This window comes from Schistocerca serialis, chromosome 9 (assembly GCF_023864345.2).
Source record: "Schistocerca serialis cubense isolate TAMUIC-IGC-003099 chromosome 9, iqSchSeri2.2, whole genome shotgun sequence".
In the NCBI taxonomy this organism is placed as follows: Eukaryota; Metazoa; Arthropoda; class Insecta; order Orthoptera; family Acrididae; genus Schistocerca; species Schistocerca serialis.
In genome coordinates this window covers 69851168-70139525 of record NC_064646.1, presented here as the reverse complement: position 1 = coordinate 70139525, position 288358 = coordinate 69851168, and the positions used below count along the sequence as shown (strand labels likewise).

General features: G+C 43.7%; 2 protein-coding genes and 1 non-coding gene across 5 annotated transcripts; 2 read left to right on the top strand and 1 right to left on the bottom strand.

Moving 5' to 3' along the window:
* The first annotated feature begins 30184 nt into the window (after positions 1 to 30184).
* Positions 30185 to 78450, top strand: LOC126418882 (cytochrome P450 6j1-like). Of its 3 annotated transcripts, none has more exons than XM_050085885.1 (8): positions 30185 to 30226; positions 40663 to 41075; positions 45743 to 45867; positions 58753 to 59012; positions 60040 to 60139; positions 61745 to 61963; positions 70029 to 70280; positions 77017 to 78450. In XM_050085885.1, exons 2-8 carry the CDS (start codon positions 40687 to 40689, stop codon positions 77187 to 77189), a joined length of 1518 nt encoding a protein of 505 aa, XP_049941842.1. In that variant the 5' UTR covers positions 30185 to 30226; positions 40663 to 40686; the 3' UTR covers positions 77190 to 78450. The 3 variants fall into 3 exon arrangements, with proteins under 3 accessions (XP_049941842.1, XP_049941840.1, XP_049941841.1); XM_050085883.1 differs by having other exon boundaries at positions 60040 to 60151; XM_050085884.1 differs by having other exon boundaries at positions 30190 to 30226; positions 40666 to 41075; positions 60040 to 60151.
* Positions 78451 to 131593: 53143 nt separating this feature from the next.
* LOC126418881 (cytochrome P450 6j1-like) lies at positions 131594 to 273299 on the top strand. Its single transcript, XM_050085882.1, has 8 exons — positions 131594 to 131615; positions 167046 to 167458; positions 204111 to 204235; positions 222751 to 223010; positions 224962 to 225085; positions 233974 to 234192; positions 263832 to 264083; positions 271868 to 273299. The coding sequence occupies exons 2-8, from the start codon at positions 167070 to 167072 to the stop codon at positions 272038 to 272040; spliced, it is 1542 nt and encodes a 513-aa protein (XP_049941839.1). The 5' UTR covers positions 131594 to 131615; positions 167046 to 167069; the 3' UTR covers positions 272041 to 273299.
* On the bottom strand, positions 196199 to 196273 carry Trnas-cga (transfer RNA serine (anticodon CGA)). The gene has a single exon. It is a non-coding gene; the product is annotated as a tRNA-Ser (tRNA).
* Positions 273300 to 288358: the final 15059 nt, after the last annotated feature.

The following is a 288358-nucleotide window of genomic DNA, read 5'->3' as shown; positions in this document are numbered from 1 at the left end:
GCTGGATCCCAACGACCTTGTATCACTAGCAGTCGAGATGACAGGCATCTTATACGCATGGCTGTATCGGATCGTGCAACCACGTCTCGATCCCTGAGTCAACAGATGGGAACGTTTGCAAGACAACAACCATCTGCACGAACAGTTCGACGAAGTTTGCAGCAGCTTGGACTATCAGCTCGGAGACCGTGGCTGCGGTTACCCTTGCGCTGCATCACAGACAGGAGCGCGTGCGATGGTGTACTCAACGACGAACCTGGGTGCACGAATGGCAAAACGTCATTTTTTCGGATGCATCCAGGTTCTGTTTATAGCATCATGATGGTCGCATCCATGTTTGGCGACATCGCGGTGAACGCACATTGGAATCGTGTATTCGTCATCGACATACTGGCGTATCACCCGGCGCGAAGGTATGGGGTGCCACTGGTTACACGTCTCGGTCACCTCTTGTTCGCATTGATGGCACTTTGAACAGTGGACGTTACATTTCAGATGTGTTACGACCCGTGGCTCTACCCTTCATTCGATCCCTGCGAAACCCTACATTTTAGAAGGATAATGCACCACCGCATGTCGCAGGTCCTGTACGGACCTTTCTGGATACAGAAAGTGTTCGACTGCTGCCCTGGCCACCACATTCTCCAGATCCCTCATCAACTGCAAATGCCTGGTCAATGGTGGCCGAGCAACTGGCTCGTCACAATACGCCAGTCACTACTCTTGATGAACTGTGGTATCATGTTGAAGCTGCATCGGCCGCAGTACCGGTACACGCCATCCAAGCTCTGTTTGATTCAATGCCCAAGCGTATCAAGGCCGTTATTACGGCCAGGGGTGGTTGGTTCTGGGTACTGATTTCTCAGGATCTATGCACCCAAATTGCTTGAAAATGTAATCACATGTCAGTTCTATTATAATATCTTTGTCCAATTAATACCCGTTTATCATCTGCATTTCTTATTGGTGTAGCAGTTTTAATGGCCAGTAGTGTATTATCAGGAGTGGAACGGATAAAGGAAGAGGAGGAGATTGAAATGACAGTGACAGTGGCTGTTGGGAAATAAAAGAATATAGAGAACTGTGCCGATATGAGGTAGTGCGGTAGGAAAAAGTTGTGGGGTAGGGAGGTGGGGGAATGACGAGAAAGAGCTGCATAGAATGTAGGAGAGATTGCCATTGTGATAGAAGGTGGACCATTAGCAGTCTTTTGAAGTGTGGCAGCAATTTAATTTCTGTGATATTTTGAGGAAGATTGTTTCAAAGTCGATTTCCTGACATAGAAAGTGATTAAGAGAACATAGCAGTGCTATGTGATGGCAAGTAGTGGGACAAATTTCGTGTCACCCCACTCTGCATTGTTGCCAAATTTATTGAAGATGGTGGCAGCCATAAATGTGGCAATGTCGCAGTGACATCATGGCAGGAAGTTCAAATTTTGGTGGGAAAATAGGTCAACTGGGCTACTTCCACTAACCTAACACACTCTCCTCCCTTCCCCTCCCCATCTGGAAATTGGCAGATAAAGGACTCAGTCTGTGCTGGGCTACCATATAGGATAAACATAAGTATGCATTGTTTATCTAAACAATTTGTCATAGACAGCAGATCCATCCAGTGTGTTCACCATGAAGTCCAGCTGACCTAGTTCACAACACAATTACCAGAGGGTGGTGTTGGCCCACCCCCTCTCCCCTCCTGTGACGCAATCCAAGATGGCGGTCTGGGTGAAAAACGACGGGAAAAGGATTCAGTCTGTGTCTAACTGCTGGACTGCCATGAAGGACGTAATTGTTTACTGTGTGGATGTGACGTTTCCGTTGGAGAAGGAGGAGTATGTTAGCTGTAGCCATGCATGTGAGGACTAACAATATATATATATATATATATATATATATATATATATATATATATATATATATATATATATATATATATCCAGCGCCTGATGAGATGGCACAGCATTCCAGCACTAAAACAAGTATGTATATTTATATACATATCTTATTATTGTTGTAGGTGAGATGGATCAGCAGCATATCGATTCTGAGGAGGATGAAACACTTGGTTGGGTCAGGGAAATGGCTCCAGACGAAGAGGTACAAAGACAGTGTGACCTGGCCCTTTTTGAGGAGAATGACTTACCTGAAGAGGTGGTAGTAATACCGATCAAACTCCCGGCGGAGGTTCGAGCCCTCCCTCGGGCATGGATGTGAGTGTGTGTGTTTGTCCTTAGGATAATTTATGTTAAGTAGTGTGTAAGCTTAGGGACTGATGACCTCAGCTGTCAAGTCCCATGAGATTTCACACACATTTGAACAATACCGGTCAATGTCGATGAGTTGATCAGGCTGAGGCCCAGAGTGGGAAAGGTAATCACTCACTCCGCTTATAACCATGCAATCGTCTGTAGTCATCTACATCAACATCGATACTCTGCAAATCACATTTAAGTTCCTGGCAGAGGGTTCATCGCACCACCTTCACAATTCTTTGTTATTCCAATCTCGTATAAAGCGTGGAAAGAACGAACACCTATATCTTTACGTACGAGCTCTGATTTCCCTTATTTTATCATGGTGATCGTTTCTCCCTAGGTAGGTCGGGGTCAACAAAATATTTTCGCATTCGGAGGAGAAAGTTGGTGAGATTCCGTCGCAACGAAAAACGCCTTTGTTTTACTGATGCCCAGCCCAAATCCTGTATCATTTCTGTGACACTCTCTTCCATATTTCGCGATAATACAAAATGTGCTGCCCTCCTTTGAAGTTTCTCGCTGTACTCCGTCAATCACATCTGGTAAGGATCCCACACCGTGCAACAGTATTCTAAAAGAGGACGGACAAGTGTAGTGTTGGCAATCTCCTTAGTAGATCTGTTGCATTTTCTAAGTGTCCTGCCAATAAAACGCAGTCTTTGGTTAGCCTTCCCCACAACATTTTCTATGTGTTCCTTTCAATTTCAGTTGTTCGCAAGTGTAATACCTGGGTATTTAGTTGAATTTACGGCCTTTAGATTTGACTGATTTATCGTGTAAGTGAAATTTAATGGATTCCTTTTAGTACTCATGTGGATGACCTCACACTTTTCGTTATTTAGGGTCAACTTCCAATTATCGCACCATTCATATTTCTTTTCTAAATCTTTTGCAATTTGTTTTTATCTTCTGATGGCTTTATTAGTCGATAAACGACAGCTTCATCTGCAAACAAACTAACACGGTTGCTCAGATTGTCTTCCAAATCGTTTATATAGAAAAGGAACAGCAAAGAGCCTATAACACTACCTTGGGGAACGCCAGAAATCACTTCTGTTTTACTCGATGACTTTCCGTCAGTTACTACTAACTCTGACCTCTCTGACAGGAACTCACAAATCCAGTCACATAACTGAGACGATAGTCCATAAGCACGCGGTTTCACTACAAGCCCCTTGTGTGGTACAGCGTCAAAAGCCTTTCGGAAATCCAGAAATACGAAATCAATCTGAAATCCTTTCCCAATAGCACTAAACACTTCATGCGGAAAAAGAGCTAGTTGTGTGTCACAAGAACTATGTTTTCTAAATACATGTTGACTGTGTGTCAATAGACCGTTTTCTTCGAGGTAATTCATAATGTTCGAACACAACAGGTGTTCCAGAATCCTGCTGCAGATCGACGGTAATGATATGGGCCTGTAATTTAGTGGATTACTCCTACTACCTTTCATGAGTATTGGTGTTACCTGTACAACTTTCCAGTCTTTGGGTACGGATCTTTCGTCGAGTGAACGGTTGTATATGATTGTTAAGTATGGAGCTAATGCATCAGCGTACTCCGAAAGGAACCTAATTGGTATACAGTCTGGACCAGAAGACTTGCTTTTGTTAAGTGATTTAAGTTGCTTCACTACTCTGACGATATTTACTTCTACGTTACTCACATTGGCAGCTGTTCTTGATTCGAATTCTGGAATATTTACTTCGTCTTCTTTTATGAAGGCATTTCGGAAGGCTGTGTTTAGCAATCCTGCTTTGGCAGCACTGCCTTCGATAGCATCTCCATTGCTATCGCGCAGAGAAGGCATTGATTGTTTCTTGCCGCTAACATAACTTCACATACGACCAGAAGCTCTTTGGATTATCTGCCAGGTTTCGAGACAAAGTTTCGTTATGGAAACTATTATAAGCATCTCTCATTGAAGTACACCCTGAATTTCGAGCTTCTGTAAAAGATCGTCAATCTTGGGGATTTTGCGTCTGTTTAAATTTGTCATGTTTGTTTCGTTTATTCTGAAACAGTGTTCTGACCCGTTTTGTGTACCAAGGAGGATCATCTCCGTCGTTTGTTAATTTATTTGGTACAAATCTCTCAATTGCTGCCGATACTATTTCTTTGCATTCAAGCCACATCTGGTCTACACTTACATTATTAATTGGGGAGGAGTGGTGATTGTCTCTCAGGAAGACGTTAAGTGAGCTTTTTGAATAGGTATATTTTCGTTTAATTTTGGAGGATTTGGGGTTACAATATGTCTCTCAGGGAGACGTTAAGTGATTTTTTTTAATAGGTATATTTTCGTTTATTTTTGGAGGATTTGGCGTTACAATATTCAGTCTCGCTACGACAACCCTGTGTTCACTAATCCACCGACCGCTGTGGCCGAGCGGTTCTAGGCGCTTCAGTCCAGAATCGCACTGCTGCTACGATCGCAGGTTCGAATCCTGCCTTGGGCATGGATGTGTCTGATGTCCTTAGGTTAGTAAGGTTTAAGTAGTTCGAAGTCTAGGGGACTGATGACCTCAGATGTAAAGTCCCATAGTTCCTAGAGCCATTTGAACCATTTCACTAATCCCTTTATCTGTTCTGATGCTCGTTATTAGCTCAGGATTATTTGCTGCTAAGAGGTCAAGTGTGTTTTCACAAACGTTTACTATTCGTGTGGGCTCATGAGCTAACTACTCGAAATAATTTTCAGAGAATGTGCTTAGCTCAATTTCGGATGATGTTTTATGCGTACCTCCGGAATTACACATGTATTTTCGCCAACATATCGAGGGTAAATTAAAGTCACCAGCAACTATAGTCGTATGAGTCGGGTACGTCTTTGAACCTTTAAGAAACTGTATCATCTGAATTGGGAGGTCGGTAAAAGGATCCAATTATTATTTTATTCCGGTTGCCAACAATGACCTCTGCCCATACTAACTCACAGGAAGTATCCAGTTCAATTTCACGACAAGATAAACCACTTATAACAGCAACAAACATGCCACCGCCAACCGTGTTTAGCCTATCCTTTCGGAACACCGTTAGGTTCTTCGCAAAAATTTCGGCTGAGCTTATCCTCGGCTTTAGCCAGCTTTAAGTGCCTATAATTATTTGAGCATCAGTGCTTTCTATTAGCGCTTTTAGCTCTGGTACTTTTCCAACACAACTACGACGATTTCAACTGCTATACCGATGGTTACTGTATCTACGTTTTTCCTGTGTTCGGCCTGCACCCATCGTGACTGAAGCACTTCTTGTGTTTTCCCGAGACCCTCTAACCCAAAAAACTTCCCAGTCCACGCAACACAGTCCCTGTTGCCTGTGTAGCTGCCTCCTGCGTATAGTGGACACCTGACCTATTCAGTGGAACGCGAAACCCAACCACACTTTGGCGCAAATCGAGGAATCTGCGGCCTAAGCGATCGCAGAACCATCTTAGCCTCTCATTCAGACCCTCCACTAGGCTCTGTATCAGAGGTCCGCAATCGTTCCTGACGACTATGATGCGAATGGGTAGCTCTGCTTTCATCTTCCGAGCAAGCCTGGCAGCCTTTACCATTTCTGTCAGCCGCTCGAAACCAGGGAAAATCTCTTCTGGTCCAAAGTGACACACATCATTGGTACCGACGTGAGCCACCACCTGCAGTTGGCTGCACCCTGTGCTCTTCGTGGCATCTGGAAGGACTTGTTTCACTTCTGGAATGACTCCACCCGGTATGCACACTGAGTTTTGGTTTTCTTTCCCTTCTTGGCAGCCAAGTCCCTAAGGGGCCCCATAACACGCCTAGAGTTGGAGCTCCCAACTATCAATAATCACACCCTCTGTGATTGTCTGGATCTTGCAGGCTGGGAGGTTTCCTCTGAAGCGGGACAGGCGACAGCATCTGGCTCAGCGACAGAGTCAACCACAGACAGCACCTGGAACCTGTTTGTCAGACAAAACGGGGAGGCCTTACTTGCAGCTGCCTTGGAAGACTTTAGCGGCCTGCTACGCTCTGGGGCGACCTCCCACTCGACCTCAATGCGAGCAGTAACTGGGCTGGCGCCTGGTGAGGACTGATCGGAGGACTCGAACGTGCTGGACGTCCGTTGGATCCCCATGACCAGCCCACAATGGTGGTGCCCATCCACTGCAGCCTCAAGAAATGTAACCGAAGCCGTCACAGTCTGGATCTGAGAGCGAAGTGTCCGCAGCTCATGGTCGTGCGGTAGCGTTCTCGCTTCCCACGCCCGGGTTCCCGGGTTCGATTCCCGGCGGGGTCAGGGATTTTCTCTGCCTCGTGATGACTGAGTGTTGTTTGCTGTCCTTAGGTTACTTAGGTTTAAGTAGTTCTAAGTTCTAGGGGACTGATGACCATAGATGTTAAGTCCCATAGTGCTCAGAGCCATTTGAACCATTTGAGAGCGAAGTGCCACCAACTCGGCTCACATCTGCACACAAGAATAGCAGTCCTTGTCCATACTAAAGACCGCGGAAAACTAAACTATGCAGATAAATGGACTATCGGCACGTGCTGTGCAACTCTGCTGTAGACACTGACGAAAACACGTGAGCTGTGTCTAACAAATTAGATTAATACACAGAGATTCAAAAACCTAACTACCAAAGCATTCAGGTGAAACTAAATAATTCGCCCCTGATTTGGAATTTGCAATATGTCACAAAATCGGTTTACTTTCCGACGCAAACGAAAAAGCAAGAACTGTGGCTATTACATATTAAATTACTCAAGAAACTAAACTACACTCCTGGAAATTGAAATAAGAACACCGTGAATTCATTGTCCCAGGAAGGGGAAACTTTATTGACACATTCCTGGGGTCAGATACATCACATGATCACACTGAGAGAACCACAGGCAAATAGACACAGGCAACAGAGCATGCACAATGTCGGCACTAATACAGTGTATATCCACCTTTCGCAGCAATGCAGGCTGCTTTTCTCCCATGGAGACGATCGTAGAGATGCTGGATGTAGTCCTGTGGAACGGCTTGCCATGCCATTTCCACCTGGCACCTCAGTTGGACCAGCGTTCGTGCTGGACGTGCAGACCGCGTGCGACGACGCTTCATCCAGTCCCAAACATGCTCAATGGGGGACAGATCCGGAGATCTTGCTGGCCAGGGTAGTTGACTTACACCTTCTAGAGCACGTTGGGTGGCACGGGATACATGCGGACGTGCATTGTCCTGTTGGAACAGCAAGTTCCCTTGCCGGTCTAGGAATGGTAGAACGATGGGTTCGATGACGGTTTGGATGTACCGTGCACTATTCAGTGTCCCCTCGACGATCACCAGTGGTGTACGGCCAGTGTAGGAGATCGCTCCCCACACCATGATGCCGGGTGTTGGCCCTGTGTGCCTCGGTCGTATGCAGTCCTGATTGTGGCGCTCACCTGCACGGCGCCAAACACGCATACGACCATCATTGGCACCAAGGCAGAAGCGACTCTCATCGCTGAAGACGACACGTCTCCATTCGTCCCTCCATTCACGCCTGTCGCGACACCACTGGAGGCGGGCTGCACGATGTTGGGGCGTGAGCGGAAGACGGCCTAACGGTGTGCGGGACCGTAGCCCAGCTTCATGGAGACGGTTGCGAATGGTCCTCGCCGATACCCCAGGAGCAACAGTGTCCCTAATTTGCTGGGAAGTGGCGGTGTGGTCCCCTACGGCACTGCGTAGGATCCTACGGTCTTGGCGTGCATCCGTGCGTCGCTGCGGTCCGGTCCCAGGTCGACGGGCACGTGCACCTTCCGCCGACCACTGGCGACAACATCGATGTACTGTGGAGACCTCACGCCCCACGTGTTGAGCAATTCGGCGGTACGTCCACCCGGCCTCCCGCATGCCCACTATACGCCCTCGCTCAAAGTCCGTCAACTGCACATACGGTTCACGTCCACGCTGTCGCGGCATGCTACCAGTGTTAAAGACTGCGATGGAGCTCCGTATGCCACGGCAAACTGGCTGACACTGACGGCGGCGGTGCACAAATGCTGCGCAGCTAGCGCCATTCGACGGCCAACACCGCGGTTCCTGGTGTGTCCGCTGTGCCGTGCGTGTGATCATTGCTTGTACAGCCCTCTCGCAGTGTCCGGAGCAAGTATGGTGGGTCTGACACACCGGTGTCAATGTGTTCTTTTTTCCATTTCCAGGAGTGTATTAGGGCACACAGATGGCATTATAGAATTCGCTCCTAGTTAGCAACTCGTAAAAGTCTCAAAATCGGTTACTTCCCTGTTGCTGCGTGTGTCTCGGCCAGCTGCTGCTTTCTTTCTTTCTTTCTTTCTTTCCTTACAGCAACCTTTGTACTTAATTTTTTTCGTTATTCTGCAGTGGACGCGTGTCCATATCCGCAGCACAACGTGGCGCGCATACCGATGGTGGATAAACCTTCTTTCTCGCCAAAGTGGTGTCCGGTGAGGCACACATCACCTACAACAGCTCTGTTACACGTGAGACGCCGCCGCCGCTGCTGCTGCCCCAGCATTGCCACCGTGGCGTCCGAGGGCCGAGCAATGAGCTACCACCCCTCACGTTTCCAGGTGCAGCAGCAACTGCATTGGGAACTATCGCCACAGCCAGGTTGCTCCAACTGGTCTGACCTGCTAGCGCTTCCTCATCCTTTTTCTCATCTTCGTCAGAATCGTAGCTCGAAAAGGGAGTGTTTGCTACGGCAGGTACCACTCACCACCTCACAGACCCCACCGCCGACAGGACCTATGGCTAGTGGCAGTTCCCCCTCCCATACTTTTAGCGAAGGACGTCTGGTCAGTGACACCATACCTCAATTAGAATACTCGGTGATTGCAGATGCCTTTGAGGAGCGAATCTCTTTCATGAGGTTCGAGATCCGGCAGAAGGGTATCGCGATCCTATTGGTTTTCTAAGGACGGACGTTCCTGTCGTGGAAAAAGAACTCCTCAAGTTAGTCCATGATCCTTGGTATCATCATCATCATCAGTTATCTGCTATATTAGCAGGTCCTTTGCCTCTCCATTTTCTGCGATCCATTGCTTCCTTCTTAAGGCTGCTGTATGTTGTACCGTCCATCATGTCATCCAGTATCTGGAATCTCTTCCTTCCTCGCTTCCTTTTCCCTTCTACATAACCTTCTAAAACTGTTTTTATCAGTCCGTCATTCTTTCTTAATATATGCCCAATCCAATTTCTTTTTCTTCTCTTTATTACATCTAGTAGCTGTCTTTTCTCTCCCACTCTTCTCAGTACCTCTTCATTATTTACTCTATCCATCCAACTTATTCCTTCCATCTTCCGCCATGTCCAGATCTCAAAAGCCTCCAGCCTTTCTCTGTCTTTTTTCCTCATAGTCCATGTTTCAGCGCCATATAGAAGAACACTCCATACAAGACATTTTATGAGTCTCTTTCTGAGTTCTCTGTCCATACCGCTGCAGAAGATTCTCCTTTTCTTATAAAACGCCTCTTTTGCCATTGCTATCCTTGTTTTAATTTCTGTGGTGCACTTCCAGTCGGTGTCTATCCTGCTTCCAAGATACTTAAAATTTTGCACCTGTTCTAGTGTTTCTCCATTCAGCACAATTTTTATTTCCTTATTTCCTCCTATTGCCAATACTTTTGTTTTATTTGTGTTAATTTTCATTCCATATTTTTTTCTGTTAGTTGCAATGGTGTCCACCAAATCCTGTAATTCTTTTTCCCCTGTGGCTAGAAGGACCATGTCATCAGCAAATCTCAAGCACCCTACTCTTCTTCCTCCAATTTCTACTCCTTTGTCATCTAATGAGCATTGGTCAATCATATTTTCCAAGTACAGGTTGAAAAGAGTAGGTGATAAACAGCATCCTTGTCTTACTCCTTTCCCTAATCTGATCCAGTTTGTACTTTCTCCTCTCACTTTAACTGAAACTTTTTGATTAAGGTACAATGAGTTTATAAGTCTTGGTATACCCCCATTAAATCCAGTGCGGTGCTCTGCGTCGGCCGGCCGCGGTGGTCTCGCGGTTCTAGGCGCGCAGTCCGGAACCGTGCGACTGTTACGGTCGCAGGTTCGAATCCTGCCTCGGGCATGGATGTGTGTGATGTACTTAGGTTAGTTAGGTTTAAGTAGTTCTAAGTTCTAGGGGACTAATGACCACAGCAGTTGAGTCCCATAGTGCTCAGAGCCATTTGAGCTCTGCGTCAAACTGCCACATTCTCTCTCCCCCGTCCCCCCCCTGCACCTCCCCAAGTTGGTTCTAGGATTATTATCTTTAGCGGGGGGGGGGGGGGGGGGGATGGCGTGATAACGCGGAGCACGTCAATCGCCGAGTGATTTCGTAAATTAACCTTGAGTGCTATATTGGCCCGGTTTTCCGGGATGGAAGTGAGAAGGTCAGCAGTCAGACAAATACTGCACCTGGACATCCATATGCGAGTCCATGAGCCGGTAAATGGAGGGTCTAACAAGATCAAGCTCCCTAAAGATACAGCTAATAATTGGGCATGCATTAATGTTGAAAATAGAAAGGATCAGGCTTGTTTTGCATGGTCAATATCGGCTCGCGAGAGCAATTAGAATTACAGAGATCATCCAGAGCGTCCCAGTACTTACCATGCAGGTGACAATACTGGTGGGTGTTATAACTTCGATGCTAACGAGTTCAAAGTCAAGATTCAGAACATACCCGAATTTCAGGCACAGAATACCGGAATATCGGTAAATGTTATAGCCTGGAGAAGAAAAGCAAGCCAGATGAGCAGGCACCCTCCATTTCTCAAAATCTGACGGTGAGCGTGACTTTGATGTAAACATGCTACTCTTCACTGAAGATGATAATTATGATTGGATCAAAGACATGTCCCGAGCCGGCCGGAGTGGCCGAGCGGTTCTACGCGCTACAGTCTGGAACCGCGCAGTCGCTACGGTCGCAGGTTCGAATCCTGCCTCGGGCATGGATGTGTGTGATGTCCTTAGGTTAGTTAGGTTTAAGTAGTTCTAAGTTCTAGGGTACTGATGACCTCAGACGTTAAGTCCCATAGTGCTCAGAGCCATTTGAACCATTTGAACTCCTTCAGTCCAGCTATCAACCGACCATCGCGTAAAGCACATTTGCTTGAGGTGCTTGCGTTATTTTTTCTCAGACAATTTATTAGCGGCACATCTAGAAGATTGCGGTTCCAAGGATCCGGTACTTGTTGTTATGCCTACTGAGGAAAAGAAATCCTTAAAGCTTAAAAATGCTCACAACTAGGAGCGATGCCTGTTTATAGTGTACGTCGAATCTGAATGCCTTCTCGCTCCTGTGACCCGCTGTGTAGGTGACCCCACGAATTCACATACCGCCATATGTGGCAGCGTACAAAATTGTATAGTCTTGTCATTCGAGTCTTAACCGCTACAAATCTTATGTCGGGGATAATCCTGCAATTTGGCTGCTCAATGAGCTCGAAAAACTTCCATGGGAGGTTGATAAGCTTTACAGCGACAACGTTCCCATGACCAAATCGAAGGAGAATGAATATTTGTACAATAACATGGTTGACTGTCATGTTTTAATTCGAGTTACATAATGTACCGGGATGTAAATAAACTATACGAGCACGCCACGCAGCAGTCACGGCCGACTGTGATGGGTGCCTGAAGACGAAACCATAAGGGTTATGGCAGCTGAATCTGATGTAGTGTGTGTGGTGGAGGCAGAACTCACGTACCCTATTAGTTTCTGTGATGTGCATGTTGATTTGCCCCTGTGTGTAGATCAAATTGTTCCGCGAGGATGCTCCACCCCAAAACTGATGACATCGCTGGGGAATAAGCGGAGATACATTATTCACTATCGTAATCTCCAGTAGTATCTCATCTTGGGGATGGAGCTAGTTAGAATCACCCAGGCTATCTCCTTCAAGCAGTTCCCTTGGTCCGCAGCTCGTGGTCGTGCGGTAGCGTTCTCGCTTCCCGCGCCCGGGTTCCCGGGTTCGATTCCCGGCGGGGTCAGGGATTTTCTCTGCCTCGTGATGACTGGGTATTGTGTGATGTCCTTAGGTTAGTTCGGTTTAAGTAGTTCTAAGTTCTAGGGGACTGATGACCATAGATGTTAAGTCCCATAGTGCTCAGAGCCAGTTCCCTTGGTTGAAGGCGTGTATTGATTTGAATACGAGACAGAGACCTTCCGTGAGGTGTGACTTTGAGAAAGATTTTTATAAATTAACACTTTCGCTGCGGCATCGGTGCAGGCGCGCAACTCTCCAGTGCGGGCCGGTAACGCTAGAGTGCGGGCCGGTAACACTCTGAAACGGCAGGTACCGATCGGAGCTGACGCTACTAACAAGGGAACCTCCCCATCGCACCCCCCTCAGATTTAGTTATAAGTTGGCACAGTGGATAGGCCTTGAAAAACTGAACACAGATCAGTCGAGAAAACAGGAAGAAGTTGTGTGGAACTATGAAAAAAATAAACAAAATATACAAACTCAGTAGTCCATGGGCAAGATAAGCAACATCAACGAGAGTCTGAGCTAGGGAGCGCCGTGGCCCCGTGGTTAGCGTGAGCGGCTGCGGAACGAGAGGTCCTTGGTTCAAGTCTTCCCTCGAGTGAAAATTTTAATTTTTTATTTTCAGACAATTATTATCTGTCCGTCCGTTATCTTTTCATCACTTTTTTGGGAGCGATTATCACATCCACCATAAAACCTAAATCGGGCAAGGTAGAAGAATCTTTTTACCCATTCGCCAAGTGTACAAGTTAGGTGGGTCAACAACATATTCCTGTCATGTGACGCACATGCCATCACCAGTGTCGTATAGGATATAGACGTGTTTTCCTGTGGAGGAATCGGTTTACCTATGAAATTGCGATCAAATGTTTTCAGTTCCCATTGGAGAGGCACGTCCTTTCGTCTACTAATCGCACCGTTTAGCGGTGCGGTCGCAAAACACAGACACTAAACTTATTACAATGAATAGAAACGTCAATGAACGAAGGGACAGATCATAACTATGCAAAAATAAAGAGAGTAAAATTTTCAGTCGAGGGAAGACTTGAACCAAGGACCTCCCGTTCCGCAGCTGCTCACGCTAACCACGGGGCCACGGCGCTCCTTAGCTCACATTGTCCTTGATGTTGCTTATCTTGCGCATGGACTACTCAGTTTGTATATTTTGCTTACTTTTTTAATAGTTCCACACAACTTCTTCCTGTTTTCTCGATTGATCTGTGTTCAGTTTTTCAAGGCCTATCCACTGTGCCAACTTATAACTAAATCTGAGGGGGGTGCGATGGGGAGGTTCCCTTGTAAGCACACCTGAGCTACAGGCTGACGTCAAGACCTTGTAAGATCTGTAGGATCATGTTCTATACTGACTTAATGATGACACCTTAGATGCATTACTTCAAATAAGCTTCGACTGTATTGTGGTCATGTTTTAAAGTCTATTTGCTGTCTGACACCTGTATGGGTCACAGGCGTCATTCAAATGTTCGTAAGTTGTTGATAATGTAACAAAAAATACAATTCAAACAAGCAACAAATCCACTGCATTCAGGAAAAATTTGGATTCCAAAACGCAAATTCTTAAGAAGGAAAAAAAGGAAAAAGGAAACTGGATTCACTCGAAATTATATTTCCTTCAAATGCGCATTTTTAAGATTGGTTCTGATAGAGGTCGTCAATTTAGTAGCATGTTTGCTCCTGGTATGAGAGAATTAGCGGTCTACATTTATCATAAACTCCCAGGGGACACCTGGGTGTGTAGAAATTAGTAAGCGAAACAAACCCTACGTGGAGGCTTCTCTCGTGTCCCCCATCACTTCAGTTACGGTGCTATTAAAGCAAATTTAGCACAACAAGTTCTTTCGCAAAAAACTGAAGTGAACGCTTTACAACGCAATAGGAAATAAGTCGACTTAACACAAAAGAAAACCTCATTTTCTGAGTATTCGTAAAAAAAATTCTAACTTTTCCCGTCATAAAAAGAAAGCATGCAATGTCAAAAGAAATAAAAGAAGTTGTCTTTGATAATCGGAAGTTCCCCGATATTATCGCGTTTCTGCTACTTATGGGAAATTATACAGCAGTTCAAGCAGTATCCAGGTTTGTCTGGGCAGGTTATACACTCGCATGGTGCATCAGTGCGCTTGCCTTGTTCCGCGCACTTCTTGCACCGCTTCCCCATAACTTGCTTCTTCCCTCCAGTAGCTTCCCGCTTTTGCACAATGTGTGTGCGTTTGTGATGTTTCTTGCTCACATTTCGTGGAACGTCCATTGGCGGAAGGAAGCCCTTTATAATGTACATTCTGTAATCGTACAACGTCATTTTATTTCCTGAGTATTTGTTGTACAGATATAGAGAACAACTACCATGTCAATAACATGAAAGAATATTTTTTTCGGCCGGCGCATAGTCTTTCGTACACATAAATAATACGATAACATCTCATCTTGTTTATTAGTCCCAGACATACACGCGTTGTACCTAATAACAGGCAAAGGTTTCGTGACTGTTTGCTGGCGCGCATTCGTCACTTGCTCCATAACATTTAGATGTTCTGTGGAAATGTAGGAAACCTCTCGTCGATCCTTCCATTTTCCAATCATAACTCCATTAGAATAATGCCCAATTGTCTCTCCTCTCCCAAGTTTTGCCGATACAACTTCTTCGGGGTTATATTTCCTATTTAATTTCAAAGTATCTATGGAAAGTGTTTTTAGGTTCAACAGAGTTGTAGCTAAATGAAAACTGTTATAATAATTGTCCAAGTAAAATGATGACCAACATGCAGCTTTTCTGCCATCAAATGCAAAACGACTTTTTCAGCGTGACCTTTTCCCCCCATATCTCCACTACTTCCCGTGTACTCAGCGCACTTATTTATGAAACCGTCTGGATTGTTGAGCTTGTACATCTTAATGCCATATTTATTACGTACGCTTTTTATGTATTGTCTAAATGACAATCTTCCCCTCCAAAGAATCATTGATTCATCTATTGATAAATCTCTTCCCGAGTAATACACTTGAGACATTCTCGTGTTAAAATAATCCAATATATGTCGTATCTTATATAAACGATCGTCTGGTTTCGGGTTTCCTGGAAGTGGATTTTTTGCAAAATGCAGAGAGCGTAGTGTGATCAAATACCGGTCTCTGCTTATACCCATCGCTATTCCTCTATTCTCAAACAGCGGTTCTTTCTTCCAGCCCGCATCTCGTGGTCGTGCGGTAGCGTTCTCGCTTCCCACGCCCGGGTTCCCGGGTTCGATTCCCGGCAGGGTCAGGGATTTTCTCTGCCTCGTGATGGCTGGGTGTTGTGTGCTGTCCTTAGGTTAGTTAGGTTTAAGTAGTTCTAAGTTCTAGGGGACTGATGACCATAGATGTTAAGTCCCATAGTGCTCAGAGCCATTTGAACCATTTCTTTCTTCCAGTAGTCTTGTAATTCCGGGTATTTAACGTTACCCAAATGTAACGAAACTCCCAGGAAAACTAGTAATTCGCCTATACTTAGAGGTTTCCATTTACAGATACTAGATACCTCTTTTGTATTTTCGGTCAGCAATATGTTGACTGCTTTATCGTTCGTTTCGTCAACTACAAGTTGCAACAATTCTACGGTTACCAATAATCTGAAGAAATCCATAGGAGAATTGCCAGCAGGATGAATTTGCAAAACTCCTTCTTTCGTAAATGGGTGATACTGCATATTATGTGGTTCTTTATGCCAGAACTCACCTCGATTATCTCCGTGTGACACGTCGGGCCTTTTTTGTCGTCAATTTCCACACAATCGTTGTGATCCGTATCGTCAGATTCGGAACTGTCACGAAACGGATTCGAAAGCTGTGCTTCCACGCTATCATCACTCTGCAGTTCTTCTGCAGCCTCGTCCTCACTACACAGAAAATCACTGTCGTCTAGTACACTAAGTAACTGTTTCTATGTCAATTTAACACTTTTCCTGTCCTTTTCACATTGGAAGGTCCAGGTGTCGGTTCATTAACCGCCATTACGAACAATATACGTTCGATAACTGACCACACAAAACAAAAGTTTACACGCTTTGATGCTAGCTTAGACGCTGCAACTAGACTGAGTAATCCGACAGTGAGCGCGGACGCTTATAAGCGTCAGCCGCACTGGCTCGTGTCTCGTTTTGACTCTTACAAGCGTCAACCGCAGCGAAAGTGTTAATGAATAATTCAATTTTCGGTAAAACAATGGAGAATTTGAGGGAACGACGTGAAATTTTGATTAGAACCGAAAGGAATGGGCGTTATGGCGTAAGGAAATGCTTGCCAAACCAAATTTTAAGAGGGTCACCATATTCAATTAGAACTTTGTTGCTGTGGAGATAGCAAAGACTGCAGTAGAGCCTACAAAACCTATTTATGTGGGGACGTGCATACTGGACCTATCCAAACTCCACATCTACCGCTTTCATTACGACTTTGCAAAAACTAATTTTGTAGATGCTAAATTACTTTATATGGATACAGATAGCTTCATCTATTGGGTGACGAACTACGATCCATATGAAGTAATGAGGTACCACGGTAACGAATGTGACACAACCGATAACCCTTATGGTATTGTTCCGCAGAACAAGAAGGTTATTGGCCTTATGAAGAACGAGGTGAATGGATTGGCGGTTGTGGAGTTTGTAGGTCTGCGATCGAAAGTGTACGTGTATCGCATATTGGAAGGTGCCACCCAGAGGCGGCCTAAGAGTGTGCGTCATATGGCATCGAGAGCCCTCTCTATCGAAGACTAGTTGCAGTGCCTGTATAGCGGCGCTCGTGGTGCATATGGTAAGGCAGACTAGTATGACGATAAAAGGGTCATTTGTGATGATGCGACTGAAACTTTCCCGTACTCACACCACTCACTTAAAGCGAGGGGAGGGATGGGGAACTCTGATTGAGTGAGAGGGAGAGAATGAGCAGGTGAGTGAATGAGAGAGAGAGAGAGAGAGAGAAAAAGAGTCTGCAAAGTAGTAGTATGACATTTTTATCATAATGTAAGTAATGTGTGTGTGTGTGTGTGTGTGTGTGTGTGTGTGTGTGTGTGTGTGTGTGTGGTGTAAATATTTATGTGTACTATGCACACGTGTATATACACACGTAGACCATGTGTGGAAAAAAGATAAAAAATGTATGTATGTATATGCACACCATATGTGTGAAAGAAAAAAGTTTAAAAACTAAAAAACTGGAAACAAAAAATGTATTTATTAAAAAACCATGAACAGAAAACATTTATATATTTATTTATTCACATGTAACGTATTTCATCAGAATTATTATTATTGTTAAAACTTTTGCAGCTGGGACTGTTGAAATTACATTCATTTATTTATTCACACGTAACATATTTGTGCTCTGTAAATATATATCTACGCACCATGTGCGTCTTGTAAATAGAATAGTTTTTAAGTTTTCCATCTGCCACTAGCCATCGAAGTCAGATTAGTATATATAATAACTCACAGTCCATCAGAATTATTATTACTGCAAAAACTTTTGCTACTGGGGCTGCTGAAATTCTATTCTAAGTGTGCACTGTCCATGACAATTATTATGAAAGCTACGCTACTGGAACTGTGGAATTTAGTTGTAGTAAAAGTATCTCCACATTAGTATGTATATCTGGAAAAATTGTAAACATTCTCATGCAGTGCTACTGGAAATTAAAAAAAAAATTAAAAATTATTCTCAGCCAGTGTTACTGTTGTAGTATGTAAGTTAAACATATCTCTACATGGGAATAGCAGTGTCAAATTGTACCTCAAGAACTGTATTGTAATCTCAAGAACTGAACTCTAATTTCAAGAACTGAATTGTAATCTCAAGAAAAGAACTGAGTAGACGAAAAAGTTCGCCACCATACGTCTTTATTGCTATTTACAAAACAACCTATCCCCAGTTGCTTTATATAGGCTGTACAGGTCACAAATGACATTAGTTTTTCTGAAGATGAGTGGTATTTAAAGAGGTGACGTTTAAGACCGAGAATAACAAAATATATAAAATGGTTGCATAGAATTACGCCTATCGTGCAGCACGAATCGGTTTATGGGGGCAGGAGGCACGTGACCGCATCTGCTTCCAAAGATACATAGCAGACATATCCAAAATAATATCTCCTGTGCTTGAAGAACACCTCGGACATAGTATCCGGACGAAACTGTACACTGTCAAAGTGGGAACGGGGTGAAGAGAAATCATACACATATTATGAGTCAAAAAAACTCATTTATATCTCATCCAACTAAAAAGTAATTTTACATTTTCATAAGCAGACACATCAACACTACTTTCACACACCTTCTTCTTCTTGAGTCGATGGAGAGCAGGACACCCGTAGAATTCTGGGTCTTGAATAGGAGCAAACTTAAAGATTTGAAGCATCCATGAGATCTTCTCCTTTCCATTCACATAGATGATGGTATCTGAGTGGTCGAATAATCGAAGCGACGTCACCATACATCTATAGGATATGCATGGATCATCCCAGTGTATTCCATGGCAGAAATGTGTTAAGCACTTTGCACCATTTCATGTTTTAGCGCACTTCACATCCTTGAAAGACCTTGGTTATGCGCTGTTTGCTGAGAATGTCTGTATCACTCCTTCATCTTCTGTGTACGCTACAAATGCGACATCTTTAAATATGAACTGTATATGCTCATCATCATAGAAACCCAGAGCGTCTGTAATGATGTTCACACCTTGACATGCCATTGCGGAATGCTCTGGGTATGGTGCAGCACCTGTTCATTTATACAGCTCATTGCTGAACACCGGCGAGTGGGCAGTAGTTGATCACAGTCATGTAGAACTAGAGCATAAGCTGCAGTGTAGTCTGGAAAATTTGTCGAAGATCCAAATTCACTTTGTACATCTACATGTCCAGACTTAATTATCTGGCTCTGTTTCAAGCAGTCTGTTATGATGATCGGTATATCTCCTTGCATTGCCATGGACTGAGTAGACACCCTTCTCCTTCTTCTTCAGCACTTTCTTAGTAAGAAACACGAAAGCTCGCATACACGTCATACGCTAGACTGTATACATTTTCATTCTTCTGCAGCTGTGAATTTTCATATGGATAGAGTTCTGAATTCAGGTAGACTCCGGCATTTGTTAACTTGCAGTTGATGGATACGGTGGAATCATTTGTTATATTCCCTCTACTATTATTCTGAAACGCAAGTATGATGAATCTAGGCATCTCTAGCTGCAAAGAAGTTTTACTAGCCCATGTTAGTGTACTTGCAGTCAGTGGCAATGGGTACTCGAAAGCCTCCCAAGAAAAATGTTCAAATGTGTGTGAATTTCTAAGGGACCAAACTGCTTAGTTCATCGGTACCTAGACTTACACACTACTTAAACTAGCTTATACTAAGAACAACACTCACGCCCATGCCCAAGGGAGGACACGAACCTCTGGCGGGAGGGGCTGCACAGTCAGTGACATGGCGCCTCTAACTGTGCGGCCACTCCACATGGCCAAACCTCCCAAGAGCGAAATGTTAGTGACAGATATGCACCGGAGTTCAGGACTTTTAAAAGATTCAAACGCTCCTTGTCTGATTGTGATCAAGCTATTATGCGTCACACTCCATACCAGAATGAGTTCCTTTTCAGCATTCATAGAACTCTGCCTCCCATTATCATTTTTAGAGGTATGCATGCAGTAAAGCACTTGTACTCTTCTCCTGCTCTATCCGCCGGATCGTCTATGAACCATGACCGTGGATGATGCAGAGATGTATGTTTTAATGGTTGATATTATGCCGACATTGTGTGTACAGTCGATCTCAGACCCATTGAATTCAAAGTGTATCTCTTTAAACAGGAAGCGTTACATGTGAGCTTGGATCCCACTGTGACACTGCCGTCGGTTTTGTTGAATCATCCCTCCAAATATATGAAACTCTTGCAGGGAACATCAGCTTATATTGGTACTGGATGTCAATTCTAATTTCATCATTCTTGTTAAATGTGGTTGAAGCATAAGGTTTATGTGAGAAGTATTCCTGGCGTACAGTTCGCTCATCATACTCCACTGGCCTGGTTATACTGAGTGAGGACGTCATTGGGAGGTTTCAAATCAACTGATTTAATAAAGACGTAGTTCACATGTGTTATCATTTTGCGGTTCATCAGCGAAGAGACATGCTGCGGATTATGTGCACTGGTTTTATACCATACGCCCATCTTGCCTTAGATGTAATCGGACAATGACTTCCTCACTACGCACAATACTCAACTCCAAATAGTCCACTGTCTGAACTGTTAGTGGGAGGTATGTTGCACTGGTGGGAGTCTCAACAATCTTATACCCCATTGCAACTGTGGGGAAGAATCCGTGAATAGTTTGAATCAGTCGTTGAGACAGGAGTTCGTTACACTCCAGTCGGATTGTGCTGATGTGCAGTATGTCCACAGTCTGTTCTGACTTGTAAACTTACTAGGATCCCTCTTCAGAACTTGTCCTTTTGTGAAACCCAGTAAGCGTCCTATTGAATCTTTATGGTTACAGTCAATCATTGCAGTCACAGTCCTTATTTCAGATTTGAGCTTATTTACGTTTGCATGTAGTCCAATACCTTTTCCAGACTGTTTTAAGACTTCGTTTAAATCGTCAATATCGTACGCAGCAGATTCTATTTCCACAATGCCTTTTTCACCATTAGTAAACAGATGCAGTTTGTTGTTAGTTTCGGTGATACGAGGGTGTCCAGAAAGTAAGTTCCGATCGGTCGCGAAATGGAAACCACAGTGAAAACCAGAAACGTTTTATTTGCAACAGTTAGGTGCACTTCCATCTACTTCTCTACATAGTCGCCGAGTGTTGTCGTAGTGTTGTATCAACTTTCCAATATCCTCGTCATAGAAAGCAGCCGCCTGTGCTTTCGGCCAGTTATCTGCACTGGTCTGCAGCTCGCTGTCTGTGGAAAAATTTTGTTTTCATATCCAATGGTTCTTGTGAACAGAGATGAGACTCAGGGGGAGCCAATTAAGGACTGTATTGTGGGTGATCAAACACTTCTCACCGGAAACGCTGCAGGAGCGTCTTCATTGCCCCTGCAGTGTGCAGCAGAGAATTGGCTTGAAGAAGGAACTGCCCGACTGTTGTGTTATGTGGGCCGCATGACACAGGCGAAATCTCTAGCCAGGCCCTCATACTTGGCGGGAGACACTATTCCCTACGCATCTTTACGTGCTCACTGTTCACTCAAAACTGAAAAGAGCGACGCGTCACGATCGACGGGCATACTGGAGACACTGCCCAACATGTATGTGAAAAGCTTTACCGGATTTTCCCAGTGGTTTCCATTTCGCGACCGATCGGAACTTACTTTCTGGACAACCCTCGTATTTGGGATGCTGTTGTACGTCTCCAGTCCAGTCAACGTAACACTCCATTCACCAATGCTCAAATCAATTTGCACGTAAAACAGATGGTCGTTCTTTTAAAAGCAAAGATTACGACATTGCTTCTGAACCTAAACTGATGAACGTCAAGAGAAACATGATGCGTAGATGTCCGCAGAGGTGTGTATTAAAGTCCTCATAGCCCCGAAAATTGTAGAACACACGTATTCTGCGAGTTAAGTATTGTTGTAATTCTTCCGCCGGTTGCAGGTCACCAAATGAGTCGAAATAATAGACGGTTTTTGCATTTTCTAACAAACTTAAGAATATCAATATTTGTGAATGATTGATCTGGTAGGATTGCTAATGGGCTTTTTTTTAAATTTATGAATAGGCAAGCCCTTTCCTGTACTGTTTCAAGTATAGTCCTTTTCCGATGGCTGCGGCTTCCATCATGCGGTTATGACTCCTTGCCTCTTCTAACTGCGCTTGGGAGTTTTGCGCGTTCTTGACTGTTCGAACATTAACTGCAGCACCATCAGCAAGGGATCATGTCGCTGAGAGCCCGGAGAGGGCTGTGATAAGAAATGGAAGAAAACCAAGAGACGTCTTCGGTATTCGAAAAACTCGATGTGCTCTAACTGATCCTCCTCTTCTTCTTCCAGCACCTTTCCGTTTCAGAGAGTTTTTGACTGCATACATAGATGTTAGGATTCAGTTCTTCAAACAGCTCTGCTCCTCACCTTCTTCCTCCTTCTTGTTTAGTCCACAACGTGCAGCATTCATAACTCGCTTGAAATTCATCACTCCTAAACCCAATTTAATTTTCCACGCTTGGTTTTATCAACTGCAAATGCTGCAATGCATTGACCTATACCAATATCATTTCTTCTGGGTATCACCTTAGCCTTATCAGCTAAAATCCTATCCGCAATGAGACGACTTGAGAGATCTTTGTTTGTAGCATACGCAGTGTCGTATTCCATACATGCTTCGTCGAGCAGATTACCCCCTTAGCACCTCGTGCCAAGTTTTTCTGAAGCTTTGTTCTGGGTCCACAGTAGTTATATCCCGGAACGTGTAATTCCACTGGCAATTTGTCTAGAGTACCACCACCTACTCCAATGCGTTCCTGGCATGCATGGCTTGCTACTGCGGTGGTTGTGGACTGCGCACCCCATTATGTAGCAAATCGTAGCATCAGTCCAAGTGTTTTGTGCTGCAGGAAAACCAAGAAATTTGATTAGCGCTCTGTTTCCCCGTCGTCTTATGATTCTCTCCTCGATAAACACATCCTGGCCTGATCTCTCCTGCGACTCCTTGGCCTAGAAGCAGCCTGCAATTTCTCCACCTTCATTGTCCTTCAAGATTTAAGTTCTAGGATTTGTTCTTTGCACCTCTGAAACTGTAAATATCTCTGTTGACCAGTTTGGTAGGTATGATTTCTCAAATGTTGCCTTGTGTTTTGAGGTAGGTACCAAATCACCTACATTAAATTTGAGTTTGCGTGGATCCAACATTTTAATGCGATAGTACACCGTATCCATGAGTCCATTATCATGAAATTCGATTGGTTTCATTTTTATTGTGCTTTGTTTGATTCGATTACATTGAGCAATTATTTCTGGAAGGATATGTGTCCATATGTACGGGCCACGAAGATGAAAACGCATCCACATTTGACCTTTTATTGTTCTGTTCAGACGCTCTATGATACCTGCCTTCAGATGGATGAATGTTGAGTAGTGATGTATTCCATAGCGCTGCATCACGGTCTTGAAATACTTATTGTAAAACTCTCCACCGTGATCGATTTGGGGGTTGTCTGAGCATCGATTTGTCCCTGTCTGTAGCAAACCTCAAACACGTCCGAAACATTTCTTCCCGTGTTTGTTTTAACAGGTAATGCCCAGGAAAATTTAGAATATGTGTCAATAATCATTCAAATATATTTGAATCCATTATTCTCATTAGAATATTCAGTCATATCTATAACTCCAGCCTGCCATAAGTTATCCAAAACATTAATCATAATGGTCCTACGAAGGTATGTTTTGCGTGCTGGTTTGTGCAGTTCTGGAACTACTGTCTCCATACGTATTCGATGATACCTCTTTCCCTTAGCTCAGAGATTACTGAAACAACCTCACTCGAATGTGCTGTATTACCTGCAGCAGTTGATGCCATGGGCAGCCATAGTCGATCTGTTAGCTCATTGGGGTAGTCAGAATACACACTCAAGAACAAAAGAAACTGGTACACCTGTCCAATATCGTGTAGGGCCCCGCGAGCACGCAGAGGTGCCACAACACACACAACACGACGCGGCATGGACTCTGCACCAGTACTGGAGGAAACTGACACCATGAACCCTGCAGAGCTGTTCATAAATCCGCAAGAGTACGCGGGGGTGGAGATCTCTTCTGAACAGCACGTTGCAAGGCATCCCAGATATGCTCAATAATTTTCATGTCTGGGGAGTTTACTGGCCAGCGGAAGTGTTTGAACTCAGAAGAGTGTCGCTAGAGCCGCTCTGTAGCAATTCTGGTCATGTGGGGTGTCGCATTGCCCTGCTGGAATTGCCCAATGGACACGATTGGACGCAGGTGATCAGACAGGATGCTTACGTACGTGTTACCTGTCAGAGTCGTATCTGTACCAATCAGGGGTCCCTTATCACTCCAAATGCACACGCACCACACCATTACAAAGTGCACACCGGCTTGAACAGTCCCCTGCTGACATGCAGTGTCCATAGATTCATGAAGTTGTCTCCATACCCGTATACGTCCATCCGCTCGATAAATTTTGAAACGAGACTCGTCCGACCAGGCAACATGTTTGCTGTCTCTACAGTCCAATGTCGGTGTTGATGCGCCCAGGCAAGGCGTAAAGCTCTGTGTCGTGCAGTCATCAAGGGTACACGAGTGGGCCTTCGGCTCCGAAAGCCCATATCGATGATGTTTAGTTGAATGATTCACACGCTGACACTTTTTGATTGCCCAGCATTTAAATCTGCAGCAATTTGCGAAAGGGTTGCACTTTTGTCACGTTGAACGATTCTCATCAGTCGTCGTTGATCCCGTTCTTGCAGGATCTTTTTCCGGCCGCAGCGATGTCAGAGATTTAATCTTTTACCGGATTCCTGATATTCACGGTACACTCTTGAAATGTTTGTACGGGAAAGTCCCCACTTCATCTTTACCTCGGAGATGCTGTGTCCCATCGCTCGCGCGCCGGCTGTAATATCACGTTCAACCTCACTCAAATCTTGATAACCTGCCATTGTAGCGGCAGTAACCGATATAACAACTGCGCCAGGCACTTGGTGTCTCATATAGGCGTTGCCGACCACAGCGCCGTATTCTGCCTGTTTACATATCTCTGTATTTGAATACGCATGCGTATACCAGTTTCTTTGGCGGTTCAATGTATATACACACATTACTATTTAAGTATCACACATTGGATGCAGTATTTAAAAAATTCTTCACTATTCCTTTATCTTCTTCTTTGCACCTCAGCTGTATTTCCTAAACAAAGCTTTTTGATATGCAATAAACTCCGCGCACATCCCCTTCAAACCAACGGGTACCTCGCAATACACGGGTGTGTCACGGGCGAGTTTAACTTGTTTCTCTTTTGGTTCTGTGTCCATGTGCAAACAAAGGTACTGCTCCAAATCCTCAACATGTACACTATGCACACATAGAAAGGTTACATCATTGTGGAGTCTACACTCGGCAACCAACGACTCAGTCTCTCCAATGCAAGGTGTGGCACAGTATCCACATTGTATAAATTCATAACTGAGGCTTACCATAGATAAACGCACTTGTGACCCGATTTCACACATGGAGAGTTATCATACGCCGTTGGAATAGATAGTGTCACACCAGTAGGACGAATGTCCGGGGGCAGGGGGAGTACGACTGGGATAATGCACTGTAGTCATCTACCGATTGCTGTAGCGCTCAGCCCGACATATTTCGACCCAGTCGAACTCAGAAATAGTCACTTTAACCCTCTTCGAATATTTATCAATTTCTATTCTTACTTGCAAACCCCAGTCATAGTGCGCTTCTATAGCCACATTCACACGTTTCAGTCCACTACGAATTAAATTGTATGTAGAATTGAAAAGCACAGTTACACTTGATACCTTCTTATCCACAACATCCGCACTCTGTGCCTGCACTATGCACTAGCACAGGGATGTTCTGCTGGGATGGGTTGTATGTCGGTTGCGATGCCACTATCCGAATGTACTGTAATATTTTTAGACCATGCGGCATCGGACGTCTGGAAAGCGGCTATCGCGTGTAATAAGCCTGAATAGCTTTGCTATGTAGTTCAGACTACTACACGGAATTACTGAATAAATATTGGCGATGGCGTACAAGAAATCGATTGTTAAATGAATTCTGATTTTCATTAACAAAAATAACCTCTTTGAAGTGACTGAACAGAATGCACTAACTGGTGTAGGTTAATCACGCCTAGCAGGCGTTCAACATTTACGTAACACAATATACCCACACATATGATAAACACTTGAACTTGCTGTAAGTTAGATTGATCTACACCAACTATCAGTAATGATTTTAATGTTACTGAATTTGCATTGTACTGAAGGTACAATGAGTACTGTGGTGGCAATAAATTCTTTAACTGAATATCAATGAACACTATAGAACTGATGGTTACTAGAGATGTTAAAAACATTACTTTAGAATCATTTTGTTCTAATGACACTGAATGGGTTTTTACGTTGATAATATACTGAAAAGCCACCACATCGAGTTGAACTATAATTAATGTGGCACAGTACCTGGCGTCTTCTGTCAGTTGTATAATCCGGCGTTTGTTGGAAATTTTCGGCGTTAACTCCGATTATATCCTCTTGTTGCATTAATACGCTGATACTCACGTAATATAGCCCTTTTTCCTGGTATTGCTGCACACACAGTGATGGATTTGGGATAATAATGAACTATTTTCTGTAAATAAGTGATGACACTCGTGGAATGCACTTTGAATCACGAACTTATTAATTCACTCAGACATTACACTGTAGAGAACTTGACTTGATAAATACATAAATTGGTTCGCTACGGATAAATGTACTTGTTATGGCGGCGGTATAAAATCTACTGTTCATAAAAACGCTGTCGTATGATAACTACTAGTTCGTTGCTTGTGCTGGCGTGAGCTCATCAATGGATCTCACATGGTAGTAAGATCACATTGCAACAGTAGCTTCAGACACTGGTCACTTCATACCTTGCTGCTGGTCGCTGCAGTCCGTCGTAAATTACGCAGACTTCCACAAGGCGTGCCATGTGCTTTTTGAGTGGGAACAGCAACTATATCGCTCACAAGCGGTCTCCATCGAAATGTTGCATCCTGCAAGCCTTATTGTCCATTTGACTTGCTAACACACCACAAATCCAGTTCGTGTTTGTTGTAAGCTCACTTTCAACTGTCTATAAGCAACGTTACCGTACCGTACTTAAACCGTCACTTTGGCGCCGCGTAATCTCTGTTCTGCATCTGAACAGTTCCAGAACACATCTCTCTCTACTGCCAAATTCACACGCCAACCTGCATTGTCCGCGTTCTCGGGGACTTCCCTCACTTTTACACATTTTTAAATATTAATTTATACTACGCCAAGTTCTCTATTTAGAAATGGACATACCATAACATTACCATATTCAATTACAGTCATTATATATATATATATATATATATATATATATATATATATATATATATACATATATATAACAACAAAGATGATGTGACTTACCAGACGAAAGTGCTGGCAGGTCGATAGACACACAAACAAACACAAACATACACACAAAATTCAAGCTTTCGCAACCAACCGTTGCTTCGTCAGGAAAGAGGGAAGGAGAGGGAAAGACGAAAGGATGTGGGTTTTAAGGGAGAGGGTAAGGAGTCATTCCAATCCCAGGAGCAGACCGTGTGTCATCATACAAATAGATTAGTGGGACTGACAATAACAGCTCTGTGTCCTGCTCTAGCAAGTGGGCTATGTGCGCTACAGGATCCCAGGTGGCTGGTGCAGGTTCAGACATGCTGGAGGTTGTTTCTGCCGCAGGTAGAGAGGCCAGTGCAGGTCTCGACAAGATTGTGGCTGAGGTTGCTGCAGGTCCAGACACGGAAGAGATCAATATGTTGGCACTCGCCCCTGCAGGCTTGGACGTGTCGAATGTTGCTGCCGAACAAACAAGAGGAAGCTTTACAAATGGACCAAGACATGAAAACAACCAATAATAATAATAATAATAATAATAATAATAATAATAATAACTGTAGACAAGGATGTTATATGGGATACTTACTTTTCCATTACTTCCTGTTCTGCAAGACTGGGCTGGATAACAACTGTTACTGATGCTTCATGGTTCTTCTTCTTCTTCTTCCTCTTCTGCTGCTGCTGGTTAACTGAGCGAGATAGAGGTCACAGAGCTGCTGAATCTGCCCTATATCCCCACAATGACATCACCAGATACTGCCATCCTATTGGCTGAAGCCTATCATGTGACCATATTCAGGGTTCCTATTGGTTCGCACCCTTTTTTCTGGTCCGCCATCTTGGACTGTCACAGGAGGAAGTGATGAAAGATCGACAGTGCACTCTGGTGGCGATGTTGTGAACTAGGTCAGCTGGTCTCCAAACTTCAAGGTGAACAACTATGTTTCATTGTGGAATAGGGCGAAGTTGATGTGGGGTGTTAGACAGTTTCAAAAAAGGTATGCTGTTCCAGCACAAGCATCTATCTGCATGAGTAGTGAAAAGCATGATCATACCATTCCACTGCACTGCCTTTATTTGTCGAAAAGTATTCACCACATGCTCGTCCATTACTTTTTCTTTCCACTCATTGTGTAGGAGGCTATGGATACAGCCCTCAGCCTGTAATACACATATTAAATTCATCCCTGAAACTTCCTGGCAGATAAAAACTGTGTGACAGACCAAGACTCGAACTCAGGACCTATTGCGTTTCACAGGCCGACAGCACCCTCAGTAGTTGTGAACCAGGTCAGTTGGACTCTGCACCTCATGGTGAACACACTGGATGGAGCTACCGTCTATGACAACTCAAATTGTTTAAATAAACACTCCATACTTATGTCTATACATCCAGCAGCCCAGCACAGACTGGGCCCTTTTGGTGCCAATTCATGGATTGGGGAAGGTACAGTGGTGTGAGAGGGGGAGGGGAGGGGGCAGGGGAGGGATCAGGTGAGGGGAATGGGCGGGTTAGGTTAGTGGAGACAGCCGAATAGACCTATTTTCCCGCCAAAATTTCAGCTTACTGCAATGACGTCATTGCGACATAGCCTTATCTACAGCCGCCGTCTTAGGTCAACAATCTTGAATAAATGTGGCAACAATGCAGAGTGGGGTGTCACAGACTCTCTCGCGAAGAGACCATGAGTATAAAATCAGAGAGATTAGAGCCCACACAGAAGCATACCGACAATCCTTCTTTCCACGAACAATACGAGACTGGAATAGAAGGGAGAACCGATAGAGGTACACAAGGTACCCTCCGCCACACATCGTCAGGTGGCTTGCGGAGTATGGATGTAGTTCTACACTATTATGGTACAGAGAGAACTTTACTTTGTTGACAACGAGTATTTCTGCTGTTCAGATAGTAGAATAAGAGGTGAAGACAAAGAAGAGAAGATGTAATGATTGAACAGACGATACAGCAAACGCAGTGTGTGATAGTCTCTATGCTTATCAGCATGTAGCAGCGATATTTTCTCGCAGGCTGGTGTCATATGACCGAAAAAGCAAACGTTGCAAAGGTATCATACACAACCACTCATCGCGAGTTTCAACCGCATACACTTTCGTATGAAAGTCCTTGGAGAATGAAATCACCATCTTGATAATAAGAGGCGTCATTTGCCAGATATTACTGCTTGTTATGAAAAAATGAAATGTCGTGTGGTTAAGGCCTCCCGTTGGGTAGGTTGGTCGCCCGGTGCAAGTTGCCGACTTGCTCGTCGGTGGGCATGAAATGATGATGAGGACAACACAACACCCAGACCCTGAGAGGAGAAAATCTCCGATCCAGCCGGGAATCGAACCATGGCCCCCTTACACAGCATTCCGTCGCGCAGACCACGTAAGTATCGGGGCGGACACTACATATTAAATTTCAACACCAAATAATAATTTAACACGATAAACATGAATTGTTTTATTGACTTTTCAAATCAGTAAATTTCGTTGCAGCACTCTTATAACCAAAGGAAACAGTAGCTACCGCTTGCGAGATTCCTCCAGGCTTTAATAGCTCGCGAAATTAGTTCAAGGACCTTCTGCCGGTATAGCTAGAGCGCTGTGTTACAGTAAAACATGTGGGACTGATTTCCTGTTATCGACACGTGGTGGAACGTACGCAAGCTCTGCCGCCAGCCACTTACGTCGTTGATAGTGGACAGCTGACAACTGATGCGTCATGGTGAACTAGGTTATCTGCACGCGCTCGCTCTTACAGTATATAAGGCGAGAGCTGTGCATCCATGAGACACAGTGGTGCATCGCTTCGGTGCCCAGACTCCACTCGTAGACAACAACGGTGAGTGTTCACGCCGGACTGGCGCAACGCATTGTAACGGCGACGTCAGATTCAACAACAGTAAGGGCTAGAGTGAAACGGAGCTAAATGTCTCGTCCTGGAGGTTACTTGGTAATTATATGTATGTGATGTCTGTTCATTCGAACGTGTCTGAAAGAACAGACATTACATACATAATTAAGGAGATTACAGCCAAACATCCCTCACCGCAGATGAACTCGAGGCTAGAACTCTTATGGTAATTGCGGGATGATGCGTGTAGAGAGACTAATGAGCAGGATTACTATATCAGTAGTGTATGGTATAAGTCGAGAATTTGGGTCTGACTGGAAGTATGCTAGGGTAGTCCGTGTTGTGGTTGTGGTGACCACTGGGTCTGGATGGCGTACTGGTCTGCGCAACTGTCTAGCAAGCAGGAGACCAGGTTCGAAGCCCAGCTCAGCACAGATTTCCCATTTGTCCCAATGATATAAATCAATGTCCTGTGGTAGCTGATGATTTTAGTTCCTTTGTGGCTTTCTTCTGTAATTGTATACTTCTTGCTGTTTTATTTTACCACACAACTTTCGTTTCACATACATCACAAAGTGGTCTCTTTATGCATTCTAATCCCAAAGTTTCTTATGAGTTAATACTTTTCTTACAAAACACTTGAAATCAGAAAACGTGTGATACATAATTGCCAGCTTAGGGTTAAATGATAAAAGACAGTTTTGTCTCTTTCCCTCTATTAAATTAAATGTATTATGCAAATTTGAGATTAGGATAATAAATTCAACTCTTTCTAAAACATTTTGTTAAAATGTACCGATTTTCACAAAACACAAAAATGTTTATTTTCTTGTTAAATATAACAAATTCTTTGTGATATAAGACGTAGCACTTTCCTTAGCAGATGCTCTGTCGCTATGTTTACGTGGAGTTCCCAAAATGCTTCATCATGAAACGATTTTCCTATACCACTTCTGGTTAGACATGTAAAAAATACAGTAACGATAATGGAATTTCGCTCCTAGGTACCGGATTTCCTCCTCCACAGTCGATTTGCGCCCTTATGTGGACGCACAACCGTTTCTGACACGTGACCGATTTATCAGGTTACTCCTTGTTTTTAAAAAAAAATCCGCTAATCTACGTGAAGCAACTTTTGGGCAGTGATGGAGAAGTTGAAACTTTATACTCAGCATTTTTAATCGATCAGAAATGGTCGTCGTGCCGACTAAATTAACAACCAGAGGAGCTGATTTCCGAACAGCTGTAAAACAACTGATCGTGCAAAAAAATTGTGTAAAACAACCGACAACATCGGGAACCCGACATTTGACCAGGCTAGCAAAACCTCTTCAGGCCATAACATGTAAACAGGAAACAGTAAAAAAATGTTTTTTCCTTATCTGTATCAGTGATATCTGCGTAGGTTGCATTTTATCTTATCTGTGGTAGCTTTGTTTAGTTGTCAAATGACTATTATCTAAGAACCTGAGAAACTGTTCGTTATCAAACAAACATCATGAAAGTGTTTAGTATTTAATATTACCGTCAGGTTCTGTCATGAAAAAAGACGGAAAACATTCAGTGAGTGTTCAGCTACTCCTTCTAAAGTTTGTCGTTGCAAGAGCCTTCCTCCCAGGATTAATTAATTAAATTCAATGGTTTTTACAGCAACCAGTACAGCCATTACAACTGCTTATGTTAGTGACAACAACTAAATTTCAAAAACACAACTATTTTGTACAAAAAGATCACAAATTCAGCAGTTAATATGTCCGAGATCTATATCTACTTCTTGTACATAACGTACTATTGAACTCTCAATTTTGAGGTTGTTCTCACTCGTCAGTGTTTCAATATTTGTTGGCATTGTAATGGTTCTTTATTTACGTGACCATTACGGCACTCCAACCAGTAAAATCGTACTACTTTTCTGCGAAGTAACAGACATATTTTTGTGACAATATTCACATTTGGTTTTATTAATGTATAGGTACTCCGATGTATCGATATATTACAGTGATATGGTTCTTGTATGTATTCATTTCTTTGAGACTGTCATAATCTTTGACTTACTTGTAACCGTTTTGGTGGGAATGCGCACAGAGCAGTCTTTGTTTCACTTTGCAGAAGTTAAGTTGTTATTTCGCTTTGTAAAAGAACAGTCAAGTCTTGTGTTTGGTTAAAGTGGAAATTAAATACATGAAGATTGCTACAAAACTGTTTTCTTGATGATGTGACAATTAAGAAGAAGTATATGTGAATTTACAAGAAGTTTAATAAAAATGTGGATCGTGAACACCAAGTCAAAAATTATTTCTACCGTACCATTGTTCTGATCTGGGATTGTTTGATCATTAAGAATTTCCTGAAAAACGAATTTGTTAGGTCTTCAAATATTGCTAAAATACAGATATGGACCTTCTAGCAGTCAAAGTGGAATCACCCTAGAATCAACAAGATGTGCCATAACAACATCGACGAAATCTACATGGGAATCCATTCAAGATAAGTGCCAAAATTAATGACTTTGTTACAGTGACTCCATTATTTCCATTCTGACGATACCATAAACAGTCAATAACTTTGTTGTTGCCCGATAAAGCGAACATACGCTGCGTGAGCAACATTATTAATCTGATTTCTAACCTACTTTGCAAGTTGTGGTGTTGTTAGAGCATCTTCATTTTTAGAAGCTTTTCTCGCAGTTTATTTGATGTGGTATATATTTGTAACATCCCAATATGACATGATGATCTTCTTCGTCTTCTGCATGTTCACTACATGTGGGAGAATCTGTGACTAACAGGGAAACATTCGTGTCCAAACCTTATTCTGATAACTAATGTTACATATCTTCTTGGAAGATTTTTTTTGGCGTTCCACGGTTTCGTTAGTATAGTACGCTGTATTGAAGCGAACGAAAAACCATTTTTCTGCTCCAATGTCTGCCACTGGGCATCCCATTGCTCGTATGCCTCTTTCTTTGACACTTATAGAAAGTCGCAGTGTGGAAGCTTTATAAACAGCGGGTCCCCTTCTTTGATACCTTTTCTTTTTAGCAAGAGTATCTACTATTTCGTTATGCTGGATACCTGAGTGTCCCTTTACCCACATTAGATGAACAGATTTATTTTCTTTGGTGGCCTTTGTTATTAATTGTACCGCATCAAAAACATAGCTGTTACCAGGCTTCCACTTTCGACGTTCCAACTGCTCAAAAGCACTTTTGGAGTCAGTCGGATTTAGTATTCCGTTCACTTTTCTAGTTTCAAACTTAACTGTTTTTTTTTTTAATTCCTGTTACTTCTAGTGAATAAATACTACTAAATGCTGACAATAAAAGCTGTTTAGCTATCTGTGACCTAAAGCAATAATATGCACAACCAACTCCCTCATTTGTTTTACATCCGTCAGTATATGTGTGCAAAAAAATCTGGGCATTTTCTCTTCAGGTAATTTTTCACGTCACTGTGAGCTCTAAAGTCTTCACCAGTAAAGTCTGCTAGACAAGAAATTTCAGATTGAACAACTGTTGCCCGCACGATGTTCTTCACTTCACTTCACGTACTTCCAATGCTGATGTTAAGTCAATACTGACGTTAAGTCTGCGCCACTATCTCAGAAAACGAGCCTCTCCCACTCCCTTTTGTTGTGGTATCTGTTGCCGGTTATGGTACTCTACTTTCACTCATTTCTATGGTGCAATTTTCTCCTTAACATTGTATGCCCCCGATGGACAGGAGTTGGTAGCTACCTACATAAGAAGCTACGTACATGAGAAAGGGCGGAAGATTGAACTTCAACGTGCCGTCGACGTTGGGCTCATTCGAGATGAAGGTCGGATTCGGGAAGGATGGGAAAAAAAATCCAGCATGCACTTTCAATGGGCGCAACCCAGCAAGCATTCGGCTTAAGGAATTTAGGAAAATCACGGACGTGTTCAGCGTCTTACCAGTGCACAAGCTTAATCGGTATGTGAAGACACAGCAGCACGATATAAAGTGAGACTTGGGAGGACGACGGTTCAATCCCGCGTCCGGCCATCCTGATTTAGGTTTTCCGTGATTTCCCTAAATCGTTCCAGGCAAATGCCGGGATGGTTCCTTTGAAAGGACACGGCTACTTCCTTCCCCGTCCTACCCTAATCCAATGAGACCGATGACCTCGCTGTTTGGTCTCTTCCCCCAAAACAATCGAATCCAATCCAATCCATAAAGTGAGACACTGCGCACTTCTAAGGGATTATTGGGTTGGTGCATATCTTCGCAGCGTTTTTCAAAACAAAAAAAAAATGTTCAAATGTGTGTGAAATCTTATGGGACTTAACTGATAAAGTGATCAGTCCCTAAGCTTACACACTACTTAACCTAATTTACCATAAGGACAAGCACACCTACCCATGCCCGAGGGAGGACTCGAAGTCCGCGGCTCGTGGTCGTGCGGTAGCGTTCTCGCTTCCCGCGCTCGGGTTCCCGGGTTCGATTCCCGGCGGGGCCAGGGATTTTCTCTGCCTCGTGATGACTGGGTGTTGTGTGCTGTCCTTAGGTTAGTTAGGTTTAAGTAGTTCAAAGTTCTAGGGGACTGATGACCATAGATGTTAAGTCCCATAGTGCTCTGAGCCATTTTTTTTGAGGACTCGAACCTCCGCCGAAACCAGTCGCACAGTCAGCGTTTTTCCATAAGTTTAATAAACACAACAGATACACGTGTCAGACACTTTAGTCATCAATAATATATTCTCCTTCACTATTTACAACAGTGTGCCAATGCTGGGGTATCTTTCCTATTCCGCTGTTGTAGAAATCACCTGGTCTTGAGGCGAAGAAGTCGTCGAGCCAGGTTCTGAGGGCATTTTCATACAGAAAGGAAGTTTCTTGAGTGCTGTTCGGTAGAGAGAGGAAAAGGTGAAAATCTGAGGGCGCAAGATCAGGTGAATAAGGCTGGTGCGGAATGACTTCCCAAAGCATCTTGTGTGTAGTGTTTATCAGTCTAGCAGAATGCGGGCGGGCGTTGTCGTAGAATAGCATAACTTCACGCAGTCTTCCTGGTCGTTGTTCTTGGATTATGTCTGAAAATCGTCTCGCTTGTTGAGAATAAATGTCAGCGATGGTGGTTACACCTCGGGGAAGTATTTCGTAGTACACCACATCGCCGCAGTTTCACCAGATGCCCTCTGATGTTTGTACAGGGAGTTGCTGCTTTGTTTGGGCTCAGTCATTCCTTTATTTCCATTATGTTAGCATAAAGACACCATTTCTCGTCACCAGTAACGATACAGGATAGGAATGGTCGGTGTTGTTCACAAGCCAATTGAGGATGAACAATCAGGAACACACATATGGCCACCCACCGTTTTTCGTGATTTTCCCCTAGAGCATGCAGTAACCACACTCCAGTTTTTTGAAACCTCCTCATCGCATGCAAATGTCGCACGACGGTGGTACGATCACAGTTCGTCACATCTGCCAGACCTGGAGTACACTGACGTGAATCATTGCGGACTAATGCGTCTAGCGATCTTTATCAAGCCCTGAGGGTCGTGCAGAGTCACTACTGTCAAACGATCCTCCTTAAAACGAGAGATCCATTTTCTTGCCGTGCTCTATGCAGTGGCATTATCACCATATACGGCGCAAATACTGCTTGTTGCTTCTGCTGCTGTTATCCCTCTACCGAATTCAATCATAGGAAGGCCTCGGAAATATTCCGACACTTGGCACTCCATTTCCTACGTCCGCGGCTCCACACACTATCTCCAAATGGCAAAATGACAATATAGGAACTCAAATGGGAACAGTAAACTACAAATAAAGAATGGGATTCAATAAATAAACACACACCAAACGAAATACCAACATGCAAAACAAAAAGGCCACGAACGTATGTACCAAGCTAACATAGACTAATATTTACTGCAGGTTGGTGATTCGCAACTGTGTTCCGACCTTGAACTGTGGCCTTACGCGATTAATCATATCGATAAGCGGACGAGCAGCTCACTAAAACTGCATCTAACTCCGCTAGGAACTTTAAGGCATACGACGAGGGGTACTAAGCCTAACACTATCACCTCCCCACTTCCCATTGTTGGTGAGCATCCGTGAGAGCTCTCGTCTCTCTACTTTTACTTTCATCGTCATTTCGCGGTATTTACATAGGAGGAAGAAATGTAGTGACTGACTCATCTAGAAACGTTCGCTCTCGAAATTTTAACAGTAAACGACGGCGTCACCCGCAACGCTTCTCGTGTATCGTCTTCCACTAGAGTTGGATCAGCATCTCTGTGACGCTTTCGCGCATACTAAACGAACCTGTCACGAAACGTGCTGCTCTTCTTTGGATCTTCTCCATTTCATCTATCAGTCCTTTGAGGCATGGGTGCCAGACTACCGAACACTATTCAAGTACCGGTAGAGCGAGGGTTTTGGTATGCTACGTCATTCGCGAGTGGAGTCCTGAGGATTCTTCTAACGGATATCCTTCTGGCATCTCGCTTTCCTGTGATTTGTTTTTTGTCGTCGTTCCGTTTTCAAATGTTCAAATGTGTGTCAGATCTTATGGGACTAAATTGCTAAGGTCATCAGTGCCTAAGCTTACACACTATTTAACCTAAATTAGCCTAAGGACAAACACACACACACACACACACACCGCCGGCCGGAGTGGCCGTGCGGTTCTAGGCGCTACAGTCTGGAACCGAGCGACCGCTACGGTCGCAGGTTCGAACCCTGCCTCGGGCATGGATGTGTGTGATGTCCTTAATTAGTTCTAAGTTCTAGGCGACTGATGCCCTCAGAAGTTAAGTCGCATAGTGCTAAGAGCCATTTGAACCAAACACACACACCCATGCCCGTGGGAGGACTCGAACCTCCGCCGGGAGCAGCCGCACAGTCTATGACTGCAGCGCCTAGACCCCTCGGCTGATCCCGCGCGGCCGTTCCGTTTCAAATAGTTCTGTACGCACACATTATCTGATCAAAAGTATCCCGGTGCTCCCATGTAACGTCGAATTCACCTCCAGATATCACAAGAAGCGGGTCTGCCAATACGAAAGGAGCTAGGAAGCATTCTGTTGATAGTAAAGAAACAGTGGCAGCAGAGTGGAGCTGTCAAGAGAACTCGGGGACTTGGAATGTGGGCCAGCCATTGGATGACACCTGATTAACAAACCAAACAGGGGCATTTCAGCCCTTCTGATGCCGCCCAAGTCGACTGTTTGTGACGTAATTGTGAAGTGTAAACGCGAGGGAACAGCCACAGCTAAACCACGACACGACAGATCTCATACAGTGATGGACAGGGATGGTCGAGCATTACAGAGGGTGGTCAATCTAAGCGACACTTGAGGTAGTGTAAAGATCGACGCAACTTTGCAGTGTATTGCCAATGATGTATGACTGTGAGACGACCTTGAGGTGCCTATTTCCGAGACGGTCACTTTAGTGCAGTAGTAGTGGTGCAGGGTACCCTCCGAAATGCACCGTACAGCGGCTTGTGGAGTATGTATATAGATGGAGATGTAACGGTGATTATACACTACTGGCCATTAAAATTGCTACACCACGAAGACGACGTGCTACACACGCGAAATTAAACCGTCAGGAAGAAGATGCTGTGATATGCAAATGATTAGCTTTTCAGAGCATTCACACAAGGTTGGCGCCGGTGGCGACACCTACAACGTGCAGACATGAGGACAGTTTCCAACCGATTTCTCATACACAAACAGCAGTTGACCGGCGTTGCCTGGTGAAACGTTGTTGTATTGCCTCGTATAAGGAGGAGAAATGCGTAATGTCACGTTTCCGACTTTGATAAAGGTCGGATTGTAGCCTATCGCGATCGCGGTTTATCGTATCGCGACATTACTGCTCGCGTTGGTCGAGATCCAATGACTGTTAGCAGAATATGGAATCGGTGGGTTCAGGAGGGTACTATGGAACGCCGTGCTGGATCCCAACGGCATCGTATCACTAGCAGTCGAGACAACAACCATCTGCACGAACAGTTCGACGACGTTTGCAGCAGCATGGACTATCAGCTCGGAGACCATGGCTGCGGTTACCCTTGACGCTGCATCACAGACAGGAGCGCCTACGACGGTGTACTCAACGACGAACCTGTGTGCACGAATGGCAAAACGACATCTTTTCGGATGAATCCAGATTCTGATTACAGCATGATGATTGTCGCATCCGTGTTTGGCGACATCGCGGTGAACGCACCTTGGAAGCTTGTATTCGTCATCGCCATACTGGCGTATCACCCGGCGTGATGGTATTGTGTACTATTGGTTACACGTCTCGGTCACCTCTTGTTCGTATTGACGGCACTTTGAACAGTGGACGTTACATTTCAGATGTGTTACGACCCGTGGCCCTATCCTTTATTCGATCCCTGCGAAACCCTACATTTCAGCAGGATAATGCACGACCGCATGTTGCAGGTCCTGAAGGGGCCTTTGTGGATACAGAAAATGTTCGACTGCTGCCCTGGCCAGCACATTCTCCTGATCTCTGACTAACTGAAAACGTGTGGTCAATGGTGGCCGAGCAACTGGCTCGTCACAATACGCCAGTCACTACTATTGATGAACTGTGGTATCGTGTTGAAGCTGCATGGGCAGCTGTACCTGTACACGCCATCCAGGCTCTATTTGACTCAATGCCCAGGCGTATCAAGGCCGTTATTACAGCCATAGGTGGTTGTTCTGGGTACTGATTTCTCAGCATCTATGTATCCAAATTGCGTGAAAATGTTATCACATGTCAGTTCTAGTATAATACACTCCTGGAAAGGGAAAAAGAACACATTGACACCGGTGTGTCAGACCCACCATACTTGCTCCGGACACTGCGAGAGGGCTGTACAAGCAATGATCACACGCACGGCACAGCGGACACACCAGGAACCGCGGTGTTGGCCGTCGAATGGCGCTAGCTGCGCAGCATTTGTGCACCGCCGCCGTCAGTGTCAGCCAGTTTGCCGTGGCATACGGAGCTCCATCGCAGTCTTTAACACTGGTAGCATGCCGCGACAGCGTGGACGTGAACCGTATGTGCAGTTGACGGACTTTGAGCGAGGGATTATAGTGGGCATGCGGGAGGCCGGGTGGACGTACCGCCGAATTGCTCAACACGTGGGGCGTGAGCTCTCCACAGTACATCGATGTTGTCGCCAGTGGTCGGCGGAAGGTGCACGTGCCCGTCGACCTGGGACCGGACCACAGCGACGAACAGATGCACGCCAAGACCGTAGGATCCTACGCAGTGCCGTAGGGGACCGCACCGCCACTTCCCAGCAAATTAGGGACACTGTTGCTCCTGGGGTATCGGCGAGGACCATTCGCAACCGTCTCCATGAAGCTGGGCTACGGTCCCGCACACCGTTAGGCCGTCTTCCGCTCACGCCCCAACATCGTGCAGCCCGCCTCCAGTGGTGTCGCGACAGGCGTGAATGGAGGGACGAATGGAGACGTGTCGTCTTCAGCGATGAGAGTCGCTTTTGCCTTGGTGCCAATGATGGTCGTATGCGTGTTTGGCGCCGTGCAGGTGAGCGCCACAATCAGGACTGCATACGACCGAGGCACACAGGGCCAACACCCGGCATCATGGTGTGGGGAGCGATCTCCTACACTGGCCGTACACCACTGGTGATCGTCGAGGGGACACTGAATAGTGCACGGTACATCCAAACCGTCATCGAACCCATCGTTCTACCATTCCTAGACCGGCAAGGGAACTTGCTGTTCCGACAGGACAATGCACGTCCGCATGTATCCCGTGCCACCCAACGTGCTCTAGAAGGTGTAAGTCAACTACCCTGGCCAGCAAGATCTCCGGATCTGTCCCCCATTGAGCATGTTTGGGACTGGATGAAGCGTCGTCTCACGCGGTCTGAACGTCCAGCACGAACGCTGGTCCAACTGAGGCGCCAGGTGGAAATGGCATGGCAAGCCGTTCCACAGGACTACATCCAGCATCTCTACGATCGTCTCCATGGGAGAATAGCAGCCTGCATTGGTGCGAAAGGTGGATATACACTGTACTAGTGCCGACATTGTGCATGCTCTTTTGCCTGTGTCTGTGTGCCTGTGGTTCTGTCAGTGTGATCATGTGATGTATCTGACCCCAGGAATGTGTCAATAAAGTTTCCCCTTCCTGGGACAATGAATTCACGGTGTTCTTATTTCAATTTCCAGGAGTGTATATTTGTCCAATGAATACCCGTTTATCATCTGTATTTCTTCTTGGTGTAGCAATTTTAATGGCCAGTAGTGTACGTTTTGCTCTTTGTCTATACACGCTATTGTGTCAAAGCATGCCGGCGTATCTACAGAAGCGGAGTGGTCAACAACCTGAAGGGCGGGTGGGGAGGGGAGGGGAGGGTTTGTGCATCGTAACGGCCTACAGCTCTGACTGTGTGCGTTCTCTTGTCTGCAGCAGCAGCCGGACCGCGGGACAACCATGGCGCTGGTGACTGGGAGCTGGGTGCTGGACGGCCTGCTCGTGCTGCTGCCGCTGCTCTACTGGTACACGACGCGCCACTACTCTCTCTGGAGGAAGCTCGGGGTGCCCTACATGAAGCCGACGCTGGTCGTCGGCAACATGGGCGGCGTCGTGACGGGCCGCCAGCACATGGGGGAGCCCATATACGAGTGCTACCTGCGGGCAGGGGACGAGCCCTTCATGGGAATGTTCGCCTTCGATCAGCCGCTCCTGATGGTCAAGGACCCCGAGCTCGTGGGCCGTGTCTTGGCCTCAGATTTTTCCTCCTTCTACCGGCTGAATTTTACCATACCGGAATCAGAGGAATCTGTGGGTGGACGGTCAATCTTCTCCACCAATGGTCCAAGGTAAGAAGTACAATTATTTCAGGTAGTTTGCACAAGTCACAGCATCAAAACGATGCCGAGCAAAAGTTTTGCCCAGAATGCTATTTATTTATAAGCATACTTTAAATGGAAAAATTACAGTCTACTTGAGTACTCTAAATGGAAGACTTACACGTATATATTGGTAATCGAAAATTAGGAAAGATTATTTATTTTCGTCCTAAATGCATACAGGGCGTTTGTTTTAACTTGAGACAACCCAAAATCTCGAAAACGAAGATGGTTTGAAGAAACATTCTAGGTGTAAAGCTAATACGCATTAAAGACATGTGTCTGTGCTACAACCAACCACTTCATAACCGCCCCTCCAGCATGGGTGGGGTCAACTTTGTATTTTCAAACGGTATACAGCCCATATTTTCTTCACATTCAAATTATACGCCAAAATATATGCATTGCTTACTCAATCCTTTATTTCTCACTCGTAGCAGATGCCGCTGTAATCGACACATATCAAGTGTGCCTGTTTTTGCAATTGACAACCGAGGTTCAAATGGCTCTGAACACTATGGCACTTAACTTCTGAGGTCATCAGTCCCCTAGAACTTAGAACTACTTAAACCTAACTAGGACATCACACACATCCATGCCCGACGCAGGATTCGAACCTACGACCGCAGCAGTCGCGTTGTTCCAGACTGTAGCGCCTAGAACCGCTTGGCCACACAGGCCAACCGAGGCATTTGAGTCTACGTTTCATTATGTTGGTGCATAAGTTGGTAGCGCTTCTGTTTTGCATCTTGGTATCCCGGTTGCTATGGGTTCATTTATCGATTGTCCTTTATTATTTGTAGGTCACTGCTCCTATTTCAGTTTACATATTGTCATTTTATCATTTGTAAATAGTGAGTGGGGGCTGCGTACGCTATAAAATAGTATGCCAAGTGGATAAATCGGAACATTTCCGACATCTTCGGCGACAGCAATGGAGGCAGCCAGACACATTTTCGACGTGTGTGGGGATAACGCCATTGGACAGTACGTGGAAAGAAAGTGATTTTCTCGTTTTAAGGAGGTTCGTTTTGACTTTAGTAACTCTACACATTCAGGAAGCCCTTGGGCGTTTGATGAAGGTCGTTTCATCGCCTTAGTCCACAATTACCCACGTCAGTGTACTCGAGAAGTGGCATATGTGATGAACTGTGACAATTTCACCTTCGTGCGGCATATTCAGGCGACGAGGAAGATTAAAAAATCGGCACCGCATGCTCTAAGCCAAAATCAGAAAAAATTGGCGGGTGGCCATATGTGCATCTCTGCTTACTCGTAATCAATTGCTTCGTGAACAACACCTATTATTCCTACCCTGTATCGTTACTGGTGACGAGAAATGGTGTATAGGTTAGTTAGGTTTAAGTAGTTCTAAGTTCTAGGGGACTGATGACCTCAGACGTTAAGTTCCATAGTGCTCAGAGCCATTTGAACCATAGTGAACTTCCCCAAGGTGTAACCCCTGACATCCATTTTAACAATTGAGGCGACTTGCGACGTAATCCAAGAACAACGGCCAGGAAGACTGCTGAAGTGATGCTACTCTGTGGTGACGCCCGCCTACATTGTGTTAAACTGACACAAACATTATGGAAGAGGTAGGTTGGAAAGTCATTCCGCACCCACGTTATCCACGTGATCATGCGATCTCAGATTGTCATCTTTTCCGCTCTCTACCAAGCAGCCTTCAAGAAATTTCCTTTCCGGACGAAAAGGCGCTCCGAACATGGATTGACAGGTTCTTCTCTTGAAAACCAGGTGATTTTTACAGCAGTGGAATCGGAAAGTTACCCAGCACTGGCAGACTGTTGCAAATAGTGAAGGAGAAGATATCATTGACGACTAAAGTCTATGTTATTTGTATGTATTGTGTGTATTTAACTAATGGGAAACCTACGAACTTGTGTACCAACCTAATAAATGTAAACCTTTGTGTTCCAACGGCTGATATTTGTGTTCAAACGTTACTTGAGTGTCAAACGCTATTGTACAGTAGTTAATAATATGGGTTGAGATTGACGTTTATGGCAAATAAGCTACATGTATGGGAACGTAGTTATCTGTTCCCTGCGAAGTTGACAGTGGTGACTACCGAAACCGTCGGAATGCTTGATTTCGGTGGCCGCCCTCGAACCCCACCATCAGATTGACTGATTTCCGTATGTGTTTCCATCCAACGCCGTAACTCTTGTACTTGCCGCTATGCGACTATCGGTGGAATAAAATGTTCAAATGCGTGTGAAATCTTATGGGACTTAACTGCTAAGGTCATCAGTCCCTAAGCTTACACACTACTTAACCTAAATTATCCTAAGGGCAAATATACACACCCATACCCGGGGGAGGTCTCGAACCTCCGCCGCAATTAGCCGCACAGTCCATGACTGCAGCGCCTTAGACCGCTCGGCTAACCGGCGGAATGAAACAACAACCATTGTAATAAGGTAAAATGTCCATAAATTCAGTGACAGACGCAACTGCCATGGATAGTCACCTAAATGGTGATAGGCAAGGGCACTCACCAAATTCAAGCATTCAGTGGTGAGAGGAAAGGGGACTGGCCAGAATTAAGCAGTCCAACGGTGAGAGGCTAGGGGTCTCACGGATATCAAGCACTCTGCTGGCAACAAAACCATTACATTGACATCGGTGTTCCTGGATCATGGGAAATGTAGTTTGTAACCAGACATTGAAACGACTAACCATATTGAACTGTAGAATCACATTTGAGATACTAAAGTAAATTTCGAGTATCAATATCAACCGTTGTAACACAAACGTTTATATTTACACCGCAAATGAAATGTAGAATTAAACGTAACGGTTCTCTTTTTCAAAATCAGCACACTTGATATCTGTCGATTACGGTTCCACCTAGCACAAATGGGAACCAATGGTCTGAGTAAACCGTACGTATACTTTGAGGCAGAATTCGAATATGCGATAAAAATTGGTGGTTCCCATTTGAAAATACAAAGGTGTCCCTGCCCGTCATGCACGAGCTGTGGTTAGGAAGTGGCCAGTTGTAGCAGAGACTGATGTTCCCTTTGCTAATATTGACTTTTCACGTAAAACATTGTTTTCACACCATGCGCCAGTTTCGAGGTATTTAGTTGTCCCAAGTTAGAACAAACACCGTACATGAAGTCATCTACCGCATAATACTTTCTATGGAAGCATCTTTTATCACATTAAACATGTTGATGAAGTGCTTACAACCAGATGAATAGACACAAGTAACCTACAAAGTAAGGACCAATACGTTTCTGCAGTGTTAAACACCGGCATAAACATAAATCTAGTTGTTTTTGTACGGATATCTGTAGCCAGAAACGGTTTACACTGAGATAAATTCAGTAGTGGAACGATTTTAATGTAAATACATCTAAATTTTTAATTCTCTGTTCTTAAGGTGAGTTGAATATGTTACGTCATCCGAAAGTTATATCACTCCAATCGCTAAAATGTTTTGTTGAGATAAGATAAAGAAAGTTTATATCACTCTAATGCTGAAATGTTTTGCTGAGATACGATAATGCCATTTAGGCTCATACGAGCTTCCAAACTGTTCGAAATCCAATTTGCCACAGGAGTACAGAAGAATTGAATTAATACATGCAGATTTTCGCCCCGTAACCTATTAACAGAGCTTTGATATACGTTGTATTCATTTCAGTGTGTACTGGTTAAGTGTCGATCACAGAGCAAGGGGAAATCGAAATTAGAAGTAATTGGACATTGTGTACCACAGGTTAAATATTTTGCCTCCTATTCTGTTTCTGATTTACCATACATAAACGACCTTCCGTTTCAATTATCAGAAACTGTAAATTTTGTCCTTTTTGTAGATATTGGAAGGTCGGCTTAGAGATAGGGAATGTAATTAAATGTTTCAAACATAATAAAATGTGCGAAGGTAGAAAGATAATCGTTAAATTTACACAGTTTAATATTGGTCATAGAACTCCTCAGGTTTTAAAAATAGTCTACTGAAACAATGAAATAAAAGCAGTACGTACTCGTAAATTTAGGTTTTTCCACAACTTATGCATCTTTGCCTATGGTCCACATTACAGACTCTACAATGGTGCAACTTGTGCGTACAGTACTTATTTTTTCTGTGTTCTGATAGAACTGTTAGGATGAACTCCAACACATCATTGACGCTCTGTGTTCCTGATATAGTATCTGTGCTTCTGCAGTCTGAACTATTGCCAGATTTAATCGTCATCGACCCATCCACATAGCCATTTTGATCACGGCCAAAAGACATGTAAGATAATGGAAATAGCCCGTTTATCCTATGTAAAAATAACGACAATATGTGCGTTATGTTCCTCACCTCATTATTCGAGTAGATTGTTTCCTACACTGATCGACGCTTAAAAAAAAATGGGGCACCCACGGTGGGTGCTGCACTTTTTTCGTTAGGCAGTATATACCTTACTATATGAAGTAAGCAAAAAACAGGAGTACACGTAGTGTTTCCGCCCAATTCTTAAGACTGAAATGAATATGCGGCACTTAGGATGGAAAGCTGGCGAATGTCTTCGACATCTATCCCTTGTTATTTGTTTAGAAGTACAATCTGGTGAGGTATGTATGAAGGTGTAGTAAAAATGTGTCTCCTCCGACAGGTGGAAGATGTTACGTAATGTGTTGACGCCAGGTTTCACTTCCGGCAAGATGAAGCGCATGTTCCACCTGGTCGAAGAGTGTGGACAGGAACTGGTTGAGCACCTGACAGCCGCTACGAAAAAAGGTATGGCTGTTTTGTTATAGTAATTGTTGTTTCTGTTATATTACTATATCGGAAAGTTGCTACGATATAAATGAATCAACAGAAAGATATGGAATATAATGTGAACGTGAACTATAGTTTCCCAAAATGGATGATTTACATACAAAGTGCAAACCAACGATAGTATCAGCTGATACGTGACACCACGCCCGGGTTGCCGGGTTCGATTCCCGGCGGGGTCAGGGACTTTCTCTGCCTCGTGATGACTGGGTGTTGTGTGATGTCCTTAGGTTAGTTAGGTTTAAGTAGTTCTAAGTTCTAGGGGACTGATGACCATACATGTTAAGTCCCATAGTGCTCAGAGCCGTTTGAACCGTTTGATACGTAACAATCAATTGTTGGACTGACATGTCTCATGTATATTTCCATAATTTATATAAGTTCACTTGGTTCGAGTTCGAGCGATGTCAGTTGATTTATGCTCATGTTTATAGCAAGCAACCTCTGTGATTTTGGCGATTAGGCTGTAAATTCTTCTTACTTCTCTCTCCGTAAACTTGTGGAAGCTGCATGCAATTCGTTCTGCAATTTTCTTGGAGTTGGAGAATCCCAGGTGAACGGCGAGGCTGAGGTCTCATACGGTCCGTGGGGACGAGAACCATTTTAGCTTAGGAACCAGGAGGCAGGGTAATCCGTGTGGCTGACCATTTAACCATGGAGACACGGCAATATCTGGGCCTTGCGTCCATCCTGCTGCTATCTACATAACAATTCACTAAGTCACCTCACACTATGTGAGGCGTGGCCACCTTCTTGAGAAAATCGGATAACGTGGTGACGAACACCCAAGTTTGGGCCGATTTGCAGATTTAACAAGCCGAGCCAGCCGACCGTAGGTGTTGACAAAAGAACTTTGTTCTCGTGATGGAAAGTCCTTCCCATAAGAGAGTAGATTGGGACTGCAGTTACAATGCTCTACCGTGAGAAACGAGGTAGCACAGCTCTTCATCTACAGTAGTCATTTAACTGAGGGACTGTGAACGCTACTTTCCATAAAATCCAAACGTGGATGGGTTGTTTGGAGAAAGAGACCAAACAGCGAGGTCATCGGTCTCATCGGATTAGGGAAGGACGGGGAAGGAAGTCGGCCGTGCCCTTTCAAAGGAACCATCCCGGCATTTGCCTGGAGCGATTTAGGGAAATCGCGGAAAACCTAAATCAGGATGGCCGGACGCGGGATTGAACCGTCGTCCTCCCGAATGCGAGTCCAGTGTGCTAACCAGTGCGCCACCTCGCTCGATTCCAAACGTGGAGCCCAGTGCATTGGCTGCTGAGCAAACACGACTGCAGAGAAGGGATATCAGACAGAATTATTAAGAATTGCATTCTTCTACAGGATAATATTGCAAAGCTGTTACTAACTCAGAAATTGTCGGTTTATTTACTACTGTACCAATTGTCGGAATATTGAAAAAGCAATTTCACTGGCGCGCAGAAAGTTGTGCAGTCTCAGAGGTAAGACAACAACAAAGAGGGATCATTTCTTCCTTGGCAGAAGGTGAGTCGACACTTCTCCGGTGGACAACGTGGACGGACTTCTTCCCCACCAGGCGCAGTCAGCAGCAGATCATGGGACACACTGCCTTCTACTCGACGACTTGCAGGGTTTAATGAGACTACGCGAGTTTAGGCAAACTGATTTCAAGACGTAGAAATAAAAATAATCTTTCGGTTTGACGCCACTTCGGCGACTTGCGCGTCGATGGGGATAAAATGATGATGATTAGGACAACACAACACCCACTCCCTGAGCGGAAAAAATCTCCGACGCAGCCGGGAATCGAACCTGGGCCGTTAGGATTAGGTTAGAGCGACATTCGGTCGCTCTAACCACTGTTTTCTTTAATCTCATTTTGTTCGACATTGTTCGTTGTATTTGTTCGGGGCGGACGTCCCATGACACCCGTTCAAGTTCGCTGTTGGTCCTTTCACTTAGTTTCTTGATTTACGGAGGGCAGCTAACCCTCTGACCCAACACGCTGAGATACCGTGCCAGCTAACCTCTCAGCTACCGGTGGCGGACGACGCAAACATGATGATGTGAATGAGTAACTGCTGCAAACCTTTACAATCATGGAATATTTGAGGGTTCATTAACGATTTATTCTTCGTTGTAGTATGCATATATTAGGTAATCACTCTTTCGGCGTCATTATTAGGTTGGAGCACAACTTTTTTTCTTTTGCATGTTGGTATTCCGGTTGGTTCAAATGGTTCAAATGCCTCTGAGCACTATGGGACTCAACTTCTCAGGTCATTAGTCCCCTGGAACTTAGAACTAGTTAAACCTAACTAACCTAAGGACATCACACACAAGAATGCCCGAGGCAGGATTCGAACCTGCGACCGTAGCGGTCTCCCGGTTCCAGACTGCAGCGCCTAGAACCGCACGGCTTATTGCGGTTGCCATGGGTTTATTTGTCGACTGTCATCTTTCATTTGTAGTTCACCTTATCTATCTGAGTTCACATATTGTAATTTTGTTATTTGGGAATAGTCAGTGGAACTGTGAGCGCAAGAAAATGGAGTACCAAGTGGAGAAATCGGACAATTTCCTAGACATTCTGGTGTTTGAGTACAGTAGGAGGCAGCCAGAAACATTTGCGTCTCGTATGGTGATCACGCCGTTGGACAGAACACGGCAAAAAAGTTTTCTTGCGTTAAGGAGGACCATTTTGACATTAGTGACCCCCATATTCAGGAAGACCTTAGAGTTTGACAAAGATCGTTTCGATGTAATAGCCCACATTGTTCGATATGAGTGTACTCGAGAACTGGCAAATGTAATGAATTGTGATCATTCCTGTCGTGCGACATTTGCATGCGATGAGGAAGGTTGAAAAACCGGGAGAGCGGGTACCGCGCGCTCTAAACCAAAATCACAAAAATCTGCGGGTGACCATCTCTGCTTGCTCGTTGTCAATTGACTCGTGAACAACACTGACCATTCCTATCGCACATCGTTACTGTTTATCAGAAATGCTGTCTTTAAGCTAATATCAGAGAAAAAAGGGTATGGTTAAGCCCAGACAAAGCAGCAATTCCCTGTACAAAGACACGCGCGTATACACGAAAGATAATTTTATATATCTCATGGAGCAGCGACGGTGTGGTGTACTGCGAAGTTCTTTGCAAACGTCTAAGCGTCACTGCTGATATTTATTGTCAACAACTGAGACGTCTTGCAGCCCACGTCATTATGGAGCCACCACTAGCTGGCTCACTGCCTTGCTGACAACCTGGATTCGTTGCACTGTGAGGTCTGCACCACACTTGAGCTTTAGCATCAGCACTCACCAACTGAAATTGGGACTGTCTGACCGGATGTGAAGGCATTGCTAATTACGCAAAAAAAATTTTTTTCGTGATTTTCTTTAGATTTCTATTTTTTTTCTTTTGTTCATATGGGCATTTCTAATTGTTATAACATTCTACTGCGATTTTTAAATGTAAAGATGTAATTGTGATTATTTCGTTTGCCAATGGATAAATATGTGTCTTGCTTTGTACCTGTGGTAAAGTTTGCAAAGTTCTCTTTTGGAATATTATTAATTGTGAAAAATGCAGTCAATAACATTTATAAAGATCTACGTAATTTACGATAACGATATAACATCTATAGACAGGGGACAGCGATAGTGATATCGATAGTCGAAAGGTTGTTGAGTAGTAGAGGGGATGGTGGATGGTGTGTCTGTGAAGCGTGCGCGGAAAAATACTACTGTGTTTTATGAAAAGCATACGCAATTGTATGGACAGTGATACCGAACTATCAGATTGCTAATTCTCTTTACCACTGCGGTATGTAATGCCATCGCCAGCTAACTTTGAGAGCAAATAAACCAGACTGTGAAAGTGCCACTAACAATACTTTGTTGCGGCCGACACCAACAGTGCTTTTATGCGAATGAACTTTGCTGGTATTGGTTTTGGGTGGTGGAACTGTTGTCTATCACATTCTATCAAGCCGTCAAAGTGAAGACTTTAATTAGCTGTGCAATATAAATGACTTTCAGTGACGTTGTCGAAGTTTGAAATGCGAGAACTGAGTGGACATCGTTTACGGTGTGCTTCACACACAACAATTCTATGAACTGTGTATTTGTGGCTAAGACTATATGAATGTGACGAACTGTGCAATTATGGACGATAGCGTCACGGACAGTGCATAAAGTGTAAAAACGAGCGATGTGTACGTAATGTACTTTGGAAGAGAGGACATGTCAACAACGGTCGTATACTGTCGTCTTGTGGTTTGTTAATCACCACGGGGTTAATGGTACAGCTGTGCCGGAACTTTATTTGCGTTTCGCCAGAGAAGATTAACCAGCGGAACTGCCTGCATCCTGCTCTCATCATCGTAACCCGCCGACATCGTGCTGCCCAACGCAACGCTTCGTATGCAACAAAAAGTTAAGAGATTTCGCCGAACGCTATCCCCTGACCTAGAAAATTTCTTTCTCTATTAAAAGTATAGCAATTACAGACTCTATTCAAATAAATTCTTTGTTTAGTTTATGTTTGGTTTCTTCTAACGAAAATAAAATTACAATCAGTGAATTAAAAGTTGCCTGGTAGTCATTGTTGAAACACCAGCAAATATAAACTTCTTCCTCTCATTAGAATTAATTCTCCTTGCATGTCAAAATTATTATAGTTATTTTATGTAGTTTTATGTATTGTTGTGGGACTAGATATATGACAGTGACTAATAAGAGTATTTTGTCGCGAAATATGGCTTCGCGCGAAAATTATGGAGACCGCCACAATTGCTTGCGTTCTGACCAATAACGTAAAAGCTGCTATTCCCGTATTGGTGCATTTCCTGACGTGAGCGTGAACTATAAATGTCAGCTGTAAAATCACGTAGGAACTGTTTACCTAGTAATAAAAGTTTTTGATATTGCATTGCTAGGAGTCGTAGTATTAAGAGACAAAAGTGGGTAGATGTATGGTGAACCCACCAGTGTTCATGCAATTATTAACAGTATTGTGTGTGATTCACGAAATTTTGTCACTTTTTCTAATTCCTTTCAGATATTGTCTTAGATGTCTTTGAAGTTTCAGAGAATATACACACAATTTAGTTGGGTCAGGTTAATTTCAGAGCAGTTTCTCGTGAATATTAGAGTTTTCAGTTCGTAAACAAAGTGGGATCGTGACCAATTGAGAAGTATAAAAAAGAGTGTGGCTTTCCAGCTAGAATTTTGGATGGCTTCACAGTTCAGATTTTGATAATTATTTTTCCTGAGGGTTGAGATCATCACACGGGCCACCTTTACCAGCCGTCTAGAGTCCAACCAATATAGTCAGCAGCCTGGAAGAGGCGCTGCAGGCGATGTCTTGCTGTGAGCAAAGGCACTTCCGTCGGTCGTCTACTGACATCGCCCATTAAAGCGACATTTCGCCGCACTGTCCTAACGGATACGTCAGTAGTATGTCCCACATTGATTTCTGTGGTTACTAATTCAGGTTTGGTTCAAAAATTGTCTGGTAGCACTGACAACTCCATGCAAAAGCACGGCTCTCGGTCGTTAAGTGAAGGCTGCTGGCTTCTGCGCTGTCCGGGGTAAGAGGCAGTGCCAGAAATTTGGTATTCTCGGCAGATTCTTGACGCTATGGATCTCGGGGTATTGGATTCCATAACGATTTACGAAATGGAATGTCCCGTGCGTCTAGCTGCAACTACCATTCCGCATTAAAAGTCTGCTAATTCTCGTCATGCGGCCATAATCATGTCGGAAACCTTTTTGCGTGAATCACCTGAGTGGAAATGAGAGCTCCGTCCTGTCCTGTGCGACTGTCCCTCGCACCACACTGTTCAGAACTCCCAGTGTCCTGTGCGACTGTCCCTTGCGTCCCACCGTTCAGAACTGCTGTGTTGGCAGAAGAGCCAACACCGTGTAGCTAGAGGAGGCCGAAATGCACGCGTTTAAGCTCACGCAAACTGGCGTGAGGTCTGGAACAGTTAGGGAATTTATAGTAGCAAATAAAGTACGTAGTTGATGTAATACTTAACTTTAATCCATAATTGGAGAACATCGCTCTTGTTGATACATTAATAACAATCTCAATATAAACTGGTAATGGCGCCTTGCTAGGTCGTAGCAAATGACGTAGCTGAAGGCTAACTATCGTCTCGGCAAATGAGAGCGTATTTGTCAGTGTAGCATCGCTAGCAAAGTCTGCTGTACAACTGGGGCGAGTGCTAGGACGTCTCTCTAGACCTGCCGTGTGGCGGCGCTCGGTCTGCAATCACTGACAGTGGCGACACGCGGGTCCGACGTATACTAACGGACCGCGGCCGATTTAAAGTCTACCACCTAGCAAGAGCGGTGTCTGGCGGTGACACCACATTCCTCCCCCGCAAATCGGCGAACGGTTGTGTTATAAGGCTTCCGCCCGCCGTGGGGAGGACCCCATGTTGACGTATGCGATGAGGTGGGGAGCCTAACAACAGGCGAGGCTGTGCCACCCGCACCCTGCCATTCGGTCCGAGGGGAGCTAGGAAACGCCTGAAAACCTAGTCCAGGGTGCACGCCAACATGCGGTGTATGCGCCCTTAGAGAGACAGGAGGGGCCGAAGGGTCAACCTCCATCGAGTCGGGGCACCCGACGGGCGAAGACGACATCTGGTCCAGAGCGGGCAAGAGTTCAATGTCGGAGGACAGCTGGTCACGGGAAGCGATCGGCGGCGCGTGACCCAGGGACGCGCGTGGCGGCTGCAGCGAAGCGTCCACGGCGGGCGTCGCCGGCGAGAGAACAGGCGGCGGCGGCGGCGCGTCGCCATGGGGCAAAATGGAAGGCAGCGTCGATAACACCTGGGGATGAGGCGAGCCAGTAGATGGGTCCCCAGGGTGCTGACCGGACGGCACCATCGCTGAAAGCAGACGGGGAGCAGCAGAACCCAGGCGACGACAGAGGCGCAGCTGATTGAGATGCCGACGCACCTCACCAGAGGCCCCCAAAACCAGATACATAGCGCGGCCGAGGCAGTGAAGAATGCGCCCTGCGAGCCAACGCCGTGAACCTCGATAGTTGCGATAGTATACAACGTCGCCTGGAGCAAAAGCAGGTGGCTGCCGCTGCACAGGAATCTGATGCGGCGGATGTAGCAAAGACATCAAGGTTCGATGATGACGACCATGGAGCAACTCAGCCGGCGAGCGACCATCTCGGGGCTGAGAGCGATACGAGGACAAGAAGAGCAATAACGCGTCCTCCCGAGAATGCGACTCTTTCAGCTTCAACATCTGTGACTTGAAAGTCCGGACCAAACGTTTAGCGGCACCGTTTGACTGAGGCGAAAACGGCGCGGACGTCAGATGTTGAATACCATTGGCCTTGCAGAATGACTGAAATTCTGCAGACATGAATTGTGGGCCATTGTCGGAAACAATAGTCTGTGGAAGACCTTCAATACAAAAGATAGCGGATAACACTTGGATGGTGGCAGATGACGTCGTGGAAGACATCCGGACGACAAAAGGAAAATTACTGAATGAATCTACCACAACCAACCATCGAGCATTCCAGAATGGACCAGCAAAATCGATGTGTAAGCATTGCCAAGGGGAAGTGGCTTTCGGCCATGCAAAGAATGTCCGCGGTGGTGCGGATTGTTGTTCGGCACACGCCATGCAAGAAGAGCACATATTCGTAATCGCAGCATCGATTCCGAACCAAGTACAGTGCTGACGAGCAAGTTGTTTCGTTCTCACTAAACCCCGATGTCCTTGGTGGAGAAGCCGTAAGACAGATGACTGTAACGAACGTGGAACCACGACCCGGGACTGATCATTATCAGAATGCAACAGCAAAACACCACGTCGTACAAAAAGTCTCTCCTTGTGAGCAAAAAATCGGCGAACCAACGGATCCTCGATCCGTGACTGTGACAAGGGCCATTGAGTAGCAACAAAACGCAAAACGGTAGCAAGGACAGGGTCAGCAGCTGTGGCTGTAGCTACACGACGAAAATCAATCGGAAACGATTCGACCACGTCATCGGTTTCCGCATCAATGAACATGCAAGCTAGTTCGGAAGAATCGAATGCTCTATCCTCAGCAACAGGCAAACGGGACAACGCATCGGCGTTTCCGTGCTTAGCAGTGGACCGATACAAGGTATTGTAGCGGTACTGCGAGAGGAAAATAGACCAGCGAATGAATTTCTGCGCTGTACGTGGAGGTACAGGCTTGTTCGGATGAAAAAGTGATGTCAAAGGTTTGTGGTCTGTGATGATGGTAAAGTGACGACCATACAAGAAATCATGAAACTTAGTAACACCAAATACGAGAGCCAAAGCTTCTTTCTCTAACTGAATAATTTCTTTGCACAGACGAGAGCAATTTGGACGCAAAGGCAATAGGGCGATCATGCGACCCATCTTTGTGCGCAAGCACAGCACCGATCCCGAAATCCGATGCATCTACCATCAACAAAAGGGGTTTCTGGGGCTTGAATGGCGTAAGGCAAGTATGAGAAAGCAATGCCGATTTCAACTGGCGAAAGGCGCATTCGCTTTCAGTCGTCCAGACGAACGGAACACCTTTACAGCGTAAGCGATGAAGCGGAGCTGAAACGGAAGAGGCGTGGCGCACATATCTGTTATAGTAATTGATTTTTCCCAGCACACTCTGTAGCTGCTTCAAATTCTGCTGCGAAGGCAAGTCTTGTATGGCACGGAGGTGCTCTGGACTGGGATGTATGCCTTGGGCATTGATTACATGTCCCAGATCAGGTAAGTCACGAGCAAAAAACACACATTTGTCCTTCCGCAATCGAAGACCATTTTGTCGCAAGACCTGAAATAATGTTCTGAGATTGGCTAAATGTTCTTCTTCCGTCTTTCCGGAGATCACTATATCGTCCAGATAGTTTGCTGCAGTAGGGACCGACGTACAAACAGTTTGCAGATACTGCTGAAACAATGCAGGGGCGGATGCACACCTGAATGGCAGTCTTTTGAACCAATACAAACCAAGATGCGTGTTAACCACCAAAACGCGCTGGGATTCTTCGTCCACCGGTATTTGCAAGTACGCATCTGCTAGGTCCAACTTCGAAAAATATTTACCCGGGCACAGTTTGTCAAAAAGATCTTCCGGGCTGGGTAAAGGAAAAGTTGCAATCATTAGTTGTGGATTCACTATAGCTGTGAAGTCCACACAAAGTCTCAATTTTCCGGATGGTTTTGGCAATATTACTAAGGGTGAGGCCCAGAGAGAAGCCTGCACACGTTCAAGTACACCTTGTGATTCCAAATCGTGTAATGTTCTTGCGACCTCATCACGCAATGCGTGGGGAACATTGGGTGCTCTGAAAAATTTCGGTTGCGCGTTTACTTTCAGTTCCAAATGTGCTTTATAGTTCATAGCGCAACCGAGGCCCGGTGCAAAAATGTCTGCAAATTCCTCACATAGACGAGAAACACTGTCTGAAGGCACAGTCTGGTTCACTGATAGGACCTGATTGACTATAGACAAGTTAAACAACTGAAAGAAGTCTAAACCAAACAATTTCACTGCAGAAGAAGAACAAAGGACGTAAAATGACACAAGTTTTGTTTGTCCCTTGTATGTTGCAAGAAGACTGCACTGTCCTAACACAGGGATAGCTTGTCCTGAATAACTATTTAATGTAACATTTGCGGCACGCAATGGATGTGTGCCCAGTTGTTTTTACGTGTCCTTATTAATCAATGAAACTGCAGCTCCCGTATCGAGCTGGAATGGTATCACGGTGCCATGAATGTCCAAATCTACAAAAAGTTTATTGTCCTGCTGACGACAAGAGCGACTGTCTCGTGCAACGTGAACTGACACTGGTACAGAAGCACTGGCGACTTGACGGGATTTCCGTCGATGTCGACGCACACTATTTGTGGGACGAACACAGTCACTGTTAGAGAGAATGGCACTGGGCGGAGTGGAATGAACTGCATGAATGTCCATGGGTGAAGGTTCACGAGCCTGAGTAGCCTTGGTTCGATTCCGATTCCGATTCCGGCGCGAAGCAACGGGCCTGGAATGGTTGTGAGTGTCTGATCTAAGCTTTTTCTGGCAAACACTCTGAACATGTCCTTTTTTATTACAGAAAAAGCAAATAGCTTGGCATGACGGGCAATTCTCATGCGAATGTCTAGTTGCACACCGCGGACATGATTTTAGCACTGCATTTGCTTGCTTGCGCGGCACATGTAGCGGAGAGCTTGGCGGCAACTGCGCGGACGGGCGCGAGGGCTGTTTACCATTCCTTGCAGCGCGCCCGGCGGGCCGGTTAATGTGACACACAGCTGGCGAAGTTGCAAATGATTCCTGAGCAAAGTCAAGTGTGTCCTGCCTATCCTATATGTCCATCACTTGTTGAAGGGAGGGATTGGCTAGTTTCAAAATCTGTTCCCGTATACGAACATCAGAAACGTTCTGTGCAATCGCATCATGTACCATAGTATCGGAATAAGGAAGTCCACATTCACACTCAAAAGCACAATCCCTAGTAAGGCCTTGCAACGTGACAACCCACTCCCTATTAGTCTGACCTGCCGTACGTTTTGTACGAAAGAACGTATACCTTTTGGCAACTACATTGACTGAGTCTTTGAAATATGCATCTAATGCAGACAAAATTTCGTCGTAGGACAGAGTTGCTACGTCGCATCGGGGAAACAATTTCACTATCACACGGTAGGTGGACACTCCTACACAAGAAAGCAAAAAAGGCTGCCGCTCAATACCTTGAATTCTGTAGGCAGCGAGATGGAATCCAAATTGGCGTGACCACTCCGTCCAGCTTTCCAGTGCAGCATCAAAAGGACGAAAAGGTGGTGCAACAGCATGTTGTGGCTTCGGTAGCCGTGGAGAGGCGGCGGCCGCATCGTTTTGCATCGCACGTTGACCCTGGATGAGCTGTCCAAGGGCATCCAATAAGGCCTGCGTCTGCTGATTCTGTAAGCGATAAAATTCGGACAGTACATCTGGAGATTGTGGCGAAGCCATGACACAATCAAATTAGTGCATCAATTGGTACAAACGCGATTTAGCTCGTCGCCATGTGCTGTGTTGGCAGAAGAGCCAACACTGTGTAGCTAGAGGAGGCCGAAATGCACGCGTTTAAGCTCACGCAAACTGGCGTGAGGTCTGGAACAGTTAAGGGAATTTATAGTAGCAAATAAAGTACGTAGTTGATGTAATACTTAACTTTAATCCATAATTGGAGAACATCGCTCTTGTTGATACATTAATAACAATCTCACTATAAACTGGTAATGGCGCCTTGCTAGGTCGTAGCAAATGATGTAGCTGAAGGCTAAGCTAACTATCGTCTCGGCAAATGAGAGCATATTTGTCAGTGTAGCATCGCTAGCAAAGTCTGCTGTACAACTGGGGCGAGTGCTAGGACGTCTCTCTAGACCTGCCGTGTGGCGGCGCTCGGTCTGCAATCACTGACAGTGGCGACACGCGGGTCCGACGTATACTACCGGACCGCGGCCGATTTAAAGTCTACCACCTAGCAAGTGTGGTGTCTGGCGGTGACACCACAAGACCTCCCTCGGTGTCCTCTCCTGTACTGTCTCTCCACGTGTCCTTTTTGGAACGATCGCTGTGATTGGCTAGAGCGCTCCCGCCCTGTCTCCAAGTCAATGCACACGCACAAACATAACGCAACACATTCGAAATACTGAATTTACATTTAAATAATTTGAAATCAAATAAATATTTCTATAGCTGAACCATAAACACGCAGTAACACACATTATTAAACACATAAACAAAGAAAATAAACATATATCAAAGGAATAGAAACAAAAGGTAGCCAGTAGCGTAATGTCTCTGTGCTTTCTAAAACACAGTAAATATTTAACCAATCTCTTCATGAATAGTATATATCAGATATAAACAAAAGACATAGACGAATAAATATATTTATAAGCATGCTGCTACCGTTTTTTCCTGTAACTGTGGAGTACTTATGGCCTGACGCTATCGATAGCAATCGGCCACTTTGACCTCCAATAACTCTTGTACTATTCAAGTTACATGCCTGTAATTTATACTAATTCAGGTTTACACTAATAGCTTTCCAGATACACGTCGATCGACAAAATCGGATGAACCGTTTAGATTTTGGAAATTCGTTGCTGGGTGTTACTTGTATAATTTATCATCAGATACAAAACTTTAAACTAATAAAGATATTGAAAATCTGATTACGTCATCAGATTTGTCATGCAAATAATGGTAATGTACATGTTTCTTTTTGAGGTATCATGATTCATCTGGTTACTATTAATTTCTATACGAACTGTGAAATGTCTGCCATTAAGATTTCACAAAGTCCACCATCTTTGGGACTCCCAGCATGTCTCCTTCATCGACACAGCGTCAACGTGGCAGTTCCAGCCACGTGCTTACCCTGGACCACACGCTGGGGTACCCCACTTGTCCGGCACCATGCGTTCCCCCTGCCGAGCAGCCCGTGTGGCTACGCCAACTCCGAACTTAGAATATTTTCAGGGCACCACAACTCACCCGTTACCTCACAGGGTGCAACTCTAGTAAGTAATGAAAAGATACTGAATCGAATATGAAAAAAATAACAAAACTTAATAGAATGTATCAGTTGATAGGACACATCCTGAGCCCTGAAGGAATAGTGAATTTGGCAATTAAGGAAAGTGTGTGAAGAAAAATTGTGAGGAAGATCAAGGGTCGATTACAGTAAGATGGTTCAAGTCGTTGTCGGTAGGAGTAGTTGTACAGAGGTGCTTGCATAGGATATAATTATGTGGAGAAACGCATCAGACCAGTCTTCAGACTGAAGATTAAAACTTGTTGTTGCAGACAGCAACGTGGATGTGCAGGAGCTGATGGTGTGCTACACGACAGACGTGGTTTGTTCCACGTTTCTGGGCGTGAAGGGCGGCGCCCTGCAGGACCCTACGGCTCCCATACGGCAGAGCCTAACTAGGATGCTTCGAGACGACTTGGTGGGCCGTCTGGCCCAGTCTATGAGCTTCCTGGCGCCCAAGGTGTTCGAGAAACTGAACGTCAACATCTTCAATAAGGAACTCGAGGATTTCCTTTCCAAGACCACTCAAGAGGTATGGCTTCAAAAAATGAGTTATTACAAGTCTTCGACTGCCCAGCATCTAAATTCTATTATAAAATGTTATGCGAGAAATGAAGGTATTACGTAATCAGCATACGAATTTCACAGTTACACTGTTTGACATGCTATCTCAATAGTGATGGTATCTCCGATGACGTATTAACTATGTAGATATTTGTCATTTTGTGTAATTGATAGTAACCGTATTCACATTGATTAAATATAAAATCTGGTACTTGTCTTCGTTGTTATCCTCCGCTTATGATTGTTGGCACAGGTTTTTCCACTTTGAATAGACAATCTACAAAGTTCAGTTTCGTTTATAAAGATAGCGCCTTTCCTAAATAACGGGGGATTTTTTAAGTTCTTTCCTCCTGCATTTTTCATAGTAAACAAGCAAACTCTTCCACAGTAATTAACCATCTTTCACAGAAACACAACTTCCTAGGAATGCAAAAACATTTCTGTTACAACTGACTCGAGCAAGAGTCCTAATAAACTTTTCGTCCCGGCAAGTAAGAGACAGAGAAACAGAGATATTACAGTTGTAAGCAAAGAGCATTTAAATAACTGGCCTCAAAATTATTTAAATTCACTTTACGCAGATGTGCATGACTATTATAAAATTTAGTGAAAACTCTGTTGATAAAAACTTTAAAAAATTAACATTTATGCTTTTCCTTAATTAAGTACAAAATTGTTCAATTCATATCAAATTAAAGGAGTAGAAATTGATTTACACAAAGTTGTTTTTAATAAATGAACTGATTCGAATCGAAGGGTTCTTAATACGCATATTTGAGCTTAACTGCATCATAACTGAAACGCTCCAAAAACTTTGCCGGTTTAAATTTAGCTTCGCATCGAAATTTCATAAATCTTTTCTTGAACAGCTGACTCCCCAGGTGTGAACTGGTAAAAGCAGAGAGATTTCAGACAGGTGCTGTTTCGCTTATAGCCACTGTATGGTGTGACGTTACCATGTCCGCTTTCTGATAGCTCTCTATCTCTGTTTGCAGACAATGGACTACCGCAAGAAAAACGGCGTTGTGCGAGAAGACAGCATCGACCTGCTGATGCGCGTCCTGGACGAGTCGAAGCGCATGGTGGACGAGACTGGTCAGGAATTCAGTACGTACTCTCCTGACACAACACAGTATGCCACTTCTGCTATATACGGAAAACAATGTTGGAAATTCCTGTTTAGCGCCTTGAAATTCTAATGTGTGGGAAAACTAATGTACAGGTATGCGTTGACCTTGCCATTCTTGATCTTTTCGTGATCTTGCAGTTTGCTGGTATATAGCTTTGAACAATTTTTCAGCCCCAAGTTGGCAAGTTATTTGATCTGGTGTCCTTCGTTAATAGCACTATACGTAAATCATTTGGGATCATAGATTTATTATGCTTTCTAAACTGGAGAGCTTATATACAGTAATTAAATACAAGTCTTTTATGCATCAAGTTGCGATTACACGAACTGGAATAATGTACCTCAGTCTGCAGTCAGTTGAAAGACAAATGGGTTACATAATTAATGTACCTCATAGCTGTTTTTACTTCCGCATGAGTAATCTGCTTTGGTCCGTGATGACGGTTACTTTTTAAAAGTTACATAATATCTTACCGTGAAGTTTTTGAACAAAAAATATGTAATGTCCCTCATCCACAAACTAAGCTTTCAGAAGTTCAATAGTTCTACTGGATTTTTTGATACTCTCAGATTCACTTTCCTCAGTATTACCTTTTACAACGAGGCGAATCGAACAGTGGCTGGCTGACATTTACTCATGTATGTTACTGTCACTGCATTTCATTACCTGGCAGTACATATTGACGATGAAGCATCTTGTTGCTTTCACACTGCCTTGGCTTTTCTAGAATTCTCCAAATAAACCGAAGCTGTCCATGTACCTTCCCAACCATTCTAGGCGCTGCAGCCCTGAACCTCACGACTGCTACGTTCGCAGGTTCGAATCCTGCCTCGGGCATGGATGTGTGTGATGTCCTTAGGTTAGTTAGGTTTAAGTAGTTCTAAGTTCTAGGGGACTGATGACCTCAGATGTTGAGTCTCATAGTGCTCATAGCCACTTCATTAGCTTTGCAACTCTATGTGTTACGGAGGGGTTACTTCAAGCCGTTGTTACACGAAACCCCTGTAAGCTCGGAAGAGGAATTTGTTGGTGGGGTCCTAGCTACACGTCCTTCTGTTCAACAGACAACAGGTGTTACAGTGAGACGGTGGAAAATTTTATTCACTCATTAATGAATATAGGATTTGGTCGGTAGTCATTTTGAAGTTTATGTCGATTAAACAACGAAATATTCGTTTTGGTTATTTGTTATATTGGTGCACTATATGTAAAAACTCATAACAGCCAAATGAAAATATACTAACTCCTGTGTGTCACCCTGCATGATGAGAAAAGAAAGCGGCCATCCTTTATGAAGGAACGACCCTGGCATTTACCTCGACTTGTTTAGGAAAATCACGGAAAAATGAACTGTGGCGGCTCTATGGGGATTTTAACTGACATCTTTCCAAATGTGACTCCAGTGTGCTAACCGCTGTGCCACTTTGCTCGGCACATCGGACGTTTTGGTGATGTTAATGAAGGAGTATTATTGGCCATTACGAAAGGTCATTACAAATAAAGCAGGTGAAATAATTTGTTCAGTGAGAGACAGTGGAGACATAGAACCTTTGTTTCTTTTTGTGGCCAGAATTCGACCAGAGGGACGTTGTGGCGCAGGTGCTGACCTTCCTATCGGCTGGCTTCGAGACCTCCTCCTCGACCATGATGTTCACACTGTACGAGCTGGCCCTGAACCAGGAGCTGCAGCAACGCATCCGTCAGCAGGTGAAGGAGGTGGCCGCCAAGCATGGCGGCATCACGTATGAAGCGGTCGCGGAGATGACCGACCTCATAAACACCGTCAACGGTGAGTGTCTCGTCATTTATTCTTTTATCCTCTAGAGCTAGAAGGAAACACACAAATCTGTAGCTACAAATATACACTTACAAATCACCACACAACATCCACTGGGTAATTATAATTAAATTGACATTGTTCCGACTGCTGCAGTGCGGGATGTATACATCGCAGGATGCTGAGGCATCGTAGGTATGCTTGTTAATCGATGCACTGCCAGAGTACGCTGAAGAAATATTAGTTCCACGTCCTGCCACCAGGTGAAAACACCGCGTTGTAAATGTGAAATGTTTCCTGTTTTGGAGTCAATACACTGTTTGTCTCTTGGCGACATGTGTTGATTTCTTTTGTGGAGTGACTGTTGGTGTAAAGTGTTAGGAAGGTTGAGGTTTACTATACAAAACGCAGTGACTGTTGAGAAGAAAGGCACTGCACTTCTGGTAAAGAAAGCTGGCAATAACAGCGCTACATTTCTGGAATATCGCCGACAGAGACAGCTGTGAAGAGGCTCCATGTCATTAAATGGGCCAAAGAATGTGATCAAGAAATCTGAAGAAACAAGTGAATTAGGTAGTGCAGCAGGAAGAGAGAGGCGGCCCATTCCCATGACAGATGTTGATGAAGTTGTTGAAGCCTCAGATTCTGCAGCCAGTGCTCAAGCTGCATCACGGAAATTGTCTCTCCAGTGATCAGCGGTTCGTAAAATTTTTGCAACGCATTTCACACCGATATCGCTACAGGATTCAGAATGTGCGCCAAATGCAGCCCCCAGATAGGCTACAAAGACTTCACCTTTCGTTTTTTGGCACTCATGGAAATGGATGACACGTGGCCTGGGAAAATTCTTTGGACGGACGAGGCACATTTTACTCTGAACTCTAACGTAAATGCACAGAATGGTCGCATATGAGGTTCTTCTCCACCACAAGTTGTGCAGGAGAATCCAGTACACTAAAGTTATGTGACTGTGTGGTGGGGTTTCATAAGCTCCTTCATTTTCGGTCCGTTTTCCTTCGAGGAGAAGGTATCTCATGTCCCTGTTAGGTGTACATTGATATCTGCACATTATAAGGATCTCCTTGTGCAACATGTTTTAATATTTTTGTGGGATCTGAAATTTAAAAACCTCTCTCACACCGGCCTGATTTAGCTTCACTGATCAGGATAGTAAAAAACATGCGTATGTTAAGGGAATTTTCATTCACAAAGCAGGCTTATCACATTCACACAGTTCAATTCTGTTCTATCCTGATTAAATTGAGCTTAACTTAAATTCTATACGGCAGTGAAGCAATTTCGAAGGCTCGGTGCGACGAAAATTGTCTGTCGATCTCCTGAAAACATTTGTAATAATTATTAACTTTCGGTGATCACATGGGGAAGACCGGAGATCTGCTGGTAAGACCGTGTTAGTCCATTTATTGAAAGTAATAAACTGGATATCTTGAGCGTACAAAACGGCAGGTTCGTCCAGTGTAAATCAGACGTTCCCCACTGATCCCGTGCAACACAGCCTAGTAAGCAGACACTGTCAATAATAATCAGTTAAATAATACGCGAACACACTTACTTTAGTTTAGTTCATGTATTAAAGTCCTTCTCATACAGAATCTCATCAAGATGGCGACTAGCTCAACAATACACATATACATCTTCGTTCTTTCACGGCTAATCGGCAAGATCTGAATCATGCTTTTCATAAGAGAAAACATAGATAGCAGAGAAGCTATTCCATGGAGTAAATGCACTCTCCAAGGAATAATAGGGCTTGAAACTACTTTGCATTGATAATCATCGTATATTAAAGTTTAGGAATCGGTAAGATAAGAAGAGATATTTCGAGATAAGTACTGAGTTATATAATTTATAAAATTTCTGAAAATATCGCGGAGAGACCGCTGCAAGAGACATTACAACGTGATTCCAGCTTTGTATGGACTCAACTGTGTCCACACAACTATTCCCATGCAGGATAGGATGACACCACATTTCGCTTGCTAGGTGCAAAATTTGCTTCGAGAAACCTTCGGTAACGACCGCATCATCTCTAGGCAGTTTTAAGAGGTGTGGCTTCCAAGATCTCCCGACCTAAATCCTCGCGCCTCTTGGTTGTTGGAATAGCTGAAATATGGTCTCTATCAGGGATGTATTCGGATTCTTCCTGATCTAAAGGATAGCATACGACGACATATGGTTGTAATTACACTAGATATGCTGTGAGCAACTGTCGACCATGCCTTGTTACGGATGCAGCATGTTGCTGAGTCGGGAAAACATATTGAACACATGTAGTAACTTATAACCACATCCTAATAAACGTGCTAGAACCACTGTCATCATGTGTTTGACCCTTCCTCACCTATTACTGCACCCACACCATATTTTTCTGACTGTTTCCAGCGCTACATTTTCACCAGTTGGTAGAAAGTGGAACTATAATTTTTTTCAGCATACTCTGCGGACGCACGAATATACACTCCTGGAAATGGAAAAAAGAACACATTGACACCGGTGTGTCAGACCCACCATACTTGCTCCGGACACTGCGAGAGGGCTGTACAAGCAATGATCACACGCACGGCACAGCGGACACACCAGGAACCGCGGTGTTGGCCGTCGAATGGCGCTAGCTGCGCAGCATTTGTGCACCGCCGCCGTCAGTGTCAGCCAGTTTGCCGTGGCATACGGAGCTCCATCGCAGTCTTTAACACTGGTAGCATGCCGCGACAGCGTGGACGTGAACCGTATGTGCAGTTGACGGACTTTGAGCGAGGGCGTATAGTGGGCATGCGGGAGGCCGGGTGGACGTACCGCCGAATTGCTCAACACGTGGGGCGTGAGGTCTCCACAGTACATCGATGTTGTCGCCAGTGGTCGGCGGAAGGTGCACGTGCCCGTCGACCAGGGACCGGACCGCAGCGACGCACGGATGCACGCCAAGACCGTAGGATCCTACGCAGTGCCGTAGGGGACCTCACCGCCACTTCCCAGCAAATTAGGAACACTGTTGCTCCTGGGGTATCGGCGAGGACCATTCGCAACCGTCTCCATGAAGCTGGGCTACGGTCCCGCACACCGTTAGGCCGTCTTCCGCTCACGCCCCAACATCGTGCAGCCCGCCTCCAGTGGTGTCGCGACAGGCGTGAATGGAGGGACGAATGGAGACGTGTCGTCTTCAGCGATGAGAGTCGCTTCTGCCTTGGTGCCAATGATGGTCGTATGCGTGTTTGGCGCCGTGCAGGTGAGCGCCACAATCAGGACTGCATACGACCGAGGCACACAGGGCCAACACCCGGCATCATGGTGTGGGGAGCGATCTCCTACACTGGCCGTACACCACTGGTGATCGTCGAGGGGACACTGAATAGTGCACGGTACATCCAAACCGTCATCGAACCCATCGTTCTACCATTCCTAGACCGGCAAGGGAACTTGCTGTTCCAACAGAACAATGCACGTCCGCATGTATCCCGTGCCACCCAACGTGCTCTAGAAGGTGTAAGTCAACTACCCTGGCCAGCAAGATCTCCGGATCTGTCCCCCATTGAGCATGTTTGGGACTGGATGAAGCGTCGTCTCACGCGGTCTGCACGTCCAGCACGAACGCTGGTCCAACTGAGGCGCCAGGTGGAAATGGCATGGCAAGCCATTCCACAGGACTACATCCAGCATCTCTACGATCGTCTCCATGGGAGAATAGCATCCTGCATTGCTGCGAAAGGTGGATATACACTGTACTAGTGCCGACATTGTGCATGCTCTGTTGCCTGTGTCTATGTGCCTGTGGTTCTGTCAGTGTGATCATGTGATGTATCTGACCCCAGGAATGTGTCAATAAAGTTTCCCCTTCCTGGGACAATGAATTCACGGTGTTCTTATTTCAATTTCCAGGAGTGTATCTACGACGTTTCAGCGCCGTGCAATGCACAGCCTCCACTGCAGCCCTCAGTTTAATTACAACTAAGCGGTACATCTACCTTTACGCCTCACATGCCACCATATGATGTTGGTGACGGGTACGTAGTGTCCTTGATGAATTTCATTTTAAGGGCACATTTCCGTGCCTTGCGTTTCGTCTTCTAATGCTGAAGCCATAACCAGAGGCTATAAAGACTCAGACAGCTGCCGCAAATTTAAACAAGGCTCTGAAAGAAAGTTGAACCATTTATATGTTTCCACGCAACGGACAGTTTGTGACTCAAACGCAAGTTTATCAAAATAACTAAAAAATAAAAAAACAAATTCATTTACAAGGCGAAAAGGCATCCTTCGTTGGAATGGGGATTGTGAGCAGGCAGTAAAGTCGTGACATGAGAAATTCAAAACATGGAAAACTAACAAATCAGAACTTGGCATGCTCCTGGATAGATGAAAAGAAGCTTCAGAGTTAAACAGACACAAAAAAAAGACATACGAGAGCAGTCAACTCCGTGAAACTAAAGAACATCTCCAAACAAACAATACGAGGTCTTCTTATAAAAACTTTTAGAACAAAGCTAAATGGATACCACCCCAAGATCGCTGCTTCAAGAAGGAAAACGGACAAGCCAAGAAAACTACAGAAACTTCACAAATACATTTATGAAACTTCTAAATTGCCCTCAACCCACAGAAAGGTGTATACCACAAGTTACCCTAAAACCCAGAAGACAACTGTTGCACGTCTTCTGTAACCAGCTAACCCGCAATCCTTAAAAGAAATTACTATGACCACACAATAAATTTGGCAAACTGAGAAAATTCCATATGAGTGAAGAACCCCTTTAATATACTCGCTATATAAAGAGGAAGACAGAATGAATGTCACGATTTATAGGGGGATTTCCATTCTCCCTGTCACGTACAACATTCTGTATCAACGTCCCCTGGACCGAGTATAGTTGCTACCTGGCTGCAAAATTGGCGAATATCTAGCATGTTTCATACCAGATAGGCTTTGCCTAGAACAACCTTTTGTTCTGAAACTAATTCTCTAGCATCAACATATTTATAGTAAGTAAGTAGATGGAGTCATAAGTTTTGTAAAATCTGGGAAGGAACAATAGCTTGTAACTCTCTCTCCCAAATTCTGAGAAAGGTCTTGACCTGAAAACCGCTGCAGTTGTTAGTGAAACACTAAGTGACACAAACACTAAGGTAGAATTCAGGAGAGAAATTTCGGAAAATTTTGAAACTGAATCAGGAGTGAGAGTAGGTGATGGACTCTACCACTACATTTCAACAGTGTGTTAGAAAAAGTAATCTAACAGTGCCGAAACCTAAAATAAGAGTTTGAAATTGACGAACGAACCAAAATAAAAGACCTGGTATTAGAACGCTTAGCTTTTGCAGACTGTCTGGTGACTCTGTGTCAGTGCAAGTAGTGCAAAAAAAACAGAAATTCTGAAATGAACAGCACGGATAGTAGGACTCCAAATATCAACTGAAAAAAGTACATGCAGCGGCCTGAGAACCATAAATATAAAAATTAAATACGTAAAAATCGAGAGAACTTCTCATTTCAAATATTTAGACGAAACCAGTCAGGGAAGAAACGTGGAAAAGATTGGTTAGGAAATTTGTGATCACTTAGTGTAAACAACTTTCAGGATTACGAAAGACATCTATAACAAAAAATGCATCGCAAAATACGCCAAACTGAGTCATCAAATGAGAGTGTCTTTATGGGACTGAAATACTAGTTTGAAACAGGAAGATGGACATTGAAGAACACGATAAAAGAGAAAGAAAAGTAATCAAGGAAATTTTAGATTCAAACTATAGACTACTGAAGAGATTACATACAGGTCAAGACCAAGTAAAAAAATTGAAAACCATACCAATATTAATTCTGATATTAAAAAAGGCTAAAATTGCATGGGCATATTAATAGAATGGAACCAAGAAAATTGATTAGATAGGTTGTGGAATTCTACGGAAGGCGCAGTAAAGGTAAAACTGTAACAATAAAATGTTGGTGAAGTTAGAGAAAACCTAAAGCAATCAGAAGTCACACAACTGGCTATAGCAGAATAAATTCAACGTTAGGGTAGTTAGCCTGGCAGTAGGACCTAAGACGAGCGAAAAACTTGGTCTGGCGAGGGGAAAAGATTACATTCTGAGATAATGACAGTAATATAGGCGAGAAGAAAAGCTAAAAGAAAACCCCTGTTCTCCAGTAGCACCCAAACGTGAATAATAATAATATTTATACCAATATTAATAATAATCATATAACATAATTTTCAAATTGCAACAAGTTCTTCCTTCGACTGGGCTACCCTAACTGCTTCTGAGTGTTTTTTAAAGAAAGTGTCAAAAATTAAGTTATGCAGTACTTTCATACCGAGTTAGATGGTATGTTCCTTTTAGCTATCCCCCACAAAAATGTGTTACGTCATTGCGAATGAGAGCTGATTGTGACTTCCGACAGATGTTAGTAATGTTGGTGATAATTTCGAAAAAAGGAAACTCGATGCGAAAACTTGAATCTCACTAGAGGACTTAACAAGGTAGCCTAAAAGTGAACTAACTTATACGAAAAGAGACGGATACTTTGAAGCAATTATACACTACCGGCCATTAAAATTTCTACACCACGAAGATGGTGTGCTACTGACGCGAAATTTAACCGACAGGAAGAAGATGCTGTGATAAGCAAATGATTAGCTTTTCAGAGCATTCACACAAGGTTGGCGCCGGTGGCGACACCTACAACGTGCTGCCATCAGGAAAGTTTCCAATACATTTCTCATACACAAACAGCAGTTGACCGGCGTTGCCTCGTGAAACGTTGTTGTGGTGCCTCGTGTAAGGAGGAGAAATGCGTACCATCTCGTTTCCGACTTTGATAAAGGTCGAATAGTAGTCTATCGCGATTGCGGTTTATCGTATCGCGACATTGCTGCCCGCGTTGGTCGAGATCCAATAACTGTTAGCAGAATATGGAATCGGTGGGTTCAGGAGGCTAATACGGAACGCCGTCATGGACCCCAACGGCCTCGTATCACTAGCAGTCGAGATGACAGGCATCTTATCCGCATGGCTGTAACGGATCGCGCAGCCACGTCTCGATCCCTGAGTCAACAGATGGGGACGTTTGCAAGACAACAACCATCTGCACGAACAGTTCGATGACGTTTGCAGCAGCATGGACTATCAGCTCGGAGACCATGACTGCGGTTACCCTTGACGCTGAATCACAGACAGGAGTGCCTGCGATGGTGTAATCAACGACGAACCTGGGTGCACGAATGGCAAAACGTCATTTTTTCGGATGAACCAGGTTCTGTTTACGGCATCGTGATGGTCGCATCCGTGTTTGGCGACATCGCCGTGAACGCACATTGGAAGCGTGTATTCGTCATCGCCATACTGGCGTATCACCTCGCGTGATGGTATGGTGTGCCATTGGTTACACGTCTCGGTCACCTCTTGTTCGCACTGACGGCACTTTGAACAGTGGACATTACATTTCAGATGTGTTAAAATCCGTGGCTCTCCCTTCATTCGATCCCTGCGAAACCCTACATTTCAGCAGGATAATACACGACCGCATGTTGCAGGTCCTGTACGGGCCTTTCTGGATACAGAAAATGTTCGGCTGCTGCCCTGGCCAGGACATTCTCCATATCACTCACCAACTGAAAAGTCTGGCCAATGGTGGCCGAGCAACTGGTTCGTCATAATACACCAATCACTACTCTTGATGAACTGTGGTATCGTGTTGAAGCTGCATGGGCAGCTGTACCTGTACACGCCATCCTAGCTCTGTTTGACTCAATACCCAGGCGTATCAAGGCCGTTATTACGGCCAGAGATGGTTGTTCTGGGTACTGATTTCTCAGGATGTATGCACCAAAATTGCATGAAAATGTTATCACATGTCAGTTTTAGTATAATATGTTTGTCCAATGAATACCCGTTTATCATCTGCATTTCTTCTTGATGTAGCAATTTTAATGGCCAGTAGTGTATGTTGAAGCACGCTGTGTGTGTTAGATTACATATGAACATATCTACGAAAAGAGCGGGGGATTGGCCAGAATTGTACCACTAGTGTGCTGATAGACTCCCTTCCGTGTGCTGCTCGCAGAGGCCCTCCGCATGTACCCCGTGGTCAACTTCCTGGACCGGCGTTCGACGCGCGAGTACCAGATCCCCGGCACGTCCGTGGTGCTGCCCAAGGACACTGGGGTGGTGGTCTCGGTGCTGGGGCTGCACTACGACCCCAAGTACTGGCAGCAGCCGCACCGCTTCATGCCAGACAGGTTCAGCGAGGAGAACTCCAAGGGCCGGCCCAACTACACCTACATGCCCTTTGGCGACGGGCCCAGGCAGTGCATTGGTAAGTACTTGACACACACCGTGGTTATGGTTACCACAAGCCACACCACAAGTTGGGAAACGAGGCCAAATTTCTAGTAGTTTACTGTCGAGTTGAGATTTTCACACACAAATGTTTTATTTATATCTTACAGAAACTAGCAGTACGGCAATAAACAGCCTTTTAAACACGCCGCTAACGGCAATCAAGTAATTTATAGCAATACAATAATTTTAAAATTTCTTTTAAAAGCGGCAATAAGTCATTTATAGCAATACAACAGTTTAAAATTTAAAAAAAACACACAGAAGCTAACAGTATGGCAATAACAGCCTTTCAAAACACGCCGCTAACAGCAATCAAGAAATTTATAGCAATACAACAGTTTAAAATTTTTAAAGAACATTAGTAAACAGGCTACTAAAGTAAATACTGAGCTTTGTTAATAAGGTACGGTGAGGTAGTGAAGCTACCAACACCACCATTAAAAAAAAAAAATTTAAATGTCTCAGCAAACACACGATTAATGGCAATAAAGGAATGGAGGAATTTAAAAAGGTTTTTAAATAAAAGTGTCTCGGAATATAATTAGAACATAACAGATATGACAGACCCGTGTAAGGCGGCCACAAATCACTCACTCGGGGATGCTCAGGCTAGGCAGAATACTGACCAATTTAAATATGCCCGTAAACACAATTGCCACTCTCAGCTGGTCACTGCACCGACTTTTAGACAGCGAAAACTTGTAATAAGATGGCTTAACTTGCTGACAGAATTAGAGCTAACCTCGTGCATGGAAACACTACACCACACGGTCCTGAATGAGCGACCACATGATCAACCAACAAGAAGCATGCATTTACTCATAACACACGACAGAATAGCGAAACAATTAAACTGCCAAAACTACACCTCCCATCGGGCAGTAACGAGAGAAGGTTCAAATGGCCCTGAGCACTATGGGACTTAACATCTTAGGTCATCAGTCCCCTAGAACTTAGAACTACTTAAACCTAACTAACCTAAGCACATCACACACATCCATGCCCGAGACAGCATTCGAACCTGCGACCGTAGCAGTCATCTACATCTGCATCTACATCTACATCCATACTCCGCAAGCCATCTGACGGTGTGTGGCGGAGGTTACCCTGAGTACCTCTGTCGGTTCTCCTTCTATTCCAGTCTCGTATTGTTCGTGGAAAGAAGGATTGTCTGTATGCTTCTGTGTGGGCTCTAATCTCTCTGATTTTTTCCTCATGGTCTCTTCGCGAGATATACGTAGGAGGGAGCAATATACTGCTGGACTCGTCGTTGAAGGTATGTTCTCGAAACTTTAACATAAGCCCGTACCGAGCTACTGAGCGTCTCTCCTGCAGAGTCTTCCACTGGAGTTTATCTATCATCTCCGTAACGCTTTCGTGATTACTAAATGATCCTGTACCGAAGCGCGCTGCTCTCCGTTGGATCTTCTCTATCTCTTCTATCAACCCTATCTGGGACGGATCCCACACCGCTCAGCAGTATTCAAGCAGTGGGCGAACAAGCGTACTGTAACCTACTTCCTTTGTTTTCGGATCGCATTTCCTTAGGATTCCTCCAATGAATCTCAGTCTGGCATCTGCTTTACCGACGATCAACTTTATATGATCATTCCATTTTAAATCTCTCCTAATGCGTACTCCCAGATAATTTATGGAATTAACTGCTTCCAGTTGCTGACCTGCTATTTTGTAGCTAAATGATAAGGGATCTATCTTTCTATGTATTCGCAGCACAGTGCAATTGTCTACATTGAGATTCAATTGCCACTCCCTGCACCATGCGTCAATTCGCTGCAGATCCTCCTGCATTTCAGTACAATTTTCCATTGTTAAAACCTCTCGATACACCACAGCATCTTCTGCAAAAAGCCTCAGTGAACGTCCGATGTTATCCACCAGGTCATTTATGTATATTGTGAACAGCAACGGTCCCATGAGACTCCCCTGTGGCACACCTGAAATCACTCTTACTTCGGAAGACTTCTCTCCATTGAGAATGACATGCTGCGTTCTGTTATCTAGGACTGAAGTGCCTAGAACCGCACGGCCACCACCGCCGGCTGAGGAGGAAAGATCACAGTCTTCAATTACGATGGTGCCGGGGACAGGAAATCCGATCGCCAGAGGCCACAAGGCAGAAGAGACACTGGTTACGCAAACTTATTACTTAATGATTAAGCCTTCCACTAACTTAACCTGCAGTTATGCTCGAACAGGCAGTACACGACCTCCGATGGCAAGGATCCACACATCCGACCGCGCACGCGTCGCCAGTGTACCAGCACGCCACGGTCACGCGACAACACGCTCTGTCACCGGAGTTCGCGTCTGCTCTGCAACGTTGACGGGTAGTGACCGCTCCTTCATGTTGGGTGTCTCATTTTTTAACTCCAGTGTTGAAACGGAGGAGTTAAAGAAGCTTGTTACCGTCCCACCAAGGCGAAATTAACAGCAACTACTCGTGGGGCGATTCTGTATACAACCAACACGCAGGGAGCTCTTCCGTCAACTCCACCCGGTCGTTACACACAACCGACATACATCACGTGGCGACTCGGTACAACCGACCACGCCTGCTCCGCGCTGGAGAGCCACACTGCCCTCCCGTGTCCACCAGACTCTCTGCGCCCCTACTTCCACGACACCACACAAAGTTACCACCGGTCAGAGATCTCACTTCCTCCATAGCAGTTTCCCGGACGCAAAAACGCAGAGAGAAAAGACAACCAAGCAGCCACTTAATGACAGACAACACATCAAACAAACATGTCAGGGGAAGAAAAGGGAAACCAATGCAATTTAAACACATGGTATAGCCGAGTCGATACACGGATCAGTACTGTACTTCCATCAGTCGCATAACAAGTTACGCGCATTATATGAGTTATTTCTGGAAACTTTCTTGGGTCATTAAGTGGAATCATCGCCAGATCACTGAGTTACCGGGAGCAGCATACTTCATTAAGGACGTCACACGATGAAACAGACATAGAAGGTCGTCATAATCTACTTCTTCTGCCGCTTACAGCCTGTTCCTTCTTCACTAGAGCCATTCAGTTCAAATGGCTCTGAACACTATGGGACTTAACATCTGCGGTCGACAGTCCCCTAGGCTTGGAACTACTTAAACCTAACTAACATAAGGACGTCACACACATCCATGCCTGAGGCAGGATTCGAACCTGCGACCGTAGCAGCAGCGCGGTTCCGGGCTGAATGGCCTAGAACCGCTCGGTCACAGCGGCCAGCAGAGCCTTTCATTCCTCAGTCGTCCTACATCTCTCTTTCCTGTTGGTGTTGTACTGACTACTTGTTTCACTAGTTTGTCTTCCCCCACTCTGTTGCTATGCGGTATCAATTTTATGCTTCATTACTCTAGTTTTGTTCATATGTTCGTACCGTTTTTCCCTAAGTTTAATAAACACGACAGATACGTATCAGATGAAGTGACTAAGGGGCGCCGGCCGCTGTGGCCGAGCGGTCCTAGGCACTTCAGTCTGGAACCGCGCGACCGCTACGGTCGCAGGTTCGAATCCTGCCTTGGACATGGCTGTGTGTGATGTCCTTAGAACTACTTAAACCTAACTAACCTAAGGCCATCACACACATCCATGCCCGAGGCAGGATTCGAACCTGCAACCGTAACGGTCGCGCGGTTCCAGACTGAAGCGCCTAGAACCGCTCGGCCACTTCGGCCGGCTTCCCGCTGTTTTGCTGGTCTTTGTTGTTGTCGGACTGCGTCTGCAGGACGTCTCAGTTGTTGACAATAAACGTCAGTAGTGAAGTTACACCTTGGGTGGAACCAGTTCGTAGAACACCACACCGTCGCTGTCCTACCAGATGCATACATTATGTTTTGTGGATGTGCACAGGTCTTTGTACAGAGAGTTGCTGTTTTTCCATTCCTTTCGTTTCCTTCCGTTAGCAGAAAGGCACCATTTCTCGTCACCGGTAACGATACGGGATAGAAATGGTCTGTGTTGTTCACAGAGCCAATTGATGACGAGCAAGCGGAGATTCACATATAGCCTCCCGCTGATTTCTGTGATTTTCGCTTACAGAATGCAGTGCCCATACATCAGACTTCCGAACCTTCCCCATTGCACGCAACTGTCGCACGTTGGTGGAATGGTCCCAGTTCATCACATTCGCCAGATCTCGGGCACGCCGATTGTGGATCATTGTGGATTAATGCGTTTAAACGAACTTCATCAAACTGCGAAGGTCTTCTTGAATATTGAGTCGCTAACGTCAAATGATCCTCCTTAAAACGAGAAAATCATTTTCTTTCCACGCCCTGTGCAATTACATTATCCCCCCCCCTCTGTGGGACCAATTATCCTCTCACAACACCTCACAGACGAGGCATGTCTGCATTTACTACAAATGTGCACAACTATAGACCTATACCTCTAAGGTCGATCAGTTGTAGAATTTTGGGACACGTATTATGTTCAAGTATGACTTTTCTGGAAACTAGAAATCTACTCTGTAGGAATCAGCATGGGTTTCGAAAAAGACGATCGGGTGAAACCCAGCTCGCGCTATTCGTCCACGAGACTCAGAGGGCCGTAGACACGGGTTCACAGATAGATGCCGTATTTCTTGACTTCCGCAAGGCGTTCGATACAGTTCCCCACAGTCGTTTAATGAACAAAGTAAGAGCATATGGACTATCAAACCAATTGTGTGATTGGATTTAAGAGTTATTAGATAACAGAACGCAGCATGTCATTCTCAATGGAGAGAAGTCTTCCGAAGTAAGAGTGATTTCAGGTGTGCGGCAGGGGAGTGTCGTAGGACGTTGTTATTCACAATATACATAAATTACCTTGTGGATGACATCGGAAGTTCACTGAGGCTTTTTGCGGATGATGCTGTGGTATATTAAGAGGTTGTAACAATGGAAAATTGTACTGAAATGCAGGAGGATCTGCAGCGAATTGACGCATGGTGCAGGGAATGGCAATTGAATCTCAATGTAGACAAGTGTAATGTGCTGCGAATACATAGAAAGAAAGATCCCATATCATTTAGCTACAATATAGCAAGTCAGCAACTGGAAGCTGTTAATTCCATAAATTATCTGGGAGTAGGCATTAGGAGTAATTTAAAATGGAATGATCATATAAAGTTGATCGTCGGTAAAGCAGATGCTAGACTGGGATTCATTGGAAGAATCCTAAGTAAATGCAGTCCGAAACCAAAGGAAGTAGGTTACAGTACGCTTGTTCGCCCACTGCTTGAATACTGTTCAGCAGTGAGGGATCCGTACCAGATAGGGTTGATAGAAGAGATAGAGAAGATCCAACGGAGAGCAGCGCGCTTCGTTACAGGATCTTTTAGTAATCGCCAAAGCGTTACGGAGATGATAGATAAATTCCAGTGGAAGACTCTGCAGGAGAGACGATCAGTATCACGGTACGGGCTTTTGTTGAAGTTTCGAGTATACCTTCACCGAGGAGTCAAGCAGCATATTGCTCCCTCCTACGTATATCTCGCGAAGAGACCATGAGGATAAAATCAGAGAGATTAGAGCCCACACAGAGACATACCGGCAATCCTTCTTTCCACTAACAATACGAGACTAGAATAGAAGGGAGAACCGATAGAGGTACTCAAGGTACCCTCTGCCACACACCGTCAGGTGGCTTGCGGAGTATGGATGTAGATGTAGATGTAGATGACACTGCCTCCCCTGCTGGAAGACGTGCCGGTGAAGGTACAAAGGACTATGTGGCTGCTATATTACGGTGCTCCAGCTAACTGCTCTCTTGAGTATGGAGCTAAAACACTGGTAGAGGCAGAACATTCCCCTTACCTAGCATATTCTCATGGGCATTTGAATCACTAAAACCTACGCTGTCAAAGATCTGTTATCTGTACCTTCAAGTAGGTGTGCCGTATGACCTTTCTCGCTCCGTTTCCTCTCAAGGATCGTTTCATACACTTTGTTCCCTTTCGGCAGTCACCATCTATCTTACGTTATTATCTTATATTAGGTTTGTTGGATAAGTTGGTAGGGTTTTTCTTTTGGACGTTGGTACAGATTCATTTACCGATTGTCAGTTTGTAGTTGACTGTTACTATTTCAGCTTACACACTGTCATTTTATCACTTGAAGATAGTGAGTGGAGCTGTGGGTGCTAGAAAATGGAGTGCCAGGTGGAGAGAGTTCATCACATTCGCCATATCTCGAGCACGCCGATGTGGATCATTGTGGATTAATGCGTTTAAACGATCTTCATCAAATCGCGAAGGTCTTCTTGAATATTGAGTCGCTAACGTCAAACGATCCTCCTTAAAAGGAGAAAATCATTTTCATTCCACGCCCTGTCCAATGGCATTATCCCCCATTTAAGACATATTCTTGTGGGGAACACAGCACTGACAGAAAATGGATTTCTCCTTTTAAGTAGAATCGTTTTGACATTGGAGATTCTCCATGATCAGAAAGATCTTCGGGCTTTGATGAAAATCGTTTCAATGCATTAATACACAATGGTTCATGTCAGTGTAGTCGTGATTTCTATAGCCGTGGGAATCGAAAATTACCCCAGCGTTGGCAAACTGTTGTAAACAGTGAATGAGAATATGTTGCTGATGTGCGTCTGTTATGTTTATTAAAATTGTGGAAAATCACTATGCACTTATGCGCCAACCGTAAATTTCTCCACAGTCTTACATGTACGCTTTTTTTTTTTTTTCAGGGATGAGGGCTGGTCAGATGCAGGTGCGTCTCGGCCTAGCGCACATCCTCAGCAACTTCGTCGTCGGCCCCACGGCGTACACGCCAGTCCCGCTGCCTCTGGACCCCAGGAACTTCATCCGAAGACCAGAAGGGTCGCTGGTGCTCAGCTTCCAACCTCTGGCGGCGCAGTGACACGTCGTGTGTAGCCAGTGTTCCACGTGCAGCACCTGCAAAAATGGACCGCCACCGTGACAGCTCACACGCCTACCTTGCTTCAAATGTTTTCAGTTCGTTCTACTTACTACTGTCATGGATCGGTGGCCTGAAAGGAGCACTAAGGAAGTGCGAGGAACGTCCAGAAATCCTTCTCATTGCAGCCAGGAATTTACTTACATACTTGTTATCGAAGTCGCATGTCCTGCTTCGTCAGTAACTAATGAAATTATCCTCGTAGAACGTATGCATATTCAGAACATTAGTTATGCCTGAGTGTTGCACGTATCTACTGCAACAGGTAAATGTGTCTAGGAACTATGTGGCTGTAGCACAGTTTCAGTATATCTGTTCTTTCCTTAGGCAGGCTGAATGTCTTGTGTGTGCATGTGTATAAGTCATGTACTCATGCTGCTAGATTTCTTTCTTTCTTTATTATATAAGATGTCCTACACAGTGCGGGCACTCTTAGTATTTCACAGTATTAGTAATCGTTGCTAGCGCAGTCCAGTTACAATGGCACTGCTGTGTAAATATTACATCATAGGGCAGAGTTTAGGACTATAAATTGAGCGTAACTCCCATTTTTTCTCTGAACCGTTTCATTGCACTGTATCGCCTTTCAAGAGCTCTCGAATGTCGTTAACTAATTCTGTTTTTAGAACAGAATGTAACAGTATTAACGACGCAACAAAATACTCGTTCCTCTGTGTACCATCAAGTTCCAGAAACTTTGTGTTGATAACTTGATTTGTTCATGTAGTATATAGTTCGTATTTCGTGAACACTCTGTGCATATGAGACTGCTGACAATTAAATTTTTGCCTATGTTTATCTCTCTACGAAGCTCTTGTAAATAGCAAGCGTTGTAAAATATATTTGATCAGTCAAGTAGCATAAATAGTTTGTTGTGAAGAACTTACAACCCTTCCCACCGATTCCACTTTCCAGTATGTTAATGATGGTAGAGAGTTTTGGAGGCAGTCTTCTAATACTCTTAATAGGAGAATCTTGTTACAAAATGGGACACTCATACTTCATACCTATATACATCAGCTAAATGCATTTTTGTGGTCGACATGGAATACTGTATACGTAGCTATAATCAATCACAGCATAATAAGTGAAATAACAAAATAATGTTTTTTTAATATGTATATGTTATATTTTTTTGTCAATTCTCTGTGATAAGAGTAATGTAAGATACTTAAAGATTGAAATAAATCAATTTTTCTTAAAATGTCTGTGTATAATATAATGCATTTTAATTCCAAGTCTTTGTTTGATTCACTTCAGTATTAAAGAAAATCAATGAACAGTTTGACAAAACACGTACTTCCTTCCTCACTTCTTCCACTCGATACACGTTCTAAATGAAGCATATTGAATAATAAATAAGAGATATAAAAGGACAAGGACAATATTTCTCGGACTGATAGAAAGGCAATGTGCAAGTAATTTTTTTTACCTTATGTTGGTACATGTTACACAATGCAAGCCAAGCATCAGTTACGCTTTTGAAATGTATTTCAGTATAGAGGCCTTCAGAGTGTGTTTGTTTCCAATATATGATGCTTTCTTTGCTTTGGACGGTTTGTTGATAACGGAACGATATCGAAAACTGATGGTTTAGACGCGTCCGCACCCGCTTCTTTGTTCTGAAATCAAGCGTTGGTGGTAGAATACGAACTGGTCATGTTTCTATTGGTGGAAGCGCACAGTATTTTGTGGATGGATTTCATTCTATTCGAAAAATCAATTCAATTAGAAATGTGTAAGTCCTGTTTGGGATCTAGGAAACATGAAGACAGTATTTGTAATTCTGCAATGATTATGAAATTCAGGTTTATCTAACAATAATAACTTAAAAATACTTGTTTGTTAAAAGCTGTACAAGAAAACACTTTTTCGCAAAATTTTCATAATAGCATGCCAGTTTTTTCGCCGTTTGGTAAAACAAAACTCTGTAATCAAACTTTCTTACAATGACAATTTTTAAGGGTAAGTGTAATCACGTATCAGTTTAAACAATGCGCTGTACAACATTCACCATCGTTTGTAGAAACAGTGCTGAGACACTGACCGCCGTGAGCTATGAACCACGCACGAGTTCAGTTTTTTTCTGTTTATCTAGAAATGGTACTGCATACCTACTATATGCCTGTGTACTTATTAGACAGATGAACTTATAGCTCTTACTCTCTGTAGGCTCTTCAAGGTTTTCTGATAACAGCTGGTATAGTTTCATTTATCCCTCTTGAGGAGACACTGGCATAAAGTACCACTGTCTGTCTGGACGAGAAGGTATGCATCTTTCAGTGAAGCAGGGCCGTACTAAGGAGGATACACTGGTTTCTGTCAGATCACCAGAGTTAAGCACCATCGGACTTGGATGGGGGGTGACGTTCCATGTACACCGAGACTGCTGACAACTCTCCCTTTGCCCTTAAGGCGGAGGAACTAGGAGGAGTGACGGCGTTAAGTCAATGATCACCAGTCTTGGCGCCAATATCCAAATCCCCTGCAGTGGCTCAACACTGTTGATGGTGACCTTAATCTCCACGGCCCCTTTGGTGCTCTTTGGGAGGAGTAGGCTATGTGCTGACGCCGAGTTTCACCCTCTCCCTTCGTGAGCATGTGGGTTTGCTATTCTGTCATTCTGCACAACGGATTAATCTGAGATGTACCCTTTACCGTATGGCTCCTGCAAGATGCAATTTCCACCCCCACACTACTACAGAAGTCAGACAGATGCTCCTAACGTTCTAAAGAGAAATGCCTGGAAAACTTTCAGCAATAAATATCTTCTAGAGTCGTCCCCTCTAAGGAAATGACACAAAAATTCACAAAATTTCTTACGTAACTAGTGTGATACTTGGGTACTGGAGCAATGCTAGTTAGTGTAAGAAAAACATGAAACTAACGAAAATTATTATTTATTTTGCAAAAATTCTGAGAAATCACAATGGCACTTTTAGTTATGAACTGAACACGTTATTTCCTGGTTCTTTTCGGAACGTGAAGTTACCTCTTAAGGATAGGATACGCTAATGAAATTTCTATACAAAATTTAAGATTGTTATTGACTTGGCAGAATGGCTGAAAGCTGCGCCTACTCGAATAATTATCCATTAGAATGTTGCTAGGTACGGTCGAGGCTGTCACGTGAGGAATGCAGTGAAGTGTAGTGTTGTGGAGGAAATATGGGGCTCGCAATAGCTGTAGCACACAATACCATAAGCTGCGATGACTGCTGTCTGCGCCGCTCGCTGCTGACAAATAAGATAACTCTCGTTCTATCTGTATTGACCTTCGCCAATCAAACTCTCCCTACGCCTTGATGAAGTCAAGAACTCCTATTAGCCTCTAATCTAACTATTGGCGTGGTACCCCGGTCAGATAACCAGTCCACTGTGATGCCACTCAAAATTAGCTCGCAGGCGTTTAACTATAACTCTGTCCGTTCACACCGCACAATAAGTGTGGCAGCCAACAGAGTGAACAATGCTTCGTCGCAAGGACTCAGTATAGAGTCGCACTTCGATTCCCCTCTCGACAGAGGTGCTCTCCCAGTGAAGTACTGAGGAGAGACTTGTTCCTCACTCTTTGAGTACAGGTACCAGGTACCAGCGCGCACACTCTCGTTACGTGTTCTGGCTCCAAGAGCGACAACGGAACGGCCCCTCTCCACGCCAGACGTGAAGGTATATATCTTTTGGTGTCTTCCATTATTCCTTCAGGTCATGGCATCAGAAATATCGTCTGCCAATCAGCATTGCTCTTCTAAAACGGGAGAATGGCGTTTCGTTTAAGGCGACCAATCCAGAAATCTGTAGTATCGGCGTCTGGCGTTTGCTGTCTCCCTGTGAAAATCTCTGAAACTGCGTGCTATGTGTAAAGAATGTGTAGGCTGGCCGCTCCCACACGATGTAGCGGAATTTGCTTTTAAGCCGAACACGGGGTCGTCCTTTCACTCAGGCAAATGCTGTCTGCTCTACAGGCAGTCACCGGCCAACGTAGATGGGTTGGGACCGGCCTCCTGCGTGCGGTTGCCTCTCTCGAACTAAAAGTTCCTGTGACCGTCGTGTCTGGAATGTATGTGTGTGCGCCAGCCTCGAGTATTTCAACCACGGTGCGCACTTGCGATTAGTTAGTTATTTGCATATCGTTTACATGAATTCATACAGTATTGACTTTATCTTATCGCGTTTGGGTTCGAATGAAGCGTCTTGATGTGTGGAATATGATTGTGAGGGCGGAATATTTAAGCAATGAAGGTCAGGAGACCACGACGTCTTACACCTTCTCTCATCATCTCCAACACGAAAATCACACTACGCCACATACACACAACCATTACAACCATCTACACTTAACAGATGCAATGAGGTGACAAAAGCCATGGGATACCTCCTAATATCGAGTCGGGCCTGCTTTTGCCTGGTGTAGTGCAGCAATTCGACGTAGCATGGACTCAACAAGTCGTTGGAAGTCCCCTGCAAAACTACTCAGCCATGCTGCCTCTACAGCTGTCCATCATTGCGAAAGTCTTACTGGTGCAGGATTTTGTGCAAGAAATTTTCCGTGGGATTCATGTCGGGCCATCTGCGTGACCAAATCATTCGCTCAAACTGTCTAGAATGTTCTTCAAACAAATCGAGAAAAACTGTGACCCAGTGACGGTCGCCCTGTCATCCATAAAATTCCATCGTTGTTTGAGAATATGACGTCCATGAATGGCTGCGAATAGTCTACAAGTAACCGGACATCCAGGGAACCCAGTCAATTTCGCGGAAACACAGCCCACACCATTATGGAGCCCCTATCAACTTGCACAGTGCCTAGTTGACAATTTGGGTCCATGGCTTTGTAGGGTCTGCGCCACGCTTGAACCCTACTATCAGCTCTTAACGTCTGGCCAGGCCACTGTTTTTCAGTCATATAGAGTCCTACCGATAGGGTCACGAACACAGGAGAGCCGCTGCAGGAGACGTCGCGCAGATGTCGCGCTGTTAGCAAAGGCACTCGCTTCGATCGTCTGCTGCCGTAGCCGATTATTGCCCAATTTCGCCATGCTGTCCTAACGTATACGTTCGTTGTCCGTCGCACATTGATTTCTGCGGTTATTTCACGCAGTGTTGCTTGTCTGTTAGCACTGACAACTCTAAGCAAACTCCGCTGCTATCGGTCGTTAAGTAACGGCTGTCGGCCACTGCGTTGTCCGTTATGGGAGGTAATGTCTCATATTTAGTGCTCTCGGTACGCTCGTGGCACTGTGGAGCTCGGAATATTGAAGTCCCTAACGATTTCCGAAACAGAAGGTCCCATGCGCCTATCTCCACCTACCATTCCGCTTCATAGTCTGGTAATTCCCGTCGTGAGGCCATAATAACGCCGGAAACCTTTCCACATGAATCATCTGAGTAGCACATATGTCGATTCCGCCGATGCACTGCCCTCGTGTACGCGATACTACCGCCATCTGCATTTGTGCTTATCGCTATCCCATGACTTTTGTACACACAGCTCTCATACTTCGCGAAGGAATGGTGGCTACGGGCGCGAAGGATAGGAATAACGTTTTCAAATAGGCCGCTGAATCTCCCAGCCGTTCTTTCCATACGACCTTGCTTTACCAGGGCTATACTGGCGGTAGTCTAGCCTTAGACAGGGTCTCCATGCCACGCAGGTCTCTTTCAGGAGAGCCATACAAAAATTGTCTCACAACGTCCCACCTTTCCTTTATCCGATTCTGAGTTTTCCTTTTTTGAGATGGCAGCATCCTCTTAGAGGCCTCCCGGCTTGGACAAGCACATACACTCTTAGCTATGTCTGATATTACTTCCACTTGTAACAGGCTTCTGCGTATACTTTCCTTTGAACTTCCCTTGAATAACCGTTGGTTTCTTCGACCCAGGTGGCATAAGGTTTCGCAGCCCGAGGGAGTCTCACTTTCTTTTGTTTCTGCTCTAAACGGGCAGAGAAGGTTCAATAGCTCAGTGAAGGTAACCTCACTGGGGGAGGCAACCTCCATTAAAAATCCTGAATGTCTGCAGGCAGTAAGATGGTAGACCCTCCATCAGAATGTGCTTGCATAGGGCTCGTAACTCTATCATGCGAGATTTTCTTACTAAAAACGAAAAAGAACAAGTTACTCAAATATAGCAGATTACACATTGGTTTATAGTTGAGTTAGTAAAAACAAAGAGCAGCAATAATTGTTGATATGAAGCGGACTAGTAAGATAACATCTCACACTCTTGTAAATGACAGAATACTAACTATTCGACTGAAAGAAACCTAGAGGTCAGTTGACTGTAATTGGAGTATATACCCCTGATGAAGGCGAAAAGCATGTTGAAAGATTCTATGACAAACTAAACAGGGAAATGAGTAAATACATAAAAGGAGAGTACGTTATATTAGCAGTAGATTTTAGTGCCCGAGTGGGTAAAGTATCGATTAACGATGTGTAGGTACATTTGGTGAGGATATGAGTACTTTGAACAATGATGGACAGAAGCTGAAACAGTTCGTAACATTTAATAAATTAAGGGTAACAAATACTTTATTTGGAAAAAAAGACATCTGTGAATTCATTTTGTGCGCAATGGGACGTATATGGCTAATTGGCTATGTCATTACGAATAAAAAATTGTCATCACAAGTAAAAGATGTAAGAGTCTATTGGAGAAAGGTTGTAGCAACAAATCACTATTTGCTAATACCAAAAATACATCTAACAAGGTGGAAGAAAGTGATTAGCCTTGAAAGGACAAATGAAAAAGTGTTTAATAATACCTATTACAAGAAAAAGTATAAAAATTTTATATCAAAGAAAGTTATCTGATTACTGGCAAAAACAAGAAATTAATCAAGACAGTAGTCGGGCATGGTATTATATTATACGGGCTGTAAGAATTATATCTAACTAAGTATTGTGTAAAAAAAGAAAGTACTAGAAGAAAAAAGGATTAAGGATGTGTAATGAAAAACATGTGAACGCAATAACAGAAAATAAATTAGCTCATCTAAAAGCATTACAACAGCAAATGACGAAGGAAGAGAAATATATAAGGAAAAACGAAATGAAGCGAAACACGCTGTAAGGAAATTTCACCAAGAGTCTTGGGAGAAATGTATAAGCATCGTTGAGGATGACATACATGGGAGAAAAACGATGGCGTATAAAGTGATTAAGACATGGATAGTGAAGAAAAAGATGTAGCAAAAATAACTGTAATCGAAGAAGAGCTATGGATACAACTTTATAGAAATTTGTGGTCTAATAACTCCCTCGAAAAAGAAGGAGAAAAAGATGAATCTGTTTATGAAAATGTAGATCCCATTACCTTGGAGGAATTGGAAACAGCATTAAAAGAAATGAAGAACCGAAAGGTTACAGGAGAAGATGGAATAAATGCAGAATTATGGAGATTATGGAGCCCAGTACTGATTCAGAGACTTCTGCATCTAATCAACTGATGTTGGAAGGGACATCACATTCCAAAATCCTGGTCGCATGACCAAATTATGTCTCTATTTAAAAAAGGTGCTAGAAACAAGTTTGACACTTGTACGGGAATAAGTGTTTTGAACACAGGATATAAATTACATGCAAGAATATTAAGTAAAAGAGTACGAAACATCACAGACGTTTCGTTACTAGAAGAACAAAATGGCTTTAGAAAGGGATGATCTTTTACAGTTGCCGCTTACACAGATAATAGAAAAAAAGAAGGAAATATAACTTTGAAACTCATAAAGCTTTTATTCATTACGAAAAAACATTCGACCGAGTAAATGGGGAAAAATTACGGAAAACCATGACTGAAAGAGGATTTCCGAATCACTTAATTAAAGTTTTCAAATGTATATACAAACATACAAAATAAGCATACATGTCAGAAATGAACCAAGATGTAAGGCAGGGCCGTAACGTATCTCTTATTTTGTTTACAATTTATACGGATTATCTGAATAGAGGATTGACGTATAACAATTAATGGAGGAATTTGTGTTGCACCAAATTTTACTCTCCAAGTGATGCTATTTTCTGATTATCAGATCATTTTAAACAAAACTGAAGACTAGCTGCTAATAGCAGTATACATTATGTTGCAGAAGTTATGTGAAAATTATAATTTTAAAAATTCCGCAGTTAAAACAGAGCCCTTCAAAGGTAAATTTTCTACGAGAACCAAAATTGTAATCGGTGATATTACACTATAACAAGTAACATTTTTAATTACTTAGGAACATATGTCAGTTACAAAAATGAAAAGGATATTAAAGACGAATTACCCACGTTCCAACAAACATGTGGTACAGTAAATAGGAGCCTAAAACCTCAACCAGAAAAGAACACCAATAAAGTTCTGTGCGTGTTTTTCTCTATGGATCTCAAACATGGGCGTTGACAGAAGCTGATGAAAACAAAATACAGGCGGCCGAAATGAGAGTCTTAAGGACAGTAAAAGGAAGTATCCTTTCAGGTAAAACTGCAAATGAAAGAATAAGGGAAGAAACAGTAATAATCACTTTGGAAGAAAACATTGTAAACTAAAGATATGATAGGAGACATCATGTTGACAGAAAGCTGAACGACGGGATTCTAAGTAAAGTATTGTGCTATAGACATGAAGACTGTTCTACTCCAGTCAATGAGATTCCAGGCTGAAGACGTGTCTCGGGACGCCTCACACAGCGGTGGGATAGCATCCTACGACCTGACAAACACAAGCGATGATCTGGGATTCCATTTCTTTTGGTTGTCATCCGTGGCACCTTAACAGCACACCGGAACTTCGACGTCTTGTAGTCGTTTTGTAGCCATCCTGGACTTACATTCCAGCACGATAAAAACTGCCCACACACGATGGAAGTGTCTACAGCTTGCCTTCGTGTTTACCAAACCCTAACTTGGCTAACAAGGTCGCCGAATCCCTTTCCAATCGAGAACTTTTGGAGCATTATAAGCAAGGCCCTCCAAATCGCGCCGGCCGAGGTGGCTGAGCGGTTCTAGGCGCTACAGTCTGGAACCGCGCGACCGCTACGGTCGCAGGTTCGACTCCTGGATGTATGTGACGTCCTTAGGTTAATATGGTTTAAGTAGTTCTAAGTTCTAGGGGACTGATGACCTCAGAAGTTAAGTCCCATAGTGCTCAGAGCCATTTTTTTGAACCTCCAAACCGCAGAAGATTTTGTCGATCTAACGCACCAAATGAACAGAATTTAGCATGAGATCCCTCAGGGGGACATCCAACAACTCTGTCAATCAACGCTAAGCCGAATAACTGCTTGTATAAGGGTCAGAGGTGGATCGACGCTTTGCTGACTTTCGCTGTTTGCGACGCTCTCTTACTTAAAAAATCATTAAGTTTTTCTGAAACTGAAATCATTTGTTTGTCAGTATATCTACGTCACATCTATCGATCTCCGTTCCATTCGGATAATTCCTACGTGTTGCGTCTTTTTTTGCCATATTTTGTGTGTATGCCTGTATGTAGAAAATGTGACACGTGCGTGAACGGTCGAAACCGTTTGCAAAGAGCTAGTTCCTAGCATTTGTAAACCTTTTCAATCTTAGGTCGTCCTTTGTTGACGTACTGATAGCTTCCATACATTAATATTTTGAGTAAGTTTTTTTTTGTGGGGTTTAAGGGCGCTCAACTACTGAGGTCATTAGCGCCCAGTCACTGTTGTTAGAGCACATGGAATCTAGTAAAACTCAAGGGGAGGGGGGGACACCAGAAAGACCTGACAAAGATGCAGATAAAATAAGTAAAAAGGTTATATGTCTTTGGACAAGCCAGTCAAAGTTATAAAACGCAGAACACGAGCAGCTGCTCGAGCGTCATCAGCTAAAATATCCGGTAAAGTAGATGGCAGGGAAAGGACAACACGGGATTGACTAAAGTGGGGACACGACAATAAAACATGGCACACTGTTAATACCTGACCACAAGGGCATTGCGGGGCTGGGTCACCGGAGAGCAGGTAGTGGTGGCTAAACCGGCAATGCCCAATCCGCAACCTGGTCAGAAGGACCTCCTCTCGCCGAGATGGTTGGGAGGAGGTTGTCCAAGCAGTTGGGAGCGGTTTTACTGCCCGGAGCTTGTTTCCTTGGAGGGATGACCAAGCATCCCACCACAACGACACAAGCCTCTGACAAGCATCCCCACGAACGTCAGATGACGGGACACAATGGGAGGCTGGCCGAGGCAGGAGGACTGCAGCCTTGGCTGCAGCATCCGCAACCTCATTCCCAGGCACTCCTACATGTCCGGGAACCCACAGAAAGCTGACAGGAGAACCATTATCAGCGAAAGAATGGAGGGACTGCTGTATCCGTTGAACCAAGGGATGGACCGGATAGGGAGCTCCAAGGCTCTGAAGAGCACTGAGTGAGTCAGAGCAGAGTACAAACGATGAATGGCGGTGGCGGCGGGCATACTGAACGGCCTGACGGAGAGCAAAACGCTCGGCCGTAAAGCTGGAACATTGGTCGAGGAGCCGGTATTTAAAGATGGCGGCCCCGACAACAAAGGCACAGCCGACACCATCGTCAGTTTTGGAGCCATCGGTGTAAATAAAGGTGTGACCGGCAAGTCGAGCACGAAGTTCGACAAACCGTGAGCAATACACTGCAGCCGGAATACCCTCCTTTGGGAGTGAGCTGAGGTCGAGATAAATATGAACCGGAGCCTGGAGCCAAGGTGGTGTCGGGCTCTCACCCTCTCTGAAGGTGGGAGGGAGGGCAAAATCCAATTGTCAAAGCAGGCGACGGAAGCGGACTCCGGGGGGCAGCAGGGCAGACACGTACAACCCGTACTGACAGTCGAGAGAATCGGCGAAGAAGGACTGGTAAGAGGGGTGGTCGGGCATAGACAACAGCCGGCAGGCATACCGACACAGCAGTACGTCGCGCCGGTAGGTCAATGGTAATTCGGCAGCTTCAGCATAAAGACTCTCGACAGGACTAGTGTAGAAGGCTCCGGTCGCAAGACGTAACCCCCGATGGTGGATGGAGTTGAGACGGCGTAAGAGGGATGGCCGAGCAGACGAGTAGACGAAGCTCCCATAATCCAGCTTCGATCGGACTATGGACCGATACAAGCGAAGCAGGACAGTGCGATCCGCTCCCCAAGATGAACCACTAAGAACTCTGAGGACATTAAGGGAATGTGTACAACGGGCCGCCAAATAAGAGACATGCGGAGACCAACACAGTTTCCTGTCCAACATGAGCCCTAGAAACTTAGTTGTTTCCACGAATGGGAGAACAACGGGACCGAGATGTAAGGATGGCGGAAGGAACGCTTTATATCGCCAAAAGTTCATACAAACCATCTTCTCTTCAGAGAACTGGAAGCCATTTGCCACGCTCCATGAGTATAGGCTGTCTAGACAACGCTGAAGGCAGTGCTCCAGGAGGCATGTTCTCTGGGCACTGCAGTAGATCGTGAAGTCATCGACAAAGAGAGAGCCTGAGACATTAGGTGGAATGCAATCCATAATTGGATTGATCGCGATGGCAAAAAGGGCTACGTTCAAGACAGAACCCTGAGGCACTCCGTTCTCCTGGAGGATGATGTCGGACAATACGGAACCCACACGTACCCTAAACTTTCGATCCGTTAAAAAGGAATCAATAAAAAGGGGCAGGCGACCGCGTAGGCCCCACCTGTGCGTAGTGCGGAGGATACCTCCTCTCCAACAGGTATCATAAGCCTTCTCCAAATCGAAGAACACGGCTACCGTTTGGCGCCTTCGCATAAAGTTGTTCATAATGAATGTCGACGAGGTCACAAGGTGGTCAACAGCGGAGCGGCGGCGACGAAAGCCGCATTGCACATTGGTAAGTAGCAGTCAAGATTGATGAATCCAAACTAACCGAGCATGAACCATGCGCTCCATCACCTTACAGACACAGCTTGTAAGAAAAATGGGGCGGTAACTAGAAGGAAGGTGTCTATCCTTCCCGGGTTTGGGTATAGGAACAACGACGGCGTCACGCCAACGCATGGGGACCTGACCTTCGGTCCAGACGCGATTGTAGGTACGGAGAAGGAAGCTTTTGCCCGCTGGAGAAAGGTGTGCCAGCATCTGAACGTGAATGGCATCTGGCCCCGGAGCAGAGGACCGGGACAGTGCAAGCGCACGTTCGAGTTCCCGCATAGTAAAGGGGGCATTGTAAGTTTCCAGATTCAGCGAGTGGAAGGAAGGTCGCCGATCCTCTTCTGCCTCTTTCCTGGGAAGGAAGGCAGGGTGGTAATGGGCGGAGCTTGAAACCTCCGCGAAAAACCGGCCGAAGGCGTTGGAGACAGCCGCAGGATCAACGAGGACCTCATTACCTGAGGTCAGGCCAGGTACCGAGGAGTGGGCCTTAATGCCCGACAGCCGGCGCAGGCCACCCCATACGACAGAAGAGGGAGTAAAACTGTTAAAGGAGCTGGTGAAAGAGGCCCAACAAGCTTTTTTGCTGTCTTTGATGACTCTACGGCATTGCGCTCGGAGTCGTTTGTACCCAATACAATTCGCCAACGTAGGATGGCGGCGAAAGGTGCGTAAAGCACATCGTCGAGCACGGATAGCGTCTCTACAAGCCTCGTTCCACCAGGGGATGGAAACGCGACGTGAAGAAGAGGTAGTACGAGGAATGGAACGTTCGGCAGCATTGATGATAACAGCCGTGAGGTATTCGACCTGACTGTCACAACTGAGAAAATCGTGGTCCAGAAAGGTCGCCAGGGAGGAGTAAAGTCCCCAGTCAGCTTTTGGTATGTTCCAGCTCGAAGGACGTGGGGATGGGGTGTGGTGCAGGAGACGAACGACACAGGGGAAGTGGGAAGTGGTCACTCGAATAGGTGTCAGAAAGGACATATCACTCGAACCGACAGGCAAGAGTGGTAGAACAGATCGAGAGGTCCAAGTGGGAGTAGGTATGAGTAGAGCCCGAGAGGAAAGTCGGGGCGCCAGTATTGAGGCAGACAAGATTGAGATGGTTGAAGACATCCGCCAAGAGTGAGCCTCTTTGACAGGATCCAGGAGAGCCCCAAAGGGGATGATGGGCATTGAAGTCGCCAAACAATAAACAATCAGGTGCACCATGTCAGCCCGACTAACAGCGGATGACGATGGAGTGTAGATGGTACAAACTGAAAAAGTAAAAGCAGAAAGAGTAATATGGACAGCTATTGCTTGGAGTGGGGTGGTCAATGGGATGGGATGGTAATAGACATCATCCCGAACGAGCAACATGACCCCACCATGAGCTGGGATACCGTCCACAGGGGTGAGGTCATACCGCGCCGAGGTATAGTGGGTAAAGGCAATACGGTCAGTCGGGCGCAACTTGGTTTCCTGGAGACCAAGGACGAGCGGAAAGTGCAGGAGGAGGAGCAGTTGTAATTCCTCCCGATTAGATCGAATACCTATTATGTTCCAATGTAACAAGGTCATCGCTAGTCAAAAAAGAGGGGGAACGAGACAGGGGAAGAGCTGGTCACCTCGACGGCCGCGGAGGGCCAGGTTTCGAGGGAACAACGCTACAACCGGCGGGAGGCGGATCCTGTTCCATCGAGTCGTCGCCAGCTGCAGCCGCTGTCCCTGGTGGTGTAGGAGGGGCAGCATCATTTGCCGATGAGAGGACAGCTGAGCGCCTGGCAGCAGAGCGTCCCGGCGAAACTGAGGACGGCCGGGAGCAGCGACTCACGGATGGAGCATCAGACGAAACGCGCCGGGGTGGAGAGGGGGATAGAGACTTCTTCTTGGAGGCCTTCTTGGAAGTCCGAGGAGGCACAGGGATGGTGGGCTGGACCCGAAGATGGTCCTCATGCGCGGGGTCCGTTTTGGAACGCCGGACCTCGGAAGCTGGGGGTCCAGAACGTTTCCCTGATGGACGCCTGAGAAGAGGATCGCTCTCAGGCGGCGGGAGGGGGGGGGGAGGAGGAGGAGGAAGGGTGGCCCCTGGGGCAGAGGGGGCGGGGGCCATGGGGGAGGAGGATTTGGAAGGGAGGGATTTGGGAGGCGGAGGCAGAGACCCCGGATGGGGGGAGGAGGCGGAGGGGGGACAGGATAGGGGTGAGGATACCGCGGAAGGAGTGGACACAACTGAGGCAAACGAAGTGGTCAACGGCACGGGATGGAGGCAGTCATACTTCTTCCTGTCCTCAGAATAAGAGAGACGATCCAAATTTTTGAGTTCTTGTATCTTCTTCTCCTTCCGATATGCGGGGCAGTCTGAGGATCTAGCCGAGTGGATGCCAGGACAATTTACACACCGAGGTGGTGGGGTGCATGTATGTTCCTCACGAAGAGGACGTCCGCAATCGCCACAAAGGGGCTCAGCCTCACACCGTGACGACATGTGCCCAAAGTGCAAACACCGAAAACAGAGCATAGGAGGCGGGACGTAAGGTCGCACGTCACACCGGTAGCACATCACCTTTACCTTCTCCAGGAGAACGTCCCCCTCGAAGGCAAGGATAAAGGCCCCGGTGTCGATGCGACGGTCTTTGGGGCTGCGCTGGACTTGCCGGACGAAATGCACGCCTCGGCGCTCCAGGTTGGCCCTGAGCTCCTCATCAGATTGCAGCAGGAGGTCCCGATGAAAAATAACCCCCTGCGTCCTATTTAGTGCCAGATGTGGGACAATGGACACTGGGATGTCCCTTAGGCGGTCGCACGCCTGGAGCGCCGCCGACTGTGTGGCGGAGGTGGTCTTTATAAGAACAGACCCCGAACGCATCTTACTGAGAGCCTCGATTTCCCCGAAGATGTCCTCAATGTGCTGAACAAAGAACATGGGCTTGGAGATGGCGAATGTCCCCCCATCGGTTCGAGAACAGACCAAATAGCGGGGGAAGTACTTCGCCCCAAGCCGGCGGGCCTGTCCCTCCTCCCAGGGAGTGGCCAAGGGGGAAAGGGCAGGAGAACCAGAACCAGAGACAGTACCTTTCCTTTTGAAAGACTTGGCCACAGAGCGACCTGATACGTGTTGACATTTCATCTGCGAAACGTCCGCCCCGATACCACCCACTCCGACCAGGGGCTCTCCCCACGGGCGCCACCCACCCTCAGCAAGGGCCACCTGGCAGGATGACCGTTGCCAGGAGTCCTGATGCCCCAAGGAGACGGGCATCTACTCATTGGCCGACGTGGGGAGGGTGCAGCTCAGGTATCGGCAGTACGATCCCTGTGTTGTCAAGGGGCTACGACCCAGAGGGTACATGACGACCCCACCACAATGGGCTGGCTACCGTGCTGGATTTCTGGTACCATGGAAAGTCCATCATGATCGCAGGTGCAGATGGGGACGCACTATGGGCGTAACTTGTACAACCCATCAGGCGTTTAGGCCCAATTTGAGGAATAGTGGGTATGGTTACAACGCCAGTACAATGCTGAGTGCCAAGGTCTTAGTGCACTGAGGACCAGTGGTACACCACGTAAGGCGTCCTTCCCCAAAAGGCTCGTACTTCTGTAGAATTTTGAAAAATGGAGGTCAAACCCCAAGGGGGACCATCACATGGGTCGCCGAAATGGTTGAAACTCCTTTTAGTCGCCTCTTACGACAGGCAGGAATACCTCGGGCCTATTCTAACCCTCGGACCCACAGGGGGGGAGTAAGTTAGGTGACCGCTTTCTAGAGTTTTTAGAGATGATTCTATCCCGTTCATTTTTAGATTTGGTCTTTTACAGAAAAACAAATCCGCGAAGTTGTTAAGAAAACAGGGGAATTCAAACGGTCCATCCAAAATGTCTTCGGAAAAATAACAATATGGGGATTGTGGGTCCGCTTTGATGCAAAACATTTTTGTTATTTATTTTTTCCCCAAATTAGTTTCAGCGACAAATATCGCCATCATCAGTGGATTCTTTATTACATGTGTGCCATTTCTTTTTTAAATATTGTTTTGTGTTAATACTTACATAATACCTTATTTATTATACGTCACAGCATGGTTTTAAGACTGATGTCGCTGTTTGCGGCATATTTTCTGTGTTTTTCTGTTGTCGTTTTGCTCAGCATACATCATATCATCTGCAACTGTGTGCGTGGCTGTTAATAAACAAATACAAAAACGTGAACTTACCCATGTCAGCGTTGTACAATTGGGATTGCGGTAGTGTTATGGCCCCTCTTGCAGGCAACGACGCTTCGGTTGCACAATACTGTTGTTAGCTGAAGGAGATGGCGGGTAAACCAACGGTTGGATGTCTGTACAGCCGTCACTATACTATCGCTGCGTCCCGGTTGCATTGGCACACGGTTACTGAATAGCTCCCCGTGAAGCTGAGCAACCTTATTGTTGAGTACTTGTCAGTCTGTGTGTTTTAGTTGTTAATCTTGCGAAACTGTAATTGAGTCTGTTCTTTTGGGACGCCATTAGTTCCACTATTTCGCGACTGGTCATTTGTTTGTTTAAACTGTTCATGTTACAAGAGTGTCACTGAGTTTGCCCTGGAGGGGCCCATTATTTTTATGCATGTGAGGGACCAGTGGTAACTGTCTTATCACGCCAGTTTAATGACGTGTGTAATGTATTGACCGGAAGAGTGCGCAAGACTGACGTGTGAAGTAAAATAAGACGGCAAGATTACGGCTCTGTAAACCTACTGAGGTAGTAGCTGATGAATTCTAACGCTGCAGATTTGGTCTTGAGTTAAGTGATTACCTTTTGTAATTAACTATTCACGAATCATAATTTGGCGTTCATTTGAAGAAGTTTGCTCCCAAACTTGTGTGAAATTGTTTCGTACTCCAGTACAGAAAGCGAGCAAGTTTTACACTGTGGCAAGAGAAAAGCTGGCGTATACGAAACTTGTGATAAGGTAGCCATGCAGTAATTTGTTGTGAATTTCAAGCGCTTTCTTAAAGTGCATTATCTGAATATTGTAATTACTTTTAAATTGTTGTCACTTTGTTATTATAAATATCTTTAAAAGTTACTACGTGCAATTTTTTTTTTTTTTTTTTTTTTTTTTTTTTTTTTTTTTTTTTTTTGCCCGCATCTCGTGGTCGTGCGGTAGCGTTCTCGCTTCCCACGCCCGGGTTCCCGGGTTCGATTCCCGGCGGGGTCAGGAATTTTCTCTGCCTCGTGATGGCTGGGTGTTGTGTGCTGTCCTTAGGTTAGTTAGGTTTAAGTAGTTCTAAGTTCTAGGGGACTGATGACCATAGATGTTAAGTCCCATAGTGCTCAGAGCCATTTTTTTGAACGTGCATTTTTGAAATAGCCTTGAGCGTTTTAAACTTTTTATCACAAGTAGTTATCGAGCTCGAGTTGAAACATTTAATTGATATACACTACTGGCCCTTAAAATTGCTACACCACGAAGATGACGAGCTATAGACGCGAAATTTAACCGATAGGAAGAAGATGCTGTGATATGCAAATGATTAGCTTTTCAGAGCATTCACACAAGGTTGGCGCCGGTGGCGACACCTACAACGTGATGACATGAGCAAAGTTTCCAACCGATTTCTCATTCACAAACAGCAGTTGACCGGCGTTGCCCTGGTCAAACGTTGTTGTGATGCCTCGTGTAAGGAGCAGAAATGCGTGCCATCGCGTTTCCGACTTTGATAAAGGTCGGATTGTAACCTATCGCGATTGCGATTTATCGTATCGCGACATTGCTGCTCGCTTTGGTCGAGATCCAACGACTGTTAGCAGAATATGGAATCGGTGGGTTCAGGAGGGTAATACGGAACGTCGTGCTAGATCCCAACGGCCTTGTATCACTAGCAGTCGAGATGACAGGCACCTTATCCGCAGGGCTGTAACGGTTCGTGCAGCCACGTCTCGATCCCTGAGTCAACATATGGGGACGTTTGCAAGACAACAACCATCTGCAAGAACAGTTCGACGACGTTTGCAGCAACATGGACTGTCACCTCGGAAACCATGGCTGCGGTTACCCTTGACGCTGCATCACAGACAGGAGCGCCTGCGACGATGTACTCAACGACGAATCTGGGTGCACGAATGGCAAAACGTCACTTTTTCGGATGAATGCAGGTTCTGCTTCCAGCATCATGATGGTCGCATCCGTGTTTTGCGACATCGCGGTGAACGCACATTGGAAGCGTGTATTCATCATCGCCATACTGGCGTATCACCCGGCGTGATGGTATGGCGTGCCATTGGTTACACATCTCGGTCACTTCTTGTTCGCATTGACGGCACTTTGAACAGTGGACGTTACATTTCAGATGTGTTACGATCCGTGGCTCTACCCTTCATTCGATCCCTTCGAAACCCTACATTTCAGCAGGATTATGCACGACCGCATGTTGCAGGTCCTGAAGGGGCCTTTCTGGATACAGAAAATGTTCGACTGTTGCCCTGGCCAGCACATTCTCCAGATCTCTCTCCAATTGGAAACGTCTGGTCAATGGTGGCCGAGCAACTGGCTCGTCCCAATACGCCAGTCACTACCCTTGATGAACTGTGGTATCGCGTTGAAGCTGCATGGGCAGCTGTACCTGTACACGCCATCCAAGCTCTGTTTGACTCAATGCCCAGACGTATCAAGGCCGTTATTACGGCCAGAGGTGGTTGTTCTGGATACTGATTTGTCAGGATCTATGCACCCAAATTGCGTGAAAATGTAATCACATGTCAGTTCTAGTATAATATATTTGTCCAATGAATACCCGTTTATCATCTGCATTTCTTCTTGGTGTAGCAATTTTAATGGCCAGTAGGGTAATTGCTTTGGGCTCAAATTTGACAATACTTTATCACCACTATCTTACCCTTGATGTTGGATCAGTGTAAATATTAAGAGTAAGCCTTGTAATGGGGACCCTTTAACAAAAAGAAAGGCATCGGACAATGTTTTCTAACAACTGTAGAGTAAGAATCGTTTGTTAATAAATTTGTTTCAAAAGTGTCGAATTCAAATTAGTCCAGCACCTTACCACTCCGTAATAGCTACTATCACACCAGTTACGTCAGGTCGTCAGGTTTAATTCCGGGTTACAAAACCCGTCGTCTGCAGCAGTTCAGTTATTAGTCACTTAAAATCAGCTACCGACAGAGCAACTCCATTTCTGCCGTACCTTGCGGGGCGATTCCAGCACCGCCCCCGCGTTACGTGTTAGCAGCAATTGTGAAGTGACCTGTCGTGTGTGTGGCAGCAGTAGCCGGCAGTCGATATAGATGCGCTGTAGCGACAAATGACAGACGTCAACTGTCAGTGAATCATAAAACTGACTGTAGTACTTGTTCTATGGTTCTGAAAGTTCTTGCAGACTAATGGTGTAGAAAAATAGGATAAGCTCTGCAGAAAATAAAACTTCTGGTTGTTCTGTTAATAACGATATTAATAAATGACGCTCTGGGTTTGGAAAGGTTTCCAAAAATATCACATAGCCCCTCAACCCGTATAGTTTCATTTACACTACTTCACTTAATATAATTTCGGCCAAATGTACAGTACGAAATGCTAAAACTTCACGTGATGTAAAACGTTCCAGACCAGTCCTAGATGCGTCATGACAAACAACAACAGCAAAGGTAATCCAACCATTACCGATAGAACTTGATTCAGATGATTTTGCAATAGAAAAATTCAATTTAAGTCCTAAAAAGTAATTAGGACCTGACAATATAGGTAAAGAGGCAATCTTCTTGAGATTTGTTATCTTCTTGCTTGTACCTGGTGCTGGAACAGAGAAGAAATGCAGATGATAAACGAGTATTCATTGCATAAATATATTATACTAGAACTGACATGTGATTGCATTTTCACGCAGTTTCGGTGTATAGAGCCGGAGAAATCAGTGCCCAGAACAACCACCTCTGGCCGTAATAACGGCCTTGATACGTCTGGGCATTGAGTCAAACAGAGCTTGGATGGCGTGTAAAGGTACAGCTGCCCATGCAGCTTCAACACGATACCACAGTTCATCAAGAGTAGTGACTGGCGTATTGTGACGAGCCAGTTGCTCGGCCACCATTGACCAGACGTTTTCAATTGGTGAGAGATCTGGAGAATCTGCTGTCCAGGGCAGCAATCGAACATTTTCTGTATCCAGTAAGGCCCCTTCACGACCTACAACATGCGGTCGTGCATTATCCTGCTGAAATGTAGGGTTTCGCAGGGATCGAATGAAGGGTAGAGCCACGGGTCGTAACACATCTGAAATGTAACGTCCACTGTTCAAAGTGCCGTCAATGCGAACAAGAGGTGACCCAGACGTGTAACCAATGGCACTCCATACCATCACGCCGGGTAATACGCCAGTATGGCGATGACGAATACACGCTTCCAATCTGCGTTCACCGCGATGTCGGCAAACACGGATGCGACCATTATTATGCTGTAAGCAGAACCTGGATTCATCCGAAAAAATGTCGTTTTGCCATTCGTGCAACCAGGTTCGTCGTTGAGTACACCATCGCAGGCACTCCTGTCTGTGATGCAGCGTCAAGAATAATCGCAGCCATCGTCTCCGAGCTGATAGTCCATGCTACTGTAAATGTCGTCGAACTGTTCGTGCAGATGGTTGTTGTCTTGCAAACGTCCCCATCTGGTGACTCAGGGATCGAGACGTGGTTGCACGATCCGTTACAGCCATGCGGATAAGATGCCTGTCATCTCGACTGCTAGTGATACGAGGCCGTTGGGATCCAACACGGCGTTCCGTATTACCCTCCTGAACCCACCGATTCCATATTCTGCTAACAGTCATTGGATATCGACCAGCGTGAGCAGCAATGTCGCGATACGATAAACCGCAATCGCGATGGGCTGCACTCCGGCCTTTATCAAAGTCGGAAACGTGATGGTACGCATTTCTCCTCCTTACACGAGGCATCGCAACAACGTTTCACCAGGCAACGCCGGTCAACTGCTGTTTGTGTATGAGAAATCGGTTGGAAACTTTCCTCATGTCATCACGTTGTAGGTGTCGCCACCGGCGCCAACCTTGTGTGAATGCTCTGAAAAGCTAATCATTTGCATATCACAGCATCTTCTTCCTGTCGGTTAAATTTCGCGTCTGTAGCACGTCATCTTCGTGGTGTAGCAATTTTAATGGCCAGTAGTGTAGTCTCCTCCTGGATACTTTTCCTTTTGCCAGGCAATGTATATCATTCTTAAAAGGGAACTTTTTATAAGAAACTCGTTACTTATATTACGAAAGGGAAACTATAGCGAAGAAAGTAGGATTTTGTGCCAATCGCCACGTTTTCAGACACACAGCTAACCGCTCTACATGTCTTCCATGCTGAGGGCATTGCGATAATGTTAGAGCTTCTTCTGCGTTCATTTTAGAGCCGCTGTAGAAGGCTTGTACATTAAACAAAATGCCTAAAGAGTACTCAGAAAGCATGTTGTGTGAAGTTTCCCCAAAATTAAACCCATGGTTTTGGAGGTACCGGTAATTTTCGATGTGTTTATGGCCGGCAGCGACTGGCGGAAGAAAGCTGTACTTCAAAAATAAAGTGTACTTCCTATGCAGTAAGTTTTCCCTGTGACCATTTAGAAATAAATATCTTTGAATTTTAAGACGTCACTGCAAAGGTACTGGTTTTCATCATATATTGTATAAACTTGTTTTCATTAACAACCTTTCGTTTAAAGCCCGCAGTCTAGATCTTTCAATATATTGGCGGGACAGAAAATCGTAGGGATGTGCGGTTTTGGAGTACCGGCGGTGGGAGTTAATAGTCCAACCGAAATGAAGTTCCGTACGTGTTCTTTCAGAGCCAGAAGCTGACTCTGTCGAGTCTTTAAGAAATTAATTCTTGAAGTAAATAAACACTGAAATAGTGTAACTATCATTAACTAAATGTGTAAAACTGCATAATTATTTCTTAAATGTAAACTACATAACGATGGTAACTGAAATCTTCTGATTAGTAAGAAGTTTATGTATCTATGCGTATATGTTAAACGATGTGTGTAAAATGTAAAAATTACTAGCTACTAAAAGATGTATGTATATGCAAACATCAAAAAAAGTTTGCATCAGCCCGGTTCCCAGAACACCTGAAGTTAGACGTTGTTTGTGGATATTGCAGCACAGACATAGTCCCTTTGACTGTTCAGAGATGTCACTAAACCCTCTCAAAGATGTAAACAAGCACGCATAAGCAGTTCCAGTCATTCCACCAGGAAGGAAGTACACGGCTCGAGTTGTCTGTAGTTCAACCATGCCTAGACGGTCAATACCGCGGTTCGATTGCGTCCGCATTGTTACTCTGTGCCAGGAAGGGCTCTCAACAAGTGAAGAGTCCAGGCGTCTCCGAGTGAACCAAAGCGATGTTGTTCGGATGGTGGTGGTGGTTAGTGTTTAACGTCCCGTCGACAACGAGGTCATTAGAGACGGAGCGCAAGCTCGGGTTAGGGAAGGATTGGGAAGGAAATCGGCCGTGCCCTTTCAAAGGAACCATCCCGGCATTTGCCTGAAACGATTTAGGGAAATCACGGAAAACCTAAATCAGGATGGCTGGAGACGGGATTGAACCGTCGTCCTCCCGAATGCGGGTCCAGTGTGTTAACCACTGCGCCACCTCGCTCGGTTTGTTGTTCGGACATGGAGGAGATACAGAGAGGCTGGAACTGTCGATGGCATGCCACGCTCAGGCCGCCCAAGGGCTACTACTGCAGTGGATGACCGCTACCTACGGATTAGGGCTCGGAGGAACCCTGACAGCAACGCCATCATGTTGAATAATGCTTTTGGTGCAGCCTCAGGACGTCGTCTTACGACTCAAACTGTGCGCAATAGGCTGCATGATACGCAACTTCACTCCCGACGTCCTTGGCGAGATCCATCTTCACAACCACAACACCATGCAGCGCGGTACAGATGGGCCCAACAACATGCCGAATGGACGGCTCAGGATTGGCATCACGCTATCTTCACCGATGAGTGTCGCATATTCCTTCAACGAGACAATTGTCGGAGACGTGTCTGAAGCCAACCCGGTCAGGCTGAACGCCTTAGACACTCTGTCCAGCGAGTGCAGCAAGGTGGGGGTTCCCTGCTGTTTTGGGGTGGCATTATTTGGGGCTGACGTACGCCGCTGGTGGTCATGGAAGACGCCGTAATGGCTGTACGATACGTGAATCCCATCCTCGACCGATAGTGCAGCCATATCGGCCGCATATTGACGAGGCATTCGTCTTCATGGACGACAATTCGCGCCCACATCCTGCACATCTTGTGAATGACTTCCTTCAGGATAATTACATCGCTCGACTAGAGTGGCCAGCATGTTGTCCAGATATAATCCCTATCGAACATGCCTGGGATAGATTGAAGAGGGCTGTTCATGGACAACGTAACCCCACCAACCACTCTGAGGGATCTACGCCGAATCGCCGTTGAGGAGTGGGACAGTGTGGACCAACAGAGCCTTGATGAACTTGTGGATAGTATGCTACGGCGAATACAGGCATACATCAGTGCAAGAGGACGTGCTACTGGTATCAGAGGTACCGATGTGTACAGCAGTATGGAGCACCACCTCTGAAGGTCTCGCTGTATAGTCATACAACATGCAATATGTGGTTTTCATGAGCAATAAAAAGGGCGGAAATGATGTTTATGTTGATCTCTATTCCAATCTACATCTACATCCATACTCCACAGGCCACCTGACGGTGTGTGGCGGAGGGTACCCTGAGTGCCTCTATCATTTCTCCCTTCTATTCCAGTCTCGTATTGTTCGTGGAAAGAAAGATTTTCGGTATGCCTCTGTGTGGGCTCTAATCTCTCTGATTTTATCCTCATTGTCTCTTCGCGAGATATAGGTAGGAGGGAGCAATATACTGCTTGACACCTCGGTGAAGTTATGTTCTCGAAACTTCAATAAAAGCCCGTACCGAGCTACTGAGCGTCTCTCCTGCAGAGTCTTCCAATGGAGTTTATCTATCATCTCCGTAACGCTTTCGCGATTACTAAATATCCTGTAACGAAGCGCGCTGCTCTCCGTTGGATCTTCTCTATCTCTTCTATCAACCCAATCTGGTACGGATCTCACACTGCTGAGCAGTATTCAAGCAGTGGGCGAACAAGAGTACTGTAACCTACTTCCTTTGTTTTCGGATTGCATTTCCTTAGGATTCTTGCAATGAATCTCAGTCTGGCATCTGCTTTACCAACGATCAACTTTATATGATCATTCCATTTTAAATCACTCCTAATGCGTACTCCCAGATAATGTTTGGAATTAACTGCTTCCAGTTGCTGACCTGCTATATTGTAGCTAAATGATAAGGGATTTTTCTTTATACGTATTCGCAGCACATTACACTTGTCTACATCGAGATTCGATTGCCATTCTCTGCACCATGCGTCAATTCGCTGCAGATCCTCCTGCATTTCAGTACAATTTTCCATTGTTACAACCTCTTGATATACCACAGCATCATCCGCAAAAAGCCTCAGTGAACTTAGGATGTCATCCACAAGGTCATTTATGTATATTGTGAATAGCAACGATTCTACGACACTCCCCTGCGGCACACCTGAAATCACTCTTACTTCGTAAGACTTCTCTCCATTGAGAATGACATGCTGTGTTCTGTTATCTAGTAACTCTTCAATCAAATAACACAATTGGTCTGATAATCCATATGCTCTTACTTTGTTCATTAAACGACTGTGGGGAACTGTATCGAACGCCTTGCGGAAGTCAAGAAACACGGCATCTACCTGGGAACCCGTGTCTATGGCCATTTGAGTCTCGTGGACGAATAGCGCGAGCTGGGTTTCACACGATCGTCTTTTTCGAAACCCATGCTGATTGCTACAGAGTAGATTTCTAGTCTCCAGAAAAGTCATTATACTCGAACATAATACGTGTTTCAAAATTCTACAACCGATATACGTTAGAGATATAGGTCTATAGTTCTGCACATCTGTTCGACGTCCATTCTTGAAAACGGGGATGAACTGTGCCCTTTTCCAATCCTTTGGAGCGCTACACTCTTCTAGAGACCTACAGTACACCGCTGTAAGAATGGGGGCAAGTTGCTTCACATACTCTGTGTAAAATCGAACTGGTGTCCCATCAGGTGCAGCGGCCTTTCCTCTTTTGAGCGATTTTAATTGTTTCTCTATCCCTCTGTCGTCTATTTCGATATCTACCATTTTGTCATCCGTGTGACAATCTAGAGAAGGAACTACAGTGCAGTCTTCCTCTGTGAAACAGCTTTGGAGAGACATTTAGTATTTCGGCCTTTAGTCTGTCATCCTCTGTTTCAGTACCATTTTGGTCACAGAGTGTCTGGACATTTTGTTTTGATCCACCTACCGCTTTGACATAAGACCAAAATTTCTTAGTATTTTCTGCCAAGTCAGTACATAGAACTTTACTTTCGAATTCATTGAACGCCTCTCGTATAGCCCTCCTCACACTACATTTTGCTTCGTGTAATTTTCGTTTGTCTGCGAGGCTTTGGCTACGTTTATGTTTGCTGTGAAGTTCTCTTTGCTTCCGCAGCAGTTTTCTAACTCGGTTGTTGTACCACAGTGGCTCTTTTCCATCTCTTACGATCTTGCTTGGCACATACGCATCTAACGCATATTGTACGATGGTTTTGAACTTTGTCCACTGCCCCTCAACACTATCTGTACTTGAGACAAAACTTTTGTGTTGAGCCATCAGGTACTCTGAAATCCTCTTTTTGTCACTTTTGCTAAACAGAAAAATCTTCCTACCTCTTTTAATATTTCTATTTACGGCTGTAATCATCGATGCAGTAACCGCTTTATGATCGCTGATTCCCTGTTCTGCGTTAACTGTTTCAAATAGCTCGGGCCTGTTTGTCGCCAGAAGGTCTAATATGTTATCGCCACGAGTCGGTTCTCTATTTAATTGCTCATGGCAGTTTTCAGATAAAGCACTTTAAAAAAATTCACTGGATTCTTTGTCCCTGCCACCCTTTATGAATCTTTGAGTCTCCCAGACTATATCCGGCAATTTAAAATCTCCACCCAGAACTATAACATGGTGGGGAAATCTACTCGAAATATTTTCCAAGTTATCCTTCAGGTGCTCAGCCACAACAGCTGCTGAGCCAGGGGGCCTATAGAGGCATCCAATTACCATGTCTGAGCCTGCTTTAACCGTGACCTTCACCCAAATTATTTCACATTTCGGATCTCCGTCAATTTCCTTCAATACTATTGCACTTCTTATCGCTATAAACACGCCTCCCCCTTCACTGTCCAGCCTGTCTCTGCGGTATACATTCCAATCTGAGTTTAGAATTTCATTACTGTTTACATCTGGTTTCAGCCAACTTTCTGTCCCTAGTACTATGTGGGCATTGTGACCGTTTATTAAGAAGAGCAGTTCTGGGACCTTTCTATAGACGCTCCTGCAGTTTACTATTAGCACATTAATATTGTTATTCCCTGCCTACTCCTACCTCGCCGCGTCTCAGGAGGCGTCTTGTCGGGCCTAGGGAGGGAATTCTCTAACCTAAAAAACCCACATGTGCACTCCACACGTACTCCGCTACCCTCGTAGCCGCTTCCTGCGTGTAGAGCCTGACCTATTCAGGGGGACCCTACATTTCTGTACATTTTCTGTACAGGTTCCGGAGCTCTCGAAACCGAAGTGACGCAATTTTTTTTTGATGTGTGTATATGCATAATGTATAAGTAAAATTAGTAACTAGTAACTGTACTTTTATGAATATGTAAAATGTATTTTTACGAAGCCATTTGCATGGTAAACTTGCTGAATGGCAAATAAATACACACACACACACACACACACACACACACACACACACACATATATATATATATATATATGTACGGCCAGTGTAGGAGATCGCTCCCCACACCATGATGCCGGGTGTTGGCCCTGTGTGCCTCGGTCGTATGCAGTCCTGATTGTGGCGCTCACCTGCACGGCGCCAAACACGCATACGACCATCATTGGCACCAAGGCAGAAGCGACTCTCATCGCTGAAGACGACACGTCTCCATTCGTCCCTCCATTCACGCCTGTCGCGACACCACTGGAGGCGGGCTGCACGATGTTGGGGCGTGAGCGGAAGACGGCCTAACGGTGTGCGGGACCGTAGCCCAGCTTCATGGAGACGGTTGCGAATGGTCCTCGCCGATACCCCAGGAGCAACAGTGTCCCTAATTTGCTGGGAAGTGGCGGTGCGGTCCCCTACGGCACTGCGTAGGATCCTACGGTCTTGGCGTGCATCCGTGCGTCGCTGCGGTCCGGTCCCAGGTCGACGGGCACGTGCACCTTCCGCCGACCACTGGCGACAACATCGATGTACTGTGGAGACCTCACGCCCCACGTGTTGAGCAATTCGGCGGTACGTCCACCCGGCCTCCCGCATGCCCACTATACGCCCTCGCTCAAAGTCCGTCAACTGCACATACGGTTCACGTCCACGCTGTCGCGGCATGCTACCAGTGTTAAAGACTGCGATGGAGCTCCGTATGCCACGGCAAACTGGCTGACACTGACGGCGGCGGTGCACAAATGCTGCGCAGCTAGCGCCATTCGACGGCCAACACCGCGGTTCCTGGTGTGTCCGCTGTGCCGTGCGTGTGATCATTGCTTGTACAGCCCTCTCGCAGTGTCCGGAGCAAGTATGGTGGGTCTGACACACCGGTGTCAATGTGTTCTTTTTTCCATTTCCAGGAGTATATATATATATATATATATATATATATATATATATATATATATATATATGTGTGTGTGTGTGTGTCTGTGTATGTGTGTGTGTGTTTGTGTGTGTGTGTGTGTGTGCCTTTCTTTTGTAGACTAGTGTGGTACTTTTCTCTAGGCTTCACTCAGGAAAGGATCCCCGAACGATAAAAAATTTCGAAGCCACAGCAGAGATCCAGTGATTTAGCTGGTCGAGAGTACATCATTTGCCTCAAGTGTAAGTATTGCCTGGAGAGTTGAGGGTGCTCACGGCCAGATGAAAGCTGCGCCTCTATCCTATGTTTTCATAGCGCACTTTGAAATTCATACTCCATTACTTTGCAATAACTACTGATCTAGCACCCTTGGGTACGATTCAACAGTCCGAATATCTAATCTTTTCTCTTCGTAGACTATATGGAACTGCCGGCTGCGGTGGCCGAGCGGTTCTAGGCGCTTCAGTCCGGAACCGCGCGACTGCTACGGTCGCAGGTTCGAATCGTGCCTCGGGCATGAATGTGTGTGATGTCCTTACGTTATTTAGGTTTAAGTAGTTCTAAGTTCTAGGGGACTGATGACCTCCGATGTTAAGTCCCATAGTGCTCAGAGCCATTTGCACTATATGGAACTGTTTACGCTGTCTCCTTATCTGCTACAGACAGGCGTCTCGAAACAAGTGACGATGTTGCATCAGAACGTTGATAAGATCTTAAAGCAGATTGCGTTGGTTTAAGGGGCTATGATTGTCGGGGAGTCACTGATGGGCGTTTGCGACGACTCACCCTGAGTAGCGACAGGTGCGCTATAGAAATGTCTCGACTCACGGTGACCCCATTGCTGACAAAATGCCAGTCCCTGCGGAAAAAGCTATCAGCGGGAATAATTTTCCAGCTCTGGCATGTGCACCAAATATCTTTTTATGAATCAGAAGCACAGATGGGCTTTTAATTTAGAAAAGGCGACTGCTGTTTAGATTAGTCATCATGAAGCAGCAAATGAGTTGTTAACACAGTGTTTCTTGTTGTTATATCGTTTTTATAAAACCTCCATATCATTTCAACTTTGGTCTAAAGGACAACGGGACCGTAAGACGTGTTTCCTGTTGACTGTTAACGTATGGAGAAATTTAATAGCCTGCTGGTAGGCTCCAACAAGATTTCGTGTGAAAGACATCTAACGTTGATGGATTTCTTCGCCTTTTTCGAGTTCGGACTAACTTTTGAATCCCCCTTTACACAGGTTCGGCAGTTACAGGTCCGAAATTTTTGTTATTAATGCATATTGTTATACGAAAGATTTCGGTCATATAGAGATTGTTGTATAAATTCGAGACTATAATCTCTTTCGAAATTCTAGAAAATTTCACAAACATTTCTGCAATTTTTTTTGTTCAAAAAGCTTCACTTAGTATGATCGACAGAAGATGTACATACATTGCCGGCCTGTGTGGCCGAGCGGTTCTAGGTGCTACAGTCTGGAACAGCGCGACCACTACGGTCGCAGGTTCGCATCCTGCCTCGGGCATGGATGTGTGTGATGTCCTTAGGTTAGTTAGGTTTAAGTAGTTCTAAGTTCTAGGGGACTGGTGACCTCAGAAGTTAAGTCCCATAGTGCTCAGAGCCATTTGAACCATTTTTGTACATACATTCACTTGGTTTATGTAAGCAAAATTTCGCACATACCTGGCAGCAGAACTAAGGACTATTAAGTGATGTGAGATAATTTTCAAGCTTTCTTATGGTATATGGCAGGGGTCTCCAAACTACGGCCCGCGGGCCGAAACCGCCCCGCGAGAGCCGGCAAACCGGCCCGCATTAGCTGGCCGGTCATCCCTGGTATCCGGCCCGCCAAATATTTGAGGTGGTGCCTCTACTGCCAACAGTTGAGTTTCGAGGCCCATCGTGACCAATACACTGCGACATTGTCGGAGCTGTGTCTTTACAAAGCGGAGGGTCATGGTTAAACTTGTGGCTATCCACAATAAACAGACAGACCATAGACCATTCTCCGTGCGATAGTGAAAAAAAAAAAAAAAAAAAGAAAGATAACAGACTAGTTGGGCGAAAACATTTTAAGTAAAAAAATTCTTTGCGTTTTATTCTACTCACGAGTCTGGTGCAAGTCTTTCAAATGGACGCCACTTCGGCGACTAGCATTAGTAATCAGCCGTTATGAAAGATGCTTCTTAAGCAAAGTTTCACTTTCGTTACGTATTTCGATTTTCAGATTTTCCTTGTCTCTTCGAATTCAAACTTTGAATTGTCCCACAGCGCATAAAACACTAAAAAACTCGTGAGACACTCGATACATAGACACAATTACGTAACAGAACTATCAAATATATGCTCTGGCTCTGCTACTCGCTACAAGACTACATAACTAATCTTATTGTTCAAAAAAATGGTTCAAATGGCTCTGAGCACTATGGGACTTAACATCTATGGTCATCAGTCCCCTAGAACTTAGAACTACTTAAACCTAACTAACCTAAGGACGTCACACAACACCCAATCATCACGAATCTTATTGTTGCGCTGCTTGAAATAACAATACGTTGACATACTCTACCTCTGTTACGTCTTATAGTAATAGTGTTGCTAACAATGATTTTGAGATTTCGTTAACTTAGCAGGACGCTTTCGTGAAGAATGTGCAGCGACATACTTTTTTGTCGCTGAAATTTGCCAGAATAAAATATGCCAGAAATTCGGTCAGGTACGTCCACCAATCAAAATTATGTAATTAAATAAAAATCGTAGTTCGTTTCAGTGCTAGCTATTCCCACAACCTTAGATTTTTGCGATTTCGTCTTTCCTTTACCCTTACATTACGGTGATCATGGAGTGCTAGGGTTCTTTAATCCCACTAGGTAGATCTTGGCCCTTATGGCTTCGTGGAGGAATCAATGTGGCCCGCAGACTAAAACGTTTGGAGACCCCTGGTGTATGGTATCCCGTTTTGAATATGATACTGAAACTTCCTTCTCCCTACACAAATGCGCAAGCGGCATGTCGGTATTCGTCATTAACAATACTATCAAAATAGCTCGAGTTTTGCAATTAATCGCTACTGTTCCTACTATAGACGCGGCTCTCTCTTTCGTAGCGTCTGTTTGTGTGTCCTAAATCATATTCAGCATAGCACCACAGAAATGAATCTTTTGGGGCGCTGTTCAAGTGAATTTATGAAGATAATCAAGAAATACAGAGACCACTGCGTAGCACAAAAAGCACCACCGTGTTCTGTAGGTTTCCAAATGACCTCACCTGCATAACTGAGTCTGTCACGTTGTGTGCTGCTGCGCCTCGCACACTGTGTGTGTGTGTCACAGACGCGTGGCCGACGTGAACGCCAGGCGTCGAGAAGGTGCTGATTGCTGTGTAGATCTTCCAGGCTATCATATCATATCGCCGAATGTTTTCCATAATAGTTAATTGACGTATTTGAGATCTTGCTATTTGAGTGTTTTTTAAACCTAATAGCTTTTATAATTTTTTCATTTTTCATAATCACAAAGCCTGATAACTGACTTAATTTCACAACTAGTGAGCTTAGATCTGCAGTTACGTTAAAATTATATTTGTGTAAATCAATGTTTTTTTTAATTTAAAGTCATATGAAAGGGAAGCAGTGGTTGGGAAGGGAGTGAGACAGGGTTGTAGCCTCTCTCCAATGCTATTCAATCTGTTTATTGAGCAAGCAGTAAAGGAAACAAAAGAAAAGTTCGGAGTAGGTATTAAAATCCACGGAGAAGAAATAAAAACTTTGAGGTTCGCCGATGACATTGTAATTCTGTCAGAGACAGCAAAGGACTTGGAAGAGCAGTTGAACGGAATGGATAGTGTCTTGAAAGGAGGATATAAGATGAACACCAACAAAAGCAAAATGAGGATGATGGAATGCAGTAGAATTAATCGGGTGATGCTGAGGGAATTAGATTAGCAAATGAGACACTTCAAGTAGTAAGTGAGTTTTGGTATTTGGGGAGCAAAATAACTGATGATGGTCGAAGTAGAGAGGATATAAAATGTAGACTGGCAATGGAAAGGAAAGCGTTTCTGAACAAGATAAATTTGTTAACATCGAGTATTGATTTAAGTGTCAGGAAGTCGTTTCTGAAAGTATTTGCATGGAGTGTAGCCATGTATGGAAGTGTAACTTGGACGATAAATAGTTTGGACAAGAAGAGAATAGAAGCTTTGGAAATGTGGTGCTACAGAAGAATGCTGAAGATTACCTGGGTAGATCACATAACTAATGAGGAGGTACTGAACAGAATTGGGGAGAAGAGGAGTTTGTGGCACAAGTTGACTAGAAGAAGGGATCGGTTGGTAGGACATGTTCTGAGGCATCAGGGGATCACCAATTTAGTACTGGAGGGCAGCGTGGAGGGTAAAAATCGTAGAGGGAGACCAAGAGATGAATACAGTAAGCAGATTCAGAAGGATGTAGGCTGCAGTAGGTACTGGGAGATGAAGAAGCTTGCACAGGATAGAGTAGCATGGAGAGCTGCATCAAACCAGTCTCAGGACTGAAGACCACAACAACAACAATTTAAAGTTGGGGCCATAAGGCTGTTTTTCTTTTAAATTTTTTTGAATTATTCTCATTGCTTTTATACAACGTAATAATCAGTGTAGATCACCACACTGTGCAAATGCTAATTAATCAGTGTGTTGTTACCAGTGCTCTGTTTTAATTAACGTGGTGAAAATAAATTTTGGTATCCTCAAATGGGGTCAACATTTCACTCCAGCAGCCCATGTGCCCTGCTTACCAATTCTATACCTTACCACTGCACTTTGTGGAAAATAAATATGTGTGCACACGTTGTTACTGCTGGTTAATAAAGCGCGCTGCAGAGGTCGTTATAACTTTGTGAAACACCCTGTAGTTGCTTCTTATGATATAGAAGTGTAGTCAGCGTGGAGAATCACGTGCTCGCTCTTCAGTTTGGAAGGAAGGGCACTAATTAATACTCCTTGTCATCCACTGTGGAACGGAGGAAAGTAAGTAAGCTGGTGGAGATGTACAATATCTGTATCTTATCTGTGGCTTGCCATTATCTCAGGCCGAGGTTAGTAGCTGAAGCAATGGTTTCCATTTTTAGAACTCTACGAACATAATTGCTACCCGAGATGAAAGGCGGAAAGCGTATGAGTCATTACAATGTCACATGGCTTGGATCAATAACTGTCTAGCTGCACATGTCGCAAAGCCCTGCGATGATGAATTTCCCTGAAACCTGCAAAACTAATTATGGGCAGATCAACTCTTTAAGAACTTCCTTCTATGTGCCCCTCTTAAAGTGGGGATTTGCAAAATAAACATCTCACTCTCACTAAAACTATCTGACTGGAGTAATATGTTGATAATTTTGAACTGATTGCTAATACCTTCCAGGATATAAATTAGAAGCATACAGCTTAACATATGAGACGGGATCGAACAGAAACAATGATTAAACTCGATACTCACATCCATAGAAAAACACATTGGTGAGATCAACATATTAATGAATAATCAAAACCAGTGGTAATTAGCTCTAACCAAATTTACTTAAAGACTAAATGAAAAGTAGTATCATCGAGTTAATAAGGAGAAACATGCAAATTACGCAGCGGACCCTGCTGCCAATCACCGCATTTTATGGTGTCAGTAACAATTTACATACCGAATTTCCTTGTCAGCCACATAATGATAAGCTGTGAGCGTACAGGCTGGGGGGGGGGGGGGGAGATTAGAGTGGCAGTTTCCCGCGGCAGAGCACGTGGCTGGCGGTTGCTGTGGCGAGCGGCTAGCTTTTACGCTGCCTTGGAAAAAAAACCGAGCGTTAGCTAGGCAGAGGCGCGTATTGCCGTGTTTGTGCGCTTGGAGAAATTTATATGCCAGAGGAAAACTGACAAGGACAGAACTAAGAATGGCAGGGAGGTGCGAGTTGGCACTCATGGACAGGAAAATACGTAAAGCTAAATTATCTAGACGCTCCACAAAAATATATAATCCTTTAAATGTCAGAGTTGTCTTAAAAGTTGCAAATTTATTAAAGTTCAAAAGCTAATATCTCGGCAATGCTTTGACCGATTAATATGAACAAAGTGTTTACGGATGCGGCTAGTAGAGCTGTATCGAGCAATAATAGCTGACTTAGATGAATATGTACCATTTTTGAATGAGAGGTCGGAATATAGGATTCGACTGAGAGAAACTATGTTTTTGGTAATAAATAAATTTAAAGAGACGAAACTAGCGGTAGAGGTAGATGAGTAATTAAGTACGTTCTTTTATTTGTTTATTTATGTTTGGTATAAAAAATCCGAGAAAACTGAACTTTAAATTTTTATTGCCCAGATATTTTCCTTATCTTTCAATGTATCATATGTGTTTTTGTTTAGTTTCAGAATAATCGTAATTTTTTTGAAAAACATTGTTCTGAGTTAGGCAGTCGTTTCGAGGGTGCATGGGGCGGCCATCTTTGAAGACAGCCCAGTTTGAGGGACGCTAAGAGCCGGACTTGCCGCCCATCTGGGTGGGGACAAGTACGTTTGCAGCGACGTTCGAAAACGATCAAGTTGAGCGCAATATAGTGGATTAGGACAGCAGACAAAGTGTATTTTGTGAACTGTGAACAGACTGTCGAGTGTTGTGGTCGCGACATATGAACTTTATAGTGAACTGTTATTAACGGCCACTCTTACGTAAAAGCCCCTCGATCGCATTTTAAGTGTTTAGTGAATATATTGAAGACTTTCGTGGAAAAACAGAAAGAAACTACTTGTTCAAATTATAAATCAACGTGAGTGACTCAATATTTTTTAAATTGCGCCGCAAAACCTGACTGCATTGTTTTCTTATATATTTTATTTCAGTTTGAAAACTGCGTTTACGACAGGTGGGTGTGAACTGGCACCCTATGACGAAAAACGAAGACTATTCTGGGAGGACCTTTGTAACCTCCCCACAAAATTTTGAAAAGCCAATAATTAAATGTTAATGGGAATAGAGCCAAGTGTAACCTCCCCGTAAAAATATTAAAGTGAAAAGGATTGAATAGAATTGCAAATAGTGCCAAATGTTAGCTTCCCACAGTAGTAAAACTCAATGATAATAAAAATGTGCAAAAATGTTAAGTCCCCACAAAATTAACGTTAAGGTGAACCTGATAAATTTTATAAGGGCAGCTGCGCTGACCTTAGGCCCTGTGTAATAATTAATCTGTTAAATTGATTCTGGGAGGAAAAGCATAGGAAATATTGTTTAAATTGGAATGATTATTTTCTTAAAACGATTGCTTTGAAAACAAAATTATTATTGGGGCATTTCTTGAACAAATTAATTACAATTAACATACATTACATTATCAGATGTGCGCAATGCTGCTTCATTACCTTATTTAACAATATACGTCGTCCCGAACCTTGACCAGAGACCCATGTCGACGCCCGCCGACTCCTCACACACAACTCCGACTCGCAACTGCTAACTCGCAACTGAACTACATGCTCTCGCGACTCGCTCCGTACAACTACTGCCCTCACGCGCGGTCAATCGCAGACTAGCAACGATAAACAACTCTCTGGTCAGAGATTCTGTCATGCCTCGCCATCGCTGCTACTGAATACGTACGCGTTTCATAACCCTCTACTGGGGGGCAAAAATTTGGCAGCGATGGTGAGTCACTTGGACTTGCCATGAGCAACAAATTTTTTGAGAATTAATTAACTTTACAATTACAGCATATATACAGATATAGAACATGAAGTAAATATGGTGTACATGCACCAAGTACAAAACATATTAGGCAATGACAAAATGTGAGTGCAAAACATATTAACAAATGATGTAAGTGCACATGCACTGAAAAACTCTTTAGCATTTTCACAACAAACAAACATAATGGCAAAAAATCATGTTGACAAGTGACATAAGTGCACATTCACTGCAGTTCAGAACATAGCAGCAAATCAAAATGTACATACAATGAGTAGTAATCACGTTATAAAATGACAAAAGTGCACACGCACTGAAATTCAGAATATATCAGCAAATCACAAAATGTATATACAATAAGTAGAAATCATGTTAGAAAAATGACAAAAGTGCACACGCACTGTAGTTCAGAATATATCAGCAAATCGAAATGTACATACAATGAGAAGTAATCATGTTAGAAAATAACAAAAGTGCACTCGCACTGTAGTTCGAAAAAAAATGTATAGACCATGAATACAAATGATGTTGGCAAAAAATGATTTTCACTATGTTACAAGAATTAGGATAGGAAAGGGAAGGATTGCATCATGGTTGTAGCACTTTAGGTTGCACGCAGCTGCACTGAAAGTCCATATCTTTCCACAGAAGTACAACACCAAGTCAGACAATCTGAAGTTCTTTTCCATGAAGTATTTATCAGCGTAGCCAAGACACTGAAATGTCGTAGTAATATTCCATGTTATCATTTTGGCAGTACATCAGGTACACCAAACAGTGTGACCATAATAACGTCTCCATCGCTCACGGTGGTGGACAGCAAGTCGTGTCAACACCACGCTCTTACAAGGCACACCAACGTAGAATTAGTGCAAAAACCAAATATAGTGCTCCATGATCAAGAGGATATACAGGACAAATGGATATTGCAGTAATTCAGGGTAGTTAGGTCAGAAGGTGAAGGACATTTAAGTCACATATTAGTCTTCATTGGGAATTAAATTACTAGTTTGCGGCATTCATAGCCCAGTTATTGAACATTTCTGTACCATGTATGTAGTATTACAGAAAATTGTTCATTAATTGATTTATAGACAACATTGTCATTGGTAATTTCTATACCGTAATCAGTAGCGTTCATTTCCCAGTTACAAAGCATAATCAGTAGCATTCATTTCCTTGTTACAAAGCATAATTAGTAGCATTCATTTCCTAGTTACAAAGCATTATTAATCATTGGTCATTTAAATACAGTAATCATCTCAATACAGTAATCAAAAAATGGCTCTGAGCACTATGGGACTCAACTGCTGAGGTCATTAGTCCCCTAGAACTTAGAACTAGTTAAACCTAACTAACCTAAGGACATCACAAACATCCATGCCCGAGGCAGGATTCGAACCTGCGACCGTAGCGGTCTTGCGGTTCCAGACTGCAGCGCCTTTAACTGCACGGCCACTTCAGCCGGCTACAGTAATCAGTAGCATTCTTTTCCCAGTTACAAAGCATAATCAGAAGCATTCATTTCCTTGTTACAAAGCATAATTAGTAGCATTCATTTCCTAGTTACAAAGCATAATTAATTATTGGTCATTTCAATATAGTAATCATCTCAATACAGTAATCAGTAGCATTATTTTCCCAGTTACAAAGCATAATCAGTAGCATTCATTTCCTTGTTACAAAGCATAATTAGTAGCATTCATTTCCTAGTTACAAAGCATAATTAATTATTGGTCATTTCAATACCGTAATCAGTAGCATTCATTATTCAAGTGACATATTATTCATAGCTGATCAGCATTACTCAAAACTCTCTTAAACTGGTGTCATTATTTGGGACTGGTAATACTTTTTTTGTTAGCAATGCATTGCTTTGGGTAATTATAGGGGAAAGCAAGAAAAAAAAGAATTTGCTTCTGGGTTGTTGCTGTAAATGAAAATGTGTAACGTCATTCGTCATGAGTCCGCTGTTGCAAGATTATGAAACAAGTAGAGTATATGTAATCACATTCATAAATGACATAAATTGATAACAGTCGCCAAAACAAAGAAACGCTGTGTATTTTCTGCAATTCGGATGAAGTTGAATTTGCCAAAATCCCGATTTCAAATCTAATGTGGAATAAATAGCAGTACCGTGAAATTTCTGTAAAAGTTCCTCTAAAGTCTGTGGTCGATCTGTTTCATTAATAATAATGTCATTAATGTGACGTGAATCAAGTACGAGGCGAAGTGAGCCATTTTTTTTCTTAACAATATGTAGCGGGTTTATGTACGGACTAACTGCTGGTTCAATAATTCCTTGGCCAAGCATATCCTGCAATTCTTTCTTAACCTGTTCTCTATGAATATACGGAATGGGATAATGCTTGGCTTTAAATGTGTCGTGCTGTTTGACTTGAAATTCATACATAAATCCGGACATAGTACTAGGAATGTTGTCAAAAACTGGAGCTTGCTGTAAAAGAATTTTGTGTAGTGGAGTGCGTTCGTCGTCTGTATTTGCACTGATTTGTTTAACTTTGTCAGAAATCATCTGCATTACGTCGTAGTCAGCTTCGTCTGGAGTATTATAGTTATGTACGTACGTATCTGTGAACAATGTGGAATTACAATCTATGTTACGTGTTGCAGTAATGACCTCTGTGCGATTAATTGTTCGTTCTTCCGCAGATAGTGAGTGCTGAAATTCTATAGCCAATTGTACATTTTCATCCTTTAGCATTAAATAGGAATTCTGAAAATCGATAACTGCGTCGTGTTGTACCAGAAAATTCGTACCTAAAATAATGTCTGTCGTCAATAACGGAATAATCCAAAAATTTGAGTGAAATGTGTGACCTGCAATGCAAAATGATAAATGTGTCTGTAATTTAACGTCTACTTCTTTACTCGATACTGCTCCTTTTACTTTCGTTTTGCCTAATGGTAATGTAGGATAGGTATTATCTTTGTTACACTCGTTGAAAGTTTCTTCATTTATTACTGACATAGGTGATCCAGAATCGATTACTGCTGAAAATTTCGATGAACCAATTTTAATTTCGATGACAGGATGTGAAATGGTTTTCTGAACAACTGGTCTTTCCCGTAAAAGAGTGTCTCGGATGTCGTCGAAAGTAATAACATTTTCGTGGACAACATTCTGCGTGTCTAAAGTAGTGCTTGTGTTACTGGAAGATGCGATCTGTACAGTATCTAGTCAAATTCTATCTGACATGTCATTATTGTCAGGACGATTCTGTGGCATTTCGACTATTTGAACTGTTCTATTATTTCTTCCAGACGTATTACGCTCTGGATGATACCTACTGCCTGGTTCATTCACTAGAATATGTTGTTGCTGATCACTTTGTTGCTGGTAAGACCGACTGTTATTAAACGTACGCTGAAAATTGTCCTCATTACTTTTACGTCTGTCGTAATAGTCATTCCTATACGGTGCATTGGGATAGGAATTGAAATACTGTGTTTTCTGTACGTAGTTGTTCCTTTGCTGCCGTGCGTTACTATTTGTTGTACCAGGGACTATACGTCAACGCGGCAAAACATTAAAGTTAGGTTGACCTTGTGCATTACATTGTTGGTTGAGTATGCGAACTGGCTGGTTTTGTTGCTGTTGTTGTGAAAAACCTCTATTGTTACTAAAATATAGTTCCTGCTGCTGATAATTTTGACGATACTGATAATTAAAATTTTGTCTGTTATTAAAGTTCTTGTGGTTGTCATTCCTAAAGCGTCTGTTACTTTTACTATTGAAATTACATGGTTGATCATAATTACTGTAAGTTTGCTGGCCTTGGTTACTATATGAAAAATTTTTGTTTATAAAGTAATAATCCGATTGCTGTACTTCCAGAAGCTGTAACAGATCTCTGAATGCCGAAATGTTTTCCTTTTGCTGACCCGTTAGAAGTGACACTCTTAATGATCGTGGTAATTTAGAGATACATAATTGAATAAGTGCAGATTCACTGTACAGTTCACTTAGGTACTGGTTTTGTTGCACCATATGCTCAAAAAATTGCGTCACACTGGGAAAATTTGAGTTCTCATAATTTGGTAAACTAATTAACTGATCTTTAATTTCTGTTTCGTCTTCGACCAATACGCTGACAGAAAAGCATTCTGAAACCCTTCTACCGAGTAACATTGTCTCGCGATCGCTCTCATACGAGTTGCCGGTTCGCCTTCCAAAAAACTGCAAATAAATTCAAGTTTATGTGTTACTGGCCAAGTCGGTGGAAAAGCAAAGCTAAATTGTTGTATCCAATCCAGTGGGTGAATCTGTGTTCTGCCATTTTTAAATACTTTAAATTTTCTCACTGATAGGAAATGTTTGTAATCGAAATTATCGTATCTGTATGACGGAACAGGTTCAGGATTGTATGGGAATCTGTTTGACTGTGACTGTTCTAAATCTAACTCACGTACTCTCTGTACTTTACCTAAATTATACGCGCTGCGTGAGTCTGACAAATGTTCGCAAAGTGGCGTCTGCTGTGATGTGTTATTAACTGAAATATTTTTTATCTCAGTTACCTCTTGCTGTAAACTTGACAATTTTCTACGCAATGTGTTATTAGATGAATCGATCTCATTGATTGTCTGTTGTAGATTTTGAAATTCAGGTGTTTGATTAAATGAAACCGGTGAGGTATCGTCTGATTTGCTGTCATTATTACTTTCAATAACGTCAATACGACTGGCCAATTCATCATATTTTTCAGTCAGTATTTTTACCTGATCATCGGTTTTAGTGTCAGAGGCATTAATCTGTTTTTGCATTTTACGTGTGGTTTCGTTCAGTTTTTTAACGTCAGCTTTGATGTCATCGGAATCCTGTGATAGTTCTAATTGTTCGAGTCTGTCGGTCACTGTTTGAATATCTACTGTGTGTGTATCTGTTTTTGATTTAAGATCAGAAATTTTATCACGTAATTCGGTGTTCAACTGTTCGATGGTATTCATTTTGTCCGATACTGTAGCAATATTGTTGGCTACGTATGTTTTTGCCTTCGCAAACATTTTACGTTTATCTTCTTGTCTCTGTGCAGTGATTGTTTCCATGACTTGACGTTTTACTTTATTTTGATCCTGAATAAATTTGCGGAAACGCGTATCACTGTTTTGTATGTGGTGATTAAAACGTTCATCAATCTGAGTGTTTTGTTGGTCGAATTTCGCGTCTATCTTTGCATCCATTGTGCGCGAAAGTTCTGCTGTCATTAGTTTAAACTCGTCGCGTAATTGTGTAGCTTTTTCAGAGCATTGTTTACCGACTGCGCTAATTTCCTCTCTAAGTGTTTCTGTTGTAGCTGTTTGCATATCCCTTAATTCTTGAGCAACAGATCTAATTTCTTCGCTACTTTTTCTTGAAAAAGCCTCAATTTCCTCGCGTAACTGTTCCTTAGTGTCATGACACTGCGCGGCAACGGCTGTAATCTGCTCGCTAAGCTGTCTGGAATTGTTGTCTAATTTTTCATTTAACTGTCTGGAATTGTTGTCTAATTTTTCATTAAAGTGTTGTTTGAGATTTTCGTTATCTTGTTTGTTCTGTTCTCTAAGTTGTTTGAAATTTTCATCATTGTTGTCTAGTTTTTCATTAATTTTATTAAGTTGTTTCAAATTTTCACTAAATTGTTGTTGTAGCAATTTTGCCATAATTTGTTCCAAGTCAAAATTAGCATTTCTATTCTCTGTGCTGTTTAGTGCCGTACCTGCGATTGTCGCGTTTTGTGTGACCATTTGGCCATTCTGTAATTTACAAAATTGTTTGCCAGTCGAATGTACACTGTCGGTCACTATTTCGGAATTAAATGAATCCGTCGTACTTTCAGTACACTGTCCATTTTCATTAGAAAAATTTGTCTGTACGTTACTTGAACTTTCCAAACCGTGTGTGTTAAGCTGGGCAGCGCTCATTACAATAGAACGCCCCGCGTCATCAATTGTCGTCAAATTAACAGAGGACACAATTGAATTCGTCTGTTCATCATTAAGACAAAAATCATCATTAGTGGTTGGAACGCACTGACTGTCAGTAAACGCAGGATTGTCATCATTACACTGCGTATCACAAGTACTATCGGTGAAGTTGTTAAAATCGGTTATTTCACTCATTATACCTCGCAACGCACTATTAATAGTCTTTCGCGACATTTTTCTCAAAACAAATGACAATTATTCAATAATGAAACAAAGACAATACAAAATCCAACAAATACAAATACAACAAAGAGCAACGAATTGCCGATGATCTGAGGAAAGAAAGTCACAAATTAGTAAAAGCGTTGCGCCAAATGCTAATTATATTAAATAAATAAGAGCAGATATCTGGCTACTTTTCAGAAGATTCTCAAAGAAATACGATCCTGGTCCGGATGTCGCCAAGTGTAACCTCCCCACAGAAATGAAAGAAAATAATTAATTAAATGTAAATGGACATCGTGCTAAGTGTAACCGCCCCGTAAAAATATTAAAGTGAAAAGGATTGAATAGAATTGCAAATAGTGCCAAATGTTAGCTTCCGACAGTAATAAAATTCAATGATAATAAAAATGTGCAAAAATGTTAAGTCCCCACAAAATTAATGTTAAGGTGAACCTGATAAATTTTATAAGGGCAGCTGCGCTGACCTTAGGCCCTGTGCAATAATTAATCTGTTAAATTGATTCTGGGAGGAAAAGCATAGGAAATATTGTTTAAATTGGAATGATTATTTTCTTAAAACGATTGCTTTGAAAACAAAATTATTATTGGGGCATTTCTTGAACAAATTAATTACAATTAACATACATTACATTATCAGATGTGCGCAATACTGCTTCATTACCTTATTTAACAATATACGTCGTCCCGAACCTTGACCAGAGACCCATGTCGACGCCCGCCGACTCCTCACACACAACTCCGACTCGCAACTGCTAACTCGCAACTGAACTACATGCTCTCGCGACTCGCTACGTACAACAACTGCACTCACGCGCGGTCAAGCGCAGACTAGCAACGATAAACAACTCTCTGGTAGGAGATTCTGTCATGCCTCGCCATCGCTGGTACTGAATACGTACGCGTTTCACCTTTTCCTTTAAATTAGTTTGGGTTGTGTGAGTGCCGTAAGATCAGTGTATCTTATGATCTGTTATCCATGGCTACTGAAATTAACGGTATTGATCTCTCCCATCTCCCTTCGTCAGAGGGTCAGCAAATATCTGAATTGTTGGCTGAGTTTCCGAGCTTGTTCAGTGAAAGGTTAGGAGTAACCAACGTGCTGACCTACAATATCCGTCTTACGGATAATGTCCCTGTTAGACAATCCCCCTATCGCCTCTCCCCGCAAAAAATTAAGATCTTACGGGAAAAGATTTCCAAGAAGTTAGAGCAAGGGGTGATTAGACCTTACACCTCTCCCTATGCCTCCCCTATATTTTTAGTGCCCAAGGATCAGGGTTGGGATTTCAGGACAGTTGTGGATTATCATAGGCTCAATGAGAAGGCTATCCTGGAATCCATCCCCCTTCCCGATTTGGATAACTCATTTACTTGGTTCGCGGGGGCTAGTTGGTTTACGGTCTTGGACCTTAATCAGGCCTACTACCAAATATCCCTGGATGAAGAGTGTAAGCATGTCACCGCGTTCTGCACACATTGGAACTTGTACGAATTTAATTTCGTTCCTTTCGGCCTCGCCACCGGTGCAGCTGTTTTGACGCATCTCTTGGAGAGGATTTTGGGGGATTTAAAGTTGGTTTGCGTCTGTAATTACTTAGACGATTTGGTCATCTATAGCCGCTCATTTCAGGATCACATCAGCCATCTCCGTCAGGTTTTGGGCAGATTGCAGGCTGCTGGATTAACCGTGAAACCTGCCAAGGTTACTATTGCCAGGGCAGATTGCAGGCTGCCGGATTAACCGTGAAACCTGCCGAGGTTACTATTGCCAGGAAGGAAATCTCCTTCTTGGGTCATAATGTATCTGGTGGAGCAGTCCGTATTGATCAGGAACGTACGAAAGCCTTGCGTTCACTCCCTCCACCTAAGGACAAGAGGGGGATAGCTAACTTTATTGGCATGGCCAATTATTTCAGACGTTTCGTGCCAAATTTTTTCCTGCTTGCTGCTCCTTTAAATAGTCTGCGTAAGAAGGGCACCCGATTTGTATGGGGTCCTTGACAGCAGTCGGCATTTGAACAAATTAAGCTTGCGATTGCTAATCCTCCGGTCCTGGGCGTTCCCGATTTTAGTAAACCATTTGTCCCTCGGACCGATGCCTCTAATGCGGGTATTTCGGTCGTGTTATTTCAAGAGTGTGACGGCAACCCCTGGCGTATGCCTCGCATCGTCTTAGTGAGGCAGAATCGAGGTACTCGGTCTACGAGTGTGACGCCCTGGCAGTTCTCTCCGCTTTAGAAAAGTTTTGCTTTTACTTGGAACATAGATCTTTCCTTTTAGGCCTTTACATATGTCTGCTTGTGTCTGCATATGTGCGGATGGATATGTGTGTGTGTGTGTGTGTGTGTGTGTGTGTGTGCGAGTGTATACTTGTCCCTTTTTCCCCCTAAGGTAAATCTTTCCGCTCCCGGGATTGGAATGACTCCTTACCCTCTCCCTTAAAACCCACATCCTTTCGTCTTTCCCTCTCCTTCCCTCTTTCATGATGAAGCAACCGTGGGTTGCGAAAGCTTGAATTTTGTGAGTGTGTTTGTGTTTGTTAGTGTCTCTATCAACATACCAACGCTTTCGTTTGTTAAGTTACATCATCTTTGTTTTTAGATATATTTAGTATACTTGGTCCACCTAAGAGTATTTTTAGCGATAATGATCCCGGGCTCGTTTCCGGCAGATTCAGAGGGTTCTGCTTTAGCAACGGGATCGAACATATAACAACGACTCCCTACTACCCCCAGGGTTCTTTAGTTGAACGCGTCAACCAGCAACTTAAAATCCGCCCTGATTGCTTACCATCAAGCTAATCCCAGTAAGTGGGACCTTAGCCTTCCATAGATGAGCTTCGCCTTTAATACGGCTGTTCATGAGGCCCTTAAGGGTACTCCGACGTCTTTGCTCTTAGCGTATCCTGTGAACTCCCCATTATCCAACTTGTGGGGGATTTGGGACTTGCTCCCGGAGCACGTCAGTCCTCGTCTGATTAAGCAAAACTGGGAACAAGCGAGGCGTAACATTGTTGCGGCTCATAACCGGCAAGCGCGTCATTATAATCGATATCGCCTCCCCTTTAATGGAAAACCTGGTGATCAGGTGTACATTAGGAACCTGATGGGGAAAGTAAAACGTTCGGGTTGGCTAAGTAAGTTTACTCCCCGTTTTATCGGCCCGTGTACTATCTTACGGGTCTTGGGTCCGGTCAATCTTTGGTTCGCCATAATGGTTCCGGAGAACAGTACCGAGTGAATCTTAGTCAAGTGAAGAGTGTCTGATTGTCTGCGGGCCCTTCGTTTGGGTTTGAGGGGTGGAGGTTGAGACGTGCTTCTGTCCGTCTCGTTTAAACACGCGCCCTGGTTACGCCTTGGCTTACCGCCGGCGCTGTTCCGCGTGGCGGCGCCGTCTTTTCTCCTCGTCTCATGCCCCGCCCTCTAGGTCGGTGGAGAGGAGTGACTGAGTCGTGAAGCGTGGCAGTCCGCCATCGACTCCGGAAGTGCTTATTTGTCTTACTTGCTGTGGTTTGTGTTGTGTCGGCCGGCTCATTCCACCGTGAGGTTCTACGGCATAGCGTGTCTGACTTGGAGAAGCCGTTACCTCCGACTACGCTTGTTCTTGTCGGAAGAGAATTGAAATAAGGAGATGTGATGTTGCTGTTTCGGAGAATAGTGGGAGTCGCCGAGGACGGTTGCTCCGGGAATGTTTTGAGCACTGAGGGCGGCAAGTTCTCCTCCGGGACTGAAGATGAGTATATTTCGCTATTGCCGTTGTGCTTTTGACTTGCTATTGCCTTGTATTAGGGTGGTGTTTGCCACTTCCTTTATGTTGCTGCCGCTGACATTGTGTGTTTTCCGTCCACCAGTTTAGCTCGCCGGTTCTGAACCTATGAAGGAAAAGGTTGAATGTTAGTTCTGCTCTGCGCTTGCGGAGTTTGACTTCGAGTGTGTAGGTTGTTGTTGTACTGCTGGGCTGGTTCCTCGACGTGAGCGGGAATTGCTTGGTTAAAATTTGCTGTAGGCACTCCGGGCATGGTCGATGCTGTACAACGAGGATAGTAGAACATGTTGAATCAAAGGCTGTGAATGTGGACTGTTGCTCTGTCATGTCACACTGGGAGACTGTCTAATTAGGTGCTGATGTATTGGTGGCTATCTATTGATTCTTGTGACCAATTTGGTGGTCAGTTCCAAGCCTACGTGTTATATGTATGTGAGAGAAAGAAAAGAAATTTGTGAAGTACGTGGCTGTGCACAACTTAAAAGTTGTTGGTGCATGTGTTTATCTTAAAGATTGTTTTAATACCGTATATTACTATCAGCCACCTTTTAGATTGAAAATTTTACAGGGTTAGAGAATTTTATTTGTATGTTTGCCTATATGAACAGTGTCAATTGAGCTGGTGGCTTTTACGCCAGTTTGTGAAATGTGGCAGCTTTACGCTGCGGTTTAATGATTTGTAATTGAAGGGCGTCGTTTAATTCCTCTTTGGGGTTCGCCTTGTATTTTTCCTGTTTCGTACTACCTGAAGATTGTAAATCATGATATTGGGGCACGAAGACTGATTGACTGCCTTGCAGCTGCTTGTATTTCATACTCAGCAACTGTGGTTAAACTTTTGTAAATTTGCTGGCCATGTTGGTGTGCGATTGTTTGCATTTTAAATTTAGATTTTATGCAAGTTTACCTTTTAGAAGTATATGCATGTATTGTTGTCCCTAGGTTTTAAGCTGGATAGTATCAATTGATTTATTTAAGGTTGCTAAGTTTTAGGGAATTGCTTCGCTGTATGATAGTTCTTAATGCTTAATGTGGATTCTAAATGTACTGTGGCCCTTAAGGCTCGATTACTGATAAATTTGTTGATTTGCCTTCTATTTTTGAGAACTTGCCTAACCTTAACCATCGGCCAGCCCTTCAGGCTGAGCTGTTTATTAAGTACCCTGATGAATTGGCCCTTCAGGCCCCTCTTTTGGAAGGTCTGCAACGTTTAAGGCTTTGAAATCCAGTTTTAACACTTAACCTCCCTTGTTAGTGTACTGGGGCCCTTAAGGCCGGCTTACTGATCAATTCCTGACCATTACTTACTTATTGCAGAATTTGTTTGACTAATTTCATTTATTACCTGGCCCTTAAGCTCGAGTTGTTAATAAGCACTTGTTATTTTCCAGTTGATAATTTTAAGATTTTCTTATCTTGTTAATTTGGTTGGAGCCGGCCGCGGTGGTCTAGCGGTTCTAGGCGCGCAGTCCGGAACCGCGCGACTGCTACGGTCGCAGGTTCGAATCCTGCCTCGGGCATGGATGTGTGTGATGTCCTTAGGTTAGTTAGGTTTAAGTAGTTCTAAGTTCTAGGGGACTGATGACCACAGATGTTAAGTCCCATAGTGCTCAGAGCCATTTGAACCATTTTTTTGTTAATTTGGTCCTTCAGGCCCCTTACTTGGAAGTTGTGCGGCCCTTCAGGCCTTTTTATTGTTGGACACTGCCTTGCCTAAACAGTTGGAAAATCTGCTCTTTAACTAAAGTCTAGTTAACTGTTTTGGTGGCCCTTCAGGCTCAAACCTTCTGTTAATACGTTTATATCTGATTATTTTCTTTGTCTGTGGTATTCGCCTTTTATATCTTAAATTTTGAGGTGAAGTGAAGTGAATTTTGGTTTGCAAATTTACTAGCCCTTCAGGCTGAATACGTTACATGTATTCTTGCTAAATTGGCCCTTCAGGCTTTCTTTGCGACTGCAGCCCTTAAGGCATAAGCAGTACTATGTTGCGTGGTACAATGTTAAATTGTTGATGAACTAGTTTCTTAAGGTTTGATTCTCTCTATATTCATTATCTTGACAGATTGTATATTGTATTTTAGCTAGTTTTAATAAATGCATTAGAAGTAAGGTGTTGTGTTACTTCTACCAGCACTTGGCCCTGTTTCCTCGCCCGATCCTAGTGGCTCCTTACTTCCTTGATTGTTAGAATTTTTGCCCGTTAGCCACTATTATCGGTTTCATAACCCTCTTATATTGTTTGCAGATGATGCTGTCATTTACCGTCTTGTAAAGTCATCAGATCATCCAAACGAGTAACAAAATGCTTTAGATAAGACATCTGTACGGTACAAAAAGTGGCAATCGTCTCAAAATCATGAGTACTAAAAGGAATCTGCTGCATTTTGGTTACACAATAAATCACACAATTCTAAAGGTTGTAATCTCAAATAAAAACTTAGGGATTACAATCATAAATAACTTAAACTTGAACGATCACCTATATAATTTTGTGGGGAATGAAAACCAAAGATAGCGATTTATTGGAAGAGCACTTAGAAGTTGTAATAGCTCTACAAAAGAGACTGCTTAAACTTCGCTTGTCCGCCCTCTTCTAGAGTACTGCTGTGCGGTGTGGGATTCACATCAGACAGGATTGGCCGATCACATCGCAAAAGGTCCAAGATGGACAGCTCGGTTTGTGTTATCGTGAAATACAGAGACAATGCCACTGATATGAGACACGAATTATGGTGTCAGTCATGTAAACAAAGGTGTCTTTCACTGTTGCAGTACGTTATCATGAAGTTTCACTCACCAACTTTCTTCTCAGAGAGTGAAAACTTTTTGTTGGCGCCGACCCACATAGGAAGAAATGATCATCGTAATAAAATCAATCAGACTCGCAAGGAAAGTTTTAAGTATTCGTTTTTCCGGCGCGCTGTTCGAGAGTGGCTCAGAAGAGAAATAGCTTCAATGTGGTCCGATAAACTCACTGCCAGGCACTTAATTGTGAATTGCATAAGAATCAAGTAGATGTAGATGTAGGTGTAGATGATTACCTCAGTTTATACGCATGGAAGTTGGCTATGGTGCAAAAATTCAGTTATCGCGATTTTGTTTCTCGGCAGAATTCATGTGAATTTCTTGAAAACATTACATCATGACACATTGGTGTGGGGAGGCATTTCATCAGCCTGGTCGTGAGAATAAGGAAACGATGCGCAAGTGAAATGATAAACAATCCTGGAGAACTTCATGGGACGCCCCGTCAATGATATCATGTAACTGTTACGTATGCATCATAGAGAGAGAGGATCGTTGGCTCCTTACTTTTTTAAGAAAATAAGCAAGCACCAACTGTGAACTCTCAGCGACTTGTTATCATGAGCGAGGATATTGTTTTTGCTCAGTCTCGAACAAATTGATACTAGAGATTTGGAATTTTAATAAGATGGGATCATGGCACACACAACGCGAACTGGAATGCGTGTTTCGCGAGAGAAGTTCTCCGGGCAACTTTTTTATGGGGATATCTAGAATCCATTGTTTGTACTGGTAGTCTAAACATCAGTGCCCTCTTGGTAGAAGATACAAGCCCAGCAATAGCCTGCATAACTCTTGCTACACTCTAAAGCAGGCAACCTTTGGTAACCAAAGGGCCTGATTCACATACGTAAGTTCGCAGGGTGCCTCTTCATGTGACGCGACAGCAGCGCTCCTATTGCATAAAATGAAAACTACAGCGTTCGTAACTTAAATCTTTATGGTGTAAAGCACTGATGTGCGTGTGTGGAACCCCATTCGGGACACGCAACGCCACCAATCCCTCAAAACATGCGTTTTTGACGGTACATTCATTTTATGTTCACTTGGAATTTCTTCTGTAGGGCAGATTGAGCGTCCCGCCGGTTGTTCAACCGCGCGTTCAAGACTCATCCAAAACTTCAGAATTCGAGTAAATCCGTGTACGAGGGGGCATTTGATAACTAATGCAACACATTTTTTACGAAAGCAATTTGGTTTTATACAGGATTCCTACACATTATATTATTATACAATCTTTTGGCTACAAAACCCTACTTTTCAAGACAATCTCCGTTCAGTTCGACAGCCCTACACCACCTGTATGCCCACATGGTAACACTCATAGGTATCACTCCACCGTTCGTCGGAGCAAACGTCTTGCAGTGTCAACAACATCCACATCATCCACTTACTGCTTCCCTCGGAGTGCAAACCATCATTGAGCCAAACAGATGGAAGTCGGAAGGTGCGAGATCAGGGCTGTAGGGTGGATGAGGAAATCAGTCCAGTGAAGTGTTATGAGCTTTCCTCGGATGCGCAGACTTACACGAGCCGTTACGTTGTCAAGGAAAAATACACTACGGGCCATTAAAAATGCTACACCAAGACGAAATGCAGATGATAAACGGGCATTCATTGGACAAATATATTATACTAGAACTGACATGTGATTACATTTTCACGCAATTTGGGTGCATAGATCCTGACAAATCAGTACCCAGAACAACCATCTCTGGCCGTAATAACGGCCTCGATTCGCCTGGGCATTGAGTCAAACAGAGCTTGGATGACGTGTACAGGTACAGCTGCCCATGCAGCTTCAACACAATACCACAGTTCATCAATAGTAGTGACTGGCGTATTGTGACGAGCCAGTTGCTCGGCGACCATTGACCAGACGTTTTCAGTTGGTGAGAGATCTGGAGAATGTGCTGGGCAGGGCAGCACATTTTCTGTATCCTGAAAGGCCCGTACAGGACCTGCAACATGCGGTCGTGCATTATCCTGCTGAAATGTAGGGTTTCGCCGGGATCGAATAAAGGGTGGAGCTACAGGTCGTAGCACATTTGAAATGTAACGTCCACTGTTCAAAGTGCCGTCAGTGCGAATAAGAGGTGACCGAGACGTGTAACCAATGGCACCCTATACCATCACGCCGGGTGATACGCCACTATGGCGATGACGAATACACGCTTCCAATGTGCGTTCACCGCGATGACGCCAAACACGAATGCGACCATTATTATGCTGTAAACAGAACCTGGATTCATCCGAAAAAATGACGTTTTGCCATTCGTGCACCCAGGTTCTTCGTTGAGTACACCATCGCAGGCGCTCCTGTCTGTGATGCAGCGTCAACGGTAAACGTAGCCATGGTCTCAGAGCTGATAGTCTATACTGCCGCAAACGTCGTCGAACTGTTCGTGCAGATGGTTGTTGTCTTGCAAACGTCCCCATCTGTTGACTCAGGGACCGAGACGTGGCTGCACGATCCGTTAGAGCCATCCGGATAAGATGCCTGTCATCTCGACTGCTAGTGATACGAGGCCGTTGGGATCCAGCACGACGTTCCGTATTACCCTCCTGAACCCACCGATTCAATATTCTGCTAACAGTAATTGGATCTCGACCAAAGCGAGCAGCAATTTCGCGATACGATAAACCGCAATCGCGATAGGCTACAATTCGACCTTTATCAAAGTCGGAACCGTGATGGTAGGCATTTGTCCTCCTTACACGAGGCATCACAGCAATGTTTCACCAGGCAACGCTGGTGAAAAGGCAGTGAGCACTATGGGACAACATCTGTGGTCATCAGTCCCCTAGAACGTAGAACTACTTAAACCTAACTAACCTAAGGACATCACACACATCCATGCCCGAGGCAGGATTCGAACCTGCGACGCTAGCGGTCACGCGGTTCCAGACTGAAGCGCCTAGAACCGCACGACCACACCGGCTGGCCACGCTGATCAACTGCTGTTTGTGTATGAGAAATCGGTTGGAAAGTTTCCTCATGTCAACACGTTGTAGGTGTCGCCACCGGCGCCAACCTTGTGTGAATGCTCTGAAAAGCTAATCATTTGCATATCACAGCATCTTCTTCCTGTCGGCTAAATTTCGCGTATGTAGCACGTCATCTTCGTGGTGTAGTAATTTTAATGGCCAGTAGCTTTTGTGACGACGAACACGTTGAAGTCGTTCTCCAATTTCTGAGTATAGCCCAATACAGTTTAGAATTGATTCTTGTACCATAAGAGAGGCAGGGGTAAAATACAGGGAGCGAAAGGCTATTTACAATTTGTACAGAAACCAGATGGCAGTTATAAGAGTCGAGGGACATGAAAGGGAAGCAGTGGTTGGGAAGGGAGTAAGACAGGGTTGTAGCCTCTCCCCGATGTTGTTCAATCTGTATATTGAGCAAGCAGTAAAGGAAACAAAAGAAAAATTCGGAGTAGGTATTAAAATTCATGGAGTAGAAATAAAAACTTTGAGGTTCGCCGATGACATTGTAATTCTGTCAGAGACAGCAAAGGACTTGGAAGAGCAGTTGAATGGAATGGACAGTGTCTTGAAAGGAGGATATAAGATGAACATCAACAAAAGCAAAACAAGGATAATGGAATGTAGTCTAATTAAGTCGGGTGATGCTGAGGGAATTAGATTAGGAAATGAGGCACTTAAAGTAGTAAAGGAGTTTTGCTATTTGGGGAGCAAAATAACTGATGATGGTCGAAGTAGAGAGGATATAAAATGTAGGCTGGCAATGGCAAGGAAAGCGTTTCTGAAGAAGAGAAATTTGTTAACATCCAGTATTGATCTAAGTGTCAGGAAGTCATTTCTGAAAGTATTCGTATGGAGTGTAGCCATGTATGGAAGTGAAACATGGACGATAAATAGTTTGGACAAGAAGAGAATAGAAGCTTTCGAAATGTGGTGCTACAGAAGAATGCTGAAGATTAGATGGGTAGATCACATAACTAATGAGGAAGTATTGAATAGGATCGGGGAGAAGAGAAGTTTGTGGCACAACTTGACCAGAAGAAGGGATCGGTTGGTAGGACATGTTCTGAGGCATCAAGGGATCACCAATTTAGTATTGGAGGGGAGCGTGGAGGGTAAGAATCGTAGAGGGAGACCAAGAGATGAATACACTAAGCAGATTCAGAAGGATGTAGGCTGCAGTAGGCACTGGGAGATGAAAAAGCTTGCACAGGATAGAGTAGCATGGAGAGCTGCATCAAACCAGTCTCAGGACTGAAGACCACAACAACAACACCAGAAGAGAGAACATCAAACAGAATAACCCACTCAGAGTACCAGATAACTGTCGCCATAGCTCTATCGGCTGAGGGTGCGGCTTTCGTACCTTCTCTTCGGAGGAGAATTGGCGTGGTGCCACTCCACGGACTGACGTTTCGTTTCCGGTTCGAAGTGATGAACCCATGTTTCATCGGCTGTGGCTATGTTCGACAAAAAACTGTTACGATGAGCCTCGTAACGCTCAAGCAGTTCCACATAGGCGGTCCTTCGTTGCTGCTTATGATCTTCTGTTAGACGCCGAGGAACCCAGTGGGGCCGGCTGGAGTGTACGAGCGGTTCTAGGCGCTACAGTCTGGAACCGCGCGACCGCTATGGTCGCAGCTTCGAATCCTGCCTCGGGCATGTATGTATGTGATGTCCTTAGGTTAGTTAGCTTTAAGTATTTCTAAGTTCTAGGGGACTGATGACCTCAGAAGTTAAGTCCCATAAAGCTCAGAGCCATTTGAACCGTTTGAACCCAGCGGGCGCCCACCCCAGTTGGTGAACGAGTGTGTCAGCACCACTAACAGAGCTGTCCAGTTGAGCAGCGAGCTGTTTGTCAGCCGTCTATCACCTCGAATGGGCCGGCCGAAGTGGCCGTGCGGTTAAAGGCGCTGCAGTCTGGAACCGCAAGACCGCTACGGTCGCAGGTTCGAATCCTGCCTCGGGCATGGATGTTTGTGATGTCCTTAGGTTGGTTGGGTTTAACTAGTTCTAAGTTCTAGGGGACTAATGACCTCAGCAGTTGCGTCCCATAGTGCTCAGAGCCGTTTATCACCTCGAGTGAGAGTGTCCGCACGTTCCAACACTGCAGGAGTCACAGCTGAGTGCGGCCGGCTGGCACGTGGGAGGTCGGACAGGTTTGCGTGACCTTGATGCGATGATCACAGACGCCTCGCACAACGACTCAGCGTGCTTTCGCTCACTGCCACGTCTCCGTAGACATTCTGCAAGAGCCTACGAATCTGCCATGCTCTGATTTTCCGCCAAAAGGAAATGGCTCTCGGCCTGGGACGCACCTCCGTTACGGACGCATTTTGAGGTCCACTATAGCGCCGCCACCTATCGGAACTTCATTAAACTGTTGGGGCTGAAGTGAGAATAATCTCCAAAATAAATTCTGCATTTTTTTTTTTCAACCGAAATTGGCTGAAAAAGAAAAGTGGTACATTATCTATTGAAAGCACTCCGTCTTCAGGTCACAAGTGGCCCATCGGGACCATCCGACCGCCGTGTCGTCCTCAGCTGAGGATGCGGATAGGAGGGGAGTGTGGTCAGCACACAACTCTCCCGGTCGTTATGATGGTTTTATTTGACCGGAGCCGCTACTATTCGGTCCAGTAGCTCCTTAATTGGCATCACGAGGCTGAGTGCACCCCGAAAAATGGCAACAGCGCATGGTGGCTGGATGATCACCCATCCAAGTGCCGGCCACGCCCAACAGCGCTTAACTTCGATCTATTGAAAGCACCTCGTATACTGACAGTGCGAGGCGTCACCTGCCGAATATCGTATTTGATGCGTGGAATTTTAAATTTATAACATAAAAAGTAATTAAAACGATAAATATGTAACGTTTGTTTTATTGACCTTTCAAATCAGCAAGTTTTTTTGCCGCACCCTGTATAAAAAAAAAGCAAAATACAGTAAATAATTTGCAGTGTGCTACTGAAAGATAGTAGTTCGTCGGATTCCGCAAATCCCTAACAGCTCGCGAAGTTAATTGTACGGACTGCTGTGAGTACAGACATTTCAGACGGCTACGGCGGTGCGTTCCAGTAAAACACGTGAAACTAATTTCCTGTCATCAACACGTGGCGTACGGTGTACAATCTCTTTCCCAGCCATATATGTCGCTGATAGTGGACAGCTGAGAACCGCTGCGTCACGGTGAGGCGGCTTATCAGCACGCACTTTCTGGTACATAAGGCGAGACCTGCGCCTCCAGCAGATACAGTATCTCATCGCTTCAGTGCCCAAACTACAGTCGCAGTCAACAACGGTGAGTGTTTGTGCTCCGTTGCCGGCAGGCGATGCTACAGGGGCGCTACATGTGACACTAGGAAGCGACACAGTATAACTGACCTAATCGTCGCGTCCTTGTGTAGCTGTCTACTGCTTCCTGTTTCCTATCTGGCGTTCCAAAGAACTTTTTTTTTTCCATACACGTCATCGAGTGCCCTTTATGAATTCTAACGCCGAAGTGTCTTATACGCGAACACATTTCTTAAAACATGCTTGAAATCACTAAAGCATCACACAGAATGCTACCTTAGTTTTAAATCGCCGAACACGATTTCCTCTTTCCATTCCGTTAAATGCCGGCCGCTGTGGCCGAGCGGTTCTAGGCGCTTCAGTCCGGAACCGCGCTGTTGCTACAGTCGCAGGTTCGAATCCTGCCTCGGGCATGGATGTGTGTGATGTCCTTAGGTTAGTTAGGTTTAAGTAGTTCTAAGTTCTAGGGGACTGATGATCACAGATGTTAAGTCCCATAGTGCTTAGAGCCATTTGAACCTTCCGTTAAATGCATTATGAAAATGTCAGATTACGATAACAAAGTCAACTATTTTTAAATATGTTGTTAAGTCTAACGACTTTCACACATCACAGCAATCACAATTTTCTGGTTAAATGTAATAATTTTTTTGTATCATAAAATGTAATACTTCCTTTAGAAACACTGTGTATGTCATAATTTTATGTATTGTTTATCAGTAATGACTGTTAGTCGCACGTTAGATGCATCATTCAGGTGTTACCTGACAGTACCCTAAGAACCTGAAAGCCGATTCCTGATCAAAGAAATAACAATTTGCAGAACTTTATGAAAGTGTTTGGTATTTAATCGCTACATCCACTCCACCGTCGACTTTTTTTAAGACTCTAACTCCGTTTCACGCGTCTCATTGTTCGCGTCGTATCTCCTGAATTATGTGATGTGGTTCAAATGGCTCTGAGCACTATGAGACTCAACTTCTGAGGTCATCAGTCCCTTAGAACTTAGAACTACTTAAACTAACTAACCTAAGGACATCACACACATCCATGCCCGAGGCAGGATTCGAACCTGCGACCGTAACGGTCGCGCGGTTCCAGACTGTAGCACCTAGAACCGCTCGGCCACCCCGGCCGACAATGTGTTGTAAAATGATATAATTTTGCAGGTAAATTCATTGGTATATGTGGATACTGTCTACACAATATGTTGCGGTTTGAATTATTGGTAGAGAAGTAATAAATAAAATCGTCGTGCCTGATACTGAGGTTTTGCTACATGAACAGCGAAAATTTAAGAAGCTAAAAATATTTTTCGTTTCGTTATTTTGTGTGGAACGTCAGTCGCAGTGTTTCGAAATTGTATGTAAAGTTTGTTGGAAGTCGCTAAAGTTCCCATTTCCATATGGTAAATGAGTGACATCTGGGTAATTTGCGCACCGTGAGTTACGCTCCCTGAAGACATACACACAGCTTCTAATTGTAATCCTTGACTTCTTGTATTATAGTTTTAACTTTAATCAGTATATTGTGAAATCATTAAAAATCTTTAAATCCGGTCAATAATAATATGAAATACTGAAAATCAAATCTTTGTTGCCCATGGAAGCTATGAGATAGGTAACCTGTAACTGACAGTACACCATCTTAGTCATTTAGTAATAGAGGTCTTACCAGTAAACCTCCGATTCTTTACGGAGTCGAATTCAATGTATAAAACAGCTTCAAACGTCGGATTAGAAATGAGTTAATGTGTTAAAAACACACTGAGATGACAAGTCACAGGATATCACCTAATATCGTGTCGAACCTTGTAACCTTCCCGTATAAAATAAATTATAATTTTTTTAAATATCTCAACTGATGAAAACTGATAAATCTTGACGTAAGCAGCGCTACGCCATGGTCCTGTGAAATCAATCTGAATCTGTCGGTGAGAAATAAACAGAAAAATTCTTACCTCATGATGGAGTCGCCGGATAACGCTGTCTATATATCTGCTCGTAAATGGCAAGGCTTAGTACACTGCTGGCCTATCTACTAATACTGGACAACATTTGTCTGAGATCTGAATTAATAGAAAACTGACTTTGCTTATTGACATAGCTGCACAGCTGGGCGTCTGATCACTAAGGAACACATGACTATGATCTGAGAAAATTTCTGGAATATTTAAATAAATGACTGGATCGGGACTGGCAATGACTTAAGGCAAAATTATTCCTACCTTCTTTTGTTGACTGGTAAAAATTATGTCCTGAAAATCTTTTACATTATTGATAAAGATCTGCAGTCTATTATATGAAAAATTGAATATTACAAATCTGGGTCAACTGATGCTGACGAATCTCAAAAAGATTGAAACAAATTCATATTAATATCTCAGACAAGTAACTCCGCGCATGCCAATAAAAATAATAAAATTTACCTAAAATACATGGCTATGAACTGCGCTGTACCAGCGGAGGACTACAACTGCTCTGTAGCAGCGAGTGATTGCAACTGCCAAGACTGCTCTGACCATAGAGTAAATATCTCTGGAGTGAGCATTCACATGCGCAGAACAGATTTTGTTGTCAACATACATTGCCGGCCTGGTCACGTGTTCTCGGGACGTCGTGTGTTTGTCCGTATAGCGCGTTGTATAATTAGAATGTCACTACATCCCTAGTACAGACGGATTCTTTTCGTACGTGTCGTGGATTATTTATATATGTTGCGCAGACATTTTAACTGTATCCATTTGATACCGGGAATAAACCAGCTTCGTAGCTTTTAACGGCAAGTGATATTGCATTCTGCTTCTTTGCGATAGGTGTCACAGTTCAGATGGACTCGATTTTTGGTAGTTTTCGGTATGATACGGCACTTTATAGTATTATAGAACCTGACGTACATTTTTGCAGTGATAGTCCTGCGAAACGACTTGACAGCACGCTAGTACTTTTGCAAGTGTCCGAAAAACACCGCATTTACCACACATTAGCTATTATATCCCTGCTAATTCGTCCTTTTTTCTGCTATTTCTGCGTATTTATTTTCTCGTTTTTGCGACCTAAAGCACAATTTTTCTTACTGGTGACACTTTGAAGTATTTATTTAACGCATTTTACGTACTTGCTCCCAGTTTATTAAATATAGTAGACTGAGGATTCTATATACATAATCGACGACTGATAAATGCATTGAGGATAGTATTTGCTGAAACAACTAACCATTCCCTTTCCTGTTCCACTAGCAAATTTACAAGAGGAAGCGATTGTTTGTAAGCTTTTGTACGAGCCGTTATATCTATTATATAGTCATAAAATCGTAGAACAATAGGTTTATAGAATCAAGGCTTAATTATAATGCGTCTCGAAATTTTTAACATATACAGTGTCTCTTACTAATATGATAACTATAATTAGAGGTACATGGTGTGTACCCATGAACAGTTACATATTTTTCTTTGCATCCGTAGCAACAACAGTAATTCACCATCGCCATTAAACTGTCAACAAACGGCGAAACACATCAAAAACTCTTCATATTATAAACTTCAAACGCTGCAGAAAGCACACATGCACAGCGAAGTCCCGAAAACACGTGACAATCCTGGGTTAATGTTGACAACATGCGCAGAACGCAATGCTCACTCCATAGATTTTTACTCTATGGCTCTGACCTGTGAATCTTTTGCAGCAAAGATATTATCTGTCGCAGGCAGCGCGCGAGCAATACGTCGAAATTACATTTGCTCCAGCAGGGTGGTGAACCCCTTACAACCATCTTTTCCCTGGCATAGTGGCACCTACTCAACAAGTCGTTGGAAGTCCCCTGCAGAAGTACTGAACCCTGCTGCCTCTGTAGCCGTCCGTAATTGCGAAAGTTTTACCGATGGAGGACTTTGTGCACCAATGTACCTGTCGATTATATCGCATAAACGATGGGATTCATGTCGGCCGATCTGCGTGGCCAAATCATTCGCTCGAACTGTCCAGAACGATCCTCAAACAAATCGCGAACAATTGTGGCCCAGTGGCAAAGCGCATTGTCATCCATAAAGGTTCCAACTTTGTGTCGGAAAATCTACATCTACATCCATACTCCGCAAGCCACCTGACGGTGTGTGGCAGAGGGTACCTTGAGTACCTCTATCGGTTCTCCCTTCTATTCCAGTCTCGTATTGTTCGTGGAAAGGATTGTCGGTATGCCTCTGTGTGGGCTCTAATCTCTCTGATTTTATCCTCATGGTCTCTTCGCGAGATATACGTAGGAGGGAGCAATATACTGCTTGACTCCTCGGTGAAGGTATGTTCTCGAAACTTTGACAAAAGCCCGTACCGAGCTACTGAGCGTCTCTCCTGCAGAGTCTTCCACTGGAGTTTATCTATCATCTCCGTAACGCTTTCGCGATTACTAAATGATCCTGTAACGAAGCGCGCTGCTGTCCGTTAGATCTTCTCTATATCTTCTATCAACCCTATCTGGTACGGATCTCACACTGCTGAGCAGTATTCAAGCAGTGGGTGAACAAGCGTACTGTAACCTACTTCCTTTGGTTTCGGATTGCATTTCCTTAGGATTCTTCCAATGAATCTCAGTCTGGCATCTGCTTTACCGACGATCAACTTTATATAATCATTCCATTTTAAATCACTCCTAATGCGTACTCCCAGATAATTTATGGTATTAACTGCTTCCAGTTGCTGACCTGCTATTTTGTAGCTAAATGATAAGGGATCTATCTTTCTGTGTATTCGCAGCATATTACACTTGTCTACATTGAGATTCAATTGCCATTCTCTGCACCATGCGTCAATTCGCTGCAGATCCTCCTGCATTTCAGTACAATTTTCCATTGTTACAACCTCTCGATACACCACAGAATCATCCGCAAAAAGCCTCAGTGAACTTCCGATGTCATCCACAAGGTCATTTATGTATATTGTGAATAGTAACGGTCCTAAGACACTCCCCTGCGGCACACCTAAAATCACTCTTACTTCGGAAGACTTCTCTCCATTGAGAATGACATGCTGCGTCCTGTTATCTAGGAACTCCTCAATCCAATCACACAATTGGTCTGATAGTCCATATGCTCTTACTTTGTTCATTAAACGACTGTGGGGAACTGTATCGAACGCCTTGCGGAAGTCAAGAAACACTGCATCTACCTGTGAACCCGTGTCTATGGCCCTCCGAGTCTCGTGGACGAATAGCGCGAGCTGGGTTTCACATGACCGTCTTTTTCGAAACCCATGCTGATTCCTACAGAGTAGATTTCTATTCTTCAGAAAAGTCATTATACTCGAACACAATACGTGTTCCAAAATTCTACAACTGATCGACGTTAGAGGTATAGGTTCATGAGTGGCTGCATATGGTCTCCAAGTAGCCGATCATCCAGAGGACCCACTCTGTTCCATGTACATACAGCTCACATCGTTATGGAAGCACGACCAGCTTGCACAGTGCCTTGTTGACAACTTAGGCCTGTGGTTTCGTGGGGCCTGCACCACAGTCGAACCCTGCCATCAGCTCTTACCAACTGAAATCGGCACTCATCTGCCCACGCCGAAGTTTCTCAGTCGTCCGGGGTCCAACCGATATGGTCACAAGCCTAGGAGAGGCGCTGCAAGTGATGTCGTGCTGTTGGCAAACGCACTCGCGTCGGTCGTCTGCTGTCACAGCCTATTAACGCCAAATTTCGCTACACGGCCCTAACGGAGACGTTCGTCGTACTTCCCCACATTTATTTCTGCGATTATTTCACGCATTGTTGCTTGTCTGTTAGCACTGATATTTCTACACTAACGTTGCTAGTGTCGGTCGTTAAGTGAATGTCGTTGGCCACTGCGTTGTCCCCGGTGAGAAGTAATGCCAGAAATTTGGTGATCTCGGCAGACTCTTGTCTCTGTGGGTCTCGGGATGTTGAATTCCCAGCGATTTCCGAAATGGAATCTCCCATGCGTCTAGTCCCAACTACTGTTGCGCGTTCAAACTTGCTCATACTCGTCGAGCGGCCACAATCACGTCGGGAAGCTTTACACATGACTCACCTGAGTGCAACTGATACCTCCGCCTGTACACTGCTGTTTTGTACCTTGCGGACGCGATGTCCCCATCTGTGTATTAGCATGCCTCTATCCTATGACTTTTGTCACCTCAGCGTATGATGTTAAACGGTATACGCGAGAAAAATTTCGCAAAACGTTTGATATTATTTTTATAGTTTGTTGAAGTCCCTACGTGCTCTCAATATGAAACACTGGATGAATAAGGCGTAAAAAACGAACGTTAAATTTGAAAGGAGTACTATCGAAGAAGGGGGGGAGGTTTTTGAACAAAATCTTAACTAAAATTATATCAGTAGACCGCACTATAAACGGCAGACTATGCAAAATAAGACGTGGGGGTACAAGATTTTTCCTCGCTTCGCGTCTGAGACGCTCGGCATGACTGTCTGCTGGTAAAGCTCTTTCACAACCATGGTGACGGTGCGCCAGTAACTCTACAGACGTTACGGACACTCAAGGGTAAGAAAAACGTCGTTGTTCCGATGTCTGCCAAGGATCTGGAGGAAATGACCGGACGTCAGTATAAAACATGGTCACAGCACCGCAGGAGGGGTCAACTGGCGGTTTGCAAACGATGAACTTCAAATGTTTCAAATGGCTCTGAGCACTATGGGACTTAACTTCTGAGGTCATCAGTCCCCTAGAACTTAGAGCTACTTAAACCTAACTAATGTAAGGATATCACACACATCCATACCCGAGGCAGGATTCGAACCTACAACCGTAGCGGTCGCGCGGTTCCAGACTGTAGCGCCTAGAACCGCTCGGCCACCCCGGCCGGCAAACAGAGCACTGTCTGAACTTCGGGCGTGCGTGTGAGCACGGTGCATGAAATTCTACAAAATATTCAGCATTGCTGTCCAGACAAAATAAACCCCCCTGCGGGTCCGGGGATTAGAATAGGCCCGCGGTATTCCTGCCTGTCGTAAGAGGCGACTAAAAGGAGTCCATCCCCCTCACGGGGGTAGTTAGCGCCTGCGTCCGGAGACGGACGGTTCCACGACCTATCATCGTGGTCCTTTTGGTTTTTTACTTCTCGTTTCTTCCTTCCTTTTGTTGGTTCCTTTCTTTGCTCTTCTCCACCTCACTGTCTTCCTTACTCTTTCCCTTGCCTTCTCCTTGCCTTCTCATTGCCTTTTTCTCCTTGCCTTCTCAGTGCCTTCTTCTCCTTGCCTTCTCATTGCCTTCTTCCCCTTGCTTTCTCATTGCCTTCTTCTCCTTGCCTTCTCTGGTCTCCGCCTCGGCGTTTGAGACAGTCTGTCCTCTTTCTCCCTCTCTCTCTTCTTTTTCCTCTTCTTCCTTCCTCCCTGTGCGTGCCTGAAGGCCGACCCACGCGTTCGCACGCGTAGCCGGTGACGGGGTAACGCGTAAGTCCCCGCCCTGGGTAGACATGTAAGGCACGCGCGTACCCCCTGGTAAAGGCCAGGTCCGGGGAGGGGTGATTGCCTGAGCTGATACCTTCTGACCATGCCGATTGGTCCCTCCGTCTGTTTCTCGGGAGGTGTGACCTGAGGTGTAAACATTCACCTAAGGCGGGAGTGCCCTCTGAGAGGGTCCCCACAAGGAAGGAGCGCGCCATCGGAGACGCTGGCAATCATGGGGGATTCCTCCGCAATGGATTCTACTCCATCTCTTTCGACTTCGACCCAAAAACGGAAACGTGACCAGCCAACAGTGACAAAAGTATTACCGCCTGCCCCACAGTTCCTCGTAGTTTCTCGATCTGAGGACGGAAAGGATTTTTCCTCTGTCAACCCTTTCGTTATTCAGAAGGGCGTAGATGCCATAGCCGGATCTGTCAAATCCTGTACCAGGTTGCGTAACGGCACCTTATTACTAGAAACTGAGAGTGCCTTTCAGGCACAAAAACTGCTTCGGGCCACCCTCCTGTACACGTTCCCTGTCCGGGTGGAGGCCCACCGAACTTTGAATTCGTCTCGAGGTGTAGTCTATACTAGCTCCCTCGACGGATTGACTGACGAGGAGCTTCAATCATTCCTCGCTGAGCAGGGCGTGATGGCTGTCCATAGGGTCATGAAAAAGGTCAAGAATGACCTTGTACCGACCCGGACAATTTTCTTGACCTTCGATAGTGTTAAGCTGCCATCGCGCATCAAGGCGGGCTACGAGGTTATTTCTGTTCGTCCCTATATCCCGACACCTACGCGCTGCTACTAGTGTCAGCGTTTCAATCACACTCGACAGTCTTGTTCCAATGCGGCTAAATGTGTCACCTGTGGCAGGGATGCCCATGAGGGTGACTGTCCACCTCCGTCTCCTCGTTGTGTGAACTGTCAGGGTGACCATGCCGCATCCTCCCGCGACTGTCCTGTCTATAAGGAAGAACGCTGTATTCAGGAAATTCGGGTCAAAGAGAAAGTGTCCACCTCGGCTGCTCGCAAGCTATTGGCTAGTAGGAAGCCCACGCTGCTCCCAGCGGGGAAATACAGTACTGTCCTCGCCTCTCCTCGGACTACCCGGGAGGTAGCAACCCAGACATGCGATCTGACCTTCAGCACCACGGTCGTCCGTTCGGCCAGTGCTAAGATCGCGCGGTCGACGTCTCCTCTTCCTCCCATCACCCCACAGACACGAGCACCTTCCTCAGCTTCTGCTAAGACGAAGACTCCGAAGTCAGATGCACGGGCCTTCAAGAAGGAACCATCCCGTGCAGACTTCCTCCGTACCTCGACCTCCCAGCCTTCGACCGGTACTTCCACTACACGTCCTTCCAAAAAGGCGCATAGGAAGCACAGTTCTCCTTCCCCGCCACGGCGCATTTCTTCTCTTGCGCCACCCAGCGGCTGCCGCCCCAGGCCGTCATCCGTTTCGCCTGGCCGCACCGCTGGTCGCCGTACATCTGGCCGTTCACTGGCGGAGGAAGCTCCCCCTCCCGGCCATCCTCCCGAGATGGCCGATGACCCTATAGACCCAATGGACGATGACTGTCCGCCTACTGATAGCGGCGGCAGTGCTCGCTCGAAGCCAGGCCCTAAGCGGCCTTCGAGGTGACCACTTCTCTCATCTTTCTTTTCTTACGATGGCACTTATTCACTGGAATATTCGCAGCATTCGCTCCAACCGAGAGGACTTGAAGTTGCTGCTCCGCTTGCACCGTCCGCTTGTCGTAGCCCTCCAGGAAACGAAGCTACGCCCATGCGATCAAATTGCCTTGGCACACTACACCTCTGTGCGTTTTGACCTACCCCCTGTGGTAGGTATCCCAGCTCATGGAGGGGTTATGTTGCTGGTCCGGGATGATATTTACTACGATCCCATCACGTTGCACACCGGCCTGCAGGCAGTTGCCATCCGCATTACTCTCCCCACTTTTACGTTTTCCTTTTGTACCGTTTACACTCCATCGTCATCTGCCGTTACCAGGGCAGACGTGATGCAACTTATTGCTCAGCTACCTGCACCATTTTTGTTAACTGGAGACTTCAATGCCCACCATCCCCTTTGGGGCTCTCCAGCATCCTGCCCGAGGGGCTCCTTGTTAGCAGACCTTTTCAACCAGCTCGATCTTGTCTGCCTCAATACTGGCGCCCCTACTTTTCTTTCGGACACATCTCACACCTATTCCCATTTAGACCTCTCTATATGTACTCCCCAACTTGCACGCCGGTTTGAGTGGTATGCACTTTCTGATACATATTCGAGCGACCACTTCCCGTGTGTTATCCATCTCCTGCAGCATACCCCCTCTCCGTGCTTCTCTAATTGGACCATCTCCAAGGCAGACTGGGGGCTCTTCTCTTCCAGGGCGACCTTTCAGGATCAAACCTTTACAAGCTGCGATCGTCAGGTCGCACACCTCACGGAAGTCATTCTCGCTGCTGCTGAATATTCCATCCCTCACCCTCCTTCTTCTCCACGTCGCGTACCGGTCCCCTGGTGGACCGCAGCATGTAGAGACGCTTTACGTGCTCGTCGACGTGCTTTACGCACTTTTAAACGCCACCCTACAGTGGCGAATTGTATCAATTATAAACGATTACGTGCTCAGTGTCGTCGTATTATCAAAGAAAGCAAGAAAGCCAGCTGGGCTGCTTTCACAAGCACCTTCAACAGTTTTACTCCTTCTTCTGTTGTCTGGGGTAGCCTGCGCCGGCTATCTGGCACTAAGGTCCACTCACCAGTTTCTGGCTTGAAGGTCGCGAATGACGTCCTTGTGGCCCCTGAGGCTGTCTCCAATGCCTTCGGCCGCTTTTTCGCAGAGGTTTCGAGCTCCGCTCATTACCACCCTGCCTTCCTCCCCCGCAAACAGGCAGAGGAGGCTAGGCCACCTAACTTCCGCTCCTCGAATTGTGAAAGTTATAATGCCCCATTCACCATGCGGGAACTCGAAAACGCACTTGGCCGATCACGGTCCTCTGCTCCAGGGCCAGATTCTATTCATATTCAGATGCTGAAGAACCTTTCTCCTGCGGGTAAAGGTTTTCTTCTTCGTACATACAATCGCATCTGGATTGAGGGACATGTTCCCGCATGCTGGCGCGAGTCTATTGTTGTCCCGATACCTAAGCCGGGGAAGGACAAGCACTTGCCTTCCAGTTATCGACCTATCTCTCTTACCAGCTGTGTCTGTAAAGTGATGGAGCGAATGGTTAACTCTCGATTGGTTTGGCTGCTCGAGTCTCGACGCCTACTTACCAATGTACAATGTGGATTTCGTAGGCGCCGCTCTGCTGTTGACCATCTGGTTACCTTGTCGACCTTCATTATGAATAACTTCTTGCGGAAGCGCCCGACCGCGGCTGTGTTCTTTGATTTGGAGAAGGCTTACGACACCTGTTGGAAGGCGGGCGTTCTCCGCACCATGCATACATGGGGCCTTCGCGGTCGCCTCCCTCTTTTTATTCGTTCCTTTTTAATGGATCGACAGTTCAGGGTACGTGTGGGTTCTGTCCTGTCCGACACCTTTCGCCAGGAGAATGGGGTGCCACAGGGCTCAGTTTTGAGCGTCGCTCTCTTCGCCATCGCGATCAATCCAATAATGGATTGCCTCCCAGCTGATGTATCAGGCTCCCTTTTCGTGGACGATTTTACCATCTATTGCAGCGCGCAGTGTACACGTGTCCTGGAGCGCTGTCTTCAGCGTTCTCTTGACCGTCTTTACTCCTGGAGTGTCGGCAATGGCTTCCGTTTTTCTGCCGAGAAGACGGTCTGTATTAACTTCTGGCGCTACAAAGAGTTTCTCCCACCGTCCTTACGACTCGGTCCCGTTGCTCTCCCAATCGTGGAGACAACCAAATTTTTAGGCCTTACATTTGACAGGAAACTTAGCTGGTCTCCACATGTGTCATATTTGGCCGCCCGTTGTACCCGTTCTTTAAATGTCCTCCGTGTTCTCAGTGGTCTGTCGTGGGGAGCGGATCGAACCGTCCTACTTCGTCTATATCGGTCGATCGTCCGCTCCAAGCTGGATTATGGGAGCTTCGTATACTCCTCTGCACGGCCATCCATCTTACGCCGCCTCAACTCCATACAACATCGGGGTTTACGACTTGCGATCGGAGCATTTTATACTAGTCCCGTAGAGAGTCTTCATGCTGACGCTGGCGAATTGCCACTCACCTACCGGCGCGATATACTGCTTTGTCGGTATGCCTGTCGGCTACTGTCAATGCCCGACCATCCGTCTTATCGTTCCTTTTTTGACGACTCTCTTGACCGTCAATACGGGTTATATGTCTCTGCCCTGCTACCCCCTGGAGTTCGCTTTCGTCGCCTCCTTCAACACCTTACTTTTTCCCTCCCTGCAACCTTTCGAGTGGGCGAGAGCCGCACGCCACCTTGGTTCCAGGCTCAGGTCCGCGTTAACCTTGACCTCAGCTCGCTCCCAAAAGAGGTCACCCCCGGTTCGGTCTACCACTCCCGTTTTTTGGAACTTCGTTCGAAGTTCATCGACATGACTCTCATTTATACAGATGGCTCTAAGACCAATGACGGGGTCGGGTGTTCCTTTATTGTCGAGGCACAAAGTTTCAAATACCGGCTCCATGGCCATTGTTCGGTCTTCACAGCTGAGCTCTTTGCCCTCTACCAGGCTGTTCTTTACATCTGCCGCCACCGACATTCTGCTTATGTCATCTGCTCAGATTCCCTGAGCGCCATCCAGAGCCTCAGTGATCCGTACCCGGTTCACCCTTTCGTACACCGGATCCAACGCTCTCTTCAGCAGCTGGTGGACGTCGGTTCACCAGTTAGCTTTATGTGGGTTCCGGGCCATGTCGGTATCCCTGGGAACGAAGCTGCAGATGCCGCGGCCAAGGCTGCGGTCCTCCAGCCTCGAACAGCTTCTTGTTGTGTCCCTTCGTCCGATTTTAGCAGGGTGATTTGTCGGCGCATCTTATCTCTGTGGCATGCCGATTGGGCTGCACTTACCGACAACAAGCTTCGGGCCTTAAAACCTCTTCCCGTGGCTTGGACGTCCTCCTCACGCCCTTCTCGGCGGGAGGAGGTCATTTTAGCCCGGTTAAGAATTGGACACTGCCGGTTCAGCCATCGCCATCTGCTGACGGCTGCGCCGGCGCCGTTCTGCCCATGTGGGCACTTGCTGACGGTTAGACACATTTTAATGTCCTGTCCAGATCTTAACACACTGCGCCTCGATCTTAACCTGCCAAATACTTTAGATGCCATTTTAGCAGATGACCCACGAGCAGCTGCTCGTGTTCTTCGTTTTATCAATTTGACACACCTCGCTAAGGACATTTGATGATGCTGTTTTTTAATCCTATGCCTGTCAGTCTGTCTTTTATCGTGTTTTCCCTTTTAGTTGTTGTGGTCAACTTGTGCCTCGCGGTGCATTCTTAGAGTAGTCAGGGCGCTAATGACCATTGAAGTTGTGCGCCCTAAAACCACAAAAAAAAAAAAAAAAAGACAAAATAACCTGTGTTCAGGAGTTGCTTCACGCTGACTTGCCAATAAAACAAAAGTTTGCTTGTTATGGTATTTGAATTACGTAACCATTACGGCACCTCACCTCAACCTCTCGATACCAGCAATATTCTACTGTGTTTCTGTAAAATAGTTAACATATTTCTGTGACAACATTCAGATTTGATTTCATTGATGTAGAGGCACTTTGATACATCGATATGTTTATATTGCAATGATATTATTCTTATGTGTATTCTTTCTTTTGTCACTATGATCTTTGTCGTACTTGTAACTCCGATTTTTGGGCGGTCGTCATGTTGAAAAGACGCAAATTGTTGTCAGTTTATGAAATGTGAACTTTAACAGTGAGGAAGATATTTTCAAGTATGTTTTATATTGTGAAGTGATGGTGCAACAAAAGTAATAAAAAATAAGTGTAACTTAAATTCGGAGTGCTTATTACTTTTTTACATCACCATTGTGCTAACTTGCAAAAGTTTAATCTTCAAGAATGTTTTATGAAACACATCTATAAAACTTTTGAATATCGCATAATAACACCTAGGCCTCTTTGCATCCGAGCTTGGAGTCATCACCACCTAGATTTTCGACGATTGAGCCATGAGTTCACAACGAGACCAGCGTGGGAAACACGAAAAGATGAGTGCCTTGTGTGGTGTCATCGCCGGACACCACACTTGCTAGGTGGTAGCCTTTAAATAGGCCGCGGTCCGTTAGTATACGTCGGACCCGCGTGTTGCCACTATCAGTGATTGCAGACCGAGCGCCGCCACACGGCAGGTCTAGTCTAGAGAGACTCCCTAGCACTCGCCTCAGTTGTACAGCCGACTTTGCTAGCGTAGGTTCACTGTCTACATACGCTCTCATTTGCAGAGACGACAGTTTAGCATAGCCTTCAGCTACGTCATTTGCTACGACCTAGCAAGGCGCCATATTCAGTTACTACAATTACTTTAAGAATGTATTCTGAACAGATAATATTGTGAATCATGTACCGTCAAGAGCGACGTCCATCATTAATGGATTAAAGTTAAGTATCAACCTAATTACGTCCGCTTTCTGAATTCTCATTCTTTGTCATGTTCCAGATCTCACGTCAGTATAGTTTTTCCCTCCTCACGCCAGCCTGCGTGAGCTAAATCGCGTGCATTTCGGCTTGCACTCGTAACACGGTGTTGGCTCTTCTACTAACACAAAACCTAGTTTATCCATTATTTCAAGAAATGACTTTATTAACTGTGCTCTAATGACACCTACCACATAATATAACTTTGTTGTTGCCCGAAAATGCAATATTTAGCAGCGTGAGCAACACTACAATCATAATTAATTTTTGACCTTTGTTGTGGTAGGGTTGTTAGATGCTCCACAATTTCATGTTCGCATGGAGGTGGCCAATGAATGGCGATGGAAAATTCTCTCGACAGTCGAAGGACATGTCAGTACAAAGAATCGCAGACAATCAGCAACAGAAATTTATGTTATGACGCTTACAGTAGCATCTAATGGAAAAAATTTCATTAATTTTTGTTCAAATGGCTCTGAGCACTATGGGATTCAACTTCTGAGGTCATCAGTCCCCTAGAACTTAGAACTGCTTTAACCTAACTAACCTAAGGACATCACACACATCCATGCCCGAGGCAGGATTCGAACCTGCGACCGTAGCAGTCGCGCGGTTCCAGACTGTAGCGCTTAGAACCGCTCGGCCATTCATTAAGTTTTATTTTTTTTTATTTTTGTATTTTTATTTTTATTTTTTGTTTCGATAACGTTCCCCCTTTCTTCGATAACATTACGTTCAAATTTGGCGTCACTCTGGGCAACGGCTCTTTTTTTTTTTACAGCATTTTGAAACCGTAATTTTAATTATGATCACCCTGTACATAGATATTGGCTGCAAGACTGTTCCAAATAAAGTTAGTAACAAAGAAGTAATAAATTAAAACGTTTCGCCTGATGTTAAAGTTTTAGTGCGCCCTGTTTTAAGAAGCTAGTTTTTCACGCAACTAAATATCTATGACGTCATCCCCTAAACTACGTGTCGCACGTTGACATAATTTTGCAGGTGCCTTCAGTGGTATATGTGGATCCATTCTGGAGACTACGAGGTACGTTTCAGTAAGTAATGCAACATTTCTTTTGATTTTATTCAGGATTCCAATACACCAAATTATTCCCCACTCTTTTGGCTACAAAACCTTATCTTCCAACATAATCTTAGTTCAATGCGACGGCCTCTCGTCAACTTACTGGGAGGGTCTGTATGCCCGCACGGTACCACTCTACTGGTCGACATCGGAGCCAACGTCTTGCTGCATCAGTAACCTGCACATCATCTGCGTACTGCTTCCTGTGGAGAGAATCTTTCACCGGACCAACAGTTGGAAGCTCTTTGTGTTCTTGTTAGGTAGCGAGGAACCCAGTTGCCACACATACGTTTGAGAATCCGGACTGGTAGTCAAGTATGTCAGCATTACCAGCAGAGACGTCCAGTTGGGCAGAGAGGTGTTTGATTGTACTCCAACACGTCGAATGAGTGTGACCGCAAGTTCCAACCTTGCAGGAGTCACACCTGTGCGAAGACGGTCGGCACGCGTGAGATCGGAGAAGTCTGCGCAGCCTTATTGCGATGGCGACGTCTCGCCCAGCGACTCACCCTGCTTTTGTTCACTTCCAGGTCTCTGTACACGTTGTGCAAGCGCCTATGAATATCTGCGATGCTCTTGGTTTCCGCCTATACGAACTCAACGACACTTCTGTGTTCGGAATGCACCTCCATTACAGACGCCATTTTGAAGTCTACGTATTGCGCATCCACCTATCGGAGCTTCATGAAACTACGAGGTCTGAAGCTGAAATATTTCACGATGTATCACGACAATTTCCGCATTTTTTTCAACTGACATTGGCCGAGAAAAAAGTGTTGCATTACTTACTGAACGCCCCTCGTATGTTGCAAGAAGGGTCGGTAGTACAGTAAGATTCGCAAAGGTTGAACCTACGTGTAAAGTACTTTGGAAGTCAGTAGGTGCGTTTGGTAGCCATTAGATAGGCAACCTGCCACTAGTACCGGATCCCGAGTATTGTGTCTCACTGTTTAAGGGCACAAAACGCGTGTGTGTTTTCAGCTCGTTACTAAATGCAAATAAGTAGGAGGCCGAGTTGATAGGAGCTGAAGGAGTCCAGGTTGCAATAATATGTAGTACGGCACACTGTTAGAGCGAAGGATTATTATGCAAGAAATACATAGTACAATGGAATTACTTCTCTTCAGTAGTTTGTAGGACTGCAGCTGCGGCTATGAACTGACAATCTCGTAACATGGAACACCATGAACTAATACAACATATTCTCAGAGACCAAGCCTGATGGGCCCTCCTCAGAGAATCAATGCGAACATTACAGAACTGGCTGAGGGCCGATTATGAAAGTGCGTCTGCCTAGGTCGAAATCTAGCTAAGACGTGCACGAGGCACACTCCAGTTCCGTCGAGCTGCACAGCCCGCTAGAGTGCGCTGTGCTCGGCAGACGACGGGCTGCCAGCCTTGTGTTGGCGCGGCTTGTAATAGTATCTGTGGCAATGATACTACACCGAGATAGTCGCTTAACGACACAAACTGTCACATCCTTTGAAGCAAAGACAGAAAATTCAGTTAATGTTCATACAGAAGACTGATGTAAGTCTGCGTCGCGACCTCGAAAGCGAGCCTCCCCCCCCGCCCGTTTGTTGTGAAATCTTTCACTGTCCTGGTGTAATTTTCTCCTTAGCGTTGTATACTGCCGGAGAATCGGAGCTGATAACCACCTCCTCTCTGTCAACGGGACATCAACGTCTAATCTTCCTTCCTTTCTTATGCTTACATTAGATTAGTTTAGATTAGACGTTGACGTCCCATTGACAGAGAGGAGGAGGAGCGGATCACAAGCTCAGATTCGGGAAGCTCGGGGAAGAAATTACGCCGTGCCCTTAAAGGAAGCATACCTGCATTCGCCTTAAGCGATTTAGGGAAATCACGGAAAACCTAAGTCTGGTTTGCTGAACAGAGCCGCGGTTCCCCCAAATACACGTCCAGTATCTTACCAGTGCGCAAACTATCTCAGTTTGTATAGACTAGGATTTCTTTATATTTCACCTTTTCTATGTCCGTTTCTGTTAAGGAACCCCTGGTTTGTTTTGTGTTATATGTTTTAATGTAACATTGTGTAAAAGAATTATCCTCAACAAACATGAAAATTTATTTGCTTCAAAAATTAATTTCAAAAGTAACACCAACGTTGCTAAGGTAACTTAAGCTGGAGCCCGCCCGGTTAGACGTGCGGTCTAACGCACTGCTTTCCAGGTGGGAAGGCGTGCCGGTCCCCGGGACGAATCCGCCCGCCGGATTAGTGTCGAGGTCCGGTGTGCCGGCCAGTCTGTGGATGGTTTTTAAGGCGGTTTTCCATCTGACTCGGCGAATGCGGGCTGGTTCCCCTTATTCCGCCTCAGTTACTTTCTGTCGGCGATTTCTGCGCTAACACTATCTCCTCGTACATGCACACCATAATTACTCTACCACGTAAACATTAGGGTTACACTCGTCTGATGTGAGACGTTCCGGTGATGAGCGGGGAGGGGTGGTTGGGGGGGGGGGGGGTCGAGGGAGACCAGGCTCCAGACAGCCACGTGGCAATACCGAGAGGGAAGACGATCCTGTTCAGCTTGTGGCTCTGGCACATTGTAATGCATCTGCAGCAGCAACCTGAGCAGCAGTTGGCACCATAGTGACATTTTATGGAACTGTTAGAAATCGGTTACTTAAAGGACAACTCCGAGCCGGACGGCCTGTAGCGTGCATCCACTGACCCCGAGCCATTTGAGGCTTCAGCGGTGTCAAGCGAGAGGTCATTAGGGGGCAGGGTGGAGGTCTGTTGTTTTTTTTCCTGATGAACGCCGGTTCTGCCTCGGTGCCAGTGATGGCCGCGTATTGGATAGGAGGAGGACAGTTGAGAGCCTGCAACCAACCTGTCTCACTGCTAAATACACTATGTGATCAAAAGTATCCGGACAGCTGGCTGAACTTACAAGTTCGTGGCGCCCTCCATCGGTAATGCTGGAATTCAGTATGGTGTCGGTCCATCTTAGCCTTAATGATAGCTTCCGCTCTGGCAGGCATATGTTCAATAAGGTCCTGGAATGTTTCTTGGGGAATGGCAGCCTAGTATTCACGGTGCTCCACTGAGGAGAGGTATCGATATCGGTCGGTGAGACCTGGCACGAAGTCGGTGTTCCAAAGCAGGTGTTCTATAGGATTCAGGTCAGGACTCTGTACAGGCCAGTCCATTACAGGGATGTTATTGTTGTGAAACCGCTCCGCCACACGCCATGCATTATGAACAGGTGCACAATCGTGTTGAAAGATGCAATCGCCATCCCTAAATTGCTCTTCATCAGTGGGAAGCAAGAAGGTGCTCAAAAGGTCAATGTAGGCTTGTATTTTTATAGTGCCACGGAAAACAACGAGGGGTGCAAGCCGTCTCCATGAAAAACACGACCACACCATAACACCACCGCCTCCGAATTTTACTGTTGCCACGACACACGCTGGCAGATGAAGTTCACTGGCCAATAGCCATACCCACACCCTGCCATCAGACTGCCACATCGTGTACCGTGATACATCACTCCACACAATGTTTTTCCCCTGTTCAATCGTCCAATCGCTCCTTACACCAAGTGAGGCGTCGTTTGGCACTTACTGGAGTGATGTGTGGCTTAAAAGCAGCCACTCGACCATGAAATAAACGTTTTCTCACCTCCCGCCTAACTGTCATAGTACTTGGCAGTGGATCTTGATGCAGTTTGGAATTTTTGTGTGATGGTCTGGATAGATGTCTGCCTATTACACATTACGACCCTCTTCAACTGTCGGCGGTCTCTGTCAGTCAACAGACGAAGTCGGCCTGTACGCTTTTGTACTGTACGTGTTCCTTCATGTTTCCACTTCACTGCCACATCAGAAACAGTGGACCTAGGGATGTTTAAGAGTGTGGAAATCTCGCGTACAGTTTGTAGTGACACCCAATCACCTGATCATGTTCGAAGTCTCTGAGTTCCGCGGAGCGTCCCATTCTGCTCTCTGATGATGTCTAATGACGGCAGTAGGTGGCAGCACAATGGACCTAACATGAAAAACATATGCTTTGGGGGTGTCCGGATACTTTTGATCACATAGTGTACACTGGGCCTGTGATCTTCACTGTTAATCACTTACATATGTTACATTGACAAATGTATTCCTGAAATTTCAAACTTTACGTTAATCATTTCCTCGTATTGCGAATTTTTTCCGTTAGTGTGTTTACAAAGCGCAGGTCAGTCCTGGGACCAGCCCTCTGGAATCAACTGCAGCCTGTTTAATTCATGATTTGTCGTTAATGAAATCCATGAGTTCGTTCGGTGGCGTCGAAAATTAATTTTTTATTGACCTCAAGCTTAGAAAATGCCATAGCATCATCTCGTTGTTGAGATTGCCGTCTATTAAGTTTCCGTCGCCTTCCTGATAGATACAGTCGTATTCGCTTTGCGTGTCGCTTCGTGCCGACTACCCAAATTAGTACGTGGTCGTGACGGTTAGTGTCATTCTCTTTTTTCAGTGTTTCAATGTCAATTTTTTGCTTGGCTCTTAGAAAAGACACGTTTCAAGGAACGCTGAAGTGATCACGAATCCCTAAAGTCCCGTGGAACACAGTATGAGGAACATTGCTAATAGTACCACATTAGGAAGAAAATTTTCTGCAACTCCTAAGAGACTGTTTGGGGGGGGGGGGGGGGGGGGCGTGGTTGTTAGTGACTGTGGTCGACCGTCAACTATGGTCTCACACGATGACAAAAGTTAACCAAAATCACTCTAGTATTACCCATCTCTACGGCTCGAGATAGCGTTGAGTCAATAACCGTTATCGTTATTGCCATTTAGCATACAATGCAGAACTGCGAAGAATAGTGTCCATGGCCACGTGTTTCGGCAGCCAAACCCCTGTCATTGGGCTCTCTGCATCAACCCTTCATACACACGCACTTGAAAACCACAAACTAGTCATGAAACAAGTAAAGATATTCAGACATAAAGTCCTTGTCTTGCTTTAAAACCGGTAACACTTGGTTCTCTGTATTGCTTCTTCATACTACCGCCCGTTCGCGAAAGTGCTGCTTTTCTATAGTGGTAACACTGATCGCATTTGCTTAACATCACTACACGGAGCCACCAACCATTTCACTATATTCCAGAGATAGCACAGAGGCTAAGAAGAAACAATGTTACCAGCAAATTGCTCACATACACTGAGGAGCCAAAGAAACTTGTTCACCTACCTAATATCGTGTAGGGCCGCCGTGAGCACGCAGAAGTACCGCAACACGACGCGGCATGGACTAGAGTAATGTCTGAAGTAGTATTGGAGTGAACTGACACCATTAATCTTGCAGGAGTGTCCATAAATCCGTAAGCGTACGACAGTGTGGAGATTTCTTCTGAACAGCAAGTTGCATGGCATCCCAGATAGGCTCATTAATGTTCATGTCTGGGGAATCTGGTGGCCAGCGTAAGTGTTTAAACACAGAAAAGTGTTCCTGGGGACATTCTGTAGCAATTCTGGACATGTGGGATGTCGCATTGTCCTGTTGGAATTGACCAAGTCCGTCGGGGTGCACAATGGACATGAATGGACGCAGGTGATCAGACAGGATGCTTACGTACGTGTCTTCTATCAGAGTCCTATATAGACGTATCAGGGGTCCCGTATCACTCCAATTGCACACGCCCCACATCGTTACAGAGCTTGCACCAGCTTGAACAGTCCCCTGCTGACATGCAGGGTCCATGGATTCATGAGGTTGTCTCCATACCCGTACACGTCCATCCACTCGGTACAATTTGAAACGAGACTCATCCGATCAGGCAACATATTTCCAGTCGTCAACAGTCTAATGTCGGTGTTAACGGGTCCTGGCGAGGCGTAAAGCTTTGTGTTGTGCAGTCATCAAGGGTACACGAGTGGACCTTCGGCTCCGAAAGCCCATATCGATGATGTTTCGTTGAATGGTTCGCACGCTGACACTTGTTGATGGCCTAGCATCGAAATCTGCAACAATTTACGGAAGAGTTGCACTTCTGTCACTTTGCACGATTCTCTTTAGTCGTCGTCGGTCCCGTTCGTGTAGGGTCTTTTTTTCCCGCCTCAGCGATGTCGGAGATTTGATGTTTTACCGGGCTCCTGATATTCACGGTACTTTCGTGGAATTGTCATACTAGATAATCCCCACGTTATCGCTATCTCAGAGATGCTGTGTCCCATCGCTCGTGCGCCGACTATAACACCACGTTCAAAATTACTTAAATCTTGATAACCTGCTATTGTAGCAGCAGTAACCGATCTAACAACTGCGCCACACACTTGTCTTATATTGGCGTTGCCGACCGCAGCGCCTGGTTCTGCCTGTTTGAATATCTCTGTACTTAAATACGCAAGCCTATACCAGTTTCTTCGGCGCTTCAGTGTATATTGCATTACTGTTAAGTTCAAAAGATAATCCATGCACCCCTTCAAGAATCCCTTACCACTCTCCCTTGATTGACATTAAGCAAATAATTAAATCTATCTTGACGAATTGATATTTACGATTTTTCAAGTAGGTCATGCTTCCTTCTTTTCTTCACTGCATGAACCACCTCTGAATACTCTTTAGCGGCTTTTAGCAGGTGGCCTGTCTCACAAATGCATTTAGCTACAATAGATTTATCGTTATTTTCCAGTCTGGAAGGGTCTGTGTGTCCTACATATTTCGCACCACATGAAGCACATTGCATTTTATATATTCCCGCTTATATCAGTTTATCTCTCACATTCACAACGTCATGCCTTAAACTATATCAGACTAAGTATTTCACTTGGAATGCCAACTACATATTGATGATTCAAATATATCCTGCAATTTCTCTGATTTTTCCCAAAATGTGGCATGGTAACGATGTTTCTAGGGTTAACTAATTTCTCTAAAATATTGTTCTAACGGTATAACATCAATGTTTATCTTTAAAAAGTGGGTTAAAAACAAATATTGAATGAGTATACCACATCGAAGTACAGTAGAGCCGTATTAAGAGCTAAATTGCGTTCTGTAATGTAACTAGGTGTAGGGGGGAGATGAGTAATACGGAAGCTTATTCACAGACTACACGTCGCCAGTCGTATTATGTTCATTCACATCCCCCGTTCACAGGTCTGCAAACTGATGATAGAACAAGTGATTTTCCACTCTACCTAACCCAGTACGTCTCAAGAAATAACTACAGTGTTTCACGAAGTTTTATGGATGCTTTCTGTAGGAAATTCAATCTAGTTTAATTTGGTACCAAGAAACATTTTCGCTAGAAGCCGCGTTTTTCGAGCTATTAAAAAAAAATTAAAAAGTGACCTTTAAACCATCCCAACACCCACTTCCCACCGGTCAGAATTTGCGCCTACACTATTCCCCCCCCCCCCCCCCCCATCTGTCTTTTTTGGTCTTTGTTGACTAGGCTAAAAGAAGCAGCATCATTTCATCTACATCTACTCCATACTCCGCAAGCCACCTGACGGTGTGTGGCGGAGGGTACTTTCAGTACCTCTATCGGTTCTCCCTTCTATTCCAGTCTCGTATTGTTAGTGGAAAGAAAGATTGTCGGTATACCTCTGTGTTGGCTCGAATCTCTATGATTTTATCCTCACGGTCTCTTCGCGAGATACTGCTTGACTCCGAGCTACTGAGCGTCTCTCCTGCAGAGTCTTCCACTGGAGTTTATCTATCATCTCCGTAACGCTTTCGCGATTACTAAATAATCCTGTAACGAAGCGCACTGCTCTCCGTTGGATCTTCTCTATCTCTCCTATCAACCCTATCTGGTACGGTTCCCACACCGGTGAGCAGTATTCGAGCAGTAGGGGAACAAGCGTACTGTAACCTACTTCCTTTGTTTTCGGGTTGCATTTTCTTAGGATTCTTCCAATGAATATCAGTCTGGCATCTGCTTTACCGACGATCAACTTTATATGGTCATTCCATTTTCAATCACTCCTAATGCCTACTCCCAGATAATTTATGGAATTAACTGCTTCCAGTTGCTGACCTGCTATTTTGTATCTAAATGACAAGGGATCTATCGTTCTATGTATTCGCAGCACATTACACTTGTCTACATTGAGATTCAATTGCCATTCCCTGCACCATGCGTCAATTCGTTGCAGATCCTCCTGCATTTCAGTACAATTTTCCATTGTTTCAACCTCTCGATATACTACAGCATCATCCGCAAAAAGCCTCAGTGAACTTCCCATGTTATCCACAAGGTCATTTATATATATTGTGAATAGCAACGGTCATATGACACTCCCCTGCGGCACACCTGAAATCACTCTTACTTTGGAAGACTTCTCTCCATTGAGAATGACATGCTGCGTTCTGTTATTTAGGAACTCCTCAATCGAATCACACAATTGGTCTGATAGTCCATTTGCTCTTACTTTGTTCATTAATCGACTGTGGGGAACTGTATCAAACGCCTTGCCGAAGTCAAGAAACACGGCATCTACCTGGAACCCGTGTCTGTGTCCCTCTGAGTCTCGTGGACGAATAGCGCGAGCTCGGTTTCACACGATCGTCTTTTTCGAAACCCATACTGATTCCTACAGAGTAGATTTGTAGTCTCCAGATATGTCATTATACTCGAACATAATACGCGAAAACCAAAATGATCTCAAGACAGGCGGTCATTGCTGAAGTCTCAGTATTTCCTGTCCCGCCAAGCGGTGTTAACCTGAAGTTTAGTGTCGTCGGAGACGATCCCTGCCAGTAATTCGAGAAGATTCTGTAATGAATTACAAGCCTGCAACCAGATTTCACAACAGGAGAAAGTACCGCCTTGTGCACCTCCTTGTGGACGCCTGATTTATTTTTTACTGGATAATATTTGTTGTGATTCCTTATAATACGTGGATTCAAAACGTCTAAGGGGGATGCATCTATCAATAACCATGGTTTGGTGAAAGTTGGGTTCCCCTTAGAAGTCCGCTTTACCTCACCTTGAACTACATTATCTTCAAATCCCTGCTGCATCGCTGGCGCAAGTCACATCGGCAACAAGAAAAGTAGACGAGATAACAGACGAAAGCTTTCCGTACTGCTAGAGCCGATGATGATGATGATGTTTGGTTTGTGGGGCGCTCAACTGCGTGGTTATCAGCACCCGTACAAATTCCCAGCCGGCCGCTGTGGCCGAGCAGCGGTTCTAGGCACTTCAGTCTGAAACCGCGCGACCGATACGGTCGCAGATTCGAATCCTGCCTCGGGCATGGATATGTGCGTTGGCCTTAGGTTAGTTAGGTTTAAGTAGTTCTAAGTTCTAGGGGACTGATGACCTCACATGTTAAGTCCCATAGTACTCCGAGCCATTTGAACCACTTTTTGAACAAACTCCCAACCTTTGCTCAGTCGAATCTCACCACATTCAGGAATGATGATGAAATGAGGAGGACAAAACTAACACCCACTCATATCGAGGCAAATGAAAAATCCCTGACCCCACCGGGGGTCGAACCCAGGACTCCTTGCTCGGGTAGCGAGAACGCGACTGCGAGACCACGAGACGCGTATCACTACTACTACAGCTGTAACGGACCAAATGCAAACTTCCTTTGGCTGCTCGAAATGCGAAGTTCCTCTGGTGGTTCGCTAAAGCCCCCCCCCCCCCCCCCACAAGCCCATCAACCAACCGACAGATCGACCAAGTGGATATGTGTAGGCCCAACCGACCAATGGATTCTCCTTTTCGGGGTGTCGGTCGGGTAGAACCACCCACCCAGCAAACTGTGCCGGATGTAGCGCTGTCGTGATAATCCCCGGCCAAGTTCGTCTTTTGTCTCTGCGCGGGATTAAATGCTGCTGTAATACACATGACAGCGTGCGAGGCGATCGAAACATTTAATGACAGAGTTTCTAGAGAAGTATGAAGACCGTAGATGTTTGTGGAACACGTCGTTCGGGGAGTATACCAATAGCGACACAAGAAAGGAAACACTTGTTTCATTTTTTAAAGAATCCATAATGGTTTCATGTGACGCGTGCAGAAAATAGAAGATACAGAAGTTCGACGGACTTTCATTCATAAAATATGTATTTCGGTTTTTACATTTTATTTACGATACTTATCGGAAATGGAAGCAAAATACAGAGATATTAGATCTTATATTTCATTTCGATACTTACTAGAAGTAAAACCTAAAAACTGAAATACAGACAGTCAATGGACATCCGTTCATAAAAAATACTTACTTCATTGTTGTAAGAGTTAAAAAATCGAGCCTATACGCACGCCTACTTGTTCGAAGAGCAGTGTGAGATTTTTTCCTTTTTTACATTGCTAATAGTTGCTAAGTGCTTCATTTCTGAAGTACCTATTGTGTTTATAAGATGACGTGCGCCACCACTATTTGTAGTCTTTCTCCTTCTAATTTAAAACGAGTGTCTCACACACATGGGCATCTTCTTTGCTACATATATAAATAAATTAATAAAGTCTACCTGAGCACCTTTTCTTTTATTTACTTTGCTTTACCATGACGTATTTCCTCAGGCAACTATAACCATGTTTCAGGAATCATTTTAGATAATAATCTTAGGGATACAACAATGAATTTGAGGTCCTCTCAACTTCTGCCAGTGGCTAGAAACCGTGATGTAACTAACAACCTCTGTCCACAGCTTACTGCTCTCATGACTGTATTCTTTTTCGTTAAGAATGGTTCGATGACGTTCAACGGCTCCAAAATGCATGTGTCTTAGTTAGGAAATTGTCGACTCCCAGCACCAAATAAGCAACGGATCGTGGGTGAATTTCTTTCTTTGCATTAGCCACTTCTCTGTCCGCAGCTTTCTCTCGGTTTACTTGGCCTACTACCTAATAAGCAGCCAGGCAAACCCCAGTTTTCTCTCTGCGTAAAACCAAGCTGGATACCGTAGTGCATTAACTTTAACTCACCGAACGTAAGATAAACAAAGTTCCAAGAACCGGTTTTACATGATTACTCTAGGAATATACCGGTACTACAGCTCCCTACGTATCGCTCACATGGAGATTGTGAAGATAAGATTAGGATAATTACTGCAGGCACAGAGAGACACACACACACATATATAATGTATGTAAATACGATTATTTATATTATTTTGGTTTTTTTATAATTTTTGTTGAACTGAATTGAGATAGATGGAAATGTTTAAAAATCAGTGAATATATTTAAACCATGATAAGGTGGCATCGGACATATACTTTGAGAATTTCGTCGCCATAAGGAGGAGGTTCGTGGGCCACATTATTTCTGCGCTAAAATGAGATAAATACTGAAAACACAGTTTACATATAATGTTGAAATTTTAGGATCATGGATTAAACAAATAATGAAATCACAATAACGTTAATCATAACTATAATTACTGAAGTGCACTATGCTACTTACATTGGGAATACAATATTAATCACTAGTGATATGTTGATTATCCGCACGTCGGTATCTCGTCCGTGCGCAGTGGAAATTTCCTTATATAATTACTAATATGCGCGAGTATGCGCCCTGCAGTACGCAGTGACTTTTTATAAAATTAAAGAGTTTAAATTAGAGCGGCCAGTCTAACGCGCGAGGCTCTCCCTCGACTCCATTCCAGAACAAATAACAGAAGAAGTAATCTACAAAAGACTGGACATCCTTTCTGTGTCTCACCAGCGATCACATGCGACCGCACACAAGATAACTTGCATTGGCTTTCATGCTTTATTTAACAGGGTTCTCTGATTTAAAAAAAATAGATTTACATGCTACGGCTAAAAATATGCCTTTAAACTATGAATGCAATCAGATATCAGTTAGTACCCCAATCCCCTTCTCTCCCCCCTCCCCCCTCAACCCCACCCTCCTCTCAAATATTAACGTCTGAATAAACTTCAGAGCGAAAATGAATTTTCTTTGCGCGCTTGCAATTTTAAAATGGTGAAAGTAAAATATATTTAGGTTTTGCAGGTGATTTCTTAAACCACGAATTAATGAGAATGAGACAGTACTGCTTAGTTCTAATAACAAACCGTTTTTATTTATTTATTTTTTTATTAGAATGATGAAGCAATTCTAAGTGCATATCACGATTACTACCTACAACTCCTACTCAGAAAAGGGATCTAACTGTTCACAGTGAGGGTAGACATTTGTTACGAAAGAGCCTCCTCTACAACCCTCCTCTCCCTGACAACACTTGCTACATCCACTCCCTGCACAGCCATATAAAATCAACGAAATTAAAAAATGGCTTAACTTCTGAGGTCATTCGTCGCCTAGAACTTAGAACTAATTAAACCTAACTAACCTAAGGACATCACACACATCCATGCCCGGGGCAGGATTCGAACCTGCGGTCGCTCGGCACCAGACTGTAGCGCCTCGAACCGCACGGCCGCTCCGGCCGGCACGAAATTAAAACGTGTCTACTGTAGTTAAGCCCACTACTGCTAAATCACTTGATGATGGGCTCCTCATTTCTAAACTGGTAGAAACTGGAAGACTTCAGGTTGCTAAAGTTTTGTCTGGCCACTGTCACTACCAATAATAATAACAACAACGCAATAATATTACAGTGTATGGCCTACACTGTAGGCTCGATAGCAGCGCTGTAGGCATTTGCGATGTACGGGTATGTGTCACTTTTACTGTCATAGAGCAATGGTACAAAGTACGTGTATAGCGAGTGAACTGCCTGAGGAAGATCCTGTTCATATATTCGTTTCGCAAGCTGCAACCTTCATGACACTATGTCACTCATTAATGTTAGTTCAAATGGTTCAAATGGCTCTGATCACTATGGGACTTCACTTCTGAGGTCATCAGTCCCCTAGAACTTAGAACTACTTAAACCTAACTAACCTAAGGACATCACACACATCGATGTCCGAGGCAGGATTCGAGGCAGACTGTAGCGCCTAGAACCGCTCGGCCACTCCGGCCGGCTTAATGTTAGTATTTATTTAATAATCATAACTTATATAACCAATACTAAAGTCTCACGAAATAGTTGTCATAATACCGCTTTTTTAACAATTTAATTTTGTGACCGACACAGTTGAACACTTTTGTTTGTACCCCTCAGAAAATTATATTTTATCCCTCAGGCGGTAATTACCTCCAGGCTAGGAACCACTGGTGCAGATAAACAAAACACAACTGGGCGTCGCTGTAATCGCTGAGGGTAGTCAGTCGGGACGTGTGTAGGCTGCCACAAAATTGGTCGGTTGGTCGACCGGACGGCCGATAAATTGGTGCTTTTTTTTCCTTTATTGTAATTTTAATCACCTATACAGGCGGGCTGGCAGCAGCACATTACGCTGCTCTTCAGCCTTAAGTGGAACAATAACATGACAGAGGTGATACAGACAATACAAAAAACGCCGGGCAAAAAATGGAGATACAAAAAAACAATAAACATGAAGCCGTTCACGTTGGACGATAAAAACACACTTGTGGACACGGCGCAAAAAACACTGAGAAAGGCGATGGCACATGTGAACAGTGGAGTCGTAACTGCACGAAACACAAAACGAAGCACGCACACGAGACACTGATGTCGATGATTTCCGGCGCGCGAATGTTCACTATGCGTGTGCGAGTCCGGGGACCTGCCAAGAGAGGAGGAGGAGGAAGGGGAGTGGGAGAGCGAGAGGGGAGAGCAGAGATGCCACGGGCAGGGGAGTGAGGCGGGGAGGGAGGAAGGGGGAGGGGAAGCCCCGGGGAAGAGGGGTGGAGGGAGGGGACGGGGGAAAAGGAAAGAGAAGGGAAGGGAAGAGAAGGGAAGGGAAGAGAAGGGAGGGAGGGTGCCGAAAGGAAAGGACACCGGAAGTGGGGCGTGGGGCAGAATCAAATAAATTGGTGCGTGTGTAGGATCCTTAAAAGACCGACAACCAGTGGAACGCAAGCGAGCACAATCGTATGCCTACAGAACTCGCCCGAGTGCTTTTGTCCACGCGCACCTAACGTTTACACCAGAGAGAATTCTCGTCCGATGTTGCACGTTTGCTTCGGTCTAAAGGGAGCTTAGTGCTACATTTACAATGGTACCACTGTTGCCAGAGGTCGCTTTATAACATCGGCCGACAGTTTTGTCACAGTGCATCCTATCTCCGTCAGTTTTTGGCGCGGCTACGGGAGGTTAAGTCGAATCTAGTCTATGTACGAAACACATCAGACTTTCTCCATCTAAGGGAGGCGTGCATACCACGACGCCTTTGTGCTTGGAGATGTATGCTACAATACGGTGTTTGGTATTAAAAAGATGCCGAATGCATTTAAGACAGCTAGGTGCATCTATCTCGAAAAGACTGTGGCGTGTACCGTGAAGTCTGTCATCAGTTATTGGAATTATCCGGCAAGTTTTACGAATGTATGAGATGAAGGGAAAAACGCTTTAACTTCGTGACACCATGTGGAAAAAAAGAGGGAGATACATACGTGTATGATAAATCCCTTCCCTTGAAAATTTCTGTCCTTCGTACCTCCTCTGTGTTACCACAGATGACTTGTCACTGGTCTCATTTGTTCTAAGACTGCAGTACACGCGAGGCGCCTATTTACTTCTATCGCCCTGGGTGGAATGCATACATTCTAATTAATGTTCACCAACCTGCAGTCTTCTACAGTTGTTGTCCCCTTCGTAGAAAGGAGCACTAGGTCGTGTATCCGTTATCCTGAAGCTGTAGAAAACTCTTAGCGAAGAACTGATATTGTATAAATAATTAAATCTTCAATTAGTTTGTTTATATGGGATGCCACTCGCTTTTTTATTAGCAGAACACTAGAATCTGCATAATTATAATCCACTTCATGTGTCAAACCTCCACTCTTCACTCTTTCATGGAAATTAAGCAAACTAATGAACAACGTATCTGCGTAGTTACTATCAAATTATTCTCAATTACATGTCCACATAACCATAGATTAACTGATACCGACCAAGGCAGACAACATGTCTGTCTTCAGAGACTGCCGAACCAGCTCTGATCTTACAGCCGAACCACTTCGCCCGCCACCCAAATTAGCCGCGATCCCAACATCGAAGTGCTTCTTCTGCCTTTACGTTTAGCAACTGTTTATTATTCTGCTGGTAATTTACACTTTTAAAATAATGAAATGAAAGCCTGCTATTGAGAGATGCTTTTAAAAGAAATGCAAGTAAATTGACTGTTTAGTTTTTCTAATATTAATAACCGACGTTTACCATTTTGGCGCGCTACTTTCGAACGTAGCAGCAAATCGTCGAGGGGGACAACAATAGACGGTCTTTCTCGCGCTACCCGTACAACACGTTTTTTCGAGTATGGTTTACTACGCTACAGTTGAAGGACGCGCAACTTCGACGATAACGGTTATGAGCACATAATAGTTGAAGCTACGTTGTGAAAGTACATGATGTTTCTACCATACCATGCGTGCATAAAATTTGTGTGTAAGCAAGAATTATTTAATTAATGAAAGGTAGATTCGTGGATCCACAGCAGCTCTCTTTATTCTAAAAATTGTGAAAATTAATGCAATGGTGGCAGTATATTCAGATTCGAGTACTGAAAACAGCGTTTTTTTAAATACTTGCCAAGTGGATTTGAGAAAGGAAGTAACAAGGTTTCTGGTGGCAGTATTATTTCAGATTGAGAGTAGCTTTTAATAAAGGTTCAAAAATGGCTCTGAGCACTATGGGACTCAACTGCTGAGGTCATTAGTCCCCTAGAACTTAGAACTAGTTAAACCTAACTAACCTAAGGACATCACAAACATCCATGCCCGAGACAGGATTCGAACCTGCGACCGTAGCGGTCTTGCGGTTCCAGACTGCAGCGCCTTTAACCGCACGGCCACTTCGGCCGGCTTAATAAAGGAAATAAAACATGTTACAGTGTCTTTAAATGCACTTGACAAAACATAATTCCAAAATCCGGTGTAGAATAAATTCAATAGTTCGCAGTATTTGGCGTACAAGAATGAAGATATTAGGTTTTAAATTAGTCTTTATGGCATCGTAAATAGCATCCAACATATACAAAAAGTTTGAAATGTACTTTTCAGAACGTCGTATAATCGTTGGAAAGATGTAACCGCCAATTGCTAAGTGTCAAAGTGTTACTTCTAGTTTTACCTCAGCCAGAGTTGCATCTTTAATGTGAGTATCGCATTTTTTTTAATAGAGCTCGAATCACACCTCAATAAGTAATCGAAATGTGCTTTGTTGAATTTATGTGCATACGTGCGTCAAATAACCTTCAATGAGTGTCGTTCACCATACGTGTGAAAATGTCTGCAGCTCGTGGTCTAGTGGCTAGCGTTGCTGCCTCTGGATCACGGGGTCCCGGGTTCGATTCCCGCCCGGGTTGGAGATTTTCTCTGCCCGGGGAGTGGGTGTTTGTGTTATCATCATCCTCATCATTTGTGACAGTGGCTAGATTGGACTGTGAAACAAAATTGGACTGTGCAAAAATTGGGACTTTGTACGGGCGCTGATGAGCGCGCAGTTGAGCGCCGCACAAATCAAACATCATCAACATCATCATCACCATATGTGTGAAAGACAAAAAAATGGTTCAAATGGCTCTGAGCACTACGGGACTCAACAGCTGAGGTCATAAGTCCCCTAGAACTTAGAACTACTTAAACCTAACTAACCTAAGGACATCACAAACATCCATGCCCGAGGCAGGATTCGAACCTGCGACCGTAGAGGTCGCGCGGTTCCAGACTGTAGCGCCTAGAACCGCTCGGCCATCCCGGCCGGCATGAAAGAAATACAAGGTTTGGAATAAGACACTCTGAACACCTAGAACACTGAAAAGTGTAAAAACATACATACACCACATTTGCAAATAACTTCATGTAAAAGAATCACAACCCTACTGCTATACAAAAGCCGGAAGCAGTAATAATAATAGAGAGCTAATGTCCACCTATCACAGGCTGAGAAGAATAACTTGAATCGTGAGATACGCCATCCTTTCGGGGCTATAATCTACACCTAAATTTTTCGACAAAGATTTTGGTTGCTGGTGGTTTCCAATAATCCTGCAAACAGTCCATAAATTACGAACTGCAATCCGATTACGATGTCTTTCATCCTCAGGATGCCACAATCTCCTTTGACTGAACTTATCAGTTTCTCACAGCCCACGTTTCCTGTCGTGTCCGCAGCTATGACCGAAGAAAACACACTGATTTGAACGCCACCGATTGTCGTCCGAAATCTGTAAGTTCGGGCGATGAGACACAGACTACATTGTAGCCCCGCACGTACTGGCGTACTGATTTGAAAAGATTGTCCGGTGTCGGTCGTTGGCGGAATCCACCGATATCGGTGACACTGCAACCGCAGGCCAAAGGACTGACGACCAGTGGGGGAACAAGGGCGAACACAAACTATGCGACTTTTGTTGACGCGCTTCTGGCGTTTACGCCAGAAAGATGGTTCAAATGGCCCTGAGCACTATGGGACTTAACTTCTGAGGTCATCAGTCCCCTAGAACTTTGAATTACTTAAACCTAACTAACCTAAGGACATAACACACAGCCATGCCCGAGACAGTATTCGAACCTGCGACTGTAGCGGTCGCGCGGTTCCGGACTGTAGCGCCTAGAAACGCTCGGCCACTCCGGACGACTTACGCCAGAAAGCCGCAAGTTCGCTTCGCTGTAAAGCGGGCTTAAGACTGTGAGTACACGTTCTGCTCTCTGCTTGTGAACAGCACAGTCTAATCCAATAACCACAATTTGACTGCCGGAACGACACTATAAAGCGGTGACAAAGCATACAGACACATGCGTCGTAACCATATTTGTTTTTAATTATTCTCTAGTTAAATAACGAAATAGGGGTCACACTTTTGGTTTCGACGCGTTCATAAATTACCAAGGGACATGAAAAACAGCCAAATCACATCGATTCTATGACACAGCTACAACTTATTCATGAAGAAATACTTTCGAATATGTGTATATTTGCAGCTTATTTCGCTGAAAGCGAAAGAATATTAAATACATATTTCATGCATGAGAAGCATATATTTTTGTTGTTGTCTGCTTCTATTATCATAGGCAATTTCCTTGATAGTTACAAAAATTATGGAGTCTAATGATTCGCTCGTTCTCACACTTCACTCGACTTTCTGAAACACGCATATTTTTGTGAATGTAATTACTTTTTCTTCGAAAGCGAATGTGTTGAAGATTCTTGCCGTTTGTGCCTCAGAGTTAGCAACAAATGTGGAATTGACATCTTCTGTGTTGGGATTCAGTTTTATTGCTTTTGACGATTTATTACAACGTCTTTGTAGTTTTCCTTTAAGCTACAGCTGTGGTGGCTTACTTGGTACGTTAAATAATGCAGGAATTACATTACGTATAGGTTTCCTACGTTCCACGTTCACTGTCTGGGCTGAAAGTTTACTGGACGAGACTCCCATTCGTTAGGTAGACACATGACGTCTTTCTCCAAAACGTCCGGAATTCTGGTGTTCACTAGCAAATTTTTTGTTATTAAAGGAAAACGACGTTATTCGGCACATGTCTGCACGGTAGAAGAGAATCGTAAATAAACTGCCCTGTAAAGTAACGTTACCTACCTACCAGGATCCTTAGGAAAGTTCACTACTGGCCATTAAAATTGCTACACCACGAAGATGACGTGCTACACACGCGAAATTTAACCGACAGGAAGAAGATGCTGTGATATGCAAATGATTAGCTTTTCAGTGCATTCACACAAGGTTGGCGCCGGTGGCGACAGCTACAACGTGCTGACACGAGGAAAGTTTCCAACGGATTTCTCATACACAAACAGCAGTTGACCGGCGTTGCCTGGTGAAACGTTGTTGTGATGCCTCGTGTAAGGAGGACAAATGCGTACCATCACGTTTCCGACTTTGATAAAGGTCGGATTGTAGCCTATCGCGATTGCGGTTTATCGTATCGCAACATTGCTGCTTGCGTTGGTCAAGATCCAATGACTGTTAGCAGAATATGGAATCGGTGGGTTCAGGAGGGTAATACGGAATGCCGTCGCTGGATCCCAACGGCCTCGTATTACTAGCAGTCGAGATGACAGGCATCTTATCCTCTTGGCTGTAACGGATCGTGCAGCCACGTCTCGATCCCTGAGTCAACAGATGGGGACGTTTGCAGGACAACAACCATCCGCACGAACAGTTCGACGACGTTTGCAGCAGCATGGACTATCAGCTCTGAGACCATGGCTGCGGTTACCCTTGACGCTGCATCACAGAGAGGAGCGCCGGCGGTGGTGTACTCGACGACGAACCTGGGTGCACGAATGGCAAAACGTCAATTTTTCGGAGGAATCCAGGTTCTGTTTACAGCATCATGATGGTCGCATACTTGTTTGGCGACATCGCGGTGAACGCTCATTGGAAGCGTGTCTTCGTCATCGCCATACTGGCGTATCACCTGGCGTGATGGTATGGGGTGCCATTGGTTGCACGTCTCTGTCACCTCCTGTTCGCATTGACGGCACCTTGAACAGTGGACGTTACAATTCAGATGTGTGGCTCTACCCTTCATTCGATCTTGTGAAACTCTACATTTCAGCAGGATAATGAACGACCGGACGTTGCAGGTCCTGTATGGGCCTTTCTGGATGCAGAAAATGTTCGACTGTTACCCTGGCCAGCACTTTCTCCAGATCTCTCACCAACTGAAAATGTCTGGTCAATGGTGGCCGAGCAACTGGCTCGTCCCAATACGCCAGTCACTACTCTTGATGAACTGTGGTATCGTGTTGAAGCTGCATGGGCAGCTGTACCTGTACACGCCATCGATGCTCTGTTTGACTCAATGCCCAGGCGTATTAAGACCGTTATTACGGCCAGAGGTGGTTGTTCTTCGTACTGATTTCTCAGGATCTATGCACCCGAATTGCGTGAAAATGTAATCACATGTCAGTTCTACTACAATATATTTGTCCAATGAATACCCGTTTATCATCTGCATTTCTTCTTGGTGTAGCAATTTTAATGGCCAGTAGTGTAAATAACGGCAATTGTGGTGTCACTTTTTAGCTGTTGTCCATTTTCATGGCACTAAATACGCTCCTTAATATTGCTATTATGTTGCAGACCAATTCGCACTCATCCAGTGTTGTATTCAGAAATTCGCTTGCTGGCCGCTTGGCGCGCTGCTATCGCTGTGGGTAAAGAAAACGAGCCGGAGTATAGCGAGTGTTGTGCTAGACTGCGATGTACGCTGCTGCGCTAACGCTCGCCAGCCGGCCTGCAGAAGTGGAGGGGCAAACGGCCTTGAGATGACGCTGCGCAATGTGACGACTTGAGAGCTGACTCATTTCAGTGTTCTCTTGTCCGCAGCAGCAGCCGGACCGCAGGACAACCATGGCGCTGGTGACTGGGAGCTGGGTGCTGGACGGGCTGCTCGTGCTGCTGCCGCTGCTCTACTGGTACACGACGCGCCACTACTCTCTCTGGAGGAAGCTCGGGGTGCCCTACATGAAGCCGACGCTGGTCGTCGGAAATATGGGCGGCGTCGTGACGGGCCGCCAGCACATGGGGGAGCCCATATACGAGTGCTACCTGCGGGCAGGGGACGAGCCCTTCATGGGAATGTTCGCCTTCGATCAGCCGCTCCTGATGGTCAAGGATCCCGAACTCGTGGGTCGTGTCTTGGCCTCAGATTTTTCTTCCTTCTACCGGCTGAATTTTGGCCTACCGGAAACTGACGACTCCGTGGCCGGGCGGTCAATCTTCTCTGTCAACGGTCCAAGGTAAGAGAATTGTATGGACAATGGACAATTAGCCCCAGGTAAGAGAAAGAATTACTTCAGTTAGTTTATAGTAGGACTACAAAATTGGACTGTTGGTAAAATATCGATATATTGATAATTTTTCCAAAAATTATCGATAAATGCGGCAATATGTTTCACCCGTCATATTTCACATTATATTTTTTGCGCAATTTTCGGTAAATATTTGAAATTGTAGTAGAACATAATTTTACTTTCACTGCATGACGAAGTTTTACTACTTTTTGAGATTTCATAGCTTCCAGTCTTTCTCTTTCACTGTGTGAAGCAACTGTAGGTGACACAAAGAAATGGTCCTGTTGCACTGGGGACTAGCAATGTGAATGGAATAAAGATATTTCCAAGAATGGAGTAAAGAGATTTCCAATGTGAAGAAATAGCACGCCTGTTGCGTTAAAAAAAATTTAATGCAACTAGTGTGATATTTTTTCACATTGGCATTCTTCAAAAACAGTTGCTGAAAATTAGATTAGATTAGTACTTGTTACATAGATCATGAATAAGTCACTTGGTAATGATGTGGAACGTGTCAGGTTAATAAAAGGTGTCTATACACGATATTACATTAGACAAAGTATCACTGATATATATTTGTGGAGGTTGGGAAATTACCCACTTACTATATCCAAAAATTCATCTAATTTGTAGAAGGAGTTGCCATTAAGAAATTCTTTTACTTTCCTTTTAAATGCTATATGGCTATCTGTCAGACTTTTGATGCTATTAGGTATGTGACCAAAGACTTTTGTGGCAGCATAATTTACCCCCTTCTGAGCCAAAGTTAGATTTAACCTTGAGTAGTGAAGATCATCCTTTCTCCTAGTATTGTAGCCATGTACACTGCTATTACTTTTCAATTCGTTCGGATTGTTAAATACAAATTTCATAAGTGAATATATATATTGTGAGGCAACAGTGAAGATTTCTAGCGCTTTAAATAAGTGTCTGCAGGATGATCTTGGATGAGCTCCAGCAATTATTCTGATTACACGCTTTTGTGCAATGAACACTCTTTTACTCAATGATGAGTTACCCCAGAATATGATGCCATACGAAAGCAGAGAATGAAAATAGGCGTGGTAAGCTAGTTTACTCAGATGTATATCGCCAAAATTTGCAATGACCCTAATAGCATAAGTAGCTGAACTCAAACGTTTCAGCAGATCCTCAGTGTGTTTTTTTCAGTTCAACCCCTCATCAATGCATACACCTAGAAATTTTGAATATTCTACCTTTAGCTACCGATTTCTGATCGAAGTCGGTATTTATTAATGTGGTCATCCCATTTACTGTGTGGAACTGTATATACTGTGTTTTGTCAAAGTTTAATGAGAGTCCATTTGCAGAGAACCACTTAATGATTGTCTGAAAAACATCGTTAACAATGATGAACAAAAATGTAAATAACAAGTTGGTCTTTGCGGAGGGCGGAGACGTGTGAGGGGAAATGCTGACGTAATCGGCGGCCAGCGCTACCAACAGAAACCGCAGCGTTTAACTTCATCATGTAATGTCGATACTGTAACTGCTTGGTCGCTGGCTTTTGCAGAAATGAAAAAACAGGGAAGTCGACATGGAATGTTCCGGACAAATCCGATATGTGGCGAAACCGAATGACGATCGCATCGGACACCTTATATTGTACCACTTACATGCAGTTTCCATTGTTAGCAAAATGATTACCGCCAAGCGTGAACGTGCATCCTTTCAATTCTTGCTCCAAGAGGGATCAGTAGGTTGGTAGTCTGCTGGTGTACAGAATATCTGATAATAAATCAATTCCTAAATATAAAGCTCTAAAACCGGCAGTATATTTACGATGTGCATCCGATTTTTTTATAGCACAGTCCGTCGATATGTTTCTCGGCTATATATCGATGCTATTCTCCGATAAATCGAGGGCCTATAACAATACTTTTTTAAATATCTATATATTGGATTCCTGATATTTTAAAAAATGTCAACAGTCACAGTTTATAAAAGAAGTCGCACGACGTAGAGCAAAAGTATCCCTCATAATGCATGCTGATTTATAAGCATATTTTATATGGAAAAGTTACACCCTACTTTAGTACTTTAAAGCAGGCCGGAGTGGCCGTACGGTTCTGGGCGCTACAGTCTGGAGCCGAGCGACCGCTCCGGTCGCAGGTTCGAATCCTGCCTCGGGCATGGATGTGTGTGATGTCCTTAGGTTAGTTAGGTTTAATTAGTCTAAGTTTTAGGCGACTGATGACCTCAGAAGTTAAGTCGCATAGTGCTCAGAGCCATTTAGTACTTTAAATGGAATACTTACACACGTACATGAACAGTTAAAAATAAACAAAGATCATTTATTATCATACTAGATACATGCAAGGTGTCCCAGGAAGAATAGCCAATATTCTGAGATGTGACAAGGGCGATCATTCGAAGCAAACAAGCCTAATAACGGGGGTTCTAAATGGCATACCTCCAGCTACCATCACTTGTTCATCTTCCGTACTGTGGAACACAAGTCATCTACTGAAAAAGTGCTCATAGTTCTTCAGGTATGCACTTAATAGAACCGTTTTTTACTGAACATCTGTTTCTTGTCTTCGCCCATAATGCCGCCTCCAAATATAAGGAAACCTAAGAGCTTGCAGTAGAAGAGACGTTTCACAATATCGAAGATGAACAAGTCCTCGCAGCTGCTAAGGTATGCAGTTCAGAGCCAATGTTTGCTAAACTCTTTTTGCTTCGAATGACGGTCATTATATTTACCCGTTTTGGTTGCTCTTTTAGATTTATTTACAAAAAAATACACCTTAATGTGTTTCAGCCAAAGCCATCATCAGAATCACAGCTATTGATGACTGTGATCGAAACACATTAAATTATGTTTAAAAAAAAAGAAAAGAAATGGCCAGGTCCGAGTAGGACTGGGGCACTGAAGGTATCGTACAAACTTATAATGTAACAATTCACCCATACCAGGAATTCAGGATCTCGACGATTTTTACATGTTATCAACAGTGACATTGGCAACAGATCAGTCCTGGGAATTCCGAGGCTTTTGAGAATGTTTTAATTTTAAGTCAATTTTCAGATTTTTCCCCCTTTACTTTTGCATTTTTATTTATTTATTTTTATGTGTCCCATATAACATATTAAATATAATTTATCATACATAGCATATCATACATACTATATCGTACATATATATTACAAGTATTACAGAGAATATGTGCATATTTAAATTCCATGTGCTGCCCAGAATTCCGCTGCACAGACTGCGTTATCATTGGCGATAATCAGATCGTCCGTGGACACAGGTTCCGACAGTTTCCTGCAGTTGAGTAGGTGCATTTCTTGAGGTTCACCACACTCACATAGTTCGTCCCCTGAGATGTATCCCCATTTCTTCATGTTCTCCTTACACCGAGATACTCCAATTCTCAGTTTATTGAGTACCTTCCATGTTGTGTATTGGAGATGATGACCTGTAGCAAGTCTTCCTTGGGGATGTCCCATTATTTCCCTGATGATGAGCTATGCCAGAGTTGTATCCTGTAGTCTGCAGGTGATGTTTGGATTGGTTGCATTGTCCGGAGAAAACTTTTTCTCGACTAGAGTTTTGGTGTTTGATGTTCGCATCCAAACAGGGGGTGTCTCTGATCCGTCTCCTGCTTCTTTCTTTTCACTTCAGCTGCTGTTCTTCTTGAGATGTCTGGAGGTGCTACGCCCATGAGGTGGCAGATTTTGTCAATAGGGGTTGCCCGCAAGCAGCCGTTTACAATTCGTCCTGTTTCATTTAGGGAAATACACTCCTGGAAATTGAAATAAGAACACCGTGAATTCATTGTCCCAGGAAGGGGAAACTTTATTGACACATTCCTGGGGTCAGATACATCACATGATCACACTGACAGAACCACAGGCACATAGACACAGGCAACAGCATGCACAATGTCGGCACTAGTACAGTGTATATCCACCTTTCGCAGCAATGCAGGCTGCTATTCTCCCATGGAGACGATCGTAGAGATGCTGGATGTAGTCCTGTGGAACGGCTTGCCATGCCATTTCCACCTGGCGCCTCAGTTGGACCAGCGTTCGTGCTGGACGTGCAGACCGCGTGAGACGACGCTTCATCCAGTCCCAAACATGCTCAATGGGGGACAGATCCGGAGATCTTGCTGGCCAGGGTAGTTGACTTACACCTTCTAGAGGACGTTGGGTGGCACGGGATACATGCGGACGTGCATTGTCCTGTTGGAAGAGCAAGTTCCTTTGCCGGTCTAGGAATGGTAGAACGATGGGTTCGATGACGGTTTGGATGTACCGTGCACTATTCAGTGTCCCCTCGACGATCACCAGTGGTGTACGGCCAGTGTAGGAGATCGCTCCCCACACCATGATGCCGGGTGTTGGCCCTGTGTGCCTCGGTCGTATGCAGTCCTGATTGTGGCGCTCACCTGCACGGCGCCAAACACGCATACGACCATCATTGGCACCAAGGCAGAAGCGACTCTCATCGATGAAGACGACACATCTCCATTCGTCCCTCCATTCACGCCTGTCGCGACACCACTGGAGGTGGGCTGCACAATGTTGGGGCGTGAGCGGAAGACGGCCTAACGGTGTGCGGGACCGTAGCCCAGCTTCATGGAGACGGTTGCGAATGGTCCTCGCCGATACCCCAGGAACAACAGTGTCCCTAATTTGCTGGGAAGTGGCGGTGCGGTCCCCTAGGGCACTGCGTAGGATCCTACGATCTTGGCGTGCATCCGTGCGTCGCTGCGGTCCGGTCCCAGGTCGACGGGCACGTGCACCTACCGCCGACCACTGGCGACAACATCGATGTACTGTGGAGACCTCACGCCCCACGTGTTGAGCAATTCGGCGGTACGTCCACCCGGCCTCCCGCATGCCCACTATACGCCCTCGCTCAAAGTCCGTCAACTGCACATACGGTTCACGTCCACGCTGTCGCGGCATGCTACCAGTGTTAAAGACTGCGATGGAGCTCCGTATGCCACGGCAAACTGGCTGACACTGACGGCGGCGGTGCACAAATGCTGCGCAGCTAGCGCCATTCGACGACCAACACCGCGGTTCCTGGTGTGTCCGCTGTGCCGTGCGTGTGATCATTGCTTGTACAGCCCTCTCGCAGTGTCCGGAGCAAGTATGGTGGGTCTGACACCGGTGTCAATGTGTTCTTTTTTCCATTTCCGGGAGTGTATTTACCTGTTTTGCATGGCTGGAGTTCTGCCATACAGGTGCTGCATGTTCAGCAGAGGAGAAGCACAAAGCGAGGGCAGATGTGCAGAGGACCTGTGGGTGTGGCTCCCCAGTTGTTGTGGGTCAGTTTCCTAATAATAATGTTCCTCGCACTGACTTTCATTTTTGTATCTGCACAGTGGTCCTTGAAGGTGAGGGATCAGTCCGAATTCACTCCGAGGTACTTTGGGGTGTCACAGTGGTTCAGCTGTTGACCTCTCCAGGTTATTCTCAGTTTCCTCCGCGCCTCTCTGTTCCGTAAGTGGAATGCACACACTTGTGTTTTGGAGGGGTATCGTAGTAGTTAGATAATGCCTCAAGACTTATTGTGAGTTTTTCTTCGACCACCTCAAAAGTGTTTCTTACCAAATTTCACAATTCTGAGTCAAAGGTAAGTACCCTTTAGGTTTTAATGATTGAGTTTGCGAGAACCAAAATATATAAATGGCTGTATCTTCTCATTGCATTGACTTTGAAGCTTATGTTTATTGCACCGCCAAGGGAGCATAGACTTTAGTGTGCGACATACATTTCAACTTTATATGTACACCCGTTCCTGGTCTTAACAGACAGGAAGACAGACAGTCGGACAACAAATGAAAAACAAAATATTTTTTTCGTGTGATATACTTACAAATTAACAATATTTCGTTGCGTTAGTTGTGCTGTGAAAACTTAATTCTCGCCATTTCATGATTCTAGGCCAACAAGTACACTGTAGGTTTTCATGAAAGAGTTTCGAAGTGTCAAAATCTGTGACGTAAATGGCAGCATCCTTTGATTGCGTTGGTTTAGAAGTTAACGTTTCTTACGTAGCCAAGAGACCATAGACCTCAGTATGTGATACAGATTTAATCTTGATACACATACATGTTCCTGAGAAAATGGGGTAATTAACAGTCAGACAGACAGACAGACAACAAAGTCATCGTATAAAGGTTCGTTTTTTGTCGAGTGAGATACGAAACCCTAAAAAATTTAACAGCGATCAAGATGGACAATTACAATGACTAGTGATAATACCTGAAGACTCGTACAATGATTTTACGTAATTTACATACAAAATCGAATCACCGTTCCTGTCATATCCCTGAATATTGGCCTTTCCTCCTGGGACACCCTGTATAATCGTGTCCCACATAACATTTCCGCTTCTGATATCTTTTAAGCACTTTAAACGTGGTGATAGAGTGCTTTCACCAGACAAATAGTCACAGGTAACCCGTAAAGTATTTGCCAACAGGTTTTTATGTTGGTAAACACCGACATGAAACATCAAACAATTTTGTAGAGAAATACACGTAAATTTGTAAGTTCCTGTTCTTCTGCCGAATTGAATAGTAATAACCCATCACACAAACGCTAATCTCTCTAATCGCAAAAACGTTACGATGACGTAATACTGGTGAGGCTCACATAACTTCCAAAACGTGCGCCACTCTGGCTGCCATACGAATAGCAGAACAATCGCAATAATAAATGCAAATTTTGTTGCGTAATCTTTTATCAGCGCTTTGAAACAATTGACTCGCGTCTAGACTCTGATGTGGAACTACGGCTCCACGGAACTGTTCTCTCACAGGAAAAGCTGAAGCTATTCGAGACAGCAGACAAACACTCATTGTTCTGTGGTCTGACGTCTGACGCCTTGTAGTGGTCTTTTTGTGTCTCTCGAGCGCCTAGGTCTCATTCACGTCCCTGAATTTTTGTGATGTGTTTAAAGAGCGAGGTTTTCCTCCTCGTTGAATTCCAGGTAGGGCCATACCACCACAAACATGACGTATGACGGTAAAAAAAATACACATATACAGGGTGCGGAAAGGCCTGAATGGTTCAAATGGCTCTGAGCACTATGGGACTTAACATCTGTGGTCATCAGTCCCCTAGAACTTAGAACTACTTAAACCTAACTAACCTAAGGACATCACACACATCCACGCCCGAGGCAGGATTCGAACCTGCGACCGTAGCAGTCCCGCGGTTCCGGACTGAGCGCCTGAACCACTAGACCACCGCGGCCGGCGGAAAGACCTGAGATCACAAAAATAATTGGACGGAAAACGTATTACAGGCACATCCAGGAGAGGTATGTGTCTCGTTCCACTTTTAGGAGTGCACATATTTTAGAAACATTTGGGTATTTTGTGTGGTATACAGTTTAATCAGGTTTTCGTGGAACTAGCGCAGCGAAATAAGTAATTCTGAATAACAAGGAATGCAGGAATAAGGCAAGCTGTATTTAACATCCCTATATGTTAGGCTGGTGCATAAGTTCCCAGCGTTTTCGTTTTGCACGTTGGAACTCCGGTTTTGCCATGGGTTTATTAATCTATTTATTTTTTATTTGGAGTTCGCCGATGCTCTTTGAGTTTACGTAAAGTCATTTTGTTATTTGGATATAGTGAGTGGAGCTGTAGACGCTAGAAAATGGAGGGACGAGTGAAGAAATCGGAACATTTGCGACTTATTTTTCTGAGTTCAGTAGAGGGGTGACAACAGCGGAGGCAGTTGGAACATTTGTTGCGTGAATGGGGATACAGTGAAAACTCGATTAACCGTCACTCTTTAAACAGTCAGTTTCAGTTAACCGTCACTGCTGTAACAGCATAATAATACTGTAATAACAAAACGCTCTAAGGTGCAGTGACGCGTTCGCTTTGTTTATTTACTCTATTTTAGTGGGAAGTGAATGTACCCGCCCACCGTAGAATGGTATGTAAAAAATGACCTTCAGTTGACGTGCTAAGACATCTCCCCCTTTTCTTGTCTTTGTCTCACTTGTGAGTCAACAATCACCACTGGATCGGTTTCCAGTTGTGGCGAGATGACTGTAATTTTCGCAGTGTATCTAGCGGGCTGTGCCTTGTTACGTGTTTTCCACTTGAATAAACTTTATTGACTAATATTTTACACTACCGTATTTAGTGCAGGTGTGTGTGATACAGTGACTTGATAAAATGTCTGAAAAACGTAAACGTGTTGTTTTAGGACTTAATCAAAAACTTGAAATTATAAAACGCTTAAGAAAGGGCGAAACTGCGACAAGTGTAGAGCTGATTTATGGTATTGGAAGAACAACAGTTAACGGTATAAAACATGATGCTGATGAAATAGAACAACATGTGTCAACAATGCAGAGCATTGATGGAGTGTGCGAACAAGAAAGACAGCTGCCCATGCACCTTCGACACGATACCTGCAAAATATGATGAATTGGACACTGCAATATACCGACAGTTTATACAAGCAATAAGTCAGGGGATTCCACTTTCAGGGCCTATAATAATGGCCAAGGCTGCTGAAATGAACAACAAACTTGATGGTGACTCGTCTTTTAAAGCAAGTATCGGATGGCTCGACAAGTTTAAATTTCGTCATGGCATCCGCTAACTTGATATCAGTGGAGAAAAACTCAGCGCGGATAGCTCTGTAATTGCTAAGTTCCGGGAACAATTTAAAGAATAAATGGCTGAATTGAATCTTGTTAGGGAGCAAGTTTACAATTGTGACGAAACTGGGCTTCATTGGAAGGCTTTACCACAAATGACATTAGCATCACTCTCTGAAAAAGCTGCTCCAGGTTTCAAAGTACAAGAAGATCGCACCACTGCTATGGTTTGCGCAAATGCGACCGGCAATCATAGGCTACCCCTACTTGTGATTGGGAAATCAAGAAAACCTCGTGCATTCAAGAATTTGAATTTGAATGCTCTTCCTGCACAATACTACGCCCAGAAGAGTGCTTGGATGGATCAATCAATTTTTTCTGACTGGTTTCACAAACAATTTGTACCTCAAGTTAGAGCACATTTGGCTGAAAAAAAGTTGCCACAGAAAGCGCTGTTGCTATTAGACAATGTCCCAACGCACCATACTTGTGAAATGAAAAGTGATGACGGCAACATAACATGTCTCTTCCTTCCAGCAAACAACTTCACTTATACAGCCCATGGATCAGGGAATCATCGAAAACATGAAACGTCGTTATAGAAAAATATTTATCGAAAGTTTGCTCTCATCTGATGAATCAACATCTGTAAAACAGTTTTGGAGGTCTTACAGTATTAAAGATGCCATTTTCAATGTTGCCAACCCATGGAGTGATTTGTCAGTGTCAAATCTCAAGAACGGCTGGAGTAAACTTTGGCCTCAACCTAGAGGTGAAGAATCAGAGGAACCTGAGTGTGTGACAGTTGACGAGATGGTCAATTTGTGCAATAATTTACAAATCAGCAAAAATTTGACGTCAGAAGAAGTATCAGAGTGGTTAGAGTGTGACAAAGTGGACGGGGGTTTTCAAATTTTGAGTGATGAAATTGTTGCCAGCGTAAGTGCCAGCAAAGAAGAAGAAGAAGAAGGGGCTGATGAAGACGAGTGTTCAAACCATGAAGAAAAACTAACTGTTAGCCATTCAGAGGCCGAAATAATGCTGTCCAAGTGTATAGAATGGTTTGAAAGTCAAGAAGAGGCTAATGCAACGCAGGCACTACTGCTCCGAAAAATACGAAATATTGCCGCGGTGAAAGCTCGAACATAAAAAGGCAGAAAAAATTGACTGACTATTTCCAAGCTAGATAAACTATTTCACCTGTAAGTTTATAGTATAGTACAGTACTGTACATTACGTATTTTGCAACTTTTGTTGCTACTGTACGGATGTTTTTATCATGTAATAAATAGTTTTATTTGCTATTACAATCGTGTTTAATTTGTTTTGGCTCCGAAATATTATATTAGTGTGAGAGTGATATGTGTCTATACATAAAATAATTGATTGAGGTTATGTTTTGGAGGAATACAGTGTTTCTCTTATCCGTCTATTCGCTCAACCGTCACGACCACGGTCCCGAAGATGACGGTTCATCGATTTTCCACTGTAATGCCATTTGATAGAGCACGGCAAGAAAATAGTTTTCTCCTTTTAAAATTGATAGTTTTGACATTAATGACTCTCCACGCTGAGGAAGAACTTTGGGGATCTCTACGTATCACTATCTTTATATTCGTAGGTTTCATGAGTCAGTGGTCTTTTGAGCCCTTACAACAGCCTACTAAAATACATTTCTTAGACTTTGGGTCCCGTTTTCCCCTCGATTGTTTCTGGAGCTACACCACAGCCTCACATCCAAAAACTTTATAAGATGCTTGTATTTGGCTTCTTCTGTGTCCACAATTGGTATGGAGTTCTATTCTTCGCTTTGATAGGCGATCAATTGATCAAATATACTGCTGCCGACACCACCTCTGCCCAGAAACATTTATCTAACCCAGCACCAGTTAAGATTCTTCTTTCTTTTAGAGCAATAGTCGAATTTGCTGTCTCAACAATTCCATACTGGGCTGCACTGTTGTCTGATAGTGGTTTGGTGTCTAATTCCTACTTCCTTCAAACATTTCTGGAACTTTCGGTTGGTATACTCAGTCCCGTTATCAGATCTGACAATTTTTATCTTCTTTCCCAGTTCTTTCTACCACATTGCGAAAGTTCTCAAAGATATCACTCATTTGATCATTAGAACTTAAAAAATTTTTAAAAATTCTATATCTCGAGTAGTTGTTTATAAAGCTAAAAAATAGTGGCTTCCTCCTATATACTCACACTCCACTTGCTCACAAACATCCGTGTGTATTAACTGCGAGACGTTTGTAGTTCTGCTTTAACTAGGTTTAAAGGGTAATCTAGTCTGTTTCCTTTGTATGCCGATTTCACAGAATTCCTTGCATGTACCACAATCTTCCATTCCTCTTACCGTATCCTTTTGCAATGACATGTCTTTACTGTTTAGGTGCCCAAGCCTTCTATGCCATAACCAGTCCTTTTCAGAGTACACAGAACGGTTTACATCTTCAGCTATGTCTTTCGCAGTATCTAATTTGAAAATTCCGCTTTCATCTGTCTCTGTAGCTATAATTTCCCCATATTGATAACGATTTTTGTTCCATTTATATCGAATATAACTCGGTTGCCCTTCTTGACTATTTCACTTACAGATAATACAGATAAGTTAGTTCAACATTTTTATATAGTATACATCAAGTGCGGTAATACTTTCTGGTTCTCCATTTACAATTACATTAAGATCAACTTTCCTAGCAAAATGACGTTGTAACTTGGAACCATCCACTGTAGATATACTTTCGTAGCCGTTAACATCCACATGTGGAACGATTTCAATAATATTATACGGTCGATACTTCAGCCATGTAGGATTGGCTGCAATGCACCTAAAACGAATACCAATAGACCATTTATAAATGCCCCAGATATAGATGAAATCTAATACAGTTATGTGCTTTTTCTAGTAATGTCATTGATGTATGATTTTAATATTATATACACTACTGGCCATTAAAATTGCTACACCACGAAGATGACGTGCTACAGACGCGAAATGTAACCGACAGGAAGAAGATGCTGTGATATGCAAATGATTAGCTTTTCAGAGCAGTCACAAGGTTGGCGCCGGTGGCGACACCTACGACGTGCTGACATGAGGAAAGTTTCCAACCGATTTCTCATACAGCAGTTGACCGGCGTTGCCTGGTGAAAGTTTATTGTGATGCCTCGTGTAAGGAGAAGAAATGCGTACCATCACGTTTCCGACTTTGATAAAGGTCGAATTGTAGCCTACCGCGATTGCGGTTTATCGTATCGCGACATTGCTGCTCGCGTTGGTCGAGATCCAATGACTGTTAGCAGAATATGGAATCGGTGGGTTCAGGAGGGTAGTATGGCACGCCGTGCTGGATCTCAACGGCCTCGTATCACTAGTAGTCGAGATGACAGGCATCTTATCCGCATGGTTGTAACGGATCATGCAGCCACGTCTCGATCCCTGAGTCAACAGATGGGGACGTTTGCAAGACAACAACCATCTGCACTAACAGTTCGACGACGTTTGCAGCAGCATGGACTATCAGCTCGGAGACCGTGGCTGCGGTTACCCTACACGCTGCAGCACAGACAGGAGCGCGTACGATGGTGTACTCAGCGACGAACCGGGGTGCACGAATGGCAAAACGTCATTTTTTCGGATGAATCCAGGTTCTGTTTACAGCATCATGATGGTCGCATCCGTGTTTGGCGACATCGCGGTGAACGCAGATTGGAAGTGTGTATTCGTCATCGCCATACTGGCGTATCACCCGGTGTGATGGTATGAGGTGCCATTGGTTACACGTCTCGTTCGCATTGACGGCACTTTGAACAGTGGACGTCACATTTCAGATGTGGCACAACCCGTGGCTCTACCCTTCATTCGATCCCTGCGAAACCCCACATTTCAGCAGGATAATGCACGACCGCATGTTGCAGGTCCTGTACGGGCCTTTCTGGATACAGAAAATGTTCGACTGCTGCCCTGGCCAGCACATTCTCCAGATCTCTCACCAACTGAAAACGTCTGGTCAATGGTGGCCGAGCACAACTGGCTCGTCACAATAAGCCAGTCACTACTCTTGATGAACTGTGGTATCGTGTCGAAGCTGCATGGGCAGCTGTACCTGTACACGCCATCCAAGCTCTGTTTGACTCAATGCCTAGGCGCATGAAGGCCGTTATTTTGGCCAGAGGTGGTTGTTCTGTGTACTGATTTCTCAGGATCTATACACCCAAATTGCGTGAAAATGTAATCACATGTCAGTTCTAGTATAATATATTTGTCCAATGAGTACCCGTTTATCATCTGCATTTCTTCTTGGTGTAGCAATTTTAATGGCCAATAGTATATTAATAAATAAAATGTAGCTTTTCCTGCTCTGAGAACACACATTTCCTAGAGTACCCCAGAAAGCTCAGCACTTGGAAATGAAAATGTCGTGTGGATAGCGCCTCCCATCGGGTAGACCGGTCGCCTGGTGCAAGGCTTTTGAGTTGACGCCACTTCGGCGACTTGCCCGTCGATGGATTGAGATGAAGACAACGCAACACCCAATCCCTGAGCGGAGAAAATCTCCGACACAGCCGGGAATCGAACCCAGGCCCCTTGGGATGACAGTCCGTCGCACTGACCACTCAACTATCGGAACGGAGGTGTACCCACATCTGCTTCGTTAGTAACGTCATAAAGAACTGTGTTGTCACTCGTTTCTCCAAAAGAGTAATAAATTAACCGTTCTTCTCCCTGAACTATTGGCATTACTCCTTTTTCCCTTTGTACGTAACCTTTGGCGGATTGGCATGCGGTGTGACCCGTCTTCTGGCAGTTGTAGCACTTGACTAGTTTCTTGTATTTCTTGCTAATGTGCTGCAATTGTTTCCTTTTCCGAAGTAAGGGACGCTGACATATTTTTCACGTCCTGCAGGATCTTCACTTCACACTGTCTCCTGTAATCAATATGCCTCTGAGCTTTCTATACCCATGGGTATATATTTTTCGGGCAGTCCTGCTAGTAACAATGTGTCTCTCCATTCATCGGAGTGTCAAACCCAATGTTCCTTATTCGATAATCTTGTTGCCGCACTCGTCCGCGTTCTTGCACCTACCCAGCCGAGTGGTTATAAGTTTACAGAGTAATCTGACTTTTTTTGTAAGGCTACCATCTTCAAAGGGGCTCCGTAATTTGTCCCAAACTTCTGTGGGCGCCACAACTTCCTCTATGTATACTTAGTTCACTGGATCAATCAATAAACTCAGCTTTGATCACGCCTATCGATCCGTATTTGCGTAATTTTGCTTAGTGGGCTTCAGTGTACCATGCACTATGTCCTGTAAATCGTTCAAGTGAAAGTAGCCTTCCACTACACATTTCCATGTAGCATAGTTCTCGCTACCTACAAGTCGCTGTATTTGCGGCATTTGTGCCGCACACATTTTCAGAGTTAGCTTTACTGATAGTAAAGGCAATATTAAATTACGCTGCAACCGGCTCGTCCCGACAGCTTTCAATGCACACTTTGAGGATGATTCATATGATTCTTTCCCTCTGTATATCGGAATGCGAATGCATGTACCGGTACCTGGGCCCAAAACTGTTGGAACTAGTGCAGCAAAATGAGCAATTCTAAATACGAAAAAGCAGGAATAAGGCAGCCTATGTTTAATACCCACAATTACATAGAGCAGCGCATTACAGTACGTCGTTAACACCACAGAGTATACAGAGTATACAGAAAGAACCGTCATACTCGAAGACGTCTGTTATACACACACACACACACACACACACACACACACACACACACTAAATACACTGATGTTCAGAAAAAAACGAACATCTTGAACAACTAGAGATAGGATGTACATATTCACAGGACATGTACAGTCGTGGACAAAACGAGCGAGACCCCTCACCTTCTCGTTATACTAATCCGCACAGCTTTAAAGCCTGCTAACAGGCAAGGCGACGAAGTGCTACCAACATACTATGTACAGGCGTGAAATTTAAAAACTGTCCGAACTTCGTTAGACTGTTTTCAGTCATGTGTAACACTACATTAATACTGATTAGTGTGTTAAACACAACACGTAAATATAAGATATAAATGAAAGAAGAAACGCTGATTAGTATGAACTGTACTAATAAAAATCAATTTCAGCTTATCGAGATAACTGTTTTAGCAAAAAAATTATGCGCATTCGGCCGCGAAACGGTCTGTATCAACGTTCAGACCAGTCATACTGGATTACCGTTGCTGACCTACCATGACAGTGTAAAAATTGAGCAATGCTTGAAGATTCATAACGAAATTCAGTGAAAAATCATTCAGTGCCACACTTAAGTCAATTCAATTATTGACAGAAGCGGAAAAAGTAGGCAGTACCAAGTATGAAATTCTACAAGAGTTGCATATTGACATCCACAGGGCACTGGTACAGAATAAAGGTAGCAATAAAACGTATTGGGGACGCGAGAATTTCTTAAAATTGCTTTACTGATAGTCTATCTGCCTCCATCGAGATTAGAACCGAAAACAAACCAGACCTTCCTTGCAGTAGCAAAACACCCTTCATTACGCTAGCAGACAACCCAGGCAAACAGACCTCTATTATTACCCCGGACATGAATAAGCCGACAATGAAAATTGCAAACTGATCTGTAGTTTCTGTTGCATAGAGCTTTCTGGACTCAAAAACATGGGTTTTCTACCTTTATTTCACCGCTTATGTGACAATCCTTCGGGATGTTTATCGAAATAACAAAATACTGTTATTAGCGAGTAAATTTAGTAGAATAATACTGCACCACCCAGTTTTTGACCTTTCGCGTAAATTTTCTTTATATATATATATATATATATATATATATATATATATATATATATATATATATATATATATATATATATATATATATATACTCGAGGTAAAAGGGTTTTAAGGGTTGGGTAGACAGATAGATGGTCAAGAAAGTGAGACTCGTAGGGTTCCATTTTTACCGATGTAGGTGACGAAATCCTAACAACGAAAATAGCTACGACAGTTATTGGAGATGAGGACTGCATAAATAATTCCTCCTACTCATTAGTCGAAGTGTTCTAGTAGCAGTCGATACATCAGCATTTTAATCGTAGCTAAGTTTTCGATCCAAATCATTTTTACAGGAATGCAAATAAAATCCATTTGCCTATACAAGTGCTAATTTAGATCCTAGTATTAATGCTAGCATTCCCATTGCTAGCTAACTTGAGAAACACTTCGGCTATTTTTGAACGTTTTATGGCTGCGGCGAGTCTAATGGAGAATCCGAAACATTGTAGAATACGTGTGGCAGCTATTGTCGCCCTTTATTTCCTGTGGTGGTGCAGAATTGTCCTAAATTTACTCGCTAATAACAGTACTTTTTTATTTCGATAAACATCCCGAATGATTGTCACATAAGCGGTGAAATAAAGGTAGAAAATCCATGTTTTTGAGTCCAGAAAGCTCTATGCAACAGAAACTGCAGATCAGATTGCAATTTTCACTGTCGGCTTATTCATGTCCGGAGTAATAATAGAGGTCTGTTTGCCTGGGTTGTCTGCTGGCGTAATGAAGGGTGTTTTGCTACTGCAAGGGAGGTCTGGTTTGTTTTCGGTTCTGATCTCGATGGAGGCAGATAGACTATCAGTAAAGCAATTTTAAGAAATTCTCGCGTCCCCAATACGTTTTATTGCTACCTTTATTCTGTACCAGTGCCCTGTGGATGTCAATATGCAACTCTTGTAGAATTTCATACTTATACTGCCTACTTTTTCCGCTTCTGTCAACAACTGAATTGACTGAAGTGTGGCACTTAATGATTTTTCACTGAATTTCGTTATGAATCTTCACGCATTGCTACATTCGCACACTCTCATTTTAGGTCAGCAACGGTAATTCAGTATGACTGGTCTGAACGTTGATACAGACCGTTTCGCGGCCGAATGCGCATAGTATTTTGCTAATTCGTAACGATCTGGAGCACTGTCTTACTAAAACAGTTATGTTATCTCGATAAGCTGAAATTCATTTTTATTAATACAATTGATACTAATTAGCGTTTCTTCTTTCATTTATGTATTATATTTATGTGTTGTGTTTAACACACTAATCAGCGTTAATGTAGTCTAAAACATGACTGAAAACAGTCTGACAAAGTTCGGATGGTTTTTCAATTTCTCGCCTGTGCATAGTATGTTGGTAGCACTTCGTCGCCTTGCCTGTTATGCTGTGTAGCAGACTTTAAAGCTGTGCGGATCAGCATAACGAAAAGGCGACGGGTCTCGCTCGTTTTGTCCACGACTGTACATTAGTATGTTCCCAAGAAATGATTAGCATTTCAGTGACCTCAGTTCAGTATGTGTCCTGTTGCCTAGTAGACACAGGGTCCGCCTTGGGCCCTGATAACTTGTACCATGCGTGATGGCGTCGACGCATAGAAGACGCGAATGACGTTCTGTGGTATAGCCATCCACGCTGCATTCACCTGGTTCCAAAGTTCACCGGTGGTGGTAGGCATTAGGTCGCAGCGATACACCCATCGTTTTACCATATCTCACAGATTTTCTATTGGCGACTAAGTCTGGTGTTCTGGCGGGCCAGGGCAAAAGGCTGACATCCTGTGGCGCCAAAAAGGAATGTGTTCAGGCAGCAACATGTAGTCGTGCATTGTCTTTCTGAAAAATGGCATCTGGGCTGTTGTGCAGAAAGGGTATGGCTACGAGTCGCGGGATGTTATTCGTGTTGGTCACACTTGTCAGTGACCTGGTCATGTACCAGCTGTGAATTGTGGTTGTGCCCAATAGCACCCGACACCATAAGGTCTTGAGTAGGCACTGTGTGTCTTGTGCGAATGCAGTCAACGTGACGCCACTCCCCTGTCTGCGGCGAACCAAAATGCGGCAATCATTTTGAAGCAAACAGAACCTGTATTCGTCGGAAAACACTATCTGATGCCACTCCTGCCCCCAGTGACGTCGTCCCATACGCCATTGCCGTCTAACATATTTCTGCGCATTCGTCAAAGGTGGACGGAAAAGTCGACGATGCGCACGCATCCCTTGATGTAATAAATGGCGACGGACTGTCATTCCTGATGGTGTACGACAAGCTCGTACAAACTGGGCCCCTGGGGCGCTAGCGCCTGCGATCGTCCGCGGCCAGCGCCCCGGGCGAATTCGTGTGTTGTCGCAGTGGCCGACCCGTGTCGCTTAGGCCGGTATTACACTATCAAATTTCTTTGTCAAAGATTTGATCAGAGATGTGATCCAATATTCCGTCCAATATATTTGACAAAGATCTCTGACGTAGCCCTACAAGGGGTATTACACTGACATCAAACTTTTCGTCAAAGTTCAAGATGGCTGCAACAACTTGTTATTAACCGCAGCAGTTCTACGTACTCCAATTGCATTGTGTGCACATGCGGAAAAGAAGTGGGGGAAAAATGGAACCATACATACGAGGTTGACAGTCTTAAAAGTCCTGGGATTACGACTTGATAATAAATTCAGTTGGGAGGAGCACACCACAGAACTGCAGAAAGGCCTTAACAAATCTGTATTTGCAATTCGAGTGTTAGCAGACATAGGCAACATAAAAATGAAAAAGCTTGCATACTTTCATTCCATAATGTCATATGAGATAATATTTTGGAGTAAATCTTGAAGTCAGACAAAAGTTTTCAAGGTCCAAAAGCGTGTAATACGTATTATTTGTGGAGTAAATTCACGGACCTCCTGCAGAAACCTCTTCAAAGAACTGGATATACTAACTACTGCCTATCAGTATATTTACTTCTTAATGAAATTTGTCGTAAATAATATCTCTTTTTTCCAACAAACAACTCAGCTCATACATACAATACCAGGAATAAAAATGATCTGCACAAGGACTTAAAAGCACTTACTTTAGTTCAAAAAGGGGTCCACTCCTCAGGAACACTCATCTTCAATAATTTGCCAGGAAACATAAAAAATTTAGTTAGAAATAAAGATCAGTTTAAAAGGAGCCTGAAAAACTTACTACTGGCCAACTCCTCCTACTCCATTGGCGAAATTTTTAAGGAGACCCTCGTGGATGTGGAACATGTCGATTTTTTTTTAAGCTGAAATAACAATACTAATAGTATGAATAAATACAATACATCATTTGTTTCAATGATGTATTGTATTTATTCATACTATTAGTATTGTTATTTCAGCTTAAAAAAAAATCGACATGTTCCACATCCACGAGGGTCTCCTCAGCACGGATCTATGGAACGAAAAACTAATCTACTCTGGGTGAAGCCGTGGGTTTTACGACGACACGATAAAAGCATTCAACAAAACTTGTTACGTGAGCTTACAGTGGAAGACGTCAAGTCGTACATCAGTTACTTAAGAATGGATGAGCATACATTTCTGTATGTGCTCAATGAAGTGTATCCTCATATCACAAAGCACAATATTCACTTAAGAACTGCTACATCTTCAGAAGACAGGCTCACTATAACACTCCGATTCCTTACTACAGGAGAGGGTTATGTTAGGTTAGGTCAGGTTAGGTCTCCAATCTTAATCTATTTTTGTTTTCAGGGTGCCTCACGTTGTAAAGCGCCTCATCAGCTTCAGACATCTCTATTAATTTTGTAGTTGTCGGCACACACCAATTGTATTTACCGGCAATGGTTATAAAAACACTACAGACGACAGAACGCTGCAGCGATGATAGCGCCCCATGTGGTAACATGTTACATTGCAGTGAACAGAAGACAAGCTGATTCTTTGATCAAATATACAGCGAGGCCCTAGATTTGATCAAATATTGGACGACATTTGACAAAGTCCCTATTACACTATCAGATATCTTTGACAAAGATATTGGACAAAGATATTGGACAAAGAAATTTGATAGTGTAATACCGGCCTTAGCTGGCCGTGCGGACCGCCCGACCGCCCGCCGCGCCTCTCGACCTTACACCATTAAAAGACACAACCCACGGGTTTGGATATTTTTCTAGCCGTGCAAAACGTGTTAGTCATTGGGTTTAAAATGGGAGCGCCTGACCAGTGTAACAACGGATGGAGCCCCTGCGCTACGAGGGACACGCACTGGATTCCTAGGTTAAGTCAGGCCAAAAATGGCTCAAGTCGGCTGTTCCTTATTCGCGGCAGTCCATTGTCTGATACACCAGGAGGCGAAGATTGTCAACATAAAAAATGTTATGGACACAGTTCCTCGAACGGTTAATTATCTTCGATCGCATGGACTCACACATCTCCAATTTAAAGAATTTATGGCTGATATCGGAGCGGAATACCCGGACATCCCCTACCACACCGAAGTAAGATAGCTGAGCAGAGGAAAGGTGCTTCATCGGTTTTTCTCCTTGAGGGGTGAAATAAATACCTTTTTGAAATGAAAGGACGTTCAGAAGAATTACTTTGTGATTCTAAGTGGGTGGCGAATTTGGCTTTATTGAGTGACCTTACTGGTCATTTAAATACTTTGAACACTCCAAGGCGAAAATCACTCAGTTGCTGATTTAGTGCAGATGATTCAAGCATTTAAAAAAACTTATTCTGTGGGGAAAACAGTTGCGCGAGAAGAATTGTGGACACTTTCCTGCACTAGACAGTGTTAAAGAAGATGTGGATTTTTCAGATTATGTTCAAATCATTTACGAATTACAAGAACAGTTTGAAAACAGATTTTTGGAGACAAGTGAGCTTCAACCGGTCTTATATATGTTTGTTCGGCCGTTTTCCCTTCGGGCAGAGGAAGTCTCACAAGTGTTGCAACTAGAGCTGATTGACCTGCGGTGCGATATCCGCCTGTAAAGGACCGCTTTCTTATGTGTAAAACTTTGGATGACTTTTGCAGCTGTCTTCCACGAGAGAAATATCCTCTTTTGCACAAGCACGCGGCCAAATTTCTCTCAATGTTTGGTTCTACGTGTATTTGTGAGCGCTTTTTCTCTGTTTTAAAGCTTGCTAAAGCTAAGAACCGTTCATTACTTGGCGATAAAAATTTGACTAATTCTTTGAGGTTAGTAGTCTCACAGAATATTGCACCAAACCTAGACAAAATCGGTTTTCTCGAAAAAGAAAATCGTGTAAAATGTTAATTGTCTTCTTTAACAATGTTGACTTGAAGAATTAAAGAGCTTTATAACCTTAATTCTATTTTTAATAAGTTTTCAAACTTGGTCAGTTAAAATTAAAACACCAAACTAAGGATCCGATTTCTAAACTCTGAAAACGGATACAAAAAGCTGCAGCATGAAGTATAACAAAAAATATTAAATTGTAAGTACTAACAGTAATAATCAGACACTATATCCCTTACATAAAACTATTTCTAAAATAGAATATTTTGTTTACGTTGGATCAGACCGCGGGACAGTCCAGCGCAGAGCAGTGCTGTGCGGTCTCACTCGCTCCGCAAGGAATCAGCGCCAGGATTTCACCCGGAACAAGTCCCGCCCACTCACCCCCGGTTTTCCCGGTCTTTGTTCGGCGCCTGGGCATCGTTTCAGTTGACCCACGTGGCTTACCGCGTTCGGCTGCACTTGGAGTGGATCTTAAATTAATATCTTGCTAGGTCTTAAATTTTGCCAGGTAGTTAAAATGCACGTTACAAAAAACGTGCACAATTGGCCTCAGCTGTGCCAGGTACTACCACAGCAAACATAAGAGAAAACAATTTAGCACTGAATTCTTTAAATACGAGAACTCAGTATTCAGATGAATAGCCTATGAGGAAACACACTTCTATGTGAGGAAAAGCACCCAAAGCTAAAACAGGATAAACTTACCCTCAAAGAATAATTTGCTTGCAGAAAAAGGAACCACAGTATACTTGACACTTATGTTTCAGAACTCAGACAGTATATGTGAAACAAGCACCAATGTTCACTGTACTTCCAGAGGGCATCAAAATTACTTTGTTCTTGCTAGATCGATCCAAGCTGTTTTTGCGTGCTATTCACTGAATAGTTTTTCTGAAAAAGTTTTAGGGTAGAAAGCACAGCATGAAGGATGTTTTACAGCCGTGAAACACCGCAACATTTATTTCCTCCATAACTACTGTGACAAACATACACATCACATTATTATTTTTAAAAAATGGTTTGAATGACATTTACGAAATTAATAAATCTTTTGGTTAAAAACAGACAGGACAAAGAATAACGACACATTATTTTCCTGAGACGTTTGCAACAGCATATAGATCACTAATCACACAGAAACAGACACAATTCTTTGTAACCTCGTTTTAATGGAAGAATTTACAAGTTAAAATTCAGCCATTACCCATGCAAATACTAACGAAGTATGTCATACAAGCAAATATCTTACTGCTTTCATTAGGCATTTCTAGTTTATGACATTCGTATATTCTTTTCGTGAGCTACTATGAGAGCATACATAAACAAAACTGTTGGGTTGGCAGGAGAGCCAACACCGTGTTACTGGAGGAGGTCGAAATGCACGCGTTTTAGCTCACGCAGGCTGGCGTGAGGAGGGAAGGACTATACTGACGTGAGGTCTGGAACATGACAAGGAATTAGAATTCAGAAAGCGGACATAGCTAGTTTGATACTTAACTTTAATCCATTAATGATGTATGTCGCTCTTGACGGTACATGATTCACAATATTATCTGTTAGTAACTGAATATGGCGCCTTGCTAGGTCGTAGCAAATGACGTAGCTGAAGGCTATGCTAAACTGTCGTCTCGGCAAATGAGAGCGTATGTAGACAGTGAACCATCGCTAGCAAAGTCGGCTGTACAACTGGGGTGAGTGCTAGGGAGTCTCTCTAGACTAGACCTGCCGTGTGGCGGCGCTCGGTCTGCAATCACTGATTGTGGCGACACGCGGGTCCGACGTATAATAACGGACCGCGGCCGATTTAAAGGCTACCACCTAGCAAGTGTGGTGTCTGGCGGTGACACCACAAAAACAACCTTCACTTATTTCTATATAACGTTGATTTTTAGACAACAGAGTTATTCGACTGCATCCGTGGCTTTACTAGCGACATGACAGCATCTCGTTGTGTTCTGTGACCTTCCGTGAACCATTCTGCATGCACCCGTTGCAATGCCGAAACGTTTCGTCGCATACGAGCTGCAATTTCCCGGATGGATGCATCACATTCTGTCATGCCAATACCGCGCCCTCTTTCAAACTCACTAATTCGACAGTACGCTCCGCGCATGCATCTTTGATGCCTCCTGTCACACTTACCCATTACCTTCGGTTTCATCTACATCTACGTGATTACTCTGCTATTCACAATAAAGTGCCTGGAAGAGGGTTCAATGAATCACCTTCATGCTGTCTCTCTACCGTTCCACTCTCGAACGGCACGCGGGAAAAGCGAGCACTTAAATTTTTCTGCGCGAGCCCTGATTTCTCTTATTTTATCGTGATTATCATTTCTCCCTATATAGGTGGGTGCCAACAGAATGTTTTCGCAATCGGAGGAGAAAACTGGTGACTGAAATTTCATGAGAAGATCCCGTCGCAACGACAAACGCTTTTGTTTTAATGATTGCCACTCCAGTTCACGTATCATGTCTGTGGCGCTATCTCCCCTATTTCGCGATAATACAAATCGAGCTGCCCCTCTTTCTACTTTTTCGATGTCATCCATCAGTCCCACCTGATGCGGATCCCACACCACACAGCAATACTCCAGAATAGGGCGGACAAGCGTAGTGTAAGCAGTTTCTTTGCTAGACCTGTTGCATCTTCTAAGTGTTCTGCCAATGAATCGCAGTCTTTGGTTGGCTCTACCCACAATATTATCTATGTGATCGTTCCAATTTAGGTTATTTGTAATTGTAATCCCTAAGTATTTAGTTGAATTTACAGCCCTCAGATTTGTGTGACTTATCGAGTAATCGAAATTTAGCTGATTTCTTTTAGTAATCATATGAATAACTTCACACTTTTCTTTATTCAGGGTCAATTGCCACTTTTCGCACCATACAGATATCTTATCTAAATCATTTTGTAATTTGTTTTGGTCATCTGATGACTTTACAAGACGGTAAATGACAGCATCATCTGCAAACAATCTAAGACGGCTACTCAGATTGTCTCCTATGCCGTTAATATAGATCAGGAACAATAGAGGGCCTATAACACTTCCTTGGGGACTGCCGGATATTACTTCTGTTTTACTCGATGACTTTCCGCCTGTTACTACGAACTGTGACCTTTCTGACAGGAAATCACGAATCCAGTCGCACGACTGAGGCGATAATCCGTAGGCACGCAGTTTGGTTAAAAGACGCTTGTGAGGAACGGTGTCGAAAGCCTACTGGAAATCTAAAAATATAGAATCAATTTGACATCCCCTGTCGATAGCACTTATTACTTCATGAGTATAAAGAGCTAGTTGTGTTTCACAAGAACGATATTTTCTGAATCCGTGCTGACTGTATGTCAATAAATCGTTTTCTTCGAGGTGCTTCATAATGTTCGAATACAGTATATGTCCTAAAACCCTACTGCAAATCTACGTTAGTGATATAGGCCTGTTGTAATTCAGCGCCGGCCGCGGTGGTCTAGCGGTTCTAGGCGCTCAGTCCGGACCCGCGCGACTGCTACGGTCGCAGGTTCGAATCCTGCCTCGGCCATGGATGTGTGTGATGTCCTTAGGTTAGTTAGGTTAATGTGGTTCTAAGTTCTAGGGGACTGATGACCACAGATGTTAAGTCCCATAGTGCTCAGAGCCATTTGAACCATTTTTTTGTAATTCAGCGGATTAGTCCTACTTCCCTTTTCGGGTGTTGGTGTGTCCTGAGCAATTTCCCAGTCTTTAGATACCGATCTTCCTGTGAGCAAGCTGTTGTATATAATTGCTAAATATGGAGCTATTTCATCAGCATATTCTGAGAGGAACCTGACTGGTGTTCAATCTGGACCGGAGGCCTTGCCTTTATTGATTTAAGCTGCTTTGTTACACCGAGGATATCTACTTCTATGTTTCTCATCTTGGCAGTTGTTTTTGATTGGAATTCAGGAATATTTACTTCGTCTTCTTTGGTGAAGGAGTTCCGGAAAACCGTGTTCAATAACTCTGATTAACTGGCATTGTCATCAGTGACTTCATCGTTGTTATCGCGCAGTGAAGGTATTGATTGCGTCTTACCACTGGTGTGTTGTATGTATGACCAGAAGCTCTATGGGTTTATAGCGACAGCGAGAGCCACAGGCACACTTCAGCGGTAAAAGGTGTCGCACCGCGATATCAGTGTTGACCTTGAACCCGCGGGCCAAGTTCCAAATGATAATCATTTCTGCTACGTACATGTCCTGTGAATATGAACGTCCTGTCTGTAGCCATCCAAGGTGTTATGCTTTTTCTGAACAAGAGTGTATGTTATTCATATATCCCCAACACATTTATAATTTCATCTGTCATGTTGTTGTTGACATCTTCAGTCCTGAGACTGGTTTGATGCAGCTCTCCATGTTACTCTGCCCTGTGCAAGCTTCTTCATCTCCCAGTACCTACTGCAGCCTACATCCTTCTGAATCTACTTAGTGTATTCATCTCTTGGTCTCCCTCTACGATTTTTACCCTCCGCGCTGCCCTCCAGTACTAAATTGGTGATCCCTTGATGCCTCAGAACATGTCCTACCAACCGAACCCTTCTTCTAGTCAAGTTGTGCCACAAACTCCTGTATCCCCAATTCTATTCAATACCTCCTCATTAGTTACGTGATCTACCAATCTAATCTTCAGCATTCTTCTGTAGCACCACATTTCGAAAGTTTCTATTCTCTTCTTGTCTAAACTATTTATCGTCCATGTTTCACTTCCATACATGGCTACACTCCATACAAATACTTTCAGAAACGACTTTCTGACACTTAAATCAATACTCGATGTTAACAAATTTCTCTTCTTCAGAAACGCTGTCCTTGCCATTGCCAGTCTACATTTTATATCCTCTCTACTTCGACCATCATCAGTTATTTTGCTCACCAAATAGCAAAACTCCTTTACTACTTTAAGTGTCTCATTTCCTAATCTAATTCCCTCGGCATCACCCGACATAATTCGATTACATTCCATTATCCTCGTTTTGCTTTTGTTGATGTTCATCTTATACCCTCCTTTCAAGACACTGTCCATTCCGTTCAACTGCTCTTCCAAGTCCTTTGCTGTTTCTGACAAAATTACAATGTCATCGGCGAACCTCAAAGTTTTTATCTCTTCTCCATGGATTTTAATACCTACTCCGAACTTTTCTTTTCTTTCCTTTACTGCTTGCTCAATATACAGACTGAATAGCATCGGGGATAGGCTACAACCCCGTCTCACTCCCTTCCCAACCACTGCTTCCCTTTCATGTTCCTCGACTCTTATAACTGCCATCTAGATTCTGTACAAATTGTAAATAGCCTTTCGCTCCCTGTATTTTACCCCTGCCACCTTTAGAATATGAAAGAGAGTATTCCACTCAAAATTGTCAAAAGCTTTCTCCAAGTCTAGAAATGCTAGAAACGTAGGTTTGCCTTTTCTTAAGCTAGCTTCTAAGATAAGCCGTGGGTCAGTATTGCCTCACGTGTTCCAATATTCCTACGGAATCCAAACTGATCTTCCCCGAGGTCGGCTTCTACCAGTTTTTCCATTCGTCTGTAAAGAATTCGAGTTAGTATTTTGCAGCTGTGACTGACATATACGAATCAGAGCATAGTTGTAGCAATAAAATAAACTATCCGCTGTCTGTTCTTTCGGCCATTGCTAAGAAATGCTGTTTTGGTCACTAACCGTAGAGACATGACGTTTCGATTGCGCCAGAACAGACTGAATTGCATTTTTCTAGAAACTCAGTGACTGGATGTAGCGGACTGAATGAAACATAACTTAATTGTAAAAGAACTGGATCGTATTACACAATGTGTTTCAAAAAGAATGACCTGGTTTCAAAACTCCACACTTACTGATAAAAACATACTACAAACATTGGACAAATCGTAAAATACGCACAAAATCTTAAAGTTTTAGCTATGCTATTACAAATGCTCGATGTGTCTACTAGCAGCAGCACGAGCAACATCTAGACGATAGCTAAATTCGTCATAAAGTTTACACAACGGGTCTGCCTTTACAGGAGTTATGGCGGCTGTTATCGTGTTCTTCACTTCTTCTGTGTCATGAAGTAAAGGTGTCGGAGGGGGGACGAACATGCTTTCCTTCACACATCCCGACAAGTAAACAACGCAATGGGGTCATGTCTGGCGATCTCGGAGGCCAAGAATGCAGGGCAGAGTCTCGGAGTCCCGCGCGCCCTATCCAGCGTTGAGGCAGAGTGCCATTGAGAAACTGACGTACGTTGTTGTGCCTGCGTAGTGAATCTCCACCCTGTTGGAAAATGAAGTTATCGGAGTTCTCCTGAAGTTGTGTAAAAAGCCAATTTTGCAGCATTTGAAAATGGCTCATTCCAGTCACGATGTTTTCCTCAAACAAGAAGGGCCGTACACTTTTTCGCGAGAACTAGCACAAAAAACGCTCACTTTAGGTGAGTCTCTTTCGAGCTCAATAATGTCAAGAGGTTTCTGGAGTCTCCATATGCGCTCGTTATGTAAGTTTACTTTACCGCTAACATGAAATGTCGCTTCATCACTGAAAATTAATCATGGTAAAAATGTATCGCCTTCCATGTCCTCTAGCAGAGCAATGTTGAAGTCCTTATATCACCAACCCGAAGAACTTGCACGAATTATAGCTATACGGTTTACAGACCAAACGACGCCGTAACATTCGACAGGCGGTCGTGTGAGGTATTGCCAATTCTCTGCTTGCGCGGCCAGTAGACTTTCGTGGACTGCGTATCCTGTCTCCTCAAACTGGGCCGGCCGGGGTGGCCGAGCGGTTCTAGGTGCTACAGTCTGGAACCGCACGACCGCTACGGTCGCAGGTTCGAATCCTACCTCGGGCATGGATGTGTGTGATGCACTTAGGTTAGTTAGGTTTAAGCAGTTGTAAGTTCTAGGGGACTGGTGACCTCAGAAGTTAAGTCCCATAGTGCTCAGATCCATTTGAACCATTTTCTTCAAACTGGCTATACCAACGACGATTATTTTTGTGTGCAGGCAGATCAGTGCCAAACCGCCAACGAAAAGCACGCTGGATCTAAATAATTGAGTCACTCTTTGCAAACCGCAGCACACAACATGTCTTCTGATGAGTGGACACCATCTTACTTCCGGCTGACTGCAAACTGAGAAGATAGACGCATTGACTGACATCTAACGATGATTTTCTGAAACTCTAGGCCACGTCCAATCAAACAACACACGTTTCCTTGTCATATTTCGTAATAATTACCGTTCAAAATCAAGTCATTCTTTCTGAAACACCCTGTACTTCAGGTGCCACATGGCATTTCTTTGTATGCTATCGTTGAGGGCATTATGTACTTGAAAGTAAGGGCTTAAGCCATATGAAAGCGCAAGGGTGTAATGAGATAGACTACGTGTCTGTTCTATCAGCAAGGAAGTAACCAAGACCGGAGGTTGTAGCTGAAAAATCAAAATGTGACTACTCATGTGGGTCATCAGAATGTTGGAAGTCATTAAGGCATGACGAAAACAGAAAGAAATATCAACAGAGTTCAGCTCCATGCAGTAACGACAAAGTAAGACACTTCTCTTACTTCTAAGTTAGAGAGAATCCATCCGGTAGCAAAAACGGCTTATGTAACATTGAGCACCACAACAATTCACGTTGAGATGTCACGTGACGTAAAGGAGAAGGTATCAATACTAGCGATAACCTCTGTGTGCTATTTTACAAGCTACAAGATGTAAGCAGCCTAAGGCATCACTCCCCACAAAAGAAGACTTTGTTCTCTTTGTTACGAACAGCTCTCAAGCCGAAATGCTGAAAAAGTATCGCAGTGACTGTATTCGTGTTGATGGAACCAATGGTTACGGTTTTGAATTACGAGGTGCGTTCAGTAAGTAATGCAACACTTTTTTCTGAAAGCAAGTGGGTTTTATTCGGGATAATAATACACTAAAACTTCCTGGCAGATTAAAACTGTGTGCGCCGACCGAGACTCGAACTCGGGACCTTTGCCTTTCGCGGGCAAGTGCTCTAACCTTCTGAGCTACCGACGCACGACTCACGCCCGGTACTCACAGCTTTACTTCTGCCAATATCTCGTCTCCTACCTTCCAAACGCCTACCTTCTCATTCTGGAATAATACACTATATTATTCTCCACTCTTTTGGCAACAATACCCTATTTTTAAACATAATATCCGTTCAATGCGACGGCCTTCCGCTACGTTACTGGGAGGGCGTGTATGCCCGCATGGTCCCACTCTACTGGTCGACGTTGGAGCCAATGTCTTACTGCATCATTATCCTCTCCACCAACATACTGTTTCCCGCAGAGCGCATCCTTCATTGCGTCAAACAGACGGAAGTCGGAGGTGCGAGATCAGGGCTGCAATGTGGATGAGGAAGAACAAGCACGCGAGCTCCTCTCTGGTCGCAGACTTGTATGAGGCCTTGCGATGTCATGGAGAAGTTCGTTTGCCTCACCTCGAACTAGAGTTCCCGTATGTCCAAACATTGCAGGAGCCAAGGCGCGAAGGGCATGGACAGTTCTACACGATCTCGTTGCTATGTTGAGACTCCTCGCCCAACGACTCACCGTACTTTTGTTCAGTGCCAGATCTCCGTAGACATTCCGCAAGAGCCATTGAATATTTGCGATGGTCTGGTTTTCCGCCAAACGCCATTTTTAAGGCTACGTACATCGTCGCCGCCTATCGCAACTTCATCGAACGGGTATAGTTACTGAAGCGGGAACATTTCACGATGTCCCACAACAAGATCCTCATTTTTTCAACCCAAATTGGCCGAGGAAAAAAATGTGTTGCATTACTTGCTGAACACCTCTCGCGCGGGATTAGCCGAGCGGTCTTAGGCGCTGCAGTCATGGACTGTGCGGCTGGTCCCGGCGGAGGTTCGAGTCCTCCCTCGGGCATGGGTGTGTGTGTTTGTCCTTAGGATAATTTAGGTTAAGTAGTGTGTAAGCTTAGGGACTGCTGACCTTAGCAGTTAAGTCCCATACGATTTCACACACATTTGAACATTTTTTTGAACACGTCTCGTAATTACGATTCATGTGCTTGACAACGCCAGACAACGTTCTTTGTGCGCTTTCTTCGCCGCAAACAGACCTGATCTAGAGATGCCATAACTGTTTTTCGACGAAATCAGGGCTCAAGTAGGTAAAATAAAGCCTCACATGTGTGTGTGTGTGTAGGATCTGGCTGAATCGTTTTACAGTGTATGGCTTTCGCAGATGGAAGAAACTTTGAGGAGACTGTATTGTCCATGGCACATTGACAAAGAGTAGAGAACGAAAATACACTACTGGCCATTAAAATTGCTACACCAAGAAGAAATGCAGATGATAAACGGGTATTCATTGGAAAAATATATTATACTAAAACTGACATGTAACTACATTTTTACGCAATTTGGGTGCACAGACCCAGAGAAATCAGTACCCAAAACAACCACCTCTGGCCGTAATAACGGCCTTGATACGCCTGGGCATTGAGTCAAACAGAGCTTGGATGGCGTGTACAGGTACAGCTGATCATGCAGCTTCAACACGATACCACAGTTCATCAAGAGTAGTGACTGGCGTATTGTGACGAGCCGGTTGCTCGGCCACCATTGACCAGAGGTTTTCAGTTGGTGAGAGATCTGGAGAATGTGCTGGCCAGGGCAGCAGTCGAACATTTTCTGTATCCAGAGACGTGTAACCAATGGCACCCCATACCATCACGCCGGGTGATACGCCAGTATGGTGATGACGAATACACGCTTCCAATGTGCGTTTGCCGCGATGTCGCCAAACACGGATGCGACCATCATGATGCTGTAAACAGAATAGGGATTCATCCGAAAAAATGTCGTTTTGCCATTCGTGCACCCAGGTTCGTCGTCGAGTACACCATCGCAGGCCCTACTGTGTGTGATGCAGCGTCAAGGGTAACCGCAGCCATGGTCTCCGAGCTGATAGACCATGATGCTGCAAACATCGTCGAACTGTTCGTGCAGAAGGTTGTTGTCTTGCAAACGTCCCCATCTGTTGACTCAGCGATCGAGACGTGGCTGCGCGATCCGTTACAGCCATGCGGATAAGATGCATGTCATCTCGACTGCTAGTGATACGAGGCCGTTGGGATCCAGCACGGCGTTCCGTATTACCCTCCTGAACCCACCGATTCCACATTCTGCTAACAGTCATTGGATCTCGACCAACGCCAGCAGCAATGTCGCGATACGATAAACCGCAATTGCGATAGACTACAATCCGACCTTTATCAAAGTCGGAAACGTGATGGTACGCATTTCTCCTCCTTACACGAGGCATCACAACAACGTTTCACCAAGCAACCCCGGTCAACTGCTGTTTGTGTACGAGAAATCGGTTGTAAAGTTTCCTCATGTCAGCACGTTGTAGGTGTCGCCATCGTGTGTGAATGCTCTGAAAAGCTAATCATTTGCATATCACAGCATCTTCTTCCTGTCGGTTAAATTTCGCGTGTGTAGCACGTCATCTTCGTGGTGTAGCAATTTTAATGGCTAGAAGTGTATATGTACGAAAATAAAATCAGAGAAACGAGGATCTGAAATGTACATAGGATAGACAAAATAATGTGAACACCTATGCTCACGTGGGAATCATTTATTAAGAAGGAATTGGATCCCCATTTGCCCGTAATACAGATGTGATTCTTCTTGGAATACTGGCATTGTATAGTCTCCAGTGGAACGTTATGCCACTCTTCGATCAGAACCTTTTCTAACTCCTGTAGTGACGAGTGAGGCGGAAATCTGCTCTGGAGTGTGTGCTTCAATGCCGCCAACAAGGGTTCGATGTTGTTAAAGTCTGGGGACTGTGCTGGCCTGGGAAGGCGCTGCAGTTCAGTTGCATGTTCATCACACCACGATTTTACTGTTTTGGCTGTGTGACTGGGTGCATTACCGACCTTAAATATGGCATCATTGTTGGGGAACAACATTTGAATCATGTGACGTAATCGTTGGTTGTAACACGGCCTTTGAGAGTAATGATGAGACCACCTGAATACCATGATATGGCTGCCCACACTGTCACACTTCCACCTCCATACTTAACCGCTGGAATCAAGCAATCAGGATTGCAGGCTTCTTTTGGCGCTCTCCAGACGTAAATGCTGCCCGATGTTGGAAATAACGAAAACTGATCAGCCGTCCAGCATTTATGTTCCTGACGCCATGTTTTACCCTTCTTTGCGTTGGTTGTCGTCACTAATGGTTTCGGTATAGCAGCTCGTCCACGGATATTCGCTTCATGGATTTCTCGGCGCACAGTGTCGATAGATTAGGGGTCTCAAAGATGCGTACTGAGCTCTGCAGTCGCTTTAGCCGCCCTAGTTTTGTGTTGTTTTGACACAATTCGTGTTAGCATACGACCATCTCTGACATTTAATTTTGATTTGCGCCCACTATTACGTTTACAAGATGATGTCTGTCCATGTTTTGGGCAAGCTGTCAGGACTGTTGAAACAGTTGCTCTTGAAACATTCAATAAGTTGGCTTTCTTGGTTACTGATGCTCCAGCTAATCGGGCCCCCACAACCTTCCCTCTCTGGAACTCTGTTAAGTCTCTCATTGAACGTCGACCTCGGCCTCTGAATGCAGATACGAAGTGTGCAGTACTCGTAAACAACCTGCACTGATGCCTAGTCCGTACTGAACACGCCCTGTCCAGCACGACACGTGCCTTACCTGCGTTGTTGAGTCAAACACAACTATCCCATTCTACCACTGTTCACATTATATTGCCCCTCCCCTGTATAAGATAATGAGAAGTCTGATGTAAGAGGGACAAGTTATACCCTTCGAAGAACTTGAATTTCAGCTTTACCCTGTGGGACAGCACTGCACTTTTTCTGTTTCTTTGAAGTTATATTTTCTGCAACTTTCATTATTAAAACAATAAAAATACTTTCCTTTTGCTAATGCATTTAATTTCAGTGTGTTGCTACATACTTTCAATTGTAATACAGCGTACTTGTAGGCTGACTTCATCACACAAAAATCACTGAAATTCCCACCTAAGCCCTGAACACGTGGAATTTGGTGTACGATAGGTTCTATTTTGAGTTCTCGTCGTTTCTGATTTACTATACATAAATGACCTTCTGCTTGAATGGTCAGAAACTGTAAATTTTATCCCTGTTGCAGATGTAAGAGGCCCTCTCACAGAAAGGAAAGCTAATGAAATCCTTAAAAACGTTAATATATATTTCAAGGCAAAAAGAGAATCGTTAAATTTAGGCAAATCTATATATTATAGCCTCGTGATGACTGGGTGTTGTGTGATGTCCTTAGGTTAGTTAGGTTTAAGTAGTTCTAAGTTCTAGGGGACTGATGACCATAGCTGTTAAGTCCCATAGTGCTCAGAGCCATTTTTTTATGTATTATATATACAATTAGTGCTTGTCACATAGCCCCGAAAGCTTTAAAAATAGTCTACTCAAACAATGAAATACAAGAAGTAGATGTTAAGTTTCTTGGATTACATGTGGATAATTATCTTAAATAGAAGACACACATCAGAGAATTAATGAAGTGTCTCTCTAATCTTTCCACAGCTTACGCATCTTTTCCTGTGGCCCGCATTTCAGCATCTGCATGAAGTGCAGCTTGTGTGTAGACTGCTTGTTCTTTGCGAGTTCTGATAATGTGATTTAGCGTGACACTCTGTTCCTCACATAGTCTCTGTACTTGCCACATCTTGTGGACTGTTGCCAGCTTCTTCATGCATTCTCTCCCTCTCTCCCTCCTATCCTTCTTCCACATAGCCACACTGCTTTTGGAGGAAAGGGGGACGCCTAAGATAGTGCAAATAGTGCACTTATCCTAAGTAAAAATAACGATAAGTATGTGCTCCATGTTTCTGAATGCCTAGATCGTTTCCTGTATTTTGTTATGCAAAGTAAACAAAAGACACGAGCTCGTGAAGTGTTTCGCGTCAATGCTTGAAGCTATACATGGCAATATAGAAGAATGAAAGGAATATAAGGCAAAAGGGGACAAATGCTGGTGAGTGTCTTTGACACCTCCTCCTCGTTATTTGTTCAGAAGTACAGGGTGTTTCAAAATCAAAATACCGGTTTTGAGGCTTTGTAGTATGAATCACATTCAACTTGCAATTATACATGATACATTAAATGAAAGGGCAACTCAGTTTCGTTTGTATACCTGTAAGCAAAAGAAAGAGCATGGAACGACCAAGACTGACTGAAGAACGTGTTGAACGAGTGAGTTTTTCACGCGTAGTCCCAAGAAATCTGTTTGGAGGGCTAGTCGTAAGATAGCAGTTCCAGTGATGCCTGTGTGCAGACTTTTAAGGAGATGCTTACAGCTATGTCCTTATGGTTTGCAGTTGCTACAATCTCTAAAGCCGAAAGACTACAGTTTTATGTGTCAACTTCACAAAAGAAATATTGCTGTGCGGCGATATATATATATATATATATAACAGGTAAACATTCCACTTGGGAAAAATATATCTAAAAACAAAGATGCTGTAACTTACCAAACGAAAGCGTTGGTATGTTGATAGGAGACAATAAAAACATACACAAACACACACACAAATTTCAGGCTTTAGCAACCCAAGGTTGTTTCATCAGGAAAGAGGGAAGAAGAGGGAAAGACGAAAGGTTGTGGGTTTTAAGGGAGAGCGTAAGGAGTCCGTTCCTGATGAAGCAACCTTGGGTTGCGAAAGCTTGAAATTTGTGTGTGTGTTTGTGTGTTTTTTATTGTCTCCTATCAACATACTGCCGCTTTCGTTTGGTAAGTCTGAGAGTCAGCAAATCGCCATGAGACGGTAGGCCTACCACTGCAAAGAGACCTTCCTATCTAAATTGAATGCATTTCCGGCCATGTCCCGGCGGAAAATTTCAAACGTGTGTTAATTCCTAAGAAACCAAACTGCTGAGGTAATCTGTCCCTAGACTAACACACTACTTAAACTAAATTGCGCTAAGAACAACACGCACACCCACGCCCGAAGGAGGACTCGAACCTCCGGCGGGAGGGGCCGGGCAGTCCGTGACATGGCGCCTCAAACCGCGCGGCCAATCTGCGAGACCCGGAAAATTTATGGACCTTTCTTTTGCGGTGAAGCAACTGTAACTGGTGTTTTTTTATCTTGATGCGCTAGAACTATGGCTCTCTCACCTGAAAGAAGGTGAAACACAGAACTTAATTTGGCAGCAAATGGTGCGCCGCCTCACTGGCATAACTCAGTATGCGTTTGGTTAAACGACTTTGTGCCCGACTGCTGTATTGGCCATAAGGGGCCGGATGACCTCCACGTTCATACACGATGGTTTTTATCTTTGAGGATTCATAAAGAACCATGTGTATGTGCCTCCGCTACCAGTTGATCTACCAGACTCTAGAAATAACATTGTCGCAACAATAGTCCAGACCAGGCGCGGCTCGTAATTAAAGGCTCTGAGGCGGAGCCGCCCCAAAATATATGTTAAAGTAAATTTCGCAAGAACTTATTACATAATTTAAATTATCAGGACGAATTTTGCATATTCCCCATTCCGATTAAAATTACGACGGTCAACGTTTTTGGAACTGTTTGTATCGATAGATGTTTTCCGAAAGGTTAGTAGTGTTTAGGCTGCGCCTTGGAATGTCCGTAAGCCGCATGTAGTAGCGGTTTCGAGGCGTGGCTTCTACATAGTACTGCTCTTTATGGGCGACCCGAAGGCTCAGAGCTTGCAGCCTAAGGGTGTCATACCAACCGCCACACATTTTTCAGGTTCCACTATCTATGTAATAAAGGAATGTAGAGTGGCCGAAACGTCGCTATCCAATCTCTGTCTCTGCACATCTCTACTACGCTTCGACGCGTCATTAATCGACGTTTAGTATTATTGTTTTGATAATATTTTACATAGTTGTTTTGTTTCTGCCATTGGCTATTTTATCCGCATTTAGAATAAGTTTGCAAATATCCCGCCAGAGTGCACTACACTACAGTAACATATCAGTACTGCCATCTAGCGAGAGTTTGATTAGTGGTTAGAGGACAAAGCGCGCGAAATTTGTCCCGTTACTTTACTTTCCTTGCTTGCTGATGCTGACTGCATTTGTTGATACCGTGTGATTTTAGAAAGTTTCTTTTTCGGAGTATATTTTGCAAGATTTTAGTGAGTTTTACTTGCTGGTGAATATCTGCGACATACCGCGAGTGTGAAAAAAGCGCAATATGAATTCAGTGTGCAATTTAATAGGTAAAAACTTGGAACACGGCCATAGGATGAAAGTGAAAGAACTTGGTGCATCCAGACCCGCATTAAAGATCTCTCCGAAACATATCTTTTCATATGATTTGCTGCACAGTGTCAGAAAATGTAATGATGACGTATAAAAACACTAACCAAAGATTTTAACTCGAAGTTAGCTTCTAACGATATTTAATACCTGATTATAGAAGATACAGTACGTAAAATTATGGGCAGAGAGTGATCTGCTCACCCCCTCCCCCTGAATTCTTAGTTGTTTATGTCAGACTAGTCTGTAGCGTAACCCGAGGTCTATGTTGGCTCCGATCGATAAATGCCGCAGCCTTCCCCAATATAGAAACCACAAGCCGCGCCTGGTCCAGACACACTGCTCACGGCTTGGGAAGAACTCGCCTGTCGATTCGATGTGTGACAAATGGTGGTCACATTGAACACTTGTAAGAAAAACTGTTTGAGTTGATCTTTCATTTGACATACTATTTAACATTATATATTGAAAGTAACGAATGCTGCAAAGCCCTAAAACCTGTACACTCACTTTGAAGCACCCTGTACAATCTGGTGAGGTACATATGGAAGTAGAGTAAAGATGAGTCTCCTTCAACAGGTGGAAGACATTACGTAGTGTGATGACACCAGGTTTCACCTCCGGTAAGATGAAGCGCATGTTCCAGTTGGTCGAAGAGTGTGGACGGGACTTGGTTGAACATCTGACAGCAGCTACGAAAGAAGGTATGGCAGCTTTTTCAGTGTTATCACTATTGTTGTTTGTATTATATTACCGTATTTGAAGATTGCTATGATATGAATGAATAAAGAAAAATATGGAATTTAATGTTCCTGTGACCTATAGTTGTCCAAAACGAACAATATCAATATTCAACAGCTATTTTGAGATGCACTGTTGAATGAAGGACTCTTGCATGACTTAACAATTTTCAGCTGCAGATACCCATATTTCTCCAGCTTATTTTATAATGTTGTCCCTCTGTGTTTGCCTGTTGTCGACATACCTGAGTTCTCTTTCAATTCTGAGTTTCACAATGTCTGTACGAAGTTTAAGATAAGCCGTAGGACCGACGTATACACTACACAAAACGTCGCATGATCGTACAGGCAGTAGTACATAGCGGTCAAAACTAGAAAAAAGTCCTGAAACGTATGTATAGAAAAAGCAATAGTTTTTGAGCGATGGCCCGTTTTGTCGTACGCTCTGTCCTAGCCAAAGGTCTGTTTGCATCACAAGAGGCAGGCCTACTCAGTGTAGGTACATCTCAGTTTTACATTTCCATCAGCCCTCATTTGTATCCCGCAAGGTACGGTCACTTATTCTGGAACGCTTCAGCACTTCATTAGAAACTTCAGCACTTCATTAGAAAATGTCTTTCAAAATGATGCAAAGTGGTAATTGTCCATACCTAGGAGAGAGGATGAATCTACGAGGGTAAGTCAATTATTATCCGCAAAGTAGTTATAAAATTTTATTGTAATCAAATAGGAAACTTACAATAACATCACTTTTGGACATAGTCTCCTTGCATTTCCACGCACTTGGTCCATCGTTGTACAAGCTTCCTGATGCCCTCATAAAAGAAGGTTCTCAGTTGAGCCCTGAGCCAGGAATGCACCGCTTATTTCACTGCTTCGTCCGAGGCAAATCGACGGCCCCTTAATGCCTGTTTGAGTGGACCAAATAAGTGAAAGTCAGAAGGGTAAGATCAGGTCTATATGGAGGATGATCCAGTACTTCAAATTTGAGTTTCTGGAGCGTTTCAGCAGTGTGGGCAGCAGTATGCGGATGGGCATTGTCGTGCAACAACACAACACCTTTTGACAGCAATCCTCAGTGTTTGCTTCGAACTGCAGGGTTTAGCCTGGCAGTAAGCATCTCGCTGTAACGTACACTGTTCATTGTTGTGCCCCTTTCCCCATAATGTTCCAGTACTGGACCTTGTGCGTCCCATACAACCGTAAGCATCAGTTTTCCCGCGGACGGTTGGGTCTTGAACTTTTTATTGCACGGCGAATTTGGATGTTTACACTCCATACTCTGCCATTTACTCTCCGGCTCGTAATGATGGATCCATGCTTCGTCACCAGTAATGATCCTGTCTAAGAAGTTGTCCCCTTCATTACCATAGCGATCCGAATGTTTTTTTGCAAATGTCCAAGCACGTTTGTTTATGCAACTGTGTGAGTTGTTTTGGGACCCATCTTGCACAAACTTTATGAAACCCAAGTCTGTTGTGGATGATTTTGAAGACAGAACCGTGACTAATTTGCAGACGATGTGCCACTTTGTCAATAGTTAATCGCCTGTCTAAGAGAATCATTTCACGTGAACGCTCAATGGTTTCTTCATTTGTGGCGGTAAACGGTCGTCCAGCTCCTTCATCGTGTGTAACACTTGTACGACCATTTTGGAATTTTTCAATCCATTCGTAGACACTCCGTTGTGGCAAAACGCTGTTCCCGTACTGTCCAAAAGTCTTCGATGAATTTCGACCCCTGATACACCTTCCGACCACAAAAAACCGATCACTGAACGTTGCTCTTCTTTGGTGCAAATAGACAGCGGAGCAGCCATGATTAACAGGCCGGCAGCGATAACGAAACTAACCCAGCAGCTTGAAAATTGCAAAGATATAACAACAAATAAACAAAGCATGCGTCATCAATGTAAAACGACAGTATTATCAGAATATAACTAAACTGCAGATAATAATTTACTTACCCTCGTATTGTTAAAGTATTCAATCAAATATTGACAGAACTACTTTTGCACTGTCGTTTTGAGAAAATTTGTCTCCCGAAACGCACTGTTTATATTGCTGGTGGGATGCAACAGATTTTAGCCGTATTCCACTGACGATAGACACAGCACATCACAATTCACACAGATTCAACAGCCTTTGATGCTTCACTGCTGCTATTCATCTACATTGTCTGATAAAAAAAAAAAAAAACTGAATCACCCAGATAACATGGTGACTGTAAGTGTAATTTCATACACGTACATTTTATCAGCAGGTATGTAAACGATTAAAGCTACAATTCTCTGTGACATGTGGAACAGCCACCAGAGTGCATCAATGTTGTTTATGTTTAGTGTTGTTACCAAAATGGTTCAAATGGCTCTGAGCACTATGGGACTCAACATCTTAGGTCATAAGTCCCCTAGAACTTAGAACTACTTAAACCTAACTAACCTAAGGACATCACACACACCCATGCCCGAGGCAGGATTCGAACCTGCGACCTTAGCAGTCCCGCGGTTCCGGACTGCAGCGCCAGAACCGCACGGCCACCGCGGCCGGCTGTTGTTACCAGGCCTGGTTGATATAAAAGTTGCGTGAACAGCGTCGGACGTTGAGTGATTACTGTGAAGGACATGGAGTCAGTGTTGTCAGCTCCTGAAAGAGTTTGAAAGGGAAACTCATTCTGGATATACTTTTAGTTGGACGGTCAATTCGTGCAATATTCAGATTTGTGGGGATCAGAGTGGCGCGATGTTGGACTTCATGGAAATTTGAGGGCACTATACTCGTCCTCGAGGTTCCAGTCGACCAAGTCTGAACACAGGAGAGATTTGCTGTATTGTGCACCAAGCAAGTCGTTATCCCTTCACATCTGCGCCTACCACTCAGAAACAAGCAATGGACTTCCTGGAGCATTCTGTGTCGTCCCACAACAATGGTCTCACACTAGCAGCTTCCGGAATATGGAATTACCATTCCAGTGTAGCGTACATTTGGAATGATGCTGTGACTGGAAAACATGGACTGCTGATGAATAGCTTTGCAATGTGTCCAGCGATGAATCATGGTTCTGCAGTACCACAAATGACTATCATTGGTGAGTATGGTGGCGACCAGGAGAGGGGTCACATTCTTCCTATGTTTTGGAGAGGCACAACAGTTTTACTCCTGGTGTCAGGGTGTGGGGAGCCATGAGGCAGATCATGGGTGATAGTAATTGAGGGATCTCTGATGACAATGGTACATATCGGACATCCTCCGTGTTCTTGTATTACCTCTCATACGACAGTATGGTGACGCCATTATTCAACAGGACAATGCTTGTCCACACATGACAAGGATTCCTGTGAAGCGTCTGCGTGATACTGAGGTATTCGTATGGCCAACAAGATCAACAGCCCCGGTTGAAAATGTGTGGAATCAGCTTGGATGTAAACTCCAAACCATTGCAAATATCGAGGATATCAAGGACCAGTTACAACAGTCTTGGGCCAGGTTGACTCAGGAAACGATACAACTGTTTTATGACAACCTTCCTGACCCAATTAGCGCAGGGATCCGTGTCATGTAGGGTGCAAAGTCATACTGATAAACGGGGTCGTTTGGCCAATTTCTTTGTAAATATGACTGGATATTGTAATCACTGAAATAACATCACATACGCTTTCAACCCGCGATGTTTCATTTCGTTTTCGCCTCCCCTCATGGGTGCTTAACATTTTTATCAGGCAGTGGAGACGTGTAGCCCATGCAGTATTTGTTCGCAGAAATCCGTGTCGAAACTCTGCCTCAGTCTCAATTCGTTCACTTCATGCACCGGACTCTGACAATGGACTGTCAAAGAGTTTAACTGCTAGGAAAAATGCATTTGCAAAAATTTTCATATTTGTCTGTTTTAAATTATTTTTGTCATATTTCGGTTTCAGATGTCATTTATAATTTTACCAACATTTAGTAAGCACGTATCCCCTCTCTGCCACAACTTGTTGTTCTGTCACCTGCTCAAGAAGTGAAAATACCTGCCAGGAGAGCGAAATGACCAGACTGAGATCAGTTATCCTAATGACAGACACACGCATATTTGTTCCCATTTATACTTTCGTTAACATCTGATGCTAAACCGAACTGAAAAGCCGCTTGTTGTCAGACATGCCAAAAAGTGCACGTCACTACTGCATGTACAGAGAACAAACTGTCGCGGTGGTGAGTGCTAGAAGGAAATCAGCGTTTCTTGCTTTCTCTGTGGCCTCACCATGGCAATGAATGGTACAGGAAGAGTAAAAACGGTCATTTAGAGAGGAAATTGGATTCGCTGGCAGAGCAGTGAGGACGCTTGAAATTTCTTTGAAAAGCTTTAGCGACTAATATTCGTTTCAGAGTTGTCTGAGGAAGAGTGGAGATGGTTCAAGTTCTTATTGGGCCTTTGTGCGACACGAATTAACGAAGCATGACACAGTGACGGGAAAAGCAATTACACCTCCCGAAATGTTAACGTCCACTCCAAAATTCCTTGCCACTGGTGCATTTAGAAATCCAATTTTATTTGTATATTAGACACAGTAGTCCTATCTGTCCAGTATGGGTCAGGAAAGCATACGTAAGATCATGAGTGTGCTACATGCCTATATCGGCAGTGCTTGAGCAACGCGCGGCTCTATTTAGAAATCGGGGTGCGATTTGTGCTTGTACCAGTGGGGGGATGTCTTAGGGGGTTAGTAGAATTATATATGTTACTAGCTTGGAACGTGGCGTTACCCGTGGTTAAACAGATACTTATAAATAGATGTTAATGCCGAAACTCACTATTCACGCATATGCACTATCAGGCAAGCCATCCCTTGTTATATCTTTAAAAGTACATTATAGGTAAAGCTTATTTACAAAATCATCTACATACAGATATACGAGGGGAATTCAAAAAGTAGAGGCACATTTGTGAAAAGCTGTACTTATTCTGATGATAGAAAACTGAAACATATTAATAATATTATTAGTAACACTTATTAAAAACTTTGAGTGTTCGGCTCCACAAATTTAAATTATATGTAAAGTCTTACTCCAGTGCGTGGGAAATAAACGTCCCAGGTTGGGATGCATAAACTAAAACCAGACGAGGGGATGGTCTGATGCAGAGGGGGGGGAAATCCCCCCATCCCCCCCCTGCAAATCGCACACTGTTAGAAATGTAGCTTGATATAGTCGTAGGGTCAGGCTGTACATGTCTGCTTTCATGCCCAGTAGCTAAACTCACAGCAAAAGACTTACAGCAGTGCTCGTGATGTCTAAATATCTAAGCATTGGCAGGTAATGCAGTTTTTTAAGTCAAACAAAATGCAATGAAACTTAGTAATAGAAATAATAAAATTGTTTTATTCTAATGTATAATTGTCAGCAAAAGGTTTAAATTGAATGAACTGTTTTATTCAGTCAGTCAAACATAGAAACTGTTAAAAACGGTGGTCCTACAATAGACCAATAAAACGTGAAATAATATAATTCTCCAATGCACTGAAGCTTGCTTATATGCGTAAATACACCGAAGCGCCAAAGAAACTGGTATACGCATGCGGATTCAAATACAGAGATACGAGGTGCGGCTAGAAAAAAACCGGACTGATGCTGGAAAAAACATTTATTTACAATTATTTACAATTTCATGTTATCTCCTTCAATGTACTCTCCTCCTCGGTCTCTACACCGCTCCATACGAATTTTCCACTGTTCATAGCAATGCTGCAGATCATTTTCGGTAAGTCCATACATTACTTCCGTCGCTTTTTCTTTTACTGCTTCAACAGTCTCAAATCTAGTTCCTTTCAAAGCTGACTTGACTTTAGGGAAAAGAAAAAAGTCACAGGGGGCCAAATCAGGTGAGTAGGGTGGATGATCTAAGATGGGAATGTTGTGTTTTGCCAAAAACGTCTTCACTGACAACGCACTGTGAGCTGGGGCATTGTCTTGGTGAAGGTCCATGACTTTTTTCTCCACAAATCGTTCCGTTTTCTCCGTACTCGCTCACGTAGGGTAGCCAGGACGCTAATGTAGTAATGCTGATTCACTGTTTGTCCCTCTGATACCCAATCAATGTGCACGATCCCTTTGATGTCAAAAAAAAAACAATCATCATTGCCTTGAATTTCGATTTTGACATTCGTGCTTTTTTTTGTCGTGGAGAACCAGGAGTTTTCCAATGCATCGATTGGCGTTTAGTTTCGGGATCGTAAGTAAAAAACCACGATTCATCGCAAGTAATAACATTTTGTAAGAAGGTGGGATCACTTTCAATGTTTTCCAGGATGTCAGAACAAATCATTCTCCGGCGTTCCTTCTGTTCAATTGTGAGACACTTTGGAACCATTTTTGAACACACTTTGTTGATGTTGAAACTTTCATGAAGAATCTGCCTAACACTTTCCTTGTCAACTCCTGTTAACTCAGGCACTGCTCTGATTGTTAAACGGCGATCTTGTCGAACAAGTTTACCGATTTTTTCAATGTTTGCATCAGTTTTTGCTGACAATGGTCTGCCAGTGCGAGTGTCATCACTGGTGTCTTCGCGGCCATCTTTAAATCGTTTAAACCACTCAAACACTTGTGTTCGCGATAAACAATCATCGCCGTACACTTGTTGTAACATTACAAACGTTTCACTTGCAGATTTTCCTAGTTTGAAACAAAATTTGACGTTAACACGCTGTTCTTTCTGTACACTCAACATTTTCCGACGCACAGACAAAACGTCAACTACTTAAAACAGACGCCACGGGCAGACTGAGTGCAGGAGGCAGATGAAACTCGAGCAGTAGGCGGAGCGAGAGTCACGTGACAGGCCACGCGACTTTCAGCCTTATTGCATTCGTTTTATTGTTTCACCAGTACTAGTCCGGTTTTTTTCTAGCCACACCTCGTATGTCGGCAATGCCTATAGAAGACAACAAATGTCTGGCCCAGCTGTTAGATCAGTTCCTGCTGCTACAATGGCAGGTTATAAACACTTAAGTGAGTTTGAACGTGGTGTTACAGGCGGCATACGAATGATGGGACACAGCATCTCCAAGGTAGCGATGAAGTGGGGAGTTTCCCGTACGATTATTTCACGAGTGTACTGTGAATATCAAGAATCCCGTAAAACATCGTATCTCCGACATCGCTACGGTCGGAAAATGACACTGTAAGAACTGCACCAATGACGACTGATGAGAATTATTCAACATGACAGAAGCGCAACACTTCCGCAAATTGCTGCAGATTTCAATGCCGGGCCATCAACCAAGTGTCAGCGTGCAGACCATTCAACGAAACATCATCAATATGGGCTTTCGGAGCCAAAGGCCCACTCGTTTATCCTTGATGACTGCATGACACAAAGCTTTACGCCTCGCCTGGGCCTGTCAACATGGACATTGGACTGTTGATGACTGCAGACATGTTGCCTGATTGGACGAATCTCATTTCAAATTGTATCGAGCGGATGGAAGTGTACAGGTATGGAGACAACCTCAAAAATCCATGGACTCTGCATGTCAGCAGGGAACTGTTCAAGCTGGTGGAGGCTCTAATGGTGTGGGGCGTGTGCAGTTGGTGTGATAGGGGCCCCCTGATACGACTCTGACAGGTGACACGTATGTAAGCATTCTGTCTGACGACCAGCATCCGTTGATGTCCATTGTGCATTCCGACAGGCTTGGGCAATTCCAGCAGGACAACACGACACCCCACACATCCAGAATTGCTACAGAATGGTTCCAGGAACACTCTTCTGAGTTGAAACGCTTCCACTGGCCACCAAACTCCTCAGACATGAACATTATTGAGCATATGTGGGATGCCTTGCAACTTGCTGCTCAGAAGAGAGCTCAGCCTCCTCGTACTCTTACGGTTTTATGGACAGCCCTGCAAGATTCATGGTGTCATTTCTCTCCGCACTACTCCAGACATTAGTGAAGTCCATGCCACGTCACGTTGCGACACTTCTGCGTGATCGAGGGGGCCCTACACGGTATTAGGCAGGTTGCTTTGGCTCTTCAGTGTAGAATGGTAGCATAATCCCCAGGTGCTATCCATACATCGCCGGTGCGCAAAAAACAGAGCCTCATTTCATTAACCAAACAGAACTTGCTCGCCAACTCATAAAGCCCACTTATGGCACTCAACATATTAACATGAGTGAATTCATGAGTAGATCCTTGCATTCTATTTGGTTTGAATTCCAAGGGTGCAATCGAACTAAGTTTTAAAGTTCAATCCTGTATATCATCTAATTCTCACAAAAATGTCAAAGTTCCAGTCAGCTCTCAAAAATTTCCCACTGGCTCAGAACGAATCTTAAAGTATTCGCGTGGTCACTTGCCACCCAAAATAAAGCTTTTACCGCGTTATCAGGTAAACCAAGTGTTACCTGAAGACTGTCCTGCACAAATCTTGACTACTGAACCCATCTGCCAGCTCGACACAGTCTGCAAACTCAACTTCCCCTGAGTCCTTCCTTGCTCCCAAGAGCCACTTCGTGAGCCAGAATGCCCAATCACCTCACTGTTCGCACCGGTCAGAACTAGTGTTTCCCTACCAAAAACATTCACAGTTTACTTAAATTTGTAAAATGAAAAACCATTTGTGTAGGGGAAGGTGGGGGAATTACACGCATGTGGGTAATCCCACGCAGGCTGATTTACGCAGTTTGAATGGCGCAAGCTGTTCCCAGTTGGTGCTACACCCTGCCGGCAGGAGTAACAACTACTATGCGGCTTATGCCAGCCATTTTCCAGTGGCATTGTTGGAGTAGTGAAGTATTGTTTATTTTCGGCGTGTCTCATGTAATTTTGGTCAGCTGTATTTTGCAGGGTAAGTGCTATTATAAGTTGCTTTAATGTAATTCTTGCGTATCAACTACTAACCCTAGATGAAACCTTTAATTTAATTGTAAATTTGTCCCACTATTTGAATTAGGTGCCGAGTTATGCTTGGGTTAGTCATCGAACTTACAGTGGGGTAATGCCACTCAGCTGTTGAAGTGTGTGGTATTCCCCCTTGCAGGTTATATTTTCAATACTAACGAGTTTTTTTTTAATCTCAGATGGGTAGATATTATAAAAGAAAAACCCAGAAAGCAAAATAGACGCAAGAGGAACTTTGTAAGACTCTTGATGCCATCAAATCTTGAAGAAAAGTAAGAGAAGTATCGAGAGCTTTCGGGATTGATGAAGCTACTCTGCGAACGACAATGAACATTAAAAATACCGAGGGTCCAACCCAACATTTTCGACAGAACAGGAAAATGAGATTAGGGATCATGTTATTACAATGGCATTACATGCATCCAGCTGCGAAAGATTGCATTTGAGTGTGCAGAGGCTAACTACATTGCAAACAATTTTGATAAGTCATCTAGGTTAGCTGTAAAGGATTGGCTAGCTCTGTTTTTAAAAAGAAACCCAAGTATTAGCATGAGAAAGCCTGAAGTAACTAGCATTAACAGAATACAGGCATTTAATGAAGAAGAGGTTAATGCACATTTTAAAAACTTAGAACATGTATTTGATAAATATAAATTTAAAGAGGGGCGAGTGTTCAACGTCGATGAAACGGGCATAAATACAAAACCCGAGAGAATTGCGGCTCCTAAAGGTGTTAAACAAATAGGTGGGGCCACGTCTTGGGAAAAGGGGTAAAAACGTGGCGATTTCAGAAGAGGTCTGTTTAGTTTGTAGAGAGTTTGGGAAGGATGGAGAATTATGGTACCGATGTATTTCTTGTAGTGGATGGAGTCATGAAGAATGTAGTGGCTGGAACACTCCAAAAGGTTACAAGTGCGATCTTTGCTGTATGGTATGAGAAAGTGAACTCTTTTCACATAAGAAAATGTAAAAAACGAAAATTACAAGAGATGTATCTAGAATTACATTATTTCGTTCTTAAATATACTGTTTACTATTTGTAGTAACTAATAAACAAATAAAAATAGCAAGTATTGTACATTTTTATGGTTTGTTTGTTTTTCGTGTTATTACCCAGTACTTTGCGTGTCATTACCCTCAGGGGTGGGGATTAACACGCATTTGCACTTTTTTTTATTTTAATGTTCAAAATTAAGGTACTGTTTATAACTATTTATAGACGATTGGAATATGTGGAGAAATGTCCATTGTATGGTATGTACTTATTTTCGTAGGTTTTAATGACATAACGAATGGTTCACATCGATTTTTCCTTAGGTGCGTGTATTTCCCCCACTCTCCCCTAATAACAAAGATACAAATTAGGCACATGATTTAAATAAATGTTAGCTTCCTTCAGGTTCTGTAGAGTCCAAACACAATATTCTGTACGTAAAACTTTAGTCATAAATATTCACAGATCTGTTGCATATGCACTTATGACAAATAACAAAGAATATACATCAGATCTTATCCTTATCCAATGGTATCAAATTTTATGGACAGTACCCCTTTTTTAAGTTACAACTACCTTTAATGCTGGCCAAACTAACTTTTAGTTAAATAATTAAGGAAACAGTTAATAATCAAGACAGGTGTAATAAGGTAATGTAACGGCGAGATATGAGAATTGCCAAACTGCATTCAATTGCTGTTTTAACTTTGGAGAGTACGATGGTCTGAAATCTTTACATACGGTAGTAAGAAATATATAAACCCGAAAAAAGTCTATAAATAAAATATGTATAAATGTGTGGCTTTCAGGAATGATAGCTACAGCCCTAAACTATCGTCCAGTACTATGAGAAGTTCAGCAGTTACTAATTTTAACGACATTTGTAAGAACACACATATTTGTTTATGATTATCACTTAACGTGTATAGTTTTTATGATAATTATAATAGTAATGTCTCTAAAGGTGGGACTCGGTGTCGTGAGTACTCTTGTCATCTTTGTACCTGTCCTATGATGAACCATCAAATTATTACAGAGTTAAGAAATATTTAGCTATCGCCATCTTCCAAAATGAAGCAAACGCCGCCATTGCACACGTCTTACACTTTGAACCATACTTTCAGTTGACGAGAAGCTCATCCTGGCCATCAACTTTTTCGAGAAAAACCATCGTTTATCTGCCACTGGTCGTGAATGACAGTGAAAGCCCCTTCCATCATATGCCTCACTGGCATGCCTCAACCAAGCTAACTCTTACATTGCACCTCTCAAACTTTAATCTGGCCAAACTCTCAGCAGCATACAAGTTATATTACAACTGCTAGCACCAATTTCTTTTGATGCTTCAGTGACACGAGTTTCTCTGCAGTACTGCAATGGCGGAGATTTTATTTTCTTTAATTTCATCTGCTGTTGTCTGCAATCTAATATTCAGCTTCTTTTGCTTTATACTGTACTACATTTTTTTCTGTTGAGCTAATCTTTACTTCTGTTTTTATTTTCTTTAATTTCATCTGCTGTTGTCTGATGTCTACAATCTAATATTCAGCTTCTTTTGCTTTATACTGTACTACACTTTTTTCTGTTGAGCTAATCTTTACTTCTGTTATTGAAAAGGCACAGCTTCAGTTCATATTGCTTATTTAAAAGAGTCAAGTTTTTTTTTCACCAATTTGCCATGTGCTCACTTCTTTCTTACCTAAATCACTTTGTCGGTGAGACACAGCAGCCAAGAATCTGGTGGATGCTTTGGTTCAGGAATGCCCACACTTTATCACGTCGATAGGGGTGAAACATTTCCCCCCTACCTGTGATTTAGAAACTTTGTGGAAAAGAGTTATCTGCTCATCATTTACTTTTTTAGTTTCTACAGTGCACTTTAGTACCTGGTCTATGATATAGGCATTAACCAGCTAACAGTATAGTAATTGTAGTAAAACCTGTTTTCGCGTCCTCATATTTTACGTTTTCGCGCAAATTTCGTTATTTTTTGTTAATACCATCGTAAGCCCTATTCTCTCAACTAATTGTTTCCTTGCTGTTAAAAATTTTGTATGGATAACATTTTCACTTTTTTTTCTTTTTAACCAATACCATATGCTTTAACATCGACGTTCAGCTCAATTTACATGGGAACTAGATCGTGTTCCCACCCATGCACAACTTGTAGGATAATGCTTAACATAAAACTGTATAGTTTTAAGATTTTATTTAATTTTTACATGTTTGTGTTTAACGTCCATTCTTGAAAAAGTTCATTCTTTTAATGTTGGCAAAAAACCAACAATGCACACATCTCTAGGAAAAACGTATCTGTTCAGGAACCTATTCGTAAATGTAGTAAATAAATTGGACTTATCTGCTTATTGTCATTGTCGCGTTGCTTGCTGTTGTAAACTTGTACTATATAAAGGTATTAAAACAAAAATATCTACCTTGTACCAAACATTACACCCATTTCTGAACAATCAGTATTCGTGTGCGAATTTTTGAGATTCGTTTACAAAACAAAAGGAAAATATCAAAGTGTAAGCTCCACTTGTTTCAGCAAATGTACAAAGATTTTCTACCTACAAGCATGTATTGTACGACAACAGACGTGCCCTCACTTTTGAGACCACCTCAGCACACTGGGTATCACGCAGATAGGATAGTAATACGAACACATACCAATGGCGGTAGTATCGCATACAGAAGGTATAAAAGGGCAGTGCATCGGCGGAACTGTCATTTGTACTCAAGGCGATTCATGTGAAAAGGCTTCCGACGTGATTATGGCTGTGCGGCGGGAATTAACAGACAATGAACGTGGAATGGTAATTCGAGCTATGTGCATGGGACGTTCCATATCGGAAATCGTTAGGGAATTCAATATTTCGAGATCCTCAGAAGCAAGAGTATGCCGAGAATACCATGGACAACTCAGTGGCCGACGGCCTCCGCTTAACGAGCGAGAGCAGTGGCGTTTGTGTAAGGTTGTCAGTGCTAACAGACAATCAACATTGCGTGAAATAATTGCAAAAATCAGTGTGAGATGTTCGACGAACGTGTCCGTTGGGACAGCGAGGAGAAATTTGACGTTAATGGGCTATGGCAGCAGAAAGCTGACGCGATTGCCTTTGCTATCGTACTAAAAGGTATCAGATCGATTATACAATGGTAAGACAGAGATTTAGGAACCAGGTTTTAAATTGTAAGACATTTCCAGGGGCAGATGTGGACTCTGACCACAATCTATTGGTTATGAACTGTAGATTAAAACTGAAGAAACTGCAAAAAGGTGGGAATTTAAGGAGTTGGGACCTGGATAAACTGAAAGAACCAGAGATTGTACAGAGTTTCAGGGAGAGCATAAGGGAACAATTGACATGAATGGGGGAAAGAAATACAGTAGAAGAAGAATGGGTAGCTTAGAGGGATGAAATAGTGAAGGCAGCAGAGGATCAAATAGGTAAAAAGATGAGGGCTAGTAGAAACCCTTGGGTAACAGAAGAAATATTGAATTTAATTGATGAAAGGAGAAAATATAAAAATGCAGTAAATGAAGCAGGCAAAAAGGAATACAAACGTCTCAAAAATGATATTGACAGGAAGTGCAAAATGGCTAAGCAGGAATGGCTAGAGGACAAATGTAAAGATGTAGAGGCTTATCTCACTAGGGGTAAGATAGATACTGCCTACAGGAAAATTAAAGAGACCTTTGGAGAAAGGAGAACCACTTGCATGAATATCAAGAGCTTTGATGGAAATCCAGTTCTAAGCAAAGAAGGGAAAGTAGAAAGGTGGAAGGAGTATATAGAGGGCCTATACAAGGGCGATGTACTTGAGGACAATATTATGGAAATGGAGGAGGATGTAGATGAAGGTGAAATGGGAGATATGATATTGCGTGAAGAGTTTGACAGAGCACTGAAAGACCTAAGTCGAAACAAGGCCCCTGGAGTAGACAACATTTCATTAGAACTACTGACAACCTTAGGAGAGCCAGTCCTGACAAAACTCTACCATCTGGTGAGCAAGATGTATGAGACAGGCGAAATACCCTCAGACTTCAAGAAGAATATAATAATCCCAATCCCAAAGAAAGCAGGTGTTGACAATGTGAAAATTACCGAAATATCAGTTCAATAAGTCACAGCTGCAAACTACTAACGCGAATTATTTACAGACGAATGGAAAAACTGATAGAAGCCGACCTCGGGGAAGATCAGTTTGGATTCCGTAGAAATGTTGGAAAACGTGAGGCAATACTGACCCTACGACTTATCTTAGAAGAAAGATTAAGGAAAGGCAAACCTACGTTTCCAGCATTTGTAGACTTAGAGAAAGCTTTTGACAATGTTGATTGGAATACTCTCTTTCAAATTCTGAAGATGGCAGGGATACAATACAGAGAGCGAAAGGCTATTTACAATTTGTACAGAAAGCAGATGGCAGTTATAAGAGTCGAGGGGTATGAAAGGGAAGCAGTGTTGGGAAGGGAGTGAGACAGGGTTGTAGCCTATCCCCGATGTTATTCAATATGTATATTGAGCAGGCAATAAAGGAAACAAAAGAAAAATTCGGAGTAGGTATTAAAATCCATGGAGAAGAAATAAAAACTTTGAGGTTCGCCAATGACATTGTAATTCTGTCAGAGACAGCAAAGGACTTGGAAGAGCAGTTGAACGGAATGGACAGAGTCTTGAAAGGAGGGTATAAGATGAACATCAACAAAAGCAAAACGAGGATAATGGAATGTAGTCGAATTAAGTCGGGTGATGCTGAGGGAATTAGATTAGGAAATGAGACACTTAAAGTAGTAAAGGAGTTTTGCTATTTGGGGAGCAAAATAACTGATGATGGTCGAAGTAGAGAGGATATAAAATGTAGACTGGCAATGGCAAGGACAGCGTTTCTTAAGAAGAGAAATTTGTTAACATCGAGTATTGATTTAAGTGTCAGGAAGTCGTTTCTGAAAGTATTTGTATGGAGTGTAGCCATGTATGGAAGTGAAACGTGGACGATAAATAGCTTAGACAAGAAGAGAATAGAAGCTTTCGAAATGTGGTGCTACAGAAGAATGCTGAAGATTAGATGGGTTGATCACATAACTAATGAGGAGGTATTGAATAGAATTGGGGAGAAGAGGGGCTTGTGGCACAACTTGACTAGAAGAAGGGATCGGTTGGTAGGACATGTTCTGAGGCATCAAGGGATCACAAATTTAGTATTGGAGGGCAGCGCGGAGGGTAAAAATCGTAGAGGGAGACCAAGAGATGAGTACACTAAGCAGATTCGGAAGGATGTAGGTTGCAGCAGGTACTGGGAGATGAAGAAGCTTGCACAGGATAGAGTAGCATGGAGAGCTGCATCAAACCAGTCTCAGGACTGAAGACCACAGCAACAACAACAACAACAACAACAACAACAACCACCAGCACGACATCGCCTGCAGCGTCTCTCCACGGCTTGTGGCCATATCGGTTGGACCGTAGACGACTGGAAAACAGTGGCCTGATCAGATGAGTCCCGATGTCAGTTGTGTTTATATGCAATAGACTAAAGTGCGCGTCATTTATGACGGTAGCCAAGTTTAGGTTCGTTCTGCGCATCTGACGTCACAAAACATAGTCAGCCAATGAACAGAGAACGACATTGCCAGAGTTCGACTGCAGTGCAGAGCACGGACGTGTGTCTTCAGTTTTAGAAACGTTCAGTCATAAATAAAGTAATTGAACAAAAGCAATGTCTTCATAGCAGACTTTCTTTTATAGAAAGTTTGGAAAAAGCATTCTTTATACCAATTGCTTCATATTCTATTAATTAATTAAACCAAACAAGCAATAAGCCTCCTAATTCAGGCGCTTTTTCGCAATAAAGAACAGTGGTAATTGTTTATTTCCTATTGTACTTTGACGAAACGTGAGTCATACCAACAGTGTTTGTCGGTATTTTGCGTGATATTTTAAAGTCCTCCGGGAGTAGCATTGAATGACAAGCTACGTTAGTGTAATGGTTAAAGTTTGTGGCTGCTTAGCGAAAGGTTCTGAGTTCAAAACGTGTTCGGTGTTTAATATTTTCTTTATTTAAGAACAATTACGAAGTGTCTTACTTCATGAATTTTATTCGTTTGAATGTAATTTTTTGAAATTTCTAGTGGCAACTAAAATCGACCATATGGAAAGTATACGCAGAGGTCAAATCTGCAAACCCTTCAAAATTTCGTGCAATGGTTTACTACATCTAATGCTGCATAATAACTGCGTTGAACATAGAAACAAAATTAAGTAATTTATGGGGGGAAGGTACCAGTCAAGAAGATGTGTAAAAATCAAATTTTGGGCCAAATAGTTTTTATGAAATCGAATGATAAAGTATGTCAAAGCAATCGAAACACCATGTATCTGCACAGGCGAGCAATGCAAGGATGACAAAACCGCGCACATCGCGGAATACGGGGAGCACGTCTCTGTAGCAGCGAAAGGGTTAATGCGGCCGTGGTGGCTTTACTTCATAAACTGCGCGCTCCCCCCTAAACGTAAGTTTGCGAACTATACTATGGCGCTGCTTCTCTTGGCGGGTACAACGGGTAACGCAGCAATCTCCCGCGTCTGGGCGGGCATGCGCGAACTATAGGTCCGTTTGTGCAACTGAACCGATCATTAACTGGAAGTGGCTGTTTTCGGATACTTGGAGACCATTTGCACCCATTCATGGACGTTATGTTCCCAAACAACGATGGAATTCTTATGGATGAGTAAACGCCATGCCACTGGGTCGCAATTCATCGTGGTTGGTTTGAAGAATATTCTGGCCAATTCGTGAGAATGGTTTGGTCACCCACATCAGACGACATGAATTCCGTCGAACGTTTATGGGACATAATCGAAAGGTCCACTCGTGTACAAAATCCTGCTCCGGCGACACTTTCGCAACTATGGACGGCTATATAGGCAGCATGGCTCAGTACTTCTACAGGGGACTTCCAACGACTTGTTGAGTCCATGTGAAATCTAGTTGCTGCGCCGGGAAAAAGGAGATGCGACACGATATTGGTAAGTTTCGCATGACTTTCGTCACCTCAGTATACACTGGAATATGTTGGTTATACAACAATTTTCGTATATCTTCAAAGATTGAGTTTAAGAAAACATTCCGATTTTAAATTTTTTGTGATTTCAGTTCTAACCCCCAATATAGTTTTTCGTTGCTGAAGCTCATTTCTTGGTCAAGTGTTTGGGATGAGGGAAAACTAGATGCCCCATAAATGACAAAATGAATTTTGTGCAGAGTTTCATAGTTGAACTAAGAGCTGGAAACGGAGAAATAGTGTACCAAATTGACTGTCTTGAGGTCTAATTTTTTAAGAAAGTGTTTACTTGTTTGAAAATAATCAGGGCAATTAAGAAAAACTTAATTAGTGATTTGAAGGAAAACTGAAATATTTCACGAACAGCTGCCACGTAAATGAAGTGTCAAAAAGTTCATCTCTTCAGGACGTGTCTGCTTCGAAAAAGTTGCATTGGTGTCATACTGGATTTTTTAAATGACTTCTTTCGAAACAAGCACTAAATTTTGCAACATTTCGAGAATAACAGAAACTAGGAAGACGAATGAGGTGTTAATCTTCTATTTTGCGCATAAGAAATTACATTGGTGTGATACTTAACTGTCAAAATGATTTCATTCAAATGAAATTTAGGACATTTCGAGACCAGAAGACGCTGGCGGAGAAAATATGGCGTCAATAAGATCGCGCTTCCCAAACAAAATTGGAAAATTAAGAAATAAATTTTAAAAAGTAGATCCAAAGTTTTGTGAAATGATTTACGTAACAGTAGGGAAAATAATTGGAGAAACATTTGGCGTACCTTTGAATGGTATCCAAAATCATGTACAGCAAATGAAATGCGTCAAATGTTTCTTTGATCTATTTTATTTTTCAATTTAAGACATATTGTATCACAAAACATTTGAACGATACTTTTCAAACTATTTTTATATTTATAAATCACGTTACCAGTGTATCATTTTTTACGACGTTTTATCTATATTTTCAGGTCCTTTTAGTGATAATTTTCAAACTCGATGTCCTTCTTCATATTTGTAAACTAAATGAGTTTAAGTACGGATGGGTGCCACCACTAGCCCCCTTCTACGGGTGCCCCTGCTTTGGTTTCTACAGTATCTGAAAGGAACCTGTAAACGGACACTTAGAAGCGGACTTGCATGATCTTGCTTTGTTATATAGCTGCAACAAAAAAATGTTCAAATACGAAGAGAATATGAACTTTTGAAATGTTGTGCAACGTAAGAAACTTGAAGATTAGATGCATAGATTGGATAACTAATGGAAAGGTACTGAATTGAATGAGGAGAAATATCACAAACCTAAAACAAGGAATCAGGTGACCATCCTGCTGCATGAAAATGCAGTTATTTGAGTAATGAAGGTAAATGGTGGAGTGAGGGGTGGGTTTTGTGTAGGGGGACCAAAGTTTAAATACAGTAAGCAGATTCAAATGGTTGTCGGTTGCAGTAGTTATGCAGAGATGATAGTGGTGTGTAGAACTGCATCAGACCAGTGTTTGGACTGAAGATTAAAACTTGCTGTTGCAGATAGCAACGTGGAAGTGCAGGAGCTGATGGCGTGCTACACGACCGACGCGGTGTGTTCGGCATTTGTGGGCACGAAGGGTGGCGCCCTGCAGGACCCTAAGGCCCCCATGCGGGAGAGCCTGAAAAGGATCATGCGCGACGATTTGGTGGGGCAGCTGGCTCAGGCCATGAGCTTCCTGGCACCCAAGCTGTTCGAGAAGCTCAACATCAGCGTCATCAGGAAGGAGTTCGAGGAATTCCTTTATAAGACTACTGAAGAGGTATGACCACCTAAAAAAAGCTCTAGTTTTCAAGTGCGCAGCACCTAAAGTTTTTTTCCGATATGTTATGCACAAATCTCAAGCACTGGGTTCCAGAGGAGAAATGGTCCTCTTAGAACAAAAAAATATTGACTATGTTCCTGTTTATTTATAAGACTCAGACAGAAAAATTGGGTACCAGCTGCCTCATTCTTCCTTCCTCGGCATGTTTAAAAATTTTCCCAAAAATTTTGGCATTCAAACATATTCACACTCTTTTTGACATGCTACTCACCTCAAACTCTCGCAAGTTCCTCTAACTGTAGCTCACTCACACCCACCAGTTCACTGCTGTAAGTTGCTCATACCTATCCACTCCCAGCTGCCCTTTCTCACTCACTCACTCACTCACTAATTCAGCTCAACTCACTCTCATAATCTCTGTCATTGTCTCCTGCATCACAGCCATAGTCCCCTTCATTTTGTCCTACTATAACTGTCACCTCTCACTGTCACTGCCTCCCTCTTGCTCTCTCTCACTCCCTAATATCTCATTCTTTCCTTCCTGTTGCTGCTGTCTGTTCTCACTGTCACTATCTCTCTCTTCCTTGTTGTCATTGTCATATACTCTCTCTTTATCATTGGCTCCCTCCCATCCATTTCTCTTTAATTCCCCCCCCCCCCCCCCCCCCCTCCACCGGCAATGGTCTCCTTCACTCTTTTCCCAGCACTGTTCTTTCACTGCCGACTACGTTCCACTGCCACTGCACTGTGTCCCTTGTGTTTCTTTCAGACTGCACTGTTTCCTTCACTCTCTCTACAACACAATCACTGCCTACTATCTCTCAGTATTTATTATTTTTCCCATCTCTCTGCCTCTAACAACGTATTCCCACTCAGAAAAAAAGTGGTGCAAATATGTTTGCATGCCAAAATTATTGGAAAAATTTTTTAAAGGTGCTGAGGAAGATAGAATGAGGCACCTGGTACCTCACTTTCCAGTCATTCTCTTAAATAAAAAGGAACATATTTGCATTTTTTGTGCTCTGATAGGAGCATTTTTCTGCTCATTCCTACTTTTCCATGCTGGAGCAGGGCATGTAACTCATATGAAAGAAATGTATTGGTCAGTAAAATTTAGGTAGTTTACTTACGTGAAACTTAAATAATGCAAAGTAAATTTTACGCCTCAGACCGAATTTAATCTGCAAAAAAATTTGTGCACTTCAGTACTACAACATGGAGTTCTGTGATGATAATGGAGATACTTTTCAGCGTGTTTCTCCAAGAAACATTACTTTATAAACTGTGTTTTTGTCCCATACCAGATTTCACATGCCTATTTTATGTGTACAAATGGAAATGGATAAAGATATCAAGAAAGTTTTCAAAACTGGTCAAGGATGGGGATCTGAGAAATAATTTGTAAAAATTTCAGCCATTTTGTATGCATAGCCATTTTTGAATGCTCAGCTGGGTTTTGGTCTGCTGGTGACGGTGACAATATAGTAAAAAACCTTTTTGTTGAGTCTTCCAGGTAACTGCCCATGAACTAATGCCTCCATAAGTCCCATAAAGCCCACCGTAGACTAAATTAAATGCAAAAAGAACCAGCCAATATGCTCCATTTGCCTAAGGAGGAGGAAGTGCATAATAGTCATTCTTTGACCCTGTATTGTAGGATACTGGGTATACAAATGGTGCCTAGCCGAAGGGCTATCCAAAATTCTTTTATCACCAATAAAACCTAAGGTATAAGCACCAGATAATCCCATTTTTGTGTGCAGTGTTTTGGAATGTATTAGGTACACATGCTGTCACATGTGTGCTTGTTTTACTGAAGTGCTTTAAAAATTTTCTCAGTGTGTTTATCGTGCAACTACATTCCATAAACTTCTTCTTGAGGAAACCACTCTCCAGTTATGAACTCCTAAATGTTAGTCTGCTCTATGATGGCTTTCGTTGTTTACAGACAATGGCTTACCGCAAGAAAAATGGCATAGTGCGAGAGGACTCCATCGACATGCTGATGCGTGTCCGTGATGGACAGACGGATGAGTCAAAGCGCCTGCGAGATGAGACTGGCCAGGAATTTAGTACGTACTGTAGTTACATTCTACACTCTGCCACTACTCCTATTATGTAGAAGTAGGTTGGAATTCACATTTAGTGCCTTGGATAACTACTTATGCACTGACTTTGTCATTTGAGATGGTTGGATGACATAGCATTTTGCTGATACACAAGGTGTTTATAAATTAGTTATGCAAAAGTAATCTTTAATTGTGGAAAAGGTACATAACTTAAAGAAATGTATGGTAGAGCACTGACTTAAATATATCTTCAAGTTTTATTTACCAATATTCGGTGTGGCCACCTCTTGTAACACTGTAGAACTTTTTTAATAGCATCATCCAAGACTGCTGGCCGACCCTATGTGATGTGCAGACAATTTTGGTGAAATGATTGCACCAATTACTAACCATTTGCCTTTGAGGCAGTGACTTGCGATATTTCGTCCTGAATTGTCTCGACTGTAGTAGCGTACTTGGATTCATGAAACATAAACAACACTGTGCATGCTCTGACCATTATATGACCCTATGATGACGTGCAGTAACTCATCTGTGCATGCTATCTAGTGGGAAATTCGGGAACTAATGGTGTTAGGCAGGAATAAAACTTGTAGATATACAGTCAGCACTGTATCAAACATTTCTATAAGTTAGTTACTCTTTCCACAATTAAAGGTTGCTTTTGTATAATTAATTTATAAATACCTTATACACCTTTGAACAATTTTTCAGCTCCACACTGGGAAGTTATTTAATGTGGCAACCGTCATTAACAGCACTATAGGCAAATCATTTGTGGTGATAGATTTATTTTGCTTTCAAACTCGAAGAGCTTATTTACAGTAATTAAATTAAAATCCTTTATGTGTCAAGTTGTAATTAGGTACGGTTATTAAAATAATTTTACTTAGTATGATGTTTGCAATCAATTGAAAAACAGGCTTAGGTGAGCTAGCAGCAAGATCGTAATTTAGGTACCTCAACAACTGCTTGTACATCCACATGAATAATTGTGATGGTCGTTACCTTTTAAAAATGACTTTATATTTTATTGTGAAGCATCTGAACATAGCAATATCTTTCATCAAAAAACTAACAAACAAACAAACAAGCAGTATTTCTCTTGAATTTATGGTAATCTGTGTCTCCATCCTGAGTGTTACTTTTACAGTGAGATAAATAGTGTGGGCAGGTTGACATTTACTCAGATATTTTAGTGCATTTATTACCAAGTGGTGTGTGTTGATGGTAAAGCATCTTGTTTTCTAACTGAGTGCATGATGGCAGGAAGCACGGGTTGCATGTATGGTAGCAATCCATCTGGGCGGAACCACACATCTAAAAGCAATGATTCACTCGTCGTCATCACTTTATACTCCTCACGAGGCAGTCTCCTAGGAGACATAAAAGTGACTCATATCAGATGTGGCAGTAAGTCCCCCACAGGAGGACTGCCTCTAAATGTCTTCTGTTCCATGGCAATCTGCAAAATTCACCAAGGGTATATGTTTACCACTGATTGGTCAGCAAAGGTTCTTTGTTCCACCGCTCCAATTATACTATCTATGCAAAAGTATCTGGACAGCTATTAGAAGGACATTAATATGGTGCGTGTCCAGCTTTTGCCTTTGTAACTGCTTGAACTCTGCTCAGTACACTTTCAGTGAGGTGACTGAATGTTTGTGGAGGAATGGCAGAGAGTTGAAACAAGGGCAATAAGTGGTATTGGACACTGGGGTCTGGAACAAAGTTGATGTTTCTAACTTATCCCTAATGTTTTCATTGGGTTCAAGTCAAGACTCTGGGCAGACCAGTCAACTTCAGGAATATTATTGTCAACAAACCATTGCCTCAGACATGCTGCTTTACTACAGGGCTTGTTATGCTCATACAATCATTGTTTCCAAACTGTTCCTCTACTGTACACAGTACTCAATGCTGTAAAATGTGTTCATGTCCTTAAGTAGTTAGCATTTTCTGTTGGACAAGGAGGGGACTACAGCACAATGATGAAAAACACCTCCAGACCATAATGCCACCACCTCTGTACTTCGGTGCTGGCACTACACATGATAGCATGTTAAGTTCTACATCTACATCCATACTCCACAAGCCACCTGACGGTGTGTGGCGGAGGGTACTTTGAGTACCTCTATCAGTTCTCCCTTCTATTCCAGTCTCATATTGTTTGTGGAAAGAAAGATTGCCGGTATGCCTCTGTGTGGGCTGTAATCTCTCTGATTTTATCCTCATTGTCTCTTCGCAAGATATACGTAGGAGGGAGCAACATACTGCTTGACTCCTCAGTGAAGGTATCTTCTTGGAACTTCAACAAAAGCCCGTACCGAGCTACTGAGCATCTCTCTTGCAGAGTCTTCCACTGTAGTTTATCTATCATCTCCATAACGCTTTTGAGATTACTAAATGATCCTGTAACGAAGTGCACTGCCCTCTGTTGGATCTCAATCTCTTCTGTCAACCCTATCTGGTACGGATCCCACACTGGTGAGCAGTATTCAAGCAGTGGGTGAACAAGTGTACTGTAACCTACTTCCTTTGTTTTTGGGTTGCAGTTCCTTAGGATTCTTCCAATGAATCAGTCTGGCATCTGCTTTAACAACGATTAATTTTATATGGTCATCCCATTTTAAATCACTCCTAATGCCTACTCCCAGATAATTTAAGGAATTAACTGCTTCTAGTTGCTGACCTGCTATATTGTAGCTAAATGATAAAGGATCTTTCTTCCTATGTATTCGCAGCACATTACACTTGTCTACATTGAGATTCAATTGCCATTCCCTGCACCATGCGTCAATTCGTTGCAGATCCTCCTGCATTTCAGTACAATTTCCGATTGTTACAACCTCTCAATATACTAAATCATCATCCGCAAAAAGCTTCAGTGAACTTCCGATGTTATCCACTAGGTCATTTATGTACATTGTGAATAGCAACAGTCCTACGACACTCCCCTGCGGCACACCTGGAATCACTCTTACTTCGTAAGACTTCTCTCCATTGAGAATGTCGTGCTGTGTTCTGTTATCTAGGAACTCTTCAATCCAATCACACAATTGGTCTGATAGTCCATATGCTCTTACTTTGTTCATTAAACGACTGTGGGGAACTGTATCAAATGCCTTACGGAAGTCAAGAAACACAGCATCTACTTGGGAACCCGAGTCTAAGGCCCTCTGAGTCTCATGGATGAATAGCATGAACTGGGTTTTGCACGGTCGTCTTTTTCGAAACCCTTGCTGATTGCTACAGAGTAGATTTCTAGTCTCCAGAAAAGTCATTATACTCTAATATAATATGTGTTCCAAAATTCTACAACTGATCGATGTTAGAGATATAGTTCTATAGTTCTGCACATCTGTTCGATGTCCCTTCTTGAAAACGGGGATGACCTGTGCCCTTTTCCAATCCTTTGGAATGCTACGCTCTTCTAGAGATCTACGGTACACCGCTGCAAGAAGGGGGGCAAGTTCCTTCACGTACTCTGTGTAAAATCGAACTGGTATCTCATCAGGTCCAGCGGCCTTTCCTCTTTTGAGCAATTTTAATTGTTTTTCTATCCCTCTGTTATCTATTTCGATATCTACCATTTTATCATCTGTGAGACAATCTAGAGAAGGAACTACAGTGCAGTCATCCTCTATGAAACAGCTTTGGAAAAAGACATTTAGTATTTCAGCCTTTAGTCTGTCATCCTCTGTTTCAGTTCCATTTTGGTCACAGAGTGTCTGGACATTTTGTTTTGATCCACCTACCACTTTGACATAAGACCAAAATTTCTTAGGAAGTTCTTTAGGCCTTCGCCAAACCCAAACTGTTACATCAGATTGCCACAGTGTATAGTGCCTTATTACCCCAAATCACTGATTTCCAGTCACTGACTATCCAGTGGCATTGCTTTTTACTCAAATGCAAGCATCACATAGCATTGACTACAGAAATGTGTGGGTTATGAGGAGCTGCCTAACCATTGTACCTCATCTTTTTAACTACCAACACACAGTCATTGTGCTAGCTGGACTGGTGGCAACACTTTGGATGTCATGAGTGATTTCTTTCACTAATTTGATGCAGTTTTGTACAACCATCCTCTGCAATGCTTGACAGTCCCTTTCCAGATGTACATATTATTTACCTGGTCTTGGTTTAGCTGTGGTTGTTCCACTTCATAATCACATCACCAATAGGCAGCGAGATTTAGAAGGGTTGAAATGTCCCTAATGGACTCATGCAATATGCAATGACTAGACCATGTTCAAAGTCTGAGCTCTTCTGACCTACCCTTTCTGCTGTTATTGTTTCTCTACTGACAACACAATACTCCCCACCTCCCTTTGTAATTGCCTCTCATGACAGCTACTGGCCAATTCCACATTACATGGGGGTGTCTGGTTACTTTTGATCAGATAATGTATTCTTAGAAACTTTCATTTCCTTTTTTTAGTAACAGTTTTTTCCCCTCTGAAGAATACAAGAAAAAATTAGGTCCATCTAAAACTATTTCAGATTTCTCTCTCTCTCTCTCTCTCTCTCTCTCTCTCACCCTCCCCCCCCCCCCCCCCCCCCTCCGTGTGCACACTCCAGGCACAAATGTGATGATGCCACCTCACTCTCTTTCTTTACTGTCCTAACTTCCTGTGTATGAATGAGAGCTATTCAGAAAGTAAAGTCCAATCGATCATGAAATGGAAATCACAGTGAGAATCAAAAATGTTTTATTTGCAACCTGTCAGCTACTTTTCTATATAGTCACTGCTCTGACTTAGACATCTGTCATAGCATTGTACCAGCTTTCCAGTACGCTTGTCACCTGTGCTTTCTGCCTCTTCTCTATGCTGGTCTGCAGTTCGTTGTCTGTGCCAGAATGTTGTCTTCATATCCAGCGGTTCATGTGAGCAGAGGTGAACATCAGAGGGAGCCATGTCTGTGCTGTATGTTGGATGATCAAACCTATCCATCAAAAATGCTGCAGGGGCATCCTTATTGCCCCTGGAGTGTGCAACCAAGAATTATCATACGAAGAAAGTGCATTATAGGTATGTTACATGGGGTTGCATATCAGGCGGAACCTCTCAACAGACACCCATACTTGGCGGGAGACACTGTCGTGCTCAGAACTGAAAAGAGCAACTCAATGCAATTGACAGGCATACTAGAGACACTGTCCAACACATCTGTGCAAAACTTCATTAGATTTTCACTGTTGTTTCCATTTCATGACCTATCGGACCTTATTTTCTGAATAGCCCTCGTAGTTAATATGCCTAATATCTCGACAGTCGATGTGACTTAAGCTATGCGCAAGTGTCTTGGTGGATATCCGAATAACATGCCAACCTTTAATAAGGTCTATGTTTCACTTTCTTACATATCTGCATTCAGGAAGCAACTTATTCATTTTAGCATTTGATAGATCGTTTGTTGCAGTGAGCTGTCTTCAACTGCCAAATTCAAATGGTCTACATCTACATCTACATACATACTCTGAAAGCAACCATACGTTGCATGGTAGAGATTACCTTGTACCACTGCTGTCATTCTTTCTCCTGTCACACTCACAAATGGAGTGAGGGCCAAAGGACTGTTTATACATTTCCATACAAGCCCTATCTCTCATTTTGTCATTGCCATCCTTATGCATGATGATTGTTGATGTCAGTAAGGGTGTTCTTCAGTATGTTCCTAATGCTGGTGCTCTACATCTCCTCAATAGTAAAAATTGTGAAAAGAACATTTTCTCACATCCGAGGATTCCCATTTGAGTTCACAGAACATTTCCAGAATATTCATATGTAGATCAAATCTGCTGGCAACAAATCTAGCAGCATATCTCTGAAACGTTTTGATACCTTCCTTTAACCTGGCCTGCTGTGAATTTTTGACAATGTTGACTGTAATACTCTCTTTCAAATTGTAAAGGTGGCAGAGGTAAAATATGATAAAAATAAAAAATAAAATAAAATAAAATCTGTACAATTTGTACAGAAAGCAGATGGCAGTTATAAGAGTCGAGGGGCATGAAAGGGAAGCAGTGGTTGGGAAGGGAGTGAGACAGGATTGTATCCTCTCCCTGATGTTATTCAATCTGTATATTGAGCTAGCAGTAAAGGAAACAAAAGAAAAATTTGGAGTACGTATTAAAATCCATGGAGAAGAAATAAAAACTTTGAGGTTCGCCAGTGACATTGTAATTCTGTCAGAGATGGCAAAGGACTTGGAAGAGCAGTTGAACGGAATGGACAGTGTCTTGAAAGGAGGATATAAGATGAACATCTACAAAAGTAAAACGAGGATAATGGAATGTAGTCGAATTAAGTCGGGTGATTCTGAGGGAATTAGATTAGGAAATGAGACACTTAAAGTAGTAAAGGAGTTTTGCTATTTGGGGAGAAAAATAACTGATGATGGTCGAAGTAGAGAGGATATAAAATGTAGACTAGCAATGGCAAGGAAAGCGTTTCTGAAGAAGAGAAATTTGTTAACATCGAATATAGATTTAAGTGTCAGGAAGTCGTTTCTGAAAGTATTTGTATGGAGTGTAGCCATGTATGGAAGTGAAACATGGACGATAAATAGTTCGGACAAGAAGAGAATAGAAGCTTTTGAAATGTGGTGCTACAGAAGAATGTTGAAGATTAGGTGGGTAGATCGCATAACTAATGAGGAGGTATTGAATAGGATTGGGGAGAAGAGAAGTTTGTGGCACAACTTGACTAGAAGAAGGGATCGGTTGGTAGGACATGTTCTGAGGCATCAAGGGATCACAAATTTAGCATTGGAGGGCAGTGTGGAGGGTAAAAATCGTAGAGGGAGACCAAGAGATTGATACACTAAGCAGATTCAGAAGGATGTAGGCTGCAGTAGGTACTGGGAGATGAAGGAACTTGCACAGGATAGAGTAGCATGGAGAGCTGCATCAAACCAGTCTCAGGACTGAAGACCACAACAACAACAACAGTGTGAATTCTAAAGATTTGAGCAGTATTCGAGAATGAGTTTTACTTGGTCTCGTTTATAGATGAGCTACACTTTCCTAGAATTGTCCATAAACTGAAGTTGATCATTAACCTTCCTTACAGATGGCGCTCATTGCATTTGACGTCCCTTTGTAACATTACAAGTTACATGGCATTACTTTTAGTAATTGTTGCATGAATCCAGAAGAAATTCAGAAGATAAAATAATTTGTAGCTCCCCATTTGTGAGACAGTGGCAAAATTTTATGTGCCTTTAAATGCAGGTACACATTTTGATGTTTATGTAGATGTAAAACAAAATATTCATTTTGGCCATTAGTTCCCTAGCTTTAAGAAAAAAAAAAAACACACACACACACACACACACACCACGAAGGAATTATCTGAATTATACTGGAACAGGTAGATGTGACATACATGTACAAACAAACAAATGGGTATAATTTCAGAAAAACTAGATGATTTATTCAAAGAGCAAGAGCTTCACATATTGAGCAAGTCAATAATGTGTTGGTCCACCTCTGGCACATATACAAACAGTTATTTGACTCAGCATTGATTCACAGAGTTGCTGAATGTATCCTGAGGGATATCATGCCAAATTTTATCCAATTGGTGGGTCCGACTGTCAAAATCCCAAGCTGATTGGAGATCCCGGCCTATAATCCTTCAAACATTCTCGATTGAGGAGAGATCCAGTGACATTCTGGCCAAGGCAGAGTTTTGTAAGCATGAAGACAAGCAGTAGATACTCTTGCTGTGTGCAGGCAAGCATTATGTTGCTGAAATGTAAGCCCAAGATGGTTTGCCATGAAGAGCAACAATAGAATATCATCAATGTATGGCTGGGCTGTAAGAGTGCCACAGATGTAATGAAATGAAATGACAACCCAGACCATCACTTCTAGTAGTTGGGTGATATGGTGAGTGAAAGTTTGGTATTCCCTGTTGCCTCGGGTGTCTCTAGACATGTCTTTACTGGTCATCAGGGCCTAGAATCCTATTGACTGTAGTAGAATTGTCTTCATTGATGAGTCTTGTTTCGATGACCAGCAAAGGTGTGTCTGGAGATCTGCAAATGCAGCAGGACACCAACCTACCTGTCACCTGCCATACAGTCTCACAAAGAGCCATCCTGAACTTGCATTTCAGTAAGATAATGCCCAAACACAGATGGCAAGAGTTTCTACTGCTTGTCTTCATGCTTGCCAAATCTTACCTTGGCCAGCAAGGTCACCAGATTTCTACCCAATTGAGAATGTTTGAAGCATTATGGGGACAGCCCTCCAATCAGCTTGGCATTTCGATGAGTTAATGCACCAACTGGACAGAATTTGGCACAATATTTGGTGCCAAGCCAAATAACTGGTTGCATAAGGACAAGATGTGACAAACATATTATTGGCTTGTTCAATTTGTGGAGCTCTTTCTATTGAATAAATCATTCAGTTTTTCTAAAATTGAAATCATTTGCTTGTCAGTACATCATGTCACATCTACAAATTTCTGTCCCTTCGGATAATTCCTTCATGGAGCATTGTTTTGTTTTCTCTTAGAATGTATTATGATGAGATTCTAGGTTTTATTGTAAATGTTGTATAAAATTTGCACATAAGGAAGGTTAGGGTTCAACCTCCAGTCAACTGTGAGGTCATCAGAGATAGTGCACAAACTCAGTTTGCAGTATGATGGGGAAGAAAAGCAGCTGACCTTTCAAAGAAACCACCCTAGCATTTTCCTTGTTTAGTTTGTGGGAAACACAGAAAAAAATAAATATGTGTAACCGAACAAGAACTTTAACTGCCATCCATCCAGACATGATTTCAGTGTTCTACCATTTCACCTATGATGGGTCACAACTACACTTAATCAAATCCAATATTTTAAACTCATGTTTCTTTTTGTGGCCAGGATTTGACCAGAAAGATGTGGTGGCACAGGTGCTGACTTTCCTAATGGCTGGCTTCGAGACCTCTGCCTCAACCATGGTGTTCACACTGTACGAGCTGGCTCTGAACCAGGAGCTGCAGCAACGCATCCGCCAGCAGGTGAAGGAGGTGGCCGCCAAGCATGGTGGCATCACATATGAAGCAGTTGCAGAGATGACCGACCTCAACAATGCCATCAGTGGTCAGTTTCTCGTCATTTGTCCTTCTATCATCTAGACGATAGATGGAAACACACAAATTTTTAGCTGCAAACACATACTTGCACATGAATATATGACTTCAACACCTACTTTTGCACTACACCATCCACCATACAATGTTGGGGTAGGATACATAGCATCCTTGATGAACTTTCCTTTGTGGGCACTAGGCCATGGTCCAAGGCATGTATCTGTGCCCAAGGTTTCTATCAGTTACTGTGGGAGACCTCTTAGGGGGGTCATAAAGAATCTGGGGTCAGTTTCAAACATAAGCAAACTAAGCAAGCTGAACTGCAGTGGTCATTTCATGTCATCATCAGGATGCTGCCTAAGATGTCTAATTTCAGTTGTTGTTCTGTTTTATTTAACACTTTCGAGACAACCCACTTAGAAGCATGTAGAGCCTAGAAAACTGGACATTTATGACATTATTTAAAGCAATACTGACACATATGAAATTAAAATATTTTCAGGAGTAATACGGATTAAAAAAGACCAAGCTTAAAGATTTATTTTTCAGATAACAAATTTTAAAGCAATGATGACAAAGTATACCTAGCCTTCCAAAAAAAGTACATGGTGAGTTACTGAACAATTTATTCCACTTCCCCCCAGGGGGTCCACAACTCTTTTGTGGACACGTGCGTAGCGAGCACGGGACCCCGAGCTAATGTGGCCCTCCTTCCTTTCCGGGCTGCATACCTTCCCTTCCCTTTCCGCATCCCTCCCCGTCCCCCATCTTCGCCCCCCCCCCCCTCACCTCTGACTATTTCCTTCCCTTTCTCCCCCTCTGGGAGTATGGTTTGTGCCTACGTCCGGAGACGGACGCTCGAAACTTTTCCAACTTACTTGCTTTCTTCACTTACAAGTCCTCGTCCTTCCTCTGTCCTTCTCTTTTCCTTCCCTCTTCTCCTTGCCCTTTTCTCCGCTGCGGCGTTTGAGACCCCCTCTTCTTTCCTTTCCCTTTCTCTTTTTTCCTCCCTGTGCGTGTCTGAAGGCCGACCCACGCACTTCCATGCGTAGCCGGTGACGGGGTAACGCGTAATTCCCCGCCCCGGGTAGACAGGTAGGACACGTACGTACCCCCTGGTAACGGCCAGGCCCAGGGAGGGGTGATTACCCGAGCTGATACCTTCCGAAAGTGCCGATTGGTCCCTCCGTCCGTTTGTCGGGAGGTGTGACCTGAGGTGTGAACAATCACCTAAGGCGGGTGTGCCCTCGGTGAGGGCCCCCACAAGGGAGGAGCGCGCCATCGGAGACGCCGGTAATCATGGGGGATTCTTCCGCAATGGTTTCCTCACCTTCCACTATGTCTGCTCACAAACGTAAGTTCACTGAGTCTCAGCCACAGACGGTTCTTCCATCGTTACCACAGTTCCTTGTTGTTTCTCGGTCTGACGAAGGTCACGACTTTTCCACGGTCAACCCTTTCATTATTCAGAAAGGTGTCGACGCAATTGCGGGTCCCGTAAAGTCTTGTTCCAGATTACGGAATGGTACCCTGTTGTTAGAAACACACAGTGCCCTCCAGGCTCAAAAATTGCTACGTACTTCTCTGCTCCACACCTTCCCTGTCCGGGTGGAACCGCACCGTACCTTAAATTCCTCGCGTGGAGTCGTTTATACACGCTCCCTCGATGGATTGTCTGACGAAGAAATTCAGCACTACCTGTCTCACCAGGGCGTCACCGCTGTTCATCGGGTTATGAAAAGGGTTGACTCGAACATCATTCCGACCCGCACTGTCTTCTTGACATTTGACAAAGTTCAACTCCCATCAAAAATCAAAGCAGGCTATGAGATCATTTCCGTTCGCCCTTATGTCCCAAACCCTACGCGTTGCTATCGATGTCAGCGGTTCAATCACACCAGCCAGTCCTGTTCCAATCCGGCCAAATGTGTTACGTGTGGCAAGGATGCCCATGAGGGTGCTTGTCCACCTCCATCCCCTCACTGCATCAACTGTTTGGGTGACCACGCTGCTTCCTCTCGAGATTGCCCCGTTTTCAAGGACGAAAAGCTGATCCAGGAAATAAGAGTGAAGGAAAAGGTGTCGACCTTTGCTGCTCGAAAGTTACTCGCCAGTCGCCAGCCCACCGTGCCTCAGAAAGGAAAATACAGCGCTGTCCTTGCTTCTCCTCGGTCAACAAAGGAGGCGGCCACGCAGACTTGCGACCTCACATTTAGTACCACGGTCGTCAGATCGGCCAGCGCAAAGATCGCCCGTTCAACCTCACCTCTTTCACCTGCCCACTCTATGGCTCACCCTTCGTCGGGTTCTGCTAAATCTCGAGCCCAAAAGTCAGACGCCAAGTCTTCAAAAAAAGAGCATTCTCGTGAAGAGTTTTTACGTACAACTACTTCACAACCATCGGTTCCTCCTTCATCTAAACATACCTCCAAGAAGGCTACGAAGAAACACAGTTCCTCTCCTTCTCCGCCAAGGCGTGTCCCATCTACAGCACCTCCTGGCGGAAATCGCCCTCGGCCGTCTTCTGTGTCGCCGAGGCGCACTGTTGGTGGCCGGTCAACTGGCCGATCGTTGGTGGCAGGAGCTGCTCCTGACCAACCTATGGATCAGGATCTTCTGCCTTCGACTGAATGCCATTCCATGCTGTCGGTCGCAAGCTCTGAGCAGTCGTTGAGTTGACAGCACCCTTGGTCACGTTCCTCCCTTTTCTGTTCACCCAATGTCCATTATCCACTGGAATATCCGCGGCATTCGCGCCAATCGGGAGGAATTGTCGATCCTCTTACGATCCTACTCGCCAGTCATCTTCTGTCTTCAGGAAACAAAGCTGCGTCCCCATGACCGCTTTGTTCTCCCTCATTTTCAGTCCGTCCGATATGACCTCCCCTCTGTTGAAGGCACTCCAGCCCATGGAGGACTCATGATTCTGCTCCATGATACTCTCCATTCTCACCCAATCCCCTTAAACACTTCCTTCCAAGCTGTCGCCGTCCGTCTTTCCCTTTCTGGGTACACGTTCTCTCTTTGTACGGTATACATTCCATCGTCTACACCAATGGCACGAGCTGATCTCCTTCATCTTCTTGATCAGCTTCCACCCCCCTATTTGTTGGTTGGGGACTTCAATGCCCACCACCCACTTTGGGGATCTCCACATCCTTGTCCACGTGGCTCACTATTGCTAGACGTCTTCCACCAAGCGGATCTAGTCTGCCTCAACACTGGGGTCCCCACATTTTTATCTGCCTCCACGGCAAATTTATCCCATTTGGACCTTGCGGTTGGTACTGTTCCGCTAGCTCGGCGCTTCGAATGGTTCGCCATTGATGATACACACTCGAGTGACCACTTTCCATGTGTTCTTCGACTGCAGCCTCAACTGCCATATATGCGCTCGCGACGCTGGAAGTTTGCCCAAGCCGATTGGACACTTTTTTCGTCTCTAGCGACATTCGATGACCGTCGCTTTCCCAGCGTCGACGATGAGGTCACACATTTTACCGACGTTATTCTCACAGCTGCGGAACGTTCAATACCACGCACCTCCGAATTGCCCCGGCGCCCTCCAGTTCCTTGGTGGAACGAGGCATGCCGTGACGCAATACGTGAGCGGCGACGTGCTCTTCGCATTTTCCGTCACCATCCAACTTTGGCCAACTGTATCCGATATAAGCAGCTCCGTGCGCGATGCCGTCGCGTCATCCGCGATAGCAAGAAGGCAAGCTGGAAATTCTTTATTAGCTCATTTAACACCTTCACTCCCTCCTCGGAAGTTTGGAGTCGGCTTCGACGGTTCTCAGGCGCGCCTAGTTTCTCCCCGGTCTCTGGGCTCACCGTCGCGCATGATACCTTAGTGGATCCCGTCGCAATTTCTAACTCATTGGGTCAGCACTTTGCTGAGATTTCGAGCTCTTCAAATTACCCGCCAGCGTTTCTCCCGAAGAAACGTGCAGCGGAAGTGCGACATCTTGCTTTCTCCTCTCAAAATCGCGAAAGCTACAATACTGTTTTCTCCATGCGCGAACTCCAACATGCACTCTCTTCTTCTCGCTCCTCCGCCCCAGGACCAGATGGTATCCATGTCCAAATGTTGCTGCATTTATCAACCCATAGCCTGCGTTACCTCCTTCGCCTTTATAATCGAATTTGGACCGACAGTACCTTTCCCAGGCGATGGCGGGAAGCTATTGTCGTTCCCGTTCCGAAACCTGGAAAGGACAAACATCTCCCCTCTAGCTATCGCCCCAATTCTCTCACGAGTAGTGTCTGTAAGGTTTTGGAGCGTATGGTGAATTACCGTTTAGCTTGGTGGCTGGAGTCCCGCAGTCTTTTAACACCAGCCCAATGCGGATTCCGAAAGCATCGTTCTGCTGTTGACCATCTTGTTGCTCTCTCCACTTATATCATGAACAATTTTCTCCGGAAACGCCAAACGGTAGCAATATTTTTTGATCTGGAGAGAGCGTACGATACCTGTTGGAGGACAGGCATCCTCCGCACACTGTTCTCTTGGGGCTTTAGAGGCCGGCTGCCCCTTTTTCTTCGCGAATTTATGGCAGAGCGCACATTTAGGGTGCGGGTGAACACTACTCTCTCCCGTACTTTCTCCCAAGAAAACGGGGTACCCCAGGGCTCCGTGCTGAGTGTTGTACTGTTTGCCATCGCCATTAATCCAATTATGGATTGTCTCCTTCCTGATGTCTCGGGCTCCCTCTTTGTGGACGATTTTGCGATCTACTACAGCTCTCAACGGACCAGCCTTCTTGAAAGACGTCTTCAAGGATGTCTCGATCGCCTCCACTCGTGGAGCATCGAAACCGGCTTCCGTTTCTCACCCAGTAAGACCGTTTGTGTTAATTTTTGGCGACGTAAGGAGTTTCTTCCGCCCTCCTTACATCTAGGTCCTGTCACCCTTCCGTTTTCCGACGTCGCTAAATTCTTGGGTCTTATGTTTGACAGAAAACTGTGCTGGTCCTCTCACGTTTCCTATCTTTCGGCTCGCTGTCTGCGTTCCCTTAACACCCTCCGTGTCCTGAATGGTACCTCTTGGGGAGCGGACCGAGTGGTCCTTCTCCGCCTCTATCGCGCCTTAGTGCGCTCGAAATTGGATTATGGAAGCATAGTCTACTCCTCTGCTCGGCCGTCTATTCTTCGGCGTCTCGACTCTATCCACCACCGTGGATTACGTTTAGTGTCTGGAGCTTTTTACACCAGCCCTGTGGAAAGCCTTTATGCTGAGACTGCTGAACCTCCGCTGTCCAATCGGCGGGCAGTCCTTCTGAGTCGTTATGCTAGCCATCTGTCTTCCATGCCTGCTAATCCAGCCCATAACCTTTTTTTCGACGCCTCCTTTGATGTCTGGTATGCAGGCCGCTCCTCCTCCCTACTACCCCCGGGAGTCCGCTTCCGTCGACTGCTCCATTCTCTTTCCTTCCGCTTTCCTAAAACCTTCTTGACAACTTGGGGTACAGCACCGCCTTGGCTCCGTCCCCGGATCGACTTGCTCAGAGACCTATGTCAATTTCCCAAGGATGGTACCCCTACACTTGTTTACCGTCGGGCATTTGCTGCTCTATGTGCACAAATGACGGACGCCACATTTATTTACACCGATGGCTCGAAAACATCGTTAGGTGTAGGGAGTGCCTATATTGTTGGCGACACCCCAAATCACTTTCGGCTTCCCGACCAGTGTTCGGTTTATACTGCGGAGCTTTACGCTGTTCTCCAGGCTGTCCACTACATCCGCCGCCATCAGCGGATACAGTACGTAATCTGCTCAGATTCTCTCAGCTCTCTCCTAAGCCTCCAAGCTCTTTACCCTGTGCACCCTCTGGTCCACCGGATTCAGGACTGTCTGCGCTTGCTCCACCTGGGGGGCGTCTCAGTGGCGTTCCTCTGGCTCCCGGGACATGCTGGTATCTGTGGAAATGAGGCGGCCGATATAGCGGCCAAGGCTGCAGTCTCTCTTCCTCGGCCAGCTCTTCAGTCTCTTCCGTCTACCGATCTACGGAGCGGTTTATGTCGCCGCGTTACTCATTTATGGCATGCGCATTGGTCAACACTTCCCCACAATAAATTGCGGGAAGTGAAAGCCCTTCCTTGCGCTTGGACCTCTTCCTCCCGAACGCGTCGTCGGGAGGAGGTAATTTTAGCTCGACTCCGGATAGGGCACTGTCTTTTTAGTCATCGACATCTTTTAAGCGGTGATCCTCCCCCACTCTGTCCCCACTGCTCTCAGCTGTGGACGGTCAGACACCTTTTAATTGAATGCCCCTATTTTAATCCGTTACGCTCCCGTCTACAGCTCTCGCCTGATCTATCGTCGATTTTAGCAGATGACACGCGCTCAGCTGACCGCGTTCTACAGTTTATTAGTGACAGTGAAATGACGTCAGTCATTTGAAGCTTTTTTTGGGGACAACCAACCCCTTTCTATAGTGGACTTTTAAGCATTCCTTCTGCCTTTAGTTTTTCAAATTTTCTGACTTTGTTTCCATTGCTGCTGATTTTAAATTTCGTTTTTTTTTCCCTGTTTTCTACGTCACGGGCTGGGCGCTAATGACCATAGAAGTTTTGCGCCCTAAAACCACAAACAAAAAAAAAAAAAAAAAAAAAAAAAATTTATTCCACTTGAGCTTCCGAAATCTTTTGCTCACTCAACAAACATGACATATTTATAGCAGAATGACAGCAAACTGTGAGCGCCTTTATGAAATTACATCAGTGTGATCATATACTGGCTCAGCCATTCGTGACAGCAGCTGTTGTGTTTGATATCATTACTTTTGAAATAAATCTATAAATTGACAAAAGAACATGGTACGTGTAAGGTTGGTTGGTTTGTGGGATTAAAGGGACCAGACTGCTACGGTCATCGGTCCCTTTTTACAAGTACTAAAAACACCCACAGAGAATAAAAACGATTAACAGAATAGAGCACAGACAACACAGAACAAGAGAAATTTAGACAAAGACCAGACAAAACGAACTAAAATGACACAGAGTGTGACGGTGGTTGGCCGACCATAGAAATAAAAAAGGAAAAGCCAACCACTTAAAACACATTAAAAAATCAGTTTAAAACCGTATGCCAAAGGCCAGAATCAACACAAAACAATAAGATAAAACAGAAACACTTAGATTAAATGATAAAAACCCCCTGCCCGAATAAAACGTAAAACTAAGTCAGCCGTAGCAGAGTCATCTGTTAAAAGGGCAGGGAGCGTGTCAGGCAGTGCAAACGACTGCCTGAGCACAGCTAAAAGTGGACACTCCAATAAAATATGGACCACAGATAAAACGGAGCCGCAGCGACATAGAGGTGCGTCCTTACGGCGCCATAAGTGGCCGTGCGTAAGCCGAGTGTGCCCAATGCGCAGCTGGCAGAGGACAACAGACTCCTTGCGGGAGACCCGCATGGACGACCGCCACACAGTCGTCGTCGCCTTGATTGGACGGAGTTTGTTGGGCGTGGGCAGATTGTGCCATTCAGTGTCCCAAACCGAAAGAACGTCGCGGCGTAAGACTGCCCGCAAATCAGTCTCCGGGAGGCCAATCGCCAGAGATGATTTACTAGTGGCCTCTTTCGCCAGGCGGTCAACATTCTCATTTCCAGGTATCCCAACATGGCCTGGGGTCCACACGAAGACCACAGAGCGGCCGCAACGCACAAGAGTATGCAGGGACTCATGGATAGCCATCACCAGACGAGAACGAGGGAAACACTGGTCGAGAGCATGTAAACCACTCAGGGAATCGCTACAGATAACGAAGGACTCACCTGAGCAGGAGCGGACATACTCTAGGGCTCGAAAGATAGCGACCAGCTCAGCAGCCAGCCGGCAAGGAACGTTGTTCGGAATGGTCCGCTAGAGTTAGCGCATAACCAACTCGACCAGCAACCATCGAGCCGTCAGTGTAAACAATGCCAGAGCCCTGATACGTGGCCAGGATGGAATAAAAGCGGCAGCGGAAGGCCTCTGGAGGGACTGAGTCCTTTGGGCCCTGTGCCAAGTCGAGCCGAAGGCAAGGGCGAGGCACACACCACGGGGGTGTAAGCAGAGGTGCCCGGAAAGGAGGTGGAACAGGGAAAAACCCAAGCCCGGAGAGAAGCTCCTTGACGCGTACGGCGATTGGACAACCCGACTGGGGCCGACGGTCTGGCAGATGGACGACTGACTGCGGGAACAGGACACAGTAATTTGGACGCCCGGGCAAGCTAAAAACATGGGCAGCATAAGCAGCCAGTAATTGTTGGCATCGTAACCGCAGTGGAGGGACACCTGCCTCCACTAGTATGCTGTCCACAGGGCTGGTGCGGAAAGCACCAGTGGCAAGGCGTATCCCGCTATGGAGGATTGGGTCCAGTACCCGCAACGCAGATGGGGATGCGGAGCCATAAGCCAGGCTCCCATAATCCAGACGAGACTGGATTAATGCCTGGTAGAGCCATAACAGGGTAGATCAGTCGGCACCTCAACGGGTGTGGCTCAAGCATCGCAGAGCATTGAGATGCCGCCAACACGCCTGTTTGAGCTGCCGGATATGAGGCAGCCAAGTCAACCGGGCATCGAAAACCACCCCCAAAAACCTGTGTGATACCACCACTGAAAGAAGTTCGCCATCAAGAGAAAGCTGCGGCTCCGGGTGGACAGTACGTCGCCAGCAGAAATGCATAACGCGGGTCTTGGCTGCCGAAAACTGGAACCCATGAGCTACAGCCCAAGACTGCGCCTTGCGGATAGCGCCCTGTAGCTGACGTTCAACAGCTGCAATGCCAGTAGAGCTGTAGTAAAGGCAGAAGTCGTCAGCATACAGGGAAGCGGAGACAGAATTTCCCATGGCTGCAGCGAGCCCGTTAATGGCTATTAAAAACAGGCACACACTTAAAACAGAACCCTGTGGCACGCTGTTCTCCTGGACGTGGGAGGAACTATATGAGGCTGCAACTTGCACGCGGAAGGTACGATACGACAGGAAATTGTGGATAAAGATCGGCAGAGGGCCCCGAAGACCCCATCCATGAAGCGTAGAAAGGATGTGATGAAGCCATGTCGTATCGTACGCGTTCCGCATGTCGAAAAAGACAGCGACTAGGTGCTGACGGCGGGCAAAGGCAGTACAGATGGCTGACTCCAGGCTCACCAGATTGTCGGCGGCGGAGCGGCCTTTACGGAACCCACCCTGAGTCAGAGCCAGAAGGCCCTGAGACTCCAGTACCCAATTCAAGCGCCGGCTCATCATCCGTTCGAGAAGCTTGCAAAGAACGTTGGTGAGGCTAATGGGGCGGTAGCTGTCCACCTCCAAGGGGCTCTTGCCCGGTTTCAAAACGGGGATGACAATGCTTTCCCGCCATTGCGACGGAAACTCACCCTCGACCCAGATACGGTTGTAAAGGTCGAGGAGGCGTCACTTTCAGTCCACTGAAAGGTGTTTCAGCATCTGACAGTGGATGCAATCTGGCCCGGGAGTGGTATCAGGGCAAGCGGCAAGGGCACTGTGAAATTCCCACTCACTGAATGGAGCATTGTAGGATTCAGAAGTGTGGGTGCGAAAAGAAAGGCTCCGACGTTCCATCCGCTCTTTGATGGAGCGGAAGGCCTGGGGGTAATTCGCAGAAGTGGAACTCAGAGCAAAATGCTCTGCTAAGCGGGTTGCTATGACGTTGGAGTCAGTACAAACTGCTCCATTCAGTGAGAGCGCAGGGACGCTGACAGGGGTCCGATAGCCGTAGACACGTCGAATCTTGGCCCAGACCTGTGATGGTGTGACATGGAGGCCAATGGTGGACACATACCGCTCCCAGCACTCCTTCTTGCCTTGGCGGATAAGGAGGCGGGCCCGCGCATGCAGCAGTTTGAAGGCGATAAGGTGATCTATGGAGGGATGTCACTTGTGACGCTGGAGCGCCCGCCGGCGATCTTTAATCGCTTCAGCGATCTCAGGCGATGACCAAGGCACAGCCCTCCGTCGAGGGGACCCAGAAGAACGGGGAATGGCAGATTCGGCAGCAGTAACGATGCCGGTGGTGACCGACTGAACCACCGCATCAATGTCCATCACTAGAGAGAGGCTCAATAGCGGCAGTGGAGGAAAACAAGTCCCAGTCAGCCTTATTCATAGCCCATTTGCTGGGGCACCCAGAAGAGTGATGTGGTGGCAGTGACAGAAAGATCGGAAAGTGGTCACTGCCACACAAGTCGTCATGCACACTCCATTGGACAGACGGTAAGAGGCGAGGGCTACAGATCGAAAGGTCGATGGCGGAGTATGTGCCATGCGCCACGCTGAAGTGTGTGAAGGAACCATCATTTAGAAGTGAAAGATCGAGCTGTGCCAATAAATGCTCAATGGTGGCGCCTCGACCTGTTGCCACTGACCCACCCCACGGAGGGTTATGGGCGTTGAAGTCACCCAGTAACAAGAAAGGTGACGGCAATTGGGCTAGCAGTGCAGCCATCTCATGCCATGTGACATCACCATCCGGTGGAAGGTAAAGACTGCAGACGGTAATAGCCTGTGGCGTCCACACCCTAACAGCGACAGCCTCTAAAGCTGTTTGTAGAGGGACAGACTCGCTGTGAAGAGAGTTAAGGACATAGATGCAGACGCCATGAGACACCCTTTCATATGTTGCCCGGTTCTTATAATAACCCCGATAGCCACGGAGGGCGGGGGTTCACATTGCTGGAAACCAAGTTTCCTGAAGAGCAATGCAGAAGAAAGGATGAAGGCTGATAAGTTGGCGGAGCTCAGCTAGAAGAAACCGCTGCAGTTCCGCTGGAGAATGGTATTGTCCATGGCTGAGAAAGGCGTGACTGGACTGGGAAGGCAGATTACGCCGCTGGGTTACCTGCTGCCTCCGATTGAGCACCTGTGCTAGTGCTATCCATGGCGTCTGAGGGACCGGCGAGATCGAGGTCCTCAGCAGACGCCAGAATCTCCACCTCTTCCTCAGACGCAGAGCTGGAAGGTTGCGGTGGGGTGGCTGCCACCGCGAGTTCCTTGGGCTGAGAGCTCTTCTTCTTGGATTTCTCACGCTGCTCCTTGGGTTTAACTGGCCGGGAGGGCTTCACCTATTCAATCTCCGGGACTGAGGAGGATCGTGAAGCTCTTCGACCAGCCGATTGCAGGCACTTACACCACTGTTGGTCATCAGCCTTCCCACTGGTGGAAACCTGGGAAGGGAGGGACCCAAGGGACCCCTTGCGAGCGTGAGAAGCCGAAGAAGTTGGACACTTCTCCGGCTTAGAAGCAGGGACGGATGTCCCTAATGGGGGGGGGATGGTGTTGCTCGTGAGGTAGGTGGTGCAGGAGCAACCCGGTGGGTAGAGCCCCCCACTGGCAAGGGGCAGGAGGAGTTGTACCACTCAGCGATCCGGCCGGAAGTCGCGAAACTGATAGGGCAAGCACAGGTGTTGTAGCAGCGGCGTAGGAAGATGTCATTCTCACGGGATGTAATCGGTCATATTTCCTTTTGGCCTCAGTATAAGTCAGTCGGTCCAGGGTCTTATATTCCATGATTTTGCGTTCTTTCTGGAAGATTCTGCAGTCTGGCGAGCAAGGTGAATGGTGATCCTCGCAGTTGACACAGATGGGAGGCGGGGCACATGGATTATTGGGATGAGATGGGCGTCCGCAATCTCGACATGTGAGGCTGGAAGTGCAGCAGGAAGACATATGGCTGAACTACCAGCACTTGAAGCACCGCATCGGGGGAGGAATATAGGGCCTGACGTCACATCTGTAGACCATCACCTTGACATTTTCCGGTAACGTATCACCCTCGAAGGCCAAGATGAAGGCACCGGTAGCTATCTGATTTTCCTTCGGACCCCGATGAACACGCCGGACGAAATGTACACCTCTGCGCTCTAAGTTGGCACGCAGCTCATCATCAGACTGCAAAAGAAGGTCCTTATGGTAAATAACTCCCTGGACCATATTTAAACTCTTATGCGGTGTGATCGTAACAGCAACATCCCCCAACTTGTCACAAGCAAGTAACCGTCGTGACTCGGCAGAGGATGCCGTTTGTGTCAGGACCGATCCAGAGCGCATTTTGGACAAGCCCTCCACCTCCCCAAACGTGTCCTCTAAATGGTCGACGACGAACTGAGGCTTTGTGGAGAGAAAAGACTCCCCATCAGCTCTCGTACAAACTAAGAATCGGGGCGAATAACTGCTACTGCCATCCTGAGATTTACGCTCCTCCCACGGTGAGGCCAGGGAGGGGAACGTTTTCAGATCATACTTCTGAGCGTTAAATTGAGCCCGAGAACGCTTAGAGACTGCTGGCGGCTGGCCACCAGCAAGAGACGATGTACCACGCTTCATTGCGGGTCATCCGCCCTGATGCCACCTACTCCGACCAAGGGCCCTCCCCACGGGCACCACCCAGCCACAGCAAAGGCCACCTGGCAGGATGGCTGTTGCCGGGAGTCCCGATACCCCAGGAGGATAGGCATCTACTCCTTGGCATACGTGGGGAGTTAACGGCGCAGGCATCAGTAGAGTGATCCCTGTGTTGTCAGGGGGCTACAACCAACAGGGTACATGGCAGCCCCACCGCAACAGACTGGCTACCGTGCTGGATGTTAGGTAACATCTGGTCCATGGTCGCCGCCAGTGCAAAAAGAGGCACTGCACTGTGAAAGGTGTACTCTGCACGCAGGAATGTAGTCGTGCCCAAGAGATGGAGAGCGGGCAGGACTGCAATTCAACAGCGAATAAGCTGGCGAAAGGTCTGATCGCAAGATGGACACAATGCACCAAGTAAGGCGCCCTTCCCCAGTCGGCTCGCTCTTCAGAAAATTTTGAGAGATGGAGGTCAAACCCAACAGGGGACCATCACAGAAGGCCGAAAAGTTTGAGACTCCTTTTAGTTGCCTCTTACAACAGGCAGGAATACCGCGGGCCTATTCTTACCCCCAAACCCGCAGGGAGGTGGTACATGTAAGGAAGAGACAGTGAGAGGGCCGTACATTGTTCTCATATTAAATGAGTCCATAATTCAAATGACAGATGGGTTGCACGTTGAGAAAATCACAGCCCGAGCTATACGCGGGTGTGGTCTTTTGAACTCAGAATTGTGGCCTGAGCTATTTTCGGGCTTTGTCTTCAAAGTGTTGGGGGTGCTTTTGTATTTCTGTGCCCTCTCTGTGCATCCTAGCATAGTAATGATCAAATATTGATAATCATAGTGTCCTGTAGATTAAAACTGAAGAAACTGCAAAAAGGTGGGAATTTAAGGAGATGGGACCTGGATAAACTAAAAGAACCAGAGGTTGTACAGAGATTCAGGGAGAGCATAAGGGAGCAATTGACAGGAATGGGGGAAATAAATACAGTAGAAGAAGAATGGGTAGCTTTGAGGGATGAAGTAGTGAAGGCAGCAGAGGATCAAGTAGGTAAAAAGACGAGGGCTAATAGAAATCCTTGGGTAACAGAAGAAATATTGAATTTAATTGATGAAAGGGGAAAATATAAAAATGCAGTAAGTGAAACAGGCAAAAAGGAATACAAACGTCTCAAAAATGAGATCGACAGGAAGTGCAAAATGGCTAAGCAGGGATGGCTAGAGGACAAATGTAAGGATGTAGAGGCCTATCTCACTAGGGGTTAGATAGATACCGCCTACAGGAAAATTAAAGAGACCTGTGGAGATAAGAGAACGACTTGTTTGAATATCAAGAGCTCAGATGGAAACCCAGTGCTAAGCAAAGAAGGGAAAGCAGAAAGGTGGAAGGAGTATATAGAGGGTCTATACAAGGGCAATGTACTTGAGGACAATATTATGGAAATGGAAGAGGATGTAGATGAAGATGAAATGGGAGATACGATACTGCGTGAAGAGTTTGACAGAGCACTGAAAGACCTGAGTCGAAACAAGGCCCCCGGAGTAGACAATATTCCATTGGAACTACTGACGGCCGTGGGAGAGCCAGTCCTGACAAAACTCTACCATCTGGTGAGCAAGATGTATGAAACAGGCGAAATACCCTCAGACTTCAAGAAGAATGTAATAATTCCAATCCCAAAGAAAGCAGGTGTTGACAGATGTGAAAATTACCGAACTATCAGTTTAATAAGTCACAGCTGCAAAATACTAACACGAATTCTTTACAGACGAATGGAAAAACTAGTAGAAGCCAACCTCGGGGAAGATCAGTTTGGATTCCGTAGAAACACTGGAACACGTGAGGCAATACTGACCTTACGACTTATCTTAGAAGAAAGATTAAGGAAAGGCAAACCTACGTTTCTAGCATTTGTAGACTTAGAGAAAGCTTTTGACAATGTTGACTGGAATACTCTCTTTCAAATTCTAAAGGTGGCAGGGGTAAAATACAGGGAGCGAAAGGCTATTTACAATTTGTACAGAAACCAGATGGCAGTTATAAGAGTCGAGGGACATGAAAGGGAAGCAGTGGTTGGGAAGGGAGTAAGACAGGGTTGTAGCCTCTCCCCGATGTTGTTCAATCTGTATATTGAGCAAGCAGTAAAGGAAACAAAAGAAAAATTCGGAGTAGGTATTAAAATTCATGGAGAAGAAATAAAAACTTTGAGGTTCGCCGATGACATTGTAATTCTGTCAGAGACAGCAAAGGACTTGGAAGAGCAGTTGAATGGAATGGACAGTGTCTTGAAAGGAGGATATAAGATGAACATCAACAAAAGCAAAACAAAGATAATGGAATGTAGTCTAATTAAGTCGGGTGATGCTGAGGGAATTAGATTAGGAAATGAGGCACTTAAAGTAGTAAAGGAGTTTTGCTATTTGGGGAGCAAAATAACTGATGATGGTCGAAGTAGAGAGGATATAAAATGTAGACTGGCAATGGCAAGGAAAGCGTTTCTGAAGAAGAGAAATTTGTTAACATCCAGTATTGATTTAAGTGTCAGGAAGTCATTTCTGAAAGTATTCGTATGGAGTGTAGCCATGTATGGAAGTGAAACATGGACGATAAATAGTTTAGACAAGAAGAGAATAGAAGCTTTCGAAATGTGGTGCTACAGAAGAATGCTGAAGATTAGATGGGTAGATCATGTAACTAATGAGGAAGTATTGAATAGGATTGGGGAGAAGAGAAGTTTGTGGCACAACTTGACCAGAAGAAGGGATCGGTTGGTAGGGCATGTTCTGAGGCATCAAGGGATCACCAATTTAGTATTGGAGGGCAGCGTGGAGGGTAAAAATCGTAGAGGGAGACCACGAGATGAATACACTAAGCAGATTCAGAAGGATGTAGGTTGCAGTAGGTACTGGGAGATGAAAAAGCTTGCACAGGATAGAGTAGCATGGAGAGCTGCATCAAACCAGTCTCGGGACTGAGGACCACAACAACAACAACAGTGTCATAGAAATTAATTTGGTGGTCCTCAAGCATGATCTGCTGGTGATGTTTCACTGATGACAGTTGTTCTTGTTGTGTGCCTTAGTGCTAAATAAGGCAAACAGAACCAACTCTTCCTCACTATAGCCTCCATAACACCAGTCGGCATAACTGCGATCTCAGCCAGCAGTCTGGTGATCCACCTATTGCATGGTATAAACAATCTTGCTTACTGAGCTTGTTTAAGTTTGAAACTCCTATCTGAGTCTTTATAGCCTCTGATGATGACTACAGCATTAGAAGATGAAACATCAGCCACAGAAATATGTTTTGGACCATGCCCATAAAACAAAAGCCACCAAGGACACTAGACCAGCCATTAAAAGCCTGCATTGTAGTTTATATCATGTAGCAGTGTCGTGTTCCAGGTTTCATGTTCATGTTGCATGGGAAGAAATAGTCAATAACCCTCCACATGGACTCAAATTTCTCTACATTTAGCATTGTGATCACGGTAGTTCGGCAATCAGGTTGAGAGGAACATGCAATGCTAACTGACCTCGTCATCCTGTATAAGGCCTTGTGTGGATGTTGTGCAGAGAGGCATGAGGTTAGCACACAACTCTCCTGGCTGTTGTTGGCTTCCCAAACCTTGCAGCCACTACTTCTCATCCAAGTAGCTCCTCAGCTGGCATCACAAGAATGAGCGGATCCCATTCTAGTCCTCCCACCAAGGGAAAATCCCTTGCAGTTCCAGGAACTGACCTTGGGTCGTACACATGGCACTCAGCCACACTGGCCACTCAGTTATGGAAGAGGATCGTTATCATGGAGACAGTTATTTCTTGGTAAAGAGGTATATTGTTTGATTCATTTTGATACATGTTCACTATGAAGTTTTTGAGGAAAGATCTCTGAGAAGGCATAGTATTTCTTTTAGCATTTCCATCTGCAGTTTGTTAAGCACTCCCATGATATCCTAGTGCTGACTAAACAGAAACGTGGGGGTGAATCGAGCATATCTTCATGGAATTTCTTCCATTAATTCAAACTTGGTAAGGGTCCCAGACTGATGAACAACACTTGGGAACTGATCGCGAGAGGGTATTGTAACCGACCTATTTTGTACTGGAATTACACTTCCTCAGGATTTCTCCAAGTGAATCTGAGGCTGAAATCTGCATTTCCCACTGCTAGGTTTATGTTGTCATTTCACCTTAAAGCTGACTCCTGCACGTGGTGCCCCTGCATAGGTACTGGACTAGATTCTCCAGTACTGAACTGAACGTCAGCATTCCAAAAGCATTGCAATATAGGTTTCACTATGAATGGAAACCAAAGGTCTTTATCAAGACCTCACCTTGTGATTGTATCAATCAACATAGAAGGATTGTCTGTTGCCAAAGAAGAACTCCTGCAACATATTGCCAAGGAACCTAGGTGTGATATTTTATGTATACAAGAAACCCATCGAGATGACACCATGAGAAGACCAAAAATCCTTGGGATGAAACTGGCAGTTGAGCGACCCCATAGACAATATGGCAGTGCTATCTTTGTGAGGAACGATATAGCTGTTCTCTCTACCTCACTTACAGAATTTAACAATATTGAAATACTGTCTGTAGAACTGAATGGTTGTATTGTGTCGTCAATTTACAAACCCCCAGGAGCAGATTTCCAATTTTCACCTACAGACAACTACACCAATCAACAAGCTCACTTTATTGTTGGAGATTTCAATAGTCATAGCAGTGTTTGGGGTTATGCTGAGGACGACAGTAATGGTGAAGCAGTTTTGACTTGGGCTGATACCAACCATTTTAATCTTGTCCATGATAATAAACTCCCACCATCTTTTAACAGTGGGCGTTGGAAACGTGGGTATAACCCCGACTTAATTTTTGTTAGCGAGAACATAGCTCACCAATGCAGAAAAACTGTTCTAAATCCGATACCAAATACTCAACACCGCCCCATAGGCTGCCAAGTGTTTGCAGCCATTACTCCTAGAATCACATCATTCCGAAGGCGATACAATTTCAAGAAAGCAGACTGGCAGAAGTTTGCTGATCTCCTTGACTCAGAAGTTTCACGCATAGAACCCTCAGTTTCCAACTATGATGAGTTTGTAGAAGCCGTGAAGAGATGCACAAGACTCTCAACTCCCAGAGGCTGCCGAGTTAACTACATACCTGGCTTGACAGAAGAATCCGTGAAGCATCTACATAACTATATCCAACTTTTCAATGATAATCCTTACAGCATTGAAACCTTAACTGCTGGCCAAAATTTATCCTCAGCCTTAGCCAAATCCAAAAAAGAACGATGGATAGAGCTACTCGAGAACCTTGATATGTCTAAAAGCAGTCAGAAAGCCTGGCAGTTGCTGCGACGCCTGAACAACGACCCTGTCCACAATCATGGCCATGCAAACATTGCACCAGATCAAATTGCTCATCATCTAGTTCAGAATGGAAGGGTCAATTGTTCTAAAGATAGAACAAAACTCAAAAGAGAACCTGAACGTGAAAACAACCATATATCAAATGACTTCATCTTACAAGAACTCAGAACCGCAATTCAGAAATGCAAAAATGGTAAAGCGCCTGGTCTAGACGACCTAATGATTGAGCAAATTAAACATTTTGGTCCCATCACGGAAAGATGGCTTCTGCAATTCTATAATGGTTGTCTGAAGCGGAAACAGATCCCTGCCATCTGGAGGAAAACTAAAGTTATTCCCTTACTAAAACCTGGAAAGGGTACAGCTGATCCCAAGAACTACCGACCGATTTCGCTCCTTTGCCATTTGTATAAAATCTATGAAAGAATGTTGCTAAATAGACTCACTCCCATTGTTGAAAAACAACTCATACCTCAACAAGCAGGTTTCCGACCTGGAAAGAATTGTACAGCACAAGTCCTTAATCTGACTGAACATATTGAAGAGGGATATGAGAAAGGATACATTTCCGGGGCTGTCTTCGTGGATCTCACAGCAGCATATGACACCATTCAACATCGACAATTATTGCACAAAGTCTACTACATCACTAGAGACATTAATTTCACCAGAACTGTGCAGACACTTTTGGAAAACCGGCGATTCTATGTGGAGTTCCAAGGAAGAAAGAGTAGATGGAGAAGTCAAAGGAATGGCTTGCCTCAGGGTAGTGTCCTTTCCCCCATATTGTTCAACATATTTACAAATGACCAGCCTCAACCTTCTCTTACAAAGAGTTTCATCTATGCAGATGATCTTGCCTTAGTCACACAAGCCAGAGATTTTGACACAGTAGAAAACCAGCTTACTGTTGCTCTCAAGGACCTATCTGAGTACTACAGAGTCAATAATTTAAGACCGAACCCTGCTAAAACTCAAGTTTGTGCTTTCCACCTACGCAATCGAGAGGCCTATAGAAAACTTACAGTGTTTTGGGAAGATCAAGAGCTTGAACATTGTTTCTACCCCAAATATCTGGGTGTCACCTTAGATCGAACGTTGACCTACAGAAAACACTGCACTAACACCAAGCAGAAAGTTGCTGCTCGTAACAACATCCTGCGGAAGCTCACTGGCAGCGTTTGGGGTGCAGATCCCAAACTACTAAGAACATCAGCCTTGGCCTTGTGTTATTCCGCAGCTGAATACGCATGTCCTGTATGGTACAAGTCATCTCATGCAAAGCAGGTTGATGTGGCCCTGAACGAAACCTGCAGGACAGTAACGGGATGCCTCAAAGCTACACCTATTGATAAACTCCATAAACTAGCAGGTATTGCTCCTCCAGACATAAGGCGTGAAGTCGCAGCCAAACTTGAGAGACATAAAGCAGATCATAACACCGATCACCTGCTACATGGATACCAGCTACCAATTAGTAGACTCAAATCTAGGAGGAGCTTCATGAGAACTACTACACCCCTCACCGGTCGGACTGGAGCAGCCAGACTATCTCAGTGGACAGCAAAATCTGACAGTAACGATTGGATGACTCCTTCTGAGACCCTTCCTCCTGGTGGAAATCAAGTCTGGACAGTGTGGAAGTCTCTAAATCGGCTCAGGAGTGGCGTCGGACGAACTAAGGACAATCTGTTTAAATGGGGCTTCATGAAGGAATCTTCCACCTTGTGTGACTGCGGAGAAGAACAGACAACCAAACATTTAATTAACTGTCCTAGATGTCCTGTATCATGTTCCACACAAGAGCTTGTTGATGTTTCAGACAATGCTGCTGCCGTTGCACAATTTTGGGCTAATACCGTTTAGTTTGTTCTTTTATGATTTGACCTGATTTGTTATATTGTATATATTGTAAATTGTTGTAATGTTTTTGACTCGAAATAAATAAACCTTAAATTGCTTCAAACAGGAGTGCCTAGACACTTAAAATAGTGACTGGTTCCAGCAACTGATTGCTTATCATGTAGCCACAAGAAATGAAACCTTTTCATCTATTTACAAGCATTACATCAGATTCATTTATGTTCAGAGTTAGTTGCTAATCTTTGCTCCTGGTGGTGATCGTCAGCAGATCTCTGTGTATTTCATAAAAGGTTTCAAATGATGTCACCACACTCTTAACATATACAGTCACAACAGCCACTGCTGTGAAAGTTGTTACCATCTTGATGGATGAAACACCATTAGCACTCCTAATGGTGAGAGAGCAACCTGCAAGATTAATTTTGCTGCTGTCTGTTCTTATTATGACATGCACATTGTTTGAAACTTAACAGTTTTCTGTGATGTCTAATGATGCACATTTTCTTACATGTCACTCAACTTTCCATCATACAACTCTTGCCATTTGTGGCCGAGATGTAGCAGCAATTGTGGAATGGGTTTCTTCTGTGTGGGGAAAAAGTTTTCTAGCTTTTGAAATTTCACATTTGTGTGGTTTTCCCTTCAGCTACAGTTGTTGTGGCTTGTTTGGCACATTAAATAATGTGAGTAACACATTCCATAGAAGTTTCCTATGTTCTAAATTCACTGATTTGACTGGAAGTGTAGTGAACAAAACTTCATTAGTTGAGTAAATGTATGATGTCTTTCAGCAAAAGGTCAGATCTTCAGGTGTTTACAAGCCATTTTCTGTTCTTAAAGGGAAATGACAATATTGAGTAAATATCAATAGATTATAAGAGAATTGTGTCCCAGGGTCGTTAGGAAATAGACAAATATTGTGTCTTCTTTTTTATGTTTCTGCATTTTTTGTGATGGACGATACACCCATTTGTAAAAACCATTCTATGAACCTATATAAACAATTATGGTTCACTTTCGCTGAACTGAACAGTATAACTTGCTGGATGCTTAGCGTGCTGCCATCACAGTGGCTAACAAAAATAAATTGCAGTGTCGCAACTGTTATGTTAGACTTATAGAGTATAAATATGTACGGAGTAGCATTGAGATGTGCAGAATGAGAATTCTGTCTCACTGTCAGAAGTACTGTGAAACATTGTATAAGCGTTTTACAGATCTCTTAGCAATTTGATACCAGAAACTGAAGTTGACTTAAAGATGTAAAGAGCAATGGCATTGTGGTTTCTCACAACAGCATCATAGCTGAGAGTCCACTTTATTACAATTTTTTGATAACAGGATAAGAATTGACAGCCAACAATTTTTTTTATATTTTCTATTGCACTGATTCACATTGTTGAATTTGTTCTTCTTAATTATGTTACAATGATGCGGTATGGGAAACTGTCTTGTGCAGGAATACATACGTTCAAAGTTTTGAAACCCTGCATAAATTGGAGGATATCAACCAGACTGTCATGAACAAATTCTGTCTGCATATTAACATAGCACCATTATGTGTACACTAACTGGTAGTTTACTCAAACACACTTGCAAATTTATCTAGTATTTGTCTCATAAACACATGGCCATAAAATTGCAGAATTATCCCTACAAGACTTCCTAATATTGTGTCTCAGTATTTTTCAACATATAAAGTGCCTCATCTCAATATGACATTTACAGTTATTAATTTGTTATAAATACCTAAGGAAAGTAATTAGTCCTACATTCACATACTTCTCTTTATATCTGTAATGACGACAGTACTGCATCATAGCTATTACTAAAACTCAAATGTGCAGAAACATATATAAAACAAGGTGAATATGTGTAATATTCAAGTTTTGCTATTACTGCAAATTTCAGACAACAAGTGTTGTACTAAAATCACATGACCAGACCAGTTTGACATTGAGAATATGCACAGTGGCCTATGCTCACTCCATAGATATAAGTAGACTTTGATGTCACCTATGTGTACACAATAGCCTCATCTGTGGACAGTCTCGAAGGCTACAGATGCTACCTGCCAAATATCTTTTCCTCAGTTGTGCAAATGGTTAGCATGTCAGTGCAACTGCACAATGTAGGAGGGAACAATGCCATCTGCATTCTATATATAAGGAAAAATCGTACAGCGGGTTGTTTATTCAGCAATCACATCTGGATGTTGTTTGTTTATGTCTTGCATTACACCTCATTTCAGGAGCAGTAACATCTACAAGCACTTATCAGATTTCAACAGCAGTGAGTTGTGGTTTATCGAGACTGTGGTTCATTTGTCTGTGATATTGCTGATCACATTGGTCAGGATGTGAATAGCGACTCTATGGGTTTGGGAGGACCATACTCAATGACAATAAGAGCTCAGTGGCACTGCACAACTAATGCCCAAAAGTTGCTTTTTGCTCAGCTGTGCAGTATCAAATGGCCAAGTCACTTAACTTGAATAAGCTTAAAATGTCTCTGAGCACTATGGGACTTAACTTCTGAGGTCATCAGTCGCTTGAATAAGGAATTGGGCCTGTTTGCATCAAGGTAAGTATCAACATGCCAACCATTATTGAGGCTTCCCTTGATGTAGCAGCAGATAGAGGTGTGCTAAAAGACAATATTGAACACAGAAGTGGTGCAATGTTGTATTTTCAGAAAATTCCCAGTTCTGCATTCAGCATCATGATGGCTGTATCCATGTATTGAGGCTCACAGGAAAATGAGTATAACCAAATTGGACACATCATCATACAGGCCCTGGCTGAATTATATTGGGTGCCACTGGGTACTGAACAAAATTACCTCTGACTCACATAGCCAGTAATTTGGAAAGCAGGTGTCACATTTCTGACATATTAAGGCCTGTGTCTGTGCCCTGTCTTCAAGGTCTCCATCTTATTAACCTTCAATGTCATGTCAACTTCCAACAAGATAACTTAAGGCTGCATGCACCCTGTGCTGTCCACATCTGCCTTGGTACAGAGGGCATTGAACCACAGCACATTATCCAAATCTCTCAGCTGCTGTAAACATCTGGTCATAACTGATGAGTCACCAACAGACCAGCACAGCACCTCTTACCAGTAGCTATGGTTGGTGAACTATGGCATAGAGTTGAATCAGCATGGAATGACAATGTGCTTGATGTAGGCTTATCAGGCTTTCAGTTACTTGAATGGCCACCTACCGACTTTTTGGGCTCATGACTAGCTGATGAATACAAAGTGTATTTTGTCAGGTGCCACAAACATGGATACCAGAAAGATAGTTTATCACTGCTACTTTGAGTCAGTTATTCGTTATGGCATAATCTTCTGGGGAACTTCAGCAAATGTCACTAGGCTCCTAGTATTACAAAAGAAAGTAATTAGAAACATGTATGTTGCAAAAAAAACGGGAATCCTGTCGACCACTGTTAAAAAATTTAAAAGTACTATCTATCCCCTCACTTTATATATATGAGATGGTGGTGTTCCTATATAGAAATCAACATACACTAGACAATTTCTGTTTTGACCACAACTACAGCACTCGCCACAGAGATAACTTCAAACTTCCAACACATCGTTTAAAACTTTATGCCCAAACGTCAGAGTATATGGGGTTAAAAATTTTCAATAAAATAAAAGGCAGTAATATATTTAAAATGGATATTGGTTCACTGAAAAGATTGCTCTTTACTCTCCTGGTGGAAAAGTGTTATTATTCTGTCGATGAATTCATTGAGGACAGCTTCACAATCTGAACACAGGGATTGTAATACATTTATTATTTTATGTACATGTGTAGCTGTGACTTAGAAATGTAAAATATAATGTAATCTTTTGTATTTCTCTCAAAAAAAGTGAAAAAAGTTTCTTTTGTAAACCTTGACATGTCTCCTGTACATCAAATCAAATGATTTGAAAATTGTATGTAATGAGATGAATAAACCACATAACATAACATAACAGTGCCTCACACATGAGTAACTGAGCTGTACACGAAAGATTACATTTAAAATAATGACTCCAAAAGATTGTTTGGATCTCTGAACATCCCTAAAAGCCCAATCTCAGATGTTTCAAGTTTCTTCATCCAGAATTACTCTTTTGTTTTATGGAAGTTTCTTAGCAAACACCACTAATCCTCCCTGCAGTGAACATACATAAGTTTATTTGTAAACAGGGGCATTCCTTTGTACAGTCTGAGGCAGATCACGAGACATCAAAGTCTTTAGGCTGTCAAGGGAAATCAGCTGCCAATGTTGATGCTGCTATTCCAGATTATAGGGACCGAAGTTCAAACTGTGAACCAACACCTTTGGCAAAGTTGTTCATTTCAAAACTATCAGAGGTGGAGATGCAAGTTCATTGGAGTCTCTGACGTTTCTTAGTAAGAGATGAAGCCAGGGTACATCTTTTATCCTGGAAGTGCTGTTACCCCCATTGGTAGCTTCTTAAACGCACAATCCCTTGAATATACACTGCCGCAAAAAAAATTAATACATTCTTTTAGAGATTTCTGATTCACTGAAGATCTATTGTTGCAATAGTGAATACGGAGTACTTAAAATTACTATGTTAATAGATCAATAACACAAGCAGTTCTGAGGTACCCAGTATTGAACCATGCTGAAACACCCATATTAGAACATTGTGTAGCCTCCGTGGGCTGCAATGCAGGTGCTGCATCTCCAATCGATCATACAGATTGTGAATTCCTGGGATTGTTATACCATGCCTGCTTGACCTGTAAGAGTTGTTAGTTGATGAGTCACCCAAGTCACTTCTCATTCCATCATATCCCACACATGCTTATTTGGAAACAAGTCCAGTGATTGTGCTGGCCACAGACGTTTATGCATGTCTTCCAGAGCACATTGAGTTTCACAGGCAGTGTGTGGGTGAGCATTATCCTGCTGGAACAACATATCACCTTCCTGTTGCAAGAATGGCAAAAGAATTGGTCTAATAACATTCTGCACATACTGAGCTTTGGTTAGCACTCCCTCCAGAAAGACAAAGGTGAAAGAGTGTCATAGCTTATTGCATCCCAGTCCATAAGATGTAGGGTGGAGCCAGTGTGTCTTGGAGGACTGCACTCTGTGAGACAGCTCTCACCAGGTCTACAGCATACATACAAACAACCATCATGTGCATGCAGGCAGAATCTGCTTTCATTGTTGAAGATCACGGTGCACCATTCCATCTTCCAAGTGATCCTTTGACAGCACCAGTCAAGCCATGCACATCAATTTCGTAGCATGAAAAGATGAGCTAGAGATCTGTGTGTCTGTAGACCCACTGCTAATAACTGGTTTGCAACAGTTGGTGCTGAGACATCTGGGCTCACAAACCCATTTATCTATGCTTTGGTAGCTGTACAATTTGCCACTGCTGCCCTTACAACACAACAATTCTTGTTGTCATCTGTGCTGCATGGATGTCCAGAACTTCATCTATGGGTGTGAGAATGTTCATGCATCCACTGATATCAGAATCATTGCACAGGTAATGCAGCACATCAAGCTTGTGAGACAATTCTCCAAAATGACAATCCCACCACCATTTGGAAGGCCACAGTTTAACATCTTTCAGATGTGCTCAGTTTGCTGTAGAAAGCACAAGTGCAACTCTGTGGCATGGATGCCTGCTTGCTTCATACATTTGCATTATACTGAGCCTTCTGGCTATCAGCATTTCCTATTAAAAGGTAGACACAGATGACAGTCAGGTAGCTATGCCACCATATTATCTGTTGGCAGACAAAGTTGAAACCATTATCAATACATCTACTATCCCACAGGTGGCATATGTTGTCATCGGATCAAAATTGATGTCATCTTTCCAGGTGCACTAATTTTTTCTAGCAATGTTCTTATCTTGTGGTTATCATTTCATACAGGGTTTCGGGTCAACAGCTTCATATGTCTGATGTGATCTTAGAGGTTTAATAACAGACAAACTTCATGTAATCAGTATGAATTTTCACTTTGCAGCAGGGTATGCATTGATTTGAAACTTCCTGGGAGATTAAAACTTTATGCCAGAATGAGACTCAAACATGGGTCCTTTGCCTTTCACTGGCAAGTGCTCTACCTGTCCCAGGTTCCGGTCCAATTGCAGCACACAGTTTTAATCTGCCAGGAAGATTCATATGAGCATACATTGCACTGCAAAGTGGATATTAATTCTGGAAACACTTCCCTAGGCTGTGCCTAAGCCAAGTACTCCCAGTATTCTTTCTTCCAGGAGTGCTACTGTCGCAAGGTATAGAGGGAACTTGTGTAAGTTTGGATGGTAGGAGATGAGGTACTGGCAAAAGTGAAGCTGTGAGGGCAGGTCATGAGTCATGCTTGGATAGCTCACTCAGTAGAGCACTTGCCTGCAAAAGGCAAAGGTCTCAGACTCGAGTCCAGGTTCAGCACACAGTTTTAGTCTGCCAGGAATTTTCAAAACTTTCTGCAATTTTTTTATATTATTATTATTATTATTATTATTGGTAGCTTCCATCACAAGTAAAAACATGGCTTTCAATATGACCACCAACACCGTTGCCACCATACCATTGTTTGTTGATAAAGGTATATACATACATTTCACCAATTAAAGCTGTCAGGCCAACACCTGCCACTCTGACAGTAACTGTTAGAAAAACTGTCCATCCTAAGTGGAGGCAGCTGATTTTGTAATTGTAGCATCTGTCAGCATTGTCTCAGCAACCAAGCCATCCAACGGAATCACACAATAACATTATTATTTATATGGTTTCAAACAACACCAAAGGCCAATTTTAAGCATGTCACAGTGGATAAACATAGAATTCAGGGACCTTCACAGACTGTGGGTCTGTGTTTTATGCTAAATGTGTTGACAGTATACTGGCTGAGCTGGATTGATGGTCTAAAACCAGACAAAAGAAAATTACTGAAAACAGCTCAAATAAGAATTTAACAGAACAGGGGTTTACATATAAAGAAAATGATTGCATTTGTTTAATAGATTACAAATCTGGAATTAGATTTTGCCAAGGAAAGATATTTCAAAAGTTGTAATGGAATTTATTGGTGTAAGAATGCAGAGTGATGGTGGTAACATTGAATAAAATGATCTCAAGATTCCTGCTGCGTCAAATGGTTAAAATGCCACTGAGCTTTCAGGCAAGCTGTCCTTGGCCATTGCCATTGACTGCTGATGGGCTACTGTTGCGCCCTTATTTTATGCTCTTATGTGAGTACGGTGAACTTCAAACTATAGAACATATTTTAAATTGTGTAATTTATGGCTTCAAAGTGGGAGGAATTAGACGTCCACAATATTGCTGGAGAAATCCTCCAGTGGCTGAGTAATCTTCAGTGTGCTATTTGACTGTAGTGTGTATAGTGTATATGTTACCTCATTAATAGACTTCTGTAATTTTTAAATGGGGTTTGTGGTCTTTTTTTTTTTTACTAATTATCAAATTTTTGTTGGAGACATGACTATCGATTTGATTTTGTGACTTCTCAGCAGGTGGCGTATCTGCATATCTTGCCTGACAATGAGCCACAAAATGGCAAAAAAGCAAGTTTCTTTCCCAGTACCTCGTCAGTGATCTCATAGTGATTCTTGCTTGAGGTCATTTCATTTATTTGATAAATGTTGCAACTGTTGTCCCTGTAGACTTTGTGTAGTTAGCTCAGCACATGGGGCAAGTTATCAGCATCTGACAGCATTCTTGCCTGATGCGCCAATGTTTGTAACACAGCGTGCTTCCGTGTTGGGTGATGATGCCCGATAGCATAAAAGTATGGATTGGTATGCATAAGTTTTCTGTAGATGCTGTGGCCAAGACAACCATTTCATTTGCAGTGGATGAGGGTGTTGAAGAAGCTTTTTCTACTTCCACAGAAAACTGGACATCAATGCTGTTGATATGTTTCAAGAACATGTCAAGTTTTTCATGTTCATGGGGCCATATGATACATGTGTCATCAGTGTTTTGGAAGAAACAACTAGGCCTCAGATGGACATTGTCTAAGGCAATATCCTTAAAATTTTCCATAAAGAGGGTTCCAATCACAATGCTGACCATCTGATCATAATACGGCCTCTGTACAGAAAATAAGAGAATGTAATGTAAGAGTGTGAAAAAAAGCTGGACCATGTCACTTACAAATAACTGGATTTCTAGGTGGTATTTTAAACACTTGATGTGGCTGGAAGCCCAAAACATTTAAAATACTGTCTTTAGAAGACACAAATTACTTGCATCATTGTGTTTTGACCTTGTACTTTGACTGAGCTACCTCAGTTGCTCCAGAATGCTTTACGAGGTGCATTCAAGTTCTAAGGCCTCCAATTTTTTTTCTAATTAACTACTCACCCGAAATCGATGAAACTGGCGTTACTTCTCGACGTAATCATCCTGCAGATGTACACATTTTTCACAACACTGACGCCATGATTCCATGGCAGCAGCGAAGGCTTCTTTAGGAGTCTGTTTTGACCACTGGAAAATCGCTGAGGCAATAGCAGCAAAGCCACCCTAAGTGGAGGCAGCTGATTTTGTAATTGTAGCATGTGTCAGCATTGTCTCAGCAACCAAGCCATCCAACGGAATCACACAATAACATTATTATTTATACAGTTTCAAACAACACCAAAGCCCAATTTTAAGCATGTCACAGTGGATAAACATAGAATTCAGGGACCTTCACAGACTGTGGGTCTGTGTTTTATGCTAAATGTGTTTACAGTATACTGGCTGAACTGGATTGATGGTCTAAAACCAGACAAAAGAAAATTACTGAAAACAGCTAAAATAAGAATTTAACACAACAGGGGTTTACATAGAAAGAAAATGATTGCATTTGTTTAATAGATGCTTGATAAATATTTGGTGATTACTATGCCTTGCTTAGGACACTGAGTGTTAGTGCCACAAGCTGGAATTATTGAAATTAATCCAAAACTGGACAATTCACATTCGTCACCTTTTTTTGGTGAACTGGTACTGTCTCTGGCAGTTTCAGGAATTGTGGGAAGACACCAGATGATAAATATTTGTTGATTACTATGTCTACTTTGCCATGAGATGTTTTGCTTCTTTATAATAAGTCACACATGTGACTTTTCGTTATAAGTTGTGACCCATCCTGCACATATAATAACAAAATCTTTATTATAATAAATCTCTTGTGCCTCAGATCTAGGTGCAAATATTTACAGTCACTACCATTTGAGTGAAAAGCATGTCACTTTAAATTGGTGCTGTCATCAGTAGTCAAATCCAGGTCCTCCCATTGATTTTGGTTTCATACCACACACACAAATTTGTGTTATCTTTTCTGGTTGCATATGTAATAATTTTTGCCATGTTTGTCAATTTTCTACTATTTGTGTGAAAAATTCCCTAACACTTAACTGCTTACTGGTAAGTTTTCCCCAGTTAAATAGTGTCTTATGTTTAACATCTCAGTATAAGTACATGTTCTGACTGAAAGTGAAATAATGTGCAAGTTAGAGAATTGCAAACCTCAGTTATCGAACTAAAAATGATAACAAATTTTATGTTTCATTTCTTTCTAGCCATACTGGTAGCACATTAATACTGAAGCTAGAACAGTACTGTAGGTCTAATTTTTTTGCTTTCACTAAAAGCTTTTAAAACTCTCAAGATTTACGTTAAATAAATATGAATTGTTTTTTTCTCGTAACATTTAGCACTGGAATAAAATGTAGAAATTTATTCCCATTGCAGAGGAATGTATCTGTAGTACTCGTTTTAAGAGAAAATAACCAATTTCTACTAAGTCTAGCTTTATATTTATTTTTAAAGTTCTTACCAGGAGTCCAAGGGAATACAGCCATGTAATGTCTGAGGGAGCAGGAGAGGGAGGGAGGGGTGGTTGGGGAGCAAATGATATGTCACTTATGTCAAAAAATGTTCTCGAACCCAGATCTTAACTGACATAAAAAGTGGAGGATTAAACAGAATTATGTCACAGCCCTACCGATCCTTAACTTTACCTGCTCACAGAGGCCCTTCGCATGTATCCCGTGGTCAACTTCCTGGACAGGCGCTCAACACGGGACTACCAGATCCCCGGCACATCTGTAGTGCTGCCCAAAGACACAGGGGTGGTGATCTCGGTGCTGGGTCTGCACTATGACCCGAGGTACTGGCAGCGGCCGCATCACTTCATACCCGACAGGTTCAGTGAGGAGAACTCAAAGGGGCGGCCTAACTACACCTACTTGCCCTTTGGTGATGGGCCCAGACAGTGCATTGGTAAGTACTGTACTTCAGTCACCTGCACAAAAAATTGCATGCATTATATGAACTGTTCCCAGAAACTTTGAGTCATTACATAAAATCATTGCAAAAAGGTATTTGCAGCTAACTAAGTTACCAAAGTGCAAGGTATTTAATTAAGAACCTTTCAAAAAAATAGTTTGAAATATCATTTTAAAGCAAATTAGAGCAATTAGAATTCACACTGTGCATAAATTGATGAATCTGTCAAGAGTCGTTTTAAATAACCTCTTTCCCTGATGCACAATATTTTTCCTGCAAAGACTGTAATTACTGTTGAACAAAATTTTAGCATCAAGTGAGTTATAGCCCCCTCAGTAGAAGCTACAAAATATCTTGTTAATGAAGTTTAGTAACTAGTGGATGTTGAATGGTGTAAAAAGTGTGATGTGCAGATTTATTATGCAGAAGAAGGTTAAATCAGTTTTACGATGCAGCGCTCAATTAGCAGAAATTCTGTATATGTTCAACAGCCTTGGGAACCACTACAGCTGATCATCACCATCATCATCATCTTGAACAGTTTCCAGCCTCTGGCCGGGCCTGTATGGAACACAGGCCTCTCCATCGTCTTCTGTCTTGCCACCATCTCTCCATCTTCACCTTGGTCCAGTCTTCTCCTTTCTTCTGGACACATTCCTCTACTCCTTTAGCCATCTGTCTCTCGGTCTTCCTCTTGGTATTTTTCCTTCCAGTTTCATCTTGTGTATCCTCCTGGGTATCCTCTTCTCCATTCTCTTAACCTGTCCATACCATCTCAGCCTTGATTTCTCTATCTCATCCTGTAATGGTTCCACCTTCATTAACTAGCTGATCCTCTTATTTCATAATCTGTCTATCTTTGTCACTCCAATACTGTTTCTCAAGAATTTCATCTCACTAGCTTCTACTTTGCTTTTCTCTCTTCCTTTCATAACCCAGGTTTCTGATGCCTACGTCAGGATCGGGACATAGTATGACCGGTATATAACCTTTTTACTGATTTAGGGTACATACTTGGTCCATATCAGGCTTCTGACACTTACAAAATGCTTCTGCTGTTCTCCCCCACTCATTTATTTCTCTGTTGTTTTTTCCATCTTCCTGCATAAGGCTTCCTAGGTACTTGAAACTCTCCACTCTCCTCAATCGTTCCCCACCAATTCTTATTCCAGTTGTTCCTCTCTCCTTCTTTCTTGTTGTGATAAACATCTGAATCTTACTTATACTAAATTTCATCCCATATTCTTGTACTGTTCATTCTCACACGTCCAACTGCTCTTTTACTTCCTCCTCCTTATTTCCCCAAATCATCAGATCATCTGCAAACACCATAGCTTTCATCTCCCTTTTACCAATTACTTGTGCTACTGTACTCATTATATCATTCGTTACTACAATGAAGAGTAATGGTGAAAGTGCACTTCCCTGCCTGAAGCCATTCTTTCATTAAATCCATGCTGATCTCTCTCCTCCCACTTTCACACAGCTCACACTACCATGGTACATTTCCCTTATCCTCCAAATAATCTGTTTTGCTACTCCTCTGTTCTCTGGGGTTTTCCACACTTTGCTTCTACGTACACTACCATATGCTTTTTCAATGTCCAGGAAGGTCATTAGTAGATCTATTCCATATTCATAGTGCTGTTCCTGCAGTTGTCTTACAGCAAAAATTAGATCCACTGTGGACCTTCCTGTCCTGAAGCCATGCTGCTTTTCTCTCATTCTTCCTTCTAATTATGCCCAAATTTGTGCTTCCAAAATTTTCTCAAAAATCTTTCCACAATGACTCACAATGTTATCCCACCATAGTTCTTGCACTCGTTTCTATTTGCCTTCTTAAAGATTGGGACAGTTATTCCCTTCTTCCAGTTTTCTGTGATCATCTTCTGACTCCACACAATTTTCATTACTTGATGTAGCCATTGCATCCCCACCTCTCCTGCTGCTCTCACTATCTCTACACTTAGCTCGTCCAGACCTGGTGACTTCCCTCCCTTCACCTTGTCTAATGCCTCTTCCAGTTCTCCTCATGTAAGGTCTTTTTCTATTTGCTGTTCCTCCTCTTTTTTCTCCTTAGCGTATCCCCCCTCATCCAGGTCCTCATTCAGGTTCAGGAGTTCTTCAAAATACTCCTTCCACATATTCTTGAGTTCCTTCTCATTCTTTACATCTTGTCCACTTTATACTCCTCCATCATTCTGATCCATTGTTTCCTCCACTTTCTTCTTTCCTCCACCACCACTCTTGTTGCTTCTTTCTTTCTTGCCTGATACTCTTGTCTCTACTGTTCTCTTCTGGAATCATACTCTAAAGGCTCTATTCTTCTTCTGTACTATATCCTTTGTTTTATCATTCCACCAGGGTGTTTCTTTCCATCTCTTTTTGTTGCTTGTCCTCCCACATATTGCTTCCGCCGCACTTACTAATGTTTCCTTGAATCTACCCCATCCCTCTTCTACCATTTTTGGTTCATCCTTTGGAATTCTTTCCTTTACTACTTGTAGGTACTGTAGCCTGCTTTCTTCCTCCTTCAACTTCCATATTCTTTTATGTCTTTCCTGGTTTTCTGTCCCTTTATCATCCTTAGTCCCTCTCAGGTTCATTACCAGCAAACGGTGGTCACTATCCAAGGCCTCTGATGGTATTACCTTAATGTCAGTGATGTTCCTATTCATCTCACTATTGTACAGGAAGTAGTCAACTATTGACTTTCTCTTTAAGTCTTGACTGTACCAGGTAATCTTGTGGCTCTCGCTTTTCCTGAACCAAGAGCTCCCAACCAGCAAGCCATTCATTTGACGGAACTCAAATAGTCTTTCAACTTCATTTCGGCAGCCCCAACCCTCTGGTACAAGCACACTTATGCAGCCTTGTCTTTCTCTTCCAATGTGTGCATTTAAATCCCCCGTTACTATCATATTGTTCCTTCCCATCTGCTTCTGCATTTCCTCTTCAAACACTTGCTTCTCCTCAAAAGTGCAACCCACCTGAAGCGCATACACTTGTATTACCTCTATGGTCGCCCCCTTGAGTGATATTTTGGTCATCATCATCCTATCACTTATTCTCTTCACTTCCTCTTTTAATCTGTCTCTTACTACTATTCCAACTCCATTTCTCCTACCCTCCTCATTTCCACTCCAGTACAGTCGGTAGCCTTTCCTCAGTTGTCTCCTTCCTTCTCCTTTCCATCTTGTTTCAGCTAACTCCTTCTGTCCATCATTCTACCATCTCCTCCACCTTTCCAGTCAATGTTTGTATATTTAATGTTCCAAATCTTAGTCCTCGTTTATAGCCAGTTTCTCATTGGTTATATCCGTCCTTTCCAATGCCCATTCTATTTTTGAAAGCAGAAATCATAATCCACTACTGGCTTGCTGGGTAGGTACAAAACAAATCTCCCATGCCTTATCTTCCCAGTTTCCCACAGTCCGGCCACAGAGGAGCATTCCCCTTGTAACTCAGTACCATCCGGGACTGGAACAACTGAATTACATACTCCGGCAGAGTTTCGATTACCTCTCATCATGCCCTGATATGAGAAATGTCCTGCCCACTATCCATTCCACCCCTCCCTGCCATCCACCGAACCTATACAATATATTCGTCCATCCTTACATAACCCCTGCTCCCCATGCCTTACCTCATGTCTCATACCCCTGTATAGACCTAAATGCAAGACCTGTCCCATACATCCTCCTACCACCACCTACTCCAGTCCAGTCACTAACATCACCAGTCCCATCAAAGGCAGGGGTACCTGTGAAACCAGTCATGTGACTTACAAGCTAAGCTGCAACCACCGTGCTGCATTCTATGTAGGCAAGACAACCAACAAGCTGTCTGTCCACATGAATGGCCACCGACAAACTGTGCCCAAAAAACAAGTGGACCACCCTGTTGCTGAACATGCTGCCAAACATGATAACCCTCATCTCAATGACTGCTTCACAGCCTGTGCCATATGGATCCTTCCCACCAACACCAGCTTTTCTGAATTGCCAGGTGGGACTTTCCCTGCAATACATCGTATGTTCCCATAACCCTCCTGGCCTCAAACTTCATCCAGCCCCTCCCTGTTCCCATTCCAGCACTACACAGCCATCATTTTACCACTACACCCAGTCTTTTAATTTCTTTTTTTTCTCTCCTTTCTACTACTTACCCGTCCGCACCTTCTCTCCTGCCCTCCGTCTAAACTGCAGCACTTCACTGTCCACCACCCCCACCATACTATCCCTCCCCCTCCCCACCCCAGCCTCCTCCTTACCCCCCCCCCCCCCCCCCCAATCCAGTCGCCACTACCATCATGCTGCTGCTCGCAGTGTGCTTTCAGTTGTCTGAGACTGCAGACGTGTGTGCAAGTTGCATTTGTGTGAGTGTATGTGTGTGTATTGCTGACAAAGGCTTTAATGGCCGAAAGCTATATTGTGTGAATCTTTTTGCTGTGCCTATCTTGACTCAGGATCTCCGCTATATGTTGAATAGCAACTTTCCTTCTCTAATATTGTTACATTCCATCCTGGATTTTCCATTGTTTGAATTTACTATTTATTATTTTAAAAATACTATATTAGTGTATGAAAAGGACAAGCTAAAATTCAATTCAAATATTGGTAACAACTTTTTTTTTGCTCTGTCCATTTGTATCTGAGAAATTATGCTTTAGAACTTTAAGAAGTGGAGTTGCTTATGTATGGTTTCTGGAACCACAAACTTACACTCTGGCTATGAACAGTAGGTCCATAACAAGAACTGTCTATGTCATCTCATAAACTGCAAAAGTGGGCACAATTGGTGAGGCAGCTAAGACAGACCAACTCAAATGCAATCATAACAAGTAAACGTGTTGAGTTGCAGATTTTGCTAAGTTATAGGTGACAGTGTGGTAAATTCTCTGATGTAGGCAAGAGATTTTTCAACTTTTATAGCTTCCAAAATATGACACAAATCTTTCATGTTTGAAAATGGTAATATATACCTTTTGTGTCATTGAGGAGACCCTTTAAAGAGGATTTTAAAGGCTTAATGTGTGTGGATATTGGTGAAACAGTAACAGCACTGCAAAACTAACCCTTCTGCCTTCAAGAGAAGAGGTCCTACAAATATCTCTTCTACTGTACCAAATGCAAACAAGCATGTAACTTGGGAACAGTTCATGTGCTTGACTGTGCTAAAAATGTTGAGTCTTTGCAATTTTTTCATCTGACCAGGATCAGGTGTCATCATACATATAAGGTTCAACACATCAAACATTGGATTTAATACATTATGCATCACTATAAACTTAAAATACAGTAGAATCATCTTAGAAGTTGACCTGCTCCTCCAATGAAAAGGCATGAAGAGTGACACATTGTCAAGTCTTTCAATCAACCAGACAATGTAGGAGGTAACTTGTAGACAGTATCTGTTTGCATAGCCAAAAATGATGTGAATGCACAATAGGAATGTCACCAGACCAGTATGGTGTAGATGCTTCCTGTAATAGCTGTGGTTCAATGTGAGGTGTCTTGTAGTGTTCATCAGTCTTTGGAAGCACTGATTTTTCTTGTGCCAGAAACTTGGAATCAGCAGTGGGTTCACTTTGGCAAGATTTCTGTGCCTTTGTATTTAACGGTTTGTTGCCATTCAGAATTACATTTCTCCCAGATTGCTGATTTAATTATGTTTAAAAGATCTGTGGCTGATTATTCCATGTATCCTTTTACTCAATCATAGACAGCTGCTTTGGCTAGCTTATCTACTCTTTCATTGCCAGGTATGCCACAGTGGACTTTTACCCAGCACATTTTAACTTCCTGATTCCTGCTTATCATCTGTAACCTCAGATTCATGATATCTATGCTATTGGCTGGTGGGACTGTCCACAGTGCAGATGCCTTGGAATAGTTCGAATGCTGATCTGGAATCAGAAAGAGTAAAGAACTCAGAGCCCACATGCTTCTCGGCATATTGAAGAGCACTTAGCTGTCATAATTATGAGTTGCTTAGGTAACATGAATTTCATTCCAGTATGACAGCTGGTCTCACAGTATACATAACTACATCCATCTTCGTGCTTAATTTAAACTGGACTTATCATAGCACAGGCTCTTGTTGCATCACATCTCAATGATTCTTCAGTATTTGCTTGTAGAACTCTTGTTTTAATTTAATGCACAGATGAAAATTCCAAGCTGTAAAGTCTGAAGAGAATACGAATCATTTTGTGTTTCCAGAACAGTCAGTGCAACCAATATCCAAATCTTCTGTTAAGAAGCTCTGTTGCAACTATCTATGTGAGTAAGTGTGACGCACATCACGTTAAAACCACAGTGGGGTGTCCTCTAATATTTGTGGCAGCGTATCTGTTAACTGTGGATACTTGTGGCTATTTTAAGTTGCACCAATAATACAGGGACCAATTATGTGATTCCTGAAAAGCCTGCCCCTGAACCATAACAGGTTTTCGAAGTTATTGACGTGGAGCTGTTGATGAAGCAGAATGTGGAAAGGATGAACTGCATTGGAATATAGTATCCATGGAACACTCCTCTGGCTGATTGCACTTGCACATTCAAGCTGCCTCTTAGTGATGTGTATACTGCATATTACCACTGTCAAATTTTAGTGGCTTTTTTCTCATCAGTTACTGTTCTTTACTGTTGGTGTATTTTATTATTCAGTTCCAGTTTCTTAATTTTTTTAAATTATATTTGAAAGGATTGGATGCAAAGGTTTTATGATTTCATCAAAAACAAAAACCATATCCACTTTTCAACAAAATAATGTAATAATGTAACTCTTTGTCTTTAAATATGTCTGCTTGTGTCTGTATATGTGTGGATGGATATGTGTGTGTGTGTGTGTGCGCGAGTGTATACCCGTCCTTTTTTCCTCCTTTTTTCCCCCTAAGGTAAGTCTTTCCGCTCCCGGTATTGGAATGACTCCTTTCCCTCTCCCTTAAAACCCACATCCTTTCATCTTTCCCTCTCCTTCCCTCTTTCCTGATGAGGCAACAGTTTGTTGCAAAAGCTTGAATTTTGTGTGTATGTTTGTGTTTGTTTGTGTGTCTATCGACCTGCCAGCGCTTTCGTTTGATAAGTCACATCATCTTTGTTTTTAGATATATTTTTCCCACGTGGAATGTTTCCCTCTATTATATTAAAATAATGTAACTGGATAGATAAAAAAATCTGCTCACCAAGTGGTGCCAGAACACACACACTTTTTTGGATGTCTTATAATTGTTAAAGTCTATACAGTTTCAAGGGCAAGTTGTCTGATTGCTACAACAGATGAGCACAGACTGTTGGGCTTCTAGGATGAATGTAAACACATAAACTGTACCTCCATTAGGTATTTGTTTGCATTTGATACACTAGAGCAGGTACTGGTGGCACTGCTTCTCGTGGCTGTGGGACAGTGGTTTGCAGTGCTATTAATTTGTTTCTATTTGATTGTCTTCCACACATTATGTCATTGAATTCCTCTTTGAAGTCATTTTCCAATGAAAAAAGTATTTTTTAAAAAGTTGGAGTCATTAATTGCGTACATTACAAAATTGTCCACTGTAGTTTACAAAATGTGCACCTTGATACATTTATTCATTCTGAATGTATTTGGGGTGGTCTCCCTTATCTACCATACCACACTTTGCCTTTTGGCGACATTCCACTCTTAAGTTCCACATATCCACATAGGACCAAACATATATGCTATTACACGGTTTACACAAGAGATTCTGTAATGTCTGTGTGCTATGCTGTTACAAACATATGCTTTTGTTACAGGAATGAGGATGGGTCTGATGCAGGTGCGTCTTGGTCTTGTGCACATCCTCAGCAACTTCGTCGTTGGTCCCACAGTGCATACGCCAGTTCCTCTGCTTCTGGACCCCAAAACCTTCCTCCGGAAGCCACAAGGGCCACTGCTGCTCAGCTTCCAGAAGCTGGCAACACAGTGATGAGTCCTGGGTAGTCAACAGTCCAGGCACAACACTCACAGAAGTGGACTGCCATAGTGTGTCAGTGAATGCATCACAGCATAATTGCATTCTTTTAGTTCTATTGACAGTTGTCGTAGAACAGTGCAGTGAAAGTACTGCTAACAAAGTGGAAACAAAATCCAAAAATCCAGCACACTGAAGCCAGGAAGTAAGTTACATACTGTTACTGAAGTCTCGGATACTGCTTCATCAGTAACTATTTAAATTATTGTCATGGTAATGTTCCCGAACTCAAGATATTAACCATGCATGAGTGTTATATTATATCTTCTGAAAGAGGTAGGCTACGTGTGTCTTGGAACTATGCCAGAGTAGCATAATTTCAGTAGATCTACACTGTCTTTAAATGGGCTTGAAGGTCTTGTGTGTTTGCATCTGTAAGAAGTTTACTCAAGTTACTAGACTTGCTTGTTTCTTTATTAAACAAGATGTCTTAGTTCATAATTAGTTCTGGTTTCCAGTGCAGCATAGTCACACTGTCATTGCTAAGTTAAAAATCACTTCATAGGGTGGAAAAGACTCTAGACTGGGAGTCTAGATTTTAAGTTAAACATGGTTCTGACCTTGTGCTGCAAACAGTTTCACTGGTAAAATCTACCATGCACTGTATCACTCTTCAGGAGCTACCACATGCTCTCAAGAGTACAGCTTTCTGTTTATACAACAGACTGTAAGAGTATTAATGACATAGAGATAAGCATCTCTTTATGTATATCACTTGCCAAAAACTTTGTGTTGTTTAATGTGATCTGTTCATGAAGATTTACAGGGCTCATATTGACTGAGCATTCTTTATATGAGAGACCATTTAAAATTAAATTCCTGCCTATGTTTATTTCTCTGCAGAGTTCATGTAAACTTGTAGATTGTACATTGCAAAATATATTTGTTGAGTCAACTACCATAAATAATTTGTGGAGAAATGCTTTCCTGTGAGACTATTTTTCAGTGTGTTTATCACAGTAAATAATACTGGAGACATTCTTCTAATATTTTTTGTAGGAGACTCCTCTTAGAAAATAGAACATTTTTATCTGCTGTACATGCAACATTCAGTTGCAGCACATTGAGTAAAACTACCTGTTTCAGTATGAGAGGATTAAAAATAACAAAAAAAGCAATGTTAACAAATAAATGTTACACTTTTTTGTAAACAAACTATGTTAAGAGTAATGGAAAAAACTTAAAAATGGAAATAAAATTGTTTTTCCTAAGAATTATATGCACTTATTTAACATGTAGGTCTAATTTTTGCTGCTCACAAGTTTTGAAAATTCATGTAGTGTAAAGTTTAAGTGATTTAATTCTATTTTTAAGCATGTAATCTGTGTTACAATGTGTGAGAAGAGTGACTGTCACCGTAGGAGAGTCGCAGGGAGAGTGGTATGTGTAGAAAGTGGGTTGGAATTTCACTAGGGTGACTGTAGTGGGAACTGAATGAGAAACTCAATGAGGCTCTCACAGGTAACTGTATGCTTTGCAAAAAACACAAGAGAAATGATGAGCAGAAGGCAAAGATTTGTGCTATTCAGGTTGAATTATTTCATGTGAAATTTGTACTAGATAGGTTGAAAGGGGAAAGAGGTTTTGGGAACTTGGTGAAGATAACAACCAATGGGTGAAAGAAGAACAGCTCTTTAACTAACTCCATCTACATTTCAACTAACAGTAGCAAACAAATTTGGCTTGTTACCTGAAGTAGGAGGGAAAGAGCCTCACCAGTTGTAAGTCACAGTAGGATGCAGCAGACTTCTAGCAAAGAAATTCAATGTTTGCCACAAACAGCAGCAGCCTGCTCAACTCAGTGTTCAAACAGTTCACAGCAGTATTTATTAAGGGCTGCTCATGATGCTGCAAGACCTACACAAATCCCACATTTGTGGGTGTAGTTACTATTTATATTTCATTCAGGTCACCCCTAATGCTGTACTTACTGTTCTTATCCAGTCTTTTCCCTGGTGCACCAACTATAATAGCCTGATCCTCTTTGACAAAACCTTTGCACAAATTCCCTATGTCCTCCACCATCTGGTTAAGGCTAACATTTGGCTTCACAATACTTGTGACCTGGTACCCTGTGTCTAATTTTTCCTGTACCATCTGGCCTACAGCGCTCTCATGACTACTATGATGGGAAGTAAATTTTTCACAGGAACGTATTAAAGAGCAATGATCCAACTTGTAAATGAACGATGGAATGCCTGACGCTCATTGAGGCAAAGAAACTGTTACAGACGTCCAGAGTGTGAAGAAGAACGTAATTAACAACACTGAGGTATTGGCGGTTCTTTCAGGTTCTCGAATTTGACCGTGTGAGCAAGACTCTTTTCTGAGGAGTAGGAAGAAGAGAGTCTTGCTTCTAAGTAGTAGTCATGAGAGCGCTGTAGGCCAGATGGTACAGGTTAGTCATGGTACATCAGGTGCAGGTCCATCATCCCCATCGGTATTCACAGTCAACAATGGTACTGTCCACAGAATCAATACCACAGAAGGTCCACCAGTATGTGCAAAGGCTAGGCATTTAAATCCAGGAACTTTTAGATAATAAGACTATTTGCCCTTTTTCTAGTAGTTGGTCGTCACCCATTCATTTGATGCCCAAGAAAGATGACACTTTCTGCCTCTGCAGTGACTATCAGGTGCTTAACACCAGAATAATTCTAGATAATTATCCCATCACAAATATTCAAGACTTTGCTTCCCAACTGCACGGGGCACAAATTTTCCATGTAATCGACTGTCACAAGTTGTATCACCAACTGCCAATGGCACCGGAGGATGTTGGAAAAACTGCTATCATCACCCCATTCAGGTGGTTTGAGTATTTGTTTATGCCGTTCGGCCTGAAAAATGCTGCACAGATGTGGCAATGGTTCATCGACTTGTTGGTTGGAAAACTGGACTTTGCATATGCCTACCTGGATGACTTTGTTAATTTTTTCTTCCTCCCTTGAGGAACATGAACTCCAACTATTAAAAGCAAATGGTGTCACAGTGAACAATGCTAAGTCACACCTCCGCCGCACTAGTGCCACTTTTCTGGGCCATGGGGTTTCTGCCGACGACATCCACCTCCTACCCAAACGGGTCGAGGCCATTAGTATGGTGCCTTTGCCCAAAGATTTTCAGGGCCCCCATTACTACCGCAAGCACATCCCCCACACCGCCGACATACAAACCCCACTGGCTGGTGCTCTCGCAGGAAAAAACACTTCAGGGTCTCGGGCAGTCACATGAACTCCAGATATGCATTGCACATTTAATAACCTAAAGTCAGCCTTACAGACAGCCATTACACTTGCTCACCCCATTCCTGATGCTCCCATCTCGCTTACTACAGATGCAAGTGATACAGCAGAGGGGGCGGTACTTCAGCAATCTATGGGTTCTGTTGTGAAGCTGCTCAGATTTTTCTCCCACAAACTGTCTGCTTCCCAACATAAATGGTCGACCTTTGACCGGGAACTGTTTGCGATTTACGCCGCTATCAAATATTTCCAAGATGATATCGAAGGTCACCATCTTGTGCTATTTACCAACCACAAGCCATTGGTATACGCTTTCCGTATCCCAGGCATGGAATCATCCCCGAGATGTTTTCAGCATATGGACCTCATATGTCAGTTTATGAACAACATACACTATGTCAGAGGGGCAGACAATGTCGTCGCCGATTTTCTATCTCATGTGTCAGTTTTATCTTCACAACTGGACCTCAGCGAACTCCCTAAATTGCGGACAGAGGATACCGAACTCACCACACTGCACTCTGATGTTAAAACAGGATGCAAAATAGAGTTATGGACACTTCCTGGGTTTTCATCACCCATCTGGTGTGACATTTCAACAGGACGCATATGTCCAGTGATTCCTGCACCTCTCCACCAGGACTTTTTAATAGCATCCACGACTTGGCACACCCTGGCATTCGCGCCACCACACATCTGGTATATGAACATTTCGTTTGGTCCAAGGTGATAAAACAGTTGGGTGCAAGCATGTGTGGCTCGACAGCGCACAAAAGTAGGACGTCGTGCACAGCCCCCAATGGGTACGTTCAATGTAGCAAAACGATGATTCCAGCACATACACAATGATATACTGTCCGCCATTGACAGGCTTATCCTCTGGGTAGAGGTAATTCCTCTCATTACTATCACAGCTGACGCAGTGGGCCGAGCCCTTTTATTAATTTGGATCTCGCGCTTCGGCTGCCCAGTTTCTATCACCACTGACCAGGGCCGCCAGTTCAAATCTGCCCTCTTCCAATAGCTTTGTGATCTGTGTGGGGTGAAACGATTTAGGACTACAGCATACCACCCCCAGAGCAATGAGCTTGTCAAACACTGGCACCAAATGCTTAAAGCTTCCCTGATGTGCCACAGAGGTGAGTGGGCCGACGCCTTACCATAGGTAAGGTTAGGCGATCGGGCCGTTTACAAAGAGCTTGGTGCATCCCTGGCAGAAGTACTGTACGGAGAACCAATCACACTCCCAGCAGAGCTAGGCGAGCCTTCACTTCCTTCAGATCAAATCTGCGACTTGACATTCGTTGGGCATCTTAAGGAGCTAATCGCTAACATTCTCGTGTCTCCACCTCAACCGCACTCGCTCCCTCCGGTATTTCTGCATAAGTACTTAGTGTCGTGCACTCACGTCATGGTGCACGATGACACTGTCCGACCAGCACTCAGACCTTCATACTTGGGCCTGCACAGAATCATATCATGGCATACCAACACGTTTGTAGTGCTCATTAATGGCACACCTCAAACGGTTTCTGTCTGCCGCCTAAAACCGGCGTGGTCTCTGGGAGAACTGCCCAATACCCCACCCAGTCAGCCCCGACCCCCTGCTACACATGCTACAGGTGTGTGTGAGACCTGTTAGGATTCAGTGACATATCAGGAGCCAGCGTCGGAACATGTGATGTCAGTGATGACAACTCGTGTGAAGATTCTATCAACCTGTATATGGAAGTGGTAGCGAATGTCAATACACATTTTATTTGCAGCTCTAAAGTGTTTTTTGTTATGCAGCCGAATAATGTGTGTATCTTCTACAAATGAGCCAGCTCCCCCAATGCCAACTTAACCCGCATTAATCTTCTCCAGTCTGTCCCCTTACCTGTTGGTACTGATCCATCAATAGTAAAAGTACTACGTACCGCAACAGGTATTCAGGTGTGCTACCCTGGCCCCTCACAACCCACTGTCCCCTCCCTGGATCCCTCGACTGCTGTATGAGGATTCACCCGGGCAGGCAGGACCATCCGCCCCCCTCACTGGCTCGAAGACTTCAGTTACTAATGTAATGTAATGTACGAGAGACGTTTGAAAAGTCCATGCGGGATCCGAGAGATGGCACCACTGACGTGTATTGAGGTCATGTTTAGTTAGTAGCATCTTTGGAAAGAACGCACACCAAGTTTCAGCCATATTGGTCTATTTCTTTGTGTTTGGCATTCGTGTGAATCAAGGAAGCCGAGTGATTGTCAAAAAATGGACGAAAAAGAATTTTGTGTGGTGATCAAACATTACTTTACAGCAGGTAAAACACCTCAGGGGACTAAAGAGAAGCTTGGTAAACATTACAGTGACTCTGCACCTTCAATTAGAACAGTTTATAAGTAGTTTCAAAATTTTTGGACTGGCCATATGGGCACAAGAGATGCTGAACGTTCTTGTGGAGGTTACGACTCCAGAAATCATTGATAAAATCCATGATATGGTGATGAATGACAGAAGAGTTAATGTGCATGAGATTGCTAGTGCTGTGGGCATCTCAAATGAATGGGTACATAATATTTTGCATAAACATTTGGACATGAGAAAGCTATCCGCAAGATGGGTTCTGCGATTGCTCACACTTGACCAAAAACAGAATCGTGTGAAGTGTTGCAAGGATGGTTCACCGGTTCACCAGTGTTTTTCTTGTAGCTCGGTTTTCAAACAGTCCAATAACGATGAATAATATGCACCTGTAATAGTTTTACCCTTTTTCAGATAGTTGATGAGGATTATCCCTTGCGAATCCCAAAAGACAGTCGCCATAACCTTTCCGGCTGCAGGAATGGTCTTCACCTTTTTTGGTGCAGATTCTTCCTTGGTAACCCATTTTTTAGATTGTTGTTTGGTCTCAGAAGTATGGTAATGTATCCATGTTTCATCCACAGTGATGGAACAATGCTTAAAGTCTTGCGGATTCTTCCTGATTCAGCAATCCTACAACACTAGAACCCATAACTAATTCGTATCATTTTAAAATAGCTTTCCACATAAGCTAATGAGAAAGGACACTAAACAACCATATAAAAACCTTGGATCACTGGAGGGATTAAAGTATCTTGTGAAAGGAAAAGGGAAATGTATCTTTTGACAAGAACAGGTAGGGGTCCTGCAGTAGCTGCACATTACAAAAACTATTCAACACTACCAAGAAAGGATATTAAAAAATCAAAGAACATGCACATGTCAGAAATCAGTACTTTCAACAACAGGCTTAAGTCTATATGGAATGTAGTGAAATGAGAGACAGGACAACCTGTCATAAACCAAGACATCACTATTGAACTGAATGGAAGGGCACAGGTAGTAATGCGTTCAATAACCACTTCTTAAATATAGTAGAAAGCATTCGAGAGCAACAGCAGTATGCTAATAATGTAACTTACATTCATATGACTGAATTTTATGAATCACCAACTTCTTCTTCCTCTGAAATTAAGAAAATTATACATTCTCTTAAAAATAAAAATTCATCTGGTTTTGACAGTGTTTCCAATAGAGTACTACAAATATGTTACCAGCAATAAGGTCAGTCTTATGTGCAACATGTAATGCATCACTATCTCAAGGCATTTTTCCAAAGGGACTGAAATATGCTGTTCTTAAACCCCTCTTTAAGCAAACTGATAAGATAGATGTCAATAACTACCGACCTATTTCACTGCTGACATTATTCTCCAAAATGTTTGAGAAGATGACGTATTGTAGAATAGTATCTCACGTAAGCAACAACAGTATCCTTAGCAAATCAGTTTGGGTTTCAGAAGAGTTATTCTATTTTACAAGCATTAAATAATAAGACAGTATCAGTTGGTATTTTCTGCAAGCGCTCTATGCCATTTGACTGTGTGAATACAGTATTCTCCTAGGTAAATTGACATTTTATGGCCCTGATGGTATAGCAAACCAATGGATAATGTCATATGTGACCAAAATAATGCAGAAAGTTGAACTTAGTTAATTCAGGCAGTTTATTCCAGGGTAGGATTGATGATGTTTTTAAAATGTTAGAAAGACGATATATTTCTAAAAACAAAGGTGATGTGACTTACTAAACGAAAGCGCTGGCAGGTCGATAGACACACAAACAAACACAAACATACACACAAACAAACACAAACATTCACACAAAATTCAAGCTTTCGCAACAAACTGTTGCCTCATCAGGAAAGAGGGAAGGAGAGGGAAAGACGAAAGGATGTGGGTTTTAAGGGAGAGGGTAAGGAGTCATACCAATCCCGGGAGCAGAAAGACTTACCTTAGGGGGAAAAAAGGACGGGTATACACTCGTGCGCGCGCGCACACACACACACACACACACACACACACACACACACACACACAAAGAGACACTATGTGTGGATGGATATGTGTGTGTGCGCGAGTGTATACCCGTCCTATTTTCCCCCTAAGGTAAGTCTTTCCGCTCCCAGGATTGGAATGACTCCTTACCCTCTCCCTTAAAACCCACATCCTTTCGTCTTTCCCTCTCCTTCCCTCTTTCCTGATGAGGCAACAGTTTGTTGCGAAAGCTTGAATTTTGTGTGTATGTTTGTGTGTCTATCGACCTGCCAGCGCTTTCGTTTGGTAAGTCACATCATCTTTGTTTTTAGATATATTTTTCCCATGTGGAATGTTTCCCTCTATTATTTTAAATACGATATATTGATAGTTAAAAAAACGTCATTATTGCCCCTTGATATATCAAAATAAAATATCGATATATCATTTTATTGTACCAGTTTAAAGATATGTCAGCTGCAGATTGTAAATATACTGCCAGTTCTAGAGCAGTATACTTAATTATTGATCTATTATTAGATACTCTGTACATCAACAAGCTAGCAGCCAGTTTATCCCTCTTAAAGCAAGAACTGAAAGGAAGACAATGCATGCTCATTCTTGGCGATTAACACTTTACTAACAATGGCAACTGTGTGTGTGTGTGTGTGTGTGTGTGTGTGTGTGTGTGTGTGTCACACGATGAAAGGTGTCCGATGGGTCCATCGTTCAGTTTCATTACAAACTGGATTTGTCCAGAGCACTTCATGGCGACTTCCCTGTATTTTCATTTCTGCAAATACCAGTGACCCAGCTTTTCTAGTGTTGAAATTGTATCGTGAAGTTAAATGTGGTTTCTGTTGGTAGTGCCAAGTGCTGATTATATCAGCATTTCCCCTCATGCACCTCCACTCACTGCAAAGACAAATCTTGTCATTTAAATTTTTGTTCATCATTTTCAGCAACTGTTTTTGAAGAATACTGATGTAAAGAAAGAGCACACTGCACGTGCCACATCAATGCTCTTGGAAGAGAGCTGTGGCAGTAGTGGCATGGCTCTGTTGTTGTTCCCACATATTGATTTGCGAACATGGGGAAAAAAAAAAAAAAAAAAAAAAAAAAGAGATTTGAGCAGTGATTATGTACTTTGTAATGAAACGTATGAAAGCAAAGGACATTCATGCTGATTTCCATAATACACTGGGGGACTCTGCTACTTCATATTCAACTGTTGCCAAGTGGACAAATGAATTTAAATTTGGTTGGGAGAGCTTAGATGATGATCCATGCAGTGGTTGGCCAAAATGTGTCACTACTCCTGAAATCATTGCAAAGGTGCACAAAATGGTCATGGAGGATTGCCGATTGAAAGTGCGTGAAATTGCTCATGCTTGCCAAATGTCATCTGAAAGAGTATATCACATTTTAACTGAGGGATTAGAAATGAAAAAATTATCTGCAAGATGGGTGCTGCAACTCTTAATGTGCACCTGCACACATGTGCCATCACCATGGCAAAATTACACAAACTAAGGTACAAATTGTTGCCACACCCACCTTATTTAGCTGACATAGCTCCGTCAGTCTTCCATCTCTTCCTGAAACTGTAAATTTTTCTTGGTGGATGAAGATTCACTTCAAACAAAGAATTGATAGCTGGAGTTGACAACTATTTTTCAGGCCTGGAGGAAACTCATTTTCGAGATGGGATCAAGACACTGGAAGAACATTGAACCAAGTGCTTTAATCTACAAGGAGACTACATTGAAAAATAAAAAAAAGTGTCAGTGATGTAAGTACTTTTTTCTATTCCATTCCGAAAACTTTTAAAACCACACCTGTATCAGCACTCAATGTTGCCATTTCAATATCAGTATATCAGTGGAAAGATATCACCAACAATTATCAATGTTTCTGGAATAATTATTGATATATCGATGTTTCATTAGTATTTATACATCAATATTTTATCAACGGCACATAATTATGACTGGGGAGAAATCACATATGGGGTTCTTAAAGGATCAATCTTATGTCCACCAATATTCCTCATATTATTTGAAAGATCTTCCATCTAGTATACCACAAGCAGAATTAGTTCTTTTGTAGATGGCACGAGTATTATAATCAATACAAGCACATGTACAGAAGTGGTAAACAGAATTCTTAAAATATCATTGACTGGTTTTCTGTGAATAGTCTCACACTTAATTTTAAAAAGATACAATATATTCAGTTCTGAAAAGTTGGGGGGTCATATCGATAAGAATTTAAATGGGAAAAAACACATTTTGGAACTCCCAAAACAACTTACTTCAGCCACATTTGCACTTAGAATCATTGAAAATCATGGGGAGAGACTAATCAGTAAGTTGATATAATTTGCGTACTTTCATTCCATAATGTCATATGGAATAATGTTCTGGGATAACCCATCTTCAAGGAAGAAAGTGTTCATTGTGAGAAAATGTGGAGTAAGGACACAGAATTTAATATGCAGGGAATGTGCACAGTTGTAATAAAGAAAATGGAATAAACTGTTAGGAATGCTAAGAAACAATTAAATACAACTATAGATGCAAATAACAAGAAACTAGAAGCAACTAACAAGAAATTAGAAGAAACTGAGAAGATAAGGTGGATGCAACTAATAAGAAAATAGAAGAAATTGCTTGGTTTACTAACCAACAGCTGATGAAATTCATTCAGGAAACTAATAAAAGATCCACTGATAAATTCTTCTTCTTCATCACGCGATCAAACCCAGAGGACCGCGCGCCACCACAGTTAGAGCTCTCCATCCGTCTCTGTCTTCTGCTACCTGTCTCCAGTTTTCCGTGACTCCCAGCTGCAACAGGTCTTCTCTCACTCCATCGATCCACCTCTTTCTAGGTCTTCCCACTGGTCTGCTGCCTGACGGGATCCAGTCCATTGTGATTTTGGGCCATCTTGTTGCCTCCATTCTAACAACATGTCCAGCCCATTGCAGTCTTTTGCTTCTCATCACTCCCAAGATGTTAGGCTCCCTGTACAGCTCTTCTAATTCAGTGTTATGGCGTCTTCTCCATTCTCCAGTAGTCTGATCTCTGACTGGTCCAAATATTTTCCTGAGGACTTTCCTTTCAAATGTTAGCAGTCGCTTAAGGTCTTGTTTTCGAGTGCTCCAGGTTTGAAAACCGTAAAGTACTACTGGCATTATTAACGTCTTATACAACCGTAGCTTTAGTTGTTGCGAGACACTTCTACATTTTAATATAGGGTCTAGAGAGTGATAGTATCTGTTTCCCGCCTGCAGTCGTGCTTTTATCTCTGCTTCAGTTGATGTTACTTCTGTAAAAAATGATCCAAGGTATTTGAACTCTTTCACATGTTTATATCTGGTGGTGTTCACAATTAAATCTTGAGAATTCTGGATCTTTCTTCCTATGGTCATATACTCTGTCTTTTCAGAGTTAATTTGTAGACCGATCCTAGCTGCCAATAACTCCGAGGTCTGGATACTTCTCTTCAGATCTTCTTGTGTGCATGCTAATAGTGCAATGTCATCTGCATAGGCCAGATATGTAATGTGTTCATTACCAATTTGAATGCCCTTGATGTTTTCTTTGTTGAAATCCCGCATTACCTTCTCGAGTGCCAAGTTGAAGAGGACAGGTGATAGCCCATCTCCTTGGCATAATCCTGTTACAACTTGGACGCTTTCTGTCATTTGATTGCGTACCTTAACCTTAAGTTTTGTGTCATTTAGGCATACCTCTACCAGTTTGACCAACTTCTTTGGTATACCAAACTCTGTCATAGTTCTAATCAGGCTAGGTCTATGTATACTGTCGTAAGCCTTCTTGAAGTCTACAAACAGGAGATGTATCTCTCGTCCGTATTCGTAAATTTTTTCACAGACCTGTTTTAGGACAAAAATCTGGTCCGTGGTTGATCGCCCTGCCTGGAAACCTCCTTGGTATTCTCCAATTATGTCTGTTGCTATATGTTTTATTCGTTCTAATAGGCAGTTGGAGAAGATCTTATAACAGGTGTTAAGTAGCACTATGCCCCTGTAGTTGTCACATACGGATTTGTCTTTCTTTTTATATATGGGGCATATCACAGCTACCTTCCATTCCTCTGGTATTTCATGTTTTACCCAAATTTGCTCGATTAGCTTGTGGATTTTGAAACAGAGGATTTTGTCTCCAGCCTTGAGAAGTTCAGCAGGAATACCGTCCTCACCTGGACTTTTACCATTCTTAAGGTTTTTAATATAGTTCCTTATCTCTTCAATGGTGGGTGGAGGATATTCTGGGTCTACTGTTACTAGTTCATCAAACTCAAGTAGTTCAGTTGGTTCATCAGAGTTTAGTAATTCTCTGAAGTATTCCATCCATCTTCTTCCAATTTTTTGATCTTCTGTTAACATTCTTCCATTGGCATCTTTTATGAATCTGTGTTGATGGTATGTCCCTCCTTTAAAACTTTTCACTTTTCTATAAAGTTCTTTATACCTATTTCCATGAAAGTCTTGTTCAGCTTCCTCCATGATACTTTTAACATATTTTCTCTTTGCTTTCCTCAATGTGGCTTGGGTCTGCCGTCGTGTTTCTTCAAACTTCGATTTTTCTTCTTCTTGCATATTGCTTTGTATCCACAGTAGTTTGGCCCATTGTCTCTCCCTGATAGCTCCCTCACACTCCTCATTGAACCACACTCTTTTTTCCCCTAGTTCGCTTTGGGATTACTTCTTGGGCTGTTTCTTTAATGGTTTCTGCAATCGCCTTCCAGTTCTGATCTACCACAGTATCTCCTTCCTCTTCATTCAAAGCCTCAAAACGGTTTGTTAGTGCCATCTTGAAAGTTCTTCTTATATTATCTTCAGTCAGACTCTAATGGTCATATCGAGTGACTCTTTGCATTCTTTTGTGCTTCCTGGCTCTTCATATTGTTTTCATCCTTCCTCTGACAAGGAAGTGGTCTGATCCACATTCCGCACCTCTTGCCGTTCTAACATTTTGTATCCACTTCTTTATTCTCTTCTCTACAATTAGGTGGTCAATTTGGTTCACTGTTTTCCCATCTGGAGACACCCAGGTTCCTTTATATATTCTCCTCCTGTCAAAATCAGTACTACTTATAAACAAGCCTTTTACAGTCGCAAAGCTAATCAGCCTAGTGCCGTTATCACTGCTCACATCATGCAAACTGTGCTTTGGTCCCCATGAAGGCTGCTTCTTTCCCTATTTTCGCATTAAAATCTCCAAGGATAATTTTGTAATGTTCACTTGGTACATTGTCTAAAACCATTTCTAATTCCTCGTAGAAAATATCGTTTTTGATGTCATCGCTTTCTTCGGTTGGAGCATGACAATTTATATATGTGAGTTTGTGTTTTCCCGTGTCTATGGTTAGGAGTGAGATTCTGGGGTTGATTGATTTAAAATCTATGAGAGTGGTACAGAGTAATTTCTTCACTGCAAAACCAGTTCCTAGTGAGTGGTTTGTTTCTGAGGCTCCATGGAATATGACATAGTTTTCCATTTCTGTAGCTCCGGTTTCTGTCCACCTTGTTTCTTGCAGGGCCAATAGATCAATTTGATACTTATCTGCCTCCCTTACTACACATTTTGCTGCCCCAGGTTGGTATAGGCTTCTGACATTCCAGGTCCCTAGTTGTATTTCCTTCCGTAGTCCTTGTTCTTGCTTAGGTCGTTTTACAGAGATCAGTCCTATCCGAAGCTCTTCTGTGATGCTAGTACCGGTGATTATTTTTTTCCAGGACGGGTTGGTAGCCCGTCGTCAACCCCCAACCTGGAGGACCAGGATTTTTCATTTGGGATTTTCTCCTATAGAAAGATTGGCTTCTCCACGCCTATAGAGGTCTTTCTGCCCTTTTGTACATATACCAGGGAATGACAGGAAAAGGAAATGGTGAGGACAGGTTTGGGATAGGAAAGGGGGGCGATGGATCGTTGTGGGACACACTTTGTCTGGCTCCTCCCCTTTGGCCTGTCCGGCATGGGTGACCCTGCTGGTAGCTACGCTACCGCCGGCATAGCCCTCCGGATCCGGAGCACGCAAACCTCCTCGCCCGCACGGACAGTGCTACGTTAAGGCGGTGTCCCCTGAGGAGGAAATGGTGAGGATAAATTAGAGGAATAAATCAGACAGACTGACAAAATATTTACAGAAGTGGATGAAAGAATAGGGGACATATTAGAGGAACAGAGGCAGAAGCTAAGGATTTGTTAGACTGAATAATTTCTGGAGTAACCAAGGCTGAAAATCGTGATAAATGTAGCAAGGACCTCAAACAGAATACTAAAACTTCCAATGAGATTTAAAAACATTATGTGTTGGTCTCTAAGTTAAACAGGAAATTCAATGAAACTGGGTCAGTGTTTTCTAACAGAATAGAGTCAGTGCAAAATTTTGTAAAAGTTTATACTAAAGAGATATTTGACAGTGTAGCTGCTATTTGGCAAGAGGCCAGTGATTTTACTGCCAGGGCCACTGACATCTTTGGTGAAAGATTAGGAGAAACGTTAGACTCAAAATTAAGAAAGCTTATTATATTAATAACAATAATAATTGTGAAAACATTAGCAATGAGGACCACTATTTAGAGGTGTGTATATTCCACAATTTTACATCACAAGAGAGACTACATCCCAAGGTGTTTGTAAAAAGGTTTCAAGGTGTATTACCAGAGAAATTAGATGACAGGAGAAAGATAGACTGTGTCCCGGTAGAACGGAAGTGCATGCTCTCTTATGGAAAATGAGAGCAGGACAGTATTGCCAGTCACATAAGGAGTTAATTAAAGAATTATTACCCAAATATTGGTCTAACAGTACACAATGTAATGAAAGGAATAATATTTTTCAGGGAAGAAATTTGTTGAGTAGTTTGTATGACAGTTACAAAGATTACTTCCAGAGCTTCTGTGAAAAGAATTTCTATCTACATAACCCACTTCGTGAAGAACACCTCATAGCAATGAAGCAATAACTGTTTAATGGTCAATCCAAACATGGTCGATATTGGGAAAGATCCTCACACAAACAAAAAATGTGGCTTCTTCAAAGGCATATACACAATAAGGACATTAGTTTACTGTACTGGTACCCCCAGTGAGCGCACAAAACAGGTGCTGTAAGCTATCCACATGAACATTCATCGACTTCTATGGCAAGATAGGGACCTCACCTACCAGAATTCCTAAGATATGTATGAACTGCAGAAATCCGAAACCCAAGAGTGCAAGAAAAAAGTGTGTGTAGCAGTTATGGGGAAGTGAACATGCAACATATTGACTTCGCCAGTATGGGTAGCTGTAACTAGTGTTTCATCGGGTGGTGAACTGTGTATGATTGTGACAGTGCTGGTTATGTACACAATCAGTGAACGCTGTTCATCAGATCTACCATGCTGAGCTTCAATTTTCAGTGTCAAGAAATGTCCCAAGGTTTGCCAGTATCTGCACAACCAAGAAATGCACAAGTTATATGTCCAAAGCTATCTCTACAGCAGACACAGACGCGTAAGTGTTGCCCTGCATTTTGAACCATGCTGTGAGTGTCTCAAGAGAGTTTGCCAATATCTCAGGCAAAATATGGATGGGCAAATGCAACATAAAAGGAAAGGTATACCCAAATGCCCATCCTGTCAGCTTTTAGAACCACAAACATGGCTTTGCATAATAGAATTAATTATACAAAACTACAGTATCACTGAAGATAATAAGTTCATGACAGCGTTAAATGGTTTAGCACAACACCCTCATAAAGTTAGTAACATATTAGCACTCCTGTCATCAACCAAGATGAATGTGCTAAAAAAATTCATATTACTTCATTTATCAAAGTCAGCAGAACTACAGATGTATCAGATACATTATGAAAGCATGCTCAACAATAAGGCATCATCAGAGTAATGGTGGTATTAAATTATTAAAAAACTAGAAACCCGCCTCGATTGTGAAAAAAAGCACCTAGTGTTAACCTAGGTTTCGGCGTAGATAACTACACCTTCTTCAGAACAATAAAACCCACAAGTGCCTAAGAAGACCTTTGTCAACGATTAAAAGACCACCATAGCTATAAATTTATAAACGAAAAAAGGCAAACACAAACAGTACATATATACAAAGTCTAAACCACTGCTTAACTTAATGGTGTAACCTCCACCTCACACAGGCCTGTGTTCGATGGGCCATGACCCGCCATAAACTGCAACTACAAATGGTCGCTCACTTACATCCATTTACATACATTTTCGCAATCGAGGCGGGTTTCTAGTTTTTTAATATATTAACCAACAATTGCTGACGCGCTGCGATGTTGAAGGTTCTTAAATTCATACCAGCCAAGGTGTCAGATGCAGCAAGTAGATACTTAGATGTTAGCTATGGTGGTCTTTTAATCATTGACAAAGGTCTTCTTAGGCACTTGTGGGTTTTATTGTTCTGAAGAAGGTGTAGTTATCTATGTCGAAACCTAGGTTAACACTAGGTGCTTTTTTCGCAATCGAGACGGGTTTCTAGTTTTTTAATATATTAACCAACGATTGCTGACGTGCTGTGATGTTGAAGGTTCTTAAATTCGTATCAGCCGAGGTGTCAGATGCAGCAAGTAGATACTTAGATGTTAGCTATGGTGGTCTTTTAATCATTGACAAAGGTCTTCTTAGGCACTTGTGGGTTTTATTGTTCTGAAGAA

Bases quoted from the DNA above. Each gene is read 5' to 3' on its own strand.
- LOC126418882 (XM_050085883.1), top strand. From the start codon at position 40,687: ATGGCGCTGGTGACTGGGAGCTGGGTGCTGGACGGCCTGCTCGTGCTG. The intron at 41,076-45,742 runs GTAAGAAGTACA...CTCCTCCGACAG, and splicing joins TTCTCCACCAATGGTCCAAG to GTGGAAGATGTTACGTAATG. The intron at 60,152-61,744 runs GTACGTACTCTC...TTTTGTGGCCAG, and splicing joins CGAGACTGGTCAGGAATTCA to AATTCGACCAGAGGGACGTT.
- LOC126418881 (XM_050085882.1), top strand. From the start codon at position 167,070: ATGGCGCTGGTGACTGGGAGCTGGGTGCTGGACGGGCTGCTCGTGCTG. The intron at 234,193-263,831 runs GTCAGTTTCTCG...ACCTGCTCACAG, and splicing joins CCTCAACAATGCCATCAGTG to AGGCCCTTCGCATGTATCCC. The intron at 264,084-271,867 runs GTAAGTACTGTA...CTTTTGTTACAG, and splicing joins TGGGCCCAGACAGTGCATTG to GAATGAGGATGGGTCTGATG.